The following is a 209,879-nucleotide window of genomic DNA, read 5'->3' as shown; positions in this document are numbered from 1 at the left end:
CCTGCGTGTTGGGGGCCTAAGGGTCCCATCCCTCCTCCCACACCAGTGTCCTGGCCTCCACCTCATGCCCATCGCGGTGCCCCGGTCATTCACGGGAGCTTCTGCTGGGCTGTTATAGTTACCTGAGCAGGAAATGATGTCTCATCTGGAAACAGCCTAGAAAAATGAATTACCTCAACACACAGCTTGAGTCTGGATTTGCCTCTGTTTACCTAAGGCTAAAACTGCCAAAGGTGGTTTTCAGCATGGTTACCACATGACCCAGTCCAGCCCCAGGTGGCCACCCAGAGAAAGGACACCTCTGCCAAGAAGCCAACTGCCAAAACCCAGCCTTCGTCTCCTTTGCCACCACCTCCCCTCCTTATGTTTTTCATGCTTCCACTCACAATCTTTCCGTCTTTTCACAAATCAAGCTTTATTGAAGTATAATTTACATACAGTGAATTCACCCATTTCAAGCGTAGTTCGATGAGCTGTGACAGATGGAGTCACGTAATCCCCACTGTCACGATAGAGAACACTTGAGTCACCCCAAAGCTCCCGAGTCTGCCAAACACGGACGTGCTCTCTGTCACTGGGGGTCTGTCCCAGGATTTCACACACACGAAATCACATAGTATGCGGGGACCCCGCACTTGTGCAGTCCATTCTGCACCCGCCGTCCGCTCCTTTTCTTCCCGTCATACAGATGGACCATATTCGTTCATCTACTTCTGGTGGATTTGGGGTTTTCCACCTGGGGCCATTATGACTCACACTCACTACACTTGAGCACAACTCTGTGTGAGCGTGTGGCGTGTTTTTTGGGTAAAGACCTAGGAGTGGTTTGCTCGGTCAACATTCCGCTTCTCGGTTTCTAAATCTTTGCACATGGTTGTTTGCAGTCTGTTCCCTTCCACCCCCAGATGGTAAGGTCCCCAAAGGTAGAGACCTCACCGGTGCTGCTGAGGGCCTTGCCCAGAACCTAACCCAGTTCCTAGCCGAGAGTCTGTTCTCGGCCCGTGTGTCCACTGAGTGAAGAATATTGCTGCCTTCATATGAAGCTGGATTCCGGTGATGCTGGTGGGCAGGTGATGACAGAGGTGATGTTACGGAGGTGACCGGTTAGGTGACAGTGGCAGCAGCTGTTGGTGGTGATGGAGGTGGTCCTACGTAATGGTGAATGCTGGAAAGGCCTCCTGTGTCCCTCCTTGGAAATGTCAGGTACCCATGTTCTAAAGACGCCCGTGGAGCTGTCACATGGGTCCCTTTTCAGATGCCTCCTCCCCGCCTCACCTCCACTGTCAGAGTCACACCTGTCCAGCTTGCCACACAGCTGCGACACCCACTAAGCCCCCACTCCAGAAACAACCTTTTATCTCCCAAACTTGGCTTTCCCCTCTCTGGCTTCCTTCTTGTCCAGTTGAGATTTCATATTTTCTCTCAAATACACAGGCAGTATTAGCATTTCTGTCCTCTCATGGCATCATCTGGAAGAGCCCCCGCCACCCACTTTCTCCTTGCCAATACCTAAGCGCCTGCTCACTGATGGGAAGATCAACCAGGGAAGACTGGTGCCACCAGGCAGCCTGGCCTGGCGGACGCCTCAGCTCCTGGTCCCACCCAGGGCTTCCGTGCTGACCCTCCTCTGCCTTCCCTCCAGCGTCAGCTCCCCCACCCCCAGCTCTTCCTCCACAGGGAGTGACTTCTCTGAAATGCAAATGTGAGTCTGGAACTGTCTTACTGAGAATCTTTCAGTGCTTTCTGAGAAGTGGCTTTCTTTCAAACTCCTCACCCATCTCCAAAGCCTTACCAGCTCTGCCTCCCGATCCCTAGCCTCATTCCTGTACACCCCCTGCCCCCAGGTTCAAGCCACACAGGCCTTGTTCTTTTTCCTCCAAGATGCCAAGCTCCCTTCGGCCCCAGGGCCGCTCCCAGGGTCAAGCCGCCACTCCGCAGGCTAATACACGGCCTGATTCCTACCCAGCAATCTGGTCTCGGCTCCTGACCCCTATCCTGACCCTCACCCACCAGGTTGGCGACCACTGGGCTTTTGCTTCCTGAAAAGCCCTCCTTGGGTTAAACTCTTACTTGTGCTCAGCAAGCAACCTGGGGGCAAAGACACATGCCCCTGCTCAGCCCTTCCCAGCCACCAGTGGCAGCAGACAGTGGCTGTCTGCTGAGCGGTTCTTGCTGGATTGCTAACGAGGGAGAATCTGAGGGTAGGACAGTTCAGGTCATCGCCAGGTGCAGATGATGACTGAGCAAGAAAGAATTACTCTCGTCCTGCCCTCCTGGTGTCCATGGCAGGAGACCACCCCAGGCCCAAGAGGAGGTCATTGGCTGGGAGATGGCCCACCCTGAGGGATCCAGGAGACTCCTGCCCTATGCAGCTCTAAAGGCACTGCCTGGGACTTTCCAGGGGGCTGTGCACGCTGACCAGAGCCTTTGCTGGGGGGCCCCCCCGGGCACCGGGGCATTTCCTGCCTGGGCTGCCTCCTCCCTGCCACAGGACAGCAGCCCTGCTCCTTCCTCCCCCGCCCCAGGGGCTTTCCACAAAGCCAAGGCCGCTATTTTTAGCTGAGGGAGAAGGACCAAACCCTGGCCCCACTGCCTCACCCACAGGAGCCTGAGCAAAATTGGGACTGGGGTTGGGCCCCAGAGGCTGGGGAGACAGCGCCCTGGCAGCCCCTTCCTTACTTGACCCCCCACCGCCTCGCCACAGCACACCTGGGCATCCAAGGTGGCTCAGGGGCCTGGGCGACATGCCCAGTGGGCAGGGGCTCAACGCCTCGGTAGGGTGGGCCCAGGGCCTGGGTGGGCTGCCGCCCACTTCCTGCAGCCGCGCCCCAGCACTTCAAAGGCCGCTGGCCGCCCTGTGGTCACTCCCCGGCTCCCACGCAGCCGGAGGGGCGGGGCGCGCACGAATCCCTGGCAGTTGAGTTGGGCTCCAGCAGCTTCAAAGCAGCCGGGTGGGCAGCCCTGCGGTCAGTGACACCCCCAGGGCAGGATGGGGGACTCGCAGGAGGGCCAATGGGGCTCTCTCCTCTGCTTCTTCATCCTCCCCACCCCACCGCCTTCCTGGGTGGGCTCAGGGCAAAAGCCCAGACACTGTCCCGGCCCCCAGATCCTGTCCTGCAGCACGGGGCCACCTGGGGGTGGTGATGCCTTCCTGTCTGTAGGACGTATGTGGGGTCCAGGTGGGGTCACTGGAGTGCAGACCCCATTAGAGAAACCACAGAAACCAAGATGGGGGCACCCCTCCTGGACCCCGGTTCCTGGCAGGGGTAGGGCAAGGGTGGACAGGCTTCCCTCTCTCACCCCTTCACCTCCACTCTTTTTCTCTACTTTTTTGCCTGAAGCCTGCACCCGCAGTGTGGGGGCAGCAGGAGGGGAGGAGACAGAGGGAAGAAGGGCCTGCCTGTCCGCCCTGAAGCGGCCCTGCCCCCACCCACCGCAGAGGTGGGCTGGGCGGGCTGCGGTGGGGTTGACCTTGTGCCAGCTCCCCAGAGACCCGCAGTGTAAGGAAGGTGGGGGAGCAAGAGCCTCCCAGTCGCCGCCCAGAGTTCAGCAGACTCGGAGAACACAGAGTGCCTGTGAGCAAGGGGGTGGGGGAGGAAGCTTTCAGGGTCCCCTGGGGTCAGCTCTGGGACAGTTGCCGTTTTTAATCTGTGCAAGAGACTTAGAAGGAGCCGCGAGGGCTGTAACCTAGATCCGCTCAGAGAAAGCCTGGGAGGTGCCAGCGGTGGGGCCCAAGCACAGCCCTCCCCCAGCTGTGAGCCTCGCAGGGCAGAGGGGACCCTGGCCATCCTAGCACTGTCCTGCGGCCAGAGACCTGAGCTCACCATGGCCCTCCCTATCCGAGATCTGCGGTAGGCTTGCAGGGTCCTGCCTCCCTGGGGGCTGACTTCCCCCCCCCCACCCCAGCGTCCAGGGCCATCTCACGCTCCTCCAGTCTGTGTGCCGAGGTCTCCGGGGACCAGAGTGTGGCTGCAGGATCTGGGACTCCCCCAATTTAGGGTCATGAAGGAGCCCCACTCATGAGCCTGACGCCTGGGCCTAAGTGGAAGCCAGCTTTCAGCCCACTCATCCCCGCAGGCGGGAAACCTGTGCCCAGGGAAGACAGGCCTGGGGTTCTGGACTGCAGGCCGCTGAGACTCCTGGCAGCGCCCTCCAGGTCCCCACCCGGGACCCAGGTGGGCTCTTGGCAGCCAGTGACCACCCGGTCCTCCCGACATTCCTGGCTCCTCTGGGCTCGGCTCCGTAGGTCCCCCTCCCCCCACCTCACCGCCACCAATTTCTCATCTTAGGGGTGACGCGCAGAGGGGATGCTGGGAGGCGCTACGCAGAAACGCCCTCCCTGCCCCAACACACAGGACACAGCAGTCCCGGTGGAGACTCGAGCCACAAGGCGGCGCGAGTAGGGTGACAAGGCGCTTGGGCGGGGACTGCAGGTCACCCCCCAATCCTCCTAGGGCCGCGGTGTGAACTGCCCCTTGGGTGAAACCGTCCACCTTCCGCGCTCGGCCTGCCACCTTGTGAAAAATGTCGACGGTTCCATGACTTGGAAGAACCAGGGGACCCCGGCCCCCTGGTGGAGTCAAGAGTTGCCAGGAGAGGCTCTTACCGGGAAACGCAGGCTCTGATTCAGCGGCTGGCGGCAAGTGGGCTCGGTGCCATCTCCGACGCAGGGCTGTGCCCTTTGCCCGCCCCCATTGCTGGTTTTTGGGGTCCCATGCTGGCGAGGCAAAACGCCGAGGTTCTGGAACGCCGAGTCCCGACTTTGCGGCCAAGGCCAAAGGTCCCCATCCTTTCCATTCACTCCTCCCCGCAAAGCCAGGGTGGCTGGCTGGGATCCAGGCCATAGTTTCTATCTGGCCACCACCAAGCAGCTGGCGCAGGGTCCCACAGGTAAGGGGTCTCCAGGAGGCACAGAGCGAAAAGCGGGATGGATCCTCCAAGTGGTGGAAGGGCTTCTGGTACCGGCCTGGTCAGCGGGTCAGGCTCAGTGAACATTCATTAAACAGACGGCAAAACTGAAAACACCAGCTCCCTCACAGGACTCATAGGCCGGCACCAGCTTGTGGAAAAGCAGTGGCCCCATCTGGCCTTGAAAACACAGCACTTTGATTGCGACAGGCCCCCGGAATCTGGTGTGTGGGCAAGAGCGCCAGGGGGCTCGTGGCAGCCACCGTGCCAGTGAGAAACCACCATTCTAGTCAGGACTGCAGTGGTGCGTGTAGGAAGGCAGAGAGGTGTGAGAGAACACCCAGCCAGGTCAGGGTCTTTGGAGTCCAGGTAGGGGCCTAGAAAGCACAGCCAACTTTTTTGTCCTGTCCCACTGGTTGCATTTGAATGACAGACCATCATTAGCCAGCTCACCTTACATCAAATCCTGCACTGGGTGTTACAGTGGTGGAAAGGACAAGACCTTGTACTGAGAGGCTTCTAGCCAGGAGTGACACTGGGCCCAGGGTACAGTGACCCTCCCAAGTACATGTATGTGCCACAGAGGCCACCCCAGAAGGGGGGCCGAGGCCGGTACAGCTCCAGGGGGCGCTGGGCTCTGCAGAAATATGCAGATTGTGCACCGCCCAGGGGACCTCAGCCCCCAGCAGACGGCTGCGAGGCTCAACCCAACCCAACCCAGACCTGTCCCTGACGTTGGGTGCAGTGTGAGGAGACTGAGCCCGGCCCTGCAGGGACGCAGGAAACACGGCCTGAGCATGCACCGCTCCCCCACCAACCCCACCATCCTCAAGGGCGCCGTGTGACTATGATTCCAGATGTCCAGCAGCTGTCCTGGCCATTTCCGCCCCTCTTTGACCCCGCATCCGCCAGGAAGCATCTCCTCCTGTCCTCAGGCTCTGAGCCAGCCCCCACCTTCCCTGCACCCCACTTCCTGAGCAGAGGCGTTTGTGCAGATTCAGCTCCCCCTCCCACGGGGTGGCTTCAGCCTTCCCAAGGCCCGGGCGCTGTTCCCAGAGCTCAGGGCTACTATGGTTGGCTCCCGCCGTCTGGCTGCACACCCTCTGCCAGGGGCTCTGATCCTGGCCCCAGCCCCTCTAGCCTCTGGGACTGGTTTTCTCTCTCTCCCTCCACTGGCTCCAAGGTTGGCTCTCAGCTAGCTAGCAGCATAAATCAGGGCCTCCAGGGAGGTTAAGCACAACTGGCCAGAAGGAGCACTGCCTCTGTGGGTTGCTGCGCTCTGGGGTGGGGTGCATACTTAGATGTCTGCCTGGCGACACGGGGCGGGGGGGGGGGGGGCGGGGGAGGGGGTTTCCTCCTGGAACAGGACTGATAACTGGGGACACAGCCCCACCATTCCTGAGCAGATGGGGGCACAAGAGGTCACTGCTGCTGCAGCTGGTCCAGTCTGGGGGGCCCTTCTGGAGAGGGGACACCAGGAGGGCTCCCTTCCTGTCACATGCTTTCCTGTCTCAACAGAGCTGGTAGTTCTGAGGCACTCAGGCTCCTATGGGCTGGGGGGGGGGTGTCAGGGGCCACACCAGACCCAGGGGAAGGGCCCCAGGGGGCCAGCTGCTCTGGCCTGCTGACCTCTGCCCTCAGAATCCGGTCTCTGGCTCGCTTCCTGCTCTTCCAGGGGAGCCAAGGGCAGGTGGGCCTGGCTGAAAAGCATCTATTTCCAAGCACAAGTCTCTGAACTCACCAAGCTGGGAAACGGTCCCCAGGAGGCTGAGACTTCCCCAAGCCCTATCTTTTCCTGGAGAATTAGAACAGGTGGCATGGTCCACATCTTGTGTGGACAACCATCCAGGACGCCCCCCCTGTGCCCGCTGTTGGCGGCACCCCTCTGGTCTCACAAAATGAGCCTGGGGTCTCTAGGTGTCCACTGCCCCCGTCCCACTGGGATCAGCAGCACCTGAGTTTACGAAAGTTACTCCTGGGCCAGTAGCCTCCGGGCCAGCGATCCCCACGGCAGCTCCACCCGCCCTCCCCAGGTGTGGAGCTTCAGAAACAACCGAGATCACTGCCTTGACAAGACACACGACACACACGCACACCAGCGTGCGTGTGTACCCAGGAAGCGGTGTCAGATTTTTCTCCATGAACCAGCACTTCTCCCCCAGAAGTGATTCCCCCCCGCTGCCCCTGCTGCCACTCAGGACCCTGTGAAGAGGGGAGGCGGTTGCAGGACAAAGAGAACAGGAGGGGCCCTTGCCCAGTGCACCAGTGGACCGCAGACCCGCTCTTGGTCCCCAGGACCTGACCAATGAGCAGAGCTGCACCGTCCTGGATCAGCTGGCGGGGGAGGGGTGCCAGGGTAGAGTGGCCAGATTTAGCAAAAGCAACAATCAAACAAACCCCAAAACAGAATTATCTGTCCAGTTATAAGTATGTCCATGCAATATTTAGGACATACTTATACTCAAAGTATCTGTTCTTTATGTGAAATTCAAATGTAACTGGGTGCTCTGTATTATATCTGGAAACCCCGGGAGGACATTCAACCCTCCTAACCCACTCACTGCCACCTGACCCCTCCCGACCCCCCCACGCCTAAGGACAGCAAATGTCCCCTGCTCTTCCCAACATCGTAGGGGCCGAGTGGGCCGGCAGCGCCCCTGACCCAGACACACAGGGGAGCAGAGAGGGGCTGCTGGCTCTGGAAGCCCCTCCCCAGAGGTTGGGGTCTCTGAGGCAGGCCTGGGTCCTGGGCTCCAAGGGTCTCGCGGGGGGTCGACAAACTCCCTGTTGCAGGCACAGCAACTGTTGAATGAGCCCCGAGTCCAGCTCTTCCCTGGCTCCCCTGGGTGGTGTCTCTCCCTGTCACCTTTGCCCGCAGGTGGACTGGCCCTCTCTGATGCAGTAGAAAAAGGGGAACCCATCAGAGGCCTCTAGAAAAGAGGAAGGTACAGCTCGTGGGTGGTTTCAGGGGAGGAGTGCTCGACCAGGGGCTGAAAATGAGGAACCCTGGCCAGGCAGGACCTACCTGGAGAAGGTCATTGCCTCTGCTGGAACCAGAGGAAACAGGATCCAGACCAGACGGGGGTTTCCAGCCTGCACTCACCCCCTTTCCTGGGAAGGAAGATGTGGAGGGATGGGGGACGCAAACCATGAGCAAACAGCCTGGGGGCTCCAGCAGCAGCCCCACCAGCTGGCCTCTGCTGCTCTCCAGGGTGGTGCAGAGTGGGATTTCCTGGGGAGCTCCCTCGCACTGGGAGAGCTGGGGGCACCTAGCATAGGCCTGGGCAGGGAACTGCTACCCCAGCCTTCTCCTGGACACGACTACATAGTCTTTGCCAACTCTCACACAGCCTGATCCCACAGCTGCTTCTGCCTGCCCGGCTCCCTTCCCAACCGCGCAGGGACCTCCAGAAGTTGGGGAAGGTCCCACAGCAAGCTTGGTCCAGGGTCCTGGGAAGCCCTGCATTTTCCCCAGTGAGACCCCGGCCTCCGCTCAGGAAGAGGTTAAGGCTGTCAACTTCTGGCCTGTCTATCCACCTTCAGTTTGAGGAGGAGAGGTGCGCTCAAGGTGTGGGTGGCATGGGACAGGGGAAGATACAGGCGGAGGAGGGCCTGGGAGGGGTGTGGCCGCCATGGGCTGGAAGGCTGTGTCCCAGGGGCGGGGCACAACTTGAGGGCCCCCACACCTGGGAACCCTTTGTGAGCCCATCACTGGGTGTCGCGTCTCCCCCCAGCAACAGTGACTCACAAAGCCAGCCTCTTCTGGGCCCTTGAAGGCCCAGGTCACAAAGGCCATTAAGACCAAGCCCTGAGGAGGCATGTCCCAAGACAGCCCCGCGGCGGGCTGGGCCTGGGCCTCCCACCTCGACCCCGGCCCAGGGACCGGGCATTAGGGTTAGCGAGGAGCACCCAGTAGCTTCGACGCCCATGTGTGTGGTCTGCTTCGTGAAGGCGCTGGTGCACGTGTTCAAGATCTACCTGTCCGCCAATTACACCTACAACTTCCGCAGCTGGCCGGTGGACTTCCGCTGGGATGACGTGCGCGCCGCCGGACCGGGTGGCAGCGTTTACGGCGCGCTAACATGCGCGGCGGCTGCAGCCGGCGTGTGGCTGCTGCAGGGAGCGGCGCTGGGTGGGGACGCGCCTGGGAGGCCAATGCGGGGGGCGCGCAGCCAGGCGCTCTGCCTCCTGCAGCAGATCCGCGAGCTGCCGGCCCAGCTTGCCAGCTACGCACTGGCCCACTCCCTGGGCCGCTGGCTCGTGTACCCCGGCTCCATGTTCCTGATGACGCGCGCGCTGCTGCCGCTGCTGCAGCAGGGCCAAGAGCGCCTCGTGGAGCGCTACCTCGGCCGGCGCGCCAAGCTGGTGGCCTGTGACGGCAACGAGATCGACACCATGTTCATGGATCGCCGGCAGCACCCGGGCAGCAGCGGTCGCGGCCTGCGCCTGGTCATCTGCTGCGAAGGTAACGCCGGCTTCTACGAGATGGGATGCCTGTCGGCGCCGCTGGAAGCCGGCTACTCGGTGCTGGGCTGGAACCACCCGGGCTTCGGGGGCAGCACCGGCGAGCCCTTCCCTCAGCACGACGCCAACGCCATGGACGTGGTGGTCAAGTACGCGCTGCACCGCCTGCACTTCCCGCCTGCACACGTGGTGGTCTATGGCTGGTCCATTGGCGGCTTCACGGCCACCTGGGCCACCATGACATACCCGGAGCTGGGTGCACTGGTCCTCGATGCCACCTTCGACGACCTCGTGCCGCTGGCCGTGAAGGTCATGCCCCACAGCTGGAAGGGACTGGTGGTGCGCACCGTGCGCGAGCACTTCAACCTCAATGTAGCAGAGCAGCTGTGCCTCTACCCCGGGCCGGTGCTGCTGCTCCGGCGCACGCAGGACGACGTGGTCAGCACTTCGGGCCACCTGCGCCCCCTGCCGTCCAGCGACGTGGAAAGCAACCGCGGCAATGAGCTGCTACTGCGCCTGTTGCAGCACCGCTACCCGGCTGTGATGGCGCGTGAGGGCCTCGCCATCGTGACTCGCTGGCTGCGCGCTGGCAGCCTGGCACAGGAGGCCGCTTTCTACGCGCGCTACCACGTGGACGACGAGTGGTGCCTGGAACTGCTGCGCTCCTACCGCGCGAGCTGCGACGACAAGCAGGAGGACGAGGAGGCCTGGGGGCCCCACGGGCTCGCCTTCCCGTGGCTCGTGGGTCAGGGCCTCAGCCCACGGCGGCGCCGGCAGCTCGCGCTGTTCCTGGCGCGCAAGCACCTCAAGAACGTGGAGGCGACTCACTGCAGTCCGCTGGAGCCTGAGGACTTCCAGTTGCCCTGGAGGCTGTAGCCCGTCCCCTTGCAGCGCCAGACTGCATATTCGCACACCTTCTGGGCCTCAGGTCCGTTCTCCTCCCCACACACCGACCAGTGAAGCTGGTCCCGCCTGGGGATCCCGACCTGGTGTCTGGGGGAGGGGAGGGTGTTCCCCACTCCCTTCTTTCTCTTCCTCCCTCGAACACTTGTGGATGTCCCAGTCTGCTCTCAACCCCTAAAGGGAATGCAAAGATTAAGCTGACCCAACTATTGGCAAGCTGTGTGATGGGTGCCTTGATCACCTCAAAAGGATGGTGGGAGCCCTAGGCCGTGCCCTTCACCTGGCCTGAGTTACAGGCTGGCTCTGGGAAGGACGGTGTGGAAGGGTCTGTGCAAGTCGCCCCCAGCTGTAAAGGACGTTGGCATCGGAGGTGTATAGAGCAGGTCTTAGCAGCTGCACCTTCCTGGAGTGTGATGCTGCTGCTCCGTAGTGTCCCCTCCCCCCTCCGCTCCTAGCTTCTACCAGAGGCATGCACAGTCTCTGTGGGACCACAGTCTCAAAGGAACAGGTACACACAGCGGCAAGCCCACACAGGGCTGCAGACACACCTGCACTGCCACTCACTGCCGAGCACCTCCTTGAGCCAGACCTGGACTGGGCTTTGTTCCTGGCTCAGGGATGCAATGCAGAAAGAGACAAACTCTCTGCTCACCACCACTTGTCATAGAGTTGCTTCCTTGCCATCTGCCCTGAACGGCATGAAGCAGGGACTGCTTGCTGGGTGTCCCTTGCCTCTGGGGACAAGGGCTGGCCGGGGTGGGTTGAGAAAGAAACTCTGGAAAAACTGAAAAAGGTAAGTGGGGCGCACATATGAGTAACTGATCACACCAGCACAGGGTACAGCCATGATGCACCTTGGCCAGTGAAAGCAGAGGCAGGTACTTAAAGTGACCAAAGTACCAGGAAGATGTCTGTGATGAGGAGGTGAGCTTTGAGCTAAGACAGGAAGAGGAATTAGTCAGGAGGTGAGGGAAGGGGCTTGTGTGCCTAGGGATCAGAGTGGCTCGGTTGCAAGGAGAGTAGTTCCAGAAAAGTCAAATCCTGAAGGGTCTGAATACCATTGAAGGATTTGCTTCCAGGGGCAATTAGGTGACAAAGATGGTAAGTTGTGGGACTTGTCTCAGGGAGACAGACAGGTTGCCAGACAGTTACACATATCTCCTATGAGAAGTTAGGCCAACTCTCATTCCAGAGTCTGCTGGAAGCCCCTCAACTAGCTGAGTGACCTTGGGCAAGTGACTCTAACCTAAGTGTCCTCATCTGTAAAGCGGGGAGGGCTCCACCTGGTTCAACCCGTGGCTGTGAAAAGGAACTGCGAGAACACCGGCCGAACGCTGCACAGGGCCGGAGCGCTTCCCGGCAGGCGTGCTCATGCCCTGCGCGTGCATGACGCCCGGTGCCCGCCCGGGAACCTAGACGCCTCCAACCAGGTGAGGGCAGCGGCGCTTGCAGCGCAAGAGGACGGATCGTGGTCACGTCTTTTTCTACGCAACCCCCATACAATAAAAAAATCTCCGTAAATGGACGGACTAAACAACAACAAAAAGACAGACTGGAGGGAAAGGCTAACCCCTAAGTCAGGGAGTCGGGCCTTGGAGGGATCGCAAGCGGTCTGAGTTTGACCCGTCCAGCTGCGTGTGCTGTGGCGCTCGTAGGGAGCGGCAAGCATCCCCGAGACCTCCACAGGGCGGGGGTGGAGAGGCTCCACGGCGCCATGTTGGACGATCTTCCCACTTCCCACCTTCCCAGGGTTCCTTCGGACCGTTCTACCTGTGCGTCTCGCTGGTGGAGCCGGCCTGGGAGGGATTCCTGTCCGGCTTCGTTCTCAGCCGTGACCAATCGGGTTGGAGCGGATGAACAGGGACTGGGCCAAGCAACGCCCTTATTGGACAGCGCTGGTGAGGGCGGGACGAAGGCGGAGCGCACGTCAAAGCGGAAGTGGGCCGTCGCCTCGCTGATTACGTAATGTCGCGGCGGCTGAGGCGGTTCCGCTGGCTGGTGTGTGCGCGGCGAGCGACTCCCAGTGCGGCCCGCTCAGCTACTACAGCGCCCGCGACCCCGCAGGCCCGTACGCCGCCTGAACATGGACTCTGCTGGCCAAGGTACCCGCGGACGCGGCGCCTCCGTCGCCTGCGGGCCCGGACCGGCCCACGCTCCGCCCTCCCCGGGGTCGCGTCTGGGTCTCTCTGTCACCTCCTCCGCCCGCCCGCCCCCGGCCGGTGGTCAGCTCCCAGGCGCTCGACCGCGAAGCTCCCGGTGGTCGTGGCGAGGGTCTTCCGCCCGCGGCTTGGGCCGCTTCCCTCCGCTGGGACCCTCCCTTGGTTCCCCGAGTTTTGGGTTTTCTCACTCCGGGCAGCGCTCATTATGCCACCGCCCGGCGCTCGCCCGCTCGGCCGCTCGGCCGCTCTCCGTCCGTGCCCGGGCCTTTGGAGACACTCCCATCTGGATCTGGGCTGAGGTGTTGTGCGCGGCTCGCGGGGAGGGACGCGGAGGGGAGGTGACCCGCCCTCGCGTGGAGCGCAGCGCCCCTTGGGTGGCGACGCCGCTCGGGGCCCCGCCGACTTCGGGATCGTCTCCCGGAGGGAAGGGTGCAGTGAGTCAGGGGCACACCCGGCACACCTGGCCTGCTTCCAGACCAGACAGCCCAGAGCAGTCGGAGATGCCGCCGGGGGGTGTGGAGCGGGCCCGGGAGATTAAAATCTGCAGAAGGTGATACAAGTCAGTCCTCATCCTGAGGCTCCGGGGAGGCGGTGCCGAATGCCTGCGTTGACATAACTTCACGGGAGAATCTCAGCAAGCTTTCCTGCTGTTTGACCTTAAACGTTAGAATCCCTCGCTTCTGATGACATTCTGTAGACTTTCCTACTTTTGAGGACGACTTACAAAATAATTGAGCATGAAAAGCCCAGGGCTTTGATACTTCAGGAGGCTTTTCACGGTTGGACTTGCACCTCTGATTTAGGTCAGTGTCACAAGCCCTGGGCTCTGATGGTGAGACAGACAGGACACAGTAACTGGGCACTTAACTGTGTGCCAGACACCTTGCTAAGCTTGTGTCTCAAATGATCTCCTTCCACTTTCAGAATAACCCTCTGAGAGTAGAGTGTCCTTGTCTTGGCTGCATTTTGCAGATGAGTATACAGGGTTAGACAGCTGGGGCTCCCAGGGTGAAGGACTCTGGCCCCCAGATTTGCCTATGGCACCAGCCCCACGCTTAGTCTCTGTGGGTCCTTTGATAAGACACTTGGCTGCCTCGGCGTCCTCTAAGGAGGCATCTAGCTGCGGGGTGTGCTGAGGTGGTGTCACCAGCATGTCCAGTGCCTGGCATGTTTGGTAAGTGCCCAGTTTCTACCTGGGGGTGACTTCCATGGGATCCAATTTTAGCTTTATAGCCAGATTAGAAGATAAAACCTGTGGCGTTTTTTTTAAGGCATTTACTGAATTTGAGTGGGTTCAGCATAAAGGGTACAAATGATGAAGTCAGGTAGGTGATTTCAGTTAAACATCAGAATCAACTTCATGTAGTAAACACCTGTTGAGCACCAAGGACGTACACAGCTCCAGTTGCAGGACATGTGGGGGGCTAAGAAGGCATCTTTGCTTTTGATTGCACTCAGTCTATATTTAGCAGACTAGGATTTCTACAGTGGACAAACATACCTGCCATTAAGGAGACGTCTACTGCTTTCTAACCTCTGTGCCTTTTCTTTTAACTGATTTTTAAACGTGCCACACTCCGTACAACGTCTGTTTCTTCACAGAGTGTGCTGATCAAAGGGAGGGTGTTTTCAGTGCTGAGAGTGTAAATGTACTAAATGACAGTCGTATGTCTAGAGTTGGAAAGAACTGAGCAGACCCATGTTTCCTTGCATGGGATCTTCCAAAGTTCATGTAGAAAGAAAGCTGAATTTACTGTGAGCTGCAGGAACATGAACCTGATCTGGGCATAGCAGAGGGGTGGAGACACTGTGCCCTCTGCACCCACTGTGAGCTGCGGGCCCTGCCTGTGAGGGCCCAGGATGGACTCACAGGGACTTTTGTTTTGCCGAAACCCTGCGGGGCTGGTGACAAGCGCGTGCTCCATGGCTGTGAGTGTGGTGTGCGCTCTGGCAGATCAGTGTTTGGAAAGTGGTGCTTGTTGTGTGTACAGCCGTATTGGGTTCCTTTGCTCTAAAAATGGCAGATCTGTTAGATCGGGCTGCTTTGTAGCGAAGGTTTCCTGTCTCAGAAGGTAACACTCCACAGGGGAAACAGAGTTAGGGTATGGCTGCCGTGCACCGCGTGTCTCGGGCCCAGAAGCAGCATCGGAGTGGACTGTGGTGTGGCTGCTGCAGTCCAGTGGCCACACAGTCCTCACAGAACCTTTGAGAGCAGAGGCACTGTTAGTCCCCGGCTCCCTCTCCCAACCCCCTGCCCCTTGCCCCTGGCCCCCTGTCCTTTCAGCCTTGCTCTCTCCCTTGGTGGAGCCCTCTACCCTGTTTACTTCTCTGTACCTTCTTACTTGCCGCTCTCTGGCCTCATTTTGTCCCTGGCAGATATCAACCTGAATTCTCCTAACAAAGGCCTGCTGTCCGACTCCATGACAGATGTCCCTGTTGACACTGCAGTGGCTGCCCAGACTCCTGCCGTGGAGGGGCTGACGGAGGCCGAGGAGGAGGAGCTCAGGGCCGAGCTCACCAAGGTGCTGTCCGGGGTTACCAGCAGGCGAAGCCTGTAAGCTCATGAGAGACTGCGATGCTGGCTGTGCTGGCAGAAATTACCCTGAGAGGCTGTCCCTGGAGCCCCAGAGAAACTGCCCTTTGTATCCTGTGCTTTGTACGTGCCTGGCACTGGTCACTGCTGCCTGAGGATGGCCACACAGGGACAGCCACTCCGGGCACACCCTCTGCTGGCAGTCTCTCTGTTGGAATTAATACCATGTTTTCAAGACCCCATGAGTCTTATCTGCCCCTCAATCTTAATTTCTCCTTCAAAAATGCTTCTGTAAAAAGTGCCATGTGGTCTTCCTAAGACAGAGTCCCTTCAGAGGGAATAGGAGTTAAGAACAAAAGCCTCCAAGTGTAATTTGTATTCAAAGCAGCTGCCGAGAGTTTCTTTTCACCGTGTGATGTACAGGGTAAGAGTGATGCACTTGACATTCCAGAATCTGGAGAGATGAACTTGTTAACATCTGACCACAGCGTCCAGTCAGGCAGAGGCAGAAGCAGTGCTTGTCACAGGCCTTTGCTCTGTGTCCAGACAAGCCCTGTCTTGGCACATCGTGGGTATGGCCGTGGGTCTGAACAAAGCTAGGTGTGTAGATGGACCTCAGACCCTGGTTCAGGTCTTAGCTCTCGGAAGCATGAATGAACAAAGGTTAAGAGAAGAAGGAGGAAGTGCGAGGACACTTAGGCTTCACGTTTTATTTCGAATACGTTGGCTTAGAGACTAAAACCACAGGTCTTTTTCAGAGTGGAATTACAAAGTGAAGGCGCTCTTATGTCACTTACAATTTTCAACTTGCACGTTCCCCTAGGCAACTAGCTTATGTGCCCTTAAGCCCTGTCAGTCATTGCACCATAAATGAAACGTTCTCGTCACTGGTCGAAACTGCTTGAGTCACTGGTAATAGTTTGGCCTTTGATGACACTGTGCTTTTAAATTATTTCTTGTTTCAACTATTTCCTAAAGTAGAATTTAGTGATGTACAGGGCTCTAAGCTGTGTTTTAGTGCTTTCATCCAAACAAGCACTTTTTTAGAATAGCTGTTTACATAGGAGCTGAAAATAGGGAGAGCTCTAAAGTAGTAAGACTCTAACAATGCTCCCTTCTGGTCACACTGGTTTTTTTTGGTAAGACCTGAGGACGTTCAGGATTTTATTGTCAGGATTCTTTCTGGCATCCAACTTAAATTGCCTTACACGCAAAAGCGAATTTGCTTTTGGCTGTGGGACTGGCTGTTGCTGAGGCCTGGAGCTGACCTCAGGGACACACGTCATAAGGGCTGTCTCTGTCACCGGGGTCTCTGACCACCCATCTGTTTGTCAGCTCTGTTTCCTTACCACTATGTGGAACTCCACAGTGCACGTGGGGACTGGCTGCCGGGAATTCCGGCTTCTGTTCTCCGAGCCCAGACCCAGATCCCTGAGGGACGGCCTTCTCCCCTAACACCTGTGCCCAGTCCCCAGGAGGAGCTCTGGCAGGCCTTGCTTCGTCATCCACGGGGAGGCACAGTGATTGGGAGCCCCCTTGGAAGTACTTGTCCTGGGGATGAGCTGGTTCTGCAGAAGAAGCTGGGGTCCCGGTACCGGATAAAAAGAGCAGGTGTCTGCCTCAGACTGTCCCTGAGACGATTATGTCTCTGGAGGCAAAAAGTGCTGCATAATTCTAGAGGCCGCCCTGCAGTGTGCAGGGTGCCAGCCCCGTCTGCAGCTGTGGCAGCCGATCATGTCCACTGCGTGCTTTTGCAGGTGGAAGAGGAGATCGTCACTCTGCGCCAGGTCCTGGCAGCTAAGGAGAGGCACTGTGGGGAGCTGAAGCGGAAGCTGGGCCTCTCCACCCTGGAGGGCCTGAAGCACAACCTGTCGCGCAGCTGGCATGACGTGCAGGTCTCTAACGCGTAGGTACCCTGATGCTGTATGCCAGGCTGCCCCGGGGTGCCCTGGATGTTCACCCTGTGGGCCCTCGGCCCAGAAGCCCCAGGACCTGGGGACTAGGCTGCCCTGAGTCCTTGCCGTGCACCTGTGCTTGTATTGATTCAAATGGCTTGGAGTGTACACATATTTTACAAGGCGGGTGGATGCCCAAGCTAGTTGTCCAAGTGGGATGTGACAAGAAGAAGATGTTTCAGGGTCCATATTGGGGACAGTCAGGTCCTTACTGAAGCCGACTTTCCTCTAGTCCCCATAGCTCAGTGTCTGCTGAAGTGGACATAAGTCCTTCTCATGAGTATCACGTGGTCACAACGCCAGGACCTCCTAACCAGACATGACTCTGCTCTCTGAATTTGGGGGTGCAGCTGTGGGGCTTCTCTGAAATGTATCCTCCCACGTGAGCGCACCGGGATTGTTCCCCATGACCCCACAGAAAGACAGATTGAATGGCATTTCCCAGGTCGTCTGTGCAGAGCCTGTTCCTGTCATAGCAAACTAGGTTCTGAATGCCAGGGATGGCTGTCAGAGAAGTGTGTGGGGCCCCGGGCTGTGCCCTGTTGCTGCTCACAGCACTGCTGTCCCCCGAGACCCTCCTGCACTGAATGACACCAGCAATCCCGCAGCCTGAGAAGAGCTGGTCGCTTGTGCCGATCCCTCCTCAGGCCTCACCTGGCCTGCATAGCAGGTCCTTGCAGCAGCGTGGCCTGTTCTCTTGCTGGGGACCCAGCATCGTGCCAGCCGGAGCTTCTCTGTTTTCCCTGGAATTTCACCTGCAGTTTGAAACCTGAGTTGAAATAATTTTTCTCAATAATTTACCACAGACTTTCTGTTTTTAGCTATGTGAAAACTTCTGAGAAACTTGGAGAGTGGAATGAGAAAATGACCCAGTCAGACCTGTGAGTGCCTTTGCCCATAGCACCCCCTTCCCTCCTCCTCCCGATGCACCTTACAGCCAGGCGAGCTGGGCACTGGGCACAGGCTGAGCCGGCTGTTTCCTGGCTGTCTTGTTTGAGTAGAGTTTTCTCCTCTCCAACACAAATGAAACGATCCTTTGGACTTGTGGGGTGGGCTGCAGTCGCTGAAGAGGTCCAGTCAGAACCCGGGCCGCACTGCAGACCCCTCTGCCTGGCACGGGGCCCTTAGATAGGAGGCCCTGCAGCGTCTCTGGCTTTCAAAGTGGCTAAGTGGTCGAGTGCCATTGGGGCTGGTGTCAATGGTGACTTTCGTTGGCCCTCTCTCCTTCCCTGCGGACTGAGGTCCTGCTGAGCACTTCTCCAGAGCGTCACCAGCACTTTAGCACTTTGGGGGTTCTTAGGTGTGGGGAGCGGTGCGGGCCGTGCTGCTGGGATCCTGAAGACCCCACGCTGTCAGCCACGCACACGTTACCAGTGCAGCACGTACAGACAGCATCGCATGCAGCCCCGAATGGCGTCTTGGCATCTTATTTGAGACCTTAAACAAGATGATACCACTTCATTTATCTGTGCTCCCACCTGATTGCAACTCCTTTCAACCGGGTGGGGCCATGTTTAAAAATAGTCATGTTCTGGGATTTTCCGTCTCTTGTTTAGAAGGAAGTGCTGTCGTGGTTTCCAGAGAACACAGCAGAAAGGCCTTTGTTGGGCTGAAAGGAAACGGGCTCTGCCAAGCTTGTCTTGGAGGTGCCTGGGACCCCCGCTTGGCTGGCTGTGTGCATGGAGCCTCTGCAGCTGCGTGTGCCCAGGGGCCCCAGCAGGTCGTGTGTTCAGCTGTTAGTGTAACTTGACACACAGCCTGTCGCTGCGTCGGTGTTTAGGGGTGCTGGGAACCTTCGTTCCCCCCAGGATGGCTTTGTTCCCAGGTCAGCTTCTCCTCTGGTGCACGGGGCACCCAGCGCCACAGCCCAACACAAGGTGGCCTGATGTGGTCAGGAGCCATCAGCTCTTGCCGGCCGGACCGGGGTCAGAGTAAGGGTGGGGCAGCCCCCAAGGGAGATGCAGCAGAAGGTGCGTCCAGCAGACGCCACTCGCTGATGGCGGGAGGAGGCTGCTGGTCACGGGGCTCTCTGCCGGTGTCTTCCTGAGAGGAAGCACTGGCTGGGTAGCACCAACAAGATGCAGGTGCTGCTGCCCACAGTACATCTGCTTCTGCTTGGCGGTTCCTGAAGGAGACGCTTGTGACCCCTGTTTCTGCACCCCAGAAATGCCGGGGCTGTGGGGTGTTGCCCCCACGATGGTCACCAAGGACTCTGGGCACAGGCTCACGCCGCTCTCCAGCCTGCGCCTCCCACACGTGGTCCTGAGCTGCAGGGTTCCGGGAGGCTTCCTTTAAACTCTGCACTTCAGACCGTTTTATTCCGGCGAAGCAAGAGGGCGTTAACGTGATTGTCTGGACTTGCTCTTTGAGGGAAAGCTGCTCTTGGAGACGTGTTTCTAACAGACGTGGCGTGGCTTCAGTTACTCTGCTCCTGGTGTTCCTTTTTAACGACTATCGCTCCTGGTGCACAGAAGCCTGTTTCTTGCAGATAATCTAAACTTAGCTCATTTTGAAATGAAAGCAATTCATCAGGTTAGGTCTTAGTGTGGGGGCTAGCAGGCACTGCAAGTTAGGGGCCCTGGAGAAGGTTCTAGAGCCTTTCCTCAGCAGTCTGTGTGGTGTCACACCTGCCACAGGTACTTCTTCACCATCATTGCCACTCTTGCCAGACCCTGAGACTGGTCATGGTGCAGGTGGCAGATCCAGGTAGAGATGCTGTCAGGTTAGAGAGCAGGGCCCGTGGCAGAAACAGCCAACGTGGGCAGGCTGCAGTGGTCGGAGGCTGGCCTGAGGATGGAGGGAGGGCAGCAGGCACTCCCACGGGGCCTTCTGCAGGCAGCGGTGGGGAGCAGGTGGGAGGGAAGGGCTCAGAGGACCCACTGCTGGTGCTGTCGGACCCCACGCTCAGCTGTCACCACAGACGCTGGCGGGGCGAGGAGGGCAGGCTGGCATCTTGGGAGCCCTGCCATCCCAAGCCATTACTTTATCGGGGTTGCCAGATTGGCCAGAAAGGAGCTCTTGGGTTCAGGCTGCTGTGTCTTTGTTGTGGTAGCAGCTAGATGAGGGCCGGCAGCTCCAGGCATTGGCTCTTCAGGTGGGCCCAGGCATGTCCTTGCCGTCCCTGTGGCCGAGGCACCCTGCCCGGCCTGCTGATGTTGGGGTCACGGAGTCACGTCTCCTGTGATGCATGCGTGTGAGGGTGGACTGGCGGAGGGCATAGAGGGGGCAGTTCTCGCTGGGAGCCCACACCTCCCTGGAGCTGAGTGGTGGCATGGGTCCAAGATTCCCTGGTTCTGAAGGCACGGGGGATGGGTGGGGATGGAGGGCACTCCGGGGAGCGCACCCCCGTGGGTTGGGAGACCTGTGTTCTCCGCTGTGGGCTGTCACGTGAGAAGAGCCAGGAGCAGCCTCCTGAGGCCGTGGGGAGTGGCCTGCTGGGGCCCTGTGCTTCCCCAGAGTCGCTGTGGGAGAACTGGCATCACAGTGGGGACACCCATCACAGGAAGGGTGTCACGCAGGGCTGGGAGGTCCCTGCCTGGCAATGCTACTTCTGTCCCTCTGGGGGGCCTGGAGCTTGGATGTATGTCCCTTCCATGGTGACCGGGCGAGTGTTCTGTGGGCTCTTTGTGTCGTTGGCTTATAGGTGGTAGCTGCCCCTTGTGTTTGGTTGGTTGAACTGGTGTTTCTTCTTGCCAGCTACAAGAAGACTCAGGAGACGCTGTCTCAGGCGGGGCAGAGGACGTCAGCTGCCTTATCCACTGTGGGCTCTGCCATCAGCAGGAAGCTTGGAGACATGAGGTGAGGTCCTTTGGGGAGGTTTTGGGGACTTTACATCTATGAGAGGGTCTGAGGGCAGCCTGCTAGAGCCCCGGGGCTCAGGACACTCAAGGTGTGGCCATACCCACCCCGGACTCTCGTCTGCAGGCTGTGCTGCTCCGTTGGCGGCCTCTGTGCCGATTCTGTATTTCTCGGGAGGGACAGCCGTGGATGCCTTTGGGTGACTTCTGGGGTTGGGGTTGGTGAGGGAGAGCGCTTCTCATTGAAGTTCCGTGGAGAGAGAAGGACTCGGGCCTGGGGGTCGGTGTCAGGACAGGCGTGGGGTCTCCTCGGGTGTGTGCCTGCCCCAGATCTCAGACAGTGTGCTCGCACGCCAGGGACCTTGACCGAATGTCCTCTCCCAGAGGCTCACACGACCCTCATGGCCACCGAAGGTGACTCTTGAGCAGGGCCTGGGGGCCAGGGAGTTCAGTTTGGCTTGGGCACTTAGAGGACCCCAGCCTGATGGCCGTGCCATCGCCCAGCTGGGCCTCTGGGCCTCTGGGCCTTGGAGCCAGAGGCAGCGGCGTGATCGTGGCTCGGCTGCCTCCCTGTGCCCTGGGGTTGTTAGGACGAGGTGCGTGTTGGAGAGGGACAGCCAGGCAGTGTGCAGTGCATGTCACATTGCCAGCTCACTCCCCGACTGCAGGGAGTGCCTCCCTGTAGCCCATCCTGAGAGAGCCACACGGGGCATTGCCTGTGGGCGTGGCGTGCCGAGCGTGACATTGAGTGTGCCTCCCACTCTCACCCCTCGCCAGCCTCTACCCTGGTGGGCTCCCTCCCTGCCTGCCCACCTCCCAGGCCTGGAGGTTGCCTGCTGGGGACTCTGCTCTGGCCACTTAGCCAGAGGCGAAGACAGATGGTAACACCCCTGGGCACCTGCTCAGTCCAGCAAAGGATGACCCATGCCCAGCATCCTGCCCACCTTTTATTTTGTTTGTATCACATAATTACCCCCTCCCCAACTTTATTCTCAATGTTTTAAACCTTCAGAGAAGCTGAACAGTCATATGTGGTCTGTGTGTTAGCTCTGCGCGTGAGGACTGTGGCCTCCCGCTCCTGAGCAGCTGTGGCTGGGCCGGGGTGGGGGGTGGTCCCTGTGGATCACCTTATAAATGCAGGCCTTGCCCACCGTGGCTGTGATTTGGGCCCAGGAGACACCCTGCCCCCTGTTCGTCCGTCCCTCCCCCCCCCCCACTGTGACTCTGAGCCTGCAGCCAGGGGTCCTGCAGTGACTCCTCCCAGATGTCTCACACTGAGCTGCTAACACTTGCCTTGTGGCTGTGTTCCTGTAACAGATCTCCTTTAAAATAGATGACACTGTCACTGCTATGCTCTGGGACACCTGCGTTGGCCACCTGAGCCGTGCCGTGGTAAGCCCAGTGACAGACCGATCACATGCCACTGGTGGCCTGGCCTTGCTCCAGGGACTGCTGGGCAGGCGAGGCGGGCCATCCCAGCACCACTGGAGCGAGCAGCGTGTCAGGTTGTGCCCGCTCTTTCCTCAAAATGCTGGTCTGATGACAGCACTTGAAGGAGGCAGCCCGTCTGCTCTGCGTCACCCGGGACGTTCTCTTTTCCTTTTGGGTCACTCACCTTTGAGTGTGTTCCGACTGCCCTGGGTGGAAAGTGGTGGAGACGGCGGGCGCGGTGCTGATGGCAGTGGCTGTGGGCGAGTCTGTCCCAGCCACTTTGAGGGCGCAGCTCTGCACAGTCTGCTCTGGGGACAGTGACGTATTCGCTTCTGCTCAGAGAACTGGAATTTGCTGCCGACTCGGGGCACGCAGCTTCTGGTCACAGTGCGCAGGCCGTGGCCAGCAGTGAGCCAGTTTCCTGTCACAGTGATGCTGGGACGGCTCCGTCCCTGTGCCCGGCCTCACTGTGCCTCCTGTATGTGGAATTGCCACCTGTGCTCTGTGTGGGGCCTGCCAGGGTCTGGGACCGGGGGTCACTCAGGGTGCCTGGAGGGATTGTCCTGTTTGCTGGGGTGTCTCACCATGGGGCTTTCATTTCCCACTGGTTTTGTCCTTTTGTGTTTCAGTGGTGCTGTGAACTCTGACTTCCCAGGGTCCTTGATATGCCCCATTGTGTCACCACGTGGTCTCAGGTGGTTTCTGAGGCCCTGGCTGTTAACTTCCCCGGTTTAGGGCTTGAGCGTGTGAGTCCATTGCTTCCTGAGAATGTAAACTGGGTCCAGGGAGGTTCTGCCATGAGTTTGGGCCAGTGACCCCTGGTCACTCCATTGCAACGTTTAAGGCCAGGCCTTCAGGACAACTGTCCAGGCCAGAGTCCTCAGTGGCCTGTCCAGGAGTAGCCCTGGGGCTTGAGGTGGCAGGACTGGGTTTGGGTCAGAGGACGGGTCTCGGTCCAGCTTGGGGACCTTTGACAAGGCACCCTCCTTCCCTCACCCCCTATTCCAACCCGAGGGGAGCAGGTCCTGCCACCTACCTGAGTGGGACCTGGGACTGTGTGTCTGAAAGGACCTCCCTGTGGGGCAGCCTCAGTATTAGAGGACCTGGCATGGCTGGGAGTGGAGGGGGTTGTGCTGCCCCTCGCCTGGGCCCTTGGACTCACGCTGGCTTCTAGGTCGGCCCCTGTCGTCCGTGGTGATGGGGCCGGAGTGCCGAGTGCTCAGCCCTGACGGCGTCCCAAGTCCCGTTGCCCGGGGTCTGCAGGACGCAGGCCGTTCTGCCAAGGTGTGGTGTGCAGCTGAGCTGGGTGACTTGGTTCCGGGGCGCCTTGGCGCATCTTACACCTTTGCGCTGCTCGTCCCTTTGGGGCTTCTTCCGTCCAGCTTCCAAACAGGGTCATGGATGTGCAGGGAGGGCCCTTGTAGGGGACCGCACCCGGGAGGGCAGAGCCGTGGGGTGCGTAGGTGTCAGTTATTGTGCCAGAAAGCGGCAGCCCGCCCCCGAGTGGGGCTTGGGACACGTCCTGCTCTCCCTGGTGGAGTGAGGACGAGAGCGTGGCTTCCCGGAGTTCGAGTGCAGGCCGGGGCGGGCACTGGCCTCCCTTACTAATCCCGCGTTTCTTCTCTCCTGCTGCCACCTTTCAGGGCTCGTCCGTTCTCACACTCCTTTAGGTAAGCCTGACTCCGGACACACCTGTGGAGGGCTTTGCTCTGGCTCGGCAGGGCAGCTCTGCTGGGCCGTGGAGGTGCTGGGTGAGGTGGGGAGGGGCCATGGGCTGCCCGACATGGCCCCTCCCAGCTCGAGAGAGCACATGCTGGCTTCTTGAGCTGTGGCCCCCGTGGGCCGTCACCAGCGGGTGCAGGGCTCCTCCGCAGGCCTCCCTGCCACCTGGGCGCTGTGGCAGCCTGCCCCACCAGTCTCACAGCTGCCCATCTGCGTTCTCCCTGTCTGTTCCCAAAGAGACACGCTCTTGTGTCCTATTCCCTGCACCCTCCTGAGAAGCAGCCCCCGCCTTCAAGGGGCGCTCGTCTCATTTGTGACGCGAGAGAGCGCGCACTCAGCATGGGGCAGCACGGAGACCCAGTCAGACCCCTCCCCCACTCCCCGCCGTCTCCCTCCAGTGACACCAGCACCAGTGTCACACACTATTCTGGATGGGAGGTCTGCGACCTAAATTCAGAACACTCTGCGATGATAGATGTTTTCACCTTCTTGATCTGGTTGTTTCTCTTTTGCCAAAAAGTAATTTCACTTGCTGTGAGGTCAAGTAAGGACATCTGACAGCTGTTTGTTTCAAAAGCTTCTCTTGAGCCCCAGGCCTCAGTCTCCCTCAGCAGCGTCACACTTCTGGGGCGACTGGAGTGGGAGAGAGGAGCCTGGGGTTGCGTTTTCCTCCTGGTGGGGGCCTTATGAGGCTTCCTGGTACTGGTCCCAGATGTGCTGAGGGTGGGGCTCCCGCCACCCACCGCGCGGTCAGGTTTCTGCGTGACCCGAGCTGATGCGCCCTAACTCTTGCTTCCTTCTCTGCTTTTCTCACGCTTCCAAGCAGCAGCTCCGCCATCCGCCACTCGATAAGTATGCCGGCCATGAGGTAACGTACGCTCCTCCCAGAGCCCGCGGGGCCGGGTGGGAGCGGGCACCCCCTTCTGGCCAGCCTCACTTCCCGTTCCTGGACCAAGGACCACCTTCCCCTGGCAGCCTCATGTCGGATAAGCGTTGGGGAAAGCCCCTTGTAGGCGGAAGAGCTAGTGGGGTTGAGGCGCAGAGGAGACTGGTGTGCAAAACTGGTCTCTATCCGGAACGTTCCAGGGCAGCCCACAGGGTCAGGCCAGGGCGGGGCAAAGGCTCTGCCCCATATCTGGCGCCCATGAGGCCCGTGTGGTTTTATGTGCTCCTGGAATGGATCCCTGGTCTCCCGAGAGCCCCGGAAGTCGCGGCCTGTCTCCTCAAAGTCCCCGCCTGTCTCCTCCCGCTCTACGCCTGTCCTTGTTGCTGATGCCACGCCCCAGAGCATGCTGGGAGTCCTTGACAGGCTGCCTGCAGAGGCCTGGGCGCTGGGTGGCGCTGGGGCTAGCCTGCTTTCCCCTCCTCTGCCTCCTTACCACTCCCTGTCCCAGGATGCGCTTGGTTCTCCTTGTGCTTCACTCAGGGGAGATATGTGTGAAGGACACGTGGCACTTTTCCTAAGCCAGCGCAGGTACACGTAGGGGCGGCAGAAAGGTGCCCCGCACCCATCCAAGGTCCAGATTGGGTCTGCAGCTCGGCCACGTGAGGCCTGGATCTTACCAGCTGGTGGCATGCGGACCTTCTGTCCCTGTGGTGGGCGAGTGTGGCCGACCTCGGTTCTGACCCAGTGAAGCTTCCGAATGACCTCGGCTGGGCTCTCGTCAGGGGGTGTGCCCCCCTCCCCTTCTTCTGACTTGTCACATTTGTGCAGTGAGACCTCAGGATGCCACTGGGGATCTTCCCGGAGGATGACCCTGACCCCGAGGCCTTTTAAACTCAGGAGGGCAACCCAACTGTTTGTTCCTTGTACCGACATCTCGTCCCTTTCTCTTTAAAGGAATTCTGCAGCCTTCAAGTCGTTTGAAGACCGAGTTGGGACCATAAAGGTAACTGAACCTGGACCGTGGGATTCTCTTGCTCGGGTGTGACCTGGCACGTAGGTAAATTATGTAATCATTGTACGTTTACGAGCAGTTATAGGAAGTCATACGGAGGACCCTGTACCTTTGGCAGTTTCCCCAGGATGACATTGCAGTAGCACAACCACGATGTGACACTTGACAGTCAGGACAGCAAGCGGTTCCATCTCCACCGAGACCCTTCATGGTGCCCACCTCCCTTCCTCCTGCCTTACCCTGGCAACCACGAGTCTGTTCTCTGTTTGCATAGTTCTGTAAACGTCAAGAAAGTCATATACCTGGAACCAAACTGTGTACCCTTTTGGGATTGGCTCTTGTCACTCTGCATAATTTCTAGGAGATCTGTCCAGCCTGTTGCCTGTGTCAGTGGTTTGTTCCGTTTTATTGCTAAGTGGTGTTCACGTCTCGAAACTCACACGGAGAATTGGACACCTTGAGTTCCCAGCAGGGGCCTCCGATCAGCCTGGCGTTGTGTGCTCTGTCTCAGTTTTTTCTTTTTTGGTCTTTTTCTATGTAGTCCAAGGTGGTGGGTGGCAGAGAGAATGGCAGTGACAGCCTTCCGTCCCCGACCGGGAGTGACAACAAGCCCCTGCCCGAGCACACGCCTTTCTAAGCCCACAGCAGCTTTGCCCGGCCACAGGACAAGAAGACACCCTCACCGCCACACCTGCCACTGCAGCATGGAGTGCCAGCCAGGCCGTGGGCGGGCGCCATGAGCGGTTCTGAGGACATTCGTGCCATCCACACGTAGATGTGGCCGCTGCGTCGCATGACTGAGATAACAGTCTGCACACAGATGCTTTACCCTGAAGTTGGTGATGCTGTCACAGGTCACCGCACTGTCCTTCCTTCCATGCAGGAAGTAGGCGGGGCAGGGGTCGCGGCCAAGCTCTCTTTGCAATCTTGTTAGTTCGTCAGGATGCTCAAAGAACGGGAAGAGCGAGGAGTATCAGTGTCTTTTCTAACCTTGGTCTTCCCTGAGTCACAGCTTCTGAGACCCTCCAAGAAGAAACAGATTATCAGCAGCTGCCTAATTGTTACAATAATGATCTAGCTTTAACAGAAGCAAATTCTTTATTTTTTAAATGCAGTGGATTTTTCAAAATTTAAAACTAAGCAAAGCAGCTTTAGCCTCATAGTTAGAAAATATTTGTTTGGACTCAAGCTGAAATACAAGCCTTATGTCGCCTTATGCTTTACTTGTTTATAATGTTTTTATATATGAAAACGAGGGTTCCTTAGTGGGTTTTGAGCACTAGGATTCTGCATTTAGCCCGAGGGCAGCATGCCTGTACTGTGGTGTGTTTTTTTTTCACTAACGCGCTCCATCCCAGTGGGTGAAACTCACTTCTCTGTCCTCAATGACCGAGGCAGCTCCTGCTGGCCAGAGGGCTCCTGGGCTCCAGGAGAAGGAAAAGCCAGCACCCTCCATAGTGGTGTGGCCAGGCCTGGCCGGCGTGTCCCTGGTCAGTGGCTCCCACCTGCCTGTTTACCGTATGCCAGGGCCAAGTGAGCAGCTGGCGGATCCTGCAGGGCGGGTCCAGGCTGGGTGTGGGGTCAGCTGGAACTCTGCTGTCACCTTTCTCAGGAGCTACAAAGATCTCTCCCATTTTGAAGCTGCCACAGCCCAGCAGCCTCTCACCTAGGGCCCCACATGGCGGGTGTGTCTGGAGGGCCAGCTGTGCCTTACTGGCTCTGAGGGTTGGGGTGCACCCTAGCCTGCATGTGCATCTGTCTGTGCCCATCCTGGGGGCCTGTCAGCTCAGTGTCCACTTTGGGGGACAGTGATGTGCTCTCTGGACCTAGGTGTCTGCTGGTCCATGCTGGTGCCATGGAAAGAATGCCATGCAATGTCCTCTCTCCAGAGTTAGAATGTCTCAGATGGGCTGCGGAGAAGGCAAGATTTGTTTTCTCCTTGAAGTAAATAATGGGTACTCCGTCAATAAAGCATTTCTCTGGGGGCAAAGCCACTTCAGCTGTGTGTGTGTTACTTCATTCAGGAAGGTGACAAAAGTGGCGAACAAACCAATGGACACGATTGCTGTGGCGTGAGCCCACACCCCAGGGAGAGGCAGGCAGGAAGTAATGGTGTCAAACACAAATTCCTGACCTTCAGTGCTATGAAGAAAGACTGACGTGCTGTGATAGCATATAAAGGTGATAAGCCTGTGGGCTCTGTGAAGAAGGGGCGTGGAGGACGAGGGGGAACCAGCAGGTCACCCCATGGGTCAGGTGAGCTGCAGGAGTTGGGCAAACCAGCCAGGAGGCACCCGTTGAAGGGGTGGCCTGGGCGAGGGCTGCCTCTAGCTGCTCTCAGAGCCACTGCTGTGAGCAGCGAGGCCACACGCATCCCTCAGCCAGGTGGCAGAGCTCACTGAACAGTGGCATCAGGAAGGAGAGGGTCCTGGCTGCTCGGACCAGTGGTATGCCGGCTGTGACCCCACTGTGCAGCCGGAGCCACAGGAAGATGACCGGCAAGTGACTGGCCTGAAGGAACACAGCAGCGCAGAGTGAATATGAGCTCAGGTGGCACGGACCCTGCCTGGGGCCTGGGGCCTCAGAGGGGAGGGCAGACAGACAGCTGCCACGCAGGCCTGCCTCATGGCACTCTTGTCAAGTTTTAACATGATCCGTCTACAGGATCCAAAACAAGCACAACCAGCCGTGCTCAGAACCTACCCAGCCTCTGACAACCGTTCATCCTTCCAGCCTTTGTCCTGCACAAGCCAGTAAATGGAATGCACTCATTCCCGTCCCTTATCAGGAGATGGCATGCAGGGCCTGCGACCTGCTTTCCCTGCTTAGCGCCATGCTGCAGTGTCAGCCACACCCCCTGCCCAGGCCCTGCAGGGACAGCTGCCCGCTGCCTTGCAGGAGCCCACTGCCCATCTCAGGTGTTCACAGTGGGAACCCCTTACTGGGGGCATTGACCTCCTTTGGGGTCTGGGAGCCAGGCCTGCCCCAGATGTGACAGCCGGGGAAGTGAGTGACTTGCAGTTTTCAGAGGCGGTCCCTGCATGACAGTCCAATGCGACAGTGAACTGGTACAAAGGGTGGGAAGCACCACAGCTGTGTGCAGTCAACATTTATGCTGCAAATGGGTGTCACGTGGTCTTTGTTTATTAACTGTCATGGGGTAAGAGTCCACTGGGCTTTTGTGGGGTACAAGGGTGAATTTGACATGGACCTAGGCCTCAGGAACTTTGCACTTCCATTTGTGGGGAAGACGGTGTTTCCCTGAATAACTGACTTGTGTGAGCCCAGGGCCTGCTCTCTAAAGCCTCAGTTCCCTCATCACAATGAGGCTGATGGGTCCCCCTCACCCGATAAACGGCCGTGGGAAGCACACGGGTATCCTTCCTGTCTTATTTCCTCCCATCAGGTTGGCTTGCTTGTTTATAAAGTATTTGTGATGAGGGACTTTAGGTAGCATGCATCTTATTTTGCTCTCAGGAGCAAAGTAAGCCTTTGTGTCCATTTTTCTTAACTATACCATTCCTTTTGAATGTGCTTACTTGTACAGTAGGCAGGTTTCCGTTTTCACTGTTATATAAATAACACCAAGAGCTGATTAGTGCCGACAGCTTTTCCTGTATTTGGGAACATTTTCTTAGGAAGAATGTCCCTAAAGCAGAACTCCTAGGTTGGGGGGCCTCCCTAAGACCTGATTCATTTGTTTTTGTAGCTCCCAACGCAGGCTGGACACGGCTTCAGCTTCAGTCTGAAATTGGTGCCCACTCCTTCTTGTCTTATTTATCCTATGATTCTGGCCCCAGATCTTTCACCCGCTGAATCAACAGACACAGATATCAGCCTGGCCTTTCTGCTGCTTGGTTTTCATGGGCCTTTTCTTGCTGCCTGCTTGATATTGCACAGTTTAGTGACTGCCAGGAGACTTCCCGAGCTCTCTGCCACTTATAGGTCCAGAGCCTGGGACCAACTGGGCAGTCCAGGGCCAGCATGATGGTAAAGAGGTGTAAGAGGGCAGAGGTAGATGGGGGCCGGGGCTTGTTGGCCAAGAGTTTGAATTTTACTGTCATAGGAAGCCTTGGATGTCATCAGGTTTTTGTTATAAGAAGACAAATGGCCAATGGCAAGAGTGGAAGCCCAGAGGCAGGAGCACTGACCAGAAAGGCCTGTGGGAGTAGCTTTTAGGATGAAAACCGTCACATATCGCTGTAGGAGGAACAGAGCAGGTACTCCGTTACAGGAGTCTACATAGGGAAGGTCTCCCCTCTCTCGTGGAGGGAAGGGAAAGTTGGTTTCTGCCCTTCCACGCCATTTGTAGGTGATTCTGGTGGGGGTGGGGGGTGACTGAATGATGGAAGTGGCCCTTTGGTGACTGCGCAGGAAGGAAGTCCTATCTCTGCGCTCTAGGGAGGAGCAGACGTCAGTCCCCAACAGTGGCTGGTTGGGGGGCGTCGGCCTCCGGGTCATCTCTCACCAGTTCCCTCTCGCGTTCTTTGATGACAATTACGTTTTCTCCACCTTACGTAAAGCGCTGTACACTCAGTTTCGAGACAAGTCCCCCCACCTCTTCTTCCGTGCGGCTCGCCGCAGCACCTGCCCGCTCACCTAAGAGCACCTTGGGCGTCCGCCGCAGGCGTCGCCATCGCCTGGCGGCAGGCGCTTCCGGCTCCACAGAACAAGCTCCGCCCACAGTTCTGGGGCCTCGGCCCCAGGGCTGTCATTTGGGACTCCGCCCCTAGATGGGCGGAGCCTCTGCCTAGTGCTCTGGGCGCACGCGCGGCCTGCCTCGTCCGCGACTGCGACTCGCCGGAGCCCACGTCCTTCCGGGGGCGCGCGCGCCGGTGCGGGTGCGTGCGTGAGCGTGCGCGCCCCCGCCTCTGCCGGTACTGCTCCCGCGCCCTCTGCCGCTGCCCCCGCCGCTGCCGCCGACGCCCGGGGTCCCCGAGGTGCAGCCCCGGCTGAGGAGCGCGTCGGCCGGCTGCCCAGCAGCGTCGCGGAGCGGAGCCGCGGAGTCGCGGAGCCGCGGAGTCGGCGGGCGGGCGGGTGGACGGGCGCGCGGACAGGTGAGCTCGCGGCGGGCCCAGCGGGCCTCGCGTCAGACGCGGTGGGTGGCGGGCGCGGGGCGAGGCTGTGGCGGGGCTGTGCGGGGGCCTCGGAATGAAGTCGGGGGGCGGCCGGGTGTGATGGGGACCTCGGGGCGCTGGGCGGCGCGCCCGCAGCCGGAAATGGCGGCGACCCTCGCTCCGGGCCGGGGCGCGGGGTCTGCGGGGAGGAGCTTCCCCGGAGCGCTGCTGCGGCGGGGGCCGGTGGGCGCTGCGGTTTGGACAGAGACCCGGCGGCGGGGCGACCCCCGGGCGGGCGGAAAGGTGCGCCCACCGCGGGGGCCGGCGCCGCGCGTGTCTTTGTCAGGGTCGACCCGCGGGGTCTGCGCCCTCCGGAGCACGCGGGGGTGCCGCTGGGTGCGCGAGGTGCGGCGTGCGCTCGTCGGTCCCCCGAGCGGGCCTGCGTTCGCGCGTGGGTGGGGCCGCACTCCGGGGGTCGCGCGGGTCGGTGCGCTGCGCCGCCAGGCCATCCCGGTTCTTCCAGGTCGCGGCGACCGCGCAGCCTTCTCTCTCCGCTCCAGCTGTCCCCGTGACTAGAGGGTCTTTGCCTGCCTGTGTGTTAATGTCCGTGCGGTGGCGGATTAAGGAGTGCCTCTTCCATGTGCCCGAGTGGTGATTTCTCAAAATTCACTCAGTTGTGTCACACAGGGAAAGGAAGCAAAAGTTTCCGGTTCTATTCTTTTTCTGTTCCTAGGTTTAGGCTTGACGGGGCGTTTTAACCAGCCGGTCATAACCTAATCGGTGCTGTGTTTGGATTGTTAGACACCTTTTCCTGACTGAGTTGTCTGTTTAAAAACCGTCTTGATGACAAGATCATCAAATCAAAAAGTGGCCTTATCTGTTACCATGGTTGCGCAAAGGCGAAGCTAGCCAGAGGACCTGTGTTCATTTACTTGGCTTTTCTCTTGTTAAATGTGCTGAATTTCAGGATTGAGGAATGTGTCAGATGGGAGATGAGATGAGAAGCCTTTGGGAGATGTCATACTGGACTGTTCTCCGTTCACCTGTGTCGCGGTATTAGGACTCGATAGCATGGCTGGCCGGCTGTGTAGCAGACGTGCCTGGGAGGTGCAGACGGCATTGTCTCCCAGCGGTCATTGTGGGTGGTGATCGTGTACCAGCACTGGACTCCGGGAGATGAGTGTTACAGGGCGCCTTCGGCCATGGTGAAAGCAGAGTGTTGGAGGGGTTGTGTGCTGAGCAGACACTGGGGCGTGTGGGGGAGACTGTGAGCCTCTGTGGCCTCTGGATGACAACCCCTGTTGGGCCATCCCCACCCTTGTGTGGCCTGTCTCCTGACTCACTGCCCCCTCCTGTTTGCTGCGCTCTGAGCAAACACACATGCTGGTTTCAGGTCTGCCCGGAACACTCCACTTCCTCACCCCCATGCTCCCTGAGGCCAGGCCTTCCCTGAATACTCTCTCTCAAATTTCAGTCTGCTGCCTCCTGTTTCCTGTCTCCCTTCCCTGATTTCCCACAGCACCTAATTGTTTTAATGTCCTATTTAATATACGTGTTTGTTACACTTACTATCTTACTATGAGGTAAGGTCCATGGAGAGACTTTTCTGTGCAAAGAGCAGTTGCTGGCAATACTGTGTGTCCAGTAAATACTTGTTGAGTAAATGAAAGCTACGAGCCTACTGACAGCTGGGTGATACGATGACTTTGTCATTTGGAAGTCATCGTGGGTGAGTACTGAGCACTGAGGGGTACTGGGTTCCGAGGGAGGTCTGTGGCAAGTCGCCTGCCCTTTGGGCGCAGACAGCCAGTTACCAGGCAGATCAGAGGTGCTTGGGACCTCCCTGTGAGTCTTTCAAAATAATGATTATTCCAAAATAATAAAGCTTTTAAAGTCAGATCTCCAGTGGTGATAATGCTTTCAGAAATTTTGTGTTTGGTTATCCCCCCAAAAAAAACACAAAATCCCACATGCTGGTCTTAATACCGGGTGACATGGGTTGGTTAAGTGGAGGGAGGGGGAGTAATCTGTTGGAAAGTGAGCTGTTGTCACTGTGCTGCTGTGACGGAGCCAAACTGGGTCCTGCTTTGTGACTGAAGGACTCTGGGGTCGTGTCTGGAACCTTCACCTCGTGCCCACCTTAGCTCCGAGCGGGTAGGTGGGTGTTCCTGTGATGCTCAGGCGGCTCTTAATGTCCGGGGCTTCAATTTCTGCACCACCTTTGTCCTTGAGTCCCCTCACTTGCAGAGGGTGGGTGCCACTGTGCTCAGTTGTGAGGTACCCTGGAGACCAGTGCCTGCTCACTCTCAGACCTAGGGCTTGAATTCGGGCCTCCTGTACTGGTCCCTGTCTGACCGCCTACTTGACGCCATCATGCAGAATCCCATAGCCAGCTGCTGACCCAGATATGAGGGGCTCTCGGTCCTGGGGTGTAGCAGGCGTTCAGCAGTGTTCATTGAATGAATGACTAAAATGCAGTGAGCCTAGAGGTCAAGATAAGGCCTGTAACATGGGAGTTTCCTTCTAGAGTCATGGTATGCACACATACCGCCCTTGGAAAATGCCTGCCCCTTCCTGTAAAGTGCACGGGACAGGGCTGGAGCGTGCAATGCCGTAGGCAAACCAGACCTCAGCCACGACGGCAGCCGCTTTTCCAGTACGGAAACAGACCCCGCTGCCTCCGGGGGACGGATTCTTGCACAACAAGTAGGGGAGACTCCTACTCTTGCTGGTGCCCTGCCTGGTGAGTGCCGTCTGCTTGTCAGTGGAAACGGCGGCACCCCTGGGATGAACCGAAGGGTTAGAGTAGTGCGTTTGGGGGCCGCAGACACCTCCTGCTCTGTCCTAGTGCTCCCCGTGTGTCCGTGGGGTCCGTGCCAGGCTTTCCTTCCCGAAAGAGGACAAGCAGCACTAAAAGGAGGGTCATGGCACTTGCCTTGCCTGCCTGGAGGGGGGCGGGGTACAGGAGATGACAAGTGGAGAGCTATCTGGTCAACAGAGATGCTGAAAAGTGAGAAAACGCTACCCCTCCCTTACCAGAGGGAATTGCTGTGCCTTTGCTGCCCGCCTCCTGGCCTGGCACCAGGGCCAGCTCGATGAGAATGACATGCTCAGGCGGGATTAGCCCGAGTCTGCTGTCCGGCACCCGAGGTTTAGGGATTACATTCCCCAACAGCCTTTCCTTCAGATTTGTGTTTTGTCCTCTGCGTTCGCTTTGTTTGAGTAGTGTCAGTGAAATAATGCATTCCGCCCCGCTTCTTGGTTCTGGCAGATATTTAATAAATTTAGGTCCTCAGCAAATGAAAATAGTCTTAAATTTTAAGAATTTTGCAAACGCATTGGTAGTTAACACTGAAATTGCAGAAATGAAGTGTAGCATCTCATTCTCTAAAGAAGGAAGTCGGGAGTGAGACCGGCTTTGGGGGTCAGTGAAAATGGCGTCCTAAGCAGTTTGCTTTTCAGGACTGGTCTGTATGCATTAAAGTTTCACTTGATTCCACAGTCATTCTGCATTGTACAGGTATCTGCGTGAATGGGTTTTAAAACAGTTGTGTGGTGGAAACCTTTGTATGTTAAACCTGACTAATATTTTTAAGTGGCGTGATCACTGTTAGTTGTCGTGACTATTCCTTGAATTATGACTGTGAGTGAACCTTATCCGTCGTCACGGGTTATTTGTAACTTTATCGTCCTTTTAATTTGTCTACATTGGACGTGTATGGCCAGCAAACATGGTGTTTTACAAGACAAAAGGTACAGTCATTTGGTGTCTCCATTGCTGTTGCGGAGGAATTCTGTACAAACTGATTGTAAAGCTGCAGCTGGGAATGCTGCCGGGCCACCCGGTCGCTGTGCGCTCCTGGCTGGCTGTGCGGTGGCCGGCCCGTTTCTCAGAGCTCTCCCAGCCCTGTGCCTGTTTTTGTCACTGGGTGCAGTGACAGATCTCCTGTCTTGTTCTAACCCCGCGTTCCTCCAGGGTCTGAGGCCCAAGGACACAGGTGACTGTGGGTTCCTGGCGGACAGTGCCCTTTGGGAAGAAGCTGTCGGCGTCGGACAGGAGTGACCCCCGCCCTGCAGAGCAGTGGCTGCCTCCGCCTGACTTTTAGTTTTTAGTTCTGCTTTTGGAAGGGATTTAGCAAACGTGTAGTTTTTAGCTAGGCAGTCCCATTTAATTTTTCTTTATTAAGTAGCAGTGTTAAATGTATTGTGAGAGGGTTTCGCTAAGATAAATAGTGGAAAATTCTGGATCAGAGAGTACAGACGTTATGATTTTTGTCATCTATTACAAGTTTATGTTCTGTCAGTGTGTGTCTTTTTCCCACCCATATGGGATTTTACCACTTTACATCTTGGTCGTCATTAAGCTGCTGCTGTGGTGTTTGATGTTAAAATCTGAGGTTTTTCCAGTTGCAATAAAATTTGCTGTGTCCTCTAAAATAGGAACTTAGTTATAAGTAAAATAAAAAGGTTAGTCATAAATGAATTTTTTTAAATGCATGAAACCAGTCAACATCCCTTTTTTAAGTTGACTAAAACAGAAGTTGTGTTCTGGATAATGGCTTTTACTGGACTGTATTCATCTTCTATTTTGGATCACATGCGAAGTTCAGATTTTGAGGCATCTAATGGTCCTGTTTCATTTTGTGATGAAACTAGAAAGTCTACAGTTACGGATGACGGTTATCTGTGAGGTATTTCTTAACCAGTGCCAGTTAAGTTGCTCTCTGTTTGAACCAGCAGGTTTCTCATGAAGTTCACTTAGAGGATGCCCCTCCCCCATAGGAAACCCTCTGAAATGACCCAGCCTGTGTTTGTGAAGGGCCAGGGTGACTCAGCGCACTTGTGCCGTGTCCTCAGAGCAGCCTTGCAGGGTAGCTGTTAACCCAGTTTATAGATAAGGAAACTGAGGGTCACTGTGTTTTCTCCAGTATACAGGTGTGGTTGAATGCCTAAAGGTGTGATTGAATACACACAAATACACTGTCACGCGTGTTAAAGTGACAACACAGGATTTACACCTCTCAGAGTGCCGTTTCTGTTGGTGCTGGTTTCTCCTGCCTCGCCACCAGGTTGGCTGATCCTGACTGACTGTCACCAGCCGCACCCTTTGCTCCCTGGCACGTAGTGTTCATGTGGCACCCATCCTTGCCTCATGCGCGTGTCCCTGCTGTCACTTTATGAAACGCCCCATGCAAGGGGAGCTGTGGCCCATCCTCTGAGGGTCTGTTGGCGGTTGGCGGCCATGTGGTCTGGCTCTGACTACATGTGCTCAGGCCAGTGAGTTGAGCTGCAAACAGGTGGGAGTGGCACAGCCTGGCACCCGACCCGCTCTGGTTTGGGGAGATGCTGTGCTTGGTGCCTTTTCCTGTGGCCTATCTCAGGCTGTCATAGTCGCAGTATATTGTGAAGCAGAGCTGGGGAGATACACGGCCTCTGCCCTGTCCTCGCTCCAGAACGGCCATCCAGCTGCTGGACGGCTCATCTTCTTGGTGGTGGTGGCCCCGGGTGGTCCCAGAGCGTGACTAGTGGACAGCACTTAGTCAGCCTCACTGAATTAGATGGCAGCCCTTAAAGGCTTGAAGGTAGGTCTCCCCGAGAAGGAATGTGTGCAGCAGTAGTTAATACTAGTGTTCCAGCGAACAGTTAAATAAATTATAACCAGCTTAACTTCGACTCAGCATTATACACTTGGTCTATATGTGTGTTTATTTTTGTTTAAAAAATAAGGGGAGGGCTGATACAGTGCCGTGCTCAGGTAAGACTTAATGTGCAAGAAGGCCAGTTGTGGGGCTCAGGAAGACGTGCCCCCGTTTGTGAAACGGGTGCCGAGAAGCATGCCGGACTCAGTGTGCAGCCCTTGCCGAGCTCAGTGGCCTCGAGTGGACTGCTCCACGTCCTGGGCCTCCCTCGGCCTTGTCGTCGGGGAAGCGGAGGTCTTGGTGAAGGCTGCTTGCTGCTGTCCCCTGTGTACCTGGCACTGTCATAAGCACTTGACACGCTCCCTCCCAGACACCGTGCGAGACGGTCTCCATCCCCACTGGGCAATGGAGACGTGGAGGTGTCCACTAACTCGCCCCGTCACGGGGCCCAGCAGGTGACCCCAGAGCTGCCCACCCACCCCCACTGGACTGGCAGCCCGAGCAGCAGACTTCTGGGCACGCTCAGTGGGTCCAGGGCACGTGTGCCCCTCCGTGCCTGCCGTGGTAGGAGCTCCCTGAATTGTAGCGCAGTGTTGGCAAATTGCAGCAGTGATCACGACTTGTCACCGTTGTACTGCTTTCCGTTTTCACACCCACCACCTCTGACACCAGGCGTCTCACAGTTGGCTTGTCATGATGTAATTGGCACCTTATACTTGGCTGCATACGAGGTTTGAGGAATAGTTTGATCTGGTCGTGGTCACGGGCAGGCAGTCGCTTGGAAGCCAGTCTGTCTGCTTCTCCAGAGGCCATCACCATGTGGGACACAGCCAGCCGCCTCCCCCGGGGACGTGTGCACCCAGGCGGGGCGGTGGTGTTGGGACCAGCAGCTGTGTTTCGGGTGTGTACCTCGTGGAGACGCAGAAGACATGCTGCCTCATCTGTCGCATGTTATGAACGCTTCCCCCACGGGTGTGTCTCGAGCTTCCGTTCTGGAGTCAGCCCTGTTGGGGCATCCGATCCACCCTGGGGGCGGAGCTGTACGCAGGGTGGTGGGTCACTTGCTTGTCAGTGTCATGCAGTGATGGCCCTGAGCCTGGGGCTGTCCCGGAATGTTTAAACAGGCCCCTCAGCCTGCCTGTCCCGAGTGGCTGTGCTTGTGGTCGTGCGTGTGTTCACGTATTTGGAGTCGAGATGACCTGCAGATGATGAGAGCATTTCTCCCGGGGCCACTCACGAGGGCGGACTCTGTCCATCCTCAGTTCCCCCTCCTGCCAGATCCAGGTGCAGGGAGCCTGGGGAGCAGCAGGTGCCTGACGGCCTGAGACGCACACTGAGACTTTGGGTGTTGTGAGGTTGGAGCACCAGCACCCCAAGCCCAAAGCACGTCACTGTGTCGAGGGACACTTTCTCTCCCCGTTGGTTCATGTTTAGATTTGGAAATAAGGTTTTCCGGACGTCTTTGGTCATAGTGATGGTTGCGCCCTGGAATCTTCCTCTGCTGCTGTGCACAGGCGAGGCCTTGCCGGCTGCAGTGCAGTGACGGGGGGACCGGCCGTGTGTCTGTCGGCTGTGCTCTGGGGGTAGGGGTCTGAGCTGGCGCTGGGCCCTGTGTACGCGTACGAGGGATTGCAGGTGGCATCCTGCCCAAGGCCTCATTGCGTGCCGTCCGTTCCCTTCCCTGCTATTCCCACTCGATGGTGAGCAGGAAGGACCCAGAAGGCCACTGGCAAAGGGGCCAGAGGCAGCCCCCTCTGAAATGGGCTTTGAGAATGCCCGCGTCGTTTGGCCCTCCTCGGACTGAAGCTCTTAGCTGGAGTTACTTTGCTCAGCTTCTCACCTCCCTTTCCTTGGACTTACTGTTCCCTGAGCGTCGGTTCACTACACAATAACCTTACTTGGTGTCTGGACACACGTCCCTACTACGATAAAATGAATGTACATTTACCAACTGCCCTGCCAGGACCAGGGCAGTTGCTCGGTTTTACCACTGGGGAGACCACGGTTCTGGACGAGGCGCAGCCCTGGGGGGCGCTTTACGGTTCTTCCTCAAATGTCTGCAGCCAGGGGTGCCAGGCTTGGTGCTTCTGCTGGCTGTGTAATTGTGAGGGCAGAATTGGTTTTCTTTCAGTGCCGGAATCCATGGACACTCTTCTTTGTGACCAGTACAGGGTGTATTGACCGTCCCTATGCCCGGTCAGGCTGGTTGCGTCCCACACCTTGAACGTTGGTGGGGGGTCATCCCTAAAGAAGTGACCGTTTTCTTCTTTTTATTCCTCTCAGCCTCTGTTTTGAGGCTGAGCATCAGTGCTGCTTTTTATTCTCAGAATTAAGGAGGAAAGGTGAAATCTTCGGGGGTTCCTGTATTTCCAGCAACTTGAGGAATTACTTACATTTGAAATTCGTTGTAAGGTGGGAATGGAGATAACAGAAGACTGTGTGACACTTAGCATCGTCTCTTTTCTGCCTTCCACGTTTGTTGACGACTGCTTATAACTTCTTCAGATACGAGGTGTGATCAAACAATACGGTGAATGTCTAAATAAAAAAAAATTCATCACACTAAAAGACACATTTCCATTAATCCCCCTCAAAATACGCCCCCTCGCTTCAAACACACTTATCCCACTGTTCTTGCCACTTTCTGAAGCAGTTCTGGAAGTCCTCTTTCCTGAGTGTCTTTAGTTGCACTGTCATGGCTGCCTCCATGTCCTGAATCGTTTTGACTTTGGGGAAGAGCCAGAAGTCGCACGGTGCCAGAGCTGGTGAAAATGGTGGATGAGGACACCCGTAATGTTTGTATTTGACAGAAATTGCCGTGCCAGAAGCGATGTGTGATGCGGAGGCTTTCTGTTGTGATCACAAAATACAGTGACTGCTGCTGCCGAGGGCCATCCAGCGGAAAGGCAGGGATCTTCAATACGGGGAGGGGCACATCGAAACTTAGTAACAGAGTGTGACAAGTTTCAGCTTGTTCCGTGCAGTCAGTAGGCAGTGAGCTATGGTTGAAAGAAGGTGTTTCAAAGTGTGCGGTAAACATCCTCCATCATGACAATGCTCCATGTCACACATGGCTTCTGGTTGGTACACGGCAATTTCTGTCAAATCAAAACGTTACAGTGTGTCTTCATCTTATTCACTGGATCTGGCACCGTGTGACTTCTGCCTCTTCCCCAAAGTTAAAATGATTCAGGACATCGAGGCAGCCAGGACAGCACAACTAAAGACACTTACAAAAGAGGACTTCCAGAACTGCTTCAGAAAGTGGCAAGAACGATGGGATAAGTGTGTGTGAAGCGAAGGGAGTATTTTGAGGGGGATTAATGCCAATGTGTCTTTTACTGCAATACATTTTTAAAAATTTAAAATTCGCCGTATGGTTTGATCGCAGCCTGTAGTTAATTGGTGGCCAGTTCCTTCTACTGTGCGGTGTATTAACTTTTTTATTTTGGAGTAGATGATAACTTCAGAGTTAGACATGCTGGGCTTCTGAGCCTTTTCACTGTTCTCAGTCTGTCCCCAGCACTGGTGGTAGCTGGCCCCCTTCCTGGGGCATGTGCTCAAGGCTCACCTGCTTTTTTTTTTTTTTAAGTTTATTGGGGTGACAATTGTTAGTAAAGTTACATAGGTTTCAGGTGTGCGATTCTGTATCACATCGTCTATAAATCCCATTGTGTGTTTACCACCCAGAGTCAGTTCTCCTTCCATCACCAGATATTAGACCACCTGCTTCTTGAGTGCCCTTTGGCCACTGGTTCTTTGCAGATTTTAGATGAAGATTGCTCTAAGGATTAGAATTCAGCTGTCTTCAGAGCAGATTTTTAGTGTTTTTATTTTTAGCCATTTTTCTTGTGTGGGGCTGGGTCCAGTGTGTCTGAGGAAAGCGGCAGGACCTTCCCAGACTCCCCCACCTTCTCTCCCCCACCAGAGGTGTTTTGCTGCTCACTTGCATCTCACCAGCCACTGTTTCCCAACCTTCACCTGACGGATTACATGCACCTTCTGTCCTGAGCTGAAGCAGCGTGTGGCACCTTTGTTCTCTTTTCGCAGTATGACAGCCACCCTGGTGGCCCTTGGGTGCCTCCCTTGGTCTGTGTGACGTCACTGTGTCGTGCTCCATCAGCAACACACATCGTCTGCCGCCTCTAACTTGAGTGTCCTTGACTATGTCGTCCCTTCCCTCTTCCTCTTCCTCTGAGTGTTGTAGGTTCTACCTTTGCACTGAGGCAGAGAAATTTGTGTTGTTTTGTGACCATAAAGTTGCTTGTCTCTAAGTTTATTGCTGAAGATCCATAGAATGATTACATTGTTTCCACATGTGGAAACAATGTTTAGTATAGGACCAAGGTCCCTGCTCTGATTACATTGTCTTGCTAGAGGGCGCCCTCTCTGCTCAGGCTTCCTCATAGCCTTTTCCTTACACTTAGCCTTTTTCTTCCTAGCTTCTGTAGCTTCAGACTGTGTGTCATATGCGTACAGTGTGTTATCTTTGTGGCCTGGAACTTTCCTGTGAGCGTTCTGTTCTCGTGAGGGTGCCTGTCCAGCACATTTCCTGGGTGGACCCGCCACGGGCTGGGAGGCTGGAGGCCGCGGCATCTCAGGCGTCCCCAGAGGCAGTGAGAGGCCCATGGCGTGGCCCTGTCCCCACTGCTGCATGGCACCGCCAGACTTCAGGGCAGGAAGCCTGGGCTCAGGGATGCGGGGTTGGGGGGGAGGGTGGTACACACCTGGGAGGGGAGGGGAGGGGGAGGGGAAGGGAGGGGAGGGGGAGAAGGAGTGATTCGCTGGCTTCCCTATAATTGCCTTTAAAACCCACGTCTTCCTAATGGATGCTTGTATTAAAATACAGTGGTTTTAGGCAGTATTGTCTAATGATGTGTGTAGAAATAGCAAAGAATTTGGAGCTTTTGTAAAAGGTTTTGACACTGCCTCACATAATTTTAGAGGTTTTTGAATAAACTGCTAAGGAAGGAACAGAATGCAGTTGACCCATGAGCAGCTGGGGATGGGGTGCTGGCCACCTATGCAGTGGGAAACCCGAGTGTGACTGCAGCCAGCCCTCTGCATAGGAGGGCTCTCAACTCCGGAGCCGACCCCTGACAACACAGTGAGAACGCGCAGGTCACAGAAAATCCCACACGTACCTGGGCCCCGTGCAGCTGGAACCGTGCTGTCCAAGCGTCAGCCGTCGGAAGCCCCCGAAGCCCTCACCCTGGGCATTTGCAGTGAGCCAGGATGCTTGCAGGTCCAGGGAGGACAGGCCACGCGGGACTCCTGGGACGGGGCCCTGGGCATCATGGGACAGCTGGAGTGCGACTGTGTCTCATGCCCAGATTAGGCCCACGTGGAGCAAGTCGCCTGTGGATGACAAAAGTTTAGAAGAAAGTATAGGACAATTTACTTTTTATCTTGGTATTGAGAAGAATTGATTGAACAGAGATGGGGGAAAGATTGGTAGGTTTACAAAGATTTGGTATATTCAATTACATAAAAATCAAGAACTTGTGGGTCCTGTTATACAACAACACATATAGTTAAGAATACTGAACTGTCCATTTAAAATGGTTAAGGTGATAAGTTTTCGGGTTTTCACCACAACAGAAAAATTGAACTTACATTCATTGAAAGACACCGTGATAAGTGAAAAGAAGTACAAGCTAACAGAGGATATCTGTAGCATTTATAACCAGTAAAGGACGGGTATCCTGGACACGTGGACAAGCCCTGCGGTCACCGGGCCTTCCTGGTGCAGGTACTGGGCACACTCGCCCCCGGCAGCCCGCATGGGATGGATTCTGGTGGGCGAGGTGCTGTTCTGCCCGCGTGGCAGTGGGCAGTGCCGGTCCTGGTTGAGGTGGGGGTGGCCGGAGCACGCAGGTCCCTGCGATGGTCTGGGCAGCCCTGGGCGTCCTCCACACGCCGAGCCTGCTGGGTGTCTGGGACCCGAGGTTCCCTGTTTAGGGACATACCCTACAGCAGTTCTTCCTAAACTGTTTGGTGAAGGACCAGATTTTATTTGATTTTTAATTTCTAGTCTGTCACAGACTGATGAGAGTTTTGTAAACTGCAATAAAAATGACTAACTAGAAAACTAAGTCACAGACAAAACATGCAAACCCAGATTTTTTTCTTTTACTTTCAAATAAACATTCGGTAAAATTGACCCTATTTGTGGTGTGGTTAGTTCTCTGAGGTGTAGCATACAGATCGGGTGGCCTCGCCCACTCAGGATGTGGGACACCCTGCCCACACGCCTGCCCTGGCATCCGCTTCCCCCGCTGTGTGCGTATGTGGACCCAGCGCCCGTGCCTTTGAGACTGGCTGACACTCAGCGTGGTGGTGTTGCGAGTCGTCCAGGTGGCGTGGGTGGCTGCGTCCTTTGTCCATCGTGTCATTCGCAAGGACACACGCGTTGCTTCTGGGCTTGGTGGTTACACGTGTCCACAGCAGGTTTTGTGTGAACATCTGTTTTCATTTCTCTTGGATAAATGCTTAGGCGTGCAATTCTGGACCATGTGATGAGTCTGCTCTCAACTTTATGGGAAACTTCCAAACTGTTCCAGTATGGCCACCGCATTCGGTGTCCCCCGTGCTGAGGGTTCTAGGCGTGCATAGTTCACCCCACTCGTGTTGCTGGTTATCTTTTAAAGCAGTTCTGATAAGTGTGTGGTGATGTCTCGCAGTTTCCCTTCCTTCCTCCCTTTGTTTTATTTTTCAATTGCTGTAGTCTGAACTTGAATTTGCCAAATGAGGGAAGACGCCGAACACGTCTCCTGTGTTTATTTTCCGTTGCTGTAAGTCCCCCACTGTCTACGCCTGCCCCTCACCCAGGTACGCCAACTGCACCCCCCCCTGCGTTTCTGGCACTGCACTCCAGAAACTCATACAGGGGGATCCCTTTGGGGTTTCAGGGCAGCCCTGTAAGAGCAGAGCCGAGCGCCCGCCGACGCGAGTGCAGTGATAAGTCGTGGTGACCTCACCGCGGGGGCTGGTCTGTCCTGTGCTGGAAATGAGTGTGTTACAGCCGCAGCCAGCAGTGTGGGTGGACCTGACGGCCGCAGAGAGCCACCCAGTGTTAGACCTGTTTTTAAGCTCAAAAAATTAAAACTAAAATAGTGTTGAGGGAGAAGCACGAGGTGATTTTTAAAGCAAGGGGGTAAATAATTCAGGGTGATGGACACGGGAAGAAGCTTCAAGGTGTTGGTCATTTCCTGGTTTGTCAATGGAAGGGGGGGTCACGGTATTTATCTTGTCACTATGGATCGTAACTTACGTTTTCCATATAGTCCTTCCTGGGCATAAATACTACGTAATAAAATATTAAAAGCAGAACGAACAACCCTTTTAAGATATTTTCAAATCTGTTCTGTGAAGTTGGCATCTGATTTCGCCCAACAGTAGGTCCCATTCAGCAGCAGCTCTTTAAACAAAACACCTGGAGGTACAGCAGTCAGGGTCCCTGCTCTCCCTGAAGATCTCCGTTTTCTAAGGGGCATCAGCAGGGCCTTGTGTGCTGCGCTCACTTGTTCACGGCCGAATGTCCAGCTTGGAGGCCGGAGCGTGACACACGGCACGTGCTTTGCGCTCCAGGCCCAGACGTCGGAGCTGCGGCCAGCAGAGGTGGCCTGAGCCAGGTGCTCTGCGGGGTCCCGAGGTCTAGGTAGGAGTTCCCCACGTGAAGGGCGCAGGGGTTCAGGAGAGCCGGAGGACGTGTGACAGCACTGCCTGTGCCTGCGAGTCAGTGGTCCACCTGTTAGTCCGCAGGCCAGTGGGCGCGACCTGCTTCCCAAAGGGCCGTGTAGGGCCGGCTGGGGAGCTGTGACGGCTGTGGCCAGTGGGGTGGTGCGGGAGCAGGGCTGTGCTTCACAGACGCCCCGGCAGTAGCATGGAAGAGGCCTGCGTCTTCCAGGAAGCCCTCCCGCCCGTGCTTGGCGACTGACAGTTTGGAGCTCATGGCTACGCCACCATCCTGTGTGTGCTGGCTGGTCCGGGCGGCCTGGGCCGGCCCCACTGCTCTTTGTGGCAGCGTGGCAGGCTGCGCCACACGTGTGCAGAACATGGCCTTTTGTTTTCAGAGATACGATGTCACTAAGGAAGGTGCAGCCGGAGGACGCGGCTTAACCCTCCTGGAATGCAGCCTGGGGACAGACCTGTGGTGCAGAAGTGCAGTTCACGCGGACGGGCCTGCTCGCCAGAGCTTGACGTGGGTCTCAGAAGTGCCTTTGAAATTTAGTTAAAACAGGTTGAAACAGCTTCAGGAAAACAGCGGTGAGGTGCTGCTTCAGGTGGCCGCTGGCGTGCACTCTGCTCGTCGCCCCAAGGAAACAGGAGGGCAGCCGAGCGTGTGGGCTTCAGCTGCACACACGCCACCAGCTCAGGAGCGCTGGGCCGCCCGGGGCTGCAGGCGGGTACAGGGCACGGCCGGGTCCCCCGCACTCCCTGGGGCCTGCGCAGCTGGGAGCCGGTGCCCGCGGTTCCAGGTGTTGGGGAAACTGAAGAAAGCAGATGACAAGAAAATGAAAGAAGCCTGCACCGGGGGGTTAGAACAGTCACCAGATATTTCTTCAACCTACAGTTTGTAGGGTCATATTTTTCAGATGATCTTTTTTTCCTGCATTGCAAAAATGTTTATTTCTTCTAATCATTAAGGTATATCTGTTCATTTCAGAAAATTAGGAAAATAAAGTATTAAGAAGATGATAACTTCAGGAGTTGACTTTAATGATTTAAAAACCTCACAAAACTTTATTATTCCTTTCTCTTCTTCACTGTCTCTCTCACTTGACCTTCCTTGTGATTTAAATCTGTCTTCAGTTACAAGACAATTCCAGCTGAGCATAACGGTAAAAGTGCGTACTGCCTGCGACGGTTAGTTTCTAACGAGAATGCTAACTGGGGAGAGCGTGGAAATGTAGTAATTTCTGTGCTTGGACGGCATTTGTTTCATCTCTGACTCGACATATAAAATAGCCATTTGAATAGTGTTCGTAGCAGCTCTTCTTTTTCTTAGAAGGCCAGTGTTTAGCTTAGCGTGACAGCCTGTGCTGAGCATGGCGGTGGCTGTGTCCTGGTGGCAGTGTGGCCCCAGGCAGGCGGCCTGTCCTGCAGACCCGCTCTGTGCGCGTAACCTGAGGGTGACAGCCGCCTTCTTTTCAGTGAGTAGGACTGGTGCACAGGGCAGCGCACAGATCTGACTGAACCGCCCACTTGTGGTGTGTGTGTCCTTGTGAAGGTGTGACCGCGTCTCTGTCACCCTGCAGGCTCCTCACTGCCTCATCACGACAGTCCTTTTCCTCCGCCTCGTCTTCACACACATGGGATCGTTTTTTGTCTAGCGTTTCTGCTTGTGCTGGTGTGTTACCCTGTGCACGGTGAGGAGTGTCCCGTGCAGCGTGGACCCTCCTGCCCGGCCTCCTGCCCTCGAGCTAAGATGGCAGCACCCCATCGGAGGTGGGACCTCAAGCCACGCCGGGCCCTGCCGCCCGCTCTCCTTTCCCACAGACGCCCCGGGTGTCTGGTCTTCCCTGCGTTACAGACCCACAAGCCAGGGGCCGTCGCTTTGCCTTTCCACAATTGAAATCAAAAGGAGGAAAGGTACCCTTTCCCGAGGCGCCTACCGTTTCCACGGTCTTTTCTTTCCTGAAGGTGCCAGTTTCTGTCTGCTATCGTTTCCCTCCAGCCCAGGTAACTCTTGGCATTGCTTGTGTTTTAGGTCTTTGTGAGGGTTGTGTTAGTTCCTGTTTATCTGGAAATGTTCTGTTTCTCCATTGTTTCTGAGGGATGTGTTTTCCGGAAGTAGAATTCTGGTTTGACAGGTTTTTCTATTTCAGCTCTTTAAAGACGTGCTCCCTGCCTTCCGTGACCTCCGATGAGGAGAGCGTGGTGAAAATGACGGTCCCCGTGGGACACGTCCGTTTCTCTGTTGTCAGGATTTTCTCTTGGTCTTTGGTTTTCAGCAGTTAGAGTCTGCTGCGCCTGGTGTGATTTTCTTCACATGCGTCCTGTACCTGCAGCCAGAGTGACCGTAAGCCATGAACAAACTGCCTCTTGGCCTGTTCCCATCAAAGTAAGTCTTTGGGGCTCTCTTCGCCTGGTTTCATGTCCCCCACCAGGCCCTCCTCCCTTTGTCAGGGGTTGGCTGTGCTGCTCACCACAGAGCTCCCAGCGCCTGGCGGAGAAATGACAGATGCCACGTGGGAAGACTGTGTCTTATGAATGAAGTTACAGCCCCTGAAGCCCCAGCAAAGCGGGGGGATCGTCTTCATCCCCACGGTCCCTTAGGGACAGTGTTGCACAGTCGCTGTGCTGTGACCCGTGGTTCCTGGTGGTCACGGGAGTAGGTAAGTCAGCGGACTGTCCCCTGAGCCCTGGAGCAACGTGCAGAACAGGGGACCTTGTTTCTGTGACCTTCGGCTTGCAGATAAGGGTCATCGTTCCCACACATGATAATCTCGTTACCATGCCAGTTTGAAGCCTCGGAATGTGTTGTGATGTGTGTCTGGTGTGAGCTGTGGTGGCCTTCACTGCTGTGCTGTCAGGCAGTCTGGGGCCCTGCTGGGTGAGGCGGGAGCTCACAGCCCCCCCAGAGAGGGTCCTCAGATGGCGGTGTGACACCACTGAGTTTCTTTGCAGTGGTATCTGTTCCGTGGCATTTGAATTTGTCTTCCGGCTTAAATTTCTCCGCTTGCTGTATGCTACCTTTTCAGGTACACTGCCAGGAATTTAAAGAGTGAGCTAACTGGTGAGGAGTAACGCTGAGCACTCTCGGATGGTGTCTATGAAAAATGCCATCACCTGTCACACAGCTTTCCCAGAGGTTTTTATGTGAACAGCGGTGCCCTTGCTGCTCTCTGGCCTCATTGTTCTGTGTGGCAACACATTGCTTTGAATTTTGCCGTCTTGATGAAAAATGTATATTCAGAACATCTCTTCCTTACGTCCCTCAGTGTGTGCCTGCATGTTTGTTTTGTATTTGTGCAAAGTTAATTTTAAGGAGTAAGCAAGTCACATTGTACGCCTTCCTGTTCATCGTACATAAGTGTACATGAGCGCCTGTGAGACCCAACTTCTGACATATTCCCAGGAGAACCACTGTGTGACCTCTCGGTGCCGTGCCTGCTCCTGGAATTGGGTCCGGTTGTATTGGATCAGAGCTATGCCCCGTTCTCTTACATGTTGGGCACTTCCATGGTCCACAGGCAGAGGTGGGGGCTGGGGACAGGCAACAGACTGTAGGGCCCACAAGACTGAAGTACTTACTGTCTTGCCCGGTACCGAGAGCTGGCCAGCGCCTGCTCTAGAGTAAATAGCCCTTTGGAGAATGGCACCAAAGTAAATAAACCAAGTGGTAAAGTTTGTGCCGACTGCTGTATCCATCCTGCTCTTTTCTTGTATTGATGTACTTGGCTTTGGTAAGTAAATGTGTCAGTTGTTTCATTAAAATATAATGAGGGTTGGTCTCTCACTCGGAAAAGTCCAAACACTTTTGGAATTAGATTGGGAGGAAGGCCACGTTAGGATGTTTGCTGATGCTTAGAAGAATTTGGGGCTGCCAGACCCGGGTTTACTGGACCCTCCATCTAGGTCCTTTTGATGGGCCAGTGGCCGAAACAGGCATACTCCAAATGAACAGCCTTCTCTGGAGTTCTGATGACAAGGGACTGCTTGCTGGCAAGTGAGCATGCAGGGCTGAGCTCCAGACCCTGGGCTGCATGGACATTGGTGGCCAGGTAGGCTGGGGTTCTTTCTCAGTGTGGGTACAGGCTAGCTGCTCACGAAAGCCATCTAGGAAGTGACTCATTGTAAAAGGAGCCTCTGGGGAGGGTGCACACACCTGGACACACAGGTAGAAGGGGCCTTGTGGCCGCTCACTGTCTCAGAATGACAACTTTGTGGTTTTATCAAAATGATACATAAATTTATAAAAATTCTAGCAGTACAGAAAAGCATAGAGAAGACCGTGATTTGAAAAATCAAGGAATGGCATAGAAACAGGTAAAGAAATGATGTTCAACAAAGAGGAAGTCTTTTCCCCTCTGGTCCCTGGTCCCTGCCAGAAACAACCAGATGGCCAGATACTTCCCCCCAGTCACCTTCGTGCAGTATTTTAAAGAGGAACATTTGTTTCATTTCCCTTGAATTTGGCAAACAGAAGTTTCTGTCGAGGTGACAGGACGGAATTGCTGCTCTCGCCACAAGCAAACCTCCACCCTTATTGAGGGAGGCCGTTGGTCCCCGGTCTCAGGATCACCACCTGCTGGGCGATGGGGACTCTGCACACCCCCACTTCCTGTGTCCTTCCAGGTTTGTGACCTTTGCTTTGGGCTTTGTCGCCAGAGCTCCCACAGTCCTTCAGCCTGGTTCTGGCGTCCCTGGGGGCTCACGCCTGCCTGCGGCCCTGTTACCCTGGTTTCCATGTCACGCCTCCTTTCGATTCGCATCTTCACTGGCTGGATTGTAGCACCAGGTCGGTTTTTTCTAGAAGCTCTGGTTCCATAAGCTCTCACATCCACGGGAACGTTTGTGTGCTCCTCTGTCTGTGGGGAACTTTCCTAGTTGTGACATTCCTGAGTCACAGGTATTTGAACGTCCCTCGCTGCGTCCTGGCGCTGAGTGTGACAGGCTCAACCTGCTCAGTTTGGGCAGGGGACGCCACGCACAAGTGACTTGGGGCGATACCTCGGTGTTCGCGCCTCTGGATTTGAGGAGCTACGTCTTCATTAAGCAAGTATTAGCCTTCAGGGTGTGGCTGGCAAGTCACTGAAGCTAAGAAACTTATTTCTAAGGTTTTGCAGGTCTGTGATCCGTACCTGCTAAGAAGCTGGCTGTGAACCAAGACAGGCCTTATCCGGAGCCAGGCCAGTGTGTGGTGGTTCTTCTCGGGCGGCCTGAGAGGAGGGCGTGGTGGTGGCTGCCAGCACCGTGACGTGGGGCGGGCGCACTCACCCAGCTTCTGCTGCATCGCCATTTAGATTCCCATGTCTGCCGGCCGTCGTTGTCAGGCAGGTGACGTGGCCGGCTGCTTCTAGATGTCTTAGGTCGGTCCCTTATAGAGCAGACATTGTCTGTGGGTGGGGTCCCGTAGCCCACTATGTAGTAGGCCCGAGTGTCTGAGCATAGAAAGTGCTTCGTCCAGTTTGTACTGGTCCATAATAGCTCCTGAGGGGCGAAACACCAGCCTAGTGGGCGGCAGCTGAGCATGCACCTCTGTGGTGCTCTGTCATGGATGAAACGGGGCGACACCTGCTGGTGGGGCGCTGGCCAGGCCTGCGGGTCACCACCCGCAGAATGGCTGCTGCATCCCACGGGTCTCTGACTCTGTGCCAGCCCAGCCCCAGGGGTGAGTGTTCTCCTCTCCATCGGCAGGTGAGGAAGGACATGCTCAAGGTCACAGCCAGGCTTTCAGAACGGGGCCTAGAACCTTCACCTCCATCAACTCTCGTGGTCATGCGACTTCGTAGTTTCCTGCCCCCAGCCACACATCACTACCCAGCGACTTACCTGGCTGGTGTCCCTGGGCTGTTTGGGTTCAGGTCCTGACTTCACCTGTCTGTGCTTCGTCTCTTCACCTGTGATATTGCCGTCGTACCTGTGTCCTGAGGTAGGGGGTGGGCCTGACCCCTGTGGACTGCCACACGCAGGGACCCAGTCCAGCGGCCAAGGTGGGCACTGGAGGGAGTTGGGGCCCCGGCACATCCTGCTGTCTGCTGCGAGCGTCCTGTCATCTGTCCCATCTGCAGTGTGGGTTGTGATTGGGTGTGGAGAAAGGCGTGGGCCTCTGCAGAAGTGTGGACCACCCCCCCCGCCCGGCAGCCACCAGCGCTCTTACCACGTGTTCTCCTCTGTCTTGAGCTCCCCCTCCTTAGATTGGCTGTCAGCCCTTTCCCTAAGCTCTCGCGTTTATGTGTCCTGTCAGCGTTACACGAGGTCGATAATAGAACTCTAGGCTGAAAATCTTTTCTGTTTAGAATTTGAAACGTTTTTTGGTTTGGGGAAGTTCTCAGGTTTGACCGGAATGTTCAAGTGTGACCTTGGTGCTTGACGGGGCCTCAGTTTGCACACTTGACTCTTCTCTCAGCTCTTGTTTTGGTTTGAATTGACTGGTTTTCTTAGTTGGCTGTGTTCTTTGCCTTTCCAACTCCTGCTGGACAGATTTCCTCTTTTCTCTGTGCTGGTTCTCCTAAGATCCTTCCTGAACGTGTGGTCCCTGCTTCGGCCTCCAGCCACTTCAGCCCCACGCTTGCGCCCATCTGCTCAGTTCAGGCCTTGCTGCCCAGCGGCTGTCTCCAGGGATTCTCACCCTTTCACGCTCCTTTTCTGCACCACTTCCGTCTCTGAGGCTTTCAGAAGTTTGTTTGCCACTTTTCCTCTGGGGTCACCAGCTGTTTTTTGTATTTTGTTTTTTAATTGGTAGACAATTTTGTAGAGCAGTCCTAGGTTTACAGAAAAATTGCGTGGAATGTATACGAGTTCCCATGTAGTCCCCCACCCCAGAGTTTCGCCCATTACTGACTAACATCTTGCATTAGTACGTTGTTATGATCAGTGATGCAGTGTTGATACATTGTTACTAACCAAGGCCATAGTTCGCAGGAGCGTCCCTCTTGGTGTCGCACGTTCTGTGGGTTTGGACAATGTATGATCACAGGTACTCACCATTCTAGTGTCATACGAAATAGTTTCACTGCCCTAAAACTCCTCTGTGTCCTGTCCATTAATCCTTCCCTCTCCCCTAAGCCCTGGCGACCCGTGATCTGTCAATCACTGTCCCCATAGTTGTACCTTTTCCAGGAGGTCGTGTAGTTGGAATCACACAGGGTGCAGCCTTTTCAGATTGGCTTCTCTCGCTTAGTCACATGCGTTTAAGGTTCCTCCGTGTCTTTTCATGGCCCGGCGGCTCATTTCTTGTTAGGGCTGAGTAACATTCCACTGTCTGGATGGACACAGTTTATCATTCACCTACTGAAGGACGTCTTGGTTGCTTCTGAGTTTTGGTGATTATGAACACATCGCCTTGTTTTTACGTAGTTGCCTATAATCCCACGTAGATATTAGGTCAGTGATGAATGTAAAAGTTACGTCCATGCCCCGTCTTTCAGATGGCTGCCCCCGGCGTGCCGTGCCGGCTGCCAGTGACTGATGCAGCTGGGCCTTCCCGGGCCTGGGCCCGCCCACCGCTCCTCGCACAGATGCAGACAGCGTTGCAGATCTGGAGCCTCCCTCCGAGGGCCATGACCACGCCGCTCTACCCCACGTGCTTCCTGGAAAGGCAGCCGTGAAGCAATGGGAAAGCTCCTGTAGCTAGTCACAACTTTAGACTGTGTGCCTTTTGGTGTCGCTAGTGACTTTACATCTGGCCTTTGCTGCTGATCCCAATGTGTTGCGTTATCTGTAGTTCAGACTTATTTTCATGGTCTAAACTGACCAAGTAACCTTGAATTGGTCCAGTAATTAGCTGTTAATTTCTATTTTAATTGGGATAATTACAGGTTCACATGTAGTTGTAAGAAAGTACACAGACAGTGCCTGGTTCCCCCAGTGGTGACATTCTGCAAAACTAGTTTAATCTCACAGCCAGGATGCTGGTGTGAATCGATCGGCTGGTCTTCTCCGATTTCCCCAGTTGTCTTTTACGTGTGTATGTGTGTGTGTGTGTACACGCATGCGTGCACGCACGCTGGTTTGTGTGTTCACCACTATAGTCACCATACTGAGCATTTCCAACCACACAGGGACCCTCGTGATATCCTTTTGTAGTCACACTCACCTCCCATCGCTCGCCCCTGGCAACCACCAGTCTAATCTGTCTTCTAGTTCTAGAATTTGATCATTTCAAAAACGTTACATAAGTGGAACTACGCCATATTGCCCTTTGGGATTGGATTTTATCTGCTGAGTATAATTCCCTCCATACTCATCCACGTTGTTCTGTGTGATATGCATAGTATTAAGTGGTATATGTGTACCATTCAGTTGATGGCATCCAGACTGATTCCAGTTTGGGGCTATTACAAATGAAGCTGCTGTGAACGTTTGTGTACAGGTTTTTGTATGAACATATTTTATTTTCTCTTGGATAAATTACCTGGGAGTGGAACTGCTGGGTCCCGCATGGCAGGTGTGTGCCAAACAGTTCCCAGAGTTTCCTTGGGCCCTTGGTAATCCAGGTGTTCTCTGCCGCACACTCAGCACCCATCCATCTGCCTTCTGGGGGTTGCTTTGTGTTTGCGGGCAGGACGGAGCTCGTGTAAGCACGTGTCCGTGTTCCTGAGGGAGGCCTGGCCCCTGCACTGGGCAGGTGCTGTGGGCGCCGCCGTGGCGTGTGTGGCGGTAGCGTGTGCTCTTTGTGCCGAGCTCGTCCCCTTTGGTGCAGCCCCTCACTTGTTGGTGGACATTCGGGTTCTTTGCAGACTCGACTGCTGTGAATAAAACTGTTCCGAACATTTGTGTACAAGTCTGGGTGTGGACGTAAGTTCTCATTATTGCAGGTGAGCGCCATGCGCAGCAGTGGGATTAATTGCTGGGTCGTGTGGTGTTTAACTTTTAAGTCCCAGCAAACGGTTTTCTAAAAGGGTTGCCCCGTTTCACGTTCTCCGCAGCTGGGAGACTTCGTGTTGGTTCCCATCCTCACCCGCACTTGCTATGATCCATCTCTTTGCTACCAGCTCTTCTAGGAGACGTGTAATAGTGTCTCATTTTATTTGCATTTTTAAATGATGACGAACATCTTCTCATGTACTATTGACCATCTAGATAGCTTTTGAAGCGTCCACATCTTTTGCCCATGTTTCTAAATTCGGGGTTTTTTGTCTTAATAATTGAGTTGTGTATGTTTTCATGTGTTGTGGCTCCAAGGCCCCTTTCAGGTGTATGTAACAGGCGTGTGCCCCTCGTTCTGTGTCTGCCTTTTCATCAGGACCAAACAGCACAGGCTGACGGTGTGTCTTGAAGTCAGGTGGGACAAGTCCTCCAGCTTTGTTCTTTTATTAACTTTACTGGGCTAATGGAAGCCCGTTGTATTGCCCTACAAATTTTGAAGCCAGTTTGTCATTTTTCTACAAAAACGCCTGAAGCTTACATTGAATCTGTAGGTTAATTTGGAGAGAATTGGATCGCAACCATCTGAGTCTCCTAATCCATGAGTCTGGTGAATCTCGCTTCCTTCTTAGACCTTTCATTTCTCTCCGCAGCACATAGTTTTCAATGTGTGGTCTCGTACATCTTTTGTTAAGTTTTACTCCTAAATAATATTATGGCTTTGGATGCTGCTGTGGATGAAATTTATATATACAGTAGCCCCTCCTTATGCATGGAGGTCACGTCCAAGACCCCCAGTGGCTACCTGACATGGTGGACGGCACCGAATGCTCTATATACATACTTTGTTTTTCCTGTACATACACACCTGTGATGAAGTTTAACTTATAAAGTAGGTCCCGTAAGGGGTTAACAACAGTAACTAAAAATAAAGCAGAGCAGTTATAACAATGTGCTGTAATTAAAGGTATGTGCATGGCTTTGGGGCCACTGTGAAGTAAAATGAGGGGGTCCTGAACACAAGCAATCCTGGGACAGGCCGTCTGATCACCGAGACGGCTGAGTGACTAATGGACGGGAGCAGAGGCAGCGCGATGCTTTGAACAAAGGGATGATGCACGTCCTGCGGGTCGGAGTGGGACGGCGTGAGATTTCGTCACGCTACTCAGAAGGGCACGCAATTGAACACTTATGAATTGTTTGTTTCTGGAATTTTCTGTGTAACATTTTTGGACTGCGGTTGACTGGAACCGTGGAAAGTGAGATCAAGATGGGGCGACTTCTGTAATAAAATTTTCCAGTTGTTTTACTGCTATCAAAGAAAAATAGGTTGTTTTAAATATTACACTTGTGTCCTGTGACGTATTCTAGTTGTTTTTTTTGTAGGTTCCTTAGGATTTTCTAGGTACACAACCAAGTCATCTGAATAGGGACACGTTTATGTCTGTGTTTGTTTAAAATCTCTGCCATCTGGACCGGAAGCGGGTCTTTTTAGTCTTTGTTGCATTTTCAGGAGTCCAGGAACAGTGTTGAGTGGAGGTGCCAAGAGTGGGCGTCCTCGTCATAGTCTGGCCTTAAGAGAAAACAGCATCCAGAGTTTCCCGACTGAGCACATGCGTATTAGCTGTAGGTGTTTGGTTAGCTGCCCTTTTCAGACTGAGAGTTGCCTTTTATCCCCAGTATGCTGAGAATTCTTAAAATCATGACTTGGTGTTGGATTTTACCAAATGCTTTTATGAATCTTTGAGGTGACCATGTGGTTTATCTCACTGGTTCTATTAAAATAGTGAATTACATTGATTGTTTTGAAATGTTAAATCAAGCTTGCATTCCTGGGATAATTTCTGCTGGGTCATGATTTATATAACTTTTTGTATCGTGTTAAATTCCATTTGCTAATATTTTGTTAAGTATTTTTGCATTGATGTTTGTGAGGGATTTATTTTGATAATGTCTTTGTCAGGTTTGAGTTAGGGATATACTGGCTCCAAAAACAAGTTGGTAAAAGTCCCTTCTTTGTTTTTGAAAAAGTTTGTCTAACATTGATGTCACTTTTCCTTGATATTATTCAGTAGAAAAACCTTCTGGGCTTGGAGTTTTCTATTCCTGATTCGGTTGTTAATGACCGTAGGGCTGCTGAGATTTTCTGTTTGATCCTGTGTTCGTTTCTGGTAAATTGTGTTATTCAAGGTATCTGTTCATTTGGTCTGATTTCTTGGCGTCAAGTTGTCCATCATCTTCTCTTACTGTCTTCATGCCTGCAGGGTCTAGCAAGGAGCCCTCTTTCTTTCCTTATGCTGCTAAAGTTTTGTTCCTTTTTTTCCCTTTATCAGTCTGGCCAGTTATTTATCAATTTTGTTGTTTTCAAAGAACCAACCTATGGCTTTGTTACAGTCTGTTCTCTATTTTGTTGATTTCTGCTGTTTATTATTTCCTTCCTTTCATTTCTTTTGGGTTTTCCCTGCTGCTTTATAGCATTATGAGCTTAGACTGCAGGTCTTGATTAATATGTTGTGTTTTGTTGTTATTTAATTTAAAATATTTTCTAATTCCCCTTGTGATTTCTTCTTTGAGCTACGTGTCACTTGGAAGTGTGTTGTTTAATATTAAATACTTGAGGTTTTCCTAGCTACCGTACTGTTTGTTGGGTTTCTAACCTAATTCTGTTAAGGTCGGGCGGGGAACATACTGTATGATTTCGAACCATTTAAATGTATTGAAACTTGTCTTAAGGTTCACTGTGTGGTTTGTCTTGGTGATTTTTAAGATGTCGGATGTCGTTGTTAGTATCGGTCAGGTCACGGTTGATTGTGTTCTTCAGATTGTCAGTGTTTGTCCTGGTCTATTTTTTTTGGGGGGGGTGTTAATTTCTGAGAGGGGTATTAAGATTTTCGTAGCTGTGAGGCTTGTCTATGTCTCTCTTTAATTCTGTCTTCCTGTGTTCTCAGGCTCTGTCTAAAGTGTGTCTCTTGCAGATAGCATATGGTCGGGTCTTGCGTATTTATCCATTCTGACAATCTCTTCATTTCTCTCATCGCTTTTTAGCTGGAGGCCGCCATAGGGATGACAGTAAGTGCACGTAATTTTTACAGCCTCTTTGGGGCAGGCCACGTGCACAGTGGCGCCCTGCCTCACATGTGGGTGCTCTGGGTGCCCCGTCTCTACATTATGGTCCCATGAACAGCCCTGTGACTTTGTGCTTTGAACCGTCGCATGAAGTGAAGCCTGTCAGCTCTGTGGCTGCAGATTTTACCTGCACTTTTTGGTGTTTCCTTTGCTTCCCTTGTAGATCAGCCTGCCATGGCGGACCAGAGACAGCGCTCCCTGTCTACCTCAGGGGAGTCACTGTACCATGTGCTCGGGCTGGACAAGAATGCGACCTCAGACGACATCAAAAAGTCCTACCGGTAAGAGGCCGCGCCCCTGCCGGGGGCCTGTCGCACCCCGTGTGGTTTGCTTTGCACTGACCAAGAACCACTGACTGCATTTCACTGGAATGTTGCATCTTGGCATGTGTGGCGTGTTCCTCTGTAGCTTAAACCTCTTACTTATATTCCTGTTTTCTTGGCAACAGCAAATAGCACTTTGTAGTTGCTACAGACTGTGTGCCCTGGAGTGGACAGCTCTGTGGGGAATAGGTGTGAGCTGGGCAGTGGGCTGCAGGGCGTTGCGGCAGTGGCAGTGCTGTCGCCTTCCCACTGAACTTGAGGGACGTGCCCCTTACGTGGGGTTCCATTGCCTGAGCTGTAAGAGACGCACCGTCACTAGTCCAGACACCTCAGCTGGATTTCCTCTGTGTTCTCTGCGCTGTGGACTGACAAACTCCGCACTGCGGACGGACAAACACACGTTCTGGCGTTCTAGTGCCTCCACCTTGCTTTTTGCTTCATTAGGTCATGTGCAGTCAGCCGCCAGGCCAGACACTAGAGGCCGGCGCTCGGGTTTGCCCGGAGCTGTGGGAAGCTCCCGGTGACCCGCTGCCGGCTGGGCTGCGCTGGCGTCTCCCCTGTGGATGGATGGGCGGGGAGCTGTGCCCTGACATGACTGCAGAGATTTCCTTTGACCCTGACATTCTGGAATTCTGTGGAAAGCTGTGGAGTGTGCTGGTACTGAGCACTCGTGTCTGCGCTGGCCTCTGTCCAGTGGACGGACGTGAAGACGAGGCCACGGCATGGCTTTGCTTTGCAGGAAACTTGCCTTGAAGTATCACCCTGACAAGAACCCCGACAATCCCGAGGCCGCGGACAAGTTCAAGGAGATCAACAACGCCCACGCCATCCTGACGGACGCCACCAAGAGGAACATCTACGACAAGTACGGCTCGCTGGGGCTGTACGTGGCCGAGCAGTTTGGGGAGGAGAACGTCAACACCTACTTCGTGCTGTCCAGTTGGTGGGCCAAGGTGAGCGCTGCGGCGTCTAGGGCTCTCACGGGGGCCGTCCCAGGCCGTGCGCCACACTCCCGAGCCCTGGCTCTGGGCCAGGGCGGCCTTTGTCCTCGTCCTGTGTCGTGTGGGCAGAGGTTTCGGCTGCCTGCCCGTAACACACCCAGTGCACAGTGCCAGCGTGTCAGCACCGTTCTCACGCTGAGTCACCGTAAGGTCTCCAGAAGGGAGAGCGAGGACGCAGCCTGGCGCCGTGGGGGTGTTTTGTTCCATTGCTGGGAACACTCATTGGAAGTCTCACCTGAGAAGCCTTTGCCGTATTGCCTTGTTTTCTTTTATTTTCCACCATTCCTCCTTTATGTTATGCGCCCACCCCATGTCAGGCTGAGGCTGTGCCCGCTGGCACGGCGCTGGGCTTAGGAAGCCCACCCTGCCTTTCTAAGCTGTTGTCCTTCCGCCTCTGGTGGCGCGTGCGCTGCCCTCCCTGTACCCAGTGCGGTCGGCTAGCCGCTGCTGTCCCGCGGAGCCGCCACCCAGCCTCCTCTCCCCCAGGCCCTGTTTGTCGTGTGCGGGCTGCTGACCTGCTGCTACTGCTGCTGCTGCTTGTGCTGCTGCTTCAACTGCTGCTGCGGGCGCTGCAAGCCCAGGGCGCCGGAGGCCGAGGACGGCGACTTCTACGTGTCCCCTGAGGACCTGGAGGCACAGCTGCAGTCGGACGAGCGCGGTGAGTGCGAGCCGGGCCGCGTCGTGCGTGGGGCGCCGCCGGCGCGGGCCCTCAATGGTGTCCACCTGTCTTGTCAAACAGGAGGGCACTGACACTGTGCCGGGAGTGTGTGTGGTGGCAGCTGGGACTGTTGAGGTGTGAACGTGGACACTGGAGGTAAAAGCAGACGCACAGGGCCGTCCCCGCCTTCACTGTGGTAGCAGTAGTTCCGAGGGACCGAGGCGGGGGGCGGGGCCGCGGGCTGGCGGTGACCCGAGGTGACTGACAGGAAGGCGTGCTGGGTGGAGGTCAGCGCACAGCCTCTCCCCTCCGAGCGCTTGTCCCGTGACCTCTGGCCCAGTAGAGCAACCAGGCGACGGAGCGTTGTCACCGGAGGACGTGCTGTCAGGGGCCGGACGGCGAGGCTGCCGTCCTCGTCCAATGAACACGCGTGTGGTTGCTTTTCAGAGGCCACAGACACGCCGATTGTCATACAGCCAGCGTCTGCCACAGAGACCACCCAGCTCACGGCCGACTCCCACCCCAGCTACCACACCGACGGGTTCAATTAAACCCAGGAGCAGCCGTGACGGGGAGACGCCCGCACCGGCCACGTCACCTTAGGATCATGAACTGTAGTCCCAGCGTGGGGGGGCCACTGCGCCGGGTCCCCCGTCCCCCGCCACGTGAAGCGCGTAGCATGCCGTATTTACAGCCGTTTAGCTACGTCGTCGTCTTCTGTGTCTCCTTTCTAAGCATGTACTGGGTTACGCTCCATGTCTGTCTGTGCTGCGAGCAGGGTGCAGTGTGGCCACCCTGGCCAGACGCTGGAGCCCCCAAGGCTGCCCCTCCCCGGTATCCCTGGGGCCGCAGTGGGGGCCGTCCCTGCAGTGTGGCCACGGGCACGGCCCCCCCAGCGCCCGGGGTTGGCAGCAAGGACAGTTTGCACAGGACCTGTTCGTCTCGTGTGCGTGGCCGTGTGGCGGGGTTCTTCCCGCGGGTGAGTTTGCTGAGACCACATGCTCTGCCTGTGTCTGGCCTGAGTCCCCACGTCCCAGGGACCCACAGCTCCTGTCCTTCAAGTGGTCCCTCAGGCCACGAGCTGGACAGATAGGGCCCCCCTTCTCTGCATCACCCTCCACATTCCTTCAAGCCCACGTGGCCTCTTTGTAATCTCTTCTGGACCTCAGAACCACAAGCAGTAGCAGCGGCCCAATTAGTCATAGTCAGAGGGGCTGGGGGTCCAGGTTGCTGGTGCTGCACGGCTGCACGGCCGCCCTCTCGGCCCCCCGAAGCTCCTGCCCACCCCCTTCCTTCAGATGCTCCCTTCGGCCTCGTGGATGCTTCTGGCAGAGCTGGGCCCTCAGGTCCCTGGGGGAGGACCAGAACGACCAAGGGCACACTCTGGCCTAGCGGGGTTGGGTCCAGGGAGCCCTAGTGCCCTTGGGCTTGTTAGCCAGCAGCCAGACCACGGACCCCTCACCACTGTCGCGAGCAGCACCTTCTGTGAACTGCTGAAGTCATCTGTCTCGACTGTGTCCCAGACCTTGTAGGGGGTGTCCCTGCTGCGGGGACTGAAGAAACGTGGGTTATGATGTGCCTGTGCCAGCAGACTGCATGTGGTGCAGCCCTGCTGGACCCAGGCCAGCCACTGGGGACCCGAGCGGCCCAAGTGGGCCTGGTTTCTGCAGCACAAACCTAATGGCTGCTGCTGAGTGTCCCTGGGTTTCCAGGAGAAAAGGACGAGCTGGAGAAGCTGCGTGGGGGCAGCTCCCTGGCTCAGAGGGACCAAAACACGTTCCTGAAGCCACTGTTCTCACCCGCTGCCCTTGCCTGCTCACCCAGGGCCGTGCGGAGGGCAGGCTCGCGTGGCCAGGATGTGGCTTCACGACACAGCAAGGTCAGGACAGAACGGACGCTCTGAAAGCAGTGCGCCCGGCCGAGTGCTCTTGCAGGCTGTTTGGTCCCGCTGGGTTTGTTTTCTGCCCGTGAAAAGGATCCTGGAGACATTCGGTGAGAGGGGAGCTGTGCGCTGTGATGCGAAATTAGAAACGATTTGCTGACATCAGGACTCATAAAAGGATATGAAATTCATTGTTTGGCACAAGGTTGGAGACGAGACGGGGGCGTTGTCTCTGCCACCCAGCATGGCAGCTGCGGGATTCAGCCTGAGCTGTAGGCCGTAGGCAACCTTTGTGATGTTTGTGGGAATACCTTAGGAAATGAGTTCTTTTTCCCCAGAATGGCCAAGAACCCAGCTTCAATCTTGCAGTGGCTGTGCTGTCCCTGGGCCTGGCCTCAGCCCAGCCAAGGCCCAGCCAAGACCCGTCACGTGTCGCTGGGCGTCTTCCAGTTACAGAAGCTGTTGATCTTTTCCTAGACACACGGGCTCCCCTAGGGCAGGTCTCATGGAGTTTATGAACAGGAGGTCGTTGTGAGGACCAGGGTGACGGCCTGGTACCCCAGAACCCTTCGCGGTTTCACTGGGATCAGTGTCAGGCCCCCATCCTGCTTCAGGACCAGACCCCTAGGCGCATTTCCTTCTCTCGCGTGGTCAGTTTCCCTGCTAAGCAGAGGTGAGTCTGGGGACGCACCCCCGTTGGTGTGCTGAAGGGGGGCTCAGCTTCACTTGGGGCTCCCCAGAGTCGGGGCCACGTGGCCAGTGCTGGTGTCGGTACATGAGGAAGCCCGCCCGTTTTGCCAAGGGCAGGGCTTGCCGGGCACCAGACCAGTGTGCCTACGAGCCAGGCAGCACTGGCCATGTGTGGCGCAGGGCAGGCGATGGCCGCTGCAGGTAGGTTTGCTTCTGCTCAGTGATGTGCTCCCGTCTTCCTTTCAGCTTCCTTCGCGTTTCAAATTGCGTCTGATGTGGCCCTCAGTGTGTTGCGCCTTCCTCGCTGTCCAGGCGGTTGGGGCGCACGCCCAGGCACCGGCAGGCGGGCAGCGCTGGGGGCCGTTTCTGTCCTTCCCTGGCTCTCGGCACGTCCTGCCAGGGACCTCATTCCTTTCCCATGTTCTGAGCTGTGAACCCACGTGACACAGGACTGACGTTTCGTTTTTGTTACTTTGGTTGTGACCCATCCTCCTGTGGAATTGGTGAAGCTCCATTTTACAGCCCTTACAAGCACCGTGGGGCGTGTGCTGTGGCTGCAGCCGTGAGTGTCCCGTGTGTGCGTGTGTGTGCGCGCGGGCCCCACAATGGCCTCTGGCTCCTTGGCGGACGAGCTGGGCAGGAGCGGGGTCCCTGAGACCTTCACTGGGAGCACGGAAGGGAAAGCGGACCCTGCTGTGTGCCTGGTTTGTTCGGATGGCTGGGCCTGGCGCCTGAGGGCACTGTAGGGAACGCCCCTGCCAGGGTCGGGTACCAGAGCTGCCGGGGTGGTGAGTGTCCCCATGTGACATCTAGGAGGTGGCTGGAAACCCTTTCCTCCCTTGAAACTTTAAACCAACTTTGTAAGCATCGGGTACAATCAGTGACAAAGCTGCATTCTAAATGGGTCTCTGTCCTGGCCACACATCGGTCGGCCTGAGGGTGGGTCCTGCTGGTGGCATCTTTTGGTAGACGGTTTCACTGGGAAGTACGGTTGTGTTTCGCTCTAAGCGAGGGAGGCAGTTGACAGTGAAGTATATTTGCATTGTTTTTAAGAACTTAAGTGTAAATGCATGGAAAGCCGTCGTCCATGCCCGGTTTTGTCCTGTGACTGGAACCCGACCGCCCACATGCGCACCGAAGGGCAGGCTGGCGGTGACGGTGGTTTCCCATGGTGACCTCCGTCTTGTATGTCTGAATGTTGACTTAAAGATAACTTGTAAAATAAATGTTTTCACTGCGGACCAGGTGTGTGTCTTACTTCACGATCCCTGCAGGTCTCACACTGAGGGGCTGGAACCCCACTCCCACCTGCCTGCTCCAAGTGTGGACAGACGCCCCTCCCCTCGTTTTCTCAATACTAACAGGAGTGAAGAAGGAACGTGTGAGCTGTGAAACCCGTAAGCCAAGGGCAGCTCAGTCTGTGGGGTCTGCAGCCCTCCTGGGACATGTCCAGGCAAGGCGGTGGCCAACAGCACTGCCCCTCCCCCCAGACAGTAGCACCCTCCTTCCTGCTGCTGGGTAGTGACCGTCCAGCCTGAGGAGCCAGGCTGCTGATGTCTGGACAGCAGGCCCATCAGCCGGCACTATAAGGCCGGGGCCGGGGGTGGGGTGGCAGAGGACGCCTGGTGCAGGCCGGCCAGCCCCTCCCCTCCCAGGACAGTGACCGCGGTGCTTTCAGGACAGTGGCTGTCACGACTGGGCCTGTGCTCTCTCTCCTTTGACTGTTGGGCATCTCCATCCGTGTCAACCTCTCATCCTGACTGCTCAGGGCAGGCTTCCCGGGCTCGTCCCCTGCCTGTCCCACCCAGGGCATCCTCGTACCTGGACACCACGTCCGCCTTTCTGGGTCATCTCCAAGCTGGTGGTGACCCAGCACTGCGAAGGCCATCTCCCGGGTAGGGCTCAGCCTCCTACCTGGCCCAGCAGCAGTCAGTCCCCAGGGGTCCCTCCCCTGCCACCTGATGGCAGGGGGAGCCCAGTGCCCCACCTTTGTGCCTGTGTTTTGGAGGAAGGTGTGTGTGCCCCGGGGGCTTGCGTCCAGTCATGCTCTCGGTGTGCTCCCAGTGCTGCTGCCCTGCCAGTGCTGCTGGCACTGATGTGAGGCTCGGGCATCAGGACCCTGGCATGAGGACAGAGAGGCCACCCTGAACCAGCAGGCCCGTGGGTTGTTGGCAGCAGCTGCCTCCAGAAACCCAGGCCACACGCGTCCCCTTCCGCTCCGATTAGGTGAACGTCCCTTCACACCGATGCCTCAGAGGTGCCAGGTCTTCCCTCTGTGACCTTGGTGGTAACTCAGGGCAGCGTAAAAATACTCTGCAAAAATTAAGGCAGCATAAAAATACTAAGCAATGTAACACATACCTTGAAACAATGTGGACGTAAGAAATCAAGAGTTTGGTTTAAGATTTTCATTAAGGGGCAAAGGACCACAAACCCCTTGTGCCTCTCTCCCAGCCCATTTTCCCCCCCAGCGTGGCCACTAGCCTTCTGGGGTTTTAAGCCCTGCCTCCCGGAGTCAGCATCTGTGAATACATGTCATTGAGGTTTGTGTTTTTTAAAAGGCTTTTTTTTTTTCTTTTCCCCTCCTCCCACGCCAACTCCCGGTTGAAGCCATTGTTTCTCAGTCTAGTTGTGTAGGTCGCGGCTCCCTGGCGGATGCTGGTGGTATGAGCCTTGCGCTTCCCGCGCTGACGGTCTCCGCGGTGCGGCGGCCGCTCCCGCAGCCCAGCTCGAGGTCCAGCCGTTGTTCACAATCTTAGCTGTAGGGGGCGCAGCTCAATGACTCGTGTGAATAGAACCAGCGAGCTCAGCGACAGGAGCGCTCCCACCACCTGAGCCACTGGGGCCGCCCGGTCATTGAGTTTTAAAATGTCACATGGCCCTAACGCCACCTACGGATGGGTGTCTCCCTTCAGTGTGTTTTCTCGTGGATCCAGGTGACTACGTGTAGGTCTACTGCGCGTGCCCGCACAGCGCCCACACCACCTGGGACGGGACCGCGAGTCCTGCCGGCCTTGCTGGTGGGGGACCCGGGGTTTTCGGTTTTCCCTCTGGACGCCGAGCGCCCCACCCCCCGGCGCGCATGCGCGCTGCACTGAGCTGAAGCCGCTGGTCGCCCGGGGGCCCGGAACTGCCCGGCAGCGAGGCCTTGGGGTCTTCCCGCGGCTCGCAGGCCCCTCCCCTCCTCGCTCCCAGGCTTCGCGTCCTCAGACGCTTTTCCTTATTGTGTGTTCTTGATCGGCTTAGTTAGGGAGGACGACGCTTATCCTCAGTGTTTCCCACGTGGGGTCCTTACAGAGAACCCAAGTTAACGGCGGGCCACCCCCCCGCACAGTGTCCAGGGCCGCGGCCCCGGCTGAAGAGCGCTTCGGGGCATTCCCAAGGTCCGCCTGGCGCCCCACCGCCGGCCAGAGCGCGACCGGGAACTAGCGTTAGGGCGCACGGGGCGTGGTCTGCCTGGAGGCGCGGGGCCTGCCCGGAGCCGGCTCCCCACCCCCGCCCCGCGTCGCGGGGGCTCTCCCGCGCTGAGACCCCAGGTGACTGGTCCGCGGGTGCTTCCTGGGACAAACCACCGGGAAGGGCCTTCCAGAAACAGCGCCCCAGGTCCGGCATCAGATGTCCCGCCTGTCCCCCGCGGACTACGCCAACTGGCGTCACCACATGAGCAGTTTATTCAAAAAGCTGCAGGGGACGACCGGCAAGTAGCCGTCGCAGTCATGTGTCACCGCGGTGGGGACAGGCAGGGGCCTGGGGACCCAGGGCGCCAAGGCCATAAGGACAACTCGCTCAATAACGTCAGCATGCGACCTGGCTCCCGAGGGCGCGCGGGCCGCGGGGTCTGGAGGCGGCCAGCCGGGCGGCAGCTGCAGTGCCCTGGGCCCCTCGCCCCGGGTCAACGTCAGGTGCGTGCAGCATCACCACAGCGGGAGACCCGGCGCCTTCAGGTTCTGGTGGTGGGGTCGCCTATCCCCAGCCCGCGCCCCCGCTCCCCCCAACTCCAACTCCCAGAGGAGTGGTGAACACCCTGCTTCAGAGGGACCCCCTGCTCCCACCCAGATCGAATCCTGCCGGGCACCCCATTTCAGCTGCGGATTCCCCAGAACTCGGGGAATGGCAGGGACACTTTCTCCAGTGTCTCCCTCCACCCCAGAAGTCCCCTCCATATCCCCCAGCTAGCTTGGTCAGGGACACACATGCCGGAGGGTCCGAGCCAGAGCCCATCCCACCCCCAGCCATGTGGCCCCAGGGCCATTCTTGGCCCCCACCTGGAGACCTGTCGGTGACCAGATGAGCCAGGGGACCCACGCCTGGACCAATTCCCACACACAAGGTGGTCAGCCCAGCAGATGTCACCGCTGGAGTCCCTCCTCAGGGCTCCATCCTGTGGGGTCACAGACATGGGTCCCTGCAACCTGTGTGTGAATTGCCCCATTCCCACCCTCTAACCCAAGCACAGCCCAAATCCACCCGCTGCCCGATTCCCATCACCTCAGAACCCTCTGCCCCTCCACTCCTGCTCCCCTCAAACTCTCAACTTGACCTTGGACAGCCTGAAAGCCCCAGCCTCCAGCCACATGCCTGGGCCAGGGCCCAGGAATCCAGGCGCCTCGTGGGATGCCCCCTGACTCCAGGTGGCCCCAGCGAGGCACCTCGAGGGCTGGGTCCTTCCCCAGGTCCATCCAGCCCTCCAGACCCTACTGCTAACATGTGCAGTGCGCACGCGTGAGCTACTGAGTCAGCGTGACAAACACGTGCCTGATGCTGGGTCTGGACCCCATCCTCTGGCCCAGAAGGAATGCCTCAGGCTTCCCTTCCCACTCGCCCTGTGGCTGCCACTGCTGGGGAAGGGGGAACACCTCACGGGCTGACGAACCTGAGATTGACCCTGGAGACACCATTCTCAGGTTGGACAGTCCTGGAGGTGCTGCCCAGGGGCAGGTGGTGGAGCGCTAAGCGGACGGGTTCCCCTCGGAGACCCTCAGCCTAAGTCACAGGAGCTTCCGGGCAAGTACGGGGAGGGGGCTCCAGGTCTGCATCCCACCCACCTCTCCCCCTCCCAGCTGCGGCCCCATCTTCACAGCGCCCCTCTCTCCTCCATGTGCCCTCCACCCCCGGCCACACAGATGCCCAGAAAGGCAGCACAAGAGCCCCCAGCCCCGAGTCAGCCTATCAGCCCTGGAGGGCACCACCCGAAGCTCCTCAGACTGGAATCCCTCGTGTGCCCAACAGCTGTGCAAAGCACTGCTCCGGCGAAGTCTGTTTCTGGGACTGGGAGGCTCCCAGGGGCCAGAGGAATTGCCCCTCCTCTCATTGGCACCCCAGAGACCGCCCCACGGAACCCTGGCAGGAAATGGGCTGAAGAGGTCCCCTAACCTGTGGCCTGGCGTCCCTGAGCTGCCACTGATGAGAGGACCGCAGCTGGAGAAGGCAGGGCCTCTGGTTCAGACCTCCTGCCTCCAGGCTCTGCTCTAGGCCCCCACTGACCCTCAAGAAGAGGGCAGAGGCCATCTGTCCCCAGGAGCCAGTGGCTGGGTGGGGCAGGGGCAGCTGGTTCCTCTCCCACACATGTGCACGCATGTCTGGACGTGCTCTGTCCTGCATGAGACATGTGTGTGGGTGTTGGTGCATATGTGTGCGTGTGTGGGAGCTTGTCAGCCTCAGCTGGACTCTGGCAGGCCCACCCGTGAATGACTCAGCCCGGCCGGGCTCCTCATCAGCTGGTTGCCCCCGTCCTCAACTAGTAAGACCTGGCTGGACAAAATGGCATCTTCCCTGCCTCATGGCCCCCTTGCACCTGCTGAGCAGGGCCAGGTCTGGGGCAGCCTCCAGGTTCCAACACACAGCACAAGGAGTGAATGAATGAGTGAATGAATGGGGACCCTGCAGACATGGGAGAGGGATCCACTCACCATGATGGGGAGAAGCCCTCCTGCCGACTTCTGGGCCGAGTCAGTCCTCTGTCCCTGGTGCCTGGCCACCCTGTGGACTAGCCTCCCGCCTTTATCTGCCCGCCCTTGGCCTGCCCCCCCCCCCAGTGACTTCCTGTCTCCGCCCATGACAAGCTTTTCCATGACATGGGCTGTGGGGAGGGGTGGGACCAAGGAGACCAGGGGGGCAAGAAAGAGGCCAGAGCCAGGGCTGGGGGGCAGCAGAAGAGGGAGCTGGGTACCTGCCAGCCCACCCGCCCCATGCACACCTCTCACAGGCAGGCCTACCACTCACTGGCCATGTGAGGGGCTGCAGGAGCCTCCCCGCTCCGGCCCAGGAGCAGAGGGCAGGGCTGGACGTGGGCTTCAGGCCTTGAAAGGCCTGGCTGGGCCACTGAAGCCCTGGTCACCTCCTGCAACTGGGACTCCTGTGGCCAGCCAGGGGCCAGGACCAGCTCATCACTCCCTCCTTCAGCCGCCCACACACCGATTTCCGCTGGGCCTCCTGATACAAACCCGTGGTGGGGTGGGGAGTGGCTTTGGAGGACGTCTCTTCTGAGAGCCAGTGCCCTAGGTCCAGGCCAGGTGGCCACCAAGGAGCCCACGTAGCGGAGCCAGGAGCCGTGGGCCCTCACGCTGCCCTCTCCTAAATCTGGCAGAGCCTGGACTGCAAGGAAAGCCTGTCCTGACCACCACCCAGCAGAGGCCAGGCGCCTGGACTCCACTCCTGTCCATGGTAGCCTGGTGGGGACTGAGGCAGCCAAACAGCTGGCAGCCTTGGGGGCTCCTCCACAAGCCCAGGTCCCAGGCAGAACACCAGTCACAACTTCGTTTTTCCTAAAGCTTTATTTTATAAAACGTATCGAATAAGTTACATTGGTAACAGTCAAAATAAGTTAAGGTCTCTGTCACAGGCCAGGAGGCAGGAGGAAGTTGGGTGGGGCTGGGGATGGCAAGAAACTGCCACCAGCTAACTTGTCCAGGCCACTTCCTCCTCGTCACTGCCGTCCGGGGCTGCGTCTGTCCCAAAGTAGCGGTCGCCGAAGTTCCCTAGAAAAAAAACCAGGCCCTGGTGTTGGGCGCTCTGGCCCACCCGGCGCCCAGGCCCCCTAGACCGGGGCCACGGCGGCCTCACCGATGCCGGGGATTATGCGGAACAGGTCGTTCACGCGCTTGTCCACCGCCGTGGTGATGATTCTCACGCGTGGAAACGCATAAGCCACCGAGTGAACGCCCATCTCCGCCATGAGCAGCGACAGCAGGAAGATCTTGTCCTCAGGCACGTCGTGGTCCTGCGCCGTAAGGCACGGGATGGGAAATCCTGACCGGCCCAGCGGCCCGCAGCCGCCCGCGCCCACTCACCAGGAGCACGCGCACAGCCATCATAGCCGCAGCGCCCGTGGACACGGTGCAGTCCATCAGGATCACGTGGTCGTCACTAATGTCCTTGGGCAGTCGCAGGTAGTGGAGCTGGGGGCAGCGGCAGTATCAGGGCCGCCCCTCGGGCGCCCCCCCCGCCTGTCCCCCCCCGCGTGGGCCGGCCCGCACCTCGGGCTCCCCGGTGAGCTGGTTGGTCTGGATGAGGATGGTGCCGATGCGCACGTCCTTGCACACGGCCCGCAGCGCGGGCTCCATGGTCTCGCCCGCCCGCAGGATGGACACGCCGGTGATCTGGGGGCGGGGCTGAGCTGTCCGGACCCCGCCTCCCGGGCCGCCCGCCCCGCCCCGCCCCAATCCGGCCCCGGCCGGTACCTGCTTTCCCGCGTAGCACTTGCCCGCGTAGTCCTGCCCCTGCGGGGTCTGCACCACACAGTCCTGCGCGCAGAGCGACCGGGGCGCTGTGAGCACGAGGAGCCGCCCGCCCTCCCGGTCCCCACCCCCGCCGCGCCGCGCACCTGGAACGGCAGGAAGGACAGCGCGTGCTCGATGAGCAGCCGCATGAGCCTCTTGGAGTAGAAGATGAACTCGTCCCGGCTGGTCTCCTTGTCCCTGCGGGCCGCGGGGGTCAGCAGAGGGCGCGCGCCCATCGCCGCCCCGCCGCCCCGCGGAGGCCCTCACCTGATGATGGTGTGCATGCCCCGGACCTGCGGCGTGCTCTTGAGGACACTCAGCGTCTGGGGCAGGGGATGGCACTGGTGCGCTGAGGCCAGCGCGGCCCTGGGGACACAAACGGACTGGAGACTTGAGAAGGGGTGTGTTCTCCCAGGGCCCCATCCTCCCACTCTGCACACTGCGTGGGGCACAGACGGGGTGGGGGCTGCTGCAACCCTGCGGCTGGCCTGCAGAGCCCCCCAGGTGCCCCTGCCCCACCAAGGGCAAAGCGAAGGTTAAAGGACACGTGAAAGGCAGAGCAGCTGATCATTAGGCAGGAAGCGAGGGGCTGGGAGGGGCTGGGCGTGGGCCTCCCCTCACAGCCTGGGTCCCCTTGTGTGCGTGGGGACCTGGCCATGGGAGGGTGGGGCCTCCTGCCTCCAGATGAGTCTTACCCCAGCAGGGGCAGCTGGCCCCACCCCAGCACACCTCTCCCTGCTGGAACAGCTGAGCTTTGGGCCAAGCCCTGACCCTTCCCCCAGGTGATGTGTGGCCCCCACTGGAGAGGGGACAAAGCTGGTTCAGAGGCCCCCTGCTGCTCCAAGCCAGGAGGGAAAGGGGAGGAAGGGGAGTGCAGGGCAGGGCGGGCATGCTGCCCAGGCGGGGAGGGGCAGGGCAGGTGGGGGCGCAGCCCCAGCCAGCACAGTGAGGCACCACAGAGCACTCTCCTCACAGATCCCAGCGCAGCTTCCTCTGCTCGCCAGGTGAAGAGTGTGTTCGGGGAGGGTACAGGGCAGGAAACCCAAGGGTTTACAGAAAAGGAAAAGAACAGAGAAAAGACCCCTTAGAGGGGAGCACAGGCGGGCCCTGCAGCCAGCAGCTGGCCTGAAGAAGAGAAGAGGCAGGAAGAGCCCTGGAGCCTTTGCAGCTGTGTGCCTGGCTGGCCCAGGCCCCACCTCCCACCCCCAGAAACACTTCCTGGGCCGGAGGTGAGCATGCTGGCCACCACTTCCTTGGCTGACCAGAGAAGGGAAAATGTAGGTGTCTGCGTTTAGGTGTTTTCTCCAGTTTGAAACCCTGGAAACTTTTTTTCTCAGAACAAAGGCTTCCAGAGGACCTGACATGACAAGACCCGCAGGTGCCCGGGCCTGGGTGAGACAAGCAGACTCATGCAACGGCAGGAAGCTGGAGGCAGCCGGCCAAGGCCCTGGAGGTGTTTCCAGCACAGCAGCATCGCTTAGGGGCTCTCCTGATTGGTGGCCCCACCGAGGGCAGGTCCCTGGTGCTGACCACAGCCTAGGAGCAGGTGACCGATCCACCCCCATGGGCGGCTCCAAGGTTGCCCTGGCCCATCCAGACCTCCTCCTGGCGGTCTCTGCACACTAGCTGCAGTGGCCAGATGGCAGGGGCCTCACGCCACCTGGGTCAGGCAGAGGACGTGCAGACGCAGGCCCCCGGCCACTGAGGGACATGCCTGCGGCTCCCACACGGGGGTCCAGCAGTGCTGGCTCAGGAAGCCTGTGTCACGGGGGGGGGGTCCCCACAATGAGCCCCATTGGGAAGGAACCTCCAGAGAGGTGCGACCAGCCTAGCGTCAGGGCTGTGTGACCTTAGGCAAGTTCCTTAACCTCTCTGTGCCTTCGTCTCATCTGCCTGCAAGGAGAGGCAGAAGCAGTGTGGGGGCCACCACACCACCCTTCAGTGCCTAAAGCAGGGCTGCCACAGTGGGTGGGCACGGCGGGAGAGGACCCCCTGCCTGCCTGGTGACAACCCAGACTCCTAGCCCCCTGTGGATGCTGGAAATGCCTCCGTCTGTGCAGACAGGTGTGGGAAGTCTTACCTGACACTGAGCTCACGCTGCGGCAGCCACAGGAGACAAGGGAAGGGGCGGTGCGTCAGTGACGGCAGCACAGCTCCCTTCACAGCCACCCGACAGCACAACCCATTGCCGCTGTCCCGGCCAGCCAGGCCCCCCCACCCAGGAGTGGACATGCAGTTCCACGAAAGGACAGTCCCAGGTGACTGGCAGTCACGTGAAGGGGCCAGCTCCCTATGGCTCTGACCTGGACACCCTCTGGGCTAAGTGGAGGCAGAGATAGGACCCCTGGGGCTCCATTCCACAGGCCTCAGGCCTCCAGCCTCCATTGTAAAGCCAGCCAGGACACATGCTCTCAGGTCAGGGTCCCACCGATGGTGCTCAGGACATGGGACTCAGCACCAAAACCCAACGGTTCCCCGAAGGGTTGGGAGGGACGGGAACGCCCTCTTCTGTGCAAGGCCCAGCTAGGGCAGGGAGCCCCTTTCTCAGGGGACTGGCTGCCTAGTGCAGTACAAAGGGCTAACCGAGCAGGCCCAGACACGGAGGGCTGGCAGGACACAGGAGACACGTGGGGGCCGCGTGAGCTGGTGGCTGTGGGTGGTGGCAGCAGGGTCGCAGGGCTCACCTCCTCCAGCTGGCTGTGCACGTGCTGCACGATCAGGTCGATGGCCACTGCGTTCCCGCTCCCTGCGCCGGGAAACGCGGGCGCGTGAGGCGGGTGGGAGGGCGGGGGACAGGCAGGCCGCCCGCATCCCCGGGCAGGCTCACCTCGTGGCACCACAATGTCAGCCAGGCGCATGGTGGGCTGTATGTACTGGTCGAAGGCCGGCTTCACAAACTTATTGTACTGCTTGATGACACCCGCGATGTCGCGGCCACGCTCGCTGATGTCCCGACGTAGCCGCCGCACGAGGCGGATGTCAGAGTCTGTGTCCACGAAGATCTTCATGTCCAGGAGCTGTGGCATCGTGGAGCAGGGCTGTCACCAGACGTTCCGCAAGCGGCCCACACGGCACCGCGGCGCTGTGCGGGGGTGTGGCAGGCAGGGGGTCTGGCTGGCGGTGTGCGTGCTGCCAGCCAGGGCTTCAGATGGGGTGCAGGCTGCCTGGCCCTGGGCAGCCTGCCCTGCACACAGCCCCACTCGCTGATGCTCTCACACACTGGGTCTGGCCCCGTACTCCGCACACAGCAGATGACCCCTGGAGGGGCACTGGGGGCCATGGGGTTCCCTGGGCCTGAGTCCAAACTCACTGGTCTCAGAACCAACGAGGAGTAGGAAGCACAGCCGCTGCGAGCACAGGCCTCTTGTATGCGCCTCACCGTGGCGAAAGAGAGACCAGTCCTCATCCTGCACCCAGGGACTGCACCCTGGGGACAGGCTGAACGAGTGGGGCCTGCCTGGAGGAGGCACGTTGCAGGGCCCCCCAGGACAGTGGGGCCTGCCTGGAGGAGGCACGTTGCAGGGCCCCCAGGACAGCGCAGCCGGAGCCCCGCCCTCACCTCCAGCAGCGTCTTGTCAGCAAAGGCCATGATGCCTTCGAAGATGATGACGTTGGCACCGTAGAGCGTCTTCTGCAAAGGGAAGGCACCGTGCTCGTGCCCGCCCGCATCCGGACGACCCCGCAGCCCCAGCCCGCGGGCCTACCCAGTCCTTCTTGCGGCTGTGGGTGGTGAAGTCATACACGGGCACCTTGACGCTCTTGCCCTGCTTCAGCTTCTGCAGGGTGGACACGATGAGGTCGAAGTCGAAGGCGTCTGGATGGTCAAAGTTGTAGTTGTTGAGGGCGGCCTGCTCCTGCTGCTGCCGGGTGAGCACCTGTGCAGACGGGAGCGGCAGGTGGGCGGGTGCCCTGGGGACGGTCGCCGCACAGCCAGGGGCACCCCTCACCTTGTAGAAGGAGTCCATGGACAGCAGGACCACCCAGGGCACGTCCAGGGCCTCGATGATCATCCTGGCCACGGTGGTCTTCCCAGAGGCACTGCCACCGCCTAGGCCTGCGGGAGGGGCGGAGCCGTGCGTGCCAGCCTCACAGGTGGGTCCCTTGGTGGGCAGAGGCAGGACAGCCCTTTCCAACCAACTCACCAACCCCCCCAGGCCTGACGTGTGACTGAGGGCCCCGAGGCATCCAGGTCAGTGGAGACGCCGGCCCCGGTGTCTGACGGTGGGCGGTCCTGCCTAACCCACCCGACCGGGGTGACGGGCAGGTGGTAGCCTCAGGTGGCGGCTTACCGATGGCAAAGGCCTCCTTGGACTGCGTGCCGTGCTCGTTGTACCAGGGCGGCCGCCCGGCCGTGTAAATGGTGCGTTTGCTGGTGCGCAGCAGGGGCGGCTCGGACTTGCACTGGCTGGTGGTACGCTTCCGGGGTGAGCGCCCGGCTCCCACGGGCGGGAGGAGCCTGTCCAGGGCCTCCACGCTGCTGCTGGGAGAGGACAGGCTCGCCTGGCCTGGCGTGTGGGGCACTGGGCACGCAGCACACGGGCACCACCTGCCCGCCATCCACAGGGCTTGTGGCCTTGGTCACCGTTCACACAGGTTCAGAGGGACAGGCAGGGGAGCACCGTCCGACACCAAGGATGGTGACGACCCCATCAAGGACCGTGTCCCTTCCCAGGACCCCCTGAGACTGGGAAGCCCCCTCATTTTGTAAGATCCAATCCCTGTCGCCCTGCAGGGCACACAGGGAGAGGGTCCCCCAGAGAAAGGCCACTGACAGGAGGGCTGAGCAGGGCGGCGACGTGGATGGACGTAGGAGAGGACCCTGGGCTGCGACACCCACGTGGAAGCCACTGCCTCGCCCTCCAGAACCCTGCAAGGTGGACATGCTGACCTCTGTCGGTTTACGTCCCAAAGGGGCACCAGTGTGACTGGCCGAAGGCCTCAAAACCTGACAGGGACCGCTTCTGGGAGGCCCAGGGGGCGGAGCGGCCTACTCAGGAAAGACCTGAGAAGGACAGACGCGAAGGTGTGCTGGAAGCACGAGGCCGTGAGAGACCAAACACTAGGAGGGGCTCTGTTCTGTGAACACCAGCCACCGCCAGGTGCGTGCCCCTCGTGTGAGTGTCTGAGGGCGCGTGTGCACAGAACAAGCTAGAAGCAGACCTGCCAGTGTCTCCTTGGGCACCAAATTTGGAAAAGGGGCTCTGCCACACTTGAATGTTTTGTAAGCATTGGCCCCTGTTATCCAAAAGCAGGCCAAGCCCTGGTCTGTCTCTGAAGCTCATGGCCCTGCCGTCACCACGACAACCTGCGGTGCCAGGGCACAGGCGCTGGGAAGCCAGCCTCCAGCCATGGCCCAGCCAGGGCAGCACCAGCTTGCCCAGGGCCAGGACAAGTGCCTCCCTGCCGCTGGGACGGCCTGAGCGTCTCCAACTTCGGAACACTCTTGTTCTCGGAAGCCTGCTGCTGCCCAGAGCCGGAGGACAGTGTCTGTGCACATGTGGGGGTGGGGGCCATGTGAGGAGTTAGCTGAGATCTTACATGTGACAAGTCACGTCAGCAGCTCTCGAGGCCACAGAGGACGATGTCGGCACAAATAAAAGCAGCAAGAACGCCACCCATCACACTTGACAGGAGACACATGGCACCTCCTGGGGGACAGAGGACACTGGCCGGGCTGCCGCTGCCCCTCCGTGGCCAGGCCAGCGTGCGGTCGGGAGTGAGCCCCGGGAGTCACTGCCCATCTGTGTGCACTGCGGCCCTGGAGGGAGCAGGAGCAGTTGCCCTCGTGTGTCTGTGGTGGGGCTGATCGCAAACAACGCAGTGGGCACCGAGGTGACCAGGCGGTGAGGTGGGCCTGGGACAGCCCGCAGTATGACCACCTGACAGTGTGTGTGGGGGACTCAGCCTGGCTCGGACAAGCTGCCTCAGGGGTGCCCCCCACACTCCCACCCAGCCAAGCAGAAGACACGCAATCACTAGCAGTGGTGTCCCCAAGCCCCGTCAGGGCCGGTGCTGGCTGTTTCCCTGGACGCACTTGTCCAACAACAGTGAGCATAGGCTGTGGGGCCCACCGACATGCCCTCCTAGCAGCAGGTGACCACACACCAGGAAGTGGCAGATGCCACAGCACAGGGTGGGGAGCTCCGAGTGGCCCTGAAGGCGCGGCAGGGAACAAAGTCCAGATCAACCCCTCCCCTCTGTGCCTTCTGGCAAAGCTGGTTTGCAGGGGGCTGTAAGGACCACCTCGCAGGGGTGCCGCGGGCCAGTGGCGGCCTGGGCTAGCCCGGCCCCGTCTGGTAGCCTCGCCAGCAGGAGCCTTCGGGCCCCTACTTGGGACTGCTCCTTGTCCTACTGAGGTGATGACCCCCGAGGGTGACTCAGGCTTGCGGTGTTGACAACCCAGGGCGGACACCTTCCCGGGAGGAGGAGAAGTCACCAGGGACCACTGTGCCAGGAATCCACCCCCCTCGGGCTTGCCAGGGGCCTGAGCGGCGGCAGGCTGGGTCTGTGGCCAAGCCCAGCCCACTGCCTTCTCCAAAGCCCGTGCCTCTGTCAGGGACAGAGCCTCACTGTGCCCTCCGAGCAAGCCTCACTCCATTTTCATGACGGGACCAACTTCGAGATGGGAAAGTGGCACAGAAGACCCCAGTCCCCGTTCACATGTAGACGACAGGCAACTGCGACCAACGGACTGGGAGCCACACCAACAGCCGTGCCTGGAACCACACCCCAAGCAAGACCAGTGCGCCCCCAGCACCTGCCCGGCTGTCTGCTTCCTGGCCCGGTCACGCAGACACCCACCGACGGGGCCAGAGGCGGCCGACACGCAGGGGACGGGGTCCCCTCGCCACAGCTGCGGGACTACAGGCCTGCCACTCACCTGCCTTCTGCTCCAAGGGCCCAGCACCCCGAGATCCTGATGCCAGGGTAAGCGGGGGGGCTGCTCATGGCTGGGACGCGCTGACCCGACGTAAGCAGGGGCACCCGTGTACTGCCTCAGACCTACAGCAGCCCCGGACAGCCCAGGAGCCACCTGAGTCACCCCTCCACGGCGGGTGGCACAGAGGGGAGCAGCCTGGAGGGGTCCGGGCCTGGTTGGCAGAGTCTGCGTTGCTGGGAGGAACAGCACTCACCCCAGCCCCCGAGGTCACAGGCATAAAACGATCACCGGCTGGGGGCTGTGCACCCGCCTGGTATTAATAGCACTGACCCTGATGAAGAGAACAGGCTGGCATGGCCCGGGCAGAGCGCGGGCCAGCCTTGGGTGAGAACAGCCCCTCCGGTGCAGGGGCTGGCTGAGGGCCACTGTGCACCCCTCCCCAGCACCCTGGCCTGCCTGGGACTGTAGAGCCAACAGCCCCCAGTGGAACAGCAAAATCTGAGGTGTCTCTTGGCCACGCAGAGCTGAATGGCAACGCTGAGCTGAGCTAGGCGTCCCAACCCTGTCCCCAAGGTGCCTCCTAGAGGCATAAACAAATCTGAAACTCTACCCTCCTGCCATCTGAGAATAACTGCCCGCCCCGCCCTCTCCACGGCTGGGCTCGTGTATCCCCCAAGGCCACCCAGTGCTCAGCGGCTCTCCAGCCTGGCAGCGGGAGGGAGAGCGGGCTCAGCAACGGTGGGTCAGCGAAAGCATCTTTCCTCAAGTGTGGAAAGGGGTTTGCGCCAACAGCTCCCCGCCTCCTCCCGTCCATGTCAGCTTTCCTCCTGACTCAGCTTCCAGCACTGCTCTGGGCGGGCACAGGCTCAGGGGAGAGCAAATTCCACGTGGGATTCACACACCTGAAAGGGGCCTCTCCTGGCTGCCCAGGTAAATGGGTGTCTGCACCCCCACCAGAGGTACCTGGGCAGACGGGCAGGGGCTGGGCCCACGCTCAGGGGCTAGCACTGTCCTGGGCAAGACTGCAGAGTTGAAGCAGGCAGTGCCAGGTCTCCACTCATGTATGACACCTGTCTGGGTTTTGGGAAGTTTGCCGGGTGAATAAAGTGGGGCCAGAGCGGGGAGCTGGTCCACGAGGACCTGGCCCAGAGGCCCCGACAGGCTCAGGGACAGAGGTATCAGAGCAGGCGGAGGCTGGAGGGCTGGGAGGTTACAGCCCTAAGTGCTGAGACAGGCTCTACGGACCGGCACTGCCCCCCACCTCCCCACCCTGGAAAACCCCCTGCAAGACCCCCTTTCCCGCTGCTCTGGGCCAGCATCCCTGCACCCACAGCTGCAGCCTCATCTCCACCTGACTGCACCAGGACACGGCCTGAGGAGTGCAGGTAGTGCCACGGTGCTCACTCGTGTACTGGCACGTCCCAGGCTCATCCTCACGGGGCCGACCCTCTGGAGGGCACAAGAAACAATGCCAAGGTAGACAGACCACACCAATGTGGCCGCCGTGACATGGAAGGAGAAGCTGAGCAGTGGTCAGGGACTCCGACGGGAGCCAGCTCGGGGGCCCTCGGGGGCAAGCGCTTGAGGAACAGGCAGAGGAGGCCCGTAGAGTGCCAGCACCAGGGGACAGTGTGAGCAGAGGCAGTTTGAGGACAGACCCCGCGGCCTCGGGAAGTCCACACTTACTGAACTCAGGTCCTGGCTCCCTCCTCTGTCCACTGGGGACCATGACCCGAGATGACCTCTGTCTCCCCAGGCACCATGAGGGACCCAGGGCAGTAGCTGCCACCAACCCGTATCTTCAGAGAATGCTTTTCTCAAGAACTTAACTGGCCTTGCCCTCTCTGATCTTGGGCTAAATCAAAGATTCTTTGGAACCAGCAGGTGTCAGAGACTCAGGTCCTGCTAGAGCCTGACGCCCTGTGCCAGGCTCCTAGTCACTGCTCACTGGGAGGGTGTGAGCCTAGGACCCAGATGCTCCCTCTCCTGGAGGAGAGCTGTCACTGCAGGGCACCCCTTGCCCCCCCTTTCCCTCCCTCCTATTAAGAGGCTCCACTGGCAGGACACAGACCGTCCAGGACTCCAGATCCGGGGCGTTTCTGCCTCCGAGTGCCCACCCGATCCCGGGGACTAGGAGCCCAGGATGGAACAACCATTTCCTCTGGTGCCCAAAGGGGACAGTTCAGGCCTGGAAGTGAGGAGCCAGTCTTCAAGTGCGGGGGGGTGGGGGGGGCGGCCCCAACACTGCTCTGTACCGCCCCCTGGCGGCGCTGGCCCCGAGGCGGCTAGCCTCTTTCCTCCTGGCCACTTCCCTCCCCAGCCAGGGTGACAGAACGGCTGCTCCCCCACGACTTTCCCTCTTGCAAAGCCCCCACAGAAGCGTCGAATGCCCCCCAGAGTGGCCCCCATCAGGCGGGACAGTCAGAGAGCACCACGATGGCGACGCGTGGCCTCTTAGTGGGGTGGGGCAGATCCTGAGTACGCGCGAATTCCAGAACAACTGACCACCTCGGAGTGTAAGGCGGCCACACACTGCAGCCCGGATGCCCACGGGCCGTGTCCACTTGGGACAGACACCGGTCAACTTCTGGGTGCAGCACGCGCTCCATGCGCCGAGCAGCGGACTTTGGCCCCACGCAGGCTTTACCCACAAGCCCCTTCCCGCTGGCCTCCGGGAAGAGCGGTGCAGACGCGCAAGCTCACCTCCGGGCTCGGCTCCCAGTCCCCGCCAGGCCCTCCCCCCGCGTCCGGGGGCACCAGCTGGCCAGACCCAGCTCGTTGGGGTCGCCTCTGACCCGTAGGGGCTGTGTGCGTGCGCAAACAGGCCGCCTCGCCCCTGCTCGCGGGCAGCGCCCCCCAGAAGGACTGGCTGGGCTGGGGCTCCGGCTCACGTGGGCCGCCCCTTCCCACAGCAGACTCAAGGGGCGTGCGCGACCCCAAGCCCGCGCTCGGCCGCCGCGCCTACCGGTCTTCGCATGCGGCCTCGCTCTTCGCAGCCGGCCGCTCGGCCCCGTCTCCAGCCGCGGAGGACGGCGGGGGCGAACAAGGGGTGTCAGCGGAGTCCAGGGGCGCCGCCATGGAGCTCAGAGGCCTCCGCGCGGAGCGAACAGGCGGGGCCGGCCGCACAGGCCGCCGGAAGCTGTAGTTCGGGGCCCCGCGCCGCACGCCGGCCGGCGCACCGCGCGGACTACAAGCCCCATGAGGCCTTGAGGCCTGGCTTGCGGAGACTCGGAGTCGGTCGCGGGGCCACGTACGGACTTCGTTCGTCCGGGAAAGGACCCCACCCCGCGCGTTACCACAAACTCAGCCGCATTCAACCCCTGGAAAAAAAATCAATAAACATTTATTTGATACAGTCATTTTTAATACATACAGTTGATGGCCCGCCCCCGCGCCACTCGGGGCCTGGAGGCAGGTACGAGGACAGGGGACAGATGGTCACAAAGCGGGCAGGGCCCGAGCTCACCGTCAAAACATCTTGCAAATAAACACTTTGTAGATAGAATATATATGTATATATATGGTTACAAGTGATAGCTGGAACCTCTCTTTCAAAATGCACTTATGTACGGAAAACTGGCATTAAAATAACCAAACCAAGAAACCCAAAGCACAGGACGTGTGGCTACCAGGCCCGAGGTGCTGGCCGAACTCCTTGCACCCCAGGGCTCCAGGGCAAGCCACCTGGGGCCGCAGAGCTAGTACACATGGGTTCAACCCTGCCCTCCGTGAGTCAGGGCGCACCCGCTGTTTCCCTTCTGAACCACAGGAACGGGAGGTGCTGCGGCTGGGAGGGCCACTGGTCACAGCAGGAGGCACCCTCATCTGCCTTTACACAAGCAAATAAAGTGCATCCTATTTCTGTGTGAAGTGACAGCCCCCAGGGGGCCCTTTCCCGTTCTCAGGGCAGGTGGGTGGGCTGGGCCAGAGGTAGATCTTCAGGAAGGGACTGGCACTGTGCCCTAGGATTAGGTCTAGGGCAGAGTGCACGCCCACCACACCCTGGGAGTCTGCCACTCTGGTCCCTCCCACTGAAGGTGTCTGTCAAGCCAGGCCGTTACCTGGCTGTGTTCACACCCGAGTGGGAGGTGGGCAGACCCCGCTGAGCCATCCAGGGCTCTGTCCCCTTCGGAGGGCTCTGCAAACCAGCTTGCCACCGCCACTCCAGCCACAGCGCAGGAAGCAGGGAGGGAAGAATGGGGAGAGAGGGGTCCGACCCAATAGCCACTTTTGGCAGCAGCCCCCACACCCACTTTAAAGACAAAGAAGGGGGTTAAAGTGCTAAACATCAAGTTATCCAGGACCCCACCTCTTCCCACACACCTAGGTGGGGTTCCCACACCAGGGACCACCTGTGGACTTTGGGAGGTGACCTGGAAACTCACCCCCCAGCAAAAACCAGCCCCCCGCTCCCCAAGGGCCAAGTACCTGAGAGGCTGGGGCGGGCGGCTGTCCCCAGCAGAGGTGTTGAGGTCCAACCTCCTCCAGCCATTGATGACGAGGACAGAGAAAGTGTGCCTGGGGCTGCCATCGGTGCCTGTCCCGCCCTCCCCTCCCCAGGCTGCCCCTGCAGTGGCTTCCTGCTCCACCTCCACTAGCTGTACACCACAGTGACACCCAGAACATAGGAAAGAAAGCCCTCCTGCCCCAAATCTCTGCCCATGCCACCCCACCTTGACCTTTGACACTGGATCACATCCATGTGCCCACGCCTCCCTCGTGATCAGATCAAGGTGTGTGTGAGTGGAGAGGAGTCCCCATCTCCATACCCCCTTCCCTAGCATATGAAGCCAGAGTTGCCCAGGATCAGAGCCTTCTGGCCAAAGGAAAAAGCCGGACACAAGTAGAGCTAGGACCTGGCCCCAAAGCCCCAGGGACCTGTCTCCCTACTGCAGGGCCAGGAGAGTGGAGCCCAGTTTGGAGCCTCTCCTCTCCAGGGCTGGATGAGGATGGCAGCTTGGGGGCAGCATGGTGCCCGGTCAGCACTGCCTCCCTGAGCAGGGGAGGGACCCCAGGGACCCTAGCCATCCACCATCGGCACCAGGAAACCCTTAGCACCAAAATGTCAGATTGTTGTTAAGTTTTTTGTATAAAAAACAGAATAAAAAAAAGGTTGTTACTTGTCACAGCAACAAGACTGGCATTCACTACACACCCAGGAGACACACACACACGGGCAAATATCAAAATTCACATCGTCCAGGATCGGCAAGGCCGAGCCCTCACCCACCCCACCCCCCAGGGGAAAACAGCCTCCATCCAAACCCAGCAGCTCTGAGCGACCTCCTCTGGCAACGCCACAGGTGGGCAGGACCCAGGAAGGAGGACACCTCCTCCAGGTGCCTGGGACTCTAGCCTGACCCCTGCCCAACCTGCAGACCTAGGCGTCCTCAGGGCCCCAAAGGGAGCCGAGGCAGAGCCCCAGAGCCCCCATCAACCCACTGTGACCTCGGCCAGGGCCCTCCCTGGCCTTCGGCTCTCATATCAAAAGATCACACAACCAGAAGGAAGAGACAGGTAAAAAAAGGGGGGAGGGGGCTCCCATGGGAGCTTGGCCACAGGCCAACCCAGTACAGCAGAAGGCTGCCTCCTGCAGTGGTCACTCCTCAGAGCCCCACATGCCACTGGGACCCAGGTCGACTCCAGAGCCCAGACTGGCCCATCCCTAACCCGTCAGGTTGCCCCAACCCAGGCCAGTGGTGTCAGCAGAACATGTGCCACTTGACCCCAACCGCAGGGTTGGCAGCCGTGCTCATGGGCCTGGAACCCCTATTCCTGCAGCCCTGCAAGTGGGAAAAGCAGAACTCCTCCCTCACCCCAAGCAGGGAGCCCAACTGGGGATGGCAAAGAGCCCCGTGAGTGGGGCCGTCTCCCCCTACCATGATGGACACAGGCCCGGGGGGCAAGGGCCCAAACACAGCAGGGGTCGCACAGGTGGGGGGTGCTGGAGAGGTAGAGAACAGAAGCAGGAGAACCAGAGGCAGGGAGATGGGGGAGGGCTGTCAGGTCAGCACGGCAGAGGTCAGACTCAGGGTCTGTCCTGGGAGGTAGCTGGGGGTGCTGGGGTTCCAGTGTCGGAGAGAGGCGCGAGACTGCTCAGGGACCCTCATCAGGCCAGAACCAGGGGCCCCTGAGCCTCAGGCCTGAGGAAGCAGAAAGGGCACGCAGCTCGCATGGCCAACGGGCATCTGGCTGCTCTGCACCGCCCATGCGCCAAGGCCCAGGCGCAGACCGCCTCCTGCCGTCCAGGGCCCGACTCTGCCAGGCCCGTGAATGTGCCTCTAGGCTATTGCACTTCTGTTGCTGCCACTGGCCCTCCACAGAGAGCCCCAGCCCAGGTGTGCCCTGCAGCAGCCTGCACAAGAGAAGGGCCACCTTCAGAGAGGAGAGAGGGGCAGGCTGCCCCCGCTGGACAGATGAATAGGCGAGGGTGGGGGATGGAGAACTGGAGGGCAGGACTCCCGGAGCTAGCTACCCCCACTCTGGACAGCGGGGGACTTGGTGGCCAGCGTGGGGACTGGGCCCCACCCACCTGCCAGCCACCATGCTCACTTCTCAGGCACCTTGCCGGCTCCCACCTTCCGGCCAGCAGAGCCCCGGGCCCCCTTGTCTCTGCCTCCTGGGAGCCAATCGTCCTGGCTGGGGGGCATCTTGGGTGCAGGCTCCTCTGGGGGCCGCTCCTTGGGCTTGCGGCCCCGCTTCTTCCCACCAGCCAGCCTCTTCTCCTCCTTCTTGGGCGCCAATGAGTCCTGGGTCCTGTGTTTGGGAGGTGGGTCTGCTGAAGTACGGAACCAGTTCTGAGAACAGAAAAGTAGCGATGGAGACCCTGAGGCAGGAGGCTGCTCAGTAGTGGGCCAGGCCCGCCACGGGGCCAAGGTGGCTGGCGGCAGGGCACCCACCCGAAGAGGGACACCAAGCTTGTGGGCCCTCCCAGAGAAGCCAGGAACCACTCTAAAGAGAAACTGCCAGATCTGTCAATGTCGGCCACTCGGCTCAATGACCACTCCGCCCCGACCTGATGCCTCCATGGGTGAACACCCCGCCCTGGAACCTTCCGAGCCCCGCCCCGCCCACCTCTGCGTGGGCCTTGAGGATGTGGTACTTGACGCCGCTCTCGGAGCTGAACTCCTTTGCACACAGCAGGCAGCAGTACTTCCCCACCAGATGGTCCCCCTGCAAGACACAGGCGTTCAGTCCCCAGAGGTGGGACCCCAGACCGACCCTGTGGGGACCAGAAGCACCCAGCCCCAGCCAGGACCCCCACCTGTGCCGTGACAGGATAGGCAGCCACAGCTTATCTGGATGGGTGTCCAATGGGTGGGCTTCAGGGACCCATGAGAGTGGGAAGAGGCAGGCACCCAGGGGAAAAGGATCGCCCCCTTTGCAGAGGGCCCCTCACCCCAAGGCCAGGTCAGCATGTCCACCTGTACCCACGCTGATGAGCCCCCGTGGGCAGGACAACTCGAGACTGACCAACTCGTGGCTAAGGCTAGGGGATGGCAACGTGTACTGGGCTGGGTTGGCTATCGGGCACAGGGGTAGGATCTCATGCCCAATGTGCGGGGGTCCCTGGGAACTGACCTTGCTGCAGCTGGCAAGATGGGCTTTGAGGCCGGACACGCTGGAGTAGATGGCTTCGCAGCACTGGGGGCAGGAGACAGTCAGGGGGGAGGACCTCCAGCGGTGCCCCCAGACAACTGCACAGCCCGTGGCCCAGCCCGGGGACTCTGGGCAAGCGCAGGGGCCTGACCCCAGGCGCCTTGGGGTATGGGCAGGCTGGGCCGCTAGGGCTGAGGCTGAGGCCTTTTCTGCCAACAGGGTTCTGTCTGAGGACCCTCCAGGGGCTCAGGGCTCACAGGTAGGCTGGTCACTGGGAAGGCTCCCACCCAGGGCCACACCTGGGCTCTCTGGCCCTAAGTCCCAGTGCCCCCACGCCCGCCCCACCAGCCCGCCCCAGCTCACGTCATTGGGGCAGTTGACGTGACCTCTCTCCTTGACTTCATTCTTCCACGCCTCCAGCATCTGGGGGTTGAGCGTGGGGAGGCCTGGCCGAGTGTAGTTGAGCTGTAAAAACAGGCAGGCACCAGGGTGACCGCGGGCGACTGGGCTGGAGCTGAGCCTGGACTTCCCCCAGCTGCTCTAAAGAGGCCCCGGACTGTGCCTCCCCGCACAGACACGTGACCCTGGGGAGGTGGGCTGGTGGGCCAGGTCACGGGCCCCACGCTGAGCTCCATCCTCTGAGACTCACCCGTGCAGTCTCAGGTACCAGGTCATCCTTCATCTGCCGCTTGGTCCAATCTCGGGCCAGCTCATCCTCTGCAATCTCCTGCAGGTGGAACACAGCCACCTGGGCCGAGGTGCGGCGGACGCGGCCACTGGGGGTCCGCTCCACACCCAGCAGGTCCTCAGCCTCCGCGGACTTGTCCTCGGGCTCCTCGGGGGGCTGTGGGGTGAGGAGGTCTGGGTGAGCGGCAGGAGCCACACGGCGAGTGAGTGTGTGGGGGACACAAGAAGCGGGGCGCCGAGGCTCACCCCCCCACACACATGGACACCAGTGCTTGGTGCCTGGGACAGCAGGCCTGGCCGCTCACCGGGGCCGTGTGCTCGGAGCGCACATGGTAGTCGTGGCCGGCCTTGGAGCGGTAGGTCTTGCCGCAGTGGATGCAGGGGAAGGAGGGGCTGTCCACCTCACAGGGCGGCCTCCCGCAGCGTCGCCGGTGGTACTGGTAACCCATGAGGCTGGAGAAGGCGGCCCCACAGCCCTGGGAGTCAGGGGCCTGTAAGTAGCCAGCAGGGGCGGTGCCGGGCCGCCCCCCGTACCCACCCCCACGCTGCCCACTGACCTCCTGGGGGCAGCGCAGCCTCCCCATCTGCTTGAGCACCTTGCGCAGCCTCTCCCGCTCCTCCTGCTCGCTGCCCTCGGAGGCCCCGGAGGCACAGGGCTGGGGGCAGGCCCAGCCTCAGTGCCCCCGCCACCAAGGGCCCCTGCCCCTGCCCATGTCCAAGGTCAGGCCTGGGGCCACTAGGCTCTGCCACAGTGTGGCGTGAAAGGTCAGCGGTTGGGGCTGGGCAGGTGGGGTGGGGTGGCATAGAGTGGGCGGCCAGGGGTCAGGGGTCAATGGTCAGAGCTGGGCGGCAGCTGGGCCCAGTGGCGTACCTTGGCGCTGTGCTCAGCCATGGTGTGGTAGTTGAGGCCGGCTTTGGACTTGAACTGCTTCCGGCAGTGCTGGCACTTGAGTGCATCCTGCAGCTGCAGACATGGCCCTGCCCATGAGAAGCTGGACCTGGGCACCGCCCCTCCTGGCACTCCCGGGCAGCCTTACCTTCTGGCAAACCTCCATATGCTTCTTGAGGCCCACGAGGGTCTTTCGGGCGACCACCCTGCAGGTGGGGCAGACGGCCTGTCCCCGTTCATGGATGGCCCTCTGCCACTGCTCCTCAGGGCCACCTGGGGGACAGGGCCAGGGCCTCAGGGGCTGGTGGGGGCTCCCGGCACCCTGGACGCCAAGTGCAGGACCCAGGGTCCATGGCCAACCCCCCATCCGTGTGCTACAGGGCGTGCCCCACAGTTGAGACCTGGCCTGGGCCCCAGCACACAGCAGCCCCCACCTGGGACCGGGTGGGCCACAGGGGCCGGGACCTCCTTGATGACGGTGCTGGCAGGGGCCGGCACCTTCTTCCGGACGTCCTCGGCGCTTGGGCCCTCCTGCTTCTTGGTGCGGTAGCCGCGGGATTTGTCTTCAGCCTTGGCCAGGCCTGTGAGCAAACGTGAGGAGGTGCAGGTGTGGGCCCAGGGCACAGGCACCCTGCACCAGCCCAACCCCACAGGCGCCCGGCTGGCAGGGGCCTCACCTTTGAGTCCAAAGGTTCCTGAAATAGATGGCTGTTCCCCTGTAAACTTCTTGGGTGTTTTCTGTTTCCTTCCTGACTCGGGGGAGAGAAAATGGGGACCGAGATTCTGGTCAAATAACCATCAGGAGGCTGGCCGCTGCCCACCCCCCCAGCCATCTGCCCCCCCCCCCCGCTCTCCTCTTACTGTGCTTTGTACGCTCCGCTCCCTCCGCAGGTGGGGACACAGGGCCTGTTGCCCTCAGCGCCTCCTTGCCCCCCAAAGGCCTGTTGCCCAGAGAAAGGGGGCCACTGCTGGAGCCTGCGCTCAGCTGGAAGGCCGAGCTCTGGCCCATGGTGGACGGCCCATACTCCCCGTTCTCTGGCCTCGCCTGCTTGGGTGGGATGGGGCAGGTGTCCAGGCTGTCTGCAGCCCTGCAGGGAGCAGGGAGGTGAGGGGCAGGAAGGCGCACTCGGAGCCCTGTGACCCCAGGCTGCAGCTGGGGAGCACCCGAACCCCGAGCCGGGAAGGAGCCCCCGTACCTTTTCTTACCACTGCCCCTCCCCGCGGCTCGAGGAGTTTTGTTCTCAGACTTGGTCAGCAGCACCATTTTGCAGGACGGTGTGTGTCTGCTGATGGCTATGGGTCTGCTGACGGTCACCAGCTTGCTGACCACAATGGGCCTGCTGACCGGCACTGACTTGGTGACCGGCACAGGTTTGGTAACTGTCACAAGTTTTGTCATCGGCACCGGTTTGTTTGCAGTCACCGGTTTGGTGACTGGCACCAGCTTGCTGACTGTCACTGGCTTGGTGGTCGGCACAGACTTGGTGACCGGTATGGGTTTGGTGACCGGCACGGGCCTGCTGACCGACACTGGCTTGGTGACCGGCACCGGCCTGCTGACCGTCACTGGCTTGCTGATGCCAATGGGTTTGCTGACACCCACGGGTTTGCCAATAGTGACAGGTTTGCTCACTCCGATGGGCTTGCTGACTCCAACGGGCCGGCTGATGGTGACTGGCCGGCTGACCGGCCCAGGCTTCGGGGCGGGCAGGGGCCGATCCATGTGGTTCCAAATCTGATGCTTCTCCAGCTGGGTCTTGGAGGTGAAGGCGGCCTCACAGAAGGGGCATGGAAAGGTCAGCCTTTCTGAGATAGCACCCTGGGAGGAGAGGGCAGGCATGGGGTGGGTCGCCCGGGCCGCTGCCCGGACACACCCCAGCAGCTAGGCAGCACAGGCTCAGGCCTCGTGTTCCCCGACCCACAGCCCCTTACCCCTCGGCACCGCTGGTAATGGTACTTGAGCCCGTAGATGCTGGGAAACTCCAGCCAGCACCCCGAGTTTGGACACTTCACCCTTGAGTGCGCCTTGAACTCGTCTTTCCACTGGTTCATCAGGGAGAGCTGGGCGTGGGAAAGGCCGGGCTGCTGACCCCTCAGCCGCGCAAGCCTCTGCCAACCCGAGCCCCGGACTCAGCACCCTGCTCAGGCCTGTGGGGCAGACGGGCTACAGGAGCCCTGGGACCTCGGGAATGCACCCCAAGCAGCAAGGGAGCACTAGACCTGTTCTAGAGGCCTCACGGACGTGGTCAGCTAGGCCCAGGCCACACACGAAGGCCTGAAGCACAGACTGGCCTGCTGACATGGGCCGAGGGCATGCTGCTGGACGTGTGGAAGGCAAGTAGAGGCAGGGCAGTGGCCTCAACAGGCCGACCCCACCTGTGCCCACCCTGCCCTCAGGCAGCTCACGGGAATGTCACGGAGGGCCTGGTTCTCAGCTTTCGGACGCCCCTTTTTCTTTCCTTCCGTCCTGTCGCTGGCTGGACTTTCCGGGTCAAAGCAGAGTGGGGCCTGGCTGGGCACTATCTGCCCACCCCGGGCCACCGACAGCCCTGCAGGACACGACACAGAAGGCTGGTCAGACCTGGAGTGAGCCTTGCTACCCCCACCACAAAGGCACGAGGGCAAAAGGCCGCAGGACAAGAATCCAGGCCCCTGCCCTGGGAAGGCTCTCAGGAGCCCAGGTGGCCCACCTGGCACCCAGGAGCGGGACATCTGGGGAGGTGGCCCACACCCAGCACTAGCTGACCGTGACAGCTTAGAGTTGACCTTGGCCTGAGCCCTCTTACCCAGCTTCGGTGGGTCGTGCCGCACAGGAAGTCGGACCTCATTCCGGCTGCCCTCTTTCCCAGTCCCACTCTTGCTGGACCCCGGGAGCCGGCGGCCGCCTCCCACACCGAAGGGATCGGTCATCGCTGCAGAGCAAGTGGACAGACCTGTGAGGCCCCCCAGGGCCCACTCGGGACTTGAAATGGCTGCCCTTGTACCCCACTCCCAGACAGGCCTGCTCTCTGGCCACGGGCAGGAGGGACTTGTCTGCTGTGCTCTTGGTCACAGGGAAGTCAGGTGACAGGGGGCTTCTGGTTTAGAAGGGCCAGATGACCCTGGAGACACCATCAGCTTGGAAGGATCCAACCCTGTCCTGAGACCCTCACCAGGTCCGATGAGCTCCCTCCCTCCCTAGACACAGAGTCCCAGATGTGCCGTGAATCACACACCTCACACCTGGAGCTGGGCTGGGGGCCCCAGGAGAGGGGGAGTGCTCGGGCGGAAGGATCCCTCCTGGGGGCCAGTTACGACACCAGTATGGCTGTGGGCCGGGCACCTCGGGACAGCTTCCTGCACAGACGCAAGGCAATGCCACACTACCGAGGCGGGTGGCCCTGGATCCTCCTCCCCAGGACATACATGGAAGATAGCCAATGTGGGTGCTAAGGGCTCCTGCCCACTCCCCAAAGGCATGCACCCCCGGGCGGGGGGCAGACCAAGCACTGTGGACTGTGTGGCACCTGGGTCTGGTCCTCATGGCAGTGCAGCCATCCTACCTGACTTTTCTTGGCCTGTACCAGCCAGGGCCCCTCCGCCCAGATGGAGGCCTCGTGCTGGGCCTCTCGGCCGCCCTCCACCTGACTGGCCTCCGTACCTCCAACTCCCAGAACCTCTCTGTTCCCCACCGACAGGCCCACCAGCACCACTCCTGAGACCACTGTCCACTGGCCACCAGCCACAGGGAACATCCACTACCTGAGGCTGGACCTCCATGGACCGGAGAGCTGGAGGGACTCTGTTGGGTCCTCCCACAGGGACACGGAAGCCACAGAGAGTGGGGGTTGGGGGTGCAGATTGTGTGGGCAGGTGACCCCGCTCCTGGAAGTTTCTAACTAACTTAGATCAGAGGATGGAAAGGGGCTGCTCTCCCTAAGAGGGTACAGAAACTATCTGGGCAGCAGGAGGTCAGAGGTCAAGACCGTCACTGCCCATTGCCCTGCTGGGCCCATAGCCTGGGCCTGGAGGGAGGTATGTCTGGGTCTAGATAGGTCTGTACTAACTTCTGTGGACGTCCTCACATTGCAACTTCCAAAGGAGATGAGCCACCGTCAGTCAGTCACCCCAGACCCATGATGACCCCAGCAGCCTGGGGTGCGAGTACCTGCTGGGACCCCACTTTCCAGTCTTTCTCCAGCTTCGGTGGAGATTTCAGAGTTGGGGGGCCTGGGGCCAGGGCTGGCTTAGGAAGCAGAGACCCTCCTTCCATCCAGGGCCTATGAGTCTGGCACCAGGAGAAAGGGCTTCCGCCCTCCTGGAGGGCCCAGCAGAGACGAAGAAGTGGGACCCTCACGGAGGTAGGGGGCGCCGCGCGCTGACCGCAGGCGACGCTGGCAGCAGGACCACCGCCAAGGCCGCAGGGCCCTGGACCCGGGCTCAGGCCCGGGAGCGCAGAGGAAGCCAGCCAGACGATGCACACCTGGAGGCTGGCCTCACCACCCACCTGTCACCTGCGGCCGGGGTGCGGGCCGGGCCTGGCCCCGGAAGGGCCGATCGCGGGCGCCTGGGGAAGGGGGGGCGAAGGCAGTGAACCAAAATGGCGACTTTTTCTGGAGAAGGAGGAGGCAGGAACCCGGCGCCCGCGCCGGGCGCGGGGCGCGGCGCAGGGGGTCCAGACGCGGCGGGGGACGGCGGGCGGGGGCTCCCGCGCGGTGCCCCCGACCTGCGTACGGGGTCAGGGTCGGGGGCGCGGCCAGCGCAGGGGCTGCTCCGGGGTCGAAGCCGGGGTCGCGGCCGGGCGCTTACCTGCGGCGCCCAGCGGGACGGCGGCGGGGCGGGGGCCGGGGCCCGGCCGGGGCCGGACAGGGGCGCGGGGCGCAGGGTCCGGGCGGCGCAGGCTGCGCGCCGCGCTGCGCACATGCGCGCTCCCGCCCCTCCCACCTTTGACAGTTTTACTGTGGGGGGGGAGGGGAGGGGGCGAACTCTCGCGGTATTCCTGCGGCCGCTCCGCTACGGGGAGGGACGGGTCGGGGGGAGGGGGCCCGTCGGGCTAGCTGGCTTTCTGTACCCTCGGGTCCATCACATGCATCCGCCAGGCCTCCAGTGCAGTGACCAGTTATGTGGCCCATAGGGCGGGAGGCCTTTTTCAGGCAGTTGGGTAAACTGAGGCACCATAGGGGCGCAGCGTACTGCCCCAAACCCAGCGCGCTCTGGTTGAAGTTGCCGGACTCCTCTACGCCCTGGCCCTGGGAAGGTGTGGCCATCGCCCTCCCAGACCCTGAACCCCTGACCCCTGGGGGTCTTCTGCCTGAAAAGCAGAGTCCGGCTTCTTTTCCAGCTACCCTTGTGACACCTCTGCCTGTGGCCATCCTCTGAGGCTCGCTGGCAGGCCTTTATTGGGGTTACCATCTTTGGAGCAGCCTGTCAGCTTTGGTGGTGGGGGGGGTGTTCCTAGACCGGTGGCTAGTGTGTGGCTCCTCTTTGCCCCAGAACCTGGTCTTCTGCAAGGACACTGGTATCAGGTCTGAGGTGATGGGTACCGACCCCACCAGGACTTGGGAGTGAATGAACCAGGAAGGGGTGGCAGTGGGGAAGCAGAGTTACAGGCTGCACCTCAGTCCCTGGGGCCCTTCCCACCGCTGTCCTTACACTGCACCCGCCTGCACTCCAACCCCTCTGGTCACATAGGAGCAGGCTCGGGTTGCACTGCTGGTGCGCAGGGCACAAAAGATGTGGCAAACTTGGGGTCTGCCTCTTCTCACAGGGACCCTTGGGATCCACTCTCGATGCCAGCACAAAGTGCTCACACAGAGGCAAGGTGGAGTCCCTTTGTGGAGGGGTCAGTCGGTCAGTCCTTCTCTTGGAAATCAGAGCCAGAGAGAGGTCTGTGTGACACCAGGAGGAAGAAGGAATGTCCCTCTGTTGTTGACTGGGCCCACCCTGGGGATAGGACACTCAGGATTTCAGGAGGGGTCAGTGTGTGTGCCCTGAGGTGCATCCAGTTTTGTCAGCATTCCCCATTTAAGTCTGCATGTCTGTGTGTGTGCCATGTCAATGTCGGTGGGTATGTGTCCGAGTGACCATGTAGGTCAGGTGGCATCCTGTTTGAACATCAGTGTCACGGTATGTCTGTATCCTGTACTGACAAGATGCCTGTCTGTATGTCAGTACCCAGGTGACTGGACATAGGGCGTGGGGGTGTGTCTGGTACTCACAGACGTGTCCCGGCTGCGGCATGTCTGGAGATCAGGGTATCATGCAATATCATGTGTTTGTATACAGGGTGTGCAATGCCCCAGGTGTTTTTGTATGTTAAGCGGTCATTGTGTGTCTGGGACGCTGTGTTGGGGTGTGTTGTTGTGGGTCTGGATACTGGTTTCATTGTCTCAGAGTGTTGGTATCTGTGTTCAGACTGCAGTGGTTGGTTTATGCCTCTGTTACTATCTGTGTGTCTGGCTGCTGCCTGGGTACATGTCAGGGCACATGCTATGTCCTGTATATTCCTATGTCAGGGCACTGCCCTGTGGGGGACTCCAATGGGAGTCCCCCAAAAGGCATCCGCATCAAATCCCTGGAACCTATGAATGACCTTATTTGGAAAAAGGGTCTTTACAGATGTGATTGAGTTAAGGACCTGGAAATGAGATCGTCCTGGATTATCCGGGTGGTGCCTAAATCCAGTGATAAGTGTCTTTATAAAAGGGAGATTTGGGAGGTCAGAGGTGATGTGACCACATGGTCCAGGTGCAGTGACGTGTCTGTGAACCCAGGAATTTCCAGGCAGCCACCAGAGTTGGGAGAGCAAAGGAAAGATCTCTCCCCTGAGCCCGGAGGAGCAGGCCCTGCTGCGTTTCAGACGTGGCCTGCAGAACTGTGAGAGAAGGAGTTTGTTGTGTTAGCCTCTCGGTTGTCATCATTTGTTATGGCAGACCCAGGAACCTATCACACCTGTGTGCCTCTGAGTGCAGTCCACCGGCCTGAGCCCAGTTCCAGCCTCTGCCTTCAGTTCCCCCACGCCTGGCATAAAGAGGCACCCTGCCAGGATGTGACATCACTGCCCCCTGGTGGTCAGGGCTGGAGGCAGCTGGGCTGGGAACCCCCTCATCCCAGACCCAGGGCGGTGCCCATCCTCACACTCCAGATGACTTCAGCTGGACACCACACTGGGGCACTTGAGAACCAGGTTTATTTCTGGTCTTTTTATCAGAATATAAAAAGTGAACACAAAACAAAGAAGACAGGACAGGAGCTTGGGGATGGGGGTTAGGGAAGCAAGACAAAGGAAGAAGGGGGGCAGAGATGGGAAGGGCCCTCTGGAAAGGGCGCCATTGTGATGGCACCAGGTGGACAGGGACACTCAGGGCAGCTAGACAGGACAAGGGGACTTCCCATGGGGGGACATACAGGATGGGAGGGGCACCAGGCCAATTGTCCAAATTCCACCCGTGACATGCACCAACCAACCTCCTCTCTGGCAGCCAGCACAGGGAACAGAGGGGGCGGGGTGCTCAGCCTTGTCTGCACCCCCCAACTGAGGTTTTCAGAGCCCCTCAGGGGAGTGGGAGGGCAGAGGAACAAGAGGGACGAGGCAGCAGGACAGCCCTCACTGTCCCCTCTGCTGGGCAGCACCAGCCCCAAACCTCAGCCCTTGGGGCCAGGAGAGAGTGGTTATTCAGGTGCCTACTGGGTCTCTGGTGGGGGGGGCCGGCATAGCCCTCAGGACAGTCTCTTTGTGATGTGGATTTCCCTGGGAATACCCGCCCATTCCTCTGCCTCCATAGTAGAGAGAGGGTAACTTACCTCTCTCCAGAGAGGTAAAGTTACCCTGAGAGGAGGGTAACGTTCCCAAACCTCAGGCTAGGACACTGCTGAGCCCAGTGCTGGGCGCCAGGTGTGGGGTCCCTATCGTGCCATGTTAGTTCTCGGGCGCTTGGGCAATCCCGGACCTGCCTCACCTCGGTTGCAGTGACTAGATGGGGGCATGGTGGCGGGGAGGATGCCTGGCCAGATGGACGCTGTTGGCCATCATCTGGGCAGTGGGTTCAGCCTGTTTGGCGGGGTCAGGGGCTGGGCACAGGGAGCCTTGGCAGTTTATCCCACCTCTGTGGGCACTTCTCTAGGAGCTGGAGGAGGGTGTTGAACTGGACAAGTGGGTAGACAGACAGATCTCTCACCCTGGGAGAGGGCAGGATGCCCCAAGGAAACGTGACTCAGCCAGCAATGGGGGACAGACGTCAACATGGGTGAAGGGAATATAAATAATCACTCCTTGGGAGTTTGGGGACCATCCAAACCCCACTCTGGCCCCAGGTGGCTGCCCCACATGCTGCCAGCAGCACCAGGGGTGGGCCTCGGTTCAGGTCCTGGGAGAAGGGGCCACACTCAAGCAGCCTCCACGCACCCGACCCTAGGCATAGCCCAGAGTGCACAACCACAGGTGGCTGGACGGGCAAATCTGGTCACACCAGTCCATTGGGCCCGGCTCGGCCCCTGGGGATGCCTGCAGGGTCCAAGAGGGGCAGCATGGCCAGCTCTGCCTCGTCCTTGCCATGGGCTCCGGTCACAGTGCTGGGGTCTGGGGTTCAGGCCTCAGGCAGCAGCTAGGACATGTTTCCGAAGGAAGCTATGGGTGGATGGGGTGAGGAGTGGGGGTCTCTGGCATCGTCCCCTCTGCCATGGGCTCAGGATGGCCCTTACTGGGGTCCCACACCAGAGTCCCGCCACCCACCCTACACTCAGGCCTCCAGCCCCGCCCCCCTCCCCGGCCTCTACGGCACTCCTGGCTCCTCCCACTGACCTTGGCTGAGCAGCTGCAGGCTCCGCCCCTCTTCGCGCACCTGCAGGCGCAGCACCTGCTGCAGTACCTCCTGCCGCTGCGCCTCCTGCGCCAGCCCCATGCGCTGCAGCTTCTCTGCGTTCAGCCGCAACAGCGCCCGGCCTGGGGGCAGGGAGAGGGGCGGGGCCGAAGTCAACTTCCGGTGGGCAATCGGAGCCAAGGCGGGGGGGGGGGGGGGGAGGAGGGGGCCGGGACTCAGAAACAGAGAGGGAGACTGAGGAAATGTGGGGAGGGACACGGAGACACATAGATGCAGAAAGACGGGGTGGGGGGGCGGGAGGGGGATGGGGGGAAGGGGAGGAAGAAAGAGAGGAAATGGGCAGGGAGACAGACACACAGATGCGGAGAGAAAGGCAGGGAGAGGCAGAGGAAAGCCAGATGAAGACACAGAGAGGCTGGGAAACACAGTGGCAGGTTCCGCAGAGACAAAGACCGGAGGAGAGGCTGACTCAGGAGGAAACAGGAGAGGGTAGGAAGAGGAGAAAGGACAGGCTCGCCTGGGATCCCCGTGCCCCCAGCCCCATAGCCCCCAGCCCCACAGCACCGGTGATGGCGTGCTGGGAGAAGGCCTCCACGTAGACGAGGTAGTTGTGGGGACAGTGCTTCTTGAGCCACTTGCAGACGTCCTGCTGACTCCACAGGACCACAGGCCTCGTCAGGCCACCCAGTGAGGGACTCGTGTGGTACAGGCCACAGTGGTCAGAGTACAGCCAGCCCTGTGAGGGAGAGGGGTAGCAGATAGAATGAGGTGGTGGGGATGGCCGGGGCTGAGATGGGTACGGTGGCTGGGTACCTGGGGGGTCTCTGTGCCAGGCTGCTGCAGGAGCTTGACTGGCCGGCCACCTGCTGCCCTCTGACTGCGTGAGTCATGCCATGTGAGGCTGGTGCCTGGTGTCCTAGGCAGGTGGCAGGGGATGCTCTCGGTGGACACCGTGTGCTCCAGGAGGGTCCGGCAGAAGCTGAAGTGGGCAGTGGCTGCAGAGGAGGGGTGCCTGGTCAGAGTGGTCAGGGGCCCAGCCAGAGGCTCCCCTCGTCACTCAGCCCATCTCCCCTCCACTGAAGAAGGAGCCACTTTCCCAAAGGCAGAAGGAAGCATCGAGAGCTGTCTTGAGGGCCCCACCCAGCCCAAAGCTGAAGAACTGGAACACCTGTACCCTCCAAGTCCACAGTACATGTTCTGGGGAGCCAAATGGATTCTTAGAGAGAGCGGACGCCCACCGGGAAGCCTAAGACTTACAGCCAGGGGTAGGGCTCTTCTGGGACAGCCCTCACCTCATGCTTGCCTTGGGCTGGCACATGCCACACCTAACGAGGGTGCACACACAGGCCCTTCCTACGAGGAAACATTGGACCGGTGTCCTGGGAGGCCCGTGAGGACCGGTGTCCTGGGAGGTATGGTGAGGAGACCCCCTGGGTGCACTGCGGGCCCATCGCCACGGATTGTGCCATCTCTGCAGACATCCCTGCCACGTGAGGTTTGGCCCTGCCCAGCTGTGCTCACTGGTTGTGACTCATGGACAAGAAGCCTAAACTCTGGGCAAGCCAGGACCTGGGATTCCTGCTCCCCCACCTCCCACAGGGTCGCCAACCCAGGGTGACTGCTGTGCATGGTGGGTCTGCAGCCGCCATGGGCCGCTCAGCACAGGCCCATAGGCTGCAGCCATGTGCTCAGGGACCCCTAGTGACACCTGGAGCTCTCTTCCCGTACCAACTTCATTACACTCGTCAACACTTTGGTTTTATCATCATTTCTGGGCTGGCTGCTGACCTGAGTGGGGGAGGAGCAGTCGCCTGTTCACTGCCCCTCCCAAGACCTTGCACAGGTCCTGGTGCAAAGGAGGTGCCCAGAAGTGTTGTGATGAATGAACGGATGGACGAAGGTTCTGTGTGATGTGCATCTTTACAGCATCCAGGTCCTCACTCAGCAGGGAGACCTTCCTTCCCACGGACACAGCCCCCCACCCCTCGGGCAGGATTTGGCCCTGTGCCTAGGTCTCAGTAATGGGGGAAACCCACATCTTGCTCCCCTCCTTCCACCCCATTCCTGCAACTTTCCACTACCAAATAACCACAGGTGCCTGTAAATTTGAGGTCTAGGGTCAGACTGAGAGTGTGGACGATGCCTCGAGGTGGCTTCTAGTACCGTGGGAAAAGAATTAAAGCCGAGACCTTTCAGGGGACAGGCCCTGGGTCGCATCGCCTTGCCTCGCCTCGCCAGGGCCCGGCCTGGGTAAACCAGTCGGACACCTCCGTGGGCGTCTCACCTGTCCCGGGTCAACGGGACCCGCCCATTTCCTGCCCGCGCTGGGGGGAGGGATCTCTGTGGGTACATCCGTCCTTCCCTCCCTCCCTCCCAGCCCCAACGTCATAATTCCCGTAGAAAATGGGGTGGGGGCGCACGATCCCGGCTGTGGCCCCAGCCCCTTCTTCGCTCCAACGCAAAGGCTGGGAGGGTTTTCTCCGCGCGCGGAAAAAAAAGGTGACCGCACGGTAGTGCGGGCCTGGGGACAGAAGCCCCGGCCGGTGACCTCCCCCAAGCCAAGGGTGCGCTGATCCCCAAGGCCTAAGGCCGCCCCACCTCGCCCCCAGCGCAGCACAAAGACACAAGAGACCCCAGATCCGTCAGGACGCGCCCCCCTCTCTGTCCACTGCCGCCGCTCAAGTCCGCCAGGTCCCGCCCCCGTCCCTCTCGGTTCCCAAGCCCCCAGCCCACGATATCCCTGCGCCCGGATTCAGCCCGGCTCACCGTCCACATCCCGGCGCTCCCCGAAGCCGGCGCGCACAGCCCCGGCGCGGCCTCGCGGGGGGCTCAGCTTGGTCCTCAGCTCCGTGAACATGGGGCCCGCGGGGCCCGGGCCCGTGCACACGCCCCTCGCCGGGCGCAGGGCGGCCCGAGTGGCCGGCGGGGAACGCGCGCCACCGCCCCGCCCCAGCCGGCCCCGCGCCGGAGCCGGTCCCCGCGCCCGGCGAGTCTGCGCGGCGAGGCACCTGCCGCTGAGCCCTGAGAGCTGGGCGCGCTCCGGGAGCTCCGAGGTGTGTCGGCGGCGCGCGGGTCTGCGTATGCAGAGTGTCTGCCAGGGCAAGGGGCGTCCCTGCGCACCTGGGCATGGCTCCAAGGACGAGTGACTGGGCACCTTTAGGGGTCCAGGCGTCTGCAGGGCCCTCTGAAGCAGGGAAGTAAGGACACATTCCGCGTGTGTGTGTGTGTGTGTGTGTGTGTGTGTGGTGGAGGGCCTCCTACCCATCCTGGGACCTTCTGCCCCCTGGGGCCCAGGTCAAGGATTAGACCCATCCCTTCAAACCACTTCCCTCCATTTTTCTACCTTAGTTTTCTCCTTTAATTCACATTCTCCAGACCTCTCCAGAGGTCTCTCCCTCAAATGGGCACTTGCTTCCCCAGAGAAGTCAGTTTGACTCTCTCTTATCTCATCACACTGAACTCTAGGAGGACAGCCAGCGTCTCTCCCTTTCCTTCTGTAGCCCCAGAATCGGATTCAGTGCCCAAGATGTGGCTCTGAAAGGGGCTTGGCTGGGGACAGGGAGGAGCAACCCCAAGGAGGCTGCAGCAGGCAGGAGGGATGTGTTTGCTGCAGGACGCCAGTGAGAAGAGCTAGGGTGGGCTGGGGCTGTCTGGGCCAGCACAAGGCCAGACTTGGGACCTGAGTTTTGCCTGCTCTGCCAGGAGCCTGAGTGCTCTCCCAGGTATGTGTGGGGGCCAGAGGATGTCCCATAGCGGAGTGTGCTAAGGTGCACGTGGCCACCCAGAAATGTATGCAGAGTACAGTCAGGCATGCCCATGACACCCACAAGTAGAGATTGGCATGGAATTCACCCAAATTCTGTGATCGCCCACGCCCATATACTGACTCTCCCGACATATACCCGCCGCATTTATTTATTTCCATTAATTAGCTCAACAGGTGGGCTCTTGCCCTCACTTGAACCTTCAGGGTATTATGGGACTGTGAGTGGGGACCTGTGCTGGAATTGGAGCTCAGGAATCCGAGTCCTGAGAGCCAAGGCAGCAAGCAGTCTGTACACAGGAGCACACACAAACAGGTGTGCTCACAGTCGTGACACATACACTCCGCACAAGCTCTACACAACTGGATAGCTGTGCAGCACCCCTCAGATGTGTTATGGCCTGCCCCGGGGCCAGGGCGACTCTGAAGGGCAGGGTGGGTAGCTAGGGCTCAATCCTAGGGCTCCCTGGCAGCTGGGCTGGCTCAGAGAGGGAGGGGACCCACGGGTCCTACTGGTACAGGCAGGTCTCCTTGGAATGCATCGAGAACACGCAGTAAGCAAGGGTGCCCAGGCTCAGTTTCCAGGTCCCTGGAGGTTTGTCCAGAAAGGCGTCGCCCCTGGACCTCCGGCGGGGCTGTCCGCCGGCCCTCCTCGCCACAAGGGGGCGCTCTCGCTCACGCACCTGCCGCATCTCCGTCCCTCAGCCGCGGCCGGAAGTCGCCCAGCCGCGTTTCCGGAACTTCCGCCCGTGGAATCCGAGGCGGCCGGAGCTTCGTGCCGACCTGGCGCTCTGCTTCCGGGGCGCGGGTGACGCGGGGCGCGCGACCTCTTCCTGCAGTGAAACCTCGGACGTCTGTGGTGTTTTGCCTCCCGCCGCGGTCTCCGTCCTTTCCCTTCCCGGCCCTTGTCGTCACCTGCGCCATGAACAAGAAGAAGAAGCCGTTCCTGGGCATGCCCGCGCCGCTCGGCTACGTGCCGGGGCTGGGCCGAGGGTGAGCCCCGGGGCGCGCGGCGCGGCCCTGGGCCCCGGGGCCCGGGTCCCGGCGGGCGCGCCCTTGGGGAAGGGGCACAGGGCCGGTCTGTCCTAACCCCCCACGGCGACGGGGAGACGAGAAGGGACAAAGGCGGGTTGCTTGCTTTAAGCTTTGTAGGAAGAATCGTTCTTGGGGTTAGGACAGACCCGAGCGAGTCCCGCCAGTTACCTAGGAGCGGGGTGACTGCGTTTAGCTACGCCTTGGCTCTGAGCCCCTTTTGGTGTCTAAGATGGGTGACAACACCGTTTCGCAGATCTGCCGTGAGCAGCAGCTCAGTTCCTGACGTGTCTACCGTGGGAACGCGGCGGCTCCTCTCCGCGGGCCCGGCAGACGCGCACCCACCCCCAGCCCCGCCTTACGCAGTTCCCGGGAACCCCGGCGCGATTCCTCTGTGGCCGCTCATCGCGCCACATTCTTTCCCTGTAGAGTCGTTGGTCACATACTGTTTGTTCAAACTCTCAGCTCCCGGGAGCAGGGATGGCATCTTTGAGGCTTGTGACAGAGTCCTCCCTGCCTGTCACACAGACTGCGACCGTAAATTGTTGAGTAAATGAGCAGTCATTTTCATCCTGTTTGGTTAGTCATCTGATTAGGAAGACTACTGGGTTTCTCTTGTCGAGGATGGTACCGTATGTTAGAATCTGTGGAGGACACAGAAGTGTCAGATAGTGGCACCATCTTCAGGGGACCTGCACTCTGCTAGGCGAGGTGAGGTATATGCATAAGTAAGTACATAAAGAGGAACAGATTTAGGATTGGGGTTCCAGTGATCAGGGAATGCTCGATGCAGTGCTAGCATTTAAGCTAAGTTTAGAAGGCAAGATGCATTTAGGGATGTAGACATGTAGCAGGTTATAGGAGAAACCGATGTTTTGTGTGTCGCGCAGTTAGGAAAAAAGATGAGGCATGGAGGGAGATGAGGGGATAGCAGGGAGTCCATGGGGCTGGGATGTGCAGGGAGCAGAGCTCCTGTGGGCATTGCAGAGGTGGTCCCTCAGGCCTGCGCTCCAGCAGAGGGAGACTCGGTACAGGGAGGCCAGCTTGGTTCCGAGGCCTGGGACCAGGGATTTGGAGGAAGACAGTACAGCTCCGTGGCAGGTGGGAGGGAGAGGGAGGCAAGCCAGGTGTCTGCCTAGGTGCCCTGGGCAGCACTGCCGTCGTCTGTGGAGACAGCCCCAAGCAGCTGCAGGGCAGGCACAGAAGAGGAGCTCTGACTGGGTCAGGTTGGGTGTGAGGGCCTGCTTGGATGGGGAAGCTGTTGGAAATGGGAAACTGGGACTTTGGGGGAGGGCTGATGCCCTGACAAGTCTCAAGGAGAATATGGGGACAAGATGGCCTTAGTGATCCCTTGGGGGGGGCAGGAGGTTTCCTGTTTGAAGAGAGCAGACTGGGAGTGTTTGAGAGCATGGCCACGCGTATCTCACTCCACCAGGACCTTTGGAGATTTCCCAGAGGTGTTAAGTGACAGCAGTGGAGGGAAGAACACAGGAACAGGGTCACCCAGATCAAGGAGTATCTTGGGGTCTCTTGCAGCGCCACTGGCTTCACCACCCGGTCAGACATTGGGCCCGCCCGGGATGCCAATGATCCCGTGGATGACCGCCATGCACCTCCAGGCAAGAGGACCGTAGGGGACCAGATGAAGAAAAGCCAGGCTGCAGACGACGACGACGAGGATCTGAACGACACCAACTATGACGAGGTGACCTGTGCTGGGCTCCCCGGCCAGCCTGCAGAAGGCCGGCCAGCTTCTTAACACGGTGGCATCTGTGATGAGTGGCTTGGCCTGGCTGGCCCATTTCCTGTTTCAGCTCAGGAAATGTCTCCCTGAGACACCTTCAGGGTGTCTCCCTAGCAGAGTGTGAGAGGGGAGTAGGAAGAGTACAAAGAAACGTACACTTTTGTTTTCTCTTCAGAAGACGTTTACTGAGAACCACTGCATTGGCATTTTATCCTGGCCAATGAAAATTTAAATGGAATTGGTGATAATGTTTGCTTTCCTTTGCTTTAGTGCTTACTCTCTTAGTTAATTGGTGTTTGGTCAATTGAAGTTTTCTTCAGATATGTTCTAACAGATGGCATTTTTCTCAGAGGAAAAGATTTGAATACTTTACTTCTGAAATAATTTTAAATTTACAGGGAATTTGCAAAAATAACATGGAGAATTTCTGCATACCCTTCACAAGTTTCTCCCCATCTTACATGGCCTTAATACAATTACTGAAACAGGAAATTAACACAGCACTCTTAATTAGTCTAGTGTATTGTTTGAACCCCACTGGTTTTTCCATCTGTAGCCTCCGTCAGGCCCCAGGCCTACCACCGGCTTCCATTGTGCATGTAGTTGTGTTTCCTTGGGCTCCTCCAGTCGGGATAGTTCCTCCTGACACTTTTGAAGAGTACTGGTCAGTTATTTTGTTACTCCTCGGTTTGGGTTTATCTGATTGAAAAATATTGTTTAGCAAGCATTTTGCAACTGGTAGTGTTCTCTGTTTCTCCTGGTGGGGATTAAGTTGGAAGAGAAGCTGATCCTCCAAATATGTTGTTTGGTTCTTAGTTTAACGGCTATGCTGGGAGCCTCTTCTCAAGTGGGCCCTACGAAAAAGACGACGAGGAAGCAGATGCTATTTATGCAGCTCTGGACAAAAGGATGGATGAAAGAAGAAAAGAAAGAAGGTAAAACTAGTTACTGCCCTTCACTATCTCTGTCCGACTCTGAACAAAAGTGTTGTTTGACTTATGTGAGACTTGGAGAAAAGTTGCAAGAACAGTGCGTGTGTCTGTTCAGCTTTGGGCCCCGGGGTCTTGGCCTGGTGGCTGCGCTTAGATGAAAGCTGGGCTGTCGGACAGTAGCCTTAGGGCCTGGGCACTGGAGTGGAGAGCGTAAGAACCCCATGTCTGGCTTTCCGGTAACCAACAAAACTTGGGGGACTATTCTGACAACATGTTAGGATTACTATCTTTGAAATGGGCGTAGCGATGCTGATTAATGTATATTAAGTAATTTGGAAGTTCATTAAAGACGGCAGACGAACATTAAATTCTCATGGGCAAATGGTTGTGGCTTGAAAAACTCGTTGCACACATTCTGTGTTGGGACACGACCAATGGAGTCAGGCTGGACGGACTGCTGTGAGCTGGACAGAGTGAGGCTCAGGACAGCCTAGGGAGACAATGTGCCATCCTTGGTGCTCCTCAGGAGGCCCTTGTGTTTTCTCTGGAGCCCTCGGGTTGGCTAGCACTGAGCTCTACTTTGGAAAACCTGTTGGAGTTGATAGGACAACTTTTTGAGTTCCCTGTCCTGGTTCTGGGAGATTTATGCAAAGCAAACATGCGATTTGCAAACCATGATAAATGATATTTTGTGCAAGTTCTTTATATCTTTTTATTAAAAGAATGAAAATACATTCTCATTGTAGGATATTAGGACAAAGACATCATGTACAGGACAGAGGATAACATTTATTCATAAGCCAGGAAAGTGACAGTTGACATTATGGCTCGTTTTCCTCCTTCTCCATGTGATCTTATAATTTCTCATAATAAGTGTAGAATTTTTTAATGTTTTCAGGATCATTTTAGAAGACTGAAATAAGGTCGTCAGCGATGTTTGTAAAGCTCGTTATTAAATCCATGTGCGTGAACATAGTAACTAATGTCATGGTTTTGCATGTGAGAGACGATTTGACTCCCACCTTCTGGAATTCACTCATTTAAAAAAAACTAAATGACGTGATACATATAGAAAGTCGTCGTATTAAGTGGTTTTAGAAAAGTGGCTGGCTTTTAAAAACTTCCTGGTGCAAACGTTTCACAGGTAAACAAGGAGGAAGAATAGAGCCACACATGTGCCCCCACGTGGTCTCAGCTCTTGTTCCCATCACACATCTGCTTCTCCCACACCCGCAGGTCGTCTTCGCTGGGTTGCATCAAGGTCACTTCGCTCTCCACACTGAGCTGTCCGTCTCGCATGCGTACGAAGCACCTTTGTCACACAGAGATACACGAACCCCGATTCTTTGTTACCTGATAGCCAGTCCTTGCCCCCTTTCCTGCTTGTCCCCAGAACACTGTAGCGCTGCTTTTTTTCCAGACCAGGATACACTTGGGGTCAGTCCTCACGGCATGCTCCTGTGTCGGCCCCTCCCTCTACCTTTTTAACCTTTGTGTGACATTGGCTTTTTGAAGAGGTCATTTTGTGGAAGAGCCTGAATAAGGAATGAATGGTGCCTGTGTCCTGAGGGCATCCTTGAACTTGTTCTGCTCTCAGGATTTCTGGGGAATGGACATTAGCTCCTGAGGCCTGATCAGGGTCAGGGGGAGCGTCTTTGCCCAGAAAACCTGACAGGTGCAACTATGTGTGCTCTTTGCCTCGGGCTGTGGGGACTGACTCCAACTCTGACTCCAGCTCGTGGAGAGGTGTTGTCTTTTCCAAGGAATTCGTTTGTCCCATGCATTCAAATTCCTACCTCCAGATGTTTTCCTTTTACCTTATGGAAGAAAATGTGAATTTCAGTCTTAGCAAGTATTGGCTACTTGGTTCACGTTTCCCGTTTTTCTTTATGTTCAAATATAATCTGCAGATTTCCTCTGGGTGTCTAGCCCAGGTCCAGTAACGCAGTAACTTTCCACCCCTGAAGCTCACTTATGTGGGTGATGATACAGACCATTGGTTCTGGCAGGTGGAGCAGTGACGCTGGTGAAGGGCTTACTGTTCGTTTACTTAGAAGAGAGGGAAGGAACTACAAGTCAGAGTTGGATGAGCAACTGGGTATTCACAGAATGGCTCTACCTTTGGAACTTTGTAGAATTTTAAAGCAGCAGATGTACTCGTGTTCAAATGCAAGTGTTTGTGTCAGAGTAAGACAGCTAGTTTTTGTTTTGGTGAATTTCTGCATGTTTTCATTTGGTGGGTAATTGAGTTATAACATTCATGGATGTGTCCCTTGTTACGTTGAAACAGACCTGACTAGTTGTTGGGTGTGTGGAATTGTTCCTTTTGGTGATTTAATTAAAGCGACTGTTTCAGAATGGACATCCAGCGTTTCTAATGTATGCACACCTTTTACTTCCTAGGGAGCAAAGGGAGAAAGAAGAAATTGAGAAATACCGAATGGAACGCCCCAAAATCCAACAGCAGTTCTCGGATCTCAAGGTAAGCAGCGGGTGGCATGCTGTTTGTAATGTACTTCACCTGCCCGTCAGAGGACGGACTGCCCTGGGGTAGACCTGATGAGGCTGTACTAGCTTCGCTCTGTATTTCATTCGGATGGTCGGAGAAGGCCCCTGCTTTAGTGTGTTTAATTATATGGGATGTGTGCAGAAGCCTCTCACCACATCGAAACAGGCAGGACAGAGCAGCTTGTTGTCTTTGTAACTTCAACTCGTTTATACGTGAGGTTTTCTAACTGTGTCCTCTGGGCTTTGACAGAAAAGTTTCCATTTGCGTGAAGTAGAGCAGAGCAGCAGGCTGATTTTCCTACATGAGTAGACGGTTTCCGCCTGGGAGTCCTTTCTAAGGCTTGGTGGGGGCTGGGGGGCTGCGGAGCCGGGAGAGCATAGCTGTTCTTGTGCGTGTGAAGTGCTGCCAGAGAATGAATATTTCTGGGCCGGGTGTTCACAGAGGAAGTTGGCAGAAGTCACAGAAGAAGAGTGGCTGAGCATCCCTGAGGTCGGTGATGCCAGGAACAAGCGCCAGCGGAACCCGCGCTACGAGAAGCTGACCCCCGTCCCCGACAGCTTCTTTGCCAAACACTTACAGAGTGGAGAGAGCCATACTTCAGTGGACCCTCGACAAACTGTGAGCATGCAAGAGTGGTCAGATGGGCAGTGGGGGTGCTGGGTGGTGCTGGGTCAGTGCTGCTGGGGGGCAGCGCCATGGATGCTGGCTGCCACTGTGTGCAAAGCTGCATCCACAGCCTGCGACAGGCTGCAGGCAGAGGCTCCTCCGTGGGAGGGAATGAGCGAGCAGCTTCCCCTTTCTCTCCCCAGCAATTTGGAGGTCTGAACACACCGTACCCAGGTGGACTGAACACTCCATACCCAGGTGGCATGACACCCGGGCTGATGACCCCTGGCACCGGCGAGCTGGACATGAGGAAGATTGGCCAGGCGAGGAACACTTTGATGGACATGAGGCTGAGCCAGGTGGGCGTTTGTGTCATTTCCTACAGATCATGTTTAAAATGTTTTGTTTTTTGATTGCAAACTAATGTATGTTTGTGAGGTTCATCTTTTGAAGTGCTTTGTCACAAGATAAGCAGAGCTGTGACTGTATAGTTCCCTGTCCTCTTACAGACAGGGGCAGGATTCTTCTGCATTCAGGCTGGCCGGTGCATACAGCTACCAGACAAGCACAGGTGTGGTGCTTGGGGCCCACAGCAAAGGGCCAGCCCTGGCGTGACACCCTTGCTCTGTCCCGCGGGTCTGGGAGCTGGCGCAGGTGACAAAGGGCTGTTGGCAGGCTGACCGAACACAGGCACTCTAGCCACGTGCTCACTGGTGGTGAGCCTTAATGTCCGTTCCTCTTTCCCTAAAAATCAAATGCACATATTTTCTTGCTGCACACTAGGAAATGTGGTGGCCCTGAGGGGGACACACTCCATTCGGGGGACTCTTGGGAGTGGACAGCCCTTTCTCATTATGGCATGCACATCAGAAACGGAGAAGGAAAATACTGTCACATTTGATTATATACGAATTTAAAACTTGCACATAGAAAGCACTATGAAGTAGAAGAACCAACAGACTGGGGAGAAGAGTCATGGTGCGCACGAAAGCCGGTTGCAGAGTGGAATGTGTGTGTTTCCATCTACGTTGTAGAAAAGCACACCCACACGAGATGTGTTTCACACCCCCAGGAAACGCCCAGGGCTGCACGTCCACACTACCAGGGAGCAAAGTGGGGGTGTGCACTGGGGCTTCCAGGTACATTTTTTAAGGAAAAATCTCACACTTACTTAGATATGGAGAAAATGGTACAGGGAGCTCCTCAACTATTACACTTTGGTGCACCGGAAACTTACATTTTAATAGATCTTGCTATACTTTTTATGGTAATCAAATGTTTTATAAAAACTAGTAGCGTACAGGTTTTAGAAACCACATGTTTTCATGGCACTAGACATGTACCTACTTTGTATTGGAGAGTAGTTCATTGCTTACGAGTGTCATGATTTAGACTCTGACTGATAGACCTTTGGGGGTTATTTCTGCCTTTTTTGCCATTACAAACCATGTTTTGATGAATGTGTGCTTCCATCTTTGCACATTTACGTAAACGTTTTTATGGTATCTTTCCAGTGGAATTGTCGGCTCGGTCTGTTTTCCCTAAATACCAAACTGTCTCGCCAACACATGCGTTTCCCCTCGGCAGCACATGCCTGTGTGAGCACATTGGCAGCGCCAGTCGTCATGCGTCTTAGGCAGCCGGCGGGGAAAGCCTCCCCTCCAAAAGGCCTCCATTAGATTTGCATTATCAGAGGTGACGTCGGGCGTCTTTCCTGTGTGCTCGTCCCTGGCACTTGTGTGGACGTCTGCACACTTCCCTCTTAAGCTTGTGCTAACACAGTTATCGTTTCTGTTACGTTCCGTGTATTTCTTCTCTAGTTTGTTGTTTCTTTTTCAGACTTGTGTGTGGAATATACAAGTATTTTCTTTAAGAAAAACTTGTCATGGTAATTTTGGGGGTAAAAACCATGGAAGCTAAAACTTACTGTTTTAACCATTTTCAAATGTCCAGTTCGGTGGTACTCAGCACGTTCACACTGCTGTGCAGCCATCACCGCCGTCACCTCCCGAACTTTCTCATCTTCCCAAACAGACATGCTGTGTCCACTAAACACCAACCCCCATTTCCCGTCCACTGGCACCTGGTAACTTGCATTCTTTCTGTCTACAAATTGAGCTCCTCGGGACCACCTGTGAGTGGAGTTGCTCAGGGTTTGTCCTTTAGTGACTGGCGTGTTGCCCTTGGCATCCTGTCCCCAGGGTGATCCATGCTATAGCCTGTGTCGGGATGTCCTCCTTTCTAATGCACGTATGGACCACATTCTGTGTCCCTGTTCGTCCATCACTGGGCACTGGGGTTGCTTCACCCTTCGGGTGCTGTCAGCATCCTGCTGTGAGCCTGGGTGCACTCAGAGCTAGTCAGGGCCCTGCTCCCGGTTCTTTAGGGTGTGCACCCAGGAGCGGAATTGCGGGGTCACATGGGAATTCTGTGTTTCCGTTTTTGAGCCCCATGCTGTTATCCACAGCAGCTGCATCATTTATGTTTCCAGCGGACAAGCTGCACAAAGATTTCTATGTTGGCACACCCTCGCCAACATTTGGTATTTAAAAACTTTTTTAAATAACAGCCCTCGTAATGGACGTGAAGTGGCATTGGTGTTTTTTATTGCATTTCTGATCAGTGACGGTGAGCCTCTTTTCATGGACTTACTGGCCAGTTGTGTGTCTTCACGGAGATATGTTTATTCAAGTACTTTGTTCCTCTTCTTTTAGAACTTTTTAAAAGCAGTTTTAGATTCACAGCAAAACTGAGAATAAGGTACAGGGAGTTCCCATGTGTCCCACACACAGGCACAGTCTCTCCATTATCACCATCCCCCACAGGTGGGACATGTGTCACATTGATGAAGCTGTGTTTAGACGTCATCATCCAGACCCATAGTTTGCACCAGGTTTCACCCTTGGAGTTATACAGTCTGTGTGTTTAGTGTTGCACACAGTGTAGTTTTGCCCTGAGAGTCCCCTGTGCTTCCCTATCCATCCCTTTCCCGCCCCCCCCCCGCCCCCTGGAACCCACTCATCTTTCACTGTCTCCTTGGTTTTGTCTTTCCCAGGTCATGTAGTTGGAATTACACAGTATGAGGCCCTTTCAGAGTGGCTTCTATCGCTTAGTCATGTGCATTTAAGCTTCCTCCCTGTCTTCCATCACCAAAAGGACTTAACTCAGGAGAAAGAGAGGATTGCAATCTGGTATGTGCCACATGTGCAGACCTCCGCAGGAAGAAGCAGGAAGGCCTTTTTACAGAGGGGAAGAGAAGTGGAGGGCGGGGCTGTTAGAACCCTGGAGCTCTGTTGTAAACAGGGAGTTCTTCCTGCCGTTTCTGACCAACAGGGTGTGAGAGCTCCTCCCACAGGCCCTCCTGACTCCAGTCTGGTTACCCTCTGTCATAAATGTTGTCAGTCTTTGCCTGTTCTTTCACCATCACCGCGGTGTCTCAGTTATTGCAGCTTCAGACTGAGTCCTGAAGCCCGTGGCGTCAGTCCTCCGACTGGTTCCTCCCTTTCAGTAGTGTGTCAGCCGTGCTGGGTCTTCTGCCTTCTCTCCATGTGACGGTCAGAGTCCATCTGTCCAGGTCTGCACAGTGACGGGCTGGGGTCTGACGGCATTGCCTTGAATCTTCAGATCGAGTTGGGAAGAACGGACATCTTGACAATGCTGATTCTTACTCTCTGTGAACATGGGCTGTCTCTCCATCTTTAGTGCTCTTTTGGTTTTGTTCATCGGTTTTGTAGTTTTCTTCATATAGGTCTTGTGTTTGTTAGATTACGTACACTTGAGTATTTCACATTTGGGGGTGCTAGTACAAGTGATGCTATGTTTTTAATTTCAGATTCCATTGTTCATTGCTGGATTTAGGAAAGTGATTGACTTGTGTATCACTTTGTATCCTGAGCCTTGTTGGAATTGCTCATTAGTTCTGGGATTTTTTTTTTTTATTCTTTTGCATTTTCCACATAGACTATCAAGTTACCTGTGAAGACAGTTTATTTCTTCCTTCCCAATCTGTGTCCCTTCCATCCTTTCCTTGTCTTGCAGCTTTAGCTAGAACCCTTTGCCCATTTTTCACTTGGGTTTTGTTGTTGTTTATCATGATAATTTTAAGACTTGAAACTGGAGAGAATGATATAATGAACTACTATGTGCAAATTTAAAAATAATTAGTTGGAATGGTCATTTACTTTGTTTTCCGGGTTTCACTCATTCTTTTTTTTAATTTTTTAAATTTTTTATAAATTATTATTGGGGAATATTGAGAAGCAGTGTGTTTCTCCAGGGCCCATCAGCTCCAAGTCATTGTCCTTCAATCTAGTTGTGGAGGGCGCAGCTCACTGGCCCATGTGGGAATTGAACCGGCAACTGTGTCATTCAGAGCTTGTACTCTAACCAACTGAGCCATCTGGCCGCCTTCACTCATTCTTAAGTAGATCTTTTTTAATGTTCAGTTAAGTTTTTTCAGTGGGACTTTTATGGTTTCATTTTTTTGTATAAATCTTTGTTCCATATAGGTGAAATTTGTTTATTGTCATCACAAACTGTTGTTTGAGTAGATTGTTTCCTCCTTTAGCATTTCTGGATCCACGGGCAGTCAGGACTGTGGGAAGGGGTTCCAGGGACCCTCTAAGCACTTGGTGTCCGGCATTCCTGGCCCCATCTTACCAGCTTGACTTACCTGTCTTACAGGTGTCTGACTCGGTGAGTGGGCAGACTGTGGTCGACCCCAAAGGCTACCTGACAGATTTAAATTCCATGATCCCGACCCACGGAGGGGACATCAAGTGAGTGTCCTGTGGAGCTGGTGGGTCGGATGGGACTCGGGTGGCCTAGAGAGAAGATTTTCTTTGAAGAATGTGCAGCCAAAACAGGATATGGCTGTTGTAAGAAATATATGAAGTCCTCTGCTCACTGAAAACTGCCCCAGATGTGGAGCAGATTGATTTTCCTTTAAAGTGTACCTGCACCCATCCATTTGCACATTAAATGTGTCACAAAGGGCATTCCCAGTCTGTGCGTGTGCTGAGCCGGAAAATTGCTGATCATGGTCCGCAGGTCTGACCTCGGACTCGGTTCTCCGCGCCTGTTTGCGTGGGTGCTGTGCTGACTGCGGCGTTCATCCCTCCTCTTTTGGGACTTGACAGCTCGTGCGTGGGTCTGTGCCGTGGCGACTTCCTCCTGGGCTTGGCCACACCCTGGGCAGCTGGCCTGACCCTGTGCACCCTCTCTCCCTTGCAGTGACATCAAAAAGGCGCGACTGCTCCTCAAGTCTGTTCGGGAGACAAACCCTCATCACCCGCCAGCCTGGATCGCATCAGCCCGCCTGGAAGAAGTTACTGGGAAGCTGCAAGTAGCTCGGAACCTCATCATGAAGGGGACCGAGATGTGCCCCAAGGTAAGGCCGCTGTGGGCATTGTCCTGGCAGGTGGCACGAGGCCTCCCCGCAGGCCTTGGTGTCTGTCCTACGCCGGACACCTGGGGGGTCAACTGGAGGTAGAGGAAAGCTGCCTGCCTTTTGGTGTCGATGCTACAGACAGTAGTGCCGGCAGGGCGAGCGGTGAAACGTGGGAGAGGCTCTCCCCTGTTCATCTTTACTGGGAGTGAAGTCCTGTTCACCATCAGTTTAACGGCAGCGTAACCTGAACTCAACTGGGCGACTCTCCTGCCCCGCCCCATATAAAAACCCTGAAGATAATGTTAATCCCTAGGAGAATATTCCAGCACTTGTTTTGGAGGTGGAGTGGTGAGACCAGTTTTAAAAAGAACAGTGAAGCCCTCTAGGTGACCAGACGAGGTACGTTGGACAGTGGGAGGTGCCCTGTGCACACTCACCCCAGGACAGGAGGCACCAGTGAGAGCCCTGGGCACGCGCTTGGCTGCCTGCGGTCTGTGTAGCCCTTGCCTGTGGGCTGGCTTACGACCCTACAGGGCAAGCCGTGTTCTTAGCAAACGTCGTCATCTGTGTGCCCCACGCCAATACAAATGTACTGTGGCCACAGTCCCAGGCACTGGCAGGATGAGGGGGTCTCTGGTGCAGCCAGTTAGAGGCTAAGCGCTGGGCTCTGTTTGCTTGTAACCGGGGGCCCTGTGGGTCTGATGAGCCAGCCCCTCCTGTGCCGAAGCCTGAGTGTGCCCTTAGGGTGCCCACTGCTTTCTTGCAGCTCTCAGCCTCCACGGGCACTTACCTTCCTTTTTGTTTGCCACACAGAGTGAAGACGTCTGGCTCGAAGCAGCCAGGTTGCAACCTGGGGACACAGCCAAGGCGGTGGTGGCCCAAGCTGTCCGTCACCTCCCACAGTCTGTCAGGATTTACATCAGAGCGGCAGAGCTGGAAACGGACATCCGCGCCAAGAAGCGGGTTCTCCGGAAAGGTTAGCAGCCCTGGAGCCCAGCAGGGGCTGGTGCCCCAGGCCCTGCTCCACGTGACCCGGGTGCTGCCTGGCCCACGGTACCTGTGCTCTCAGCGCACAGCTTCCCACCACCTCACCCAGCTTTTTGGTGGGGTTCAGCGTGCGGTGGCATCCAGGCCATTTCTGGCTGGGCTACGTTTGCCCTGGGGCTTCATGGGGGATCCCAGCAGCCCCAGGTCTCACTCTCGCCTCTCCTGCTGCATGACCTTGAGCGAGCTGCCAGTCACTGTATGGCCCAGCTTTCCCAGACAGGGTGAGAACAGAGCTCAGTGAGAGCCCGCCTCTGGGCCCTGGGGATGGTGCATGTGAAGGGCGAGCTCAGCCAGCACCACGCCAACCTCGTAGGCGTTGGTCATCTGCTGTCGGCAGGAGCCCGGTGCCACTTGGTTTGAAGTCCTACCAGAGCCGCACGTGAGCTCCTTCCCGTCTCCTAGAACCTCTGCAAGGCAGCAAGTGGGCAGTGTCTCGCCTCGCCTGGTGTTTTAAACCGGGTGGTGTGTGCCATCGGCTCGTGGCGCGTTGAGCGCTTGGCATACCAGGGCAGCTGACTCCATCCAGGGGTCATTGCCAAGCTGGAGCTCTGAGGGCACTTGGCTGATTTCCCATTGTTGCGAGTCAACGGAAGGAGCAGCTCCCCTCCCTTCACCAGAGCTGGGTGACAGCTGGTGCTCAGGCCTTCGTCCGGTGCATGTGCAGCTTGGGCCTTTTAGAGGAAGCCTGAGCTTGTGGCATAGGCTAGACACGTGTTTTGCGGTGTGGAGGCAGCTTTCAGAGAGCGGGTTCCAGCTCTTTTTTTTAGGGTGTGCGGCATCAGGCCGCGCAGATATGATCATGTAATGTCTGACTTTGCTGTGTTTGGGGGAGGCTGGGTGGACCCGCCTGCTGTGTACGTTTGGTGTCTTTCCCTGTCTTAGGCCTGCTTTCTGGACAGCAGCCCACTATCCATTAAATGTTCAGTGCCTGTCTTTTCAAAATGAGGCCAGGAGCAGAGAGAGCACACCATTCGTGTTTATAGAATCAACTTCTTACCTGTCTCAGCCAGGAAAGTAGTTGTCTGATGACAAACACATTGCAGTCTGGGCCGTTCGCACTGTTTACTTGGGAAGCCTTCGTGAATTCCCCTGCCACAGCGTGATGAATGGCCGGCCGTCTCGGGGGCCGCTCCCTCTTCTCCCCCAGATAGCCTGGCTTCACTTCCAGTTGGCTTCAGATTTGGAGGGCAGCGGGCAGGAGGATGGGCCTGCCGTGGAGGGCCCAGTGTTGTTTCCTGAGCCTCGAGGGCAATGGGCCTCCTGGCTCTTCTTTCTCTCAGGCAGAGAAGCTGCACTAAGGTGGCCTGTGTGCCCCGGTCCTAGTCTTGGCCTGCCCACCTCCCCTCAGAGTGTTTCCCAAAACATCATTCTATTTCCAGGAACCTGGGGCAAAGCCGGCGGCTGCCCCATTTTGCTCTTGGTGAACACTTGACAGCCACTGCTTGATGTTTGAAAACTAAGATGATGCTACTTCCGTCAGTGAGGCAGGACACCGGGCCAGCCCTAGGTCTCTGGCACGTGGACTCTGCTCTGGGTCACAGTTGGGCAGCAGTCTCCTAGTCCTTTGTTGGGAGAACTGGAGCTTCGACAGCTAGTCTGAGACCTGAGGAGGCTGGGTGTCATGCTTGACCTCTGTGCTGCAGTGATCTCATTTGCAAGGGCACAAGTGGGCCTGTGCGTGTTGTGCCCTGGGGGCCAGGCCATTGGCTGCTTCCTGTCCACCCAGCTCACCACGATAGAGGTACAGTACTGTGTTACCCTACTAATTAATGAGCAAGTGGACTTGTCTACCCCGAAACCATACAAGGTCAGACAGTTAAGTTCGCGAACTCATCCTAGAAAAAGTGCTGCATACCTCACTGCTGAGTATCACAACGGTCACCTTTGAAGTCCTTCCTTTGGAAGGACTTCCTTGTGCACCAACACCAGCGCCTAGTCCACTCTCCTGAGTGATTTAGGAACTCTTTCTAGAATGGCCGTCAGAGCTGTTGTCATATTACCCTTGATGTCCTGAATGTCATCCAAGTATCTTCCTTTCCATATTTCCTTTCTTTTCGGGTAAAGAAAGAAGTCATTGGGGGCCAGATCAGGTGAGTAGGGAGGGTGTTCCAATACAGTTGTTGGTTTTCTGGCTAAAAACACCCTCATAGATAGTGCTGTGTGAGCTGGTGCATTGTCGTGATGCAAGAGCCATGAATTGTTGGCGAAAAGTTCAGGTCGTTTAACTTTTCACGCAGTCTTTTCAGCACTTGCAAATAGTAAACTTGAGTAACTGTCCAGTTTGTAGACATTCACAATGAATAATCCGTCTGGTATCAAAAAAAGGTTAGCAACATCGTTGCAGCAAGTTTGCGAACTTAATTGTCGGACCTGGTAGACTCTGGCCGATAAAGAGGGGCAGCCTGCAGCGGCCCTCACCATCGTCACTGGGGCCCCGTCTTCTGCTCACAGGCATTTCTCGCTCAGACCGCTCTTCCTGTCTGGTTCTCCCTGAGAGGCTGCTGCCACCGCTTCTCCAGGTGGCCTTAACACAGCATAGTAGCTGGCTTCTGGGAGGCGCCTGGCAAGAGCCGGACCGGTGAGCGGTGCTTGGCTTCAACTCCAGTCCTACGGGCCACCAGGGGAGGGGTCCCCGCTCTCTCCCAAGAAGTGGACATGCAGAGTCCTGGGCTTTGTGCTGCCTCTGGGTGAAGTCAGTGACCCTGCCGGTCGGTCCGCACCTGGTGTGACACTCTCGCCCCCGAGGTGCATTGTCATGAGGGAATGGGAAGGGGCCTAAGCAGGAGGACAGGTGTGTCGGTTGGTCTCCCCATTTCTCTGCCTGGCACCTGGCTGGAGGCGGGACTTCCTCCCACTGCCTGTGGCCTTTGCTGTGCCTTACCGGTAGGTCAGTTCCTTACCTGGACAGGTGACTGGACTGTTCTGAAGGCCCTGGAGGGACTGCATCCTCAGTGGCCTTGTGTTTGGGGCTGCTGTGCCCCTTGCCCTGAGCTCTTGGAGGTGAGAGCATGAACCAGGCAGGCCTGAGGACACCCTGGGCTCCGATCACCGTCTCCCTGCCCCATACATGCCAGCGAGTCCTTGTCACCATAGCCGTCAGGGTCCCCTCGCCAGCCAGGGCTGCTGCAGTGACAGCAGGAGGCAGAGAGCTGGGACACCTCCGTTTGCTGTGCGGTGGAGCCCTGGCTGTGTGCTTTGGTGGACACGTCTTCCTCAGGACGAGACCTGCCGCAGCAGAGCTCCGAGGTGGGGTTGGGAAGCAGGCTGTCCAGAGGGCGGCATCCCTGCTTCTTCCCACACCTGTGTGTTGTGGATGTGAGAGCCAGCACTGCAGGAGGCTGTCTGTCACCGCCTTGCTGCCTCCAGTAAGGTTGTGTTCTGTTGCTTCAGGTTTTTCTCCCAAACAAGGGGTTAGCTTTTTTGCCAAGCCATTGTTCTGGGTGACAGACCAGCAATGCCAGGGACCCTCAGGGCTCAAGCCCTTTGCTGCCCAGGTTTGGCTGTGAAGTAAGTTTCCTGAGCACAGGACAGTGCTTCAAGCAGCAGGGCAAACCCGTCCCAGGCCCCTCTAGGTGGGACAGGTTGAGGTTGGCCTGGGGACTCAGCTCGGCGGGGTGTCATCAGGTCACATGTGGGAGGAGCCTGTGTGGGTGGACCTTTGTGTGTCCCATCTGCCACCGCATCTTGTGTCTTGGTCCATCCAATAGCGCCCAGCTGTGGTGGGCAAGTGAGGTTGCTCTGTCACTTCGTGTCCCCAGGCCAAGTGCTCAGTACCTGTCTGGGACAATCACTTTATTCACAGATCTGGAGGGCTCGGTGGCTCCTTGCAGTACTGTGGCTGGCACACAGGCTGGGCATCGTGGACCTGTGGGTGGAAGCAGCGGCCTGGCACTCAGCCCAGGTCTAAGGGCACTTCCAGTGCTGTGGGCCCTACAGAGCCCAGGGGCCAGGCGGGGGGGGGGTACAGCGGCAGCAGCTGTGTTTCATCATAGACAGGAGGTCCCCACCCCTGGGCTGTGGGCCCCTGGGGTTTGTGAGGTATCTCCCCACCCCGCCCACTTGCCTTGGGCCTCTCGGGTACGTGTTGCTTCCTGCTTGTAAGCCTGGGTCTGGCACAGTGTGCTGTGACCCCTGAGTGGGCTGCCGTCTGATTCAGCTGTAGGAGAGGGGGAGGGGCACCCCCGTTTTTACAGGACTTGTAAAGGAGGAAAGCTCCATCTCATGCACAGAGGGGTGCTGCTGCTGCTGGTGAGGAAGGTGCGGGGCATCACATCCTGGCTTCGTCCAGGTCCTGCCAGTGGCCCCAGTCTGTGCCCTAGTCGCGTGTGAGAAACAAGGGGTCTGCAGATTCTGCTGCATCAGTCTTACGTCTGTTCCCACATGGTCGGCCCACGGGCTTTCTAGAAACCAGGGCTCCTTTGGAAGCTGCACAGACGTGTTCTGGTAGCCTGCCTGTGGTCCGAGAGGTGTCACTGTCACCCCTGCCAGGGCCAACTGGGGGCTGGGCCTCACCCACCCCTCTGCTCACACTGCCTGCAGGCTTTTTTATTTGGGGCTTTCGGGCAGACTACGTCCAATGAGAGAAAGGTTTGGAAGTTTCCGGACTGCCTGACGTTGTAGCCTCTTCGGGAGCCTGTCCCTCTGTGCTGCTGGCCCTGTGCTGATGTCCCTCTGTGCTGCTGGCCAGGCCTGTGCCTCCTGCCTTCCTGGGGGCCGGGCTCCCACTGGGCCGGGTGAACACAGACCCCATGGTCGGTCCTGCCATCTGCCGAGCTCTCTGCGTGCTCCCTCTCACTCAGCCTGGCCACCATCCTGCATGCTGAATGCTTTCTTGTCTGCGCTGCTGTGTCCTAACATTGATTTTCACCTGCAAATGGGGATAGAGGGATGCACCCGTCTGCTGGGGCCCAGACCTGAGAGGACCCATAGAAAGGCAGCTATGCAGTCCTGCCTGTCACCGGGCACCTGCCTGCCAGGCCACCTGCGCCTGCTGGCAGCAGCATCCTCGGTGACAGGCGTCCCGCCTTCAGGCCCCTCATTGTGACCTGGCTTCTGGTTTGACCTCTCCCAGCCCTGGAGCATGTCCCCAACTCAGTTCGCCTGTGGAAGGCAGCTGTCGAGCTGGAAGAGCCTGAAGACGCCAGAATCATGCTGAGCCGGGCGGTGGAGTGCTGCCCCACCAGCGTGGAGGTGAGTCCCCGGCTGTCGTCCACTGCCCCACCACAGGCATCCGCTGGGTGCTGACTCACAGGATTCTGCCCTGTCACCCAGATGCCAGGCAGAGTGGACCGTCGGCCGTTCAGAATGCCCCTGGTGGAAGTGCAGTGCAGGAGCTCAGCTCGTCAGCCCACTGCAGGGCTCTGTGTGCAGCTCTGCCTTTCGGGGCCAGTCCTGAGTCAGCCCTGAGTTTGCACCTGAAGGCAGAGGGGGGAGAGCAGATGCCCACGTGTCTTCCTGCCAGCCCAGCGTGAGGTTGGCTCTTGGCCTCAACACTAGTGGGATGGCTTCCATTTGAAACATTCTGGTTCACAACCTTCTGTTCAGTGATTTTTAGTCTTGTTTTTATGATAGCCAGTGTGTCTTTAATTATCCTAAGGGGTATTGTGAAATTCTCCAAATGAAATTAATCTTCATTTGTTTGTATAAAAATAAATAAAGCCCATACACGTTGTTGGTGATGAAATATTGCAGAATCCACAGCTGGGGTGTGAGAACTCCAGGAAGCTAAACACCCATGTCACCACTTAGCTTGTGAAGGCAGCTCCACACCCTGGTCACCTTCTGTCCCAGCTCCCAGAATGCGTATGGCACAACCAGTGTCTGGAACGCACGACCGAGAATCTGTCACCTTTTCATGTTAACCACAGAGTCACTAAATAAGTCAGAAGCATGACTGAACGGTTACCAGATCAGGTGACAAGTGCTGCTGTCACGTTCCTGGGCTGTTCAGATGGCCCTGCAGAGCTCTCAGAATTCTGGGGCAATGCCGTGGGGCGGACGGTGTTGGATCCCCCTTATTCCCGTTCTTCTCTCCGTGCAGCTCTGGCTCGCCCTGGCCAGGCTGGAGACCTACGAGAACGCCCGCAAGGTGCTGAATAAGGCCCGTGAGAACATCCCCACCGACCGGCACATCTGGACCACAGCTGCCAAGCTGGAGGAGGCCAACGGCAACACGCAGATGGTGGAGAAGATCATTGAGCGTGCCATCACCTCGCTGCGGGCCAACGGCGTGGAGATCAACCGCGAGCAGTGGATCCAGGTACAGTCGTAGCGGGACCCCCAGTGGCGGTCAGCTGTCCGGTGTCCTGCACGCAGGGGTCTCTCGCAGGCTGGGCTGCCAGGTGGTGCCTGAGAGCTCCCACGTCGGCAAGGAAGCAGGCCCAGGCTTCTTGATATGATCCCATCACAGCTTTTTACAGCATCAGAACCCTGAGGACCCACGGTGGGCACTGACGATTGCTCAGAGTGTGGCCATGTGGCACCAGCACCACTGGGCGACCAGAAGTAACATGATCTAAAGGGAGTGAAAGGGCCTCATGGCCTCTTCATTCCTCCCTGTCTTAGCCTTCGCTGTGGACTGCAGCTGGTGTGTATCTGAAGAGTTAACCGCCCTTACTTACCTGGGTGCCCTCTCCTGCCTGCCCTGCAGGGCTCATCTCCTGGGGCCCAGCCTGGGCAGCAGTCAGCTGGGTGAGGGCGCTTTCTCCTGTCGGCCTGCTAGTCCCACTGGAGGGGCCCACGGGGCAGCGCACGCCATCCGCTCACTGCCCCGCTGCTGCACTGAGCTGGTCCAGGGGACGGATACAGCCACCTTGCAGCCACTGCTCCCAGGGAGCCCTTCTAATCACCAGCATGGCTCTGTGACAGGGTGGTGGTAAGCCAGAGGACCCCTTGTGCCATTTTTTTGAAAAACCTTGGGTGCAAGGCCTCACATCTCTCTAAAATTTAACCTCTAGATTGGGCCTTTATTTCTTTAGTGTTTCTCTCTTTCCTTTGTGTGGACCCACGTTTCCTGCTGGTATGACCCTCCTGCCAGAAGGACCTTTTCTAACTTTCTTAGAGTGCAGGTCTGCTGATGGTGCATTCCTCCAGCTTCCGCACGTCTGCAAGAATATGTCATCTTTGTTTCTGGAAGGTACTTTCTCTGGGTAGAGAATTCCAGTTGGCAGTCTTTTTCTTTCAGTATTTTAGAGACATTGCTCCCTATCTTCTTACGTGCTTCACTTCCAGGAAGACATCTGCTGTCCTCATCTTCGTTCCTCTCTATTGTACATGGTTGCTTTTCTTTTTTTAAATTTTAAGAACTTCTAGCTATTTTCAAGGTGTTTTTCTTACGGTTTTGAGCAGTTTATAATATGCCTTGGTATAGTTTTTTTTTCTCTTGTATGTGGAGTTTGTTCAGCTTTTTGGATCTATTGATTTATAGAATTCATCAGATTTGGAAAATGTGTGTCTACTGCCTCTTCAACTACCTGCCTCCCCCCTCAGGTACAATCACACGTTCGTTAGGCCCCTTGAAGTTGTCCCACAGCTCATGCACTCTGAGCTGTTCACTTTTTAAATTATTCTTTCCGTTTCATTTTGATAGATTATTAAGCTATAAGTAACATTCCATAAAATTTCCATATATAAAGTGTACGGTTCAGTGGTTTTCAGTATATTCAGAGGTGTGCAGCAGTCAGCACTATCTAATTTAGAAGTTTCTCATCACCAGAAAGAAAGCTGCGCCCATTAGTTGTCACTCTGCTCCTGCTAGCTCCTCCTCTGTCCATTTGCTTTTCTGCTGTCTTTATAGATTTCCATTTTGTGGACACTCTATAAATAGAATCACACTGTGTGGTCCTTTGTGACTGGTTCTCACTCCATGTGATGTTGTCACGTACATCCGTGTTGTAGCGTGGATGTGTGAGGGTTTTTGGCCCGTTCTAAAATTGAGTTATTTATCTTTTTGTTTTTGCTTATTATTATGTGTTACTGAATTACATTGTATTGAATTATAAGAGTTCCTTACACATACATTCTGGATACAAGTCAGTCACCAGGTCACATGATTTGCAAATATTTGCTCCCGTTCTGTGTCGTCTTGAACTTTCTTGATTGAATTGATTGGAGCACAAATGTTTTTAATTTTGATATAGTCCAACTTACCTGATTCTTTCTGTTGTTGCTCATGCTGTAGGTTTCACGTCTTAAGAAACCTTCCCTGGCCCAAGGTCATGAAGATTTACTTCTGTGTTTTCTAAGATTTGTGTTGTTTCAAGTCTTACATTTTGGTCTATTTGCATTTATTTGAGTCATTTTTGTATGTGGTGTAAGCAAAGCGTTTAGCTTCATTCTTTTACGTAGGGATGTCCAATTGTTGCCACACCGCGGTAACTTTCTCCCAATGCACAGTCGCCGCCGTGCTGGAGGTCCAGTTGATGATAAATGCAGGGGGTTATTTCTGGACTTGAGTTGTATTTCACCGGACTGTACTTCTTCTGCCTGCATGTTAGCTCCATACGGTTCCGATCTCCATAAGCTTTGAAATCAGGAAGTGGGAGTCCTTTGTTCTTCACAAGATTGTTGTAGCTGTGCTTGGTCCTTGGCGTTTTCTAGTGTCGGCTCGTCAGTGTCTGCAAAACAGCCAGCTGGGATTTCGATAGAGATTGCACTGAATCCTTACTTAGCCTTCCTGTGAGCTTGAGGGTCTTTCCACCTCGTTAGGTCTTTAGTTTTTTCCAGCAACATTTCAGAGCACTGGTATTGCATTTCTTTTATTTTATCTATTTCAGAGTATTTTATTATTTTTGGTACTATTATAAGTAGAATTTTTTTCTTAATTTTATTTTCAGATTGTTGGTTGTTACCATAGAAACACAATTGATCAATACTGAGCTTGGGTCCTATGACTGTGCTGAAATCATTTATGAAGTTGTAATAGTTTTAGTGGATTCTTTACGGTTTTCTATATGTAAAATCATGTCATCTGCAAATATTGTTTTACTTCCTCTTTTCCAGCCTGGATGCCTTTTATTTCCTGCCGAATTGCCCTGGTAGGTCCTCCAGGAGATGGTGAGCAGAAGTGCAGAGAGCCATGCCCTGGGCTTGTTCCTGGTCGGGGGGGGATGTCTACTCTTCCATTGAGCGTGGTGTCAGCTTGCACATCTCATTGATGCCCTGTCCTTTTTTTAATTCTTTTTTCTCTCAGTTTTCAGTTTAGGTGGCTTCTAGTGCATTGTGCTTACGTTTCAACATTTTTTTTCTTCTGTAATGTCTGATCTGCTATTTATCTCATCTAGGGTGTTTTTCTTCTCAGATCTTTCAGTTTTCATTTCTAGGAATTTAATTTTGGTCCTGTCAAAGTTTCTTTCTCGTGTTTCGTGTCTGTACTTGACATTGAACATGTGCAGTGCAGGTACAGCAGTCGTCTCAGTGTCCTCGTCTGCTGCTTCCAACATCTGTGTCCGTTCTGGGTTGTTCGGATAGATATTTTTTCCCCTCATTGTAAGTTGTATTTTCCTGTTTCTTTCATGCCTGGTAATCTTTGATTTGTTGCCAGGTGCTGTGAATTCTCCCTTGTTGGGTGCTGGATATTTCTGCATTCCTGTGAACATTCTGGATTTCTGTGTTGAATGCAATTCTGTTCCTGGAGACATTTTGATCCTTTGGGTCTTGCTTTGACACTTTACTAGGCCGAACTCAAGACGTTATAGGTTGGGGCCAGTCAAGGGCCACCTCCCCTGTGGAGGCGGGACCAGTCTGTGTACTCTGCCCAGTGGCCTGGGTCCCCTGGGGGTTTCCAGTCTGGCAGTGTCCCTGGCGGCCTTGAAGGCTGTTCTTGCAGTCCTTGCGATGGGCTCTTTCCAGCCCTCATGCACTGGTTGGTGCTCATTGAAGACTCACGGGGGACCCTCTGTGGAACAGATGCCAGGGTCTCTGTGCTCCTTGGTCTTTTGGGGCTGTCAGCACCACCTTCTCCACCGGCCCCTCCTGGGGCCCTTTCCCTTCACTGGGCCTGTTAACTCTCCCAGGCAGTGAGCTGGGCAGATGTGGGCTCCCCTTGACTGTTTCTGTGTTTCAGTTCTCACAGCCCTGTCAACCATGTCCAGTGTCTTGACAACCACTGTTTCATAAATTTTGTCTGGTTTCTTTGGCTATTTTCGGAGGGGGGACTGGCAGCGGCAGTGCTTCCTCTGGTCATCAGAGCTTTTCGGTGGCTGACTGCATTCCATGGAGCTCGCTGCCCTGCTTCTTAGCCCAGTGACCGTGGGGCAGAGCAGAGCTGAGGAAGAGCCCCATCTATCCCCCTAGAAAGGTCTTTCTGCACTGACTCCCACCCCTGAGCTCCCTTTGGGGTGCACTTGGCAAGTTCGTTCTGCCAGCCTGTATTTCCGTCTTGTCAGTAAGGGTGACGGCAAGTGCCCTGTCCCCTTGGCAGCTCTCAGGCTACCCCTGCAGCCCCTTCACGGAGACTGTGCCAGTGTGCAGAAAATACAGCGTGAGCTAGAGCTTCATTCATTGTAAGCTTTCCTTAAAGTTTCTTTTTTGCTACTACGCTTATACCGGAATGGAATGCAAAGGGTCTGAACGGATGCAGCGTAGCATTCAGTCATTTTAAGGTTAATGCTTAAGTTTTTTAGGACGTCTGTGAAGAGCGTTAAGACTTTGGGGTGTTTTGCTTCTTGAGTAAGTCACTGTTTATTGAGCACTTACTATGTTCCAGACTCTGCTAAATGTCCTGTAATCCTTGCCTTCCCACTTCCCACTCTGTGTGGAACCCAGTGCAGGAGGCGCTGACCGCACGGCACCACCACAGACCTGGGAGCCTCCCACATCCAGCCCCCCCACCGGAATCAGTCACATGCGCTCACACACCTCGTTGTCGTCTTGTCGGTCTCTCTTGCTGCTCCTTTGCTGGTTCGCCCTCCCTTCTCACATTGGAAATAACTTGGTGGCTCAGCCCAAAGCCCCTTTCCAAGGCTTTTCTGTGCTTACCTCTGGTGATTTCATTACTCATGTTGATAAAAATGTTTTTTACATGCCAGGAACCCCGAAATGCGGACTGCACTCTGGGTGCTCCCCGCAGCCCTGAATGCACACCCCTGCTGTCCTGTCCCCCTGGAACGTGTGACGGCACTACAGCCTGACGTGTCCTCAGTGCATCTCTGCTCTGCCCCCAAACTGACTCGTCCTCAGCCTTCGTACCTCAGCAGGCAGTGTGGCTGTGTCTGCCTCGCGTTGCTGATTCCTTTCCCCCACGTGCGTCTCTCACCTGCTGCCGCCCTCAGCTCGCCACCCGTCCTAACTCGCCTCCCTGCTGAGGTCCACGTGGCGGTCAGATGGTCCCTGTGGGGCACTTCTCCGCTGCTCGCAGGGCCCCTCGGGGCTCTGTGAGGGCTGCTGCGCTGTGCTTGTGTCACACCCAGAGCAGGCCCAGGGCCACTCGTGCAGCTGCCCCCCGTGCCACGCCCACCGGCCTGGCCCACTCAGCATGCCTGCTCTTCCGCAGGAGCACTGCCCGCGTCCGACACTCGGGCCGCCTCACACTGAGTGAGTCCCTGAAAGGGCCTGCTCAGCCAGCGTGTGCCTCCCATGTGCTGGAGAACGCGCCGTACCCTCCATGCAGGTTGTCCACCTGTGCTCCTCAGCCGCGAACAAAGGCTCGTGTCCCCACCTTTGCCTCGTGAGTGTGTCGGCCCACCTTTCGATATTGCTGATAGGATAAGAATGGCTTTGAGTTTCTTCTTACATGTTTGGGTTTGCGTTTGGAGAACTGTGTGTTTCGTGTCTGTTGCATTGTGGGTCCTGTCCTAGTTGACGGCAGGAGACGTCAGTGCTGCTCTGGCTGCCCACCTGCCCTGTGGATTGCCCTCGTGATGGTCCCTCCCCCAGCTTTCTGTCCCACCACCTCTGCAGGGCTCTGCTATGCCCTCACAGGTATGTCTGTCTGATGGGAGTGTTTCTTCCCGACCAGCAGACTCAAGTGTCGTGAACTTGTCTTTCACTCCAGCTACTTTGGAAGTGTCTTGAGTGTAGAAGCCTCTTACAGACACTGAGTTGCCCGTGTAGCACTCTGCGCGCAGTAGGTGCGTGTGTGATGTTTGTCGAGCAGGTATCGTTCAGCCTTTGTGCATTGGGTACGTGAGCAAGCAGGACACAGAGACTCTAAGGCATCAGAACCCTCGGAGCCCACACTGCCTGCTCGCGGTCACCGTCCAGCTCTGCGCTGCAAATGCAGTTTTGTGTCCCTCTTTCAGGATGCCGAGGAGTGTGATAAGGCTGGGAGTGTGGCCACCTGCCAGGCGGTCATGCGTGCCGTGATTGGCATCGGGATCGAGGAGGAGGACCGGAAGCACACCTGGATGGAAGATGCTGACAGTGTGAGTGGGCCAGCGGGCACCGCGGGCATCTCAGAGCAGGCTGCTGGGGGGCACATGGTTCCCATTGTGAGGAACGCCGTCGCCTAAGCCAGGTTTACGGGAAGGGCTACTGACCGATCAGCACAGCTCTGGGGCTGGCTCGGACTCCAGGACCAGGCTCTGGGCTCCAGCTGCTGGCCTCTGGATCTGGGCGGCCCCCGCCCTCAGTTCGGTTTCTGTTATAAATTGTACTGCAGAAAACATTTGCCTACAGAGCTTTTGCCCATTTTGAGATTATTTCCTTAGAATAGGTTTCCAGAGAAGAGATCATGGGGTCAAGTTGATAGAGACCTTTAAGGTGTTAAGGTATTTAATACCTTAAATGTGACCCTCTTTTTCTAGCTCATTTTGAAATCATTTTAGACTTAAAGAAAAGTTGTAAAACTGTACAAAGAATTCTTAACCGTATTTCCCTGAAAATAAGACCTAGCTGGACCATCAGCTCTAATATGTCTTTTGGAGCAAAGATTTATATAAGACCCGGTCTCCTATTAATATAATATAAGATCAGGTTTTGTATAATATAACATAATATAATACCAGGTCTTATATTAATTTTTACACCAAAAGATGCATTAGAGCTGATAGTCTAGCTACGTCTTATTTTCGAGGAAACACGGTATATGCCTTTCACCCAGATTCCCCAAATTAACCCATCTTACCACATTTGCTTTTTCATTCTCCAGGGATGTACACACATGCACACATACACCTTGTTTTCTGAACCGTTTGAGTCAGTTGCACGTGTCATGGCTGTTTACCTCTAAATACTTCAGTGTGCGTTTCTTTAAAAGAGGACATTCTCTTACGCAACCACAGCAAAATCAGGAAATCACTGTTGGTGCAGCGTTGTTACGTAATGTGCAGACCTTATTCAGATTTCACCAGCGTGTCCTTTTAGCGAAAGGAAAAACCCAGCTGTGTTCTGGTTGAGTAGCTGCCCAGGGTCACGTCCTCGGGCCTCCATGGCCTGGATGGTCTGGAAGAGAGCTCTGGTCTGTCTCTGGTTCCCAGGAGCCTGGCGTTTGTGAGGAGTACAGGCCAGTGGTTCTGTGGAGCCCCTTCCCCGGCCTCCACATGTTCCCGGTCAGGTTGTGTCGTCCCCATGGGCTGTCCTGGCACACACATGTGCCCGTCGATGGACCAGCTCAGATGGCATCTGACAGATTTCTCCCTGGAAGGCTGCTATTTTTTCCTTTTAATTAAGGGTTGTGTTTTGTGTGTGTGTGGGGAGATACTTTGAGGCTGTAAATACCCCACTGCTCACCAGACTTTGGCCTACTAGTTTGTGGGCCCATTAACAATGTTTTTGGCTTGTATCAGTTATTGCCACAGTATTTGCCAAATGCTGATTTTCTAAACCCTGCTTCTGCATGTTATTTGAGTTTAGTAGTAGGAGTTAACAGTGATAGAAAGCCCCTCTGGCCCCCCCTCACGTCAGTGACTGGCCCCTCTCTGCTCTAGGAGCTTGTGGACCCTCACGCCAGGCCGCAAGGCCTGCAGACGGCCTGTGCACACCTGCTTTGTCGGGATCAAAGACACAGGCCAACCGTCACGGTTTTGTAATAGCTCTTTAGTGTGTAATGTTTGCAATGTAGAGAAACAGGAGGAATAACTTAATAAGGATCCACACAGGCTCTATATTGGAAGAAGATCCCTAAACAGGCAAGAGACTCTGGGCCCTGGTTGCTGAGCCTCTTTTTACTCTGATTGCATTTAGACACTCGCCTCTGTCTTCTTTCCTTACGCTTGTGACAGTGCTGAAGGCCTCGGGGGGAGGGGCATCCCCCTGCGGGTGACACGTGGGAGCAGAGACCACAAGCCATCTCAGGTTTCCTCTCCTTCTTGCCCTCTCTCACACACGTACTGGAGTAAGCCAGTAAGCGGTTGTCCTTCAAAGAGCTTTTTGTAATTCTGAGTGAGACCTGTGTCATTTTTGTGCTCTCACCACCCAGGCACTGGCCGGCCCAGACCACCAACACCCGAGAGCCTGGGTCGCTGTCACTTGATCCCGAATGGCTGAGTAACTGGCCTCAAGGACCTTGGTCAGAGTCACGGAGAGGGGCACAGGGGTCTGATTTTCAGCTGGCGTCCTCCCTCGCTTCCTGGATGCTCCTGGTCAGGACGTGCCTGAGGCAGGGCCCTTCCTGGTTCCTGTGGTGGTTGACTCATGGGGCCACGTTACCCAGGAGGGGGACGGAGTTGCATCCTTGCTGTTGTTATTCCTGACACGCCCGTTTCCATGCTGGTGGTCCTTGCACACCGGGAGGCTTGTTAGTGGTCTTCTCTGAGAAGGCAGCTGTCCATCTGGAAAGTGGCCTTGGGTGGCCCAGGTGCCCTCCCTGCTCCATTGTATGCCATTTTTACTTCGCAGTTGCAAATCTTTGTTCCTGACACACTTCCTGATGGCCTTTCACTCACCTCAAGACCCAAAGCCCTTCTTGGTGCGAGAGGATTTTCAGAGTGTGGTGGGCTGAGGCAGGCAGCAGGTCCTTGTGGGCCGTCAGGAGCATCCAGCACTGACGTCTGTGCTGGGCAGTGGCCTTTGTCTCATGTGGGGCTGTGTTCCAGTGAGTGTCTGGGGCACGGGCCATCCACACAGGGGGTCACTGCACAGAGTGGCTGGCTTTCTTGTCCTGCTGCTTGGCACTAGCCAGGGAACAAAGTCTCTTTTGAGTAAGGATAGATACCTCAAGAAAGTGGAAGGGTTTGTGGTAGTTCTGTTTGAACAGACGGCTCTCCTTTCTCTCCTTTGTATTGACCTGTGTGTACAGGTTTCCAAGGAGTGCAGCTTTTCTGACTACACACTACATCTGATTTTAGAAAAGGAACCAATGTGTGTGGCGTGGTCACCGTTCTGCCCTCCCCGCTCACCTGCAGCCCATGCCCTCTGTGCCCGCTCCCGTCCTTTGTGGAGGGCTGGCAGACAGCTTGTCTCAGGCCCCCGTGCTCCTGTTGTGGTGCACGTGTCCCTCTCCTGGGATTTCCATCCTGAGTTGTGCTGCTCCTTGGATCACCCCGTATGCGGTTTCTGGCAGACGCTGTCACTGGGGAGGCCAGCGCTGTGTCGTACTCATGCCTCCTGTTGGAGGCCAGCACTGTCTCACGCCTGTCTCCTGTCTAGTGTGTGGCCCACAATGCCCTGGAGTGCGCACGAGCCATCTACGCCTACGCCCTGCAAGTGTTCCCCAGCAAGAAGAGCGTGTGGCTGCGGGCCGCCTACTTCGAGAAGAACCACGGCACCAGGTACGATTCCCGCAGGCAGGCCAGCGCCTACCTTCCCTGCAGCGCTCTGCAGGGAGAGGAGGAGCTTCTGCTTCTGTGCAGCCCTCTGGTGAGGGGCGGAGCTTCAGTGGCACATGGGACCTGGCAGCAGGAGCTGACCTTAAGGTTCCTTTTGCCATAGGATTGTCACTGTTCTCTAGTTGGAAACTGAGGGGTCACTGCCCACGGGAAGTGCCTGCAGCTGAGCCCGTGGGGTGCCAGGGCAGGGCCTGGCCTGGCACCCCTGTGGAGCCCCCATGCTGGTGTGGGCGGTGTGGCATCTGGGCCTAGGCAGGCCTGTTTTCATTTAAGCTGCGCTGGCTTTGGCTTGGGCTGGGTTTGTGCTCCGAGGAGGTCCTTGACAATTTTCTCTAATTGTGCCCTTTAATTGAAAAAACCTTTCGGGTCTGTCTTATTGGCGGGGACCGCTGATTAGATTAGGTGTTGCAATTTCTGATGTTCAGTGGCCGACCCAGGCATCGGGCCCTCTGCCGCCCTGTTCTGGCTGGGAACCAGCCTTGCCGATCACCAGGCCGCAGCTGGGAACCTTGAGCCCTAACTCCTTCTCTTGTAGTGTTTAATCTCAGTCTTTTCAGGGTGTCTTCCCACGTGTGTTGCTGAAGCTCGGGTCCCCTCCTCACTCCCACCAGCTGGCTGGTGCTTTGAAGTTAACTCTTTTGGGAACATTTTGCGATGATGTGCTGGCTCTCCCTGTACAAGTTTGGAGCAGAGCCTCCTACCAGCTGTAGCTTCAGCGGCATACGGCTGTGGGTCCTGGGTGCAGGGAGTGGTCGGTCCCGTGCCTCCGTTGCTGGCGCCTCTCCCATCTGGCCGACTCCCAGTGTGATGAGGGGCCAAGTGCTGTGGGCCTGGGCTCCGGGTTGTCTGGGAAGCAGGGTGGGTGCTGTCAGGCTTCCCTCAGACTGGCTTCAGTTCCCTGCACTCGCTTTGTCTTGCTGCTGAGGCCCGAGGAGGTCGTGTGTGCCGCTGTGTGACAGGTGGTGGCGTGCGACGGCTGGGGGCTTCACACCTGAGACCCTAGCTGGATGTCTTCTTGCTCAATGGTGACCTGAGATAACTTTCTTCCAGTAAGACAGTGTCTCTGGATTCCAAAGGATAGACTAGGGTCATAATCTTTATCAGCGGATCTGTGGTTAAAGATGAAAAGGCCTCTCCTGTCACCCAGACCGTGACGTTATCGCTCCCTCCAGGACACACGCTGTACAAGGGTCTCTAAACTCTGCTGTTAAACAATGCTCTGCTTTGTAGCACCCTCTTCAGTGGTTGGTGCTAGAGCCTTTGTGGAGAGGGACGATTTCCCCACTCTCTCCCCATCGTAAAACCTGGTAAATCATTTACGGTGTCGAACTTTGGAGCAGTAACTGTCTTTGCAGCGCGCACGCCATGGCTGCGAGTGCCCGTGTGCTCTGCTGGTGACCGGGCCTCTGTCTTGCAGGGAGTCCCTGGAGGCGCTGCTGCAGAGGGCCGTGGCCCACTGCCCCAAAGCGGAGGTGCTGTGGCTCATGGGCGCCAAGTCCAAGTGGCTGGCAGGGGACGTGCCTGCGGCGAGGAGCATCCTGGCCCTGGCCTTCCAGGTGAGGGTGGCCCGAGCCCGAGAGCGCCAGTGTGCACGCTCCTGTCCAGACCCTCCCCTGTCCACTGGTGGGTGCCGGCCCTAGAGGAGACATGCAGGTGACACCGTTGCTCTCCTGGCCTGAGAACGGGGAAAATGGCCCAGCCTGTGGACACCTACCTCTTGGTCTCGGCCACACTGTGTGACTACAGGCTGAATGTACCAGAACACAGAACACAGGGCACACAGATGGCATCTCTGGGAGGGATGGAGCCCAGGAGCGAGTGACAGATGTGCTCCGAACAGAAGTTAGGCTGTACAGTCCTTGGAAGAAGAAGCTCTGTGCCCCTGCCCTGAGCATGGGGACACGCAGGGGTCACATGTGAGCCCCATAGATGGGCGGAGTTACGTTCAAACAGCTGCACCCAGCCAGGCTTATTGTGGCTGATGTCATGAGTTTTGCAAGTATCTTATTTTTATTGTCACATATAACACTTCATACTGTTTGACAGTATAGGTGTCAGGAGTTTGCAGCATACTCTGTACAAACTGTGGAGTGCTGTGTGAATGCTGATCTGCTGTTGTAACCCAGGCTGGCACAGCAAAGCCTATCACTTGAGTGCACTTGAGTGAGGGACTGGCCTGGAGCTAGCCTTTTCTCTCTGCTGTGTTTGAGTGCACTGCTCCTCTCTGAGTGCCCACCAGCTGCCTGGGCACTGCTGTCTCTCACTGTGCAGCTGCTCCTCAGGAGGCTGCAAGGGCCCTGCCCACCTGTGCGCTGGACTCTGGCTTATACGTGGCCGAGTCCTGACCCTCGGGCATCCTCTCCACAGTGTCAGTGATTCCCTGGGCATCCTTCCATCCGGCCCACATGGACATACTGGGGTGATCAGTCCCTTGTCACAGGAGTGGGAGGAGCAGTTTGGGTCTGGTGGGTCCTTGTGGGTAGGGTGGCAGCAACCCGCTCCGGCTTTGAGAGGCTGCACAGGCTTGGGGGGTCCCGGAGAGGAGGGCTATGCAACGGCTGGCTTTGTTTCTGAGTGCCTAAGAGGCTTCGTGCCCCTAGCAGTGAGCGGGCTGGCTGGTGTTCAGGAAGGTGGGCGTGCTTGGGCCGGACTCTGCTCTGCTGTCTGTCAGCCCCGGCGGTGCTTGGCAACCAGGCCCGCTGCTAGGATGACATGTGATCTGCCCTGACCGCCTGGTTCTAAGCTCGTCCTGATGGTTCTGTGCTCCCCCCAGGCCAATCCCAACAGTGAGGAGATCTGGCTGGCAGCCGTGAAGCTGGAGTCCGAGAACAACGAGTATGAGCGGGCCCGGAGGCTTCTGGCCAAGGCTCGGAGCAGCGCCCCCACCGCCCGGGTGAGCAGAAACGCCCAGGCTGCACAGGGCCACAGGGGCCATTCCAGTGCGTGGTGGGGGACAGGGGGAGGGAAGGATGGGGACAGAAACCAAAGCCAAGGTGCTCTGAGCTCATTTGCTCAAGCTCCACTTTGAAGTGTCCTCGTGTGTGCACCCCACCTTGTCCCACTAGCTTACCAAGCATGTAAAAGTACAGCAGGATAAACAGCGTGGAAGGTCACCTGTCACGTGGACTTGAGCATGTACTGTGCAGGTACCAGCCCAGCCCAGCCCAGTGCTAGCGGCTGGGCCCACGCCACGGCCAGGGTGCTGACGGCTTGCCTGCTCCCAGGTGTTCATGAAGTCCGTGAAGCTCGAGTGGGTGCTGGGGAACATCGGGGCCGCCCAGGAGCTGTGCGAGGAGGCGCTGCGGCACTACGAGGATTTCCCGAAGCTGTGGATGATGAAAGGGCAGATGGAGGAGCAGGAGGGGCTGGCGGAGAAGGCGCGGGAAGCCTACAGCCAGGGGGTGAGCCTGGGCCCTCGGGGGCGGGTGGGGCGGGGCCTGTGCTGCCCCTTCTGGGTGATACCGGCGGTCTCCACATCCAGTCTCCCAGGGTCCCTCAGAGCTGTGTATGCTGCATGCAGCAGCCAGGTTAGGGCACCTGTAATGTGCAGGCTGCCATGTGCATACCCTGCACACACGTGCACAGCCCAGCATGCACACACACCCTGTACACGCATGTAACCAGCATAGCAGGCACATGCACACGTACACTGTACGTACATGTATACAGCATGGGGTACACACCCCCACACACACGTGTGCACAGCATGGGGTACACACACCCCACACACGTGTGCACAGCACAGTGTGCACACACACCTCGCACACATGTATGCACAGCACAGCATGTACATAAAACTCCCTACCCAGACATGAAGTGGGTGGGTCTCCATGGACATAGGCAGCCTGGACTCTGCTGGCTCAGGAGCCGGCTGCAATTGGCACAGTTCCTCCCAGGCTCCAGCCAAGCCTCTCTGTCTCTTCCTTGTCTTTGCTGCCACAGTTGAAGAAATGTCCCCACTCCACACCCCTGTGGCTTCTGCTTTCCCGGCTGGAGGAGAAGATTGGGCAGCTGACCCGCGCCCGGGCCATTTTGGAGAAGTCTCGCCTGAAGAACCCGAAGAACCCCGACCTGTGGTGAGTCCTGGCCCAGCTCACCCTCAGGGGCTGTCCTCACTCAGGTGCTCACGAGGAGTTGTTGGTGCGCGTTTCAGCTCAGGCTCGAGGAGAAGAGTGGCAGGTGCTGGTTAGGAGGCATCCCCGCCTCTTCCTTAGGGATCGGCCTGCTGCTCGGATGGACCTGTGGATGTTTGGTATGGTTTCATCTGTGCTCTGGTAGAGGCTGTCCGGGGGAGCCAGGAGCTAATGGTGAGGAATCGGGCATAGATGAAGCCAAGAAAGCAGCTCCACAGAGGAGGTGACATCTGGGCAAGGCCTTGAGGGAGGAAGAGGGGTTTGTCAGGTGAAGCTGGCATTCTTTCTCTAGGAAACTGCGTGCAGAGAGGCAGCGTAGGGCTCAGAGTGTCAGGGCTGGAGAGTGACGGGGAAGCTGGAGGAGACTCCAGAGAGAGGGGCAGGTTGCTGTTCCCGCAGCCACTAGCCTGCCAGTCTGTCATCGTGCTCCACACCTTCACTTGCATCTGAGTGACGTCAGCGTCCCAGGTCTCCACTGCAGTGGCAGCTGCCGGTGGGCCTGACAGAGAGGGTACTGATGCCTCACTGCTCTGTTGGCGGAGCGGCAGCTCCAGCCACTGTAGCTCCCCAGTGGCTTCCAGAAATGCGGCCGGGTGGTGGGCAGGTGGTGGGCGCCGGGCGCTGGACCCTCCTCTTGGCCTCCGTCGCAGGTTGGAGTCGGTGAGGCTGGAGTACCGTGCGGGGCTGAAGAACATCGCCAACACTCTCATGGCCAAGGCTCTGCAGGAGTGCCCCAGCTCCGGTGAGGCTGCGCTGGGCGTGCGCGGGCGGGCGGTGCCCCTGGGCGGGTTTCAGGGTCCAGACACAGTGCTCACAGGTGGGGTTCAGCTTCACGTGGTCCTTGAGAGGCGGGAACTGGTCACACTCTGGCGTTCCCACTCTGAGGTGCTGCCATTGCTGTTTTCTCTAAGAGTTTAAGTTGTTTTCCCCGCAGTCTGTGAGTAATGCCCATGCAATATAAACAAAATTTGGAATAAGGATATGAAATCACCAGGAAGCCCGCCACTCAGAAATCCCTGCCCTTAGTTGTTTTGCAGTGCTAACACTTGTGTTATTGCACAAAATTAGTCATACTGGGCGGTTATTTCTTGGCCTTTTTTTAAGGTGAATATTTTGTGAGAATTTTCCATTATCGTTGAATTTTCAAGAATGTAAATTTTTTAGTGGTTTCATAGAATCACCTGTGAATACGCCAGAAATGTACTTTTTACCTGTTTGATTTTTAATCTGATATTAATTGAAGACTGCCGTCTTTTTGCAGGAGTCTTTACTAGCATTTCTGATTATTTTAACCAGTAAATTCTTAAATGTGAAATTACCAAGTCAGTGGGAATGAAACCTTGAAGGTTGTTGGTACTTCTGATCTATGGCCCCAGAAAGTTGTCTAGTCTGTGCCATCGGGGCAGCTGTGGCTGCAGGCGGACGGCAGCAGGGTGGGTGAGCACATGTGGCCTGTGGCTGTCCCGTAAGCAGGTTTGGGGACACACTGGGCTAGAATTCTCGCAGGCCTGTTGAGCAGCCTGTGTATGGATGGGTCTCTGAGAGCAGAGGGAGGAGGAGTCTGAGGGCCAGCATCTCTGTCTGAATTGCAGGTGTCCTGTGGTCTGAAGCCGTCTTTCTTGAGGCAAGGCCCCAGAGGAAGACCAAGAGTGTCGATGCCCTGAAGAAGTGTGAGCACGATCCCCACGTGCTCCTGGCCGTGGCCAAGTGAGTGGGGTGTCCCCATGGGGCTGCTGACCCACGGGGCCTGGGGGGCCTCTCACCAGGGTCCCGCTGGTCCCTGGAATTAGGTGGGCTCCCCTGAGGCTGGAGCGTGTGCGGGCAGAGGCCACGCAGATGTGTGCTGCCTGGGTTGTTGCAGATCCCCAGCAGGGCTCCTCTGGGCACAGCCTCCTCTGGGCACATGTCCCAGACTCCTGTCATGGGGCTGCTCTTCTGTCCATGCCACTTGCTCATGTTGGTCTGAGCTCCTTTGGCTCAGAGGGCTATAAGCAAGGAAATGGTCTTCCCCGCGTTAGGGTGAGAAGCCAGACGCTTCCCCCTGGTGCCCTGGGAGCGATCCAGGGCCCCCTGGTCAGGCCCAGTCAGTGTGCCCTGGGTTGCGGAGATGCACGGCAACGGGGGGGCTGGGTCGGGTCAGGGGTCAGGGGCGTGGGGCGAGCTGGGGCCTGGGGAAGATGATGAGTGGAGCAGTGAGAGCCACCTGGACCCCCCAGGGTGTCTCACCTTCTGGAAGGAGGGTTACGTCCTGAGAGGAGCGGGACCAGAGTGCAGGGCAGGGGTTTGGTGTGGTCCGGAGGCCGGGAGGTGACTGGTGCATGTGGGGAGGGGGTCTTTTCACAGAGCCTGTAGCTGGGTGCCTGGGGCTCCTGCTCAGGGCTCTCTCCTGGGGGGGCGGTACATGTGGCCCCAGAGCTCCTGTGTGCCCTCAAAGCCTGAGTGGGAACCTGGCCCCCCTGGGATGCCGCAGCGGCCCCACACCTCCTCCAGCTCCTTGGGGGGCTCTTCCCTCCTGCCCTGTGCTGCCGCCTCCCAGAGTGACTTGTGTGTGCCACTCGGATAGGCCACCATAAAAGCTCATAAAAGGCTTTGCTAAAGTAAACAAGTCACTCCTTGCTGTCCCCACACTGGTGTTCCTCTGTGTGTCTGCTATCTGGATTTGTGCTCTTTACATCACAGTTTATCTAACACCGAGCAATTAAGAATACCACAAGGCTTAAAAAGCAATCAAGCTATCAGAACATAAAGTCACTCCGTTTGGTGACTGAGACCAGCCCGAGCAGCTTCCTGGGGCTGGGGTCAGCGGTGCAGGCCTCTGCGTTGGCGCCTCTGTCTGCAGAGGGGGCGGGGCTGGGTGGAGCGTGGCATCCTGTGCGGCCCTCCCTGACGTGTGGACAGCTCTTGGATGGTCCTCACATGTGCCTGCCGTGGGCCCAGGTTCCTGTGCTGGCCTGAGCCCTCCTCCTCAGGGTGGGCTTGGACTCCCGGTTATATGGGGCAGGCTGACAGCTCCCCTCACTTTCCCTAATCGAAGCCATAGTCTCGTTTCTGTCAGGTTGACTGTCATCTTGTGTTTTACCCAGAGGAAATGAATAGCTTAGAGAAGTTGTTGCTGTGTGGATGTTTTAAGAAGCAGTTTGCTCAGACACCTGGCGGACGGTTGCAGGTCCGTGGTGTGGAGTGATTTCCGGGTAGCCAGGCCCCATTCCTCACCCCTCCTGTTGGGAGCCCAAGGGCTCGCCGGGTGGTGCCAGCCACAGCGGGTGCCCCACACGCACAGCAAGAGCCAGGCCACTCCCACCCAGGTCGCCTGTTGCTCATGGTGACACCCACACTGTTGTGCGGCCACTGACATCGGGTCCCGGCCTGTGTCCCCACAGGCTGTTTTGGAGTGAGCGGAAGATCACCAAGGCCAGGGAGTGGTTTCACCGCACGGTCAAGATCGACTCGGACCTGGGGGACGCCTGGGCCTTCTTCTACAAGTTTGAGCTGCAGCACGGCACAGAGGTGAGGGCCTCTGCTGTATGCCCCGTGGGCTGTCCACCGTGTCAGGTGGGGGGCAGGCTGGCCGGCCTCTCAGCCTGAACTAATGACGTTTGGGCCATTTCAAGTGGCCTGGCAACATCTCTTAATGAGCTGGCCGGTGACTGGGTCCTAGGGTCACAGTAGAAGTGGGCATGGAGTCCCGGCCTTGAGGGCCGTCCTCATGTCTCACCGGGTGCTGTCCTGAGCCCGAGCCCAGTGTGGCTTCCCGGCAAGCCTGGGCTGATGTCCCCTCACAGAACCAAGCGTTGTCAGAGCTGTGCTCACAGGGCTGGGCTGCCCACGGGAAGTCCTTGTGCAGGGCAGGGACTCTGAGCACGCGTGGGAGGTGCAGACAGTGGGGGCGGGCTGTGGGGGAGCTCGGTCCGGCCAGCACCTCTGTGGCCGGTGCCCAGGAGCAGGGCAGGTGTGGGGAAGGACCTGGGAGCCCCCACTGACAAGCCGATGCTGCCCGCCCAGGAGCAGCGGGAGGAGGTGAGGAGACGCTGCGAGAACGCCGAGCCGCGGCATGGGCAGCTGTGGTGTGCCGTGTCCAAGGATATCGCCCACTGGCAGAAGAAGGTCGGCGACATCCTCACGCTGGTGGCCGCCGGCATCAAGAACACCTTCTGACCTTCCCGTCCCCACGGGGCCCCAGCGTCCGTCCTGCTCTGTAATTAAAGGTTTTCTAGGTAGCGTTTCAGGGTTAGTGGCCGGATGGTTTTTCCTGGGCCCTCCTGGCGTGCGCTTTGGTCACCAGCAGGGCTGCAGTCTGACCTGGTTCTCCTTTGCGAGGATGCCTCTTACAGACAGCCCTGCTCTCGAGGAAGCACAGGAGGTTTTGTGGTTCCTGCTGACTCCTCTGTCCCCTCTGCGTGTGGGCCCTCCCCTCAAAGCTGCATGGAAGTGCCCACGGGTGATCCCTGAGTGAATGTCCGGCGGCCCACGCCCAAAGCGCCTCCTAGAGCCTGTTGCTAAAGGATTGCTGGAGGCCCCCTCGGGCTTGCGTTGGAGAAAGATGTCACCAGTAAGAGGTTTTCTCACATTTGCAGGTGAATTAATTTTTGCTAATTTATAATCAGCAAGTATTCCAGAGCACTGGTAATTGTCCTCACCTTTCCATTGAAAAATGCGTTACCTGGGAGACTTGGCAGGTGTGAGGATAAAGGACCTCCCATGGCCTCGGGTCCCTGCGCGAACCTGTGTACGTGCGTCTGTACTGTTAGAGACCAGCCAGTTCTCTGGGAAGGGGCCGTGGTTATGGCTGGACTTCCTTTGGGATCTGCCTGTTACACTGAAGAGCAGGTCCTGAAGCTTTTAGGGGCTTGAAAGCTGGCTGTCTCTACAGATGTGAAAACCAGAGCCCAGGAACTGGCCATGACTTGGCTGTCACAGGGCTGCTGTGACCCTCTGTGCCCCGGGTGGGGCGTGGCTTCTGGGCACTTCCTCTGGCCTTGATATCAGGTAAGGCCTGCAGAGCCCTTGGAAAGTTCCAGAACATCTGGATTATCACGTGTGAATGTCTTGGGGTTGTTTTCTCAAGTGCTTTGAGATAGTTAAACTACTTTTGGAGGGGGTTGTACTTTAGCTTTTTTTCAGCTGACATTTTTTCAGCTCCGTCTGAAGGCCAGTAGGTTCCAGAAGCTGTGCTGCTGTGGGGAGAGTGACAACCCCTGGCCCTCCCGGGCAAGGTGCTGTGGCCCAGTTCCCCGCAAGTCTGTTTAGGCACGCGGCCATGGCCTCCCCAGGGACAGACCCCCTCAGCCCACAGGGGCGGGCAGCAGGAGGCACCTCTCAGCTGAGCATTGGGCCAGTGGGAAGTCCCACCCTGGGACCTGCTGGGGCAGGACCCCTGGATGTCAGGGTGCATGGGCTGGGTGCTGTGGGGGTCATTAGGTCCCGCTCACCTGGTTCTGCCAGCAGCCAGGTTCCTGCGGAAGAGGTAGCTCCTGCTGACCACTAAGGAAGACCCTGATCGAAGCGTGCAGGCAGTGCCCCCACCTGCCTGGCTCTCCTCTCCCACCTGGCTGAACTGCTCTCTGCCCACTGGGCACCCCCCTCCCAGCACATCTCCCTGGGGTTGATGGCTTAATCCAAGACCCACTGGATGGGAAGAGAGCCCAGCACCCTGGGCTCCAGGGTCAGGTTAATTGAAGAAACGATTGGATAGGGGGTGGGGATAGGGAGGGGGCAGGGCTGGGATCCTGGGGCCTCCCTCCGGCTCCCTCCCTCCTCTGATCGGAGGAGCCAACTTCAAAAGCCTTGTCCGCCTGCCGCCAGCCGCCCTGTTGCAGCCGACCAGGGAAGCCCCGTTGGGTTGCTGGGGTTGGCTGGGCTTGGAGCAGGACCTGGAGTGGCCGCCTCACCCCCCACCTGAGGACTCCAGGATCATGTTGGAGACCCCCTGGCAGGAGTAAGGGAGGGCCTGACCCCAGAGAGGCTCATGGTGAGCAGCTTCAGGCCACTGGGGAGGGGGCTTCCTTGGGCTGAAGGGTGGGGAGCGTGCACAGCCCCGGAGAAGCTGCTTGTCCCGCTGGGCCCCACCGACCGGGAAATCCCCGGTGGTTCCCGTCACCAAGGCTTGGTCCTGGGTGCTCAGCCTGGTGTTTCCCGGCATGGGGGTTGGGGGTGGTGTCTGCTGGCTGATCCTGTCCTCACAGGCTGGGCTAGCCTGAGCCTTGGGCCCCTCTGGGGGGTGGGGACAGACACACAGGCCTTCTGAGTACCTCGGGCAGCCAGCCTACCCCACTGGGACATTCTTCCCGCCCCCACTCTTGTTCTCTGTTTCTCACTGTGACCTCTGACCCACAGCAGGCAGAGGGGCGACACCGAGTGGATTGGCCCTGTGTCCAGCATGTCTGGGGGGTTGAGAAGGGGCACAGCTAATTGCATCTATTCTTTGGCCTGGCCACTAGGTGCCCCACGCGGGAGCCCCCGCAGACACCCAGGCCCAGGTGCAGGTTAGGGTGCTGCTCTGGGACCCCCGGCCAGGGCTGGGAAGCGGAGTCGAGTCCTGGTCTCGCTCTGTTCACATGATTAATTTTCCAGTTGCTGTGTGACTCCAGCCTGGGGGCCTGGGGACAAGCCACTCTTTCTGATGTTTGGGCTTCTGCCCTTGAGAGCTGGTCCCCTCCATTCTCTGGGAGGGGGCCATTAAAAGACATCCAGTGGAATGAAATGTGGCCCCCTTCACCTCTGGGGGTTTCCCCAGGCCTTCCCCTTCCAAAGGGGGGTAGCCTTGAGCTACAGGCCCTCACCGCTGTCCTGGTCGGGTTGGGGGTGCAGGGGACCTCTCTTCCCATGGCTCTCAGCTGTTTGTAGCAGAGCCTTTGGTGGGGGGAGCAGGTCGGTTCTGCCAAAGGCTCCTGTGGGGAGGGCAAAGCGACAGCAGCCCCGTGCTGTGGGCACCCAGAGGTGAGCAGTGTACTGGGGCCTGGGGGCGCTCTGCAAGAGGGGAGCCCAGCACTGGTGGGGGTGGGGAGGGGTCAGGGCACGCACCCCAGACCCAGGGCACCCTGCCCTGCACCTTCTTGTGGGCACTTGGCTCCTCACCCCCATGCAGAGCAGAGCGCCTGGTGCTCCTGCCTCTGGAACCCTCTGTCCTTCCCAGCTTCTCACCCTGCAAGTCTCAGCACTGGGCTGTCAGGCCTGCTGTTTCTCTGAAGCCTAAAATAGCAGGGATTGGCCCTGCCAGCCCTGTCCCAGGCCCCTTGTTGGATGGCGCACCGACATCTCCATCATTACATCTGCTTAGAGACTCCCCAGGTTGGGGGGAGCGGTGGCCCACACAAACTGCCTGAGGAGCACTGGGAAGAAGGCCCCCTCCACAGGCCTGGGTGCCCCGCCCTGACCTCTTGACCCTTCCAGGTGCCCCCCAAGACAGCGCTGTGGGCGCTACTGCTGGTGCTGCTGGGCATCGCGCCAGTCTGGGCGGGGCTCCGCACCTGCAGTGTCCCCGACGTCCTGCTCCACTACCGCGCTGTCATCTTTGAGGACCTGCAGGCAGCTGTGCGGCAGGCAGGGCCAGGGGCCGAAGGGAGCGGGCCAGGCCCCAGACACCTGCCTGTCATTCCGGAAAACCAGACTAGAGCACCCTCCCCCGGTCGGTGGAGGCGGGTGGGAGCCTCCTGCAGTGCCCAGAAGGTATGGGGGACATGACCCCATCCACGCCCTGCTGAGGCCTCTCAATAGCGCTCTTGCCCCAGCCCCCGATTTCCTCCCTCCCCTCCCTAGGAGCACAATATCCTAAGGTCCATCGCATCCCTGGGTCGGACCCTGCGCGGGGCAGTGGCTGGGAGCCACGGCGGGGCACTGGAGAAAGCGGCATGGACCGTGGCCCTGCGCACCGAGGCGGTGATGCGGCGCCACTGCTGGACGCTGCACCAGGTGTGTGCGGGTCCAGACCCCGGGCCCTCTGTTCCCACGGTTTAGGGGCTTAACGTCTGGCCCAGTGCCCAGGCCGCGGCTCCCCCAAGGGCTGGACGTGAGCTGCGGGGGGCGGGCGCGGGGACCATGCGCACTCGCTGACCGCCCCGTCCCTGACAGCGGAGCCAGCGGCCCCAGACACGTCCCGGCCGGCGTCGCGGCAGCCGGAGGCGGCTCCTACTGCGCGCCCTGGACGCCGTCGCCACCTGCTGGGAGAAGCTCTTTGCGCTGCGCGCCTCGGCCGCGCAGGGCTCCTAGAGCGCCCTGCGCAGGGCCCGGCCTCGGTTGGTGACAACCGCGAGCTCTCCGTTTTGTCGACCTTGGCTGACCGCTGGGTCCCGGCCCCTGCCGCGTCGCGGCCCGCGCTCCCCAGAGGGCCCAGGACTTGGAGATGCCAGACCTGCCGGGTACCTGGCCGCCCTCCACTCACTGCGCGAGGTCTTAATAAACTGAGCTGGTGCTGCGGGTCCTGTTACTGCCTTTGCCTGCAGGCTGTGGGGCTGGGCTGTCCTGGGGTCTGCTTAGTGGGGAGTGGGCCCTGGGCCACCGACGCGCATGGGTGGGGAGCCTGGAGGTACACTTCCTGCCACGCCACGCGTGGGCTGGGGCAGTGCTCCCAGCCTCCGGCAGCAGGGGGCGAATTGGGACACTGGGCTGGATTCCCGCTCAGTCCCCATGGCTTTAGGGTGGGGTTAGGGGTTGGGGGGGACCCCTGCGGTCCTAAAAACGTTGCGTATCCGTCTGCTCCACTCTGGAATGGGGGAAGGGGTGGAAATGGAGGGGAGGGGAAGGCCGAGCTTTGTGAATTCAGAGCAAAACAACCGGATAAAGGAAACGGGCCTGAAGGGAAGCCAGAGTCGCTGGCCCTGGCTGCAGGCGAGGCCAGGCCATTTCCTGCGGCCCTGGGAGGGGTGGCCGTGGCCCCCTCTGTGGAACTGGACAGGCTGGCCAGGGACCCACTGTCTCGTGCTCTAGGACCCTACGTTCGCTTGGCAGAGTGGGATGCCATCCCCTGGACTCCCTCACTCACAGCATAGGCCTGGGGGTGCACGGCCCCCTCCTGAAGCCAGTCTGGGGAGCAGTGCGGGGAGGGCAGGCAGAGCACCTGGATGTGGTGGACTCAATGCCTGTCATCACGTTTCTCCTGGACAGGTGGGCACCCAGGAGGCATCAGGCTTTCCTCTAAGGCCCTGGCAGGGCAGGATGCAGGAAGGTCTTCATGGTGCAGCCGTCGGCATGGATACAAAATAAGGGCCACGAGCTCCCGCTGGATTTGTGTTTTAACATGTCTGGTCTGCACAACAGGAACTATTGTCCCTGTTTTATTGACGAGGAAACTGAGGCACCAGGGCCTTACAGGGCACGCCCCAAGTCACAGCCAGGAAGTAAAAGGGCCAGGGCAAGCCCCAGGCACGAGCTCCGCTGCACCCCATGCAGTATGCATTCAGCCCCTACTGCACTGAGAACAGGCTTCCAGGCAACGAGGTGCAAGTCACCTGGGGGCCACAGTCAGGATGAGGGTGACGCCCAACCTACATGCCCCTTGGAGCGCTTGGTGGGGCTCCATCTGGGCTGAGGCACAGGGCAGGGGCACTGACTTGTCCCCAGGTAGTGCGTCCCAGAGTGTCTGAGCTGAGGAGGGATCAAGAAAGGCCCCTGCATGGGGAGAGGGGGACCTGAGGGACTAGACTTGGACATGAAGGGTTGAAGGGAGGTCTAGGCAACCCCAGGGTCCTGGCCTGAGCACCTGGGTGTGTCCTCTTGAACTTGGGACACTGGTGGAGGAGCAAGCTGAGGGGAGCACACCTGTGTTGGATGGAGCAGTCCCATCCTGGGGCTCCTGCTGCTCGAGCCAGGTGGACACAGGCCCGATTTGGCTGGAGCATAAGGTATAGGGGTTGCAGAAGGTCAGTAAGAGTGTCCAGGGGTCTGGGTGCAGGGGCAGGGGGACACGCCCTCCATGGAGGCCCCCACCATGCCCGTTTTCCCAAGGGCTCAGGGGACAGCACTTCTCTCCTGACGTCACCAAGGCATGGCCGCCTGGTAGTCATGGCTGCTGCCCACCCACACTGCTCCCTTCCTGCTGCTGCGAGCAGTCAGGCTGCACCAGGAGGAGGTGGGTGGGCACTGGGCAGCCCCTCCCCCTCCCCTTCACCCCGTGTGCCTGAGGAAGATTCAACGCAGAGCCTCGGGGGTAGGACACAGTTCCCACTTGAGTCCTAGACCATGACCACAGGGGGGGCCTGCAACTGGGCCTCCGTTCCTCTGTGTGCTCGGGTTGCCCAGGAGTGTGTACCCACAGGTATGTTTGTGCACAGGTCTGGGCTCTGCTTCCCGTGCCCGGCAGAGCTCCTCTCTCAGGCAGGCCCTCCTGGTTGGTTCTGGCAAACTGAACACCTGGGCGTGAGGATGGGAGGCCTGTGGCCCAAACCAGCAGAACCCAGTGTCCCACCCCCAGCCTTGCTCCTGAGTCCTCAGCGCACCTCCCCCGCCACCCCCCCCCCCCCCGCCCTTTCTCTCAGGGCCTGAGACATGTCTAGGGGCCTCAGCAGTGAGCAGAGCCTCTCACGTCTTGCCCAGTCCTGCTCCTGGCAAGCTCCAGGTGATGGGCCAGCATCATGGGTGTGCAGCACCTGGGCTCCCGCCCTGTATCTCAGAAGCCATCTATATTGATTTTGTGGGACCACTATAAAAATTAACACAAACTAGGTGGCTTCACACTGTAGAAATTTCCTTTCTCACGGTTGTGTAGGCCAGAAGTCCAAAATCAGTGTCACCAGCCTGAAATCCAGGTGTCGTGAGGGCCGTGTTCCCTCCAGGGGCTGAAGGGAGAACCCTTTCTCACTCCTGGCTTCTGGGGCCTCCATCGGTGCAACCCCTGCCTCTTCTGTCTTACAAGGACACTTGTCACTGGATTTGGGACCATGTGGGTAATCCAGGACGATCTCCTTACCTGGAGAGCCTTAATCACATCTGCCAAGACCCTTTTTCCAAATAAGGCCCCACGCACAGGTTCTGGGGGAGAGAACATATCTTTGAGGGGAGGGGGCAAGAGGGACTCTGGCTTCTGGGACAAAGTTCACTTGTCTAGGGAGGGGATGCCCCAACCAGACCAGGTCTTGGCGGCAGGTGCACACAGCCACCCCGAGCCGCTGAGAGACAGACGGGGGAAAGCCGGGGTGCCCTGCTCAGATCCCTAGACGCTGGCTCTTCTTCAGGCTTAGTTAGCACTGAGACCCTCTTTGTGGCTTGTTCACTGTGGCACACGAGCTGCTCAATAAATGTTTGCTGGCTGGAACAGAGGGACACCAAAATGGAAGGAGACTCAACCATGGGGACAGGGCCGCTGGCCATGGAGCCACCGAGGACAGAGTGCCAGTGGCATGACTCCATGGACAGATGGGCCCTGTGTGTCCCTGGCCTCGCGGTGTCTGCCAGCCCGTGCACACTGCTGAAGCATGTGGCCTGAGCCTGGCTTTTCCAATTTAACCGTTTCTGGGGCTCATGTGGTGGCGCCTGCACCCATTGGTGCTGTCCCACACACATGCCTTCTCAGCTGCTTCTGGGAGGGTGGGGGGGGCTGGGACACAGTGGTGGGGCTGTGCCAGGGTGGGGCCTCGGGGCACTACCAGGGTTGTGCAACTTCGGAAAGCAGAGAGCCAGACCCCCCATGTGCAGGGCCTTAGAAGAGCAGGCCAGGCTGACTTTGAAGGGTAGCCCGGGTCCCACGGCCTCCCCAGACTGGGAGCTTTTGAAAGAACATCTGGAACGGGCGATCGGCAAACTAGTCTCTGGATTCGGAAAACCAAAAAGTTAATTGTGACTTTGCCACTGTGTGTGCCCACCCCCGCCCACAGGCGTCTCTCTCCCAGCCCCACCTCCCACCTCTGCCCCTTCCCATGCTGCCAAAGGCCATGGGGGTCTCCGTGCCAGACAGCGCGCTGGCCCTTCTGAGGCTGCAGCCTGCCTGTGACCTGCCCGGGGTGCTCTCATGGGCTCCAGCACTGCTCCCCCATGCTGCCCCCACTGGCCACCACCCCAGCCAGCCCACTGAGCAAGGGGAGGTGGTGGGAAAGATGAAGGTCGGCCAGCCCAGGCCCTTGGAGACACAGCTCCGGTGTTAAGGGAGCCAGGCTGGGGACAGGACGTGAGTGAGCCAGGCCCATCTGGTGCTGAGCGGAGAAGGCCCCGGGCAGCACTAGGGGGAGGGGGACCTGGGAGGCCCAGGAGGAAACACCTGTGCCCAGACCTGAAGGGGGCGCTGGCCTTGCCCGGCTCTTGGCCCTGGAGAGTGAGCCTCAACGCGGGGGCCCCCAATCCCTGCAGGTGTGCAAGGAGACTGCTTGCTCCAGCTGTGGTCGGCACGGAAACACTCAGGGATCCCTACTCCAGGAAGCAAAGCAAATACTTGGGGGCGGGGGGGGTCGGGGGGGTTGTGTGCCAGGTGTTGAAGCCCATTGTCCCTGCCAGTGCCCTGCGGGACCCTGGGGGGGGGGCAGAGACAGCCCCCATCCTGGCCCCTCCCTAGGAAGAGCCTCAGCTTTGTAACATAGAAACAAACAACCAGCCTACCTCCCAGATTTACCCCCGCCCCCAAGAACCAGCAAGGAGCCCGCACCTGCTGGGGGAAGCAGTCCTTGTTTGGGGGTAAATGGGGCGGTCAGCACAGGGTGGGGGGCAGGGTAGCGTGTGTCGTGGGCTGTCCTGGGGTTGGACCCTGGAGTCACCAATGGTTGGTGTCTTGGCAGGCTCCCTGCTCACGTCGGTAGAGGGGCGCAGCCTGGCTCAGCGAAGCCCTGTCGCGCGGGCTTTGGCGCCTCCCTCCATAGCGCAGTTGTGACAGTGTGGCTTGGGGGTGAAGCGCCAGGGCTCCCCGCCAGGTGACCAGGCCCTGTCCTGCCGTCGCTGCCGCCGCCCCCCGCGTCCCCCGCGTCCCCTGCCCGGCCTGCGCAGGGCGTGAGGCCAGGGGTCCGGCTGCGGCCCCAGATAAGCTCCGCACCCGCCGCCGCTTCCTGCGCTTCCTCCCAGCGCCGTCGCCGCGCGCCCCTTCCTGTTTCCTCGAGCGGGCGGGCGGGGTCGTGGGGATGGCGCGGGGTCGTGGGCGACAACGTGGAGATCAAGGCTCTCACAGCACTAGGCCGGCCGCACTGCCCGCTCCGCTCGCTGGGACGTTGGGTGTTTGCGAAGGTGGAGCGGGGTGGGCTGTGGGCTGAAGGAACCTTGGCTCCCACACTTCCTCCTCTCCAGTCCTGGGCCAGCAACGCCCACGCTCTTGGCGGAAACCCTCCGTGGACTGGATTGCAGTCTGGTCCTTGGAGCCCCTCCCCAGCCTGGGGCAGGAGTGGGGCGTGGGCTGGGTGGAGGATTGAGGCTTGGTATTGGGGGGCTGTTGGGACTGGAGGTCAGCAGCTCTGGACACCCCCGACCTCCCGTTTGGGGGCAGCTGCTCTAGCCTGTGGACTTAAGGTACTTAAAACCTATCTGCTCAGACTTGGTCATTAGAAATGCAAATTTAGAGGCAGCCGGTTAGCTCAGTTGTTTAGAGCTCTGTGCTCTAAACAAGGTTGCTGGGCCTCTGTGAGCTGCGCCCTCCACAACTAGATTGAGACAACTACTTGACTTGGAGCTAATGGGTCCTGGAAAAACACTAATTAAAAGTTTTAAAAAATAAATACAAATATATGTAACTCTAAGAAACACATATCCACGAAAAGTGCTGTGCACAAATGTTCACAGCGGCGTTATTCCTGGCAGCCAAAACATGGAAACAGCCTCTCAGTGAAATGTGGTCCATCCATACAATGGACAGTGTTATCCAGCCTGAGGAAGGAACAAGCGTAGTGCTAATATCACTGCAGCGTGGACCATCCTCCACAGCACGCTGTCAGGGGACAAAGCGAGACACAAAAGGCCGCTTATTGCGTGATGCCGTTTAGAGGAAGCAGCCAGAATAGACAAATCCACAGACAGAAAACAGGTCAGTGTTTCTCGGGCTGGAAGGAGGAAGAGCGGGAGTGCGTGCTGACGGGCACGGTTGCTTTGTGAGGTGATGGGAAAGCAGGAAAAGGAGACGGCAGGATGGTTGTACAGCCCTGTGAATACGGAAACACTTACTTGCCCACTTAGCAAGTATGTGGATTTTGTGGACTATGAGCTAAGCGGTTGGATTGCCTGGAGTGTCCAGGGTGAGTGCGTGCCTCCTTGCCCACCCAGCATGGCCGAGTTGGGGTTGGGTGTGTGAGCAGTGTTGGTCCTCGTGTGCCTTTGGGGTGGCGTGTGCTGTTTGTGCTGTTTCCGAGGCTGCCTGAGATGATGACCGTGTCTGTTGGGGAGAGGGGTGCACCTCACCCGCTCCCTGCCCCACACCTCCCTGACCTCCTCCCCTGGGCTGCCTGCTGGGGACGGTTCAACACCTCCACCCAGGTCAGTCCAGGGCCAGGCTTGGTCCCGGGCGTGGGAGCAGCGGCTCGTGCCAGAGATGGCTGCTACAACTTCCCGCCAGGAGCTAGGCAGCCTGGGTCTTCCTGGCTGCCCTGACTCAGCGGGAGCTGGGGGTGGGGACTTCCCTTCTCCCACCCTTGGGGAAGCAGGTGGGTGGAGCCAGGAGGGGGAGGGGTGGGAAGTCTGACCTGCGGCTGGAGCCACCCAGGCCCTGGGGCCGTGATCCAGCGAGGACAGAGCCAGCCCCCTTGGGGAGCCCCTCAGGCAGGGCACTGGCAAAGGGTCCTCTGAGGACCCTACCCCCACGCCCAGCGCCTCTGCCGAGGAGTCACTATTGGAAACAGCTGCCCTGGATGGCAGGCCCTTTCGTGTCCTCCTCCTGATTCTGGTTCTGGTGCCCAACCCCCACCCCAACCCCCTGTCCCTGGCATGGTGCCTCCTACAAATCGGGCACCCACTGGCCTCCCACCCAGTACTGGGGTCGTGGCTTCTTGGGAGCCAGCTGCTCTGCGGCCACCTGGTCAGGAAAAAGGGGGGCACCATCCCAAGGCATCCTTGCAATCCCATCACATGGGCCTTGGGGGGATGAGGGTGGGGTGAGGGACCCAGAATGTAGGATGTGAGGGTATTGCCCCAGAAAACAGGAGAGACAGACAGACAGCCTTCTCTGCTTGCCTGGCACCTCTCTCTGTGTGTCCATGGTTGTCTCTGGGGCAGGGGCACTGGTGGGACAATGCCTGGGCCCAGGCAGGGTGGGCTGTTTGCATGGCTCTAGTCAGAACAGAGGCTGTGCTGGGCCTCCCTTCCCTCTGCTCTGGCCAGGGGTGGGTGCGGGCAGGGCTGCCCATACCTGGGGCAGAACTCCGGGACTCCTGTGGCTGTGGGTTGCTGTCTGTATTGAGGCTCCCCCACAGCAGGGTGCCCCGCTGACACAGGGCTCCAGTGGTGGGTCACCTGTCCCCCTAGCAGAAGCAGACCCAGAGCGGGAGTTGGTGAGCTGTGATGCTGGGTGTGGCTTGCACACTCATGGGCGATGTGCCCTTTTCCACATGCATGAGCATTGGTGGCTCAGAGCCCCCCCCAGTGACAAATGTACCTGCTACTGGACAGGTCACCCTGGGGAGCAGCATGGGTGTGTCATGGTGCTGCCCTCTCTGGGGACACTGGGTTGAGAATGACAGACAGGGCCCTTGGGATGCCATGTCTGCATCTAGGTGCCAACCCTGCAGCTCCCTTTGGAGAGGGGTGCTGTTGGGGTAGTCCCTGGGCCTGAAGAAAATTTTAAAGAGATGAGTTTGATGAAACCTTGGTGAGGGCATGGCTCAGTGTAGGCTTGAGTTAAAGTGGGGGGGACGGGAGGGCCAGCTGTGTGGGGGAGTGTCCCTGAAAGACGGAGAATCAGGTCTGTGGGGTCCCAGCTGGTGGTCAGGCTCTCTTGGGGAGACGTGGGGGGAAGAACACGCCTAGGGCACTTGGGGGAACTGCACCTTCGTCCCCCAACAACCATAGACGACGCGGGTTTTCAGAGGAAAGGGTGAGGTGCTTTATTGGGGCCTGGCCTGGCCCAGGGGGACCGGACTCCAGGGTTCTCCTTTACAGTAAAGAGACATTGTTATTCCTCATGTTTAAAAAGCCCTTGCTACATTGATGCTTTTGATCACTGAAATCCCTTGGAAGAAAATGTTTGCAAGTTTAATTAAAAATTAAATATGTTGTATTATGTATATAAAAAAGGCAAAGTAAAAAATACAGCCTGCTTCTAGGAAGTGCACTGCAGGAGCAGGGTTACGATTAGGCGCTTCAAAAATGTAGCCCTGGCAGGCTCGCGAACAGGTCCCAGGCCTGGGCTTCCCGGAAAAGCCCGGGACGCGTGGGGACCACCCTTGCAGGGAGCCCGCGGGCCGGGGGCCGAGCGTGAGCGTCGAGGTTCCTACCGGACTGTTACAAGGGGCCGCAACATACACTTGAGACAGCGACAGAGCAGCGAGGCACAGCGATGCGGCTGCGAAGCGCGGGCGGACGGCGCGGCGGCCTAACCGGAGATGCACGCGCTGTAGTACACAGCGCTGCTGGCGTCGGACAGCGCGGCGATCAGGCTGCTCTCCTCCGGGCAGGACATGGCGCGCGGGCCCAGCTTGGCCAGCGCCACGTGGTACGGAAGCCCGGCGGCGTCGGGCCGAGTCCGACCGCAGTTGAGGTACTGGTCGAACTCCGTGAGGTCCACATCGGCCCAGAAGTCGGCGGCGGGCCCCAGCGGCTCGGCGCCCTCCAGCGGCGGGGCCTCGGGCGGCGGCGACAGCGGGCCGGGATACGGGCCCGGGCCGGGCGCGCCCAGGGCACTGTAGTAGAGGCCGGAGAGCGGCGCGGCGGGGGCAGGCGCGGTCCTGAGGGCCTCGGCCAAGGGTGCTCCGTAGCAGCCTCCGGGGTCTCGGGGCAACTCGGCGGCGGCATAGGGCGCGCGGAAGGGCCGCAGCGCGCAGTCCTCGGGCGCCGCGGGCGGCGGGAAGAAGGCAGCCTCGCCGGGTTCCAGGCCGTCCAGCGGCGAGCGCTCGGGCGTGGGCAGCCCCAGGCCGTCAAACTCCGCGCCCAGCGTGGGCAGCTCGCGGAAGGCACGGGCAGGGCCGGGCGCCGCAGGGAAAGGCTCGGGCGGCGGGGGCGCCAAGCCTTGGAGCAGCAGGCCGGGCTCCAGCCGCCGGGCCTTGCGCGCCTGCTTCTTGCGGCGCGGGCGGTACTTGTAATTGGGGTGGTCGCGCAGGTGCTGCACGCGCAGCCTCTCCGCCTCCTCCACGAAGGGCCTCTTCTCCGCGGTGCTCAGCTCCTTCCACGCCTTGCCTGCGGGCCGCGGGCGCGGGTCAGCGGGCTGCCGTCGCGCGGGAGCGGCGCGGCCCCCTCCCGGACCCGCCCCGGGCGAGGTCCCCCCGCCCGCCCCCGCGCCACTCACCCAGCATCTTGCTGAGCACCGCGTTGTGCAGGTCGGGGTTCTGCTGCGCCAGCCGCTTGCGCTCGTCCTTCGCCCACACCATGAAGGCATTCATGGGCCGCCGGACGCGCGACTCGTCGGCCGCCTGGCGCTCCCCGCGGCCCGCTGGGCTGGGGCCATAGCGCCCCGGCTCGGGGCTGCGCGGCGGGCTGCGCGGCGGGCTGGACGGCGAGGCGGGCGCTGCGGGGACCGCGGGGACCGCGGGGAGGCCGCGCAGCTCAGCGGCGGCCCCGGGGCCCGGGACCCACGCACAGTCGCGGCGGGCTGGCGGGTCGTCCTGTGCGCCGTAGCCGGGCGGCGATCTCTGCATTCCAGCTGGGCGCGGCCTGGCGGAACGAAGCGCGGGAGCGCGGAGGGCGGGCGGTGGGCACTTCGGAACCGGGACGGGCGGGTGCACGGCGGCGCGGACACGGTTCGGATGGCGGTGGCCTCGCGCCGGGTGGGCGCCCAGATATAGCGGCGCGGGGCCAATAGGCGGCGGGGCGGGCGGGCCGGGGCGGGCCGGGGCCGCCCCCTCCCCGGGGGCTTCCTTTCTTCTCCGCCTGGCCTCCTCCGCGCAGCGACCCCCGCACCCTCTCTGAAGGAGAGACCCCCCGAATGTGAAAGGGCCACTGATGTGGCTGGAGCTTGGAAGGGGGCGTCCTCACGGGGCTGTCAGACTTTCAGAGATGAGCGGCTGCCCCCACCCACGGAGTCAGCCCCTTGGGCGGTAATTGGGGGCGGGTAGCTGCGCTCTCCCCCCGAAATTACAGTGGGAGGAGGGGGCCGTGTTTTAACACCATGTTCTTGGAAGGCTGACTTCCCAACAGCCCCGTAGGTCCTTCCACAACTGTAGCTCAAAGGTAAGGAGCACCTCAGGACAAGAGCCCTGCATCTTGGGGGAGGGGCATCATACCCCGCAACCTTTCACACGCGTGTTGAAATTGGAGCACTGGGGGCGCCGAGCCCTGCCTAAGCCTGTCCATGGGGTTATAGGAGAAGATGGTTTTCGTGTCCCCTCACCCACTCCCAAACCACCTCAGAACAGGACAAACCCGGGGAAAGGGGGACCCGAAGTGGAGGAGCATCGAGAAAGCGCAGAGCTCCGGCCCCTTCCCCCTGCCCAGGGTCTCTTGGGAGGGGGGTGGGGGTCTCGGACCATTCATAGCTGCTTACCCTGCCCAGCCCAGACCCCAGTGCAGCAGGAGTGAGTGAGGCTGGACCCAGGGTTGGGGCAGGTGGGGAGGGAGGGGCGCACCCCCCACCCCAGGGGCCTTCAGATCTGGGAGGGTTTCCAGATCTTCTAGCCTCTTCCTAGTCCCCACCCCACCCCAGCAGGAGGGGACTGGGCTCAACGCTGAGAGTCTGAGGGGTCTCCCCCAGGGCAGTTTCCCCACTCCCCGCCTGCACACCCATTTGTGGCCCAGAAGCTCTGCAGCACCCCCTTACCACGCCAGGAGCCCCAACCCTCAGTGTTAGGAGCTTCATGGTGTGTGACCACAGTTGTCAGTGACCCTGGGTCTGTGCTCACAGTGCTCTGTCCCTTTGGGGTGTGGGTCCTACAGCTTCCCCCAGGGGCTCTCCTGCCCTGGGGAGAGGCCAGAACCCCCACAGGCCCCTGACCTGAGGGCTGTTTGGTGTGAAGCCTCCACATCAGGTTCTGTCATGTAGGGTCTTGAGCCCAGGCTGAAGTAAGGGGCTGGGTGTTCTCTGGACCCAGGGGAAGAAGACGCTTTTCCTGGGAGGCAGGCAGGAATGCAGGGCACAGGCCACTCCCAGTGGTACCCGCTCCCCTTGGAACAGTGTGAGTGGGTGGCCCCAGCCCGCCTGTGGGGGGCAGGGGTAGATGTGGGAAGAAGACTCCAGGTTGAGGGGTGGGTCCAGGGGTCCGCACCTGGCAGAGGTGCAGCCTTCTGGGTGTGGTCTGCAGTCACCAGGGGCCTGGCTTAGCCTGGCCAGCAGCTGGTCTGGGATGATGGTCACTGAGGCTCAGGAAGGAGGTACAGTGTCCTCCACTGCAGTGACCCCACACACACTGGGATGGATTTTCAGCTCCCCCAGGAGCCCTGCCTGGCCCTCTGCAGCCCCTGACAGGCCAGAATTGTCAAAACTGCTCCAAAAGCAGTGGCAGGCAGCATCCGGCATTACCTCACCACCCCACTGCCCCCCCCCCCCCCATAGCCGCCTCTCTTGGAACCAGCCAGTGACCCTCCCTCTTTGTCAAACTGTTCAACTCAGGTGTCTGGCTCGCATGTCCTGTGGGATGGGGCTGGGTAGAGCAGAGGGGAGCCCCCGGGTGTCCCCTACTTCTTCGGGGTCAGCTGCCCACCCCTGTGTGCTGCCTGGTAGGGGGGTGGAGGGTCACTCCGGCCCACTGTCCAGATGGGAAAATAATGTTGGTGGTGACTGTGGTGGGGGTGGCTGAGGGACTCTTCAGGGCTGTCCTAGGGCTGGTGTGGGTGTGGCGGGCTTGCTGGGGGGAGGGGCATCAGACATGCGCTCGGAGGTGTGTGGTCTGTGTGTCTGTCTGCCTGGGCTTGGGGGTGATGTGGGCTCTGGTGTTGGGTACTGCCCAGGGCCTTGGGAGCCGGACAGGCTGGACTCAGCAGTGAGGAGATGGGGTCCCACAGGACCTAGAATGGGGGTCCTGCTCAGGGAAGTCCTGGCCCTCAACGCCCACCAAGGGAGGGGGTCCCCAAGACTTCTCTGGCCACCAAGCTGTGACCCCAGCTTCCATCCAAAGTGCGGGTGATTTCATGAGTCTGGGGACATTCTATGCCTCCAGAACCCACCTCAGGCTGGCCAGGCCTGGGTTGGCTGTCGCCAACCCTTTGGGAAGCCCTGTCTGTAGCCCCAACTCCCAGACAGAAAGGTGGAGTGAAGGGCAAGCTTTGCCTGCAAGTGTGGGGCTGTCTTGGGTGTCGAGGGGACACTGCTCTCTCTGCCCTCCGCCCACTCCCTCTCTCATCCTGGACTGGAATCCCAGCCTCTGGGTGAAGCCCGCAAAGGATGCTGGGTAATCCCCCTCAGTGGCTCTGGGTGGGGGCTTGGCTGGGCTCCGGGGGTGGCAGACCTCCCAGGCGCTGCCCGGGGCACAGACCTCACAGGCTCCCACCCACCCAGCCCAGCTGTTGCAGGAGCAGAGGCTGGGACCAATTACTGAGTCCCTCAGGGCTGGACCCTCCTGTTCCTGCAGGGTGGAGGTGGGGTCCCCATTGGACATCGGTCCAGGTGGAGGGGACTCTCTGGTCCCCTGAGACCTCAGTTTTGGATCCAGGCTGCCCAGTCCTTGAGACCAGGGCAGCAGGCCTGGCCCGCCTTCTCATGAGGCCTCCCTGGGGGGCTGGGGCAGGGGGATATGAGGTGCAGGGCTGACTTCAATCTCTGTCTTGGAGTTGGAGCTTCTGGGAAGGCTACCAGGTGGCCTCCATTCACATGGGCACACGTGAGTACATGTGTGTCTCTTGCCCAGTGACAGGTGTGGTTCAGGTGGACACTGGAGCTCATGCCTGGGGACAGTGTGCTTGCCCCACCCCATCCTTCCTGCTCTCAGTCCTAGGGTGCTGGGCCCGTTGTGCACACAGCCTCTCTCCTGTGGGCCAGAGTGAGTGGGTTTGGGGTGGTGTGTGATTCACCAGCCATGTGGGCCTAGAATTGCAGGCAGAGCTGGGTGCTGTGGGGCTGGGTGTCAGAGTGCTGTGGGGGTTGGGTTGGCTGAGGGTCTGAAGCCTTTGGAGCAGGCGAAACAGGTGTGTGGGGAGCGTGGGGGCTGTTGCTCATCTAACGGATTGTGCATGGCGTCAGGTATGCCCCTTGGGCCAGCAGGGCTGAGTGGGTGGGGGAGCATTGCAAGCAGGGGTGTGAAGAGGCCCATGAGTGACTAGGGTGGCAGAGAAGCTTGGACAGCGGGGGTTAGGTCGCATGTGGTAGGAGTGACTCTTGTGGGTGTTCCAAGTGTTGGGAGTATTGTGCTGTGTGAGCTCTTGGGGGCCTTGTGTGGCCGTGTGTGTCCTGGGGTGTTGCTGCAAGCTGTGTGGGCCCTGCTCCCTGCTCAGCGGGGGCTCCATGGGAACCAGGCTGCTCTAGGTTTCCATGGCAACAGCAGGGCGGAGCCAGGAAACACCAGCTCAGGAAGGAAGGCTGCAGCTGCGAGGAGGGAGCCAGCCCAGGGCCCGCCGGGCTGAGCAGGCGCCAGACACTCTGTCTGTCCAGTCGTCCTGCGTTCCTGCCCCATGCCACCCAATCTGGACACGAGGCAGCTGCTGGTATGGCTGTCTTTCTTCAGATCTCAGTGCCCTGGGCCTGGGTCTGGGGTGTCTTGTCCTACAGGAGTTGTGCCCTGGTCCCCCTTAGTGGCTCTTGGGGTGCCCTGCGTGGGGGGCCATGTGTTGGCACACTTGGGTATTGGGCCCCTGGGAGTGCGGTGCCCATCCTGACCACCCTGTCCTGGGATAGCCTGGCCCCTCACTCTCCTGCCAGGCTCTGGGGATCCTCAGCTGCCCTGAATCACCGAAAGGAGAAGCAAGCCACCAGGTGGGCACTGCAGCTGTGTGTTTCTTTTCTGCTGCTGCCCTAGCTTAGGTAACAAGTGGCTGTGATGGGCCAACCAGCTGGGGCTCTCCAGTGAGCTGGGGGGCAGGGCTGTGTTCTTGGGGACCATCACCCCTCTTACTCAGGGCAGGAGTCATTCCTTCATGCCTCTGTGTGTTGCTGAGCACCTGCTTTGCACCAGGGCCTGTCCTAGGAGATGGGGTTGGGCAGCAAACAAGTCAGACCCAAGTCCCTGCGATGGGGAGCTCAGTCCCGGTAGACAGAGACAATCCAGGACTCTACCAACAAGGCCGAATGTAGGACGCCAGGCCGTGGTACGTTCTGTGGGGGATGGTGCTGCCCGGTACCTGCAGAGAGGGGTTCTGTCGGGGTGCTCAGTGACTGCCTTTCATGAGGTTACACTTGAGGCAATCCTTGAAGGAAACACGTGAAAGACACGAGGGGAGAGATGGGGAAGAGTGTTTTACATAAGAGGGACCAGCACGTGCAAGGGCCCCAGGGCAGGCAAGTGTGGGTCTGTGGGATGAGCACGGAGTGCACAGGGCACAGGCAAGGGGCTGTGTGGGGCCTGGAGGGTCTGGCTTTTTTCTCTGGAGGAGACTTGGTGACTTGGGAGGGCTTTGAGCAGAGGACCAGTGTGATCTGCCAGCTCCCCCAGCCTCAGCACAGAGCCGTGGAGATGGGTCTGCCAAGGCCCACGAGGACGAGGACGGGCTCAGCACCAGGTGGGAAGGGCAAGGAGTCTGCTGCAGTCACCTCCCAGCCTCCATCGGCCTCCCCCAGGAGTTCCTTTGGTTTCTCTCTAGGAGGGCGGGCTGGGTGCCTGGACTCCTGGGTTTGTTCCCCTGTAGTCAGGCCTCCTCCTTTCACCCATAGCCCCTGACCCCACGGCCCTGCTGCCTGGGCCCCTAGAGAGGGGGAGGGGGAGTGGCCGCCAGGCTGGCGGGCTGGCAGGGCAGGGAGGGCGGCGTTTCTGGGAATTGTGTGGGGGAAGTGCATTGTTAGAGCGCCCGGAGCAGGCCACTGGCCTCTGGGGGATGCCTTCTGCCTCCCCTTAAGTGCTGCCTCTGGGGTGGGGAGCTGGGCCTGGGCCAAGGCCCGGGGTTGGGCTGGGGACTTTCCGAGTGACACTGCCTTGGGCAGGCGGCTGTGCCCATGCTGCAGACTGAGAGACTGAGGCCCAGAGAGAGGGCTGCCAAGTGGCAGAGCCAAGAGACCCAGCGGTGCATGCGACCTGAGTCCCTGGTCATCGCCCTGCCTGACCTCAGAGGCCAGGATGTGGGGGAGGCACAGACGGAGTTGGGGGGTCACAGTCCCATGCAGCCCCGGTGGCAGGGCCCTGTGGCTTCATGGTGGGCTGGAGGGTCTAGTGAGACAGGGAGAAGAAACAGCTGGGTGCCGGGCCAGGAGGCTGCAGGGTCCCCTGCGCCTTGTGGCCATGGGAAGTGAGGGGGCTCCATGTGAGTCTGGCAGCACCGGCCTTCCCCCCTAGGCCCCTGCCCCAGCCAGAAGGGAAGCACAGAAGCGACCCATGGGGGGGGTCATGGCCGGCTTTGTACTGGCGAGGGGGCGGGGGACACAAATAGAAAAATAAATGACAAGAGCTTCCGATGTTTCCGTGGACTGAAGACGGGTAGGGCTGGCCTCGGGGCCAAAGGTGTGGCTGGGCCTGTGTGGTATGGACCCCGGGGGTTTCAGGGCTGTGTCTGTCCCCTCAAAGCCCTGGGACAAGGCCCAGCTCCTACAGAGGGCTCCTGAGGGCAGACCCATGTCTCCATAAAGGGACGGGGTGTGGGAGACTCTGCAAGAGGGCAGCCCTTCAGCATGAGCTGCGGGAAGTCAGCCCCAGGGGTGGGGGCCGGCGTGGGGCTTCTAGGGGCTGCTTCTTGGGGACCATCGTGGGCACTGAGCGAGGCCCCCTGGCGGTGGGTCGGATGAGTGCCCAGGAGGGTGTTCTGGAACAAGGCAGGTGGGTGGGTCTGAGAAGGTTAAGTGCCGCTGTCCCCCACCCTGGGGGCTCCTTCTGATTCGTTTCCACCTCCGATCTCTAATAATAAGGAGCCCTCCTCGATGGACACGTCCACATAGCTCACAGCCTCCAAACCCAGCCTGGCCTCCCTGACTTGGCAACTTTTTCTGGGGTACATGTGGCCCTCAACTCGGTCCCATCTCAGCAGTGGTGGAGGGTCTGTGGGCCCTGCCTGGATCTAGGGGGTCCGTGTCAGGGGAGACCAGTCCGTGGCCTGTCTGTGGGGCTCCCCTGCACGGCAGCAGCTGCTAAATGTGGGTCCCTTCCCATATGCCCTTGCTGCTTCCTTCTTCCTTCTTGTTACACGTACTTACTGAGCACCTACTAGGTGTCTTGGGGTCGGGGGATGCGGCAGGGGACCCAGGCCACGTTCTCAGAGAGTCTGTGTGTATGGTTAGCGTGTGCCCGGTGAGGCACGTGTGAGCAACCTCCGCGTCCCGTGTGACTGGGGCGAGTGGGTGTGTGCATGTCCAAGACTTACGAAAGAGGAAGTGAGTCTCTTCACCTGGAGAGGGGTGGGTGGGATGTGGAAGGACCCAGCCCTGCTGGGCGCCCTATGGAAGCCTCGGCCAGGCTTCCGTGACACCTGGATACAGAACCCAGGATTCTGTCACCCTCTGGGCGCAGCCCTCTGAGGGCACAGGAGGGTCTGGGGGAGGAAGTCCTGAGGTTGGGTAAGGTCCCTGAGGGGCCTGGGGTAAGGTGAGACTGTCCTGAGCAAGGTTCTGGGTATCGTGAACTCATAAGGGGCCCCAGGACCAGGGACTTCTAAGGTGGGGAGTCGGGAGTTTGGGGCTGGCCAGTGCGACACCAGCTTGAGCTCTGGCGAGGGTGGGACCCACCTACAGCCTCCACGAGTGAGGCGCTGTCTGCAGGGCTAACCACAGTCCCACTCCAGCCACTCCCCCGTGGTGGTGGGAACCCACTGGACCTCCCTAGGGGGTGGGTGGTGGCTACCTGGCCAGCAGGCTGGCCTATGGCTCACTCCCGCCACCTAGAGGCCAAGGCTCAGGGTGGGTCCCAAAGGCCTGGGGCTCCACAGCGCCTTGGTCTCCTTCCTCCTCCAGCCTCTGCTGAGATTTGCTAGGCGCCTTGCAGGCTGTCTCCGTGGCCGACGCCGGAGGCTGTGGAGGTGGAGACCACCTGGCTTCTCACAGAGGAGCAAGGGCCCAAGGTGGGCCGGCAGCCTGGGCCCTCCACTGCCGCTGGGCATGGGAAGGGCCCTAGCTGGGCTGACGGCTCCTCCTTTCCTCCGTGCCCTTACTGGTGCCACAAAATGGGCAGTGCCCAAAGTGAAATTCATAGGGTCACAAAGGACACCAATTGCTCCGAAACAGTTACCAAAGTGTTTTCTAAAATGTGTGATGCAGAAAACTGAGTTCCCCGCTGCAGTGCGCTCGTGTGTGCTGTGGTCAGTGCCCACCCTGCTGAGCCGAAGAAAGGACCCCTTCCGCTTGAGAGCACTAGGATTCTTTCCCACTGATTCTTTTCGCACGGGGTTGGTCCCTGACCCTTAGTTCAGACCTGCCGGGGTCTCCTTCCCACCCCACCCAGCCCACCACCTCAGCTCCCAGACCTGCCCTGTCTCCATCTCCCCGACCCCATGGCACCTCTCCTGTGACCCCCTCTGCCCTCTCGGCAGCTTGAATGTCATAGTGGCTGGGGTACAAACTCCAGGCCACTACCCACCTCCCCGTCCTGGGACACCCTCTGTACCCTTGGGACACCCTCTGTACCCTTGGGACACCCTCTGTACCCTGCCACCTGTAGACAAAGGACAAAGTCCCCAGGGCCCCACTCGCACTCCTGGGGGTACAAAAGGCAGGGGTCTTCATTCTTAACCAGCTCCCTAGTCATGCTTGAGTCACCGCGCTAGCACACCTTTGTGGCCTAAAACATTCAACCCAGCCAAACACTTAGAAGCGTCCCTTATGCCAAGCCCCTTGCATGGGAGCGTGGGAGACGTTCCCTCGCAAGGCTGTCCATGCAGGGCCAGGGTAAGTCCTCAAGCTGGTTTTCTGGGGTGTCTGCATGCCCGCTCCCCTCCCCAGCACTTTGTGCTTATCCGTCCCATGGAGATCACATGGGGACTGGCCTTGACACTGGCTCTTTGTCCAGGGGGCTGTGCTGATGGCCCAGACCCTGCTCCAGTGGACGCCTGGGCCAGAGTTAGGTGTTTCGAACAAACCCTTCTTGAAAGCCCAAGTGATGCATCTGAGAGGCCTGTCCTGATCCTCTCCTTTTGGCTGTAATCTTCGGGACCTGAAGCTGTTCTGAGGTCTCTTGGACACGCACCTCCGTGCTCCAGATGGTAGAGGCTGTGGGCTCTGCTCCATGCTGATCATCTGGGTTGACACTCCCTCCCCTGTGCTCTAGCCTTTGCTGAAGCTGTGGCTGAACTCTGTGTCTCAGGATCCTTTGTGGCACTTGGAAGCGTCCAGCATGAGGGGAGTCCCCTCCAAGTGGTCCTCGAACCAGCTCACCTGTCGGGGAGCTCCTGTGGGCTTTGGGGAGCCAGTTCTGAGTCTTTGCAGCCTGATCTCAGAGGTTGAGTTCTCTGGGGTTCCTGCTGGTTATTGTTTTACAAGATGCTGGCCAGCTGTCTGTTGAGAGGGAGGTTGAAGGGTGTGTGGCTGGACCCTCAGAGGCTGCACACTCACTTCGACCAGGTGATTCTGGCCACGAGGACATGCTTGGTTGGGCTGGGCTCAGAGCTCTGGCCCAGACTCACAGTGAGGGGCAGAATCAGAGCCGGACTGTAAACCGGAGGTGCTGTGTTCACCTGTCACAGGGCGTCCGTTCTGGAAAACCTTTGCTTTTTGAATTCCACACTTTTTCCTTATAATTACTAAGGAATCTCATAACCTACCCTGGTTCGCTTTTCAGTTTGGCTGCCGGGAAGCTCAGTTGCATCTAGTTAATGCCACTCAGAGTCCAAGGCATGGTCAGCCTACGTCATCTGGACAGCCCCTCTCCCACCTGGCCTCAGTTACTTGGCTTGAATTTCAGTGGCTGTGGGGCCCACAACTGTAGGCCCTGTCCCCTGGCCTCTACCCTCCCCCAGAATTGTGCCCCTTCCAGCACACCACCCAGCCTCTGCATCACTGAGGAGGTGGTACCCGCCTGGTGGAGATGCTCCCCTGCCCTCCTCCTCAACCCTCCCGGGGCCAGGCCATCCCTTCAGCTGAGTGCAGTAGGGCCCTTCCCAAGGACCTCCAGCAGCAAATTGCTGACACTGTCTCCTGCCCTGAATAAGCTCACAGCAGCCCTGTGAGGTAGACACCGAACACATCCCCATTTCACAGACAGGGAGACGGAGGCACAGAATGGTCAATGACTTGTTTGAAGTGACAGCCAGGGATTCACACCCACTAGCTGACTCCGGGGGCAGGGGCCTTGCCCACGCAGCCCCTGCAAGTGCCCTGGCACCTTCCTACCCCAGCTCTGGCTTCTACACTCCGCATCCAGCTACTGCTCCCTCCCACCTCAGGCTCCCCAGTCGAGGCCTCAGAGGCCAGAATCTAGGCCAGAGCTCAAGGGAGTCTCCCGCAGGACTTCGCTGTAGGGCAAGGGAGTCATGGTCCGGCTGCCCCCGGACAGCGGAAGGTACTAGAGGAGGGCTTAAAGGGGATGGAGCAGGGGAAATGCCTTCGCCAGCTCCGCGTAGTCGGGCCCCCGGCCGCTCCCGGGCGGAGGGTCCGGAGGGAGGCTCCGTGGTCCACGACGCAGCCAGCACGCACTTCCTAGCCCCACGGGCCACCGCAGCGCCCTCCACGGGCTACCCGGTCGCGCGAGGGCTTGTGGGACTGAGAGTCGTTCGGGCCCGTAGGCCTCGAGACGGCCCGCGTCAAGACTACCATTCCCAAGAAGCTGTGCGCGCCCGCATGCTCCTGGGAGGTGTGGTCCAGGGCGGCGAGGGAGCGCGCCAGACGGGAGGGAGCGGGAACTACATGTCCCAGGATGCAGCGCGGCGGGCGCGGGGCTGGGGGTTTGAACCGAGGGTCTCCCGCCCGCTGCAGGGCTGCGTCGGCTGCGGCGGGTGCGGGCGGCGGCGACGGCCTTGGCCGGCGTCTGGGTCGGGAGGCTGAGACTGGCGCGGCGGGCGCTGGGGGCGCTGCCCCTGAGGCAATGATGGGCAAGGAGGAGGAGATTGCGCGGATCGCCCGGAGGCTGGACAAGATGGTGACCAAGAAGAGCGCGGTGAGGGGCGCGGGCCGCCAGGACCCCGGGACCCCCGCCCCGCCGAGCCCCCGCCGAGCCTGCCGAGCCCCCGTCAGGGCCGGGGAGACCACCCGGGGTGCAGAACGAGACCCCGCCCGGGCAGAGACTCCCGGGACGCGGGGAGACCCCGCTGGTGGCAGAGAACCCTGCCCTGGGCCAGCCCTGCCCTTCACCCTCGCACCCACGGCAGAGGCCGCGATCCGGCCTGGACCTTGTCCCAGCAACCACCCGCTCTGGACTCAGACCCCAGCTGCCAGGCTGATACCCCGCAGGCCTGAGATCCGCCCCCTTTCCTGTCCCCTAATCTCAAAGCCCCTCCGGGAGCCGGGCCAGCGGAGACCTTCCTGGGCCCCGCCCCTCCAGGCCTTGCGACGCCCCCGCCTGTTCAGCCCTTTCTTGCTGGCCTGCTCGCCCCCGTGCTTCCCTCCTTCCCTTCCTGGGCATCCTCAGGGCACCCCCCCATCATCCCCCTACCCCAGGTCTCCCACACCTATGCTCTGCCTGCGAGAGTTTAGAGTGTGAGACTGGCCCGCTTTTGCCCCGGAGCCTGAGCCTCCCCTGCCTCTGCCGGGCCTGGGGCCCGGCCCTCGTCATCTTCACAAGCAGGTAGAGGCCTTTCCTGGTCCTGAGGGCCCTTTTCTTCTCTGTCGCCGCCCCATAAGAACCGGGTTTCCTAATAAATTATTTCCCTTCTTTAGCCAGAACTCAGCTAGCAGCAACTGGGGAATGGGTAGGCAGGCAGGGACACTGGGGAAAGGAGCCCTAGGAGGTCGGGAGAGACCCTGGCCAGCTGTGCCTGCTGTGCCGCAAGCGAGCCTCTGGAGGTCGCTGTGCCCTGGTCTCCGAGGGGCCAGCCAGATGTGGCTCCAGTTCCAGCCCCCCTCCGCTACCAGACCTTGGCGACTGCATACACTCACACGGAAACATCCTTGGTGGGTGGTACCTGCCTCCAGCGTGAGTGTGTGTGTGTGTGTGTGTGTGTGTGTGTGTGTGTTCCTGGCTGGCTCCCTGGGAGGCTCAATACACACCAGCCGTGCTCCCCTCAGACTGCTTTTGGGGCCAGCGGAGCCGTGGCCCCAGAGGTGGGTCCAGGGGGCTCAGTCATGGGCTTTCGAGACCTGCGCAGCCACCCCATGGCTGTGCTTGTACTGCTAATTTGGGGGTAACTTTGGGTTGAGCCTGGGTCCCTCCTGACCCTGGTTTCGGACAGGCGTCTACACTGGATCTTGGCCAGGGGCTGGCTCCCACTCATTCATCCGGCAAGCTACCCCCCATTGTGTTCCTACCCTGGGAGGCCCTGGGCAGCGCTGAGCAGTGGTGTGGAAACTAACCTCTAGAGTTGACCAGAGAAAGAAGCTACTCCCCACCTCCCCATGAACGGGACAAAACAAACGACCGCTCCCCTGTGGGGACAGAGATGGGCCCACCAGAATGGTGTGTGGGGGTATCCAGGTGGGAGCCCAGCATGAAGCTCCAGGGGAGGAAGAAGGGGAGCAGCTGTGGCAGGAACGGTGGCTGGGGGGACTGGGGGTGCTGTGGGGTGAGGAGTCAGCTGGCAGTACTGGTGTTTTCACTGCCTGCAAGTCCCCTGGGGGGTCAGGGACTTGTTTAGGCCTCTCTGGTCTGGAGCAGGACGAAGCCTGAGGCTCCTCGTGAAAATGATCAGTTAGCAGCACTGTGCTGTGGGCTCTGGTGACCATCTGTCCCTGCTGAGATCACCCCAAGGCTGGACTCCACAGCCCCAGGGGCAGGGCTTGCTGGAGGCCATGAGGAGGGTGCTGTAGCCTGAGCAGAGATGCCACCCAGATTGGTGGCAGTGTGTGTGTGGGGGTATAGGCCAAGGCTTCCCAGGACCTGGGCTGCAGGACATAAGGCTCTCACAGCCTTGGGTGGCTGGGTTGGTCATGTCTGCCTCTTCCTGTAATGGGAGACACACACACGAAAACACATCAGTGCATCAAAAAGTGAGGTGTCTGTGGAGGAAGGCAAAGTGGGGGGGTCTTGCAGTTTTAAGCAGGAGGGAGAGGACTTGCTGAGAATATCTCTTTTGAACAAAGCTCTGGAGGGAAGGAGGGCAGTCTTTGACATATTGGGAGATACGTCCGTGGCAGTGGGGGCAGCAGGTGCAAAGGTCCTGGGGCAAGCAGCTTGGCACACAAGCACTGAGGAGCTGTGCCTGGAGTGGAGAGATGCAGCCCATTTGTGCGCGGCTAATGTGAGGGCTTTGAGGAGACAGATGGGTGGGGGAGGGGCAGAGAAGGGAGCGGGGCCTGTGACAGTGGTCCAGGTGGGGGGGTGGCTGGCCAAGGGGTAATTTGAGTCCTGGAGACACCAATGGGTGGGGACTTGTAGATGCTGGGCGTGGATGTGGTGTGAGTGGAGGTGCCCTGAGGGTTTGGCCTCAGCTGCGGTCACTGTTCCTGGGTCAGACCCTCTCAGCCGACAGGTGAGCTACTTTGGGAAGAGGCTGCCTGACCCACCTGGCAAAGGACATGGGACGGACACCTTCACCAGGCTGTGGCTCTCAAAGGTGTTCCCCATCGTCCTGTGTGGGGCAAGAAGTCGCATGACCTGTGGGTGCTGGGCTTGAGTGCATAGCCACTTCCCTTCTCATTCCCACCCTCCCTGAGCACCTGATTCCAGGTGGATTTCCAAACTGTCACTGCCTTGTGATCTCAATGTCATTTACGAAGATACCCCTTCTCCTCCTAGGAGGGAGCCATGGACCTGCTGCGGGAGCTCAAGGCCATGCCTGTCACACTGCACCTGCTGCAGGTAGGGCCCTGCATGTCCCCTGCCCAGATAGCCCCTGGGCGCCTCGCAGGGCTTCCTTGGTTAGCACAGACACCTGCCTGAGGAGACAGTCTCTGCCTTTTTCAGTTGTTGGAGATGGGGAGGGGCATTGAGGGTAACCACCCTGTCCTCACAGAGGCTCCTGGGTCCCAAATGGGGCAGTAGCCTGGGGGAGAGCGTTCACCTCCCCAGCTGGTCCTGGGCGCCCGCCCTGTGGGAGCCTCCAACTGTCTGTGCGGAGGTCTGAGCCCTGCCCCAGCCCAGACTGCTTGCCTTGCAGTCCACCCGCGTCGGCATGTCCGTCAACGCCCTGCGGAAGCAGAGCTCCGACGAGGAGGTCATCGCACTGGCCAAGTCGCTCATCAAGTCCTGGAAGAAGCTCCTGGGTGGGCTGAGTGCGGGGGCGAGGGGCACCCCAAGGGCGCAGGCCCCTCGCCGGTCAGCACTGTGGGGTCACCTGGGAAAGGAACGTGACAGACCTCGTCCGGAAAGCCAGGGCTGAGGGCTGCTATGTGGAGCTAGGAGAGAGGAGATTGAGAGTGGGGGCAGGGCTGGGGCAGTTGCACAGGCATCAGCCCCTGACCAAGCCAGCAGGTGACGGGAGGAGGGAAAGGGGGACTTGGGGGAGAAGAGGCAAGGAGGTGGAAGGTGGCAGAAGGGGGGGGCAGTACTGCTCAGAGGGACCAGGACAGCCTCTTCCTGGGGACAGCGGGGTGACTGGGGGTTGCAGGGATGCCCATCTCTGGACCCTGAGGCCTCTCCTGGGTATGTCCAAATCCTTGCAAAAGCAGATGTGTGTCCTGGGCCTCCCTCCATCCCTGTGTGGCCATAAGGCCATGTGTTGGACAAGTGTGTTTGCTCTGGTGGCGTCTAGGACGCTCGTCCTGTGAGAAGGTCCCCAGCGCAGGATGGGGTTTCAGGAAACTTGTGGGAGACACGCTCAGTGGGCAGGCTCCTTGTGGTGCCTGAGGCCCAGGTGGGGGATGGCCGTGTACTGCCTGCCTGGGGTGATCCGGTGCTTCAGCCATGGAGGCCGTCACCGCAGGGGCTTTGTGCTTAGGGATTATCCTGGGTGGGTGGGCGGCAGGGAGGGTCCCAGAAAGGCCCATAGGCAGCCAACTTGAGTGGGAGCCATGTCAGGACCTTCTAAGGCTGGGGCTGAGGGCCCCAGTTGGTCATTAGCAGGAAGGCTCAGCGGGTAGGACCTGGTGGGAGCTGGGTGGGTGGGCTGGCAGGCTGCTAAGGCTGTGCCTGGGTGGTGATCTGCTTCCCCTGGCCGGGCCCTGCCCTCTGGGTCTGCCTGCTCCTAGCCAGCTCCCCACCCTTTCTGGGCACCTGCAGATGCTTCAGACGCCAAAGCCAGGGAGCGGAGGAGGGGCGAGCCTCTGCCCACATCATCCTCCAAGGAGGCCTCCGAGGCCAAGGATCCCAGGTAGCACACCTGGGAGGCGGATGCACACCTCTGGCCGCCAAGCCCCACTTGCCCGGCCTGAGGGTTCTGATCTCTGTGTGCCCCGGATGGCTGAGGCCACTGAACACGGGCCCTTCTGGCTACTCAGAAGGGCCTCTGCCCAGGGAGCCATGCCTGGCCTGGTCGGCCTCCCGATGGACACTTCCCCTCCAGAGCCCCTCTGGACACTGTCTTCTCAGCCCCTGCCATTGGAGGGGTGAGGCTGTGTCCTGGCTGCCAGGAGCCGCGGTCTCGCATCCCAAGTGGGGCTGTGGGAGCCCCTGCCCTCGTCCCCTGCTCCAGGCCCCCTTCCTCGGTCGGGTTCTCAGTGGCCAGCTCATGTTGCACCCCATTGAACTGGCCTCACTTCCTGTGGGCCCCCCTCTTTGTGGGTGCCCAGGCTGCAGTGGGGAATGGCCGAGACTGCTTTGCCTTTGACCCCTGGGCAGCAGTGGCCAGGGGCTTGGAACGGCTGACCTCTGGACTCACCAGAGGCTCATCTGCTACCTGCCCCAGTTGCTTTTCCTTCTGGAAGCTGCTTCCACTGCCTTTCTGGGGGTCACAGGGTTATGAGGTGCAGGGCATGAGGGGAGGGCTGGTGCAGCCTGGACGTCAGGCAACTAGTGGTGGGGGTGCCTGGCCCTGTGAGGGCATTCGTGCTAGGTGGGGGGGACCCCCAGCCCTGTCTGCCTCTCCCTGACCTGGCAGCTGGTATTGGGTGGTGTGGCCCTGTGTTCCGGGCCTCCCTGAAGGCGGGGACCCTCATGGGCAATGCTGTCCCCATTGTGACCCCATTGGAGGAGCGCAACCCCAACGAGCCTCACCGCCTCTGGCTAGCTGGGCAGACCCCATGGGCATGCTGGGCTGGACCACAGATGGGCAGTGTCATGGCTACTCTCTGGGTGGAACAGATGGGATTGCCTTTCCTGGGAACGGCGTCTCACAGGTTCACATGGCCTGGCCGGGCCTGTCTCTCTTCAGTCGCAAGAGGCCAGAGCTGCCGAGGACACTGTCGACCCCAAGGATGACCACATTCCCCCCGGTGCCGGTCACCTGTGACGCTGTGCGTGACAAGTGCCGTGAAATGCTGACTGCCGCTCTGCGGACCGACCGTGAGTGCCCAAGAGGGCCGCCACCGGCAGAGGCCCGCGGCCAGAGGGTCCTGGGGGGCCCTCTCCCCAGCCCACGCTGCTGACCCCAGGTGGGCTCAGGGGTCTTTGGGGACACAGGGCACCAGGATCCTGGGCTCTGCTGCTGGGCGCCGACAGGCTTAGAGGTGGTGGGTGGAGCCAGCGAAGGGGGGAGGCTGGTAGTCAGGCCTGCTCCCCGCAGGTGACCACGTGGCCATTGGTGCGGACTGCCAGCGCCTGTCCGCCCAGATTGAGGAATATATCCTTTGTGCAGGGGCTCGGCGCTGGGCTTTCTGGGGGGGTCTCCGGCCAGCCAGGCTCAGCTCCCCCTACTGGCCACTGCCTTTGGCCAGGCAGTGGGGTGGGCTCACCCCTCCTGACCAGTGGGGCCCCCTCCCGATCTGCTGAGGGGCTGATTCTGCCTGCTAGCGGGGCCTGGGTCCCTGGGATCTTCAGCCTGCAGCTGGGTCTCAGCCAGGAACGGGTCCAGCGGGAGCCCCATCCAGCAGCCCTTCAGCTCGCCAGCAGGCCTGGGTGGGTGGACTGACCCCTGTGTTGCTGGGCTCCTCTCCCCAGCCCAGCCCCCACCCCACGCAGCCCCACAGGGAGGCCCTCGCTGGCCCAGCGGGGCAGGTGGAGGGTAACAGCCTCTGATGGGTCCTTAACCGCCTACACGCATCTTCCGGGATGTGGGGAACACGGACATGAAGTACAAGAACCGCGTGCGCAGCCGCATCTCTAACCTCAAGGACGCCAAGAACCCTGACCTGCGGCGGAACGTGCTGTGCGGCGCCATAACGCCCCAGCAGATCGCCGTGATGACGTCGGAGGTGAGCCCTGTGGGAGGGGCGGGGCTGCCCTCGGGTTGCAGGCTAAGCGCAGCCCCTCGCTGCAGGACATGGCCAGTGATGAGCTGAAGGAGATCCGCAAGGCCATGACCAAGGAGGCCATCCGTGAGCACCAGATGGCCCGCACGGGTGGCACACAGACAGACCTGTTCACCTGTGGAAAGTGCAGGAAGAAGAATTGCACCTACACGCAGGTGGGCCAGCCATCCTCTCAGGACCCGTGTCCTCAGGGCTGCACACAAGGGCGCACACTTGCCCCCAGCTCTGCAGGCTGGGGTCTTCTCTCTCACGCCTGGACACATGCGGCGTGCATGGTTCCAGGGCTGGGGTCCAAGCCAGGAGTGATGGGTCACTTTGGGACCTCCCCCCTTGCCCAGGACCCCAGGTACCCCAGTGAGCAGCATCTCGCTGTGGTTCCTGCTTGCCGATGGGCACTAAAGTTGGGGGACCTGGCCTGGCCCTGTGTGGAGGGCCACCGAGGAGTGTTGCTGCTGGCAGGAGGGTGGGTGTGGTGTGCTGCCTGAAGGTGGCCGCAGGACTACGCTCAGTCAGACCTGTGGAGGTAGACGCCGATGTGGACCCCAAGGCATGTCAGGGGCCCTGGTAAAAGGAGAGTGGTTCGCGGCTGGAAGGTTGGAGTCACCAGTGCAGACTCAGCGCAGGGCGCACTCAGGGTCCCCGGGACCTCCCCGGGCTGCGCCCCTCAACACACCTTCCCATAGGTGCAGACCCGCAGCTCTGACGAGCCCATGACCACTTTTGTTGTCTGCAACGAGTGTGGAAACCGCTGGAAGGTAGGTGGGCATGCTCAGGCCACCCTGCCTGTTCTCTGGAGGTGGGTGTCTGCAGCCTGTGTGGGCTCTATGGTGTGAAGTGGGGGACACCCCACCCAGCCAGCCTTCTGGGAGCTTTGGAGATGGTGCTGGAGACCCAGTGGGGGTCATGGAGGCCGCGTGGCTGGACCGTCTCACACCCTTCCTTGCAGTTCTGCTGAGCCCTTGTGTAGAGGTGCCTGCAGCCGTGGGCCCTGGTCAGCACTAGCCGTCGTCCTCCTCGCGTCCTCTGGACACAGCTTCTCTGGAGACCCGTCCTGTGCCCTCCTCACCTCCCCCAGAGGGCAGCACGCCCTGCAAGCCCCCAACCTGTCTGTAGTGTACCTTTCTCCCTTTCCCCCCAAATTATTAAATGGTTTTTTGTTTTGGTCACCATGCTGTCCTTGGCCTTTGGTCCTGGTGGGCCATGCACAGGCTTGGGCTTTGAGCTCGGTACCCCACCACCACTGGGGACAGTCCTTCTCCATGGGGTCAGGTGACACTTGCAGTGCTGGAGGGAGGAGCCTGCTGGCCCTGCCTGTGTGCTTATGCTCACCGGCACTGACCAGGTGAGAGGGCCTTGGGAACAGACCCCAGGGTCTTCCTCCCCAGGCACTGCTGCTCAGGGCCCAAGGCTGACTCTGGGTCCCACAGCCCTTTATGAGGGCTGGTCCTCACCGCACCCCAAAGCAGCATGGAGGGGGGCACACCCTAAAGCACTTGCACACTGAATCGCTTTGCCTACCGGAAATCCAGGGAAGGGGGTGGCAAGCACATGTCTCATGGGGCCTGAGGGACAGTGGGCCTTGAGGGAGCTCACCCCCATCAGTGTCCGGCCCCAGCCAGCCAGCCTCTGGGGACGACCTTTGATGTATGCCAGGGGCCCCCTGCCCAGCCATGGCCTGGGCAGTGTGTCTCACTGCATTGCCAGTCTTGGTGAGGTGCCATGGGGGCCACACCTGCCCAGGTCTTGGCACCGTTGCTGGTGCAGGGCCCTCGCTGAGGAGGGGTGGGGTGGCGCACAGCACATGGTGCCAGGTCCCCTCACAGCCGGTCTGCTCCCCTGCCCTGGGTCTAAGACAATTCCTGATCCTCTAATCTCCCCCAAAGGTGGAAAGAGAGGAGACTTTTGCTTTAAAAATATCTTCAATTATAAGACATCCTATTTTGGGAGGAGGAGGGATGGAGATAAATATGAAAACATTTTCTTTTTTTGATAAAACACAGTGAGCAATGTTTCCAGGTTTAAAGTTAACGAACATAAAAGAAACTGGGGCCTATGGCCTGAGTCTTGTTCTGAGGCCTGGGTCTGAGTCCGTGCAGAAGGCTCGTTGGAGAGTCTCTCCATGACAGAAGTAGGCAGTATAGGGTTTCTCTTCTCCACTGAAGGTGTTCTCCAGGCCCCCCCCCCCCTGCTGCCTGGGGAGGGGCCCTAGTGAGGCTGGTGGGTCCAAGATGCCTCCTGGGAGGGCCCCTCCTCTCACCAGGCGGAGCCCCAGCAGGAGGGGCCGCTAGCCCTGAGGCTCACACCTGCCTCTTTGCTGTACCCTGGGGCCCCGGGCCCCCTGGATGGAGGGAGCTCCTGCCTGGGAGCTCCCCCAGAGTGCTGGGCCTGGTGTGCCTGCCACCTGCTGCCACCCACGGATGAGGGTGACCCCAGAGTGTGCTGGGCAGCGGGCAGCCTAGGCCTCGTGGGAGGACTGGGGGGCCCCCCGAAGCAGCAGCGCACGGTAGGTGGGGGAGCCGAGGAAGCGGGGGTAGGAGTCCCGGTGCATGAGTGTGTAGATCTGCAGCTGCGCGTCGTCGAACGTGTGCGCCGAAGGCTCCTGCATCTTCCTGTTGATGCCCTCCCGGACACGGGAGTCCAGGCTCACCTGCGGGACAGGCCATGGTCAGGGCCCGGAGGCGCCCCCCACCCGCACATACCCACCGCGGCGCACCTCCTTGGGGGAGAGGATGGACACGTAGTCCTCATAGATGAGCCGCGCCTTCTCGTCCACCGCGTGCTGGTTGGCCTCGGCCTTGAGCTCCTCGCAGGCCAGCCAGAAGAGCATGTTCTCCTCGCTGTACTCTGTGCGCAGGAACTCCCGGAAGGCTCCGCGGCCCGCCGGGCTGCGCATCAGCTTGTCGAAGGACTGCGCCCAGCTCTGCACCTCCTCGGGGCTTGGCGTGCTGCTGCGGGCACCCGCCGCCAGGTCAGGCCAGGTCAGGCCAGGTCAGGTCAGGCACCAGCCCTCCGCCCAGACCCTCACCCCAGGGGCAGGCGCGCGGCAGGGGGCGGGAGCTGGGGAGCGGGGCCCAACTCACCACGCCTCGCAGCTGGGGAGGGGCTGCAGCTTGCTGTCCTGGGAGGCCCGCCACGCCCGCCGTCGCTCTTCATTCCTGATGGCACACAGTCAGGTGGCACCGCCCTCCTCCTCCTCACACACACACACACACACGCACGCGTGTGGACACGAGGTCCGGGGCTCTTGGCACTGTGTAAACCCACTGCGGGTGGCCGCCGGGGGACCTGCTTCTTCCACCCTCCTGTCCGACTTCGGACCCCCCCGACCGCGGCCGTCTTCTTGCCTTTGGGACTTTCACGGGCTCCTGGTGCATGCCCCGCCCCCGCCCCGCCTGGTCCCGCCCCCTTCTCCCACAGGCCCCAGCCCAAGAGTCTGGCCCCCCGACTCTCCCTAGGGGACCGCCTTCCCTGCTCTGGCTCTAAAACCCTTACCTGCAAACCTCTCTCGAGGCAGAACCCACTTCTGCCCTCCCCACCTGCCGGAGCTCCAAGCTCTCAGTGAGTCCTGTTTGCCTCCCACCCCGGGGCCACCCCTCCCATCTCAGGTCTGAGCTCAGGCCTCGCCTGCTCACTGATCAGCTGATTGCCCTCTGGTTCCCACAGCGCTGTCCACTCAACAGCCAAGGGCCGGAAGCCTGGATGGGGCCAGGCCTCTGCAAGGCACCAACGAACAGCAGCTTCCCTAGAAAACCCTGGTACCACCAGGAGCCCCACGCCCACCCTCGCTCACTGCTCTGCAAGCTTGTCCCCATGGCCCGGGCGCCAGGCCTCTGCTCAGCTCCCCTCCACCTGACATAGTTTGGAAGGTCTGCTTTTGTCTTGTTGTGCTGTAGGGTTCTCAGAGCCAGTGGGGACCCGCAGGCTCATCAGTAAGCATGCGTTGAGCAAAGGGAGGAGGGGCCCCGCACACACAGAGGCCTGGGCTGCGGGCCACTGGTCAGCACAGCCCAACAGCCCCTGGCGAGTGCTGCGGGTGGCGGGGCACCCTGCCTGTAGGCAACACCTCAGAAGCCGCCCGAGGGTCCAGGGAACGGGCTCCTGGGCCCAGGTCTGCTCCACCCACGATGCCCACCCAGGCAAACCGTGCCCCAGTCCCCACGTACCAGCAGCTACAACAGCAACACCAGCAAAGGCAGCAGGGGTTGCGGCTGGAGGCAGCTGGCGGGGCCGCATCATGACTGGACATCGAGGGGGGCTGATCTGCCTCCTCTGGCCCTGTGTGCTGCAGGTAGATGGGGGCCATCTCAGCCACCCTGCGAAAGCTGCGGGCCCACCCCCGCCCGCTGGTGGCCATGCTCCCAAGGGCAGGACCCTTCCAGCCCCCTAGGTGTCCGAGGGCCTCCTCCTTCCCCAAGCCCCCGGGGACAGAGGCAGGGGTGTGGGGCGCTGCACCTGTTTCTCAACCTCATGCGTGGTGGGCATGGGTGGGTGCAGGACACCCAGGCTCCGTGGTGCTGGCTCCGGGACCCTCCCCACAGCCTGGGGTTCTGAGAAGAGAAGCCGAGGTTCTCAGAGAACCTGAGACCCCAGCCTCTGCATGCCCCCTGGGAGGGGTCCTGAGTCTTGCCCTCCTCACCCCTGCCCCACAGGGCCTGCTTCCTGCGCTCACCCCAGCTTCCACCAGGGCTGCGAGAGGTGCAGGGTCAGTGGGGAGAGGAGCCCGACAAGACCTCCAAAGGAGGTTCCGGGATAACCCCCTCTGCTCAGTCCCTGGGAAGCCGGAAGCCTGGGTTCCTCTTTCTTGGTTTCCGGCTCCTGGCCCCTCCCAAGGGGGCTTGGGGCCCCAAGGCTGGGGCTATCAGGTTGGTGCATAGGGGTGGTAGTCAGACATTCAGAATGCCACCCCAGGCCCCTCCATCCTGTGGTTGTGTGGGGAGGTGGGTAGGGTTGCTTCCCACCAGGAGTCCAGACCTGCCTGGGGGACCCAGATTAGGCCTGAGGCATAGAGGGTCTGAGTGGGACAAGGGGCAGGACTTCCTGAGGGTGCAGGAAGTAGGGCAGAACACGGGTGGGGAGGGCCGTGCGCTTCCAGGGGACCTCGGTCCTAGACGCTATGCTTGGTGCCCCCTTCCCCCAGCTGTCAACTAATGCCCCCGGTCTCCCTCCCCCCTCCCCCCACCAGGCTGCGGAAACCGCTGCGGCCTCACCACAGGGCGGGGGTGCCACGCCAGCCTGTCGGGGAAGCGGGGGCGGCAGTGGGCGGGGTCGTCTTGCTCCCGGGTCGGAGCTGCGGGGTCCCTGGGGGAGGCGAGGGGCGCGTCCTGCTCAGCCTCTGCACCGCACTTTCTACGCTGGAGGCGCGAGGGGGCGCTGAAGGCGCGAGCCGGTGAGCAGCCCCCGAGTGCCCCCCGAGAGACAGACCGCAGATCCCAGAGTCCGCGGGCGACAGTAGCCAATCAGCGGCCTGGAGGCAGTTTTGAACGCCTCCCCACCCTGCCCCTGCCTGCGCCCACCTAGGCCCAGGTGAGGACCCACACGACCTGGGGAAGCCCCCCTGCACTCTTCCACGAGGACCTTCCGCGGCCAGGAGGCTCACGACTTGGTTTCACTTTATTTTCTCATTCCTCAGCTCGTGCCTTTTAATCCCTGTTTGGCCCATCTTGGTCTCTTGGGGTCTCGGTGGTCAGGAGGGCAGGCAGCTTCTGGAGCAGGGCTCCGTGTGGGAGCGGTGCTGAGGTGACAGCAGCGACTCATGCACTTAGGGCACCCCTGCCTCCAGGGCTTGGGCACACAGAGGCCCCTTCTTTGACCCAAACCTGGGGGCTGAGTGCAGGGTCCCCTGGGGCCACCGTGCCTCACCACCTGCCCGGCTTCCCTCAAATCCTGGGGGCCTCCTCAAACGTGGTCCTAGGGCTCCCAGCAAGCAGATGGGGAAGCAGCAGCCCCACAGCCTTTCCCTCAGGGGTCAAGTTTCTAGGGAAAGGAAGGGGTGTGGCAACCTCTGAGGTTTGGTAGCTGTACCCCAGACCGGCTGTGACTTCCCCAGGCAGAAATGCTCTTCCTCCTCTGCACCCGCACCCACTGTGAGTGGGGGCAGGGCCCCAGTCCCACCCACCTCCAACCTAGCACCTGAAGACTATACCCACCTCTGCTGCCATCTCCAGCTCAGCTATGAACTGGAGGAGGGGACCTGCCTGAGAGTGCATGGCCCAGGTGCTAGGGGCCAAGTTTGGGGCAGAGCGGGTACCAGCCCATTCTGTCTGGGTTGCAGGCCCTGGACCTGACTCCCTGCACCCTTCTCAAGCTGGCTGGGGCCACCAGTGCCCCCAGGGCACCTGCTCTCTCCTGCGGGAAGAATAGGGTCTGTCTAGGTTTCTTGCCCCTCATTCTTGCATTCGGGAGGGGCTCCTTCCCTTCCCCCAGCCCCCCCCAAGCTTTGACCCCCCAGTCTGGGACAGGAGAGGCTGGCCAAGCAGCAAGTCTGGCCTCTGGGGACAGAGGCTCCCTCGGGAGCGGCTGCTGCTTTGCTCCACAGAAGGAAAAAGAACGTCCCCGAACCCGCCCAGTCCAAAAAAAGAATAAAAAAATGTGACAATCCCAGAAAAAAATGCCATAACCTTTGGGAGGGGGTTGACAGAGGGGCTCTAGTCCCTGCTTCTGATCCTACTCAGTACCTTTCCTAGCTGCTGCTCCCCAGCCCCCAGTTTGGCTGGTGGGGGAGCCCCAGCGTGGCTTTACAAGGCCGGTCAGTTTTCCTAACCCTGGTGACCCTCGCCCCCAGCCCACCTTTGCAATGGTGGGGGCGACTCACTTCTCTCGCGCTCTCTCTCCGCTGGTAGGGTCTGGCCTGGAGGAACCTGTCGCCTTCTGCAGGGGTCCCTTCCAGCCTCTGACGCCCCCACCCCTACCTCAAGGAACTCGCCATGGCGCCCCACTCACCAGCGACCCAAAGGCGAGGTGGGGGCGGGAGGGGCCACGTTCGGTCTGCACCCCCACCCTGACTGCCGAAGGGGCGTGCACTGCAGCAGCAGGGATTCGAGTCAGACGGCAGGGGACTCTCCTGCGGCGCTCTGGAGGGAGGTCGGCGCCGGGGGCCCCGATCGGCTGGGGCCGGGGGCGCAGCGCCTCCCCTGCGACTCGCAGGGCTCAGAGGCTGCCAGATCCAACGGGGCGGGGGCGGACAGGGTGTCCCGCCTCGGTCCCTCCCCACCAGGCTGAGGGGGGCGGGAGACGCGGAAACCTGGGTTCTTCCGGCCCCCCCTTTGAGCAATCACTTCCCCAAGCTTTGAGCTGCAGAAAAGGGGAACCCGGTTGCAGCGCCGACTCCCCCCGCGCGCGCGGTGGGGACGGGCTCCAGTCCCGCCGCGGCCCAGGGTCCACGTGGACCCCTCGGCGGGAGTCCTTGGGGTGCAGATCCCGGAGTCGGCTCCCGAGGCTCCCGCCCCACACGGCCCCGGGGCCCCGGGCCCGCAGGGGCAGGGCCGCCGTCCTCCGCGCCGCGCGCGTGCACTCACCGGCCGCGCTCTCGAGCCGCTCGCGCCGCCGCCGCCGCCGAGCCCGCGCGCTCCGAAGTCCGGCCGGATCGTCGGGGAGGGGGCGCAGGGTGCAGTGCGCAGGCGCCTCGGCCGCACTTCCCCAAAGCGCCGGGCTGGGACTTCCTCGCGCGGGGAGGCGCCCGGCCCGCCCCGCCCGGCGCGCCCCGCCCCGCGTTTGGCTGTTTCTGCGCCCCACGCGCCCCCTCCCCACCACCCCATAGAGTCCGGCCCAGCGCCTTGGTCCCCGTCGTCGCTTAGGGTGGCCCATGGAGATGAGGTGCTAATATTGGGGTCTCTGGCCTCCAGGCGGCCTGAGCTGGAACTGTAGTAGGTGGGGGTGTGGCCGTGCCCCCGACTCGGCCGGGCCATTCCAGCTGTGCCATTCATGTGAGTCGGCCATGAGCTTCCTGCCAGATGTGTGGCACGAGAGTCCTAGAGACGCAAGTGTCCCCATACGCTACTTGCCCCGCTGGAAAGGACTGTGTCGTGGTTACTCTAGGCCCCACCCTAGCCTTTCCCAGACTGGGTGCCCTCACCTGTAAAATGAGGTTAAGAGCCTGTTATCACCGCACTGTTACCACACTGTAGGGGGCTTCCCACGGAGGGGACCGGGGTCCTGTGCTGAGGTGAACCTGGATGCTGGGGGTATGGATTTTTGCCCCTGGAGTCACCACATGTCTCTCTCTATCTGTGGCTGCTGGCCGGCTCCCTTCTGACCCCTTCAGTTGCTCCAAGGTGTCATGCAGTTTAAAGCCACACTGTCCCCTTCCCTCGAATGTCCTGTCTCTTCTCTTTGGCTGATTCTCCTGGTACTTTATGACCTGGTACAGCTGTTAGTTCAATTTCTTATCCCAGCATGCTTACGGCCAGTGTCATAGTGGCTTTGACCCTGCTCTGGAAATGGTCCCCTGGACTCAGACCATATGTAGCTCCTGTCCCTAGTGCAGGCACTCGGCCTGGTGAGCTCCTGGAGCCGGTCCGGCTCACAGAGGGCCTCCCAACCGCACAAGTTGTCGAGATGTGAAGGGAAGTGGAGATTTTCCACGCACTCCTCATCATTCAGCAAGTTTCTGGCTGTCCCCTGAGCGGGACCTTGCAGTGAGCTAGACAGACCAGCCCTAGAGCAGATGAGACCCAGCCCGCAGAATGGGTGAGAGGTGAAGAGGGCCAGGGAGGGTAGAGGAGGCTGCATGGCAGGGGCTCAGGCCAAGCTGAGAGCGGGGAAGGTCAGAGAGGCCAGAGGGCCCTGGAGGCTGGGGTGCCTCTTGATGCTGTGTGCTCAGGGGCCCTGGCTGCCATGTTGGCAGGCTCCCAGGACAGGGCCCAGGCTGGAAGCCTGTCCAGACAGGAGACGACTGCTTCTCATTTACCCCAGATGACAGTCCTGAGAGGTAACAGCACAGAGATGGGCCAGCACCTGGCCAAGGTCACACAGCCAGGCGGATCCCACAGTGTGTGTGGCATCTCCACCCACCGCCTAAGACATGTGTAGGGCAACTGGTCATGGGTGGGGGTCAGCACACTTCCCTCCCTCCTCTGGCCAGTCCCCCACACCCTCTGGGTCTCCCGTACCTCCCCTGGGGAGTCTGTCTCTGCAGTGTCCCCGCAGCCCATGGAGGATCCCAGGTGGACTGGGGAGGAGCCCCTGAAGGCCATACAGCAGGAGATGTGGAGATGCGACTGACCCCAGGGCCCCCTGCCCAGAGCACAAGCCTCAGCCCGGCATCCCATCTGATCCCTCACGGCCCATGGGACGTGGTGCAGGCTTTGTTCTCGCAGAGCAGAAGCCACCTCCAGGCCCCACCACTTTCCTCAGACACTTTCTGAGGCTGGTCTGCGGACCTAGGGCCTGTCCCTGGTGGGATCAAAGGGCGCCCATATGCACAGCTGTCTGTGAGGCCGTCTTCTTGCTAGCCCTCTCCTCAGGGCTTTGTGCGTCTGCCCTGTCCCTCTGTCCTCAGGTGCCTGCCTAATGCAGTGACCCTGCCTTAGGAGCAATCGCTGTGGGGCACATGGCAACAGCGAGACCCTTGAGACTCCGTTTTAGAGATGAAGAAACAGAGGCTTAGAGAAGTGGAGAAATAAAATGTGCTTCTACTAAAATGATGAAGTCATCCTAGGCACTCAGTCTCTAGGCGTCCCCCAGAGACAGGGTGCTGGGTCCAGATGGCGGGGAGCCGGGCCAGGGGCCAGGGCTGGCTGTCCTCCATGCCTGTCTGGGTGCCAGTGGCCACCACTCCTGGGCAGTGGTTGCTTCCCCTTTTCTGTCTCTGTCCCTCACCCAAGCCACCTTCTCTGCCCCCCTCCTTCTCCCTCCCCCTCCCAACACACCCACTCCCCTTCCCACCTGCCACTACATGCAGCTCCCCACTCCCTCCCACTCCGCACATAGTTCTGGGTGTCCATCGACGCCAAAGGCAGCAACAGATGGGGAGAAGGGCTTGCTGAGGGCACGGAGGGCCCAGGTCTTCATCCTGAGCCGGGTCAGGGAGGGGCAGTGACCGCCACTGAGCAGGATTCCTGGCCAGACCCCAAGCTCTGACCTCTGCGCCCCTCCAGGGTCAGCTCTGCTGCTGCCCACTCAGCAGGAGGCCCCTGGCAGGGGTGGGGCTGGTCTGCGTCCCTGAGCCCCCGCTGGAGAGGTGGCTGAGAGAAATCCCGGGCTCTGCAAACAGCCTGTGTGGGAGAACAGTGTTCTTGAAGGTCTGTCCAGAATCATGGAGGTTCTTAAGGAATCCATAGGGTTAGCAGGACAGACAGGCTTGTCAGAATGGGGCAGGGGCGGCTTCCTTCTGGTCTTGGGTATGTACGTGGTGAGGAGGTAAGAGAGGCAGAGGGGACAGACGAGGCCATTCAGGATGAAAAGGAAAAACACAGGGTGATTTTCTGTCTGGGGCAGCAGGGTTCCCCTGAGGAGAACTTGCCCCTTCTCCAGTCTCCCAGCACAGCTGACGCTCCAGGTATTTTTTTTAAATTGGGGAATATTGGGGAACAGTGTGTTTTTCCAGGGCCCATCAGCTCCAAGTCATTGTCCTTCAATCTAGTTGTGGAGGGTGCAGCTCAGCTCCAAGTCCGGTCACCCGTTTTCAAGGTTGCAGGGGGGCACAGCCCACCATCCCATGAGGGAATTGAACCGGCAACCTTGTTGTTTGTTGAGACCTGGAGCTCTAACCAACTGAGCCATCCAGCTGCCCCATCCAAAGGCAGCTTTGTGTGCAGCTACTTCCTTTGCCCATAATGTCACCCTCCTCTCTGACACCCTGATGGGATGACCTGCAATCTGGGGGTCCCACTTCAGCCCCTGTCTCTCCCTGAGGCTGCTTACTTCTGGGGGTGTGACTTGCTAAGCCACATTCTTCTTCCTGCCCCCCATGGACTCAACAGCTGGAGGCTGCGGATTTGGGGGGGTGAGGGATGTCCTGGTTCCCTGTTAATGACGCCCGCCCACTTGCAACTTCCTACTTTGTTGGAGGAGCTCCACTCTGTGTACCCCAATGTCTGTGACGTCCTATGTCGGAGAGGCAGCATCCATCCCCTCCTTCTCTGCCCTGGGACGTGGAGACGGAGCGTAAAGACCAGCAGGCTCTTGGAGAATGAGAACTTTATGTGGGCAGGTGGGGTAGCCGTCAACGCGGGAAGATGTGGCCATCCACTGTCTCCTCCAGGATGGTCTCCAAGCGCCTCCGCTGCGGGGGAGAGGGGCTGGGGCCAGGTGTGGAGAGAGGAGGGCGGGGCCCTCTCTCCCCGCCTTCCCGGGCTGGCAGGCACCTCTTGACGGTCCAGGGGGTCCGGGATCCTCGTGGGCTTCAGCTGCGGAGGCAGGAACAGCTCCAGCCGGATGGCGGCGCGCGCGGACTTCTGCCGCTGGATGAGGAGCGAGATCTCCTCCGCCTGCCGGCCGGGGCGTGGCACGTGGGGTACCTCTGAGCCAGCGCGACGTATTGCCCTGCTCCGCCCCTCCCGCCGCGAGCCCCCGCGGGTCCTCCAGCCCCCTTTCCTCAGGGTCCCGGGCCGGCCTCCCCTCCCGGCCTGCCCCCCAATTCTCGCCTGCCTGCCCCTCCCTCTGAGCCCCTGGCCTCACCCGCAAATGGTTGTAGCGCAGCCGCAAGGCGCGGATTCGTCCACAAGCTTCCGCGGCCTTGAGGACACCGAGGAGCCGGTCTTGGCGCGCCGCGGGTAGCTCGAGTGATTTCGTCCACGCGCGCAGGTCGGGCATACGGTACCCCAGTTCCACTGACTCACGCGGGAAGATGGAAGCGGCCGCGCCCACGTCCTCAGGCAGGTCGCAGAAGAGCAGGTGGCGATGGCACTGAGCGGGATGCATGTCTGCCAGTGCCTCCGGTTTTAGGGTCCAGCCCGGCATGGGGAGCTCTCCCGCCGGCGCCCCCTTGGCGTGCTCCTCAGGGGACTCTGCACCCTGCGTGCCCTTCGAGGCTCGGTCCCGCGAGTCCCTGCGCCCGGCATCCTTTGCCGCCGGCGGTTGCATTCTCGGCCCTTGCCAAGGGGAAGAGGCATCGCCTTGTTGGTGCCCAGACGGTGTCCGTTTGGCACCTGCCCAGCCCTCTGGCCTGGCTTGGCCCCTCCAGAGTCCCCGCAGGCCCCACCCCCGTGGGTCCCGCACCTCCAGCATCTGCACCTCCGCTCACGCCTACCACGCGTCCCCATCAGCTCAGCCTCCCTACTCAGTGCTGCAGTCAGCTAGAACTTTCTGATCCTTTCGGGAGTTTCGGGATATTTCCTTCCTGCCCACAGGCTGTTTGTCTGTCCACTGAGAAAACACCGAGACCCTTGAGTTGACCTCAGGCCCTACCCAGTGGTTTAGACCAGGTGACACTGCTTTTAGTGAAGCTCCGTGGATCCTTCTCCACGTTGATGGACGACCCTCTCTGCGCTCCAGTTCCCTGTGTTTCCGTCACCGGTCAGTCATCAAACCCCCAGCCCACTGGAACCCCAGAGGAGGCTCAGAGCCAAAAGGACAGCCGCTTCATTTGTTTGCTTTGCTCATCCTCCTAGCCTGTCTGGAACTGGCTCTAGGTGGAGGAAGGGAGAGCAGAGCCCAGGGAGGAGGTGATGGGGGGCGGGGAAACATCGCCAGGGCCCGGTTCAGCCCTGCAGGGCTCCTTCCTTCCCGGGATCCAGCCCACAGCTGCCCGAGACGCTGAGCCAGGTCCTCCCCCGACCCGGTCCCCACACCCCATACTTTCGAGTTTCTTGACTCTGAGCCTTCAACAAAGCCCCTACTCTCTGGGCTTGTTGACGCGGTTGCCGGGCAACCGGGAGTCCCGCCTCTCCTCCAAGGGGGGGTGGGGCGGAGAAGCCCCTCAGGAGGGGCGTGGGCAAGTGAGTGGAGGGCGTCCCCATCACCGGGGCGAGATGCCGGCAGCTGCCCCAGCCTGTCGAACTCCGTGGAGGTGGTGACTGCCAGCTCCTGCAGCCCCGTGCGCTTTCTTTCCTTTCTGGGGAGTCCCAGAGGCAGTCTTCTGGGCCTCTGCCTTGGCTTCCTGGCTGGAGAGGTCATTGGAGGTTAGTTTTGGAGGTAGGGGGCTGAGGCCCTTTCTCTGCGTGGTCCTCCCACAGTCGCTGGCGTTCACAGAGAGGCGAGACTGGGGCAAACTCAGAACCCCTCACCTCTTCCAGGGCGAGTTTGGGGGCCCAGGGGTCCCACAAGACCAGACCCCTTTGTTGCTGAACCGTAAATCTCGGGGTACTGGATTTCTGTAATCTATTTGTGTATTTGCTAATTTCATAACATTCTATAACTAATTCACTGCCCAATTTATTAATTCTGTATTTTATTCATGCACTCATCAGTTTGTTGGGAACTCATTAATTCATATGCTCACGCCACAGTTTATGTTAGACGAAAATTAGTGTATTAAGCCCATAATTTGTTAATGCGTGGGCTGCCACAGTGTGCACGCAGCTCTCCCTTTCACTCCTGCATCTGGGCGCTGGGGCCGGTGGAGGGCGCTGTTTGGGAGTTCAGGACCTGAGCCCCTGAATCGAGGATGATGCTGGCTTTGGGATGGGGTCACAGCTGAGGTCCTGGCCTCTGTGTAGGAGGCTACTGACCGTTCCCATTGTTTTGGGAAGCTTGCTCTGACTTCCTATGATTCTGTGCCCCTATATCCCTGAGCTTGCACCCCTCAAACTCCCACTTTTAAGCCCCCAGGGCTTTGCATAGCTGTTCCTTGGATGTTGGCCCATCCTGCCCTGTGCGTGCCTTTGAGGGATGGCCTGGGCCTTAAGAATCAGCACCAACTTGGTGGCTTGTTGAAGATGAGGGTCTCTGGCTCCGGAAGAAGCAGTGAGGGCTTAGGAAGGCTGATTTAGCAGGCCACCTCCTGCAGGCAGGCCTCCTAGATACACATAGTCCAGGCTGGGGCTGCCTCTGGCCCCCACTCCTTGCTCCCATGTGGGTGAGTCCTCTGAGACAGGGATCTGGGCCCTCCTCTCAGCTCCCCGGGGTCCCAGCCAGGAGGCCACACAGGAAAGGAGTGGCTTGCTGGCTCCTGGGGTTAGAGTGGGGTTACAGGTGGATTGGGGGCATGCTGTCCTACAAGGAGGGATTTGTGACTTTTTGTGGGATTGAAAACTTTGACACCTCCTTCCCTCTAATTCCAGGAGGGCCTGGTGCCCATAGAGCTTCCATTCCTGAAGACATCTTTTTCCTGCTTCTCCACACACCGGGTTCTACTGGAAGGGAAGATGGCCTGTGTGTCTGGGGCTCAGTGACCAAGGGAGACCCGCAGGCAGGTGTCTTCCCTTTGTTTTTTGTTTATAAATTTTATTGGGGAATATTGGGGAACCAATGTGCTTTTACAGGGCCCATCAGCTCCGAGTCGTTGTCCTTCAATCTAGTTGTGGAGGGTGCCGCTTAGCTCCAAGTCCAGTCGTGGTTTTCAATCTTTAGTTGCAGGGGGCGCAGCGCACCATCCCTTGCGGGAGTGGAACCCGCAACCTTGTTGTTATTAAGAGCTCGTGCTCTAACCAACTGAGCCACCCAGCCACCCTTCCCTTTGTTTTTTTGTTTGTTTGTTTTGGTTTGGTTTTTTTGTCATATATAAAACTCTATTTGAACTATTTGACAGAATTCAACTAAATGAAATAGAACATTTAAATCACTTAGAACTGTAACTGACATAAAACATGTTCCAGTAAATGTATGCGAACAATATCGTCATCTTCATCATTATTGCTTAAGTGAAATATGCTCACTTTCTATAAGTCTGACATGATTTTAGGTACTAGACCATCACATCTTTATATATATATATATATATTTATATGTTAAAAGTTTTAATCTTGTAATAATTTTACATTTACATAAAAATTCTTCCCTTTGTCTTTTTGTCCAGGGTTTGTGGGGTTTTCAAGGGCTGATGGAAAGGCTGACATCTAAAAGTATGTTGATTGGCACCGAAGTTTGACGATAAAACTTCACAATGAAATTGCTAAGCTTTATTAAATGACTACCACATGTAACATATTGAAACCCTGCAACTCAGTTCTCCTGTTGCCGTATACTGGGGGTGCCAAAAAAGTGTAAACAAGTGGACACTTTGGTCAACGTTGCTCAAGCAGTAGTTCGCCATAATCAGAAGTGTCTGGACACTGATGGGAACCACGTTGAGCACCTCTTGTAATTGCAGAAGTCAAACATGACTTGTATTCATCTTTTGTTATCAGTATATATTATTAAAATTTTAATGCAATTTTCCTTTCTTAAAATGTGTATATATTTTTTTGGCACCCTCTGTATAAGTATTATGAAGTTAAAATCACAAGGACAAAGTAATTCATTACGATGAAACTCAGAATTATTACAATCCTTTTTTTTTTTAATTGGGGAATATTGGGGAACTGTGTTTTTCCAAGATGTCAGGTTGTTGTTTTTCAATCTAGTTGTGGGGGGTGCAGTTCAGCGTCAAGTCAAGTCATTGTTTTCAATCTAGTTGTGGAGGGCACAACTCACTGGCCCATGCAGGACTCAAAACAGCGACCTTGGTGTTATGAGCTCATGCTCTAACCACAAGCCAACAGGTCACCCACTGGTGGCTCAGCTCGAAGCTCAAGCCGTATTCAGTCTAGGTGTGGAGGATGCAGCTCACTGCCCCACGTGAGAATCAAACCGGCAACCCTGTTTTTCAGAGCTCCTGCTCTAACCAACTGAGCCACTGGGCCGCCCACAAATGCTCTCTTATGTAACGTGTGTCCCCTGCTCTCCCATGTGTGACACGTATGTTCTGTCTTACCCTTGCTGCCCAGGGCTCAGGAGAGGCCTGGGCCATTTCCTCTGTGCCATGCCCCCCTTTGTGGGAGCCCTGAAGGGTCCAGGGCTGGACTGCAGCCACTCCCAGGGAGTGTAGTCAGCATCTGGGGCTGGCCACCCACCAGTCAGGTGACCAAGCCTGTCCTTTGGCTGAGACTGTGCCTGTGAGAAACCAGGTGTCCACCTGCAGCTGTCCTCTGTGCTGGCTCTGTCCAGAACGCACATCCAGCTTCGAAGCAGCCTCATGACCCTTTGCTTTCCCCAGCCTGGGGCCTGGGACATGAGGCAGCTGACGGCCATCAAGAAATGTGGCTCTGCAGACTGCTGAGCGGCCAGGCGTCCCAGGGAGCCAAGGCGGGGACTCGGGCTGGCTGCTCAGACCTAGGTGCACCTGCCAGGGGCGGCGGTGGGAGCTGAGGCTCTCGGGTACCTGGGGTCAGCCGGATAATGCTTCACTGGGAGAGGCTGGTGCACGTGTGCAGCCGGGTGTCTGGGGCCTTGATCTTTGTGTCTGTCTGTTCCCACGTGTCTACCCACATGCCTTGCACACACCTTGGTGTAGGTTTGCATGTGTGTGCACGCCCCTGCGAGTGCCATTGCATTTCTGAGCACGTACCCGTGTCTGTGTGTGTTCCCATAGACCGATTTGGGCATCTATGTGTGTGTCTGCAGGCATGTGACTCTGTGTGCCCCTGTTTCCTGAGTGTCTCTGTGGACACATGTCCACACGTGTCCCTGAGCTGGCTGCAGCGAAGATGCAGACAAATCCTGGGGGACACTTTGGGATGCTGAGTCCTGGGGCATCTGCAGGCTCTGTCCTCTCCAGATTTGCCAGGTATCCTAGCGACGCTGCTGCCAGTCACCTAGCAACCAGGTCCATCCTTGGAGACGGCTTCTCAGAGCAGGATCTAGGCTATGGGCAGAGCAGGTGCAGGAAGAATGACCCCGTGACTGGTGGGGGCTGGTGACTGAGCTCAGGGGTCACTCACATGGCGTGTGACCCCAGTGCTGGGCAGGAGGCCTCTCTATGGGAGGGCTCAGGCTGTGAGAGAATGATGCCCAGACATTACTCTGGGACTCAACTGCAATAGAGACACCCGTGGTGTATCTCAAAGTGACAGATAGACCTGGGTTTGAACCGTCTCTGCCACTTTGACAAGTGGCTTCATACCCAAGGCTCAATGTGCCTATCTGCACAAAGGTGATGCTGAGACCAACACCCAGGGGTGGTGGTGATGCAGGCGCTCGTGTTTGTGACTGGCGTGGAGCACAGTGGGCATGTGTGGCACACAGTAGGGTCTAGGCATCTTGTTTCTTGACAGCAAGGCTCTGGTCCACTCCAGGCTGGCCAGGCTGGGACACTGCTGTGTGTCCACCTCCCTGCCCCCCGGGACCTGGCTGTGGGGCGCTATTCTGGGCATGGAACGCCAACCAGGGCTGGTCTGAGTCTGTCCAAGGCTATGTATCTGCATGTGAGATGTGATCCCATGTCTGTGTGTCTTGCACGCTTCTCCCGTGTCTGTCCTTGTGTGTGTCTGTCCCTGTGTGACTGTCCCCCAGTCCCCAGGTGTCCTGTGTGTATGTCTGTCTACATGTCTGGGTTCCTGTGTGCATCTGTGTCTGAGCCTGTCCCTGTCTGGGCTCTGTGGGTCTGAACCTCTCACATTTATCTCTAAATGTCATTTATCTCCGGTCCTTGTGTCTGTCCCCACTCAGTGTGGGGCCCGTGACCCTCCCCAGCCGCCCCCTCCTCAGGCCTGCGCGGCCCCGCCCCCTCTGGAGCTGCAGCCTCCTCCCCTCCCCCACTGAGCGCTAGGCTGTGCGTCTGGTCTGGCGTGTACTGAGGAGCAGCCGCGGTGCAGTCCCATCCAGACTGACTGCTGAGTGCCAGCGCGCAGGGCTCCCCACCCTGACCAAGGGGCAGGGTCTCTGCTGTCCCAGCTCCCAGTGAGGCTGCCTGCCCAGGTAAGAACTGAGCCGCTGGATGTGGGCTGCGGGCTGTGGGGTGACCTGCAGCCGGCCTGCAGCTCTCAGGGAGGGGCAGGAGGAGGCTGTGAGCGAGGCCGCCTCCCCTGTGCTGCGTCCCAGGGCTTTCCGGGGATGTCTCCGTCCTTTCTGTGCCTGTGTGTGCATGAAGACAGGTGGGCATCTGTGCGTATATGTGTGTGTGTGTGTGTGTGTGTGTGCCTGTGTGTCCCTGCGTCTGTGAGCACACAGCAGCTGCCTGTTGGGAGTCTCTGTGGGTGGACACGTGTCCTGGTGTGTAAGTACCGCCACACATCCCATGTGGGAGTCTGTAAGCCAGATGAGACCGTGTTCCTGAGCTTGCATGCGTGCTCTGTGTGTGTCCCTGTCTGTGCTTCACGTCTGCATGTCTCCATGTGTCCCTGTATGTGTGTCCCTGTGTAGGCAGACGTGTCTCTGTGCTTTGTGTGTCCCTGTGTGTGTGCGTGTGCCTCTGTGACTGTGGCTGCCCGTGGCGGGGGGCACGTGCCTGCTGGGCCCTGCACACTGTGCTGGAGGCCTCGGCTGGGGGTGTCAGGCACCGTGCTCACGTGTGCCTGTGTCTCACACACAGGCAGCAGCATGGAGACCCTCTTCCCCGCCCCGCTCTGGGAGGTTCTCTACAACAGCCACCTGCAGGACAACCTGTCCCTTGTGAGCCCCAACCACAGCCTGCCACCCCACCTGCCGCTCAATGCCAGCCACAGTGCCTTCCTGCCCCTCGGGCTCAAGGTCACCATCATGGGGCTCTATCTGGCTGTGTGCATAGGGGGGCTCCTGGGCAACTGCCTCGTCATGTACGTCATCCTCAGGTGAGCTGGGTCCCGATGGGTGATTCTCACACAGCTGCAAGGGGAAACTGAGGCAGGGGCTGTTCTGGGTGTGCCTGGCAGTTGGGGATTTCCTGCTCCCCCCATTTCATTCCTGGTTGTCCTGTCATGGAGCGGGGCTAGTCCTGAGGCCCTGGACGCTTGACTCCTCTGGGAGGGGCACCTGGATAGGGAGAGAGGGACCAGCCCTGCTCTGCCCCAGTCCCGGTGGGAATGGGGGGTGCAGCTCTGTCCCTGATGGAGTGTCACCCTGAGTCCTGACAGATGACGCCACGCTCCTGGTCTGAGCCAGGCGCCCAGCCAAGTTGCTGCGTGAGGACGGATGGGTCCTGCAGCGACCCCAAGAGGCAGCTCTTGTCACCCATTGCAGGGCTATTCCCCAGGCAGGTGGGCAGGCAGTAGAAGCCCCTTTCCTCTAGCTCCAGGGCTCCTGTTTACTGCTGACATCCAGCCAGCTCCAGCCTCTGTTGGTGCTCAGAATGAGAAAGCTTGTGGGACCAAGAGGGGCAGCCAGGCTGCAGGATTGGGAGTGAAATCATTGGGACAGTGTGGAGGGTGATGCAGTGAGAGTGTGGGAAAAGCATGGGGACAGGATGGGGACAGAGCAAGGACATGCACAGGAGCACGTGTGTGCAAGTGTGTGTACACAGGTGTATATGCATGCATGTGTGAGTGCGTGTACTACGTGTGAGCGTGTACCATATGCTGCACATGTACGTGCACTCATATGTGAGTGCAAATGTATGCACTAGCATGCACACATCGTACAGTGTGAGTGCACCATTTGTTGTGTTGGTGTAAGTGCTGTGTGTGCTCAGACAAGGGGCTGGGGGGCTGGCTGCCCTTCCCAGTGCTGGCCCGGGCTCTAAGCCTGCCTCCTTTTAAAGGTTTAATTTGTTAGAGCAGTTTCAGGTTCACAGCAAAGCTGAGGGCAAGATACCGAGGTTTGCCATCTGGCCCCTGACCCCCACGACAGCCTCCCATTGCCCACGTCTCCTCCAGAACAGTACAGTTTACAATTGATGAGCTTATTTTGGTACTTAGGGTCCCTCTCAGTGTTGGACTTTCTGTGGGTTTGGACACACATGTGATGTCATGGACCCACCATTATAGTGTCACACACAGTAAGTAGTTCACTGCCCTGAAAGTGCCCTGTGCTCCCCTGTCCATCCCTCCCCCTCCCCCCACCCCCCCCCCCCCCCCGCCCCCTGGAACCCACTCATCTTTCGCTGTCTCCTTGGTTTTGTCTTTTCCAGAAGGTCGTGTAGTTGGAATCACAGGGTGCAGCCTTTTCAGATTGGCTTCTCTCGCTTAGACACGTGCATTTAAGGTTCCTCCGTGTCTTTGCATGGCCCGGCGGCTCATTTCTTGTTAGTGCTGAGTAACATTCCACTGTCTGGATGGACAGTTCGTTTATCCATCACCCACTGGAGGACATCCCGGTGGCTTCCAACTTCTGGCGATTGTGCATAGAGCTGCTGTCAACATCCGTGTGCAGTTTTCGTGCGGACAAGCTTCCAGCTCCTGTGGGTAAATACCAAGGAGCGTGATTGCTGGATCCTAGGAGTATGTTTAGCTCTGTAAGAAACCGCCAAACTGTCCTCCAAAGCGGCTGCACCGTTTGCTTTCCCCACAGTGACTGAGGGTTCCCGTGGCTCCACGTCCCCGCCGGCGTGTGGTGTCGGTGCTCTGGGTCGTGGCCGTCCTGACGGGTGCAAGGCTGTCTTGTTGCCTTAATTTGCGTTTCCCTGATGACGAGATGGGGAGCATCTTCTGTGCTTATTTGCCATCTGTGTATCTTCTTGGGCGAGGTGTGCTCAGGTCTTTGGCCCATATTTTAAACAAGTTGTTGGTTTTCTTATTGTTGAGTTTTAAGAGTTCTTTGTGTGTTCTGAACAACAGCCCTGTATCATGTGTGTCTGGCAAATCTTCTTTCCCATCTGTGGCTGATCTTCTCGTTCTCTGGACCTTCTGTTTTCCACCCGCCCTGACTCCTTGAGAAGGCCACTTGGATTCTCTGAGCCTGAGTGTCTCCTGCATAGAGTGGGGATCAAAATAGCATTTTTTGGAATCTGAAATGAGGTAAAAGCCTGTGAAGAGCTTGGCACAGGTATCTGCCATCGTCATTGTCATGGCTGCTGTTATTTGGTCATAATAAGGCCTGAGTGCTTATTCTTAATCCCTCTTTAAAGGGAAGAACTAACCCTCCGATTCCCTCATGGCAGCTTCAGAGTCGTGGAGCATTGTTCTCTCTGGAGTTGCCGCTGCCATCACCATCACCACCTCCACCACCATTACTAACAACACCAGCGTCCCCACTGTCACAACTATTAATTCATTCAACAACTATTATTAAGCACCCACAACTTCCCCAGCCAGATCTCATCAGAGCTCCTGCCATCATGCTCACTGTCTCTGTGTGGCCGGATCCTCTGTGGTGTGCTCTTCAGACTCTGCAGCTCCAAGGCCTCTGGCTGTTGTAGAAACAGCATTTAGTCCACGGGGTGGGATGGAGTGGGGGTCTTCGGGGAGACTGTGAAAGGAGGAGGGCAGGTTCTTTCTCTTAGATTCCTGCCCTTTTGCTCCTAGACAGAGCCTGCTGTGTGCTCTGCTGCCCCTCACACCCAGCTTTCCCAAAGCAGAACAGTCTTTAGGTTTGGAACCCTTTTGTGTGTGTACTTGAGGAGCTTGTTAAAATGTTTGCCTCCAGGCTCCATGCCCTTAGTCTGGGCCCAGAAACCTGCCTTTTAACAGGTTCTCAGAGGGAGTGCCCCTCATGGTGGCCAAGGGCCCCTTGCCTTTGCTGCCAGGTCCAGACAGGGCGGCCAAATGAAGCCCTCCTTCTCCGTCCTCTCTGCAGACACACCAAGATGAAGACAGCTACCAACATTTACATCTTTAACTTGGCCCTGGCAGACACCTTGGTGCTGCTGACACTACCCTTCCAGGCCACAGACGTCCTCCTGGGCTTCTGGCCATTTGGGAATGCCCTGTGCAAAACAGTCATTGCCATCGACTATTACAACATGTTCACCAGCACCTTCACGCTGACTGCCATGAGCGTGGACCGCTATGTAGCCATTTGCCACCCCATCCGCGCCCTCGATGTCCGCACGTCCAGCAAGGCCCAGGCTGTCAATGTGGCCATCTGGGCCCTGGCCTCTGTCGTCGGCATTCCTGTGGCCATCATGGGCTCGGCCCAGGTAGAGGATGAAGGTCAGTGGGTGTCCCCTCCTCCCCAGTGCTATGCTCCCAGGTTCGGGGTGACCCCTTCCCGGCTCCGGGACCCGACCCCGCCCCCCGACCGACCCCGCCCTAACCAGCCCCGCCCCTACCCCGACCACGCCCAGCTCCATCTGGCCCCGCCCCTCCAGCTCCGCCCCTTGCCTGGCCCCGCCCCCGTGCTTGACCACGCCCACGCCCCTGACCGTGTCTCTCTCCCCGCAGAGATCGAGTGTCTGGTGGAGGTCCCCGCCCCACAGGACTACTGGGGCCCCCTGTTTGCTGTCTGCATCTTCCTCTTCTCCTTCATCATCCCTGTGTTCATCATTTCCGTCTGCTACAGCCTCATGATCCGGCGGCTGCGCGGCGTCCGCCTGCTTTCCGGCTCCCGCGAGAAGGACCGGAACCTGCGGCGCATCACCCGGCTGGTGCTGGTTGTGGTGGCCGTGTTCGTGGGCTGCTGGACGCCTGTCCAGGTCTTTGTGCTGGTTCAAGGGCTGGGGGTCCAGCCGGGCAGTGAGACGGCGGTGGCTGTCCTGCGTTTCTGCACAGCCCTCGGCTACGTCAACAGCTGTCTCAACCCCATCCTCTACGCCTTCCTGGACGAGAACTTCAAGGCCTGCTTCCGGAAGTTCTGCTGCGCGTCTGCCCTGCGCCGCGAGGTGCCAGTGTCGGACCGCGTGCGCAGCATTGCCAAGGACGTGGCCCTGGCCTGTAAGACCTCTGAGACAGTACCGCGGCCGGCATGACTAGGCGTGGACCTGCCCATGGTGCCTGTCAGCCCGCAGAGCCCGTCCACACCCAACACGGAGCTCACCCAGGTCACTGCTCTCTAGGCTGAGGCACCTGAGCCCTGAGCCTCACCAGCCTTGGCCGCCTTGCCTGTGGCCCAGAGGGCTTGGTGACATCACAGGACAGGTCAGAGCATTAGGGCTTCCCTGTGGATCCGCTCACACTAAACCTGCTCTCCGGGTGCAGGTGGGGCTCAAGGACTGACCAGTGAGTATGCCTGGCCAGAGCTCACACCAACACACCCACGCTTCACGGGACTCTCCTGCCATCTCCCCTGCTGCACCCTCGGGTGGGCACACACCTGGAGGTGTGCCCCTGTGCTGTGTGCTGTCGTGATGGAAATGGCAGTGTCTCCTCAGGCAGCTGGACGTGCCTGACACTGCCTGGGGAGTCTAGCAGGCATCTGTGGGCAGTGGGACTAGCCCCGAGCTTGGATCTGCTGATGTGGACTTGCCTGAGCTGAGTACTGGAGCAGCTTAATCACCCCGACTCCCGTGTCCTTTCAGACGCTGCTCAGCGAGCTTTTCCCTCCAGAAGCGCAATGAACCATTGTGCTGTACAAGTGTGCGGAGGTGGCTGGGGGCATCACGTCATCACCGCAGGCTGCTCCATCACTCTTAAAGTGGCCCTGTTCCTTATCTTGGTTGCTTGGCAGGACCCTGCACTCTATCTGGGTCTTGGTGGCCTTGGAAGAGTGGCAGCCACGATGGATGGGTTTTGCTCTGCATCCCCACTGCTTCATTTAAGGTGTCTGTGGGGGCAGCCCAAGAGTTCTGCTGCCAGGACTCATCTTAAACTGTGCCAAATCAGAGGATGGTTTCACCTGCAGAGCTGGGTTAAGGGTGGAGCCAAGCTGTGAGGACTGTCTGGGCTGTGGGGACACTAGTGTGTGTGTGGGGTGTCTCCCTGCTGTGGTCACTGGAGAAGCACCATCCCCAGGCTACAGATGGAAGCTACGGGTTCCTGCAATGTTGAGGAGACTCCATCCCGCCTCCACCCGTGAGCTGAGCACAGCCCTGGCCAAGTGGCCTTAGGCTCTCATAGAGGACAGGAAGTCCTGACCCTGGGCTGGCTTCTGCTTGGGGAGCCCTGGCCCTGAGGGCGGTTCCTGAGGGCCAGCACCTCTGTAGCTTCGGTGCTTTCTTGGCATGGCTGAAAGATTTGTGAACCTGCCTGTCTGTGTGATGTATCTCATGTATTTGTGCATGCAACAAGTGTGATTTCCCCTGCACGCAACCAACCTGAACCTAGGGCCACGAAGTGGGGCCATAATAAACCCCTTCCATTGGCCAGTTGTTTCTGATGCCTGCAGGCGGGGCTGTTGGGATAACTTCTCTGGGGTTAGCATATGGAGGCCTCCCACCTGCTCCGTGCTTCTCACCTGGCCAGGCTCTGTCCTTAGTGGAGGGTCCCCCAGAGGCTCCAACTTTGGTAGGGCGTGTGACTAGTTCATGACATGTTGGGGGCTGTTAATTTGTCTTCAGCACAAATACTCTCTCCGTAAACAACCAACCACTGGACTCTTCCCTGCAATGAGAGGTTCTCTGTGGGTCCAGTGTGTGGGGTGCAAGTTTTCTTCACCCCATTTAATCTCAGCAAGCCACCCACCCACCCTACCTAGCCCTGTCCTCGTTCCTTGAGCAGATCGAAGGGAAGTTTTGATGAAAGATGAACAGAACAGCCTCCCTTGATGGCCCTGAGAGGCGGGAGGCTCCTGGCGTCTGTGTGGGCCCAGTTCTGCCCAGGTTGACTCTTCCAACAGATGACCCTATCAGAGACAGGGGCTTTGGAGGGGTAGTGAGGGCGACCGTGGGCCTAAGTGCTTGGTCACAGGCAGACGGACCAAGGTGCGGTTGTATACACATTTTAATGCAGGCACTTTGCTGTTAAAACAAAAACGTAGCAATTAAGGGGAAGTTTGGGAGGAATGTGCCACTCAGCTCAGTTAGTTGAAGGGCGCTCAGGACGTGGTGTAGCCCGCGGAGGAGGGGGCTTGAGTGTGTGTCCTGGAGGCTGGGACCATCCCGCCGCATAGGCTGCGAGTCCAGGGCGACCCCACAGAAAGCATCTGCGCGGACCGGCCAGCCAGGCATGGGTGAGGGGCAAGGAGCGGCGGCGGTCCCCCTGCTGTCCAGGACTGTGCCCGCCTCCTCCCGGTCCTCAAGCGTTTGGTACTTGGAGTCCAAACGCCAGCCCCTGCTTCGCCCCACCTCCCGGCTGCCAAGCCACGCCCACCCGCCTCCAGTCCCACCCACCACCCACCGTCGCCCCGCCCCGCCTCCAGGCCCGGCCTCAGCCCAGTACCTCGCTCCCGCCCCCAACCTCGTCCCCGCCTCTGACCACGCCCCCTCCCGCCTCGAGGCCTCTCCTTCGGTTCTAGCGTGCCACAGACCCCGCCTCCGCCCCGCCCTGCCTCCGGGTCCCGGCACTGCCCCCGGCCCCGCCCCCGGCTGCGGCCCGCAGCCGGGGGCTTGGTTAGATCTCCTGGCGTCTTTGAGCCTCCTGTTTTTCGCCTGTGTAGAACGAATGGCTGAATCTTGCCTGCGGAGTTGTGGGGAAGGCCGAGACTTGGGGAGGGGTCAGCGGCCGGGTTGGACCTCAGGGAAGCTGAGGCCTGTCCGAGACCCTGCCGACGGGCCAGGCTGGGTGTTGCTCTGCCGGGATCGAGCAGTGGCAGTGGTATTTGGGGAGCAGTGGCAGTGGTATTTGGGGACCGGGGGAGAAGGCTGTGTTCTCCCTGGGATCAGGAGCTCAGAGCATGGGGACACTCCGTACTCTCCACCCCCCAAGGGGGAGGTGAGAAAAAAAGCTTCCTTGGCGGGGGTGGGGGGGTGGGGAGGGCAGTGTGGGGACAGAGTCCCAAAGAGCATTTTCCAAGCTCTGGACCTCACGTGGAAAGGTGCTGGCTCAGGTAGTAGATGGCCATCAGCTGTGATCAGATGGCCATCAGCTGTGATCAGTTAGCCATTAGCCACTAATGTAACTGCGTGGCTAGGCTGGCAAGCGCTAGCAAGTGCAGTTAGCAAGCAGATTGTGGATTGCGGATTGTGTTGATCCCACTTCCTGTGTCTCCTCCGGCCCGCCAGCAAGACTGGGGTGCAGGAAGAACCCTCGTTGGATGTTAGCAGATGTTTGCTTTTGTGTGTTGGCCAGCTGCCATGGAGACCATAGTGGTATGACTCCCCTATCTATGGCTCTGCTGTTGTTCCTTTTTGGCCTCACCGTATCCTGCGTTCTTGTAATGGGGAGTGGGAGCAGAGACCCTGCAGAACAGCAGCAACTCCTCTGGGCAGGATTCTGGTGAGGGCTCCCTCTGCCTGTTAGGCCATGGCTCCCTGGACCCTGCACGAGGACCCTCCTTCCCATTGGGTGTGGGGATGGGGCTGGGGTCTGTGCATCTGCCTTGGTCCCCATCATGGTGTTTCCAGTGGAAGACTTGTCTCTCCGTTGCTGAGCTGTGGATGGAGGCAGGAGCCACCCAAGTGAGTAAAGGGTCTGGGCTCCTTTAAGGAGGCTCCATTGGCACCTTCTCTGCCTTGGGCACGCTCTGCTGGGGCCAGAGGGCAAACGGGGGCCCAGTGGGAGACTCAGGCCACAGGGGCCTCTTGCCACCGCCCCTCCCCCGCGTTCCTGCTAGTTGCTGCCTCCACCCCGGCTCCCTGGCTCATTTACACCTCACACCTGCTCTGTCTTAGATGGGTGTCATCTCAGCTTCTGGGCTCAAGGAGCTCTCGAGGGCACAGGACGAATGTGGAGGCGGTAATTACTGCTGCCGCTTCAGAGGTGTGACCGCCACGCAGTAAGGAGACAGGTGCAGGAACAGCTCGTTCTCCCCAGGAGAGGCGTGGGTGTCAATGGTGGTTTAAAAAGTGTCCAGAGCCCTGAGCTTGGGCTGGACTTAGTGAGTCGCTTCGTATGAGTAGGATGTGGCTTCTGAGATGGGTGTTCCAAGGGGCTGAGGCTGCCTCCTGGCTGTGTCAGTGGCTCACCCTGGAGACCCGCGCCCTGTCACAAGATGCCCAAGCAGCCCTGTGGAGGGTCTGCATGAGGAGCCGAGGGCTCCCACAGATCCTGCTGGTACCACTCCACGTGACCCCAATAAAGCACATCACACGAATGCTTTCCCAGTGCATGTATGTACAAGTTCTCTTACCCCACATGGCAGCCTGTTAGGTATGCAATAGCGTTACACCTAGAAAACAATACACATACCTCAGTCAAAACGTATTAGGGTGGAGAAGTGCTGACCACCATCCGCGCCTTCATTGAGCTGCAATCTTTTTGCTGGTGGAGGGTCTGGCTAGATGTGGACAGACACCCAGTGTCTATGAAGCACAGTAAAGTGAGGTCTGCCTGTGATTCTGTGGGAAAGCTGTTGACAGCAGTAGATTACAGTGTCCTCAGGGAAGGGAAGAGGATGCGGGTAGCATTTGAGTTGTTTCGGGCTGAGAGAGGAGAGGCTGTGGGGCTGAGCTCCTCAGGGCACAGACAGGCAAGGGACACATGTGACTGGGAAAGCTGCAGTATGTGGTGGGTGGCGGAGTCAGTCACGCACCCTGGGGGATACCTCAAGGGGTGGCCAACGGTGCTGCGTCCTGAGTGCCAGCTGGACAGACTGGTCCGAGCTCTGTCATGAGGACTGAAACCAACCTGGGGCCCCGTGAGCTGAGAAGGGCTATGGGGAGGTGCTCACAGAATGGCAAGGCATGGGACCGCTGGGTGCCACAGAGCCAAGACCAATCAGGGTGGTGTTCAGGGCCCCACCCCTCCCACAGGGGAGAAAACGCTCTCGAGCAGCCAGCACCTCAGTGTCCCCACTCTGACCCTGGGCATTCAGCGTGGAGACCCTGCTGGCAGTGTCTAGGCGCCAGGCCTGGGGGGGAAGGGGTCCAGATGCATGCCCCTCCAACTGACTGTTGGGGTCCAGAGGTCCTGGCAAAAGAGCCCTGAGTCCAGTGGCAGGACGTGAGGGGGCCACAGGTTGTGGCATGGAGGGCACAAGGGACATGGGCCATGATACTGGGGGCCTCGAGGGGGTATGAGCCATGGCACGGGGAACAAGAGGGAGCGCGAGGGGGCACGGGCCTCCTGAAAGCTGGGTTTCTGGCCGTGAGAGTAGATTTCGTGGCCTCATTTGAAGCACGTGTCTGTGGCTTTTGCAGAGACACCTGGCTTTGCGGCCCCAGGTATCCACACTTTTGCCAGCTCCCAGTCTTGTCTGTCTCGGAGGAGCCGGAGGGGTCTTGACTGTGGAATGCAGTGCTGGCCCCAGGACAAGGTAACAGCTCAGGTCTGCCCCAGGGGCCCCACAGCCAACGCAGCCAGCACCAGGACCGTCCCCTTCCACTCTCTCCAGACTGCCGTGGTCAGGAAGGACGGGGAAGGAGCCATCCAGGGAGGTTGTCCATCTGTCCATGTCTGTGGTGAGTAGACTCAGGATGTCTCTTGTGCCAGGGCCTTCTGACTGGCTCAGGCAGGGTGGGGCCAGGATCTGGTTCCCCGCAAGTGACCATGCAAGGGTTGTTGAGGAGGCAGACACAGGCCATGGGTGTCTCTGCAGGGTCAGGGGCCAACCTTCGTGTGTCTTTTTCTGTCTGCGTGGAGAAAATGGTGATAGGATGTGAGCAGGTGGAACGTTCCTTGAGCCGGGCCCTGGTGGGCGGGGTGGTTAGGCCCCCGGGCACCGGAAGCTGGCGTGGAAGTTTCTGCGGAAGCTGGTGTCCAGGAAGGCATAGAGGAAAGGGTTGAGGCAGGAGCTGGCATAGCTGAGGCCGGTGATCCCGTAGGAGATGCCGATGACCAGCGGTGTCTGGGGCAGGTCTGTGGTCAGGGCCACGACGGAGGCCAGGTGGAAGGGCGTCCAGCAGAGCAGGCCCACGGCCAACACAGCCAGCACCAGGACCGTCCCCTTCCGCCTGGCCCTGTCCAGAGCTTTGGCTCCAGAAGGGAGGTGCAGAGCCCGCAGCCTGCGCAGCAGGTCCCCATAGAGCACGCCCAGCGTGCCCATGGGCACCGCAAAGCCCAGGACCAGCGTGTAGATGCGGCTGGCCTTGAACCAGGCTCGCTCGGGCCGTGGGAAGCTCAGCCCGCAGCTGGTGACCTGCAGCTCGTTGCTGTAGACCCTGGCGAAGGAGAGGAAGGGCAGCACCATGATGGTGACGCCGAGCCACACGCACAGGCTGGCTACCTTTGCCGCCCGCACGGTGCGCCAGGGTGTACGGCGGGACTGGGCGCTGGCCAGCACCACCAGGTAGCGGTCCAGGCTCAGGACCGCCAGGAAGTAGGCGCTAGAGAAGATATTGCAGTGGTCAATGGCCAGCACCACCTTGCAGAGCGGCTCCCCGAAGGGCCAGCCCTGCAGCAGGTGCTCGGCGACGCTGACTGGTAGCACCAGTGCGAAGAGCTCGTCGGCGATGGCCAGGTTCAGGAGGAACACGTGGGTCACCGACTTCATCTTAGGCGCCCTGAGAATCACATAGATGACGGCCGTGTTGCCCACCAGCCCCACGGCGCAGATCACGGAGTACACCACCGGCAGGAGCACGTACAGGACCGGCAGCGGCTCGGGCACGGTGACATTGTGCCTGGAGCCGTTGTCCCAAGAGAGGTCGGTGCCCACTGAGGCCACGACGGGGGCTTCTCTGCTGTTGGGCTCCAGCCCAGCAGCCGTCATCGTGAGGTGGGACAGGAATGACTCGTGCCCTGGGCAGGTACAGGATGCTTGGAGGTCTGGCCGGGGCCTCCTCGGGCTGGCTTCTGAGAAAGAAACAACCAGAAACTTTGGGATCTGGCTGTGAGCTTAGAACAGCAGCTGCCTCGAGCTCTCTGGCAGAGGTTGTGGCCACTTTGCCAGGGTTGAGGACACACGGGGCGTCCCTCCATCCACCCCTGTCCAGTGGCCACAGGGAGCCTAGTGGGCTGCTTACGGGGCTTCCTCTTGGGCAGCACTTTCGGCTGGTCAGTTTCCTTCCCCAAGCCCCCTCCCCCTGCAGAGGGCAGCTGCTGACCACCCTCCTGGGAGGGAGGACTCCAGCCCCTGTTCCAGCCACGTCCCAGTGCACTCGCCAAGTGGAATCAAAGCAGTCCCTTCACACGCACACCTCCCAGGCATGTCCCAGGCCCCCTTGAACCAGTAGTCTTGGAGCGGTGCCCTCCCAGTCACTGCACAGCCTCCCACCTGCTTTTCTCCTCACTGACCTGTATGGTGATGCGTGGCCAGACGTTGGTGGCCTTGGTGGGCATGTGGTGGTGGCCAGCTCAGGCAGTGGCAGGGTGGAGGAGGGAGGTGCAGCCCCCACAAGCAGGCCCCCCGCAGGGGCCCCAGTCTGCTCTGCACCACCTGGGGAGCTTTCCAGACCTGCTGCCAGCAGCCTCAGCTCAGCTGGCTTCCCCACCAGGTTTTTAGCCTGGTGGCAGCACTAATGAGGGAGGAAGGGAGGGAGTCAGGAGGGAGGTAGGGGGCGGGTCCCACTAGGCTGACGTGCAGAGCCCTGGGAGGACGGGGAGAGAGCCCAGGTAGAGCCTGCAGTCCTTCCCAGGGTCACTGTGGTTCTCTCGCTGGGATGCCCTGGCATGTCTGTGCACGTGTGCCTTTGTGTCAGGACAGACACGCGGGGGTCTGTGCAAGTGCCCTGCTCTGTGGGTTCCATCGAGCACATCTGAGCCTCTGTACATGGGCCTGTGAATGCATGGGCGCCTCTGCGGGTCTCGTGGACCCTGTGTCGTCTGCGTGGGTTTCTGTGGCGAGGTCTACCTGTGTCGGAGGTTCTGAGTTGGTCCCTAGCAGTCTGGGTGCATCGTGTGGAAGCAGCGTTCCTTGCTCACAGACAACCCAGCTTTTTTTACCTAAAAGAGGAACGTACGTGTGCCCAGATCACCGGAGCCTGCAGAGGGAAAGGCGGTTCCCTCTCGCCTGGCTCCAGGTCCCTTCCTGAGCTGGCCTTTGTCACCAGCCGCAATGCAAGGAGGCTGTACAGGAGGTGAGAGCCGAGGGCCGCTCGGCACCGTCTCGCTTTCCTGCCTGTTTCCACACGTTTCTTCTTCAATGGGATGAGCCCTGATCTATTTCGTCCTGAGTGAGCAGCTGGGCTGTCCCTGGCTGTGCTTTCGCAGGCAAGCCGCAGCTCACCAGTGCCTGGCATCATCTCTGGCCCGTTCCTCAGTGTGAACTTCTGGATCAGAGGGTCTGCATATTTCTACTTTGGGCAGATGTGGCTGTCACCTCACCTTTCCTCACTAGAGTTGCAGTCCCTGGGTCCCTGTGGCCTGGGTCAGGACACGAGCCTGACTGTGAAGTCGCCAGGCCTGAGGGCACCAATCTCCCCTCCTGTGGGCCCAGAGCGGGCATGAAAGGTGAGGGGCCCCGCTGGCTCTGGGAGACCTGAGGGCTGCAAGCCTCGCCAGGGGTCCCAGCTGTCCTGCCAGGCTGAACACAGGCTACCCCTAGGTGCGACCCACCCCACTCCCCCTGTAGCCCCACGGATCCTATGCCTCCAAGGGGGCCTTTATGCCATCTCTGGCTGAGGGGGGGGCCATCAGTGATGGGGGAGGTGGCAGGGCAGGCATGGAGTCCCACGGTCACATGCTTGCTGTCTCCCGTCCCTGTTGCACTGGTGCTGGGGACATGTGTGTCTCATGGTGTGTTTACAGCCCACACACATCATGTTCACCTGTCCTGGGGTGTTTGCTCACTCCCAGGCTAAAGCGAGAACACCTGTGCCTTGTGGATGACTTCTGTGCCCCACCTCAGGTCTGTGCATGGGGGCCACACACGTGTTCCTGCTGCTGAGTCTCATGTCCAGGCCCAGAGGCTCCCCCACAAGCTTCCAGCCATGGGTCACTTTCAGGGGGGCACTACCGGCCACCCATGCCTTCTCTGTGGTCTCTGGTCAGCAAGTGGGGGCGTGCTGTGTGGAACCCTGGGCAGGCAGGGTGGGGGCTTGCGTCTGCGGGACTGAGTGAGACCGAGGAGAGTCCTGACTCGGGTCTGTGTGGAGAGTCCAGTCTCCTGGGCTGTGCACCATTGCTTTTAGTGCCTGGGGAAGGACAGAGGTTTGAATGCAGACTGGGCAGCCCCCACCCCCTAATTCTGGCCTCAGTCTGCTACCAAGCTGTGACATCAGCTGGAAATGGAGAGGGTGGGAGAGGGCCTTAGTGCTACAGTGCTGGAGTTAGCAATGGTAACTCCACATTCAAGGAGGAGGCCAGTGCCAGGCCAGGCCGGGGCATCTGGGATGGGCAACACACTGGTCAGTTTGGGTGGGGCCCTATGGGGACACCAGGGGCAGCAGGAATTGTGGGCAGAATTCAAGGCTCGCACTTGGAGTGGAGCAGAGCCCAGGCCAGCCAGGGGAGCAGGATGGAGGTGGTGGCGGAAGTGAGTGAGCTCAGCCAGGATGTCCCCTCGGGGCCTAGCTGAATGGGGCCTCCTGCTGGTCACGGCCTCCCGCACCCAGAGCCCCTCCCCTCCCTGTTCTCCACCCGGCCTCCCTGTCTGGTCCTCACTGGACTCGGTGCGGCCAGTGTGTCCTCAGAGCTGCGTCTAGAGCCCAGGACCTGGGTGTCCTTCCTTCCCAGGCGTCTTCTTGAAGCTTGAGGCCTGGCTGGGGCCTGGAGGAGGATGAGTGCCCCAGGCCCAGTCCTGGGTGAGTCAGCAGAAAGGCCCCCATGTGTGGGTTCTCCTGTCGCCATGGCAACCCTGTTCAGACCGGTCTCACTCAGAGACATTTCTTGGTGCCCACTTTGGCTGTGCCCTCTCCAGAGCCCCCTCTCCTGCCCATGACTCTGGGGCCCCCAACGTCTCCTTTGTGGGAAGGAGGGTGTCCAGGTTTTTGCACTGAACAGTGCACCCCATGGAACCCCTTGGTCCTGGACAAGCCGTTTATCAGCAGGTCCTGCCCGGGGACATGGCAAGCTGCTCCCCCAGGAAGGCTGCCTGGTGTGGCCCAGGGGCCGTCTCCTGGTTTCTCTGGGCACCTGCCTGTGGTGTGCCAGGCGCTGGCAGAGGTACCAACACACCGTGTTTCCTGTCCCTTCGCGAACAGGTGGTTCTGGGGGTGCTTCTTAGCCACCATCAGCAACATCGCAGAAGACACCCTGGGGCCGGCCCTCCTGGGACCCCCATGCCCCTCAGCACCTGGCCCTCTGCAGGCAGGTGCAAACTGGGGGCACCTGCTTCCTTTGCGCAATTGAGGAGGGTGTGCGCGGGCTCACGCTCTCACCTTGGAAACCCTCAGAGCTGGTGGCTGCTGCTGTGGACACGGGTTCTGCCCAAGGCCTCTGTCCACAACTCCAGGTGATGGTTGGGAGTGCAGGTCTAGAGCCAGCTCTGTCCTTGCTGTGTGACCCAGGTGAGGTAAACTACCTCTCCTAGTTTCCATGTCCTCATGTGTCAAACGGGGTGGGAGGAGGATTAGGGTGAGAGGACGCATGCCGAGGGCGGGCTCTGCTCGGTGCCTGCACAGCTCGGACACAGTACCAGCTGATGCTGCATGCCCACCTGACGTGGGGCTCCAGCCTTGGCTCAGGCAGCTACGATGGACCTCTGGAGTGAGCACTGGGCTCGCATCCCTGTGAGTGGGACAGGAGGCTGTGAGCTACAGGCGGCAGAGAGACGGCTTCCTGGAGGTGGGGGGCGGGGGACCACCAGCCTGTGCAGGAAGGTGGGAGACCTGGAGGCCAGTCGCTGGCCCGAGATGTGGGACCCTGCTTTGGAGGGAAAGCACCTCGAAGCCCCTCTCCTCCAGGAGGCCCTCCTGGGTTACCTCTGCCCAACCGGCAGGGCCGCCATTTCCCCCAGGGCTGGGGTATAGATAGGCAGGGTCCCCTTTATCGCCCTGGCTGGCCCGCGGCCTGCACGATACAGCCCAACCCTGCCCCCAGTGGCCAGTTCTGAGCACTGCTGTAGACTGGCCAGAACAGTTTGCGTGGGAGTGACTCGGGTGCCATGTGACCCCAGTCAAGGGCCCTTGACACCCTTCCTAAGGAATAACCTGGACACACCCAGAGGAGGCCTCAGTGGTGGGACCTAGTCTTGGTGACAGGACTGTACATGGTTCATTCCACACATTTGTGAACTCTGGGGATTCAGGGACAAGAGGGTCCTCGTCTCCAAGGAGTTCCATTGTGGAGTTGTTTGTCATGTTGGAGGCTTGTCTGTGATGGGCCAACCTCGATGGGGGTCAGGGCAGGCTTCCCGGAGAGGTGACCTCTGAGCTGTGCTAGGAGTGAGGAGGGCTGCAGGGGAGGGTGGGGGAGTTGTGCACGTCTCAGGCCGGAGTCAGGGAAGGGGTGAGGCTTGAGGGCGGGCCTGGCTGAACAGGGAGGAGGCCAGAATGCGATTCTCTGCGGGCATTGGGGGCCACAGATGGTTTTAGGCAGAGGAGTGACATGGCCACATTTCTGTTTCACAGCAGTCATCCTGGCTGCTGGATGGAAGGTGGACAGAGCATCAGGCTGGCATCTGGTAGCCAGTGGGAACTGGAGCCATTGAGACCCCACCCCGGTGGGTGGAGGAGGGCACTGACAGGCAACATGGGGGTGTGACTTGGAGGACAATTATGGAAGCCAGCGGGTATTGTGAAGGGGGAGGAGCTTTTAGGCCTCCAGTTCCCCACGCTAACCTGGGTCCCTGGGGAGGCCTCAGTCTGCCTCCTCCCCAGCAGTGTGCTGTGATGAGGAGACACTGGCAGCCGAAGCCTACATCTTGAGGTAGCAGAGGGGAGGGCCCCGGGGTCTTTTGGGGCTGGACAGGTGTCTGGGCAGTGGGAGGCCGGAGCCTGAGAGGGGCACGGCAGCTGCAAGGGGTCCAGGAAATGGTGGTGTCCAGAGGGGCTCCGGGGACCTGCCGTCTGCGTGAGGCTGTCGTCCCTGCAGTGGGGGAGCTGCTGTGTGGGCACATGTGTGCCCTGTGTGTCTCGTGTGCCCTGGGCTGGGAGTTCTTCCCCCACTTTGAGGGACCCCTCCAGCCTGTTCTTTACTTGACAGCGAGTGACTTTCTAGCTGTCCAGTAGGGTCATGTCATTTCTGTTTCTAAAAGCCTTAAAACTGCGCATTTCAATATTGATGAATGAGATGGTGGGATCATGTTTGGGATTTGCTTCAAGGAGGCCCTGTGAGTGTGGGCATCCAGTCGGTCGGGCAGGTGGGCGAAGGTGGCCCCTGCCCGTCTTTGTCGAACTTTGGTGGTGCCCACACTGGCCGCCCTCGGGTCTCTCCACTTCCATTTGACATTTTGTCAGGATAAATTGCAAAGGACTTTGAAATGTCAAAAAAATTAACTGGGTGTCCTGTTGGCTTACTCTTCCAGATTTTCTATCTGTCATTATCTTTGAACTATTTTAATACTCTATAATTGCAGAAAATTCATAGTAATGCAAACAATTCTTCATAGAAATGCAAATCAGCAGTGTCCAGTGCAAAACAAATGAGGACTGCATTTTGGGTTTTGACCAGTTTTGCTGTGGCTGACAAGTCCATTGCAGGATTCCTGATTGCCTCCCTATGTGTCTGTGGTTTGGGTTCTCCTTTGAACTGGGCGTACCATTTTATTCTTTCTCCATTAGTGAATGTTTGGGTTGAATGTGTCTGCAGAAAGATGCTGAAGTCCTAACCCCAGGAATGTGAGTGTGTTCTTACACGGAAGTCAGGTCTTTACAGATGTGATTTTAGCACGAGGTCAGACCAGAGTCCACTCCTTAGAAGAAGAGGAAATTTGGACACAGACCTAGAAAGTATAGGAAGGATGCTACGTGATGGTGCAGGCAGTGACTGGGGCTACGTGTCCACAGGCCAAGGGCGCCTGGGCACTGGAAGCTGGAGGAGGCAGGAAGGGCCCTGCACTGGATCCTTTGTAGGGAGAGGCCCTGTGCACACCTGGATTTGGAGTTCCTCTGTCCAGACTGTGTGAGAAGAAATCTCTGATTGTTTAAAGCCACCAGATGACTGGCGCTCATCTGATGTCCTCAGGAAATGCTTACAGTGTGCATGGGAGGGGCCCCCAACAGAGACATGTGTACAAGGCCTCCGGGAAGTGCTGAGGGAGTTGGCCTGGTGGGAGGGTGTGGGTCATGGAGAGGAGTGTGGACTTTTCCCCAAAGGCAGTGGGAGGCTTTTGAAAAAACCCAAAAATCAAAATAAAAACAAAAACCAAAAACCTCATTCTAGAAAATATTAAAAGTTATATTTGTGAAGTCATGACCCTCACATCAAAGATTTTACTCCGTATGTAGTTATCAGTCTGGGGCCGTAGAACGGGGAGTGTCTGTGGGGTGTGTGGGGGGAGGGTTGGGGGGGAAGGGGGCCGTGGACCCGGCGCCTGCGGGAATGGTGGGGGAAGGCCTGAAGGTGGAGCACTGGCACCTCTGTCCTGGATGGTTGCACTGTCACTTAGTCCACAGACGGCAGTGGAGGTGGCGTCCAGCAGTCCTGGCTCCAGATGTGTGTGTGTGTGTGTGTGTATGTTTGTACACACGCACGTGTCTGTGCAGGGATCACCAGGTGGGTGCACTGCCGTGTAGACATAGGCGGGGGATGGAAGCACGTGCTGGGTGTGCATTGCAAGGTGGACCCATGTGGAGAAGCAGGTCTCAGTAGGCGGTCTGGGCTGTCTGTCTGGTCACCACGACCTCTGCCCACCAGTGAGGGAGGCGGCTGGCTGGGCCTGTGTTCCAGGCAGGGCAGGCAGCTGAGGACGCTGCTGGGCTGGGAGCCAGGAGGGACTGGGCAGCCGGCAAGGGTGGGGCTGAAACTCAACCCTCAGCCCAGGTGGGGTACTCTGGTGGGGTGGGTCCTCTCCAGTCGGCCTGCTGGGGCTCATCTCTCATCCTGCGCCTGTCCTGGTGGAACCCCAGGGATGGAGGGTTTGTCAGGCCGCGGATCTCCCCAGGGTCCTGGTCTTGGTCTATGCAGCACGTTGCAAAGAGCTTGAACACTTGCTTCAATGGCGTCTGGGGCCCCTGTCCACCTTCAGACCCTCCCTCTGCCACGGCAGGTCAAGGAGGGGCCTGAAGTCACCTGGGTTTTATTTATTTCCAGCTGAAGCACAACAAACACACTGACACTTTCAGACCACCAGTTTGCGCCCTCATAGCAAGCCCTGGCCACACATAACGTGGCCCTGGAGGGACCCCAGCTTTCACAGGGTCCTCGGACCCCACCTGAGTCCCCACACAGTGTCTCCTCCCTCCTTCACCAGAGGGTGGCAGTGTCTCCTTACATTTGCCCACTGGGGCAGGCTGCAGGGCCTGGGGGAGACCCATCTGTGGGGCGCTGGGACTCGTTCCCATGAGACATTGAAAGGAAGTAGCAACCTGTTGCTCCCAGACCGGACCCCCAGCACTTCAGAATCTCTTCAGGCTCCCCACCCCGGGGTCCCAGGGTCAGAACCTCTGGGATTGGCAACAGAAGTGGGTATTCAAAACTGTATATTTAAATATTTTAATATATTTTATTTTTCTTGTTTTGGGGGCCGGGGGAATAGGTCATACATGAAGGTCAAAAAGAAAAAAGCACAAGGGAGGGACATGGTGTCCCCTGCTCCTCAGCCAGGAGAGCCATCAGTCCTGCCATGGGTCTCTCTTGGGCCCTGGGGGCAGTACTGTGCGTGTTGATTGACAGGTAGGTTGTCTCCTACCTTTTTTCAGGGGCACTGGTGGCAGCAACGTCCTTGACCTGTGTGTTCCCAAAGGTGAGAACGTCCCAGGGTAGACTCCTGTTGGTGCTGCCAAAAGCGAGTGCGGTTTAACTTGGAAAGATCCCCTGCGGCTGCTCCCCCCTCCTCCCCCGCAGAGCTCGCGGGACACGCCCACAGCGGCTGGGAAGAGCTGGGTCCCCACCTCCTTCCCGCGCATCCCACATCCGCGGTGGGAAAGCTTCACCTTCACCAATCTGAGGCTTAAAGGAGAAAGTCCACAGCTTAAAATTGCATTTCTCCTACCATGAGTCAGGTTGAACAACTTTTTATGTCTTTGAAAGTTATGTTTTCCCCTTGTTCTGTAAACTGTTTATATCCTCGACCCATTTTTTTATTGGGTTGTTGGGCTTTGTCTTATTGATTTCTACAGGCTCTTTATATACAGTTTCCCCAAAAATAAGACCTAGCTGGACAATCAGCTCTAATGTGTCTTTTGGAGCAAAAATTAATATAAGACCCGGTATTATATTATATTATTATTAAAGACCTGGCCTTCTAGTAAAATAAGACCAGGTCTTGTGTTAATTTTTGCTCCAAAAGATGCATTAGGGCTGATTGTCCGGTGAGGTCTTATTTTCTGAGAAACATGGTAGTAAGGCTTTATCCCTAACTATTTATAAACATTTATCCTTGTTTGTTATTTGACTCCTGTCTTTGTTTAAAGTAGTTTTGCCATGCAGAGATTTTTTTTTTTATTATGTGAGGTACTTACTCTCTTATGGTTTGGGCTTTGTGAGCTCATAATACTCTCCCCATGCTTTCCTCTAGTACTTTTATGGTTATTTTTAAACGTTTGTATCTTTGACCCATTTAGGATTTATTTTGGTATAAGATCCAAGTTAGGGATCTGTGTCAGTTAGGGTCCAGGTAGGAGACTGACGTCACCCTCAAAATGGGAAATTCTGAAGAAAGCTGAATAAAGCTTTCGGGTGTGGTCGGCGTGTATCTGAGAGGAAGCAGAGGAAGCTGCCAAACAGAATCTGAGAAGTGTGGGTGAAGGCCCTGCATTGGGGCTGGGGGAATAAATGCCCCTGTCTCCTGCGGGCCTCTCCCCAGTGGCCAATCCCTACCGCAGCCAGGAGGCAGGCAGCCCACAGGGGCACCTGCATGTCATCTCTGGTTCTGGGAGGGTGGGACACGTCCCCACAGGATGTGAATCACTTACTGAGGCCGCATGTGACCTGGGATGGGCTGTTTGAGGGGCTCCCCAGGAGACTTGGACAGGGCCCCCCAGTGTGTGGGGTGGGGGGGTGGGCGTGTGTGGCGAGCTGGCCACGACTAGTCTGGACAACATGGAGCTCATGGGACCGGGTGTGTGGGGTGCATGGGTCCCTGGCCTCCTCCCAAAGGGGGACCCTCAAATGAGGTACCACGCCGTACCCGGATCATTCATTCATTCATTGAGCTTGTGTGTGTGGAGTCCTTGTCAAAAAGTTACGATCCTCCACATAAAATTCAATAAAAAAACATTAAGCTACTGATCAGTATGACAAAGACCAAAATGCTGACGATTTGGACGCATGTGAAAAAAAAAAGCCAAATTATTAAAACAATTGTTTTCGGAGCCCTGCTTTGATGGCTAACACTTCTCCCCTGTCAGAAATTCCAGGCCCAGGTGGGTGGCCCTGTGGGTGTGCAGATGGGGACAGGGGTGGGTGCAGACGCCAGGGGGAAGAACTGCTCTGAGAGATGACTACACTCTGAGCCAGTGTGGGGCAGGTGCCCCCAGGCTCTGTGGCCTCCGAGGGGGAGGAGAGTGGGGAGGACTGCAGAGCTGGTGGGATGTTCTTTGGGGTGCCAGGACCCACAGGAGGCCCCGCCCCACAAGGCCTTGAGCACAAGGCTGGGGAAGGGCATCCAAGGGCGGCAATTGCTTCTGCTGGTGAATGTGAATTTGAGGGACCCACGGAGGCCTGGGCAGGTACACGTGGGGGCTGAGCGCCCTGTGTGGGGTACGCTGAGGGGCTAACCGCTGCTTGTCTGACCCTGTGGCCCACCACCCTGGTTTGCCTGGGCGAGTGGGTTTCGGGGACTGTTTTAAAACCAGGACAGTCTGGCCAAACCATGATGAGCTGGCTGTCCCACTGTGTCTTTGCTCGTGTTGTAGCCAGCTGATCACAACTGCCCCCCCTACCCCAGTGTCTGCTTGGCCAGGGCCCTGCAGGAAAGAAGCCAGGTCAAAGGTCAATCTACTTCTCCTGCCCCAAACCAAGGGAGCTGTGGACACAGAGCAGCCATGGTCTCACAGGCAAGGTGTCTGGCCCCACCCTGCAGGGGCTCGGCCACCTGGGACTCCCTGGCTCCCCTGATCCATGCAAAATGGTCTGGGTGTTGCGGTCCTCTGCCTGCCTTTGTGGCAGTTGCCCCAGTGTGCGGGTGGGGGTCACCAGCACCCTGTTTACCTCTCTCCCTGTCTGCACAAAATTCTGTGTTTTCATGGCAAATGTGTTTTCCGAGCCATTGTTGAAATTCTGGAAGCAGAGAAAATGCATTTGCTCCATCACCTTTCCGGATGTGACAAGTCCTATAAAATCTATTAAAGCCTTTAATGAGATCCGTGCTCAGAGCTGCTCTGTGAATGAATGTGGATTGGAATTTAAATTAAAATGTTGTTTTTGTAGTCTGGAGGCTTGCCTGGGAAGAAATTAAAGGGACAGCTCACCTTTTTGCCATCATTCTCATACTTGGTGGGTGTGGTGGTTGGTGACCCTTCCTGCAACCCTGGTGCTCGGTGAGGCAGCAGCTGTCCCCAACCCCAGGCTGTCCCCACCTCAGGTTCCCCTGAGGACACCATGCAGAGGGAAGGCAGGTGTCCATAGGGACCAGAGATAAAGGTATTTACTTAGAAGCAGGTGCAGTCCACTCATGGAGCCCACAGTGTGGGGGACACACATTCCCGGAATAGGTGTCAAGGGCCCAGAAAGGTAAGTGACAGAAATGGTGGGGAGTGTGGGAGAGTTGGTGCAGATGTGGACGAGGTGGCTGGGACAGGGCAGGGAGCAGCATGATATTGCAGACAAGGGAGCTGCGGGAGGGGCGGGGTAGGTGCCTGCTCCCTTGGTGTCAGGCAGCCCTGCCTTCTCTCCCGCAGCTGGGTACTGCCCTGTGGGCTTCAACACTGGCGGCGGCATTTCAAGCAAGCCCAAGGCCTCTCTCAGCCTCCCTGTCCTCACAGGGCGTCCTGGAGAGTCTGCCACCCTCTCCTCACTGTCCCTGCCAGGAACCCTGCCTGCTGGGAGAGAGACATACACTCAGGACACCAAAACGCTGCTTTCTTTCCCATTTTCCAGGTGGCCACGTCACCCCATTTCTTCTGTGATGCAAAGAAGTACTAAAACTGACAAGTCGGGCACGCCACGTGCAAGTGAGTACATGTGAAGTGGTGAGCTCCCTGCCCTGGCAAGAGGGCGGCCACCAGGACTCCTGGACAGCCTCATCCAGTGGCAGGGTCACCCTGCACCCAGGGTCACTGCACAACTAGGGTCACCCCGCACCCAGGGTCACCCTGCACCCAGGGTCACCCTGCACCCAGGTCACTCCAGACCCAAGGTCACTGCACAACTAGGGTCACCACACACCTAGGGTCACCATGTACCCAGCTGCAAGGAGACAGTGTTGTGGAAAATGCACTTGTTATGACAAAAAGTGGACACGGGAGTCCCTCAGCAGGAAAACAGATTTTATCCACTCCCTGTAATGCCACACAGGGTTCAACTCCAGCAGACCAACTCTGACACACCTCAAAACTAATGCTGAATGATAAAAGCAAGTTGCAAAGGGCTTTATTCCGTGTGGCCGCATTAATGTAATCTGCAAACAATGCCATGCACCAGTTTCCAGAGGTGCTCCCTGGGGAGTGTGCTGAAGTCGCAGTGTTTACCATTGGCTGTGTGTTTGAACCCTGTCATGCTTAAAAATTAAGACAGAGATTGATGGATGCGAAGAGAAGGCAGCAGGCTGAAGGAGGTTGTCCCCCCACCACCACCCCGTGGGGGAGGGTTGGCAGAGGACGACTTTGAGGTAGGATTTTGTAGGGGGAAAAGGGAGTGAGGGGAGAGTCCTGGGCACCTGGAAGGGTGGGGCCAGGCCAAGCAGGTGTTGTATCTGGCCTCATGGCAGGCTGGTGCAGAGCAGGTCATATGGGAGTACATTTGTGGGAACATGGAGCTCGGGTCAGGGATACACACCCGGGAAGAAACGCACGGTCTGGGCAGGGGAGGCGACGTGGCCCAGGGACGTGTCGGCTCTCGGTGTCCCTTCAGGATCCCTTCTGGTCCTGGATCAGGATGGGGAAGGGCATAGAGATGTGAGCCAGAGAGGGAGGGAGAGCTGAAGACACTGACAGCACCCTTACAGAAGACGTGGCAGGAAGCAAACAGTATTAGAGGCTGGCTCAGCCATGGAGAGCTGTTTCCTGCGGCTCAACAAGTTTATAATAAACACAGTTAAACTTTTATTTATGGCAAAGCTGCTAATTGCACCGTAAACATTTTTTCATCAAGCGATTACTGCTTACTCATTTGCCAATCAGCTCATTATCCAGCTACCTCTCTTCCTGCCCCAAATATCCCCACTTTGAACATCTCGCTGTTTGTCACGACGCCCCCTGCAGCTGTCCCCCAGGCTCAGAGCTGTGGCCACCCCCTCCCTGCAGGGCAGCCGTTCCCTACAGCCTGCCCAAGCCCTGCTGTGTCCTGCTGGCCCTGCCCTAGAAGAGTGGGTGCTTCCGTGACCGGTCCCCACCGCCCCGACTGCCCCCCTTCTTGGGCGCCCAAACCTCAGACCCCGGCAGGCCTGACCTTGCCTGTCTCCCCACCTTTGTCACAGCCCCTCAGCTGGACCCAAGGTCTCCCCACCCGTCTCTCTACAAGAACAGGAATTACGTGAAACAGAAAACTGGGTTCCAGGGTTCAACCCTTTCCCTCTGCAGGACACACTGGACAGAATCCTAGGGCTTAGTCCTGCTACTCTCTCGTTGGTGCCAGTGCAGCCCCTCTCCCAGGATGCCCGTCTCCTCGTGTCCAGGTAGGTCTGGCATCTGCTCATACCTGCCTTCATTCATTCCACCTTGACCCTTCCTGCATACAGGGCGTGGCGAGAGTCCTCCTCCTGGGAGTTGGTGCCCCCTCCTCATGTCCCCTCTGCAGGCTGGCCACAGGGTGAGCCAGTGTGGGCCTGAAGCTAAGTGGAGCTTGAGCTGGGAGCAGCTCTGGGTGGAGCAGACACCGGCCAAGGCTGGTGCGGGCCAGCCTCTCCAGGCCGCTTGGTACAGAGAAACTGGCTGAGCACTTCCTGTGGGCCAGGCCTCCCAAAACACCCTGTGGAGAGGGTCCAGCCAGGTTGCAAGGCCTAGCCTGGGAGGACACATTTTCCCTGGAGCCTCTTGGGAGGAAAAGGAGGGACCACTCCCATCCCACCAACCCCTTCATTTTTAGGTCACACATGGTTAGAACCACTCTGATGGGCTGGGAGTGTCCAGACAGGCATTGGCTGGTAGGAAAGGATGCCAGGGCCCCTCCCCCAAAGGGAAGACCAGGTTCACCTCGAGGGCCTGGAGACTGGGGCGCACTGGGGGACGATGTGGAGAGCCCCCAGGCTTTGGGTGTGGGCCATGCTTAAGCTGATCAGGCAGGATTCCTGCCCACTGCAGCCTGTAGGACGGGGCAGAGACCAAGGAGCGGGAGCCAGTCACAGGGCCGTGCGCAGGCCCCCTTTGGGCTGTGCGACCCTCCCGATGCAGGGGGTGGCTTTGAGGCAAATCGCAGACTGTGCTAATGAGGGTTTGGAGGCTCGGAGACTAACCTGAGAAAGGAGAGCCCAAGTCCACGTTTGTAGCTCGAGCTGGTGAAAGACCCCTTACACCCACTCCCCTCCCCAAATGTTTGCCGGCCCCTTCTCTTGAGGTCCAGGGGACGGTCTGGCCCAGGTCAGCTTTTTGGGTCTCATGGTTGGGTGGTGGAACAAATGTGTCATATTTGCATGGAAGTGGCAGCTGCACGGAGGTCTGTGGGAGCCTGGCGGGCCCCAGGGTCCTTTGTGCAGAGCTCTGCGCCTGCTGGGGTGGGTTCTGCACGCCAGGGAGATCACAGGGTGACCCAGCTTCGGGTTGGACATGTCCTGGGTTTCAGTCTGTCCCCTTGTGGGGACAAAGCCCCGGAGAGTAGTTTCCAGGCTCTCAGCCTCACGTGGAAAGGTGCTGGTTCTGGTACTAGGTGGCCATCGGCTGTGGCTAGCTGGCAGTCAGCTGTAGCCGGTTAGCCAATTGGCCACTGATATAACTGCCGCGCTGCACCGGTTGGCAGAAAAGCGGACAGCAGGTCGCTCGTTGTGTGAATCCAGCCTCCAGTGAGACTACAGTGGTGTGACTCCCCTACCTATGGCTCCGTGGGTGCTCCTTTTTGGCCTCACCATGTCCTGCGTTCTTATGTGGGGAGCGGGAGCTGTGACCCTGCAGGCCGCCCCACATGACACCCCTTCTCCCAGTACCTACCAGGCCCAACTCCAAGGCTAGCAGGGGGCTTGCTAGGTTTGGGGTAAGAAGAAAAACAGTCGCCCAGCTGAGGTCCTGGGCTACCGAGGGCCTCCAGCTTGGGCTGGGGGTTGGGCCACTGACTTCTAAGAAAACATCCTTCTCTTCCTTCATTCCCACCCCAGACTGTTTTCAATCAGTTCAATTAGTACAACTTTAAAGCAATTAGGGAGAATTAGTGTCGGGCGGCTGAAGGCCACTGAGTGCACTCGGCCCCCACCTACCCCCCCCCCCCCCCCCCCCCCACTGTCCCCCAGCCTGGCAGCTGTCACAGGGCACAGCCTGTCCTGCTTCTCCTACAGGCCAGCTCAGGCCTCACCCTCTAGCGAGTCTGAGGAGGGGAGGTTGGGCAGCTCAGGGAAGAGGCCCCCACACACCGAGATCTGGGCTTGCTGAGAATCTCAGCCCCGGAGCCAGGGCTCAGGTGCAAACTCAGAGCCCTGTCCCCTTCCTCTGTCTCCCCCTCCTCTCCCTCCTCCTCTTCCTCCCCTCCCTCCTCTCCGGGCCTCTTCTCTTCCACCCTCACCCCTCCCTCCTCCTCTCCCTCCTCTCGTCACCCCTCCCCCCTTTTCTCTTACCCCTTCCCTCTTCTCCCTCCCCTCTTCCCCCCTTCCCTGCCCCTCTCGGACCCCCTTGACCTTCCAGCTTGGAGGAGGAAGAGGAGGGTTAGTCCTTGCCCTCAGGGTGTTGAGGGCACTGGGTGAGTGTATGTGTAACATTCCTGCTCAGGACAGCTGCTTTCACTTCTGTGGTCTCTGCAGGGAGGGCAGGGTCTGCAGCAGTTTTCTGGGGAAATGTGCGAGCCTCTGCCCCCCTCCGCTGACCTCCAGGGACCCCCAGGCTCTGTTGGGGGCTCTCGCCTCTGCACTCAGCCCACGAGGGCGAGTGGGGTCCCAGCCCTGTGCCCCTGCACACCCAAAGGCCTTCTGAGCAAGCTCTAGAGCCACAAGGAAGAGGTGACCTATCTGCTGCCGACCCTGGTGGGAGGCGCAGGCCCCTCCCCCAGGCGAGAGGCTGGAGGAGGGTTAGGGCAGGTGCAGGGCTCAACTTTGCAGACTGAGCCCTTTGTGTGGGGACCCACCCACCCCCACCAAGCCTTCCGGCCCAGCCCCTCCCCTCTCCCCCAGCCTCTCAAAGGAGGCCTGTTCTCTGAGCCTGCTCTGGGAGACCCCCACCTCGCAGCCTCCCTCAGATGTGTATAGGGTGTCAGCAGTGCTACCAATGTCCTTCCTTCACCCATCCACACTGCTCTAAGACTCGGGCCAGCCCTGCGCCAGGCGCTGGGTAAGAGACCCACGCTGTCCCTCACCCTCTCTCTGAGGAGTTGGATGCTGGACAAATGATGACACAATCACTTGTGCAATTCCATCTGTGATAAGGGCTGCTAGGAGGAGGGGCCAGGGCCCAGGCCGGGAGAGCTCCAAGGACGCCCTGACCTTATCTGGAAGCTTCCCAGAAAAGCTTCAGCAGGAGGAGCCGGGAG

At 58.5% G+C, this 209,879-nt stretch overlaps 14 protein-coding genes across 52 annotated transcripts; 7 read left to right on the top strand and 7 right to left on the bottom strand.

Moving 5' to 3' along the window:
• The first annotated feature begins 6,243 nt into the window (after positions 1-6,243).
• Positions 6,244-12,151, top strand: ABHD16B (abhydrolase domain containing 16B). The gene has a single exon (XM_033094623.1). It carries the CDS (start codon positions 8,836-8,838, stop codon positions 10,246-10,248), a length of 1,413 nt encoding a protein of 470 aa, XP_032950514.1. The 5' UTR covers positions 6,244-8,835; the 3' UTR covers positions 10,249-12,151.
• Positions 12,152-12,222: 71 nt separating this feature from the next.
• TPD52L2 (TPD52 like 2) lies at positions 12,223-27,769 on the top strand. 7 transcript variants are annotated; one of them, XM_033094625.1, is made up of 9 exons: positions 12,223-12,377; positions 14,811-14,956; positions 16,725-16,873; positions 17,744-17,803; positions 20,619-20,720; positions 23,794-23,820; positions 24,699-24,740; positions 25,713-25,761; positions 26,312-27,769. In XM_033094625.1, exons 1-9 carry the CDS (start codon positions 12,359-12,361, stop codon positions 26,405-26,407), a joined length of 690 nt encoding a protein of 229 aa, XP_032950516.1. In that variant the 5' UTR covers positions 12,223-12,358; the 3' UTR covers positions 26,408-27,769. The 7 variants fall into 7 exon arrangements, with proteins under 7 accessions (XP_032950516.1, XP_032950515.1, XP_032950520.1 ...); XM_033094624.1 differs by having other exon boundaries at positions 24,696-24,740; XM_033094629.1 differs by lacking the exon at positions 26,312-27,769 and adding an exon at positions 25,850-26,305.
• A 2,858-nt stretch (positions 27,770-30,627) lies between these two features.
• On the top strand, positions 30,628-61,923 carry DNAJC5 (DnaJ heat shock protein family (Hsp40) member C5). Of its 3 annotated transcripts, XR_004421771.1 has the most exons (6): positions 30,628-30,827; positions 56,292-56,409; positions 57,191-57,404; positions 57,939-58,110; positions 58,192-58,266; positions 58,558-61,923. XR_004421771.1 is itself a non-coding variant. In XM_033094307.1 (5 exons), the coding sequence occupies exons 2-5, from the start codon at positions 56,303-56,305 to the stop codon at positions 58,659-58,661; spliced, it is 597 nt and encodes a 198-aa protein (XP_032950198.1). In that variant the 5' UTR covers positions 30,632-30,827; positions 56,292-56,302; the 3' UTR covers positions 58,662-61,923. The 3 variants fall into 3 exon arrangements, 2 of the variants coding, with proteins under 2 accessions (XP_032950198.1, XP_032950199.1); XM_033094307.1 differs by lacking the exon at positions 58,192-58,266 and having other exon boundaries at positions 30,632-30,827; XM_033094308.1 differs by lacking the exons at positions 30,628-30,827; positions 58,192-58,266 and adding an exon at positions 30,854-30,868.
• A 5,513-nt stretch (positions 61,924-67,436) lies between these two features.
• Positions 67,437-78,498, bottom strand: UCKL1 (uridine-cytidine kinase 1 like 1). Of its 10 annotated transcripts, none has more exons than XM_033095083.1 (15): positions 78,246-78,498; positions 72,690-72,880; positions 72,348-72,454; positions 72,105-72,275; positions 71,960-72,031; positions 71,228-71,417; positions 71,085-71,146; positions 70,481-70,497; positions 68,668-68,766; positions 68,505-68,598; positions 68,362-68,424; positions 68,158-68,280; positions 67,972-68,079; positions 67,745-67,901; positions 67,446-67,659 (listed from the first exon to the last, which is right to left on the bottom strand). In XM_033095083.1, the coding sequence occupies exons 1-15, from the start codon at positions 78,356-78,358 to the stop codon at positions 67,580-67,582; spliced, it is 1,647 nt and encodes a 548-aa protein (XP_032950974.1). In that variant the 5' UTR covers positions 78,359-78,498; the 3' UTR covers positions 67,446-67,579. The 10 variants fall into 10 exon arrangements, with proteins under 10 accessions (XP_032950978.1, XP_032950974.1, XP_032950973.1 ...); XM_033095082.1 differs by lacking the exon at positions 70,481-70,497 and adding an exon at positions 69,374-69,393; XM_033095089.1 differs by lacking the exon at positions 70,481-70,497 and adding an exon at positions 69,374-69,393 and having other exon boundaries at positions 72,150-72,275.
• A 103-nt stretch (positions 78,499-78,601) lies between these two features.
• Positions 78,602-89,358, bottom strand: ZNF512B (zinc finger protein 512B). 5 transcript variants are annotated; one of them, XR_004421826.1, is made up of 19 exons: positions 89,244-89,300; positions 87,242-87,367; positions 86,862-87,004; positions 86,388-86,516; positions 85,652-86,274; positions 85,317-85,543; positions 85,133-85,204; positions 84,890-85,036; positions 84,604-84,728; positions 84,438-84,530; positions 84,124-84,222; positions 83,872-84,042; positions 83,529-83,723; positions 83,243-83,344; positions 82,862-82,924; positions 82,355-82,453; positions 81,833-82,077; positions 79,342-81,635; positions 78,602-79,109 (listed from the first exon to the last, which is right to left on the bottom strand). XR_004421826.1 is itself a non-coding variant. In XM_033095078.1 (18 exons), exons 2-18 carry the CDS (start codon positions 87,363-87,365, stop codon positions 81,377-81,379), a joined length of 2,916 nt encoding a protein of 971 aa, XP_032950969.1. In that variant the 5' UTR covers positions 87,366-87,367; positions 89,244-89,300; the 3' UTR covers positions 78,602-81,376. The 5 variants fall into 5 exon arrangements, 4 of the variants coding, with proteins under 4 accessions (XP_032950969.1, XP_032950970.1, XP_032950971.1 ...); XM_033095078.1 differs by having other exon boundaries at positions 78,602-81,635; XM_033095079.1 differs by lacking the exon at positions 89,244-89,300 and adding an exon at positions 87,671-87,791 and having other exon boundaries at positions 78,602-81,635.
• A 2,249-nt stretch (positions 89,359-91,607) lies between these two features.
• On the bottom strand, positions 91,608-96,891 carry SAMD10 (sterile alpha motif domain containing 10). Its single transcript, XM_033094600.1, has 5 exons — positions 96,020-96,891; positions 94,067-94,248; positions 93,818-93,989; positions 93,235-93,375; positions 91,608-93,060 (listed from the first exon to the last, which is right to left on the bottom strand). The coding sequence occupies exons 1-5, from the start codon at positions 96,516-96,518 to the stop codon at positions 93,038-93,040; spliced, it is 1,017 nt and encodes a 338-aa protein (XP_032950491.1). The 5' UTR covers positions 96,519-96,891; the 3' UTR covers positions 91,608-93,037.
• Positions 96,892-97,747: 856 nt separating this feature from the next.
• On the top strand, positions 97,748-134,337 carry PRPF6 (pre-mRNA processing factor 6). Its single transcript, XM_033094599.1, has 21 exons — positions 97,748-98,009; positions 99,585-99,753; positions 100,609-100,727; positions 103,128-103,206; positions 103,675-103,851; positions 104,043-104,198; positions 108,523-108,617; positions 109,072-109,228; positions 110,042-110,204; positions 115,347-115,465; positions 116,316-116,534; positions 122,515-122,637; positions 125,801-125,922; positions 127,397-127,535; positions 128,753-128,872; positions 129,204-129,380; positions 129,922-130,055; positions 130,763-130,854; positions 131,705-131,819; positions 133,493-133,619; positions 134,115-134,337. Exons 1-21 carry the CDS (start codon positions 97,939-97,941, stop codon positions 134,265-134,267), a joined length of 2,826 nt encoding a protein of 941 aa, XP_032950490.1. The 5' UTR covers positions 97,748-97,938; the 3' UTR covers positions 134,268-134,337.
• Positions 134,338-134,474: 137 nt separating this feature from the next.
• C23H20orf204 (chromosome 23 C20orf204 homolog) lies at positions 134,475-138,518 on the top strand. Its single transcript, XM_033094601.1, has 4 exons — positions 134,475-136,080; positions 137,502-137,777; positions 137,868-138,020; positions 138,180-138,518. The coding sequence occupies exons 1-4, from the start codon at positions 136,078-136,080 to the stop codon at positions 138,315-138,317; spliced, it is 570 nt and encodes a 189-aa protein (XP_032950492.1). The 5' UTR covers positions 134,475-136,077; the 3' UTR covers positions 138,318-138,518.
• Positions 138,519-146,033: 7,515 nt separating this feature from the next.
• SOX18 (SRY-box transcription factor 18) lies at positions 146,034-147,916 on the bottom strand. The gene is made up of 2 exons (XM_033095212.1): positions 147,442-147,916; positions 146,034-147,332 (listed from the first exon to the last, which is right to left on the bottom strand). Exons 1-2 carry the CDS (start codon positions 147,788-147,790, stop codon positions 146,533-146,535), a joined length of 1,149 nt encoding a protein of 382 aa, XP_032951103.1. The 5' UTR covers positions 147,791-147,916; the 3' UTR covers positions 146,034-146,532.
• Positions 147,917-158,008: 10,092 nt separating this feature from the next.
• On the top strand, positions 158,009-165,686 carry TCEA2 (transcription elongation factor A2). 2 transcript variants are annotated; one of them, XM_033095210.1, is made up of 10 exons: positions 158,009-158,239; positions 160,973-161,035; positions 161,334-161,439; positions 162,395-162,485; positions 163,485-163,615; positions 163,836-163,892; positions 164,309-164,463; positions 164,529-164,675; positions 165,204-165,275; positions 165,467-165,686. In XM_033095210.1, exons 1-10 carry the CDS (start codon positions 158,168-158,170, stop codon positions 165,473-165,475), a joined length of 903 nt encoding a protein of 300 aa, XP_032951101.1. In that variant the 5' UTR covers positions 158,009-158,167; the 3' UTR covers positions 165,476-165,686. The 2 variants fall into 2 exon arrangements, with proteins under 2 accessions (XP_032951101.1, XP_032951102.1); XM_033095211.1 differs by lacking the exon at positions 158,009-158,239 and adding an exon at positions 158,707-158,866.
• A 753-nt stretch (positions 165,687-166,439) lies between these two features.
• RGS19 (regulator of G protein signaling 19) lies at positions 166,440-172,144 on the bottom strand. Of its 13 annotated transcripts, XM_033095377.1 has the most exons (9): positions 170,947-171,409; positions 170,632-170,643; positions 170,450-170,493; positions 169,728-169,739; positions 168,973-169,088; positions 168,684-168,802; positions 167,601-167,675; positions 167,234-167,468; positions 166,440-167,167 (listed from the first exon to the last, which is right to left on the bottom strand). In XM_033095377.1, exons 1-9 carry the CDS (start codon positions 171,132-171,134, stop codon positions 166,976-166,978), a joined length of 993 nt encoding a protein of 330 aa, XP_032951268.1. In that variant the 5' UTR covers positions 171,135-171,409; the 3' UTR covers positions 166,440-166,975. The 13 variants fall into 13 exon arrangements, with proteins under 13 accessions (XP_032951268.1, XP_032951256.1, XP_032951259.1 ...); XM_033095368.1 differs by lacking the exons at positions 169,728-169,739; positions 170,632-170,643; positions 170,947-171,409 and adding an exon at positions 171,460-171,997 and having other exon boundaries at positions 166,443-167,167; positions 168,973-169,067; positions 170,380-170,493; XM_033095367.1 differs by lacking the exons at positions 170,450-170,493; positions 170,632-170,643; positions 170,947-171,409 and adding an exon at positions 171,460-171,997 and having other exon boundaries at positions 166,443-167,167; positions 168,973-169,067; positions 169,728-169,818.
• A 3,077-nt stretch (positions 172,145-175,221) lies between these two features.
• LKAAEAR1 (LKAAEAR motif containing 1) lies at positions 175,222-176,764 on the bottom strand. 3 transcript variants are annotated; one of them, XM_033094196.1, is made up of 3 exons: positions 176,708-176,764; positions 176,137-176,549; positions 175,222-175,946 (listed from the first exon to the last, which is right to left on the bottom strand). In XM_033094196.1, exons 1-3 carry the CDS (start codon positions 176,718-176,720, stop codon positions 175,377-175,379), a joined length of 996 nt encoding a protein of 331 aa, XP_032950087.1. In that variant the 5' UTR covers positions 176,721-176,764; the 3' UTR covers positions 175,222-175,376. The 3 variants fall into 3 exon arrangements, with proteins under 3 accessions (XP_032950087.1, XP_032950086.1, XP_032950088.1); XM_033094197.1 differs by having other exon boundaries at positions 175,565-175,741; positions 175,824-175,946; positions 176,137-176,710; XM_033094195.1 differs by having other exon boundaries at positions 176,137-176,710.
• Positions 176,765-176,836: 72 nt separating this feature from the next.
• OPRL1 (opioid related nociceptin receptor 1) lies at positions 176,837-188,459 on the top strand. Of its 3 annotated transcripts, XM_033094199.1 has the most exons (5): positions 176,837-176,973; positions 178,680-178,811; positions 182,910-183,143; positions 186,022-186,377; positions 186,609-188,459. In XM_033094199.1, the coding sequence occupies exons 3-5, from the start codon at positions 182,914-182,916 to the stop codon at positions 187,130-187,132; spliced, it is 1,110 nt and encodes a 369-aa protein (XP_032950090.1). In that variant the 5' UTR covers positions 176,837-176,973; positions 178,680-178,811; positions 182,910-182,913; the 3' UTR covers positions 187,133-188,459. The 3 variants fall into 3 exon arrangements, with proteins under 3 accessions (XP_032950090.1, XP_032950089.1, XP_032950091.1); XM_033094198.1 differs by lacking the exons at positions 176,837-176,973; positions 178,680-178,811 and adding an exon at positions 182,119-182,292 and having other exon boundaries at positions 182,906-183,143; XM_033094200.1 differs by lacking the exons at positions 176,837-176,973; positions 178,680-178,811; positions 182,910-183,143 and adding an exon at positions 182,119-182,292.
• A 4,384-nt stretch (positions 188,460-192,843) lies between these two features.
• Positions 192,844-193,848, bottom strand: NPBWR2 (neuropeptides B and W receptor 2). Its single transcript, XM_033095440.1, has one exon. It carries the CDS (start codon positions 193,846-193,848, stop codon positions 192,844-192,846), a length of 1,005 nt encoding a protein of 334 aa, XP_032951331.1.
• Between the last annotated feature and the right edge of the window lie 16,031 nt (positions 193,849-209,879).

Source organism: Rhinolophus ferrumequinum, chromosome 23 (assembly GCF_004115265.2).
Source record: "Rhinolophus ferrumequinum isolate MPI-CBG mRhiFer1 chromosome 23, mRhiFer1_v1.p, whole genome shotgun sequence".
Taxonomy (NCBI): Eukaryota; Metazoa; Chordata; class Mammalia; order Chiroptera; family Rhinolophidae; genus Rhinolophus; species Rhinolophus ferrumequinum.
Note: the sequence above shows the minus strand (reverse complement) of the source record. Positions and strands in the feature narration are given on the sequence as shown.

Coding starts and splice junctions, on each gene's coding strand:
- OPRL1 (XM_033094199.1), top strand. CDS start 182,914: ATGGAGACCCTCTTCCCCGCCCCGCTCTGGGAGGTTCTCTACAACAGC. Junction 183,144..186,021: donor GTCATGTACGTCATCCTCAG/GTGAGCTGGGTC, acceptor TCCTCTCTGCAG/ACACACCAAGATGAAGACAG. Junction 186,378..186,608: donor GGCCCAGGTAGAGGATGAAG/GTCAGTGGGTGT, acceptor CTCTCCCCGCAG/AGATCGAGTGTCTGGTGGAG.
- TPD52L2 (XM_033094624.1), top strand. Junction 17,804..20,618: donor AAAATGACCCAGTCAGACCT/GTGAGTGCCTTT, acceptor TCTTCTTGCCAG/CTACAAGAAGACTCAGGAGA. Junction 25,762..26,311: donor ACCGAGTTGGGACCATAAAG/GTAACTGAACCT, acceptor TTTTCTATGTAG/TCCAAGGTGGTGGGTGGCAG.
- ZNF512B (XM_033095078.1), bottom strand. CDS start 87,365: ATGACCGATCCCTTCGGTGTGGGAGGCGGCCGCCGGCTCCCGGGGTCC. Junction 85,205..85,316: donor AGCGGAGCGTACAAAGCACA/GTAAGAGGAGAG, acceptor CCCCCGAGTCAG/GAAGGAAACAGAAAACACCC. Junction 83,724..83,871: donor GCTCCGAGCACACGGCCCCG/GTGAGCGGCCAG, acceptor CTCACCCCACAG/CCCCCCGAGGAGCCCGAGGA.
- LKAAEAR1 (XM_033094195.1), bottom strand. CDS start 176,685: ATGCTGGAGGTGCGGGACCCACGGGGGTGGGGCCTGCGGGGACTCTGG. Junction 175,947..176,136: donor TGCGCTACAACCATTTGCGG/GTGAGGCCAGGG, acceptor CCCGGCCGGCAG/GCGGAGGAGATCTCGCTCCT.
- UCKL1 (XM_033095082.1), bottom strand. CDS start 78,358: ATGGCGGCGCCCCTGGACTCCGCTGACACCCCTTGTTCGCCCCCGCCG. Junction 68,599..68,667: donor GGCATGCACACCATCATCAG/GTGAGGGCCTCC, acceptor CGCGGCCCGCAG/GGACAAGGAGACCAGCCGGG. Junction 67,902..67,971: donor TGGCTGTGCGCGTGCTCCTG/GTGAGTGGGCGC, acceptor CTTACGGCGCAG/GACCACGACGTGCCTGAGGA.
- TCEA2 (XM_033095210.1), top strand. CDS start 158,168: ATGATGGGCAAGGAGGAGGAGATTGCGCGGATCGCCCGGAGGCTGGAC. Junction 163,893..164,308: donor GTCCGCCCAGATTGAGGAAT/ATATCCTTTGTG, acceptor AACCGCCTACAC/GCATCTTCCGGGATGTGGGG. Junction 164,464..164,528: donor TCGCCGTGATGACGTCGGAG/GTGAGCCCTGTG, acceptor CCCTCGCTGCAG/GACATGGCCAGTGATGAGCT.
- SOX18 (XM_033095212.1), bottom strand. CDS start 147,790: ATGCAGAGATCGCCGCCCGGCTACGGCGCACAGGACGACCCGCCAGCC. Junction 147,333..147,441: donor GGTGCTCAGCAAGATGCTGG/GTGAGTGGCGCG, acceptor CGCGGCCCGCAG/GCAAGGCGTGGAAGGAGCTG.
- SAMD10 (XM_033094600.1), bottom strand. CDS start 96,518: ATGGGTAGGAGGCCCTCCACCACACACACACACACACACACACACACA. Junction 94,249..96,019: donor GGAGCGCCGGGATGTGGACG/GTGAGCCGGGCT, acceptor CCTCCTCTGCAG/CCACTGCCCACTTCAGCTTC. Junction 93,376..93,817: donor CTCCCAGCACGCCATCACCG/GTGCTGTGGGGC, acceptor CCCTGCCCCCAG/GCCGGGCGCTGTTGCGGCTG.
- PRPF6 (XM_033094599.1), top strand. CDS start 97,939: ATGAACAAGAAGAAGAAGCCGTTCCTGGGCATGCCCGCGCCGCTCGGC. Junction 128,873..129,203: donor GCAGCGCCCCCACCGCCCGG/GTGAGCAGAAAC, acceptor GCCTGCTCCCAG/GTGTTCATGAAGTCCGTGAA. Junction 131,820..133,492: donor GTGCTCCTGGCCGTGGCCAA/GTGAGTGGGGTG, acceptor GTGTCCCCACAG/GCTGTTTTGGAGTGAGCGGA.
- C23H20orf204 (XM_033094601.1), top strand. Junction 137,778..137,867: donor CCTCCTGCAGTGCCCAGAAG/GTATGGGGGACA, acceptor TCCCCTCCCTAG/GAGCACAATATCCTAAGGTC. Junction 138,021..138,179: donor ACTGCTGGACGCTGCACCAG/GTGTGTGCGGGT, acceptor CGTCCCTGACAG/CGGAGCCAGCGGCCCCAGAC.
- NPBWR2 (XM_033095440.1), bottom strand. CDS start 193,848: ATGACGGCTGCTGGGCTGGAGCCCAACAGCAGAGAAGCCCCCGTCGTG.
- ABHD16B (XM_033094623.1), top strand. CDS start 8,836: ATGTGTGTGGTCTGCTTCGTGAAGGCGCTGGTGCACGTGTTCAAGATC.
- RGS19 (XM_033095377.1), bottom strand. CDS start 171,134: ATGGCATTTTTTTCTGGGATTGTCACATTTTTTTATTCTTTTTTTGGA. Junction 167,676..168,683: donor TGTTGCTGTTGTAGCTGCTG/GTACGTGGGGAC, acceptor GTGTGCCATCAG/GAATGAAGAGCGACGGCGGG. Junction 167,469..167,600: donor CTCCCCAGCTGCGAGGCGTG/GTGAGTTGGGCC, acceptor GGGTGCCCGCAG/CAGCACGCCAAGCCCCGAGG.
- DNAJC5 (XM_033094307.1), top strand. CDS start 56,303: ATGGCGGACCAGAGACAGCGCTCCCTGTCTACCTCAGGGGAGTCACTG. Junction 57,405..57,938: donor TGTCCAGTTGGTGGGCCAAG/GTGAGCGCTGCG, acceptor CCTCTCCCCCAG/GCCCTGTTTGTCGTGTGCGG. Junction 58,111..58,557: donor GCTGCAGTCGGACGAGCGCG/GTGAGTGCGAGC, acceptor GTTGCTTTTCAG/AGGCCACAGACACGCCGATT.